This window comes from Lissotriton vulgaris, chromosome 10 (genome assembly GCF_964263255.1).
Source record: "Lissotriton vulgaris chromosome 10, aLisVul1.2, whole genome shotgun sequence".
Taxonomy (NCBI): domain Eukaryota; kingdom Metazoa; phylum Chordata; class Amphibia; order Caudata; family Salamandridae; genus Lissotriton; species Lissotriton vulgaris.
The window spans coordinates 124,027,504-124,296,930 of NC_141698.1; the positions used below are offsets into that span (position 1 = coordinate 124,027,504).

Consider the following 269,427-nt stretch of genomic DNA (forward strand, 5'->3'; position numbering starts at 1 on the left):
ATGGTCTTAAATATGCCTGGGATACCTACGGCATCTGACATGTTTAGAATGCACGGGCAATTTGTTGATAAAAGGTCATGTATCTCCGAAGCTGTCCTTGCAACTTGGAGATCATACGTCTCTTTTGATGACGTGATGGGCACTGTTGTCTGCAAAAGCACAGACTTCATTCTGCTTAAAGTATCAATTCGTATAGAAGAGACATTCAAACTAGGCCATATGGGAGTCTCTGAGTCTCCAGGGCCGTTTGGAAACAATGCTTGCATACAGCATTTAACCATGGATGTTACGCTTACGAGATAGTCTTTCCCTGGCAAAAGGCCACAACAGCTGTGATCCGTTATTAGAATGTAACTCCCATTTGCGAGTTCTCTAAAGAAAGGCTCTATCTGCGTTGCAGGTGTGACATGTTGGTGGCATGAAAGGTTGTTTGTAGTTCCTTCACAGGCTCCGTGTAAATTAATACCCTGGCACAAAAGTATACCGCTTAGTGAATGTTTGCAATTTTCACCACTAAGAACTACATTTTTGTTGCTGTCACTGTTGCATGTGTGTGTATATGGTAATTTCCATGCTGACTTAATGTATCCTTTACCCAAACGTTCATACTGGCCAGTGAATATATTCTGGAGGACAGAGTCATTAACCCATTGTCCACTACAGAAAGTGATTTTTCCAAATTAATACGATCAATTTCTCGTATTTTTTCTGCTGTTTCAATTTGCATAATTTTCCATGCCTCGTTGTAAGCCGCATATATACTGGTCGCTATGAAACGTTTTTGACGCTGTTTGCGTGGTCGCAGAATGAAATCGCGCAAATCAGCACCTTCTTTAAGTAAAGATAAGTATTGTTTAATTTCTGCCAGTGTGGATGATTCTAGCCATTCGAGGCAGAGTTTCCCTACACTGTATGTTGTTACTATCCCTGGATATTGTCTCTGGGAGTATCTAGGGTCCGGTCTGGTCATTTTTAACCCCTGTGTTTTGTTCAGGAATCTATCTTGACAGTTATTTGTGTCAGTAGGCCAGATTAACCACTTTTTCCAATCAGGATGTGTTCTGTTTAGATGTAAAATTTTTGATACGTCTATTTCAATATTTGTAGTCGCATTATCAGGTATTGGTTTTGGAATAGACAGTTTCTTAAGTTCTTTAATCTTAGCTAGGCCAAGACAGGTTGTTTGGTGAATTGTGTCATTTAAAAACATCATTTGCTCTGGGATCATGCAGGCTCTGAATAAAGCTTCTAGGCCTTGTACCTGCCACTCTTTTGTACCCCAGATGGTTTTTGTTTCAATGTTATTTTTCCAAAAATCAAAATGAAATGTCATCATTTTTTCATAAAATGCTTCTGAATATATCAATTTATTATTTGTCAGCATTGTTTTCAACCCTGTTTTATCTAACAGTTTATAATAAAACGTTTCTGCGTCACTGGTGTTAAACCCTGAGAAGTACTGGAATTTCCCATGGAAAGTTTTAGAACTACTTTTTGGTGGAGTAGCACAATGTTCCCATTGGTTATACTTTAAAACATTTCTAGGTTGTGTAGATTTATGCAAGTAGTGATCACCGAAGTGTGTGTAGCAGAACATCTGTTCATAACTAGACGTACCTTGTAAATAATCATGATCTGTAAATCTTGCTGACATTACTAAATCAGTCATCATATTATTAATACTTTCAAAGTCCCAATCATCAGAGAATGTACTAGGTTTTACAAAGTCACTTAAGGAAACCTTGAATTGATGAGGATACTTCAGGATTTCGACCGGGCCATATACTTCATAGTCAGTTTTGTCCCATACTACCCCGCCGGGTATTGGAATGGCTGTAACATTTACTGTTGACAGTTCTCTTTTCTTCACGTGGGATGATTTGTGTGGTTTCAGGACTAAGTTGATGTTCTGACTTGCTGTGTCCATTGAACTGTATTTTCCCTCAATGAATTTTCCCAAACAAAGTACCATGATGAGCCAAAGCAGGAGGAAGAATATACCTAGTCCAAACCAGAACTCTAACCATGGAGAAACAAGATAAATTTCCTTGAGTTGATGAAAAAGTTCTGTTGCTTTTTCTTTAAAAGTCTTTGTTTCTGGCATCACATCAGGGTTGCTTTGATCTTCCGAAAAGTTATCGAAGTTGATGAAGTAGCCAGAGGCAGTTCTGTCAATTGTTGGAATTGTTTTCTCAATTTGTCTTTCGGTAGCACATTCTGATGCCACATCATTGTAGACTGGTGTTTCTTGACGAACTGTTTCAATCTGTGTTTCAAGGGGCACGAGTTCCATGGCATTATTGCATAGTCCCTCTTTGTGCACTGCAGGTTTATCGAATGTGATTAGTCTTTCAGTTTGAACCTCTTGAATTGTTGCAAATTTGGGTATTCTGTTGTTTCTTGGGAGTCCACTTGGCCTGCTGTTGATTATAGGCCACATGATTGTGGTTTTACCAGGTCGATTGATACAACTCTGTTCTCCTTTTTACCAGCAAGGGGCGGTAGTACTACTGATCCTGTTCCGTTGATTGCTAAGACAGGTACTGCTTTTCTGTAAGAAGGCCCAAATTCCTTCTTCACCGCTATTTTCTCTCTGACTAGATCCCCAATCTTTGGAATCCAGACAGGCCTTGCTGGGGCTGGTGGTGCCTCTTCAGTGGTAGTTGGCTGTTGCTTTAACTTTATGTTGCGTAAGGATTTTCTTGTTTCATTCAAGTCCTGTAAAACAGCCAAACGGTCTTTGATGTCAAAGTCTGTTTTCTTATCGTCTACCACTGATACCTGACTATCTAAGTCCTGAATTCGCATTCTAGTTCTGAACAATAGTTCGTATGGGCTGAAACCTTTTAGAGAATTTCTTGGCAAATTGTTAAGACTTAACTGGACACTTATTAAATGTTTGACCCACCCATCACCCGAACCTAATACCTTCGCCGTTATAGATTGCTTTATGTCCCGGTTTTTTCTTTCTACCACACTATTCCCTTCGGGGTGTGACGGACAAGAATACTGCAACCCAACGCCCATGCTGGCCATGGCCTCCTTATAAGCTCGAGAGCTGAAAGCTGGACCCTGGTCAGAATGGAACATGGCAATTGCGTATGTGCCGATAAAGACTCGCAGATCTTTTATAACCGTTCTGGCGTCAGCCGAGCGCTGGGGCCACATTTTTTTAAGTGAGTATAGTCTTAAATGATTAATAGGACGCTGGATTGCATATAGACAGCATTACGCTACCTACATACCAGGCCATGGCATTACTCTGCCTGATTCGCTGCTGCGATCCCTGTCGCCATCTGGGCAGTTCTTCACATATTTATAGTGGTGCAGGCTCATCCCCGGCCACCAATATACTGCTTGTAATTCAGTCAGAGATTCCTTCATCTGTTTGTGCCTCGGACCTTCACCCATGTGTGCGTCTGCTATTAATAACTTCCTCCGGTTTGTGTTTGGATTTACCCTATCCCCCACTCCAGGGATTCGAGCAAAAGGAACGGAGTTTGCATCGATTACGTATGCATAATTGAGTGGATAGTTCACGGGTAGTGCTGCACAGTCGCCTTTTACGGATGTTTTTACTGCCAGCATGGTTTCCCCGTCAATGTATTTTACTAAACGCTTTTTTGTGGCTACGGAAGCCGGTTTAGTTGCTTCCGCTGTGGCTGTAATAGCCAATGAATTCCCTGCAACGTAAACGTCATCACGTTGATGACTCAGAGTGTGTATCACGTGAGTCTTTTGTAGTTCTTTCTGTAAAAGAACTACTTGCTTCCAAAGCATTTTATGCTTGATTGTGGCACCTGTGTCATCTTTGTAATCATTTCGGACCCAGCTCTGCAAATTATTATTGTAAGAGTTGACGCAGAAATGCGAATCGCACACGATTAGTGTTGGGAATTCACGTTCCGCATTTTCAAGCGCCATCTTTAAGGATCTGATTTCAGCTCTCTGAGCCGAACAGTTTCTTACTGATTCAGTTTTTGTTATGTTCGGTCTGAATTTACCGCACAGCCAGCGACCTTTAACAATCGCGCAGGCTGCATCATAAGATTTGTTTTCTACATTGTAGTGCTGGACAAATCTGTCTGTATAAATTATACAGGAGTACTGTTGGAGAGGCAGAAGTTCGATTGACAGAGGATATTCTTCTTCATATTTTAAATCATTCAGTTTTTTGAATTGCGGAGCAAAATAGTATTTCACATCTTCCGCAGCAAGAGAATTTACCCACTGTACCCATTTCGGATCCAGTGACACTGTAGGCAGGTTTACTGGGCTGAATAGCGCCTCGAAGGCGGATTCTGCTGTGAGGACAGTGATCCTTTTGCCATGTGCTAGTTCTCGTTCATTAGCTATTGCAGTCTGTACTGCTTTCACGGTATTTTCTGTGGGACTGAATGTTTTTTCTGCTTGTGTGTACAAATGTGATTTGTAAGCTATTGGTACCGTTTCTCCCTCATTAGAGGTCAGGTACGTGAATCCGGATCTCCCTGGGATGACTCGGATTACAAGGTTGCGTGTGTTGTCACGTGTATTTAATTTTGTTTTTGCTAACATGTCTGTTTTCAGTGATCTCAAAATTTCTGTGTGTTTTTGAGTCCAGTTGATTGGTTTAAAATCAGGTTTAATTAATTTGTAGAGAGGTTTAACCCTTTCCGCATAATTTAGAATGTATGTTCTTCCGAAATTCAGGAAACCTAGAATCGATTGTAAGTTCTTCAGCGTTTTCGGTGCTTGGAGTACAGCGCACTTCTCTAAGAAGTTGTCCGCTAGGCTTTTGCCTTCACTTGATAATTCGTATCCTAAAAATAATACTGTCAGATGGGCAATTCGAGACTTTTTAAAGTTGAATTTGTAACCCTCTGCTGCGAACCCAAGTATTATGGTGTTCACTCTTTTCAAGTGAGTATCCAAGTCGTCGTCTGTGAGATAGATGTCATCGACATAAGATAATGCCTCATCATCATATATTTGTAGTAACTCTGTTACTCTGGCTGAGAATAGTCCTGGGCTGTTCTTGAATACCTGTGGAAGCCTACAGAAATTTTTCTGAGACCCCATTACTGAGAAAGCGGTCAAGTATCTGCTTTCTGGTGCAATGTTTTGACAAAAGAAACCATTAGATATGTCTAATGTCGTTTTATATTTTTTCCTAACTATATTATTCATTAGTGCAGCACTATGCGAATTTTGTACTGCAAATGTTTTGCAACATGAATTAAGGTGTCTGTAGTCCAAAACTAGACGATATGAATTGTCTGGCTGGAGCCAGGAAACAAAGGATTGTTCATTGGAGAGGTGCATGTTTCAATCACCCCCTGGTATTCAAGTTGATCTAAAATCTCCCTGACCTGTTTTTTAGCTTCTTGCTTAATTGGATACTGCCTTTGTGCAGTCGGTTGATTTTTTAACTGGATTTTGTGAGGAGGAGAGTCCTCATCCCATCCTACATGATTTTTATTTAATGCCGGTGACTGGGCTACTGCCCATTTCCTTGCATATATATATTTAGCATGAATCGGAATGTGATTCGAGAAGGCAGGCATAATCATTTCTTCGCCACGAGGGCACTCCCTGACAAACTCTGGGGGCCAATCTTTTTCAGCTAACAGGATGTCATAGCCTTTTGAGAGGTTATCCCAAAAGAGACCCCTTATTTTCCTAGTCTTATCTCCCTCTTTACGCTGTGTTATTTCGTATATCTTATGAGGTTTGCTAACTCTGGTGTCGGCAGTTTCCACCTGAATGTATTCATTCATGTCCACTGTCTCCAGATGACTAGCATTGTCTGTGCCCACTCCCCGTTTTTCAACTGTGTCCTCAGTATTTTCGGCATGTTCGATTACTCTAATACTGGCTACCTTCTTTCTTGGAAATTGTAATTTTTCACTTTGAGCAGGTTCCTTGTCTTTGGACTTGGTGTGCTCTCCTGGGTCTGACCGTCCTCTTCTTTCCGATTTCTGCGAAAATGATCGAGAGGGACGTGTATCAATACTTTGATATCTATCAGGCTTCTTCAAGTCATCCCTATTTCTAAGGTTATATCTTTTCTCAGAGGGCTCCCTCTGGGGAGACTGGTGTTCCCGAGTCGGAGTTCTTCCCCTCCGTCGAGGAGACCTTCCTCTGGACTGGAAAACTTTTTCCTTGGGAGTGGATTGTTTATTTCCATCCCAGCTCTTTTTAGGAGTGTTTGAATTATTTTTAATAAATAATTTTTCAGGATTTACGAGTAGTTGGGGTTTTACTGGTTTCCCACCCAAGCTGTCTCTACCTAATTCTTCATAGCATTTCTCTATGATTCTGGCAAGCTCAATCGGTTGATCTGTTATATCTGTTTCCTTCAACTTCTGGCGGATCGTTTTATCCTCCATTGTCAATTGAACTAACTCTCTATATGCCTTTGTTAATTCTCTTATTTTAACTAAGAGTTCTTCACTTGACATTTTATCAATGTCTGGATGTGGTGTGTAGCTGGCTAGAACCCGCCACGTTGCTCCTGGTCTACCTAGTGGACCGAGCCTGGTAATGTGATCATTGTGTTTTAGGGCGCCTTTAAACCAGAGCAGGTGCTCTTGGTATTTTAATGGGATTTCAATCTCCTCGAAAGGAGCGTACTCATCCGGTGGATCCCCTACTATGTAGTAGTGGAACTCGTGTGTTGCGGTGTTTGCCGCTGGAAATTTTATCCATGAATAGAATACCTCTGTCTGCCGATATTCGTGTGCCTCTATCATGAAGACGACTGTGCCACCTTGTGTGGTCAGTCCATTTTCCATAAGTTTTAACGTTATAGTTTTTCTTATATTGACCGGGATGATTATCGCACCCGGTTCAGTAATTACTTCGGGACCCTGCTGAGTCGCATTTACTGCGGGATCAACGGTTCCGTTTTCTCCTGGCATCTTAAAAATAAATGCAAGTTTTTGCAGAACAGGTTTCAAGGAAACAAAGATTAGGTTCACAATATTTTGGAACGCTGTATCCTTCAACGTTGAATAAACCAGAGCTCTACATAGGAATCTCTTCCTACTAAGTTCGGGCGGATTTTAGCCTTTTACCCACTCCAGACGTCTATTGGAGTATTTACAGGAGAAAGGGGTCTGTGTGAAAAATGCACGACTGAGTTACTCTAACGTCTTGCGTTAATTTATCGCCTTACCAAACGCTACGCGCCATGTAGTGTAGTTCCTATTTTCCCAATAGGCCCTGCGCATTGGAATAACATAAACAGCAGTGTAGATGTAGAAGTGCGGTCTTCCAGGTCTCTACTGACTATGCTAAACTTAATTGGGGTTGTTACCAACTAGCTCAGAGGTCACTGGAAACTTTCTTGACTGAATAGGAAGTGATCAGCTTCCCTGGCACAGCCAAGAAGGGATTCAGTTTTCCAACAACCGCATAAACATGACAACTTTGCTCCTCAGATAAGAGTCAATCTCTAGGGTCGTGTGAAACAATAGACAGTTATTTTACTCAGTCAGTTTTGTGCAGATTACTTTCACCAATATGCAGAGAATAGAGAGACGGGCGTTTTCAATAAACGGTATTATTTATTGAACAGTCTTTCTTCTCATGCAAGAGAAGTGGATTGCCACAATTACAATACTAGTTATTAGATAAAGTGCGTACAGTAGAATGAGTATTGCGAAATAATACTGTAAAAGCATTGATATGGTTTCTCAGCCATATAATGGTTAAAATGAATAAAATATATACAGTCATATATACATTAGGCTAACGTACTCAACTGGTGCTTCTAACTACGCCTACCCCAGTGTGCCTGACCTAAGTCTAACACATGGAAGGGAGTAAGGAAGTAGTTTAAGTTAAGTTGGTTTTGCCAATGTTTGCTTCAAGAATTCTCTCTAAGGGTTTAGTCAACACCATACCTCTGGAATAGAATGTTGGAGGTCTTGTATCTCCTCTCAGGACTCGATATCCCAGTCACTCGCAAGAGTAGGCTGGAAACGCCGGAGCTGGATTTTTTCGGCAGGAGAAAAGACAGCGTCTTTCTCAGAGCGCCAAAGAGGAGGAGGAGGGGCAGCGTCCCTGGGCTGGTTGCATCTGCTGGGCTCTGCAAGGATAGCTGTTCAGCTCCTGTGTTCACCACACCATCGCTCGCTCGCTAGAAGCGGTAGCATCAGCGTTGTCAGCAGCAGCGTTTGCTTAAGGCAATGATGGTATTATTTATACCTGAAAGGTGCCTTGTTTGACGTAAGTTTTTGGACATAAGACGTCAATAAAGATGTCACTAGGAAGTGATCGTCCTTTCAGTGCTCATTAGAGTTCTATTACTAATCAAAACATAGCAAGCGGGGCTTTCCCAGGTTGCTGAGTTTTATCTTGTTGAAGAACTCGGAGTGTAATCTAGGAATCTTAGATAGTGGCTTCTGCTGTGTCATTTGCTCTAATGAGCTGCAGAGGAAGCGATTCTGAAATGTGGCTCTGATCGTGTGAGGCCAGAGACAAGTTTCTGAAATATCACACTTGAACGTTTATGCCAATATAGGGAATAAATGGATTATAGCCGTATAGGGGCATAAGGTCACAGTATTGATCGGGGTCCTAGATTAGAACGCGACAAGGCATGTCCTCACATACAGTTTTCATTTTTGATTCCATCAAGTGAACTCTGCAAAATTTCACATAATTTAGCAGAACATTTTGTGGTAAACAATCTCAGATTTTTCACACACCTACAGTCAATGGACTTCTCTACTTCACTTTCCTACACATCGCGTTTCAATTATGCGAGAAGATGTTACACAGAAAAAAATTACTTTCTCTGAAACCATCACTGACGGAAATATGGGGGTACTAGCGGGATCTTTACCTAGGGCTAAAAGGACATATTTCACAGAGTTAAGCTCCACCCAACATCATGATAGACCAACTACCCTATGTTGGGCCATGAACAATACCATTTTTCACGAAGTTTCTGCTGCACCTTGTTAAACCAGAAAATGCAGCGACAGCGGTCAAAGTCAGTGAGATAGCTGTCACTAGCCAGGATCGAAATTAACAGATATTCCACGGACAGTGGTCGAGCGGCCATCTTTTTGGGAAAATATAGCAATATTATTTCAAGGCATAAATCTCCTACATTTGGGTTTAGAAAGTAGAGTACAGAAATAAATTAATTACCTCCACAGAAAGGTGTGTATGTAAAATGTACCCACCCGCACACCCTGATTTAGCCACGCCATTTTAAATTTCAGTGTGATACCCTGTCAGGAGGATCCGAAGAAGATGTATCCAGAGAAGATGTTGAATTCCTTTGTAAAGTCATTGGTGCCTCATGGACCACTAAGAATATGTTTTAATTCGAAAAGGGTTTGAGTGAGATTAAAGTTTGCTCACGCAACTGTTGATTGGGTGGGACAACAGACCAGTTTGAGAGCTCCCAGCTTGACATGTGTGCCTCCATGCAGGTAGAGAATTGCCTGGTCCCTACAAGACACACTTCAGAGGTGTAGCTGAATCCTGACAGAGACTCAGGGCTGAGGTGAGAAACTTCAGCAGCCAGTCTTCCCTTTCAAGAGGCCCTGTCAGAAAGCTCAAGAGGCCCATCAAAAGACGCCTATATCTCCCCCACTTATCTGGGTGACTTTCAGGCCCAAAAGCCCAATCCTGAGAGAGTGTGGAGGCTCTGTCTACAGTGATATAGGGCCATATGTATGAAGGTACCGATTTGTGATTCTGAAATAGCGATTTTTAAGAAATCGCTATTTCAGAATCACAAATTGGTATGTATGTACAAATTCGCCTTTTTTTAGCGAATTCTTAGTATTCCTTAATTGCGATTCGCAAATTGCGAATCACAATTAAGGAATACTTTCCCATTCATTTCTATGGGCCAGGTGGCCCATAGGAATGAATGGGAAGGTATTCTCAATTTTGCAATTCGCAATTTGAAAATCGCAAATTGAGAATAATTTCAAGGGTGCAGGGGTGTCCATAGGACACCCTGTGGCACCCCTGAAATATGCATGGGTGCACATGTGGCGCACATACATGCCCTGCATCACATGGCACTTTGAAAAATGCTGAAATGTGCATTTTTAAAGGAAATCGCAACTTACCACCAACTAGAAGTTGGTGGTAATTTGCGATTCCTTAAGGGAATTTGGGATTTTTTTTTACTTCATACATTGCATTTAAGGAATTGCAAAATTTGCGATTCCTTAAATGCAATTGCAAAATAAGGAATTGCAAATTTTGCGATTCCTTATTTTGCACCAGATTTTACTTCACACATATCATTTTCCTAATTCGCATTCGCAAAGGCCAAAATTCTGCGAATTTCGGCCTTTGCGAATGCGAATTTGCTTCATACATATGGCCCATAGTGAGCGACAAGTGTTCGGCTGGAATGTGGCCCGAGCGATTACCAGTCACAGGGATGTACAAGAAAGTTACTCATTCCCTGTCAGACTTCTTCCATAAATCCCAACAGGGTATTTTGTACCACCCCGTGTGGGCAGGGAATACTTGCGATTCACTGCCCTGTTCTTAGGGTCGAAATATAACAGACCAATGAGAGTAATTAATAATTGTTTCTTTATTGTTTTTCACGAATTGACCCATCACTGCAATGGGTGTTGCCTATATTTTCTATATTTAGGCATTATTGGGAGATCAGCTGTTTCCCTGTATAGGTTATTGTTTTGTTTGAGAAGTGGAATTTTCACATCCTTAGATACGCATTTTTAATTTGAAAGAAACATTAATGAGCTAGCTCAGCTTCTAAAAACAGGTGAACTGCCTCAGAGCTCCAAGACATTCGACTGACCTATACTTATTAATTTATGTGTTGAGAGGCCCAAGAATTATGACATTTTATTGACACATGCTGGAGGACTGGATTAAATATCTGTTTCTGTGTGTATGAGAAGTTTTGCACTCAATCTTCAATCTTCAATGTCACGCTTGAGCGGAGAGACGTAAGCTGCTATATTGTTGTGTGTCAAATATTATGACTTTGATTTGAGCTTGGGAATGTGAATCCGTGGGTTAATATTCCGAAGTCGCCATTTTGGTGGCCACTCTGCGATCCAATTGTTATGTAATACGACATTCGAAACTGAGCACCATTCACAGGCCCATTGTATTTTCTTAGCTTGCTAAAGTTGCGCAACTTCCAAAAATGAGCATATCATGATCTAGTTGGCAAACAAAAGCCAATCTAATAATTAGGTCCAAATGGGGCTTTTGGAATTATCCGGCAAGGGGGGGCAGATTATGTGATAGGTATGACTGAATTACGTGGAAAGAAAAAGGCCAATTATGCCCTGTAATAGGGCACATTTTGTGACAGTATAAAAGAGATGAAGAAGAAACAAAGGGGCAGATTTACAAGCCCCTTAGCTCACATTTGTACCGCTGTTGCGTCACTTTTTGTGACACAGCAGCGCTGTAAACAATGCGCCATGTTTCGGCCCATTTACAACATGACGCATCTAGTGTATACTTTTGACTGAGAAAATGAAATTCTTAATAAAAATCCAGGAATCCACCTGGAAACATTCTGTAAACTTTTGTGAAGCCCAGTAAGTTGTAAATCTACACCATGCCACTTTTAGAGCTTTAGATGCTGTTTTACAACTTTCTTTTAGAAGTTGGGCTGCTAGTGTAATACTGTAGTATCCTATGTGCCCTGATTCCCTGTATGTCTAAGCTGGTGTCTGGAATGTGGAAAGTGAATGATGTAACAGGCCAGAGAGGAGAGTTGGAGGGAGAGTGGAGCCTTGAAGGGACCTACACGCTCTTGCTATAGCCCAAGGGACTAGCTTTGAATAGAGAACCTACCATCTCCCTGAGGGGCACCAGCCTCCTGAATGAAGACCCTGCACTCTAACTACAACAAATATGCTTGAGCAAATCTCACTTCTGAAAAGTTGAGTGGGTAGTCCCAGTTGGGGGTTCCCTCAAAAACTTTGCAAGAGTTTGTGGGTATTTTAAAATATCTCTGTCATCTTTCCACCCTAGTAATGGATTCCTTTCCAGTGTGGAATGCTAATGCCCCCAAAGTTGATGGGAGTAGAGAAGTGAATAGAAAATGCCCTTGAACAAAGTTGATAGCATTCATCAGGTGGAATGTACAACATGTCCAGTTAGGCCAAGAAATGCCAATGTACAGACATTATATGCAATTCACATGTATTTTCCTTAAGGCTCCTGGACAATTGCCACCAGCACAGCTTTCTAGGCACACCTCAGAAACGTTTTGTGAATTTCTAAAAGGCACATATCTACCTCTAGCCACTGCAGATTCCATTTTTTCATTAGAATTGTGCCACATAAATGTTACCTTTCTGAAATGTTTTGGATTCCTAGGTATATATTTTTCATCTCTTTAAAATATAATGATGATGATGAGATAGTAAGACATTTATTTCTTAGATGAACTATAGCCATGGGGCATTTTCCCAAATTAAATGAGTAAATCTACACACAGTGGTTTATAACCTCACATAGGTACATAGGTGTAGAATTCATAATTGTCGATATTCACCAAGGTTTCTCCGCGTGTATATGGAATTCATGTGTCCCGGGAGGCATTTGAAAATTAGCAATTGACACAGTGTGGAGTCACTTCCATCTACACAACTGTATATTTTGCACATCCTCATATAGAAAATGTTCCCAAGTGTGTGTAGCGTCAGGGCTACAAATGGTCAAGTAATTGGGAGTTCACAACCTTACAGGTCAAGCCAGCCCTGTAATGCCCCATCCCAGGACCTAGGGCTACTCAAGTGGAAATCTTTGGGTGAGTAAATCCATATATCAATATGAAAACACGTTTTTATTAATTAGAAACGCAATTTTGCATTCATAAATAATGCTGTTTACACATGTAAGTCTGACATACACTGCAAATAGCCCTGTGAATCGGCCCATAATGTCTTCTTTTTATTTAGCAGTTTTATATAGTGCAAGCACACGGAGATTGAATAATTTGACTAAATATATAGGATGTTTAGCGGAGGCTGCAATTACAGTCTGGCATGGGTGTTTTTAAGGGGGGGTGCTTACTCTCCCCTTGATCCTGGATTTTTCACTAGCCCTTTAAAGAAATTTCAAGAATGCGCTGCCGGTATAATGCTGGCAGCGCAATCTTGAATTAAAAAAAATTATGCCTCTAGGCATCTCCTACCCAGCTCAGCTGGAAGAGGGGGAAATCCGTCTACCTTCAACATGCTAAAAGCAAAACACAATTTACCTGAAGTAGAACTATATAACTTCCTTAAAATCAGAACAGCTCTGGCGAAAGCGAAGCTTACTAAACACAAACCCTCAATCATCGAATACATGATGAACCTCAACAAAATAGGCCACCAGGTTTCACACCTATACCAACTACTACGACCCAGCTCCACAAAAGTAAACGACAAAATAACCACAGATTGGGAAAACAAACTCGGGTCCACGCTCAGCGAGAAAGAACTCCAACTCCTATGGACCGCCCCCACACAAAATAAAATCTCCCCAGTACTAGCACAGACAAAATTCTAGCTTCTTCACAAAACTTACTGGACCCCGGCTCGCCTGGCGTCTCTGGGTCTGAGGGACAATGACCACTGCTGGAATTGCGACAAGGAGAAGGGAGACCTGGTACATCTTATTTACCACTGCTCCAAGGTCAAAAGGTTCTGGGAGAAGATATTCAGCTTCATAAACAGAACACTAGGATGTATGCTTAAACCAGAATTTGCCACACTTACCACAGCATTTCTGTCTACAGAGATGGAATCCCAACAGGACAGAGACCTATTGTACCTACTACTAACAGCTGCAGTTAAAATAGTTCTCACCAAATGGAAAGACACCTCCATAGCAACCTTCAAAGGCTGGCTCAACTGGGTGACGTACCTCAGGGGGGCTGACACAATCGCCCTTCAAAACTCACCATGGAAACAACCCCACAGGGGCATGTGGGCAACCCTCGACAAATTCCTAGACACTTATGACCCGCCTTAAACATCAAGAACAAAACTAAAACAAGCAGCCCATAACAGACCCTCCCCGGGCCATGTCAAGACCAGCCGACATTTATCTTCTTGTACTCTAGATCCTTCTCTCTATATGTCCTTACTCCTTCCCTTCTCCCTCTTCCCCTATTCTCTCTGTGACAAGTGGATAGAGGGACAGTAAAAACGATATAATCTGTAACTGTGCATTCACTAAACAAGCCAGTTGGGGCTGTAACCCTATAAGGACAAAGCGATGACAATTATATGTTACATGTCTGTATACAGCGAGGAGAAAAAAAAAAGTATTTTGAAAGGAAAAAAAAATGATGCCCCCCCACCGAAAACATTTCTGCAGATGCCCATGGAGCCTGGTTCCACTTGTGGTTTTTTATAAGTAGATGGGGCCAGCCACAGACTTCAACATTTTTGTTTAAATATAGGGACTTATTTACGAGCCCCTTGGGCTGCCAGTACATCACTTTTTCCCATGTCAAAAGTGACATACGAGCAGCACAAGGGGCTTGTAAATAAGCCCCATAGTTTCAATATATCTATGACTTACGTGAAATAATGGGGTAGACATTTTGAGCCAACTCACCTTTTGCTGAAATCAGAATACTGTCTATATTTTAGTTATGTCTTAGGTTCTGGTTTATCTGGCTTTGTCTACGTTTTCACCAAATGTGGGCAAAGGTGTAAACCCAAAACTAAGTGAGAAACTGCACATATGCAACTAAAGTTGCCATACATGTACCACTCAGCAATATCAGAAGATACTGCTTTTAAAAATGCAAATATATTTGGAGCCATTGATAAAATGTACACATTTTCAAATATGCTCCTAAAGATACAACTTTGCTGTATATTTGGAATACTTGAAAGACAGAGCAACAGAAATGACAACTTCCTTTGTTGAAGGAAGTACTGAATTTCAGGATCAGATGGCTATTACTGTGTTTAAAAAGTTATTTTCCACATTCCTCGCCACTCAGTTCACATAGTGTAGAAACCTTCCCTGGCAAACTCCCTTGACCCTCTTAGCTGCGGAGGAAAGATGAACTGAGTCTACACTGGGGAAACTCCATTGACCTGCACTTATAACTCAGTAGTTACAACCCTCAGCTTAGCTGCCAAGGGAAGTTAAACTGAGTCCTCGCTGGGAAACTCCATTGACCTGCACTTATCACTCAGTAGTTGAAACCCTCAGCTTAGCTGCCAAGGGGAGATGAACTGAGTCCTCACTGGGAAACTCCATTGACCTGCACTTATCACTCAGTAGTTGAAACCCTCAGCTTAGCTGCTAAGGCGAGATGAACTGAGTCCTCGCTGGGAAACTCCATTGACCTGCACTTATCACTCAGTAGTTAAAACCCTCAGCTTAGCTGCCAAGGGGAGATGAACTGAGACCTCGCTGGGAAACTCCATTGACCTTCACTTATCACTCAGTAGTTGAAACCCTCAGCTTAGCTGCCAAGGGGAGATGAACTGAGTCCTCACTGGGAAACTCCATTGACCTTCACTTATCACTCAGTAGTTGAAACCCTCAGCTTAGCTGCCAAGGGAAGTTGAACTGAGTCTACACTGGTAAACTCCATTGACCTGCACTTATCACTCAGTAGGTTAAACCTCAGCGGATCAGAGTGTTTTTTGTACAAGCTTGATAAACAGATCAGAATATCATTATCTGTGGAAAAGAGTAACTCCACACTTTGAACTATTGCCTGCCTTCACTGTGTTCACTGTCACAGGCAGGTGCAGTGATGCTATGCTTCTATAATGTTGTCTGGCGCCGCAAAGTTTGTTAACCTTGATTTGAGGCGGTGCATGTATGCCGCTGATTTACCAGACAGATCCTCGAATCTTACCTGAACTCCCCTTCCAAAGGCATTTAATCACCAAGAGACTGATCCCTTCGATTGCTGTCCATTTCTTACTGATCAAATTGTCCCTTAACTGTAGTCAGGGCGCTGTCCATTCTTCATGGATCATTGATACAAGTGTCTTTGGTATTTTTAAAGGAAGAAGTAAGCAGCCTGTGTTCTTTGTTGGGTGGATGGGTCTCGCCGACTGGAACTATAGTGTCAGTTCATGTGAGCAGGATTAAACATAGACATAGTTGCAAGAGGTTTCTCTACAATGGTCTGCTAGCGGCCATGCTTTAGGTTGTATGGACCGACCCTACGAATACGACTGTATTCGCAAGTGACCACGGTCTGTGTAGAAAGAGCCAGTCAACAACCAGAGGCCACTGCCACTTCTTCAAGTGCTCACGGTCTGATTTGTATGCTTTAGTCCTGAATTAAGTGGATTTGCCCTACAAGCGTGACCAATGATGACACCCAATTGTTGTGCATGGTGAGTGGTGATCAGTTGAAGTCAGTATTGGATTGGGGGTCATGTAAGCAATTGATCAAACATTATGTTTAGGGGTCCTAATATATCTTATTAGTTTGTATTCCCATTTTTTATGTCCTCAAATTACCCAGCAGCCAATTATTGTCTCACTTTTCTTTATATGCTTTTCACCCTCACGGCCTTTTTAGTGTTGGTTGACCGTGGAAAATCCGCAAGTTCTCAATCAAAAGTACCCACAGTTCAAATTAGTTGATCTCTGGGGTGTTATGAGGTTAGTGCCTGGTTTCGAGTTGGATGGCACTACAGAATCCTTTGATTTATAGGGAAGGTGTTTAGGGTGGAGAAATGGGTAACCAGAACCAAAGTCAGCATCGTTGAGAAACAAAAGGGTAAACAAATGATTGCATACATTCATTTAGCAAAATGTTATCTATACTGTGGGCCAGATTACGAGTCACTTGGGGCACTGGTGCGAAATTGTTGTGTCTAAAATGTTATGTTAAAATATTTATATAGCGCACGTTCACTAACAGGCTGAGTATATAAGCAGCAACTGAATCGTATGCTTGAGTAAAAGCCATATTTTCAAAAGTTGTCTGAATCTGAGATAATCAACAGTCATTCTTATGTGGGCAGCGCATAACACAGGCACCGCGGCCCCTCAGTGCGAGTGGCCCCCAGCTGCAGGGGGCCCCCTCAGCAAAGTACTCTGGCCCATGAGCTCCTGATTAAATCTGGAGCGGGGGCCCTCCATGTACCTTGAAGTGGGGGCTACCTCAAGTTTGTTATGCCACTGGATATGGGTGGGAGAGAATTCCAGAACCGAGGTGCCAACACAGAAAATCAAGAACCTCCCAGCCTCTTCTTCTTAAAAGTGGGAATGGCCAGAAGGTTAAAATGAGATTACCTCAATTTACGGGAGGGAGTGTACTTCTGAATTCGAGCAGAAATAAACTCATGACTATTGCCATGGAAGGATTTAAAATTATCCATCCAGTCTTGTAGGCCACGCGCTATTTAACCGGCAGCCTGTGTATTTTCCTCATCAGGGGGTATTGTGGCACCTCCTAGTTTGACAGTAGATCAGCTTGGCTGCCTGGTTTTGTGCCAATTGCAATCTCTTAGTCAGGTAGTCTGGGAGACCAAGGTAAAGTGAATTTGCATAGTCTATTCATGAGATAAGTAAGGCGAGGGCAATCTGAATGAGGGCTTCAAGGGTGAGAAATCTAACAATTTTCCTAATCATCCTGAGCTGGAGAAAACAGGATGACACAACTGCCCCTACTTGAGTGTTCATAGAAAGTTTTTTTGTCAACAAGGACTCCAAGACTTTTAATTGAGTTTTTGTGGCTGAGGAGGGGTACTCATTTCAATTGGCCAAACATTGGAGTTCCATAGGTTTTGTGTGCCTCCAGCTAGGACACACTCCGTCACGAAATTACAAATTAATGACCTAGTAATGGAAAAGCGCCATGCAGACCTGCAGTTGCCGGGTCGTTTTCTGCATGCAGATCCTGATTTCAAGAATCATTGCGCTGAGGAGGTCGTAAAAGGGAGCAGGGCAGAGGGAGTGGGGAGGGTGTCAGAGTGGAAGTGGCGGCTCCGGATTTGCATTTGCATAGGGAGTGATGCACATTCCACTTTGCCTCAGAAGTGGAGCAGGCCCAGACAGTACTTGTACCTGCAGCACCTGCACAATCTGCATGCAATGTTTCAGCTGGTAAAATCAGGCCTGGTGTTCACACACCCAGTAGTCACAGGTGCGGGAAATCTGGGGTATTTGTGCTTGAGGAGAATAATATACCACCAAAGGAATATGGCTATGTCCAACCTCTGATCAGGCAATGGGAAAGGAACATGGCAAACAGATTACAATTTTAGGACCAAGTATAAAAATCCTTAGCACTTACAGTGTTTCATGCTGTTAGGTATGGTATGTGCCCCAATATAACAGTCTCTGTGTTGAAAGCTGAACTGAATTTGTGCAGTAGATGGTTATCATTGTGTTTAACCCCTTCACTGCGGCAGCTATTCCGCCGCAGTGCTAAGGGGGAGGGGGGGGGGGGCGGCGGGGCGCTCCCGTGCTCGTGACGGAACCGCTCCGTCACGAACCTCGGGTGGGCTGTGCTTGTGACGGAACGGTTCCGTCACGGCCCCACCCATCTAATAGAACGTGCCCCGCAGGCGGGCCATGACGGAACTGTTCCGTCACCAGCACAGCCCACCCGAGGCTCGTGACGGAACGGTTCCGTCACGAGCATACAAGGGGTTAAAACATGTATTCCTTACTCCTAGGCAAACTCTTGTAACCTTGAAACATTGATTTGCAAACTCAACTGACCCTCAGATCAGCTTTTAAGAGCAGGTGAAATAAATAAATAGACATGCCTAAAAACTCCATTGACCTGTACTTATCATGAAAGAATTCGTGCCTCCATGGACTTTGGTCCTTTTATTTGTGCCTGCACGAGAATTAGATAAACATCCCTATCAGGGTTAGAGAGTGGATTTTCACCCTTGGAACCATTATCCGTTGTTAGCTTTTGATATCCCGTTGGAAGGGAGAGATATAATGTGGCTAAATATTTGCAGTGGTAATGACCAATGATGTGATAAAAACAATGTCCAGTTGCATGTGTTGTAGGTCAATCAATCAATCAGGATTTGTATAGCGTGGCGGCTTCACCCGTGAGGGTCTTGAGGCTCTGTGGGGTTCATGCTGCTGGATCTGTGTCTATTGGTTGAACATCCAGTTCTTGAGGTCCTTCCTGAACTGCTGGAGTGATGGTGCGGCTCTGAGGTGGAGGGGGAGGGTGTTCCAGGAGTTTGCCGCCAGGTTATAGAAGGAGGAGGAAGGATATCATTTGAAGGTTGAACTGGACTTAAATCTCATAAGACTAATTCAGGCTTAATAGAGACAATTCAACAGGGCCCATGCACAAATGTAAACTCAGCCATAAACCTAGGTGTACAACCAAAGCTGGTCTTTGTGCAGACCAGAATCACATTTGGCGCCCCTTAATCGTCCACTTTGTAGCCTGCAACTTGAAATATAGAAAGAGCAAACCAGTATCTCCTTTACCTCAGCAAATATGCTGTTTCTTTGCATCGTCCTATATTTATAGTGAGGAGAAACAAAACTGTAAGTACTTGGAAGCAAAAGAAACGGTAGAATTATCAAAAACAAAATGTTTATAGCACAAACCCAGCCCTCTGACATGAGCACAGTTACATTACACAGCGTCAGATTAATTTAAACATGCGTGATTTGCCCAGAAGCGCGAGGTGTTGAGCCAATGCTGGGACTCGAACCTGGTTCCCTAGTTATGATGCCATAACAACATATTCACTCTCTTAATAAACTTAATAAAATACCAGCTATTTTGTATTTGCAACAATGTGACCAGAAATATGTAAGATGCTTCACGTTTAGAAAACAATAATTAGAATTTAGTATTATAGAGGTCCAGCGGCTCCAACTGAAAGGTTCCTGCCCGGCTGCCTGCTGTCCTGTCCAACCTTTTCTTCTTTGCTGCTGCTACTAAGTTAGATTTGCCAGGGAGGGAAGGCTGGGCGTTATTGTCTTCAGGCAGGCCTTGGCTGATGACACAAACTTTGCTACTCCTCCTCCATTTTCACCTCAACCACCATCAGCTCAGCTCCTTCCTGCCAGTGCTAAATTGTGGAGGAAGGTGTGCAGAGTGTGTTAACCCCTTCGATGCTGGTGACAAAGCCAGCTCATCATGGGCGTTACCTGCGCTGCGCGGATGACGAGCTGGCTTTGTCACGTAACCCGCGAATTTCGAATTCTCAGCGCGAAGCGGGAAAACCCGCTAGCGCTCATGCGGTTAAGGAGATGGGAGGGCGAGAGGATTTTAATGGGGCGTCTGCAGCCTGTACAAGAAAAAAGCATGACTAAACAGAGTGTGGGAGGAAATGCAGGAGCCATTTGAGAGGGTGACTGCTGCATGATCTGCCTTCGGAAAGCTCCTTGAGCCTCTACGAATGTCAACGTGTGGACCTAGCTCTCCCGTGCTGAAGGCCAGCCCTGTTTACAACTAGATTTACCTCAGTTATGCCTCCAAGGAATTCACAAAGGTATTTCTGGCAGTTGTTGCAAGCCTTTTTACCGGTTTATGAGTATGAAAATACTTTCAGCAAGTGCAGAGATCCGATATAGTGTGCTTTTGGACATTCAAAGGCATGGTTAGCCTTGGGAGTTTGTGAATATCAACAAACAAGTATACTTGTACTCATATACAAATTGCTATCGTTCCCCTATCAAGCCTGGAAAGGGTCGCACAGTGTTTAATTTGAGCCAGTGGCTTCCGGTGCTCAGCACTGGCAGGTACCTGCACTTATGACAGCTGACACATGGTGGCCCTGTTTGTGTAATTTAAAGATGAGCGGAAAAAACGTAGCTTAATTCAATATACATTAAAAACAACTATTATCTGCCGCCAGGCGCACAACGCCCATTAGGGCTCAAAGGGCATCAGCGCACCCGGATTTCCCCCTTCCTCTCCTGTTGTGTGTGTCAGGCCGGGCAGAGACAGCTTCCCAGGCTGGCGAACTTCTGATGGCAGTCGTACCCGAGTACTTCACAGGTCTTTAAAGGGCCATTTACTTGTTAACAAGACTTTTCTTGTATTTCCCCCCCTTCTTAGAGCCCCTGCATCTCCACTATTGCTGAAAGAATTAGCCCCACCCCCGAAATTTTTTGTAGACCTCCCTCCCCCGAAATTTGGCTCTAGTTTCGCCTCAGTCTGCCACCCAGCCCATTCTTAAAGCTTTGGCGGACTCAAACAGTCTGAAATGTCACACTTGTAGGTGTGTGATGGTAAGTAGTTGCGCAAGAATGGTCATTGGCAGTGCTGGCAGTGGCAGTGTGGTGCAAACTGCGGTAGCCCTCTGACGAGGGCCCTGGCACTTATTTATTTTTTTACAAATTAAGCACTGGTCGTATCTTTACTTCCTCCAAGTGCTGGCGTAAACGTTTTTAGAATGGTGGCAAGGGAAATGGATCACACCCAAATTTGGAGTGGAGGAGCGGTTTCTCAGCTGGTAATATTATTTTCCCTGCAGAAAAAAACACTGAAAAAAGTGGATTTGCATGGGGGAATTTAGGGGCATATTACCAAGCAATAGCGATAATTATCGCAATTGCTTGGTTAGTGACAAAAATTTACTGCTGAGCTGCGGCGATTTTTTTTATCGCAAATAAACCTTGGTATTACCAAGGTTTATCGCAAATGCGATAAAAATTAGCCGCAATGCATGAATATCGCTGAAAAGTCAGCGATATTCATGCATTACCGAGCTAATGCTCTTAGCCATGTTATCCACCTCCCATTGGATAACATGGCTAAGAACTGCTCAGGGCAGGTGTTAGCTTTTGGAGATATTCGCGCATAGTGCGAATATCTCCATAAGTTGGTAATAGTAGATAGTGATGTTAGCGACTGTAGTCGCTAACATCTTGGCACGCCCACTTTGCATGTCATTAGTGATAAATATCATTGACATGCAAAGTGGGGCCCAAGATGGTCGCTATCTCCTACTAGCTGTCACTAACTGGTGTTAGCGACAGCTAGGTAATAGGGAGATAATTATATCTCCGCTTTCTTGGCTTTTGAGGCCAAAAAAGGGGAGATAAACCCCTTGATAATATGCCCCTTATTTCCCCTGTGCGGAGTTTTTCAACTTGGAGAACTTTTAAGATAAATAAATAAAAATAGGAAGTCGGAGTTGATGCTGAAGTTTGGGTGAGAAGGAATACCATGTCGGACCATGTCGGAGTGAAAATGTGTTGACATTTTTAAATGTTTACATGCATTGACAAACTCTACAGATATGAGGCTAGCAAGAGTAGTTTAGCTGCTGAGAAACTCTATGGACCTGTTATGTGGCATTCTCTATTTCAGCAGTCCAGCGATCATAGAGTTTCTATTTGGTGCATGCATGGTAAATATATTACATTTCCTTATCAGAGTGTATAATTATTTTCCACCCTCGGAACTAATGTTTGCCCTCATCCTTCGTTGTTCATTGAGAGCAGATTAATGTAATTCTGTAGTAATGTTGAACGCATAACAAACATTGTTGACCTGCTTTTGAGCATACATGTCACTGATTTGCCAAATATTTAGCATATACCTGAAATGTCCTTCATTTTCCCCAAGTGCTGCCCTATATGTGATTGAGGCAGGATCAGACATAAACGAGGAAACTCTGCCACATCTTGGACTGAGATACCCGGATACCCTTCCAATGGACTGACCACCATATTGGGAAAGGCACTTCTAAGTCTGAGTTTTACCACTTCTTCAAAACCCACATTGTCCATTCTCGTACAAAGATAAAGCCCGCATTTGGCATCTTTCATATTATGCTGCACTCAGACCCCCTGCCACCGCTTGAACACTGCGCCTCTTGCAACCCATGGTAAACCCTTCGGGAGTCACCGCAGAAATACTGGAGCAACCTGAGTGGGGATGAAGCTCTACACCCACCTGAGCTCAGTGTTAAGCACAATTAATGAGAAGCACAGAGGAAACCTTTTTTTGTGCAACAAAAAGTCCTTAGGTGATTTCCTGGTGTAACTCTTGGCATGGATGAGATAGTGACATGCTTCAACAAGCCATTGAGTAAAGCATGTGAACAAGTATGTAGCGCCTATGATTGCTGTTTTGGTGCATGGATAACTGTCATAGTAGCAGTAATGCTGGTACACCTGTTGGTGCCTCTTTTTTTATTTATTTAGTCTAACACTCTTTACTGCAGCATTGATTTGTTTTTTGAGTGGAAGATACATGAGTCAGCAACTAGTTGATGTTTAATGTGTCTGGTTTGTAGACTGCTGAGTCAGTGTTCTTGTGCAGGTATTACAAACAACCTAAACTGAAGCACATGCAAGGACTTTATTAGAAGGTTGCAACTTAGGTGAAGAGAATTAGGAGGTTGGAGTAGAGAGATGGCGAGAGGGGAGTTAGGAGTGATGCAGAGAAGTGGTATAGGGCAGGAGCCTTAGTTTTATGGCGGTAATCGAGAAAGGTATAAAAACTAATTGCACATTAAGTAACCTGGAATGTAGGAGTTAGCCGGGGCCTTTAATCCTTTATGGTTTACTTGACTGTACGGAATGTAAAGTCTTCTGATTTCTGGAGGAAATTCGAAATTGGGAGTAGTATCCTCATGAGGAAAGTAGAAGGATAACATGCGCTTGGAGGTAGGTTTAGAGTTGAATTAAAATGTGTAATCTTCTGAGTTATGGAGGAATTGCTGAGTTTGAGTATAATCTACTAGTGGAGTTTCCTTCATCGAACCCCTTTTATAGAGACATCTCATTGGTGAATTCGGCTCCAGGTTTAGTGCTTCCTTAAGCAATCTGAGGATTTTCTTTTGGAACTCAAGCCTAAAATAGCTGTATGAATTTATTTCAGAGCACATGTTAGATAGCAGTGGCATTTTTGCATGCATTCTTTTTTCTGTGATCCCCTATATAAACTAAGGGCTTTCAGTTTGTCCCCTACGTGTGCATGACAGAGAAATTTTTTATGTAGATCCCGGAAAGGGCTGTCCACTTTGTGGGACCATCTCAGCATCTTAGTAGGTGAGGACAAATCTACCATGCCACCATGGCATTGAGGACCTGCCTCCAGGGTAATTTTTTCCCTTGAAGGAGCTCCTGCCATGCATGTGGGAGCCATTTCAGGGTAAACATGTCTACTGAGATGCAGTGCATCTTTATAATTGGATCCCAGGATGCATTTGTTATGGCTCATGTGCTTCCACCACCACCGTGGTGGGTTAGCGATCGAACCTTCTAAGTAAAAAGTATCCCATAAGTCTCTGTAATTAGACAACACAGTACTTGCAGACAAGAACACTGCTTGGCTGACCATGAGGCCCCCTTGTGGTGATGGTGTGCTTTACAAAGTTCATAGACTCAGACCTGTAATTTGCAATAAACCCATCAACAAGGCAAACAAGAATAATCCAGGTTAACACTAATCTATTTGATCTAGTTAAATGTTCTTGCTTTCCTTTCTGTCATTTTAATAATTCATATTTAAAAAGATGCTCCTTTTCCCCAGTATTAATTACTTTTTCAGTGTCTCCCAGTTTACATTAATAGGTAGATAATCACTAAATTGCAAGCATTGAAGGATTCTGGAATGGGATGAAAAAGAGTGGATCAATCACTGTGAAAGTGTGACGGCACTTTCCCTAATAATCTGTAGTTATACTGTTGAGGAAAGTTTGCGAAATCATTGGTGTCGAAAGACCCATCTAAGACTATATATACTTAAACCCGATTACAACTGGACTGCGAAACCCACTTGGGGTGCAGCATATTTGGATAGAGCCCAACTATGAGTAGCACAGTGAATGGAATCAATGATTCCGGAGAGTGATTGAACCCTGCATCGTGCAATTATGAGTTTGACTCTACTGGATGGGAGACGCTCGAGACGGAGTAGGTCGCAGGTGCAGTATCACTGGGACCATAATGCTAAATTCTAGCGTGTCTCCAGTGCTCCTCGAGGAGGCTCATAGATTACCCTAATTGGGTCAGCCTCTTAGTTTTTAAGGTATATCAGATTTTGATTCTGAGTGTTTGGATTCCATATACTCAATGAATTGGGGCCAAACACTGTGTATATCAGATTGATTTGGTCCTGACGAATTGCCCATTGATCTTACTGACTTCACGAAGGCAAGAAACATGTCGACCTTTTAAACAAAAGACTGCTTTGCTGCCAGGGATAATTGTCTCCACTGGTGGCTATAACATTTTTAATCAGACAAGCATACTTTCAAAAAGAAAACCCCTTCTTAGAAAATTGCTTAGTCTATTTTTTTGTCACTTTTCACTACCCACCACTACATCTCCTTCAATCTACACCCAGGGCCCTAGACCTGCACTTCACTGACGGCACTGAGACAAAAGATCTCTGAAAAAGAGTTCCCTTCAGGGCACCTGTACAGCATTACAGCGCCGGCCGGACTAGGACCATGCCCGATGATGAAGCATGACACCCCTCAGGGTGTGTGAGGGCCCTAGTTCCAAAAAGGAACCATCCCCCTACCTGAGGTTCATACAATATCGACCTGAGACTTTACCCCCTTAGAAACTGCATGTCGGTAATTGTTATAGAATAAAATATAAACCCAGGAGTAACAAACCCTTTTCTGTATGGTTATCCCAGATTCCTGGGGCTTTTCTGCTCCCACTTACTACCTTCTCTGAGAGCAAGGGAGCCTGAGTGGGTTGAGGGGCAAGGGGGCAGAATTGGGTCTAGTGTTCCTGGGCCAGTAATCCTGGATGCAAGAATAATGTGCTGGAGTGATATCAGCCCCAAGGATACCACTCTGGCTGACTCATATATTGCTGCTTATTGTCTCCTTCTAAGAGTTATCTGGTCTCTGGCTCCCATCAGTCACCACTCGGAACCGCCCTTCATCATTTGGGGCCCCGAGGACCAACACCTCCCCAGACGGCACAGTTGCCGCGAGGAAGTACCGACGGATAGAGCGGTGCTTCACCAGTCCTGAGCCGCAGCCAGGCGAGGTGAGGTGTATACTTCTTACTAATCAGCCCGCCGCTGATTGTATGAAGAGGTCTGGGACAGACACAACCTGGAGGTTCAGGTGACTTTTCTGTGTCGTTCCTACACTACATTTTACCTTTCTTACTTATTTGTCACGTTGGGTTTTCTGTTTGCAGTAGCTGTAATTAATAGGTCCTGAAGAAAGCAAGGCTAACAGCCAGGTTTGCTGAAACATGTCGACCACGTCACACCACTAGGCAGGTTATAAATTCACCCTGTCTGAGCTATTTTTTAACATTGGTGCTAGGAGATATACCCTATTAAATTATTTTCTGCTCCTTAAACCAATTTTATTCACCTTTACTCTTTTTCTGGTTTTTTCTTGCACTGCACTGTAGATTTCTCTCCAACCCCATCAGTTACTTTACCTACACATATGGTTTCAACCATAATACCAACACTTACAGACTTACAGGAAGATCTATACCGAGATCTGGTACAGTGTTGGTCCTCGGGGCCCCAAATGATGAAGGGCGGTTCCGAGTGGTGACTGATGGGAGCCAGAGACCAGATACTTATTTTGATCTGGCATAGAGAGATATGTATATATATGTATATATATATATATATTCTTGAGCATTTGCCCCTGAATCATGTGGATATTGTGAGCGTTACACCTGTTCTGTCTTTATTCACTAGCCTGTCTTTTTACTGACCCTCTGATACTCTGTTGTGAATACTGTTAGTTGGGCTTGTATTCGGAGCTGGTCATTAAACTGCCCACGGGTCCCCCTTACTGTATGTGTTTTAGATCCTTCTAAGAGTTGCCTTCATATATGAAAATGAATGAGAAAGATTAATGGGTGCAAAACTAATACTTTAAATATTTTTTCTGCTCAATTTCTTTATATTCTATGGCTTATGCAAAATATTGGCAACATTGCTTTGAGTACAATAGCCAAATGACCACTTTCCGAATGTATAATGTCTGGGTTTTAGGGACTCAGAGGCATACTTACAAGGTGATTGCACCACCGGAGCATCAGTTTTACTGGCGCTCCTTTGGCGCAATGCCCTGTTCCATATTTACAAAGTGGTGTTAAGCCACTATTTATGGCTTATCGCTGCTTCGTAACTATGGTACCCTTTCATGCAGTTTTCTGCGTGAAGAGGTCCAGCAATGGGTACTGCTGTGGGTGCTCCACCGCAACACTCATTGCGATGCAAAAGCAGGCATTATATTGGCACAATGCTGATAAATACTTTTATTTCCCCTCATGTTTGCTTTTTCCATGTGTGCTGCACTCTAGAGCACACATAGGCGAAAGGGTGCCTGTGTTGGCGGTAGGCAAATTTATTTAGCGCCAGAGCTAGTGGAACACAGGTGTGCACCGTATGCTATAAATATGGTACTTCCCTGCAGTTTTGGATATGGCATAGTGCGGCACTGCCAAATGTGGCACAGCACCGTGCTGCACCATTCCCTTGTAAATACTTGCTCCAGCTTTCTCACAGTTTCTTTCCCTCCCGTTTCACCATTTAATCACAAGCAAAATGAATCCGCAGGTTGAAAAACTCCATCGACCTGTACTTATCATTCAATAGTCAATAGGTCCATGGAGATATCTGCATGAGAAATAGATTAAGGTATTATTTGTATGAATGGTTTCCTCCCTTTGAAGTATTGTCGTCCTCAGCCGCCGGGGTCAATCTAGAGAAGAGTGAAGTAATGGTGCTATAAAGTTGTATCCGTGAAAAAGGTTGCTGATCTTGACTTGAATCAGTGAATGTTTATCAGTGATTTAGCAGACAGGCGTATATATACGCACGTAAGGTCAACTTGTATGCGCAAATCACTTGATTTGTGCGTGGAGGTGCAATAATCTGACAGAATACATTGTCTCTGGGGAGTAGGCAATCCAGGGAGGGGATTTCCTGGAGGATTTGGCACAGCCACAAACATGGGAGCTTATGAGTTTGCTGTGCCTAATTTGAGCTAGTGGTTGTCAGGGCGACCACCGGTACTTAGTTTTGGGGACCAACACTTGTTTACCTGCATTAGATATTTACTGAGTGCAAGAGAGTGAAAAACACACAAATCGGAAAGACCAATGAGGAGAAAGACTGCATAACTGTCACAAAGAGAGAAGCAGGAACATGTGTGAGTGAGAAAAAGGGGCAGGGAGTGTCTGTTAGTGGATCAAAGACTACCACCCTTGATATTCGGCGTGCTGAATTTTAATTGTATCGGACACCGGCTTCTGAGCAGAGCTCCAGGCACCTACAGTCTTTGCTCTGTGATTTGCTGTGTTGGCCTGCAGTGGCTGCTTCTGTCTTGGGAAGTGACAGGACTGGACTGAACTTTCTGCAATCTATTTTTGGGAGTTTCTCCAAGGGCTTGAGGTAGAGCTTGCCCCCTGTTCAAGAAGTCTCAGGAACAGCAAAGACTTCAAGCTCTTCTACCCTCAGCACTGGGGACTGTGTGTTTTGTGCTGCAACAGAGGAAAAAGCAACCTGACACCATCTACGACACCGCTGCTGATGTCGCTGCTGACGTCGCTGCTGACTGCGTTTCCTGAAGGCACCGCAGAGGGCACCGCGAGCCTGGTCTCACCGACGTTGCCTCCTGATGCGTCCACCAAGCCGCTGCTCCATCGTAACCTTTGGGCACCGCACTCTGCACCGCCTCACTTCACGACGATGCCTTGGTATCCTTGACTCCGCTGATCCATGCCGAAATCTACGCAGCTGCTTGCATGGGGGTTTGAGGCCACCGCTTGTAAATTTACATGACGCACCGCCCTAATCCCGGACCGCAGCCTTGACCTACCGACGCCAGCGCCATCAACTCCAGTTCCTCAGCCGACAACAGAGCTTCAGCAAAGACAACGCCGCTGCTTGCACCGCAACCTGCCCGCACCGCAATGAGCAAGAGATGAACACCACATTCACTGAGCCACTGCTCACACCATGACCTGAGGGCACAGCACGCCGCACCGCTGCACTACGCACCGCAGCACTCAACGCCTGCCAACGCCTGTGCTCCTAACTTCATCAGAGAGGAGTTCGATCAGCAAAGCATGTGACTTCAACGGCCCGACGACTCCTGCACTGGCCTCCGGAACCGACGCCTGCGGACGCCGTGCTTTCAGAAGCTCAACAAGAGGTCGCTGACGCCCCACATTTCTAAAAGGTTCTGTCTACGGGTGTTCCCGACATCGCAGCTGGCCCGCAACGCTGCAGTCAGCCAGAACTGTTTGGATTTGTTTGTTCATGATGCCGCGGTAGCCCCGGACGGAGCTATCGACATCTAGGAACTCTATTTAAAGCATATTTTGTTAACTGAAGATTTTTAAGTACTGTATTGTGGATTTTTATCGTTTTTGGTCTTGTCTTATGTATATAAAAATATTGGATATTTTTCTAAACAGGTGTGGTGTCCTTTTGTAGTGCTTACACTGTATTACTGTTGGTTATGTGCAAATGTTTTACACACTGCCTCTAAGATAAGCCTGACTGCTTGTGCCAAGTTACCAAGGGGGTGAGCAGGGGTTATTTTAGGAGTGTAACTCCCTTATTCTGACTAGAGTGGTGGGCTTTTTCATATATGTCAGAACATACATACATGTAATGTATTTGCGTGAAACTCACATGCAAGCCCAATATACTCACAATACATACATATTAAGCTTAAGAAATCATTCATAATGCACATGTGGGCACAGTACACTTCCCAGACTTCGTTTTGTGAATCCCGCCTAATAACTTTAACTTCTAGGTGTGCCTACGATGCAAACTCCAATATTTCACTAATAAATATGTTATACCTTGTAAGAGTATTACCAGTAAAAGAGGAGTCTGTAATCATACTGTTATGAATCCTCAGGTGGCGAGCACACTACTTTATGCGGGCTGGGGCCAGAATTTTGCTGAGCACCAACATAACAAATATGGAGCTTAAGACACTTCCCTTTCAGGGCCATTGTGGCAGACTCACCTCCATGTAAAAATCGAGATGCCGTCAAAAACCCATAATATGAATGACAGTTTTTGCAGTCAGGCTGAAAAATTAACAACAGAGAGGATGAAGGGGAGGACCAGTGAAAGATGAGAGTTACCAGGATGCAGAGGAAGGGGGATGATGCAAAGGAAGAGGAGAACCAAAGTGGAGGAGGACTAGGACAATGTCCACAAAGCCAAGACAGAGGATGACCCGAAAAAGGAGGATCACCGGGATCATTGGAATCATAAGTACGAAGTAGGACAGGCGCAGGATTTGAATTATGAGGTAAGAGGGTGCAGGGAGAGGGCAAGAGCAAAGGGAGGACCCGGATGAGGATCAGGAGGAACAGGAGGAGGCCAAAGAACAGCACAAAGGAGGGGAAGACCAGGAGCAGAAGGAGGGACAGAACCACCAGGGAACAGAGGAGTAACGGGAGAACTAGGGCCACCATGAGAAGTACAACTGCACCCACCAAAGAGGATAAGGACCTTAAGACCAGGCAAAACAGGACCTAGACTAGACTACAAGGAGGAAAAGAAAAGCAAAGAGAATGCATAAGTTGAGCAGAGGACCTGAAGGAAGGAGAGAACAAGCAGGTGAGTGGGGACCAGGTCAACCAGGAGGACCTGCACAGGATCAGGAGGATCAGGGACAGGAGGATTAGGGTGTGGGAAAGGTGGTGGATCACCATAAGGAGGAGGAATACCAGGAAAAGAGGAAGAAACAAGCAGATCAAAATCACAAAAGCTAAGAGGGCCGTTGGGGACAAGGGCTAGGGGGTCAAGGACTCTAGGAAGAAGGCATACAACATGGAGGAGAAGGTGGATTAATAGGACTAGACCTTCCAGGAATATCAGATCAGGAGGTTTAATAGCAGTAGGACATAGAGCAGAAGGACTACAAGGAACAGAGCAATCAGGAGGATCTTTAGGAGGAGGAAAGCCAGGAAGTCCAAGAGGAATAGGAGAACCCAGTGGACCGGAAACATGAGCAACACAGGCCATCAGGAGGACCAAGACCATAAGGTGGCCACGAATCAGTAAGGCCACGACTGGGTGGACAAGGACGAGGATACAAAAAAAGACCTATTACACCAGAAGGATTTAAACCAGGAGAACAAGGATGATCTGGAGGAAAAGGAGTAAAGGTGAACCAGGATGACCAGGAGGTGGATGAGGACCAGAACTGACAGGAACACCTAGAGGATCTAACAACCAAATGACTCGAAGCAATAGAATTGGAAATCCTAGGGATCACTAGTTTACTATATCTTTTATGGCAAAATGACATTCTGTTATGTAATATATTAAGGAGAAAGGCTACGCTTTTGTTATGTAAAGCCATTAGGAGTTTTCAAGTCAAGTTATACTTAATTCGGGCACAATTAATCATAAAAGTGCATGGCAAGGACATTGCAATAAAAATGCTCATTAAGAGGAAAAATTAAATCAATTAAATAATTTATATAACGAAAATGCAATACAATGTACAAAAAGAACCAGCACAACCTTTCCAATTCAGTATCTTTTTCTGATCTGTAAAGCACTTTTAATACAATTATTTGTAGCATGACTTACCCCTATGCTACCTAAGTGCTGTAAAAGGCAAAGGCCATCTTGTGAAATCTCGTATTAAATTTACGTAAAATTGAAAGCAAGAAACGTTTCCTTTGTGCGGTATAAAGTGAGCAGAATAATATAAAATGCATTGTGCTTTGTGCAGAGTTACCTTCACAAGGGCATATGGGAAGTGATGCAAACCGTTGACCTTGAGTGCAGAAAGCCAGGCAAAAGGGGACCAAATTGAGTTGGAACCTAGTATGTAAAAATCTATGCCACTCATAATAAGCTGAAGGTAAAGTGCAGGCTGGGGTTCACAGTCAGATTCCGAGAGATTATGCTGGAATCCTTAGCCTACAAATTTGTCATACCTGCATATAAAACTGTTCTTTGACTACAGAGGAGGTCAAATGCTAGGAATTTTCTGGATCTGAAAAAAGCTCTTGTGTCCCTAATTCATGATTATTTTTTTTTTAACATAAAGCAACTATGGGATTTAGGTTGCGTTATCTAAAGTAAGACAATCCCACATTATGGCTCTAGAGAAATACGCTTCAGGTTTCCTCCACAGTCTTAACCATACTAACAAAGGTTGTAAGTTAATGTCATCTTCTAGGAAACGGAGACCCACCTCGGTATGCCAGAACATTGTGGGTACTGATTTGAGACAGTCAAGAGCCTACGTGTGAATTTATTTTCCTGTTACTTTTTCTTAATATGTGTGTTAATGATATTCCTTTATCTTTCCTAAACAGTATTATCACTAACATTGTCCTATAAATTCAGAATAAAATCAAAACGATGAATTTTGTCCAGGATACTTCACTTGTAGAAGATGATTTTTTCACATATTTAACCAATTTATTCACGGAAATTCCACACATCACTATCTTTCAATAGGGTGCAATAAATGTTATAAAATAAAGAGCTTTTCAGCAGTAATTTTGCATTTCTGATTTACAAGATTACCCCATTTACTCGCTGGTACATGCGTCTCCATCAAGAACTGAGCATATTTTTTCTAGCATTAATTTAACTGCTGGTTTACTACATTCAGAATCCAATTTTGATCTCCTGTTGTGTGCTTGTTATGACTCATTTTAACCTTTGCCCTCAAGGAAGAACAATATTAGAGAGAAATGTAATGATTCTCTACAGCTTGTTTTCATTTTAAGGATTCTTCCGTTACAACTTCTCAGAATACATAGAACACATCTTTGACATCATATAAAGGCTTTACTATTACCCTTGTAACTTAGAAGATTATTCAGAAAAGAATTCCAAGTATATTTTACAAAATACATGCATTGAAAACTCAATTACTTTACAGGTAAGACAGATTTCTTGGGAGAGCTTGCGGATTACGAGATGTAATTTAATATACAATACACAGGAAACACAAGTAGAAAGTTACACATGGGAAAGTTAAAAACAATTAAGGCCAAAACCCAATGACCATACTAGAAGATAATTACTAAAAGAATATAATATATACCTTTTGCTAAACTTAAACCTATAGTTGATGATAATCATAAAACTAAGTTTGCTCATTCTAAAATTGCTGAATACTTTCTCAAATTTTGTAAAAAGTGTCAAGATATTGCTCATTATGTTTCCTCCATTAGAAAATAATATGAAAGTATTGACTTCTTCCTCCTTAGAAAAATCATAGGAAAATGTTCACTTCTAGATTTATAGACCAGTTGGTTTCTCTATTACTGTCTTTAACAAAAGCTGTAGTGAAAATCTATATGAAACTTTTTGGTTACAATCAAACCTAAAGGAACTTATTTAGATGTAATGACTTGTCTTATTCCAAAGGTAGGGTTTGATATTACGTTTTCTCAAAATTGTCAAGCAGTTTCCCTTAATATGTATGAGTACATCTAAATAACTCTTGGTTTAAGCGTTGAATCTTTGTTACATAAGATAATAAAGATTATGTGATCTGTTTTATTAAGAGTGGACTTTTATCTTATAGTGTAAGATTCTTTTTAAATAAAGCCCACTTGAAGAACGTCTTGCATTAGACCCTAAAAATATGATAATTTAGGTTAGAATTCATGATGAATGTTTTGCAGTGACATGGGCTTGGACCTACATTTATTGTACCTGATCATGTTGTTATATAAGTCTCACTAAGCTTCAATTTATGAACAGTACTATATTCCAATATTTTTGTCTTTAAACAGGTACTAGGTAGTGATGCTCTCCACTTCATTGTTTTTTTATCTTATCCTTAGAATGCTTGAGGTCTGGAGTCCATCAAAAGAATGAAATTCAACGTTTTTACATTGATGATAATGAGATTAAATATTCTGCATATGTGGATTATATGTTCTAATGTATTAACAACCATAATCTACTTTATAGGCTATCTTCAAGGAAGGTAAGTTAATATTTAATTTTGTCATGGTTAATGGTTATTAATTGAATCTTGATAATCAAAAGTTCGTTGTTTTGTAGCAAGTAAAGTAGTATTCCTCTAGTAGCATTTTACATACGCTTAGAAGCCTTTGTAAATTTCACCCAAAGCATTGAAAATGGGAATACAATTTGAATTTTCATGGAATATTCAACTAAGATTTTTACTCTTTTACTAATAGGGAATTATACATTTTGGGGGCAAATTAATAAATGCATGTAAAATACTTAAAAGGGCACTCCTGTGGCACTCCCTCCATACATACTAATTCTTTTTTGAATTGGCCCCATATTCTTTTATACCAATGTTTAATTGATATGGCGTGGAACAAGTCTAAATCATTGTTTAGGGATTTAATATTGCAACGCTATTAAGGGTACACTTAAATTTAACTTGGAATTAATAAATGTGAAAGTTGGAGCTCCAATTTAAAATGACTCTCTTTTGTTATTATTGTGGTGTGGAAAGCTAGCCACTATAAAAGAAATGCTGTTTCCTTTAATCTTGCACTCACTTTCTATGTTAGAAATTAGTCTGCACATAGTCTTTTTTACAGGTAGTGAAGCTTTATTGTCAATTTTTCTCTGGCATATGCAATGGAGGATCTCTTTGCAATAATTAAGTATTTTAATTAGATGGTGAAATTAGATTTCGGAAATTTAACTTGGATCACTCTGCATTCTCTTTTAGATAATCTTGATGGTAATTAGATGCCCTATAGGGAAGGCTGGGGTGAACAAGAAGAGACACCAGTTTGCGCAGTCAGTAACGCATCCTCTCTTACGAATGAAGAATGGGAAAATCCGGTCACCACATACTCCTCCGAGGCTAAAGGTGACACTGCCGCCCAAGAATCAGGAAGAGCAACAAGGGAGTCGATAGAGGAAATGCCAATTGTAGAGAATACAATCTGAGCATCTCTGCTCAATACAATGCAATTTACAACAAAGGCCATGGAATACCACTCAGACAAGATGGACATACAGCTAACCCTTCTTAACTATCTAGCCCTGCATGTCACAAGCATTGATAGGAAATTGTCGGATATGATCAACCTTATCAAAAAAGCTCAAACAGAAACAACAACAATTCCTCTAAGCTGCACTTGCCACTTAATCATCGATAAACTTGCAACATTACCTGCAGTGATGGGTGACCTCTTAACGGACCTAAAAAACACTAATACAACCAACACAATGAACACAGGCAAATTATATTCCAGTAATAACAAACAAAAAGGAGACTTCAAAAATGATAATGCACCGCTCGCCCAGGACTTTAAAGAGCAGCCCATAATTGATAAGAACACGAATGCTCCGATTTCTACCTCAGTTGTGGCCAGAATCGAACTATCATCAGGAGAAGAAGCGGCCATTGACCCGGAACAACAAGAAGAACCAGGAATCCACGGTAGGGACAACGAGGGTATACACTCTGATGAAACTCTAAGAGCTAAGAAACAGGCGCTCCGTAAGGTGGAGAGAGCCTGGAGGAGGGATTATAATATCAATACCCGGAACCTATATGTGCAGGAGCTTGCACACTACAAAAAGGCTATATTAGCTCGCAAAGCAGAATTCTTTGAGAATAGAATAACGACAGCTCGGGTCCCGCAGAAAGAAATCTTTAAAGTACTCAAGGAATTGAGAAGCATCAAAGAGCAGAAACCTGAGTTCTCCCAGGAAGACTGCCAGAATTTCCAGGACTTCTGTACAAGAAAAATTGAAGTCCTCCAGGGTGAAATCTCCCGAACGCCAATGTTTGAATGTCCATTACATATTACGCAGGATCCCCCTGATGTACACCATTCTATAAACACACTACCCTTGATTACCAAGGACACGCTGGCCAGCCTGGCAGAGAGAGTAAACTCTGGTTCTCAGGCAGACCCCTGCCCGCCCAGTGTCTTCAAGCTTGCGATGTCAGGAGTTGAAGAGGATGTACTTACCCTCTTCAATAGATCCCTAGAGATGGGACAGGTCCCAGTTTCCTTTAAAGAGGCCAGGTTGGTCCCGCTTCTTAAGAAGCCAGGGGCTGATGTTAAAAATTACAAAAACTATAGGCCCATCTCCCAACTACCTTTCTTGGCCAAAATGATTGAGCAGCATGTTTTGATTTACCTCTCAAAACATCTGGAGACCAACGCCCTGTTAGAGCAAAATCAGGCCGGCTTTCGAAAACATCATAGTACGGAGCTGGTGATGGTATCCATCCTAGACAAACTAAGATGTAGAGCTGACAAAAAGATCCCTGGGGCCCTGGTGCTCTTAGATCTCTCAGCCGCGTTTGACACGGTGAATCACAACCTACTGTTGAAACGCATGAGAGATCTGGGCATCGGGGGGACCGCGCTGGGCTGGTTAACATCATTCCTGCAGGGAACATCGCAGAGGGACCAGCTGTCAGATTTGGTCTCTACACCAGCAGCAAGAACATGTGGAGTGCCGCAGGGATCTGCCCTCTCACCTCTCCTTTTTAATATATACTTACAGCCACCGATTTCTGCTCTAAATCAAATGGATTGTCAAATTTACAACTACGCCGACGACACACAGATTATCATACAAATTGAGGAGTCACCTGGTACCCAAGCTAGGCTACATAACATCCTAAAATTCACGAGTAACTGGATGTTCTCAAACTCCTTGAAGATCAACCCAGAGAAGACCGAAGTATTGCCCATTACCATCTCGGGCAACCCTTGGAACGATCTCCTCTGGCCTCAGGAGTTGGGTAGGACTCCGATACCAGCGAGAGTGGTGAAAAGCCTGGGTATCCACATTGATGGTAATCTATCCATGAAAAATCAAGTGTCGTCGGTGGTTGGCACATGCGTTGGCCTCCTAAGGCAACTTCGGAAAATCTTTCCAATGCTCTCATTTTCCACGCGAAGGACGGTGGTGTCCACAATGATTTTAGGGCGTCTGGACTACGGGATGGCCCTCTATGTTGGGCTCCCCCAGCAACAACTCTTGAGATGGCAAATAGTGATGAATGATACGGCTAGACTGATCTTTGGAAAATCCAGAAACACACATGCCTCTCCTCTTTTACGCCAATTACATTGGCTTCCCATTAGGCAGAGGATTTTATTCAAAGGTCTGTGCATCGCTCATAAAGCGGTTTACGGCAATGCGCCTAACTATATCAAAGCCAGACTGGTGCAGTATACCCCTAGAAGGACCCTGCGCTCGTCTGAGGACGCTCTTTTGGTAAGCCCGCGCTATCGTATGACCACCCTCGGTGGACGGGCCTTCTCAACCACCCTTCCAGCAGCCTGGAATAAGTTACCATCAGGCCTTAGGAAGGAACAAAATTTATTGCCTTTCACGCGAACATTAAAAACGGTGCTCTTTCGAGAAGCGTGGGGTGTGATATAACTCGGTTGTCTGCTCTCTGAAAGGATTCGTTTCTCAAGTACAAGCGCTTAGAGACCAATCGGTGATAATACGCTATACAAATGTAATAATAATAATAATAATAATAATAATACACTCGAGCTTTGTCTCCACAAGCAACATGGATGATCCAGAACAACCACGGGCTGAGCAGAGACCCAGCAACTGCAAAAAGCAGTCAAGCCAATCAGTCAAAGGGGAAGTTTCACCAAATAAATGGCAATCACCCATACAACGTCGGAAACAGAGGAGGAAAGGGAGGAACAAATATCCAACTATAAAAACTTTCTTTCAAGTATCTACAAAAGCTTCGAGTGGACACCAGCCAGAACAAAGAGCATGGAGGGAGCCATCAATCCCTCAGTCTGAGGCGAGCACCCCCATTGCACCATGCTCAACAGGGTTAGAAAATGCAGGAAAAGCACACTTAAGGGAACACAAACTCCCAGAGAGTATTAACAAAACTGAACGGCCGAAAAACAACCCGGCACCAACAACTACAGGGGGAACCACTTCAGCAACAACAGCCACTGCAAAGGTTTCCCTCAAGCAAACAGGAATAGCAGATTTCAAACCAAAAGCAGAAAAAGCCAAAAAGATGGGCCCAGTCCGACCTATCTGTCCTAACACAGGGAGGTGGAAAAAAGAGCTAAGGACTGAAACAGTAGACAGAGCGGGAATTGAAAAACTGCCACCCCCAACCTCAGGGGGAAGGGAAACGGACCCGCACAGTGCAACTCCTCCAAACAACTTCTGACGGGAAACCAGCCAGTCAATTCTGTTCATCCCAGAATACAAATCTAAAGGATGGGGGGACATCCTCAACAGAGGAAACATTCTCCAAATATTAACCCCATCAGCAATCTGGACGGGATCGGTTCACAAGACCTAGAATCTGTTGAATTTGAAACATTCAAACACCTTTCGGACCATGAAGCAACAAAAACGACCTGGTTAAATTGGGAAATAGCAGAGAAAATTATTAAAGAGGAGCACCAATTGCAAGCTTGGGGGATCCGACTACAGGTTCACCACGAAGTTGGGTATCCAGAACCCCTACTCCGACATAATCAAGAGCCTAATGACAACAGGACAAGCAATAAGGTTAACTTTGGACCCACCAACTCCGTGCTTAAAGGAGCATGCAGTACCTCCATTGAGGCCACAGAGAACAGCGGAGTAACTTCACAGAATGGACGGGACGAAAGAGGAAAGGAAATACCAAAAGACTGGTAAAGGATAGCAAAAACTATAAACTGCAGACCTGAGAATCAATGACAGAGAGCAGAAAAGGTAAAAAGCACTTTAAACCTAAAACTTTGCTCCTGGAATATAAATGGTCTTGGTGCTAAAACTTTTGACAAAGGCTTATTGATGTACCTCCAACAATTCGATCTAATCCTCCTGCAAGAAACATCGTTGGAAGATCAATAAACTTCTTAGCTGAGCAGAAAGAATATCACTGTGTCAAGTCCAAACTATATCTCTGTACACAAACAGATAACAGTAGTAGATTTCCAATTGTCAGATGTCCAACTTTGTATCCAAAGTAAAGTACTCTTCTCATTAACACCACCAAGGTCTGTTGTCATAGGGTCATATTCATTTATTTCCGTTTGTTTTCATCAAACCAAAACACAGCCAACACGTGTTTCGTCGGGCAATAACAATAAGCCATACGACTTCTTCAGGGCAAGCACAAGTTAAATAGCTTTCCTATAACTCAACCTCCTCTGGTATAGCCGTGAGTTACACCCTCAAAGTGTGAGGAGTTGTCTTCACAGCAAAGGGATAATTTCAGCTGTCTTTGCTCACATGTCGGTGTACACGCGATATGACTGCAGGAACACTTGCCACGGACTCGTGACGGAAACGAGGATTTACTACTAATTTCATGAAAATAGACAGCCCGAATACGGAATAGATATTGAATGAACTTTTTTGATGAGATAGGAGACCTATTACGAATTTTGTGACAGCTGAAATTATCCCTTTGCTGTGAAGACAACTCCTCACACTTTGAGGGTGTAACTCACGGCTATACCAGAGGAGGTTGAGTTATAGGAAAGCTATTTAACTTGTGCTTGCCCTGAAGAAGTCGTATGGCTTATTGTTATTGCCAGACGAAAGACGTGTTGGCTGTGTTTTGGTTTGATGAAAACAAACGGAAATAAATGAATATGACCCTATGACAACAGACCTTGGTGGTGTTAATGAGAAGAGTACTTTACTTTGGATACAAAGTTGGACATCTGACAATTGGAAATCTACTACTGTTATCTGTCTGTGTACAGAGATATAGTTTGGACTTGACACAGTGATATTCTTTCTGCTCAGCTAAGAGGTTTATTAGTATTCTAACCAGGGTGTTCCTTGGTGTTTGTAAGGAAGACAGATGACCTTCCTTCTCTAAGCTTTGTAGCAGAACTTGTACTAATTACTTTTACTATTGTCATTACTTTGTAGAGCGCCTGTCCATTACCTGGTCATCGTACCATAATCATTGGAAGATCCTTTTCATCTACAAGGTTTCAAATCATACCATCTCCCGGGAACCAGAAGTTCAAAATTTGGGCATTTGAAAGGTGGCCTCATGATCTATGCCTCAATCAAAACTACAACGTCCGTGAAGAATCTAACAAGTAAAAACACCCCAACAAACGGAATGAAAACAATACAGATAGAAATATCATGCCCTAAAAACAAAGAACAGTTAATACTCGTTAATACTTAATAAAAGAGTAGGTGCAAAACTTTTGGTAGCCAAACTAACCAAGGTAGTCACCGAAGAAACCTCTCCAAACTACATTGTTTCAGGTGACTTCAATATGTGCCTCACAGGGGGTGTTGACTCGGACAGTCCGGCAGCAATTCGACATGCAGCATGGGGGTCCCATGCCAAGACGAGTGCAGGTGGGACAAGCAATCTAAAATCTCGAGGGACCTTCTGAACGAACTGTAGAACCTGTCTCTGGTAGTATTAAATGGCCGATTCGCGGAAGATCACCCACAAGCTGCTACTTTTCACACTGCCCTCACAAACACTGCAATAGACTACACTTTTACTTCTCTATCGCTTTTTAGCCTAATAAAAGGGTTTAGGTTTGGAACGCCGGATTACAGTGACCATCAACCTCAAGAGTTCATACTCATTGCCCATGGAACGGTAATTACTCACCCAATTGAGAATCTAAACTTAAAGGTCACATTAAATCACCGGCTAATTAAATGCAACACGCGTGATCCAGAAAAACTTCTGGCCCTATCGAAAAAAAGATGGGAGGAAAGCAAACAGCTGAGTGTGAACAGTTTAACTGCCTGGGAGAACTTCAACGAAAGCTTCGATCCAACTAAGTCTAAAAATGAGCCAACAAAAGGAAAAGCAAAGCCAAAGAAAGATTGGGAGGCACCATGCAAGTTGGCAAGCAGCCAAAGAATGTATCTTTCAAGATACCAGAACGCCGAACTAAGGCAAATAAAGACCAATACTAACAGTGCACTGCGTAGACTCTGCCTACACGGCCCAGTTGATAACATTCAGTCCGAATTAAGGAGGTTAAAGGCATGCAGAAACAAAATCATATGGCTTGCTAAAAAGGAAAGTGCCGATACAGCATGGGCAAAACTGCTGGATGACGCAAAAAAACAACAACAGCGCCAGGTATGGGCACAGTCAGGCGCTTAGAGAATACTACAGCGCCAGGAATAAATTTGCACATAACGGAGGACACCTGGGTAAAGTATCTACAGAGCCACTTCAATACGGAAGTTGGCAAAAGCATACAAGACTCGTCGGTGTATCAATGCGACCGACAGTTCCCCAGACTCCAAGGATTGGAACTCACCTCCTTCTTCTCAAATAAACAGCTTGCGGATAGAATCTCGAAAAGCCGGAAGGACGGAGCCCCTGGGCCCAACGCCCTACCGCCAATCATATACAAGCAGGATCAGAATTACTGGGCTGAAGCGCTACTACCCCTTTACAACAATATTATGGAACTCGCAAGAAATCCTGATTCGTGGAAGGGGTCAATTATTTCACCGATCCATAAAAAAGGCAGCATGACTGAGCCAAAAAACTACAGGCTCATTGCATTAATAGACATCGAAGCCAAACTCTATGCAGGCCTCCTACTGAATGAATTTACCCACTGGACACAGGAAAAAGCCCTAATCCCCATCAACCAATCTGGCTTTCAGAAATGCTTGGGGATCACAATAAATATTCTTGCTCTTTCGCTCTTGATAGACGCTACTAAAAATATCAACAAGCCACTATTTGTCTGCTTTATTGATTATAAAGCCGCTTTCAATAGCGTTGACAGGGGGATACTTTGGGCGAAACTTTCAAGGTGGGGAATAGCTATAAACCTCCTGTACCAGTTAATTTTGCTTCACTCCGAAACATGGGTCCAAATTAAAGTGGGAGCAGGGGACAGCTTGTCAAGGGAAATACCAACTACCAAAGGGCTGAAGCAGGGCTGTGTACTGGCCCCAACCCTGTTAAACCTCTTTGTGTCAGACCTCACCAACGAGCTGGACAATTGCAATCACCATGCCCCGAATCTGGGGGGCATAATCCTTTCAAACCTCCTGTATGCAGATGACCTGATACTTATCAGTCGCACTCCAGTCGGCTTGCAGCATTTGATAAACACCACAAGTAACTTTGCTAACAAGAACGGGTTGAGTTGAAACCTTGAAAAATCTAAAGTTATGGTATTAAACCAATGGAACCACAAACGCCATCCCCGATGGACGATGGGGGGTAGGTTACTGGCCGAGGAATACAAGTGCATGGGAGTAATATTTGATAGGAACAGCTCATTCATCAAACAGAAAGCAGCCATCAAAGGTAGAGGGACCGTATTGGCAGTTGCACTAAAAAATATCAAGCAACAAATAACTGGCCCAGTCTCCTTCCTCTACTAGAAGTGCTCCGAGCGACACCTTTACCTTCGATCACTTATGGTAGTGAACCAATGAGAGGAGAGACGTGGTGACCTTGGACAATGTGGTCGCCAAGGCAATGAGAATAATATTCAATCTTCCGCAGATCACTTCACCATCTCAAATAAGGCTAGAGTTTGGGCTTCAAAAGCAGCAAATTTCATGGAAGGGTGCCTGTGCCAAATGCTGGTTCAAAATGAAGGGAGCCGAGCCAGGTACATTGAACCCATACTTGTGGAAGGAAATCACAAGGAAAAATTGCAGCTCGGCCATGAGTTACCTTCAATCAGTAATTAGGCTGCTTTCTTTACAGGACCTATGGGAAACTAGCACATCTCCAAAACGTTTTACGGCCCTGGTAAATAAATAAGTATAGATTGTATCCCACGCAGAAGACAAAGCTGCCCTTAGCAGGAGAGCCCATGGCTGGTTTGTAATTCAGAGCTACACGAGGGCAAAGCCTCAACCAAATCTAGGAAGAGGTTTCTCGCAAATCTGAAAAAAAAGATTCTTGCTTCTGAGGTTGGAAATTTTACCCGCAAAGTGTCACCTTCCACCATGGAAACGCACACACACTTCAAACCATTGTAGATTATGTGGAGACATCAACGAGGATGTATTACATCTACTATGCATTTGCAATTGCTTGGGAGTGGAACGAAGACAGCTATTAAAGCCGTGCCTGATTGAAAGCCAAGTACGATCGTTCAGGGAGGCTGTAAAGGCTTGCTTCGAGGGCAGCAATGTCTGGTTGGCCTGTAGCCTTGTCCGGTTTATGAGTGCAGCAAAAGCAAAGTTATTCTTGGAAGTACTCTAACAAACTGGTCATCAGTTCAGGACCACTGGCCTCTGAGGAATTTATAACAACACTGTTCATAAGAGATTTTTTTGGTAATTCTGTTTATCATCACGGTTCCTACGCACTCTCATGCTGCCACTTTGGGCTGGTGGCCAGCATAGTGACATCATTATTTATTTATATATTTATTTATTTATTGTGTCTTCCCAGGTCAACAACATGGGCCAGGGAACAACTCAATTACATATATGTGAATTACTTGGCATGGGGCGCAACGAACTGGGCGAGCAAATGACATGATAAAGTACAGACTGCTACTGACAACAACAAACTCTATGTTGCCCGCTACAGACCTAAATGCTATCAAGAACAAAATCCTTAACACTGATTTTAAAGGAACTGGGATTACATAGGATCCCCCAGGAATTAGCATTCCGATAAATGCTGCATTTTACGCCATCTTATCCTCCTTATTGGCTGTATCACACACCAGTTTTTATTCCCTTGAAATGTTATGGAATTACTGTAATTTTTAACAACACTTAACTAATCCTAGCATTACCAATGACGTCGCTTTGGTTTTTTAAACATATGTTTTATCTGTTTGCAAAGGTTTTAATTAATCATGCAATAAAATGATTACTTACTTACTAGATGTTCTGTAGAAATAGCTATTTGGAAAATATAAAAATTGCTATTTTTCCCGGATTTTTATTTAGGGAATGGCGTTTAATGTCTTAGAAATATTCCTCTAATTATAGTTTGAAGCACACATGCATATTATTAGAGCCTATATTTTTAAGTAATCTATTGATTAAAGATACCAATCAATCAATATAAGCTTTATTTCAACAAAGATATAATAAAAGCTGGGGTTACAATAAAAACACATTGCTATTCTTTGGGAGAGCAGAATACAGATTTACAGCATCAATAATTTTTCATGGGTGATATTACAAAAGACAGTCAAATAAGCTCATGAAGCAATGATACGAATGCCATATTCAAAAAGTTAAAATATTAAAACTTTAAAACAGGGAAGCAGTAAATATATACACGATTTCGTACGGATTATTTGGTACATATCAACATTAAAACTAGAATAAATTCATGTGGTAAAGAGACATTCAGTTTTCCTTTTTTAACAAATAAAGTGCTTGTGCAAAGTGGGTCCAGCGGCTTATATAACAGGGCATTGAGGCCCCGCTATTCTGCTTTCGATTACGGCTATGTCTTCGTTGCAAGCACCTTACACCTTGTGAGCCATGCTTGTCCTAGAAACTTTGCTACACAGCATGCGTAAAACGGCCTAGGATCAGATCTAAGAATACGTATTGCTGTATGGTATTCTTGTGTGCCCAGTTGGCGATAGATTAAAGATACCTTACCTCCTCACTCATTGGGTATGTTTGTAAAATTAAAATGAATATCATTAGTAAATGAATATTAGTGTTACGATTTGGAGAAAATGGACATACTTTGTGTTTCTCTGTTGCAAAGGTTGTTTAATCTTACTAATCCACACCGATCTGAGCATGATGAATTTGTGGAGGGTTTGAATTTTTTTGTTCTATAATTTCTGAGGGTAAGAATGGAAGTAGCAACTAAAGTAGAATTGGATTTGGAAAAGAATCACAATCTAGTGTGGCCTATTCAGACATGGGATGATAGTTGATTATAACTTCTTTTTGGGCTTAGAGTACCACATAACCTTTAGATTGTATATATCATGGATGTGTTTTTGCTCTATTTTTGCTATAATGAATAATAGTTCTACCAAAGCATTAATGGATAAAAACTAAAATTTACAAATAATACTAGAAATTTTCCCAAACCGAAGAAAGTGTGAAACAGGCACAATATAGAAAATATGCTATAGCTTGTAAGGAAATGAAAGTCAAAATCGTAGCCTTGTATTGTTAAACATCCATTGAACAAAACCTCTTGCTAAGCACAATTGTAAAGCAAATGGAGATTATTAAAGTAAAGGAATACTGAAGCACACTGTCGCTAAGGTTTCAATTGAAAATGGGAAAAATAGATAACATAATATGAATCCAATTATTGAACTCAAGTTTAGACTTTGTAATAATTAATTACTCAAACAAAAGAGATGTATTTCCATGAAAAGATTTTTAATTAGCTCATTACATAGGAACAGAATGATACCGACACTGGAGTCAATGGAGAAACAATAACAAACATTAAAAAAACGACTGAGCAGTGAAGGAACAGGAAATCACATCGGGAGAGGAAATCGTATGGTATACAATTGACAAAGAAACAGAAGAAATAATTTTGAATCCAAATAAATGCAGAATGACTAGGTCACGTCGCAAGAACTTCATTGTCCTTGTGAAAGATTTACAATAGACTTGCAGCCAGATTCATGAAGGAAAAATCGGCTCGCAAAGGGCCAGATTCTGCGAATCTGGCCCTTTGCGAGCGCTTTTATTGCATTTGGGATTCATCATCCCAAATGCAATATTCGCAAAATCTGAAATTGCTAAATTGCGAAGAATTGCATTTAAGGAATCTCTATTTGAGATTCCTTAAATGCAATTCATGAACCATTTTAGAATTGTGAATTCGCAATTTTTGGCCAATATTTACCGCGAATTCTGACTTTGTGGTAAATAGCGAAAACTTCGAAAAAGGCTCTTTCGTGCATTTTTCTAAGTAGGATGTTACACACACACATGTCCTTTGGACATGTGTGTGCGCAACACCAGTGTAAATCACCATGTCAGGGGTGCTACAGGGTGTCCTTTGGACACCCTGGCACTCTTGAAATCGCTTCCTTACTTGCGATTCGCTAATTGCTAATCGCAAATAAGGATTGACTCCCCATTCATTCCCATGGGCCTTTGGCCCATAGGAATGAATGAGGAGTCATTCCTTATTTGCGATTCGCAATTAGCGAATCGCAAATAAGGAAGATGTAGAAATCGCTATAAATTTTGCAATTTCTACATGCATCCCGTTTTGCGAGTCTTTAATAGCGATTCCTTAATAATCGCTAATAAGGACTCACAAAAGAGGAGCATGATGAATCTGCGAATCTGGCCCTTTGCGAGCGCTTTTATTGCATTTGGGATTCATCATCCCAAATGCAATATTCGCAAAATCTGAAATTGCTAAATTGCGAAGAATTGCATTTAAGGAATCTCTATTTGAGATTCCTTAAATGCAATTCATGAACCATTTTAGAATTGTGAATTCGCAATTTTTGGCCAATATTTACCGCGAATTCTGACTTTGTGGTAAATAGCGAAAACTTCGAAAAAGGCTCTTTAGTGCATTTTTCTAAGTAGGATGTTACACACACACATGTCCTTTGGACATGTGTGTGCGCAACACCAGTGTAAATCACCATGTCAGGGGTGCTACAGGGTGTCCTTTGGACACCCTGGCACTCTTGAAATCGCTTCCTTACTTGCGATTCGCTAATTGCTAATCGCAAATAAGGATTGACTCCCCATTCATTCCCATGGGCCTTTGGCCCATAGGAATGAATGAGGAGTCATTCCTTATTTGCGATTCGCAATTAGCGAATCGCAAATAAGGAAGATGTAGAAATCGCTATAAATTTTGCAATTTCTACATGCATCCCGTTTTGCGAGTCTTTAATAGCGATTCCTTAATAATCGCTAATAAGGACTCACAAAAGAGGAGCATGATGAATCTGGGGGTTGGTCACCAATCTTTCTCTATGTCTGAATCCCTTTCAAACACATCATGATTTGCGAGTTAGTATAATCACGTTAGTACAACACACTTGTGTGTGAAGCAGTCCTGCATGTTAAAACAAGTAAATGATATAGATAAAAAATATATACAAATTGAACATGAAGGAGGACTGTTGTAGGTTTGGTTCACTGTCAAGCTTCTGATGTATTACAGCTGCCAGTATATTTCACTCTGCAAGCAATCATTTTCACAAGCTTGTTTATTGACTGCACAGGTCTGTACCTGCAAGAATGAAAGATGATTGAACAAACTAGCCAAAGTCTGTTCAATGAAAATGGCTAAGTGGGCATATACTATTGCAGATCATTTACCCAGTACAAGATCTTCTTGTCAGATATCTATTCCAAGTTTTTAAAAGGTTGTGTTTCAAACTTGATGCCAAAATATAAATCTGAGTAAAAGGTAACCGCAGAAACTTTTAAAGTATTGTCAACATTTTGAAAAAAGATCAGTAGTATTTGACTTTTCATGTAGCTCAAAAAAGATGGTTCACAAAGGTTCTCCAAGTGAATGAAAAGCCTATGTGTTCAACTGTGAGAAAAAAGGTTGAAGACCAAAACACTATATAGATGAGGCTTAAAATGTGAAAGTTATATGTAAATATAGTGGGCTAAGAGCTGCCTAGAAATGTTCAGCTTCTGTAGCTAATAAAAGTCAAACGTTCTCCAAGTTGGTCAGTGAAGAAAGCAATACCCAAATCCATAGATGTTGCATTAGGGTGCCTGCATTGGCACTAGGCAGACAAAAGTGTGCCCGCGCAGGGCGAGAGCAGGAATGCTCCATATCTTGATAGCACAGCAAAGTGTCTTGTTGCATTGCGTTGCGAGAAAAAACGTATTAATATGGCTCTTAATGAATGTCTCCAAACCATCAAGAGCTCAATGACCAAATATGTTTGGATTAATTTACTGATGCTTGATTAAGAGTTCTGGGCCAGATTCCATGTTTACTTTGGATGGAGGCACTTCTTTCTCCTGGGTACAGATGGGAGAAGCTTCAGTCCTTCAGGGTTCCTCTCCGCTCATAGACAGCAGCTCAAGTTCTCGTCTGATTTTCTGGTGGCCCAGAAAGAGCTATAAAAAGGATACCTTGGGGTACCACATTTATGCTGGAACTAGTTTGTGGGTGGGGTGACACAGGGCACTCCCTAAGCAATGGGGTTAAAGTTCCCAGGGGCAACCGTACTCATGCTTACAACACCTCCTGATTTCCCTATTGCAAACAATACCACAGTGCCATCAATTCTCAAAATCCAAGATGGGAAAACCCTCATCACTTTGTGCAGAGCCTAACTGCCCACAGAGAGTTATGGCCAGGGTAATGAGAAGTCCCTCCTCTTTGGTCACTCAAAAATGGTTCCCAGGGTAAATTTCTTCCCACTGGGGTTCGACCCAGCCTGACAAGGGGAACAAATGCAGGAGGGTTTCCAAGTGTCACCTAACATTTACTTGTGTCATGACTGTCCTCTTTGAAGTTAAGTTCCTGGGCCCATCACAACTGGTCTTGCTGCCAGGGGAAGTTACCTTTCTCCCCACTTCCAAACCATTATCCTTGCTCTGTGAGCAGTTGTCAAAATTCATTCAAGCCAAGTAATGGATAGTGGTTGGAAATAATGTAAATTAGACTTCAGCAGCTTCACAGGTGAAGGTAACTTTCTAAAATTTACATTTCCTATATATTTAATAAAAATCTGACTTCACAATTAGATTGGATTTTTATTAAATATAAAAACAAGTCTTTGAACGGAGTCTGTAGCTGGTGTAGGTCAAAAGTTATAGATCAAAGTGTACAATTTATACTTTTACTTTTTGTATGTGCCAGTGAGAGTCTGACCAGTAATAATGTAATTTTGGGGGTAGTCACTTGGGTGGAACCTGCCATTTTCAATTTCATACAGGTTCCACCCGTAAATATTAAGCCCCCACCATGTGTGGAGTAAAGTGTGCTTAGGTATAACTTATTTAATATTTACAATCATTTGTTCCTACATGTGAACAGGGTAATCTTGACATGTGTACAGGGTTCAAACTGCTGTCAGGCTACACTTGGAGGCCTGAAGCCATGTTTTCACTGCCATTATAGTGGATAACACAATGGGTGCCGAATGTATAATGTCTGGGTTTTAGGGACTCAGAGGCATACTTACAAGGTGATTGCACCACCGGAGCATAGGTTTTACTGGCGCTCCTTTGGCGCACTGCCCTGTTCCATATTTACAAAGTGGTGTTAAGCCACTATTTGTGGCTTATCGCTGCTTCGTAACTATGGTACCCTTTCATGCAGTTTTCTGTGTGAAGAGGTCCAGCAATGGGTACTGCTGTGGGTGTTCCACCGCAACACTCATTGCGATGCAAAAGCAGGCATTATATTGGCACAATGCTGATAAATACTTTTATTTCTCCTCATTTTTGCTTTTTCCATGTGTGCTGCACTCTAGAGCACACATAGGTGAAAGGGTGCCTGTGTTGGCGCTAGGCAACAATTTTTAGCGCCAGCGCTAGTGGAACACAGGTGTGCACCGTATGCTATAAATATGGTACTTCCCTGCAGTTTTGGAAATGGCATAGTGCGGCACTGCCAAATTTGGCACAGCACCGTGCTGCAGCATTCCCTTGTAAATACTTGCCTCAGCTTTCTCACACTTTCTTCTGGACAATCTCACCAACCTCGGACTCAAACAACTTGTCACTACGTCCACCCACATCGCAGGTCACACGCTCGACCCTATCTTCACCTCCAGCAAACATGTCTCCTTCAGTCACACCACAGCTCTCCATTGGACGGACCACAGCTGCGTACACTTTATCTACAATAAGACCACAACTCACAACCATCCTCAACCTCCTTTGCGAAGAAACTGGAACAAAATCACCATCGACCAGATCTCCTCATCGCTTCTTCAAAACCCCCCTTCCCACTCCTCAAACCCCGACCAAGCAGCCACTAACCTCACCCAATGGCTATCCAACAGCGCCGACATCCTAGCACCGTTGAAAAAACGTCAAATCAAACTAGGCAGCAAATACGCCTCCTGGTTCAACGATGATCTTAAGAAATCGAAAAAACTCTGTCGCACCCTCGAGAAGGCCTGGAAAAAAGACCCTAACACCAGCACCAGAGACGCCTTCAAAAACGCCACCCGCATACACCATCAACTAATCCGGTCTGCCAAGAAAGCCGCATTCAAAGACCGACTTGACAACAACGCCCACAACAGCAAGGAATTATTCAACATCGTCAAAGAGTTTACCAACCCCTCAGCCAACTCCAACGACATCACCCCCTCTCAAGCCTTCTGCGACTCCCTAGCTTCGTTCTTCCACAACAAAATCGCAGACATCCACAACAGCTTCGACAACCAACCCGGAGACCAACCCACCCAACCATCTGCTGGACCTTCACCCCCCTCGAACATCCTTAATGACTGGAACCCAATCTCCACTGAGGACACCATCTGCCTGATGAACTCCATCCACTCAGGATCCCCCACAGACCCATGCCCTCACCACATCTTCAACAAAGCAGACTCCATCATAGCACCGCACCTCCGAGACGTCATCAACTGCTCCCTCAACTCCGCCACCTTCCCGGAAAGCTGGAAACACGCTGAACTCAGCGCCCTTCAGAAAAAACCCACAGCGGACCCCACCGAACTCAAAAACTACCGTCCCATCTCGCTCCTTCCATTCCCGGCCAAAGTCATCGAGAAAGCTGTCAACAACCAGCTCGCCGCCTTCCTCGAAGCCAACAAATCCCTCGACTCCTCACAGTCCGGCTTCCGAGCAAAACACAGCACGGAGACCGCCCTCATCGCAGCAACAGACGACATTCGAACTCTACTGGACAATGGAGACACAGTCTCCCTCATCCTCCTCGACCTCTCCGCAGCCTTCGACACAGTCTGCCATAGCACCCTTCTACAGCGCCTCAGAAACATCGGACTCCAAGGAAAAGCACTAGAATGGATCACCTCGTTCCTCACCGGAAGAACCCAGAGAGTCCGCCTTCCACCATTCAAGTCAGAGGCCACTGAAGTCATCTGCGGCGTGCCACAAGGATCTTCACTCAGCCCCACCCTCTTCAACGTATACATGAGCCCCCTCGCGGCCATCGCACGCCAACACAACCTCAACATCATCTCCTACGCTGACGACACTCAATTGATCCTCTCACTCACCAAAGACCCTAACACCGCCAAAACCAACCTACATGAAGGAATGAAAGAAGTGGCCGAGTGGATGAAGCACAGCCGTCTGAAACTAAACTCAGACAAAACAGAAGTCCTTATCCTAGGTACCTCCCCCTCCTCCTGGGATGACTCTTGGTGGCCAGAGGCCCTTGGAAAAGCACCCATCCCGACGGACCACGCACGGAACCTGGGCGTCATCCTCGACTCCTCACTCTCTATGAACAGACAAGTCAACGCCGTTTCATCATCTTGCTTCAACATTCTCCGCATGCTCAACAAAACATTTCGCTGGATCCCCACCGAAACCAGAAAAACGGTCACCCATGCACTGGTTACAAGCCGCCTGGACTACGGAAACACCCTTTACGCCGGTATCACCGCAAAACTCCAGAAAAAACTCCAACGCATCCAGAACGCATCAGCCAGACTCATACTAGACATTCCGCGTAAAGACCACATCTCCAGTCACCTGAAAAACCTCCACTGGCTTCCCGTCAATAAGAGGATCACTTTCCGCCTCCTAACCCACGCACACAAAGCACTTTACGAACTTGGTCCCGAATGCCTCAACACACGACTTTCCTTCTACACCCCCTCCCGCCAGCTTCGTTCCTCCAAACAAGCCCTTGCTACCGTACCTCGCATCAACAAAACCACCATGGGAGGTAGATCCTTCTCCTACCTCGCAGCTAAAACCTGGAACTCACTCCCCACTCACCTTCGTCTCACTCAGAACCACCTAGCATTCAGAAAGCAACTTAAAACTTGGATATTCGACAAGTAATTCCCCACCCTCTTCAAGCGCCTTGAGACCCTACTGGTATGTAGTGCGCTATATAAATCTTTGACTTGACTTGACTTGACTTGAATCACAAGCAAAATGAATCCGCAGGTTGAAAAACTCCATCGACCTGTACTTATCATTCAATAGTCAATAGGTCCATGGAGATATCTGCATGAGAAATAGATTAAGGTATCATGATTTGTATGAATAGTTTCCTCCCTTTGAAGTATTGTCATCCTCAGCCTCCGGGGTCAATCTAGAGCAGAGTGAAGTAATGGTGCTATAAAGTTGTATCCGTGAAAAAGGTTGATGATCTTGACTTGAATCAGTGAATGTTTATCAGTGATTTAGCAGACAGGCGTCTATATACGCACGTAAGGTCAACTTGTATGCGCAAATCACTTGATTTGTGAGTGGAGGTGCAATAATCTGACAGAATACATTGCCTCTGGGGAGTAGGCCTTCCAGGGAGGGGATTTCCTGGAGGATTTGGCACAGCCACAAACATGGGAGGTTATGAGTTTGCTGTGCCTAATTTGAGCTAGTGGTTGTCGGGCGGCCACCGGCACTTAGTTTTGGGGACCAACACTCGTTTACCTGCATTAGATATTTACTGAGTGCAAGAGAGTGAAAAACACACAAATCGGAAAGACCGATGAGGAGAAAGACTGCAAAACTGTCACAAAGTGAGAAGCAGAAACATGTGTGAGTGAGAAAAAGGGGCAGGGAGTGTGTCTGTTAGTAGATCAAAGACTACCACCCTTGATATTCGGCATGCTGAAGTTTAATTGCATCAGACACCGGCTTCTGAGCAGAGCTCCAGGCACCTACAGTCTTTCTTTCACAAATTAAGCACTGTGAGTTTGTGGGTATTTACAGAAGTCCTCACAACCCACTTCCACCCTGGAACCAATCAAGGGATTTTCAGTACTTAATTTGTAAGACCCCCCACCAGATTAGGATGGCTGGGGGGTCATCGGCAGACCGTGGCGGAAAAGCTCTAATATGGTGGCGGTGTCTATCAGACACCGCCAGCCATTTTAGGATGGGGCAGGAAACGTGCTTTTCCACTGCGGCTTTTCCGCCGTGGAAAATCATGTGGCCTTTTCAGTTTTGGGGCCCATTGCGGGCCCCCAGGGTGTCAGGGGGTGGGGGTGCACATGGGGGGTACCTATGGTACCCCCCTGCATTTACATGAACAAAGCGGCAGGCACCGCACGGTGCCTGCCGCTTTGTGCATGTAAATGCAATACATGCATTTTTAACCTTGCGGCGGGTGCTGCTTCAAGCAGCACCCGCCGCAAGGTTAATGATACGGGATGTGACCGCCAGGGTGGCGGTCACATCCTAATTTGCATGGAGGGACCACCGCTGCCCATGCGGACGGTCCCTCTACCTCGGGGGTGGTGGACGGACGCAGGTCCGTCCGCCATCCTAATGAACCCCTACATTGTTTCAGGTGACTTCAATATGTGCCTCACAGGGGGTGTTGACTCGGACAGTCCGGAAGCAATTCGACATGCAGCATGGGGGGTCCCATGCCAGGACGAGTGCAGGTGGGGCACGCAATCTAATATCTCGAGGGACCTTCTGAACGAACCGGCGAACCTGTCTCTGGTAGCATTAAATGGCCGATTTGTGGGAGATCACCCACAAGCTGCTACTTTTCACACTGCCCTCACAAACACTGCAATAGACTACACTTCTACTTCTCTATCGCTTTTTAGCCAAATAAAAGTGTTTATGTTTGTGTTTATGTTTGGAACGCCGGATTACAGCGACAGTGACCATCAACCTCAAGAGTTCATACTCGATACCCATGGAACGGCAATTACTTACCCAATTGAGAATCTAAACTTAAAGGTCACATTAAACCACCCGCTAATTAAATGCAACGAGCGTGATCCAGAAAAACATCTGTCGAAAAAAAGATGGGAGGAACAGCTGAGTGTGAACAGTTTAATTGCCTGGGAGAACTTCAACGAAAGCTTCGATCCAACTAAGTCTAAAAATGAGCCAACAAAAGGAAAAGCAAAGCCAAAGAAAGATTGGGAGGCACCATGCAAGTTGGCAAGCAGCCAAAGAATCTATCTTTCAAGATACCAGAACGCCGAACGAAGGCAAATAAAGACCAATACTAACAGTGCACTGCGTAGTCTCTGCCTACACAGCCCAGTTGATAACATTCAGTCCAAATTAAGGAGGTTAAAGGCACGCAGAAACAAAATCATATGGCTTGCTAAAAAGGAAAGTATCGATACAACATGGGCAAAACTGCTGTATGACGCAAAAAAAAACAACAGCGCCAGGTATGGGCAAACAGTCAGGCGCTTAGAGAACACAACAGCTCCAGGAATAAATTTGCACATAACGGGGGACACCTGGGTAAAGTATCTACAGTGCCACTTCAATACGGAAGTTGGCAAAAGCATACAAGACACGTCATTGTATCAATGCGACCAGCAGTTCCCCAGACCCCAAGGATTGGAACTCACCCCCTTCTTCTCAAATAAACAGCTTGCGGATAGAATCTCGAAAAGCCGGAAGGACGGTGCCCCTGGGCCCAAGGCCCTACCGCCAATCATATACCAGCAGAATCCGGATTACTGGGCTGAAACGCTACTAACCCCTTTACAACAATATTATGGAACTCGCAAGAATTCCTGATTGTGGAAGGGGTCAATTATTTCACCGATCCATAAAAAAGGCAGCATGACTGAGCCCAAAAACTACAGGCTCATTGCATTAATAGACATCGAAGCCAAACTCTACGCAGGCCTCCTACTGAATGAATTTACCCACTGGACACAGGAAAAAGCCCTAATCCCCATCAACCAAACTGGCTTTCAGAAAAGCATGGGGACCACAACAAATATTCTGGCTCTTTCGCTCTTGATAGAAGCTACTAAAAATATCAACAAGCCACTATCTGTCTGCTTTATTGATTAGAAAGCCGCTTTCAATAGCGTTGGCAGGGGGATACTTTGGGCGAAACTTTCAAGGTGGGGAGTAGCTACAAACCTCCTGTACCAGTTAGTTTTGCTTCACTCCGAAACATGGGTCCAAATTAAAGTGGGAGCAGGGGATAGCTTGTCAAGTGGAATACCAACTACCAAAGGGCTGTGTACTGGCCCCAACCCTGTTCAACCTCTTTGTGTCAGACCTCACCAACGAGCTGGACAATTGCAATCACCATGCCCCGAATCTGGGGGGCTTAATCCTTTCAAACTTCCTGTATGCAGATGACCTGATACTTATCAGTCGCACTCCAGTCGGCTTGCAGCATTTGATAAACACCACAGGTAACTTTGCTAACAAAAATGGGTTGAGTTTAAACCTTGAAAAATCTAAAGTTATGGTATTAAACCAACGGAACCACAAACGCCATCCCCGATGGACGATGGGGGGTAGGTTACTGGAGTCGGCTGAGGAATACAAGTACATGGGAGTAATATTTGATAGGAACAGCTCATTCATCAAACAGAAAGCAGCCATCAAAGGTAGAGGGACCGCATTGACAGTTGCACTAAAATATATCAAGCAAAAAATAACTGGCCCCAGTCTCCTTCCTCTACTAGAAGTGCTCCGAGCGAGACTTTTACCTTCGATCACTTATGGTAGTGAACCAATGAGAGGGAGAGACGTGGTGACCTTGGACAATGTGGTCGCCAAGGCAATGAGAATATTATTCAATCTCCCTCAGTTCACTTCGCCAGCTCAAATAAGGCTAGAGTTTCACTTCGCCAGCTCAAATAAGGCTAGAGTTTGGGCTTCAAAAGCAGCAAATTTCACGGAAGGGTGCCTGTGCCAAATGCTGGTTCAAAATGAAGGGAGCCGAGCCAGGTACATTGAACTCATACTTGTGGAAGGAAATCACAAGGAAAAATGACAGCTCGGCCATGAGTTACCTTCAATGAGCAATTAGGCTGCTTTCTTTACAGGACCTATGGGAAACGCGCATATCTTCAAAACGTTTTAAGGCCCTGGTAAATAAATAAGTAAAGATTGTATCCCTCGCAGAAGACACAGCTGCCCTTAGCAGGAGGGCCCATGGCTGGTTTGTAATTCAGAGCTACATGGGGGCAAAGCCTCAACCATATCTAGGAACAGGTTTCTTGCGAATCACAAAAAAAAGATTCTTGCTTCTGAGGTTGGAAATTCTACCCGCAAAGTGTCACCTTCCACCATGGAAACGCACAAACACTTCAAACCATTGTAGATTATGCTGAGACATCAACGAGAATGTATTACATCTACTATGCATTTTCAGTGGCTTGGGAGCGGAACAAAGACAGCTATTAAAGCCGCGCCTGATTGAAAGCCAGGTATGATCATGCAGGGAGGCGGTAAAGGCTTGCTTCGAGGGCAGCAATGTCTGGTTGGCCTGTAGCCTTGTCCGGTTTATGAGTGCAGCAAAAGCAAAGTTATTCTTGGAAGTACTCTAACAAACTGGTCATCAGTTCAGGACCACTGGCCTCTGAGGAATTTATAACAACACTGTTCATAAGAGATTTTTTTGGTAATTCTGTTTATCATCACGGTTCCTACGCACTCTCATGCTGCCACTTTGGGCTGGTGGCCAGCATAGTGACATCATTATTTATTTATATATTTATTTATTTATTGTGGCTTCCCAGGTCAACAACATGGGCCAGGGAACAACTCAATTACATATATGTGAATTACTTGGCATGGGGCGCAACGAACTGGGTGAGCAAATGACACGATAAAGTACAGACTGCTACTGACACCAACAAACTCTATGTTGCCCGCTACAGACCTAAATGCTATCAAGATCAAAATCCTTAACACTAATTTTAAAGGACCTGGGATTACATAGGAGCCCCCAGGAATTAGCATTCCGATAAATGCTGCATTTTACGCCATCTTATCCTCCTTATTGGCTGTATCACACACCTGTTTTTATTCCCTTGAAATGTTATGGAATTACTGTACATTTTAACAACACTTAACTAATCCTAGCATTACCAATGACGTTGGTTTTTTTTTAACATATATTTTATCTGTTTGCAAAGGTTTTAATTAATCATGCACTAAAGTGATTACTTACTTACTAGATGTTCTGTAGAAATAGCTATTTGGAAAATATAAAAATGGCTATTTTTCCCCGATTTTCATTTAGGGAATCGCGTTTAATGTCTTAGAAATATTCCTCTAATTATAGTTTGAAGCACACATGCATATTATTAGAGCCTATATTTTTAAGTCATCTATTGATTAAAGGTACCAATCAATCAATATAAGCTTTATTTCGACAAAGATGCAATAAAAGCTGGGGTTACAATAAAAACACTTTGCTATTCTTTGGGAGAGAAAATACAGATTTACAGCATCATTAATTTTTCATGGGTGATATTACAAAAGACAGTCAAATAAACTCATGAAGCATTGATACGAATACCATATTCAAAAAGTTAAAAGATTAAAACTTTAAAACAGGGAAGCAGTAAATATATACACGATTTATTACAGATTATTTGGTACATATCAACATTAAAACTAGAATAAAATCATGTGGTAAAGAGATATTCAGTTTTCCTTTTTTTACAAATAAAGTGCTTGTGCAAAGTGGGTCCAGCGGCTTATATAACAGGGCATTGAGGCCCCGCTATTCTGCTTTCGATTACGGCTATGTCTTCGTTGCAAGCACCTTACACCTTGTGAGCCATGCTTGTCCTAGAAACTTTGCTACACAGCATGCGTAAAACGGCCTAGGATCAGATCTAAGAATACGTATTGCTGTATGGTATTCTTGTGTGCCCAGTTGGCGATAGATTAAAGATACCTTACCTCCTCACTCATTGGGTATGTTTGCAAAATTAAAATGAATATCATTAGTAAATGAATATTAGCGTTACCATTTGGAGAAAAGGGACACACTTTGTTTTTCTCTGTTGCAAAGGTTGTTTAATCTTACTAATCCACACCGATCTGAGCATGATGAAATTGTGGAGGGTTTACATTTTTTTGTTCTATAATTTCTGAGGGTAAGAATGGAAGAAGCAACTAAAGCAGAATTCGATTTGGAAAGGAATCACAATCTAGTATGGCCTATTCAGACATGGGATGATAGTTGATTATAACTACTTTTTGGGCTTAGAGTAGCACATAACCTTTAGATTTTATATGTCATGGATGTGTTTTTGCTCTATGTTTGCTATAATGAATAATAGTTCTACCAAAACATTAATGGATAAAAAAATAAAATTTACAAATAACACTTGAAATGTTCCCAAACCGAAGAAAGTGTGTAACAGACACATTATAGAAAATATGCTATAGGAAATGAAAGCCAAAATCGTAGCCTTGTATTGTTAAACATCCATTGAACAAAACCTCTTGCTAAGCACATTTGGAAAGCAAATGGAGATTATTAAAGTAAATGAATACTGAAGCACATTGTGGCTAAGGTTTCAATTGAAAATGGGAAAAATAGATAACATAATATGAATCCAATTATTGAACTCAAGTTTAGACTTTGTAATAATTAATTACTCAAACAAAAGAGATGTATTTCCATGAAAAGATTTTTAATTAGCTCATTACATAGGAACAGAATGATACCGACACTGGAGTCAATGGAGAAACAATAACAAACATTAAAAAAACCACTGAGCAGTGAAGGAACAGGAAATCACATCGGGAGAGGAAATCGTATGGTATACAATTGACAAAGAAACAGAAGAAATAATTTTGAATCCAAATAAATGCAGAATGACTAGGTCATGTCGCAAGAACTTCATTGTCCTTGTGAAAGATTTACAATAGACTTGCAGCCAGATTCATGAATGAAAAATCGGCTCGCAAAGGGCCAGATTCTGCGAATCTGGTCCTTTGCGAGCGCTTTTATTGCATTTGGGATTCATCATCCCAAATGCAATATTCGCAAAATCTGAAATTGCTAAATTGCGAAGAATTGCATTTAAGGAATCTCTATTTGAGATTCCTTAAATGCAATTCATGAACCATTTTAGAATTGTGAATTCGCAATTTTTGGCCACTATTTACCGCGAAGTCTGACTTTGTGGTAAATAGCGAAAACTTCGAAAAAGGCTCTTTAGTGCATTTTTCTAAGTAGGATGTTACACACACACTTGTCCTTTGGACATGTGTGTGCGCAACACCAGTGTAAATCACCATTTCAGGGGTGCTACAGGGTGTCCTTAGGACACCCTGGTACTCTTGAAATCGCTTCCTTACTTGCGATTCGCTAATTGCTAATCGCAAATAAGGATTGACTCCCCATTCATTCCCATGGGCCTTTGGCCCATAGGAATGAATGAGGAGTCATTCCTTATTTGCGATTCGCAATTAGCGAATCGCAAATAAGGAAGATGTAGAAATCGCTATAAATTTTGCGATTTCTACATGCATCCCGTTTTGCGAGTCTTTAATAGCGATTCCTTAATAATCGCTAATAAGGACTCACAAAAGAGGAGCATGATGAATCTGGGGGTTGGTCACCAATCTTTCTCTATGTCTGAATCCCTTTCAAACACATCATGATTTGCGAGTTAGTATAATCACGTTAGTACAACACACTTGTGTGTGAAGCAGTCCTGCATGTTAAAACAAGTAAATGATATAGATAAAAAATATATACAAATTGAACATGAAGGAGGACTGTTGTAGGTTTGGTTCACTGTCAAGCTTCTGATGTATTACAGCTGCCAGTATATTTCACTCTGCAAGCAATCATTTTCACAAGCTTGTTTATTGACTGCACAGGTCTGTACCTGCAAGAATGAAAGATGATTGAACAAACTAGCCAAAGTCTGTTCAATGAAAATGGCTAAGTGGGCATATACTATTGCAGATCATTTACCCAGTACAAGATCTTCTTGTCAGATATCAGTGCTAAAGTTTTTAAAAGGTTGTGTTTCAAACTTGATGCCAAAATATAAATCTGAGCAAAAGGTAACCGCAGAAACTTTTAAAGTATTGTCAACATTTTGAAAAAAGATCAGTCGTATTTGACTTTTCATGTAGCTCGAAAAAGATGGTTCACAAAGGTTCTCCAAGTGAATGAAAAGCCTGTGTGATCAACTGTGAGAAAAAAAGGTTGAAGACCAAAACACTATATAGATGAGGCTTAAAATGTGAAAGTTATATGTAAATATAGTGGGCTAAGAGCTGCCTAGAAATGTTCAGCTTCTGTAGCTAATAAAAGTCAAACGTTCTCCAAGTTGGTCAGTGAAGAAAGCAATACCCAAATCCATAGATGTTGCATTAGGGTGCCTGCATTGGCACTAGGCAGACAAAAGTGTGCCCGCGCAGGGCGAGAGCAGGAATGCTCCATATCTTGATAGCACAGCAAAGTGTCTTGTTGCATTGCGTTGCGAGAAAAAACGTATTAATATGGCTCTTAATGAATGTCTCCAAACCATCAAGAGCTCAATGACCAAATATGTTTGGATTAATTTACTGATGCTTGATTAAGAGTTGTGGGCCAGATTCCATGTTTACATTGGATGGAGGCACTTCTTTCTCCTGGGTACAGATGGGAGAAGCTTCAGTCCTTCAGGGTTCCTCTCCGCTCATAGACAGCAGCTCAAGTTCTCGTCTGATTTTCTGGTGGCCCAGAAAGAGCTATAAAAAGGATACCTTGGGGTACCACATTTATGCTGACACTAGTTTGTGGGTGGGGTGACACAGGGCACTCCCTAAGCAATGGGGTTAAAGTTCCCAGGGGCAACCGTACTCATGCTTACAGCACCTCCTGATTTCCCTATTGCAAACAATACCACAGTGCCATCAATTCTCAAAATCCAAGATGGGAAAACCCTTATCACTTTGTGCAGAGCCTAACTGCCCACAGAGAGTTATGGCCAGGGTAATGAGAAGTCCCTCCTCTTTGGTCACTCAAAAATGGTTCCCAGGGTAAATTTCTTCCCACTGGGGTTCGACCCAGCCTGACAAGGGGAACAAATGCAGGAGGGTTCCAAGTGTCACCTAACATTTACTTGTGTCATGACTGTCCTCTTTGAAGTTAAGTTCCTGGGCCCATCACAACTGGTCTTGCTGCCAGGGGAAGTTACATTTCTCCCCACTTCCAAACCATTATCCTTGCTCTGTGAGCAGTTGTCAAAATTCATTCAAGCCAAGTAATGGATAGTGGTTGGAAATAATGTAAATTAGACTTCAGCAGCTTCACAGGTGAAGGTAACTTTCTAAAATGTACATTTCCTATATATTTAATAAAAATCCTACTTCACAATTAGATTGGATTTTTATAAAATATAAAAACAAATCTTTGAACTGAGTCTGTAGCTGGTGTAGGTCAAAAGTTACAGATCAAAGTGTATAATTTATACTTTTACTTTTTGTATGTGCCAGTGAGAGTCTGATCAGTAATAATGTAATGGGGTAGTCACTTGGGTGGAACCTGCCATTTTCAATGTCATACAGGTTCCACCCCTAAATATTATGCCCCCTACCATGTGTGGAGCAAAGTGTGCTTAGGTATGACTTATTTAATATTTACAATCATAGGTTCCTATATGTGAACAGGGTACTCTCGACATGTGTACAGGGTTCAAATTGCTATCAGGCTACACTGGGAGGCCTGAAGCCATGTTTTCACTGCCATTATAGTGGATAACACAATGGGTGCTGGGGTCCATGGGTGGCACTTAACTTCCAGGCCCTGAAAAAAATGCCCAGGAGCAGTTTCTATACCATATACTATGAATTTATTGGTAAGTTAAATAAATTAATTTGGGATAAGACAATTTAATCATGTTTAAAGGGGGTGCACAGCAGGTACTTTAAGGCTGTTCTGATTTTTAGCTGTTTAGTAGGAGCAAAGGGCACAGATTCCGAAGGCCAGCAAAAATAGAGTTTAGAAAAAGATGAAAAGTCTTGGGCGACCACTGAGAAAAGGCAGATTTCTTACAGTTTTGAACACGGTGTATTGTTTACCCCTAAACTGGATGGGTGCCAAACAGTGCTTAATTTGAGCCGCTGGTTTCTGTTCCTCAGCACTGGCACTTAATTGGTTTCAGGTGCTGAGCACGGGCACTTAATTGTTAACAGTCTGCCACAAGGTGGCGCTGCTCATCTAATATAGCGATGAGCAGAACAATTGTTGTTTAGAAATACATTATACGTTGAAAATGACTAATACCTGCCTCCCCAGCCTTTCCTTTAGCTTTTGGGACCTGGAATAATCTGAACTGTTGCACTTACAGGCGAGGGATGGTTAGTAGTTGTTTTGTCAGCGATGGGAGGGGCGATGGGTGGTGCAAGCGGTAGAGGACCTCTGTTCAGGGCCCAGGAACTTATTATTTTACAATTTTAGCACTGGCCCCATGCAATGTATGAGGTATGAGCGTGACTCTTTAATTATGGACTGAGCCATGTTCCGCTACAATGTTTAGTATCGATTTTAGAAAAGAAAAAAAGAAAAGTTCTTAGCAACTGTTTACAAAACGAAGGTGATATTATGCAACAACAAATGTCAATAGATACATTAAATTACCTCTATTAAGTCATAAAGTCATTTGCAAGTGATCATTTGTAGCTTAAATTGTTATTTTGCACTCTATTATTTCTGTACAACTATCAATACACAGAATTGATTTTATGTTTTAAGCTGCAGATTGGCTTAAATGGCCGAAGAATTAATTTTACCATCAGCAGTGCTAACAAGACACATTTTTTTATGGCAGATTTGCTGCCATTCGAGCAAATGGCTCATTGGTTCGTGACAGTTTCATATTTGTGGGCACGTTTCACCTGCTCTACCACCGGTCTCCATAGTGACCGCTATCAAAAGGTGCACGCCCTCTCACCTTCGCACCACACGTCAATCATGAGTTAATTAACAACATGAGTGGCTTCAATATCTCGCGCTGCGGCCAAGATGAACTCAGCTGAACTGAAATACATTCATGCTTCTATTTTAGTACCTCTTAGCAGAAAAACGTCATTTAAACACGCGCGAGCAAACCTTATGAATGTAGATAACAATGCCCTCGTTGACTGACTTGTGGCTGCGCGTGATAGGAAGGTAAATAGTCCACGTGAGCAGCATGGAAAGCAGTAGGATAGGTGTATGCGGAAATGAAAGCAGAGGGACCCGGTGGAGGGCGGGAGGCGCGGGGCTGTTCCCAGTGCTCACAGAAATTAGCCACACTACCCTGAGCTCTCGGTGGTGGCGGGTAAAAGGCCCCTGCAGCTTCTGCGGTGCAGGGGGCCCGGGGACACTCAAACCGTCAGGGGCCCACATAACCTTTCATTGAGGCCCCCATTCGGCCCAAGAACAACATCAGGCAGTGACATTTTAGAGACTTTGGGATTCCTCTTTCCTTTGGTGGCGGAGGGGGGGGGGGGGGGGGGGGGGGAGGGGGCAGGGTTGGATAGGGATTAAAAATCGTCTCGGGCACGCATAAAAAAATCGGCCCACATTTGCATAATGCCTTCCCTCAAATCACTGCTTCAGCGTAATTTTACATAAAAGGAAGGGTGTGGGCTAAAAAAAATATATGCACGTATCAGTTTACACTAGTGAAACACGCCTGAAATCAAGTGAGGCCACTTCTGCTCAGGCCCCCTGCCCCACTCAGTATGCCTACATTAATGGGAGGCCCAGCGAAAGAAAAGGGGCGACACCTGTTGCTGCTATACGGGAGGTAATGAGTGCCCATCTCCGTCCAGAAAGGCCACTTCGACACCCTCTGGGCCGCTGGAGGAATAGTCAAACAACAGAGACACTGCCCAAATTGGACCCCAGGCTGCTCAAAAGCAGCCCTCAGGTGGAACTCGGACCCCGGCCCCTCGGGCATTGCCCGAATGCTCCCGTTACCAATCCGACGCTGGGGAGGGGCTCCTAGTTACGCCACTGATTATAGTTGACCCTGCATTTTTTTGCTGTTGCAATTTTATATAGCACGACTCAACATGGGGCCGTATTACGTATTGGCATTGTTTGAGCCCGGCGCATCTTTCAAAAGGTGCGCCGGGCGCAAACAGTGCCAATGCGCCGTATTATTATCTATGTAGGCGGATGCAGTTAGTGGCTGCACCCACCTGCAAGGGGATGTCTGAGGGGTCCATAGGACCCCATTTACCCCCTGCAGAGGGCTGCTGTCAGGAGGCGCAATGACAGTGCGCCACCTTTTAAATGGCGCTCTCTTAGCACGCCTTCTGAGGGCTTCTTTGACTCTGCGCCCGAGTCTGGTGCGGGGTCAAAGGTATCCCCTTATGTGCATAGGGCACGCCCCTATGCAAATGAGATAACACCTTCTGAAGGTAGCTCTGGCTCATTAAGTGTGCCAGCGCTATCGGTATTACAGAAGGGGGCGCACAAGCATCTGCGCCCCCTTCTATAATACCAAGGTGCCCGGGGGTTGTACAAAGTGTGCGCAAATGCCCGTTGCGCCCCCGGGGCACCTTTTGCAATACAGCCCCTGAGGTTATGAGAGCGCTGTATATGAGCACCAGTGACATTACACAAGGACATATTTTTTTTGTCACAAGGAGATTAAGGGCGCCTACTCCAGACACTTGTAACATGCCCCGTTTGTGACACAGTAACCTGTTTGCTGAACTCTAAATCAGGCCCTTAGTGATTTGCCCAGTATCACAGGATGTTGAGCCGATGCGGAGCATCGAACCTGGTTCCCTAGTTCAAAAGTCGGCAGCTCTGGCCATTACCCCACATCCTCTCAATGGCACCAGAAAACAAATCAGCAGCCCCTAGGGGGTTAACCCCTTGGGAAAAGTTGTTCCTCATACGTAATACAACAAAACAAAGTGCTAAGTATCCAAGGTAAAGGGAGGCACTCATGATGGCATGCTCAGCATTAAGGTGGGCTTATAGGAATAGTTGGCAAACAATAATGAAGATAGATATCCCACTGCGTAGCTGGGAACAGATGTGGGAGGACATTCTCTCCAAGTGTCGGGCCATCCAAAACAGGGAATCGATGTATAAACACATGCTGCTGTGGCACTTTACCACAATGAAATGGAAGATCATGGTTTAAACCCCAGGTGGGAAATGCTAGGTGAGAGTGTGGATATTTGGTGGTCCTACCTACATTCTCACCAGTACTTCCCATCTGAGTTGTAAACATTTTCTTTGTTTAAAAACACAGATGATAAAGTCTTGAGCCATGTCACACACATATTGAGCTTCCCCCTACCCCAAGACACAGCCACTGTAGGTCTAAAGCCAATAACAGTGAATGGTCTGTTTAAGGGATGTTGGAGACTAATAGCGAACATATCAATAGCCCCCAAACATCTAATTGCTTTGGAATGACAAGTAAATGATAGGTTTCATGTGTACAGGAATTGCCAGGCACACTGGACAGTTTGGGTGATGGAGATATTACCTCATATCCATGGGTCTAAGATCTAAGAGTAAAGTTTTAGATCTTGTAAATACCACTACTAGACCACTCAAAGGAGGGCTCAGCAATGCTTGTATGCCCATGGCTACTTAGAGCTCTGGGGACAGCTCATGTTTAATTAAAGCAGGAGGGAGGCTGGGAATAGCTTCATTTAAAACAAGTGTGAGAAGATTGCTTGATTAGATTCTTGATGGGAAGGATTTCATCTAGGTTACTTTTCTGAACAGACTTGATAATTGATATAGATCATGTGGGTGGAGACAACGTAAAAGATTGAAATTAATTTTGTAATGCATAAAGATCATAGTGGAAGCACAAGTTTACATATTATCCTGAAACCTGATAAAGTACTTATTAAGAAAAAATATATATAAATATATAGATGTGTAGGCAGTACGGTGTTGACTGCTGTGGGTGGTTGCCCACAGGCGTCAAACTTCCCTGCTGCATGCGGCCATTGCCAGGCTGTGGTGTGGTGTTCGTGCCAGCAATGATGTTTTTTGAGATGTCATCAATAATGTCATAGAACATGTCATGAGTGATGTAATATGTGAGGTCATTAGCAGTGCATGGGGAGGGTGCACATTATAGTTAGCAGTTGAACTATAGCTGGCAAATGGGCCACTTTGCCAGTCCACCTGAATACCTTTGTTTTTTGTGTCATTCTTATTATGAAAAAAATATCTGTTGGAGTTTAAACACTTTTGTGCTCCTAGGTCATGTGAATTGGTATTGCTGTTTTCACAATAAGCCAAGTTGGAATTTAAGTTCACTTGTGAAATAAGCAATACAAGTGTAGTGTTTGTAGATGTGAATGTAAGAGTAAATGGAATGTAGCATACTCTATAGGGAAATGTTAAGGCATAGGTTTAATCTCAGCTTTATTATGGATTTCCAAAGGGAACTGGGCATTATGGTTAAAAGATTTTAAGAAAAAGGCTATTCCCTATGGGTATTAAAAAGAACTACCAGTAGAGTGACAGGGAAGACAAGAGAAAATCCTTTAGTTGAGAGGGGGGAAAGCTATAACAATAGAGAATGAGACCCATATGATCACCAATTTTATCAAGAAATTCTAAAAAGTATATGCTATTCTTAATAAGAATTAGGAGATTTTGAAAGTCGATAATATCAGTTGCAGTTATACTACTGAGAAACCTAAGATTTCATATCATAAGAGATCTATCCATGATTGGCTGGTGCATAGTGACATAGTAAGGGAAGAAAAGACTGACTATTGGGGCCTCAAGAGATTATTTGTCTGTGGGAAATGTAGGACATGTAAAAATAGCAGCAACACGAAAACATTCCTCACACCTTACCGGCAGGACAGAGAACAATAGAGAAAGTTATCACTTGTTGTACAAGTTATGCAATTTAAATACGAGTATGGCCCGCAACAAACTGTATATTGGCTGCACGAGTCACCCAGTCAAGAGGAGGATACTTGACAATCATTATCCTGTGGAATGGCACATTGTAGAGTTTCACTTCTGTGATTGAGATTTTCAGAGATATCACACAATAGATAGAATTGATCCTGATTCGGGGGCAACACAGTCCAATTTTTTATACAGAAATAATCTAGCTAAAATTTGGACCATGAGTCCAAAGCCCCCAAGTGTCTGAATATTGAAGAGGATCTCTTGGTACACCAGGAGGAATAGTTATTTTGGGTTCCGTATGTTACTCTATCTTAAGAATTTCTTAAGCAGTTCTTTTCTGCTGGACGTGGTAGAGTTATCTTTTAACTGTGTTCTTTATTTGTTTATATTACAGGAGACGAGTAAGGGACTCTGCTAAGAGGTGGTTTGTTCCCCCTAACCCTGCCTTTAAGAAGCAACTTCACTGGGTTTTTTGAGTAAAGCACATATTATTTCACTTTTTATTTCACTTTTTTTGTCATGCAACAAGCGAGTCTGAAAATATGTCTATGACTTTGATTGCCTTTTCTTGTAGGAAAACCAGATAGCTCACATGGGCATGTTTAGGATTCCATTTAAGTTGTTTACAATATGCTAAGAATGACTGTTTTATATATTTTTAAGTTATTAAATATATCTGATGTGATCACTGTCTTTTTATAATAATATGTCCATAATATAATGTTAGAGCGGCACACTTGGGTTTCATTGTGGAATTGTATGGAGACTTTATGAAAGGACCACTTTGTAGGCCCACATGGATAGCTAAAGTTTTTGTTTCAGTCTTATCATAAAAAATGTTTTATTAAAGTATTGCAAACATTATCTTAAACCCCAGTTTCACATATAAAATGTGTATGGTAAGCATGTAGTATCTTGTCATATTTGTGGAAGCGAAGGCTAAGCAATTCACAGCAAGACTGTACAGAAAAGAGAAAGCTGGCAACAGCATTTTACATGCTGAAAGAAACGACATGAGCAATTTAAAATAGAGAATCCCACAAAAATTGCTAATTCTGGAGTGCAGAAGAAAAAAAGGAGACCATCGCAGAGGGTCATGGTCACCTTCGATTCATAACTGATTACAATAATCAGTCACACAGATTGAGGGCAACCTAAACAAACATGGGAGTATCCCAAAACAGGCACCACCATGAGACAAATGGTAGGCACACATGTAGTGTAACCTACAGGAAAGCTAGAGCCTTAGTTTAGATTTTGGTACAGAGTAATTTTGAGACTGCTAAGGGTAAGACCTGGTTAGAGACATTCCGAGGTATCTTCCAGTGTAGGAATTGTAAAGCATGTAGACGCAGTAATAATCTAACCACAATGTTTTACTCACAGGAAAATGTATTGATTCCGAAGTGTATAACTTGCTTATCGAGTACTGTGTATATATTTTGGAATGTACATGTGGACAACAGTATGTTGCAAGCACTACATTTCAGGTGCACAAGCAAATATTTGAACACTTACCATAAAGAACTGAGATGATCCCTATCCAGAGGCAAGACATATTTCTCATAAAAACACAAACATAAATAGGATTTACTTGTGTTTTTTAGCATTAAAAGAGTTGTGAAAATTACCCAAGGTGCTAGGAAAGAAAAGCAACACTGAATTATGGAATCTCATCTAACATTGAACTTAGACATAAAATATCTGATGGGACTAAGTAAAGATGAGGAATTAGCGTTGCATACCGGTTCAGCATTTGGAAATCTGAACTGTATTGATTTGCCAGAACTGTTTCTAAAATACTTTTTAGAAACATAGAAAAGTAACTCTGACACCTTGCACAGGATAGTAGATGAAAAAGGTGTCAAGTGTCTGCTTAAGAGGATCTCAGTTAGGAGAAAACATACAAAGGGTAAGAATCACTGTTGGCAGTCTTGTAGCTCTTGACAGAACATCAAGATTACTACTGAAGTGATTGGGAAAAAACTAATTGCAACTGAAATCAGGGAAAAGAAAAATGGCAAGCAATAATATCCAGATGAGGAATCCAATAGACCTTACAACTGTTAGAAGCACAAAAATGCGGACATAAATAGTGAAATGGGGTAGAAGAATTAGATGAAAAATAAAGAAACAAATACGTTGTGATGCATCAATAATTTGAAAATGGCTCCATATATATGATTCAAACAGGTGCTAGCACCTTCATCTTGGATTTGATCCCCTGTATAACTTCTTGTAGACAGACCTTCATCTAGGTAAGTGCAGTAGGTCCTTGAATACCTACTTTGCTTTCTAAAATGATCTAGGGGGTTATAGAGTGATTTGAGGAGCAGAAACTTGGATGAATGTCATCAATAATGTAATCACTGATTTCATTTAACATGTAATTGGTGATATAATATATGAGGTCATAAGCAGGGCCGGGCCGGGATGGCATACCAGCCCTGGCATTTACATCTGACAGGCCTCCTGGGTAGGGGGGATGGTTGGCAGGAACACTGCTGCACTTTTGTTACTAGGGGCCGATCTACCAGCCCCCACCCTAAGGCCCACCGGGGTAATGCCCGGTGCCCCCTACGGCTAACCCGGCATGGTCATACACAGTGTATATTGGGGGGTGCAAACTATAGTTTGCTGAACTATTACTGGCGAATTTCGGTGTTTTTTAAAATTCTGAACTTTGTTTTTTAACCCATTTCAACACTTAACTATAACATCAATTTAACCTTTGTGTTTTTCAGTGAATTTCTGTTTTTGGTAATGAAAGGGTAGATCATATTTCAATACCTAAAAACGATGTCTATTTTCTTTGTTTTAGGGAATTTCAGTTTTTTATCATATTTAGCCAACACTTGAAGTGCTCACAGCCTTTGGCCATGTGCAGCGGGGTTTGTACCAGGCCCATACCTGCATGTGGCCAACCCACAACAGCTTGGCCTCAGCAGTCAACTTGCTGCCCCTGTCCACCTCCCACCTCCCCTCCGATCTCTGCCAGCGTACCCCTATCACATCCTTCCTCCCCTCTATGGTCAGTTGGCTGCGTCTGCAGACCTACCCTGAATAGAAAGCTTGCTGCTCCTGCTCTCCCCCACCTGTCCTCTGGTCTTCATCGGCATGCCCTCCCCCCTTCCACACCCTTCATGGTGAGTTTGCTGCCACTGCCTATGCCAGCTTGGCCTCTGTGCTCAGCTTGCTGCTCATGCCCCCATCCCACCAGCTACACATTCTCTATGTGTATGCCCCATACCTTGACATCTGCCCTCCATGGTCTGTTGTGCTGCCTCTGCTCATCCCGGGCTGCAACCTGTGGTCAGCTTGCTGCCCCCGCCTATGCCCTCTTCCTTCTGCCCTCTAATGTGTTGCCCGTGCTTATGCTGACCAGCCTTCTGTTGTCAGTAAGTTTCCTTTGCCCCTCTCTTGGATCAACTCTGTTCACTGTCTATGCGTCTCTGCCACCCCCCCACATGTGTTTCATAGTCAAGATTGATCACCCTGCCCATTGTGTGCTAACCTTTTTGGTAAGCTTGCTGTCCTTGACCTCTCAAACATGCTCTCCATTCTGTGTGTGCATGGCCCTGCCCTCCATGGTCACCTTGCTGCCCCTGCCCCTACTGCCATGTGCATGCCCCTTTATCCGCCCTCCTGCCCTCAGTGGTACGTTGTGCTCTCATAGCCCCTGCTTGTTTTCCTTTTAGCTTTATAGAGCACTAACCATTATTTCTGTGACTAAGCACCCCCTCATTGTGTTCATTTATAAAGGAATTGGTTTAGGTTTTACAGATTTGATCCCATACAGGAGGATTCGGGTGTGCCACATTTTTGTACCAAACACAAATGCTAGAACCCTAGTTGTTCGCTAAAGCACTGTTGGGACACTGCAGGAGCACACTGTGAATATAAGTGACAGACTGCTGCTGGTGTTGAAAGTACAAGTTTGAGAGTTCATGTCAGAATGTTTTGGTGACATGGATGAGAAATACATTTGAGAGCTCATAGATATGTGTCCTCCTTTTAGCTTGCAAGAGCACTGACCATAATTTCTATGATAAAACAAAACCCTTCATTTTGTTACATTGTAAAGGAAATGCTTTTCAGTTTTAGAGCTTCGAGTCCACCAAGATGGCTTCAAGTGTGGAGCATTTATCTCAGAAATACAGAATGCTACCACTCTAGGTAATCATTAGAACACTTGGAAGCTGCAGTAGAACACTGGGGAGTTAACCTATTGGACACTATGGAAGAGACCAAGGGCAGAACATCCCTCTGGTGCCGGATTCCTTCTTTGTATTTTGAGGTTAGACTGCGGTGGAAGTAGCCCAGGGCGTTTTCACCCCCACTGACATGGCACACTAATGTAATTACACTAAAAGTAAAATGAGCTGATCGGCTCATTTCACTTTCATTTACATCGGTGCTCCGGGGCATATCTCAGCCCATGAGCACTGATTTATATGGGAGAGGTATCGCTGGAAAGGGGAGAATGTCCCCTTTAGAATGGTGTTCCTCCCTTGAGGCTCCCTGCTTTGGGATCGCAGCAGGAGGGCGACCCCCCCAGGTAAGAATCCACCAAGTACACCAGGGTATATGGGAGTCCCCGCCACGGACTCCCATTGACATTGGTTTGATCCCTTTCTATCACAGTCACTACGCCTAGCCACACAGTGGGGTAGTGGTTTTATAGAAACAAGAGGGGGAACACTGGGTGGTAGTACTTGTGTAGATGCCTGTGGATTTCAGAAGTATTTGTGATAGAACTCTAGGGAAAACTTGTGATTTTCGGCAAAGTTTGAGGTTTGTAGGGCATTGTGGGTAAGAAAACGTCATGGGATCACACGAGGCACTGTAAGGAACCAGAAGGACTACTCTGGATGCTAAGTGTGCATTTGTGCCCTAGGTGCTACGTAGTAAAAGCTTAAGCCATAACAGCAAGAATTATTCCAATGTGTAAAACTTATTATAACCTAACAGTTACTAAGCAATAGTGAGACAATAATGAGAAAGTAAACACTGAGGAACCTTTCAGATTTAGGTATGATGATTGACTTCACAGATTTGTGCATCAGTGTTAGTTCATCGCACTCATCACATTTGAAGACAATCGTTTAGTGTCTAGTTATTTAGCTGATTACAAAAATACCCAATGCATTTCGGTTCTGAGAGCTTTCTTTAGGGGTCACTGAAAGACAGGAAATATGTGGCCATCAGTAAGTTCAGACAATGATATGTTGTAACAAATGCTGTGATTTATCACAAAGGAGATACTACAACCGCTAGGCGAAAACTAGAGTTTTGAGGGTGAAAAACAAATGACCATCTTGTATCAGATTACCGACATGTGGAGAAGTGTGGCTCAATGGTTGGAGAGGCAGACCCTGATGCAGAGGTCTAGCCCAGGACCAGGGTTCAATTCCCACCTCGGCGGATCTTGGGCTCAATTTCCTCGGACCTGATAATTCTCGCCTCGGTGCCAATTCTAATCATGGGCCCCACTCTGCAACTCTGGGCAGTAGCTTGCTTAATCTCCACAACGGCCCCAACAACGCTAGGATGCCTGGCTTCACCTTGGGGGTGACCAGGAGTGGGTACTTCACAGGGAAAAGCCAGGAAGGGTTCCACAGCGGTATTTGTACAAGCGCCGAGATACCCCAGCTGGGGTCGATTTGTGCGCTATACAAGTACACTACATTTACATCAAGTGAAAGTGCAGAGGCAAGTACAGTGGATCCACAGAAAGTGATATCTAGATAAGACAAGTTTACGGACCATCACGCACCACGAAAACCTCTCTTGTGACTTGTGTGAACCAGAAAAAGTAGTGCAAACATAAGAACTAATTATTTGTGTCATACATGCAAAATAAGAGTCATAAAGTAGCGGATGCTACATGTATGTAACCAGAGTATCAGGTTCTTAGCGACATTTTGGAAAACGCCTGGATAAAAATGACGTTTCTGGAATAAAAAGATCCTGCTGATTACCACATCCTCAAAACTATGTAAATCTATACAAAGTGAAGGTGTTCAAAGACCCAGAATTTCTGATCTTACCGAAAAAAGCTCCTTAATGGAGAAAAAAGACGCAGCAATGTGCTGAAAACAAGGAAGTCCGGACCCGTTGTGCCAGAAATGCAAGGTGCGTGTACAATGAGAAAATAATATCCGAGCTTGTAGCTGTTTTTAACTGGACTTCAAATTGGTGACTCTTCACACACACATGAGTAACTGATTACTCAGAATTCTTTGTGGGAAACCATCTGGTTCCTATTTTATATCAGGTGGTTGAGTGTCGCCTTTACTTAGGGCCAGATGTACGACCTATTTTGCGGTAATAGTCATAGACTTGCAAAATAGCATATGCGACTCTTGCTATTAGGAAGGGGCATACCTTCCTAATAGCAAGTCAACATGCTATGTACCAATGTTTTGCGACCGTATTTGTGGCCGCAAAACACTCGCAGGTTACCACTTACTTCAAGTAGGTGGTAAACCACTCACAAATTGGAAGGGGTCCCCAGGGGACCCCTTCCCCTTTGTGAGAATGTGGGGAAATATTATTTAAGAGCAGGCAGTGGTTCCAGAGACCACTGCCTGCCCTTAAAAAAATGAAAATGAAAAGTTTTCTTTTTCTTTTTTAAATGTATCCCGTTTTCCTTTAAAAAATAAAACTGTTTTATTAAAAAGCAGTCACAGACATGGTGGTTTGCTGACCCCAGCAGGCCACCATCCCTGTGCGTGCTAGACATTTCTGATGGGGTCGCAAATTGCGCCTGCCTTATTAATATTAATGAGGCATGCAATTTGCGACCCAATTAGGAACTCGCAAACAGTGTCTGAGACACTGTTGTGCATTCCAATTAGAGAGTCGTAAATTTTGAGTCGCAAATGCGACGCAGTTTGCGATTCGCTAATTGGCGAGTCGTACATCTGGCCCTTAGTTCTTACTCCTAGAAGGGTATCCAAAGCTATTGGAGTAGACGCCTCACTCACTTATTGTGAAATTCTTCATCATCGGTCTGTGCTGCCTCCAAGTTGGAAAGGCCCGACCAGGTACAGGTAAGTGTCGATGACTCCCCCCACGTGGATGCACTCGGGTCAATTGAAACGAGCACCTACACCTCCAGACACTGTTCCAGTTACCTCTTCTGTGCCTTCTGTTGCCACCCAGCTTTCAGCTGCCTGACATGCTCCTTTGAACCCTTCTGTGCCAAAGTCACAGGAAGCGGCTTTAGTCTTCACAGTTTGGCTGTCACCAAATGCAGCCCTTCCTTCTCACAGATACTGAGTCCAAGTGTGGATTTAGCTACCCATTGTTGCAGCAAGCCTTGTCCTGTGCATCTCTGCCTGGTACCTCATCAAAGAGAGGGGCAGCACATGTTCCAAGCAAGTGCAGTCTGCATGCTGCCCACCTGTGAGACCACTACTCGGTCTACCAATAAAACACCCATCTGTATCTTTTGGAAGGGTACCAATAGATGTATCTGCACTCACCTGCCCACTGACGCATGAAAAAGGCTTGCCAATGATTCTCACATAGCTCAGTAAAGGAAGCACTTGATTTATACTTTCATGGGCAATGCATAGAAGAACACAACCCTTTACCCTATAGACATACCAGTGCAGCATGGTGGCTCCGTTTTCCTGATTTAAGAATCATTCCTGCCGCTATCCATCTCGCCAGGAGGACTAGATGAAATATTAACTCTTTTTGTGGTCTAGAAAGGCCCACCAAGCCAGATCCGAGCTGTACCCCAAACACAATAAGGGTGCGTCTTACCTTTATTTCCATACCCACGATGTGGGATATTGTCTTACCCACTTTTCTCCAGTGCTGGGCAGTTTGTGAACACATGGATATCATTTGCTTCACAAGTTTCACATCTTTTACACTTAGCCTCTCCACCGCTTCTTAGTTTGGCCAGATTGTCCGGAGACCCGTATATTCTGTGCAGAGTAAAGAAGTGATTCCTTCTTAATGCAGTAGACTTAATTACAGAATAGAGTGTACTTAAGGGTACTTGGCATAATTCTTCCAGCTCTTCATTGGGGAGTGATCTTCCCATATCAGTTAAGGGGGCTCATATTCTCCTCTGCTGCTGCCACCAGGTAACCATACCAGAGTGCCACCTCATTCTTTCTCGGTGTTGGATCCTGTAAGTCTTTCTCCATAGGATTTTCTCCTCGTGTTGACCACTGCAGCTCCCTAACCCATGCAGATAGTGGATACAACTTAAAGCTGGAGAGCTGTCCATTTGTTAACTCTCACCATGCATCCCATGTTTGAACAGTGCCCCTCTCCACCACCTCTCCCCAGTGTGCTATTGCACAAGTTCTCAAAGGTGTTGTCATACAATCCAATAAGCACTCTGGGGTTCCGGGAGAGTCCCATACTGAAGCCCACTCGCTGTTGTAGGGGATACCTAGCCAGGATCGCCACTCAACCTACATTTTCACTGCAGCCTTCAGCACTTTCAGCCTGATTTTCTAAAGAATGTCAGTGCTCCAAATGTATACATAAAGCCTACCTCCGATATATATTTACCAATATAGCGCAATACATACGGCCCACCATGGTGTTATCTGGCCGGAGCAGGAGCATCCTACTGCTCTTCATCTGGTATGCCCAGCAGTAAAGTTGAAAGTCTGGAAGCATCAACCCACCCCTTCCTAGCCTTCTTCTCAGCTTTTCCATGATAGCCTAACTACTTTTCCTGCCCAAATAAAGGAGGACATAGTACCTTGTATTTTCGAAAGGGTTTTCTTATCAAGTCCTAGTGGTATGTTGTCAAATAAATAGGAGAAATTGGGTAGAATAGACATCTTTACCAAGTTGACCACGCCATATGGAGTAAGAGGGAGATTATGTTACTTCTTTAGGGTCGTATCTATTTCCTTAAAAACTTTCTCTAAGTTCACCTTGGGGATCTCTAAATCCTGTAAAATTGTTATCCCCAGATATCCCAACTCCTTAGAAAGTCTTATGACACCTTCCTCCTGGTTCCATACCATCACCTCTGTTTTACTGTCATTTATCTCATAGCCTGACAGTCTTCCGATAGCATTTAACTTCGCCATCAAATTCGGGAGAGCTTAACTTATATCTGCACTGTACAAAATCAGGTTGTCAGCATATAAGTCTATCTTCCTAGAGAATACTTTGGTACCAAAGGGGCTAATTTCTCTATTCAGTCTTACACTTTGTGCAAGGGGTTCAATATATAGATTGAATAAGATGGGTGATAGAGGACTGCCCTGTCTAGTACCTCTTCCTATATTTACCCCAGCTGTGAGGGACCCTATTAACCAAGATTTGTGCTTGAGGTGCCTGGTATATCTTGCTCAAGAGATTCCTAAATGTCTCACTAATGCCAAATGCCTTCAATGTGCCTCTCAGGTATTTCCAATTAACCTGATCAAAAGCTTTAGAGGCGTCCGGGGTCATTATTGCAAGAGGGGCTCCCTGGGTAGTGGCGAGATCTTTTGTTTCCATCAGTGTGTGTGAGAGATCCTTCATCTGCCTTCCTGGAAGGAAGCCTTTCTGATCTTCATTCATCAGGACCCCGGCTGTCTTAGATGTCAACATTCTAGTAAAGATTTTATAGCTGCAATTTAATAATGAAATTGGATGATAGGACTGCCATTACACGGGGTCCTTACCTGAATTTAAGATAAGTGAGATAACCGCTTCGTTCCAGGACTACCCCCCAAACAGGGATTACTAACTCAGAGAGCCTCATATAGATTGTTGTTCAATAGAGCAAGGCCGGACCTCTACTTCCTGCCCCTCACACTAGTTCCAATAAGTGATTTTATCACGCAACCAAACCCTACGCCAGCCGTTGTTTGACGTAAATGTGCTCTAGATCAAAGAATTGTTTGTTGTGAAATGTGGGTGCGCAGATCATAAAGTCCAATAGTCAAATAGTGATGTGTAAAATCAATTCCTTTTATTCCAAATTCTTTAAAACTCTGCAAAATGAGAAACTCTGCCAACGCACTTCATTCCCAAACTGGGAACTTCATTAGGGCAATGAAAAGTGATGACTAGAAAGTACTCTCAGCAATGGCCAATGTGGGTGTGTCCGTACTATCAGGAAGTGTTGCTTCTCCAAAAGTCAACAAGTGCCCATATGTATGTTTTATAAGTAGATAGTTTCGTTCAATGTATGTACTTGTAGTGATCCCGTGTATTGCACTGGAGCCAAACGGAGAAGTGACCGGTATAGTAAGTCCTGCCAACTGTAATCTGGACGCCGTACGTGAACTTCTCTTTCTCCGTGAGCTTCATATAGACTTCACTTGGGATCGCATCTGGGCTGGCTGCTTTCCCTTTTTTAAGCTTTTTAACTTCTATGAGGATTTCATTCCCCATTATTTCTTGGTTTAAATACTTCTGGTCTTGACTGCTCATCTTTGGTAATTGTTTCTTTATGAGTCATTGTACTAACTCATCCTCATGCACATCAAGATTCTCTGAATATAAATCCTGAAAGAATTTAAAAAACGCTTGCTCTATCGCTTCTGCATCCTCCACCACTGTCCTCTTCATCTACCTTTATTTTACTAATATAATTGCGAGACCTATCAACCCTCGTTTCCATAGCCAGGAGCTTTCTGCTGTTCTCCCCCTGCTCATATTCCCTCAACATACTGGCATCCCATTGTTGTTCGAGTTTCTCCTCTATATGACGTTGTAATCCTCAACTTTTTCCTCCAGGTTTTTTCTCGTATTTCCCCAGGCGCACCCCAAATGTAAGTTAACTTCGGCAGCAGCCAGTTTCTCTTCTAATAGAGAGATTTGCTTTCTTTCCTCTCTTATCCAGGCCACAGAGGTACTCTTTAGGGATCATCTCAACCATGCTTTAAAAGCATCCCACACCACATGAATGGGGGCTGAGGTTACGTTCCACTTAAAATAGCCAGTTGCTCCCTCCTCAATCACATTCATAGATCCTTCTTGCAATAAAAACCTTCTATTTACTGTCCATCTCCTTAATAAAAAACATGAGAGTAGTTTTAATTACAAGCATACACCGACATGGTTGGAGACATGGATATACTGGTGGACTGGTATTCAATATCCATAACTCTTTCTACTTCTGAAGCTTCCATAAAAAAATCTATCCTTGATTAATAGCAATTCTTCTTGCTATAAAAGGAGTAGTTCCTCGTCTTGCCTTTCACCTTATGCCACACATCACAGAGATTCAAATTATCTAACATAGATTGCAAATAAGACCTGAATTTTGGTGAGTTAGTTTGAGCGCGGGCCGATGACCTAAGGTGCTATTTAGTAGTACATTAAAATCACCTCCAAAGTTCAGTGGGACCTCAAAATCCACCAGACAATAAAATAGATCTTTCAATGTTGTAACATCATACACATTCGGGCCATAATAACTGGCTAAGGTATACAAAGTCTGTCTAGCTTTAACCACCGTGACTATCTAGCATCCTCCTTTCTTTGCCTTATACCTAAGCAGCTCTACCCCAGAGTTTACTTTTAATATTATTGGAATTCGTTTTGTACAGTGTTGCTGGTCAGTAACTACCATCTTGTCTATCCACCTTTATTTTGTAAAAAGCCCTATACTTTTCACACCGTAGAAGGTGAGTCTCCTGTAGCATAATAACCCTAGCATGACTTTCTTTTAAATGTTGAAGGACTAAATGTTGTCTTCTTCTTACTCTCAATCCAGTCATGTTCCAGCTCATAATATAACAATAAACCCTGCCTCCCCAGTATCTTTTCCTCCCCATCATCCCTTATCAAACACCACCCCACACATTGTGACTCAGTCTAATCTATATATTCTTTTTTTCCCCGTTCTTCCCACCCCATGTGCTCCCCCGGCCCCATGGGAACCCTCCCACTTTTTCCTAATGGCATACTAGGCCAATTTGAGCTACCACCTGTAATTCCAGAGCTGAAGGTCCAGTAAGAGCTGGCTCGTAACTTCCTGTTAAGTGATATGCCTGAATGAATGGAGTCTTGTAACGCGCGACTAAGCCCAAGGGCATCAAGGCGCCTAAAGATCGTACAGCTTGGAATTCTTCTGGTGCAAGACAACGTATAGGCCTCTACAAAGAGCCACGTTTCAATGCTTTTCGAAAGAGCATAATAGAAGATTGTCCTGCCAATTCAGGGGAAAGAGTGTTCCACAGCCTAGGAACCAGGGAGGAGAAGGCTCTCCCTCCCCACCTTACTTTGCAAAACCGAGGTACTGACAGAAGGTTTTTATTAGAAGAGCGGAGAGCTCTACTGGGCGAGTAAGGGTGTAAGAGGGACCTAATGCCCTCTGAGCCTGAGCCATGCAGGGCCCCATGGGCAAAACAAAGGATCTTAAACGAGATCCTAGACTGGATGGGCAGCCAATGCAGGTTCTTCCTGGCCAAGGAGGCTGAAGAGAGTCTAGGAAGATTAAGAACCAACCTGGCCTCAGTATTTTACACTATCTGTAAGCGCTGAATAAGATTCTTATTGACGCCTGAGTAAAGCGCATTGCAGTAATCCAGTCTCGAGGAGACGAGAGCCACAGTGACCTGCTTCAGGAGAGAGGCAGTGTGCAATCTTTCTCAAGATCCTGATGATACCACAGCAGGTGGAAACAGTCCTACTGACCTGACAGTCGAAGGAGAGCGTGGTATCTATCAGCACACCCAGAGTCCTGGCAGATTGGGAGGGAAGGGGACACACCCCGAGGGACGGAGGCCACCAGTCACTTGACCGGATGTCCTGGTTACCCCCGAAGATCAGAATCTCAGTCTTCTCTCCGTTTAACTTCAGGGAGTTCTGAATCATCCATTGAGAGACTGCATCCATGCAGTTCCTGAAGTTAAGAGCGGAGGTACTCACCGATTGAGAGAGAGAGACCATGATTTGGGTGTCGTCAGCGTATGACAACACCTCTAACCCAAAAGATCTTACTAACCTGGCAAGTGGGGCCACAAAGATGTTAAAAAGTGTGGGGCTTAGGGAAGATCCCTGGGGGACCCCACACTGCACAGGTTTGGAGGGGGAGAGGAATTCGCCCAGCTTCACCCTCTGTTCTCTTTGATTAAGGACGGAGGTCAAGAGGCTTAAGGCTGAGTCTCCAACTCCAATCTCCCTGAGACGTGCGACCAAGACACCGAAACTGTGGGTAAATAAGCTTCCATTCAATTAATGTTTATATGAATTCAGCCCTGCGTTCTTCAGTACTCTCCTGGAATCACGGGTGGAGATCCCGACCAGCTCTGTAAGCTGCCCGCCATGTTCCCATACCGATCATTTATATTTTTGTACTCTTATGCATGTATGCTATTCATCATCTAGAAACAATAAAGGCACTGACCATTCATTTCTTTTGACTAAAGCTGAAGACGAATTAGGCAAATATATTTATGAATGTACTTTTGAAAAATGCAAGGAAAATAAAATTGAAATTCAGTTGAGTAGACAAATGGTTCGAGATCTGCTGTAGGTTTTGCACCTAGAGGTGCAAAATAGAGAAGACTGTAAACTCATTTTTTTATTTTATGATGATTCAGTACAGTGTAAACAAATGCCATGTTTAGTAACACACAGTAATTTTGCATGTCCATGTTATACTAAAGTATTTGAGTTCTCTCGCTTCTGGCATGCACAGGCCCCATTTTCATGCATGGCAAAGCAAAGCAAGAATTCTCATTTAAGTTAACTCAGCATCTGAGCTTTTCACTGTTTATATTTCCTCAATATATTTTTGCACTATTCTCATGAGAAAACCCTGCTTCTGAAAGCTGCCCCACGCAGTGAGAAAGCTGCTGCTCGAGTAGAACATCTACTGTAGTGGCAGAAAAAAGCAGTACTCTCAGGTGCGCTGCGTGCTGCCGTTCGCGCTGATTTTACAGCACAGGAAATGCTCTCGGTGCTGAAAATCAGCATGAGCAGAGCGACATGCCACACCTCCACCGCTCACAGAGTCTTGCTGAGTTTTTGGGTAACTCTGCGGAACAAAACTCTGCGATTTCCGCCCATACCTAATGCTGAATTTCTTCGTGAGGCATAGCTCCTCTGGACTGCGATATCATTATTTTTTGCTCAAGAACATTTTTTAGACTTCATGTAGGCTCCAGAGCTGCCATTTGTCTTTAACACTTTGTCAGAGCCTGATGCTGAAAAAGAAGCATTGGTCCTCAAATAATGAGTGCTGATTCTGACCACCTGCAACCACCAACAAAATTAAGCAGTTTTTATTTCATAAAGCCATGGATAGGAGTCTGCTGGGGGAAAGGAAGATGGTGGTTCGTAACCGCTGTTGAGAGTCTGTAACCGCGGTTGCTCCCGCTCCCGTTTCTGATGATGCTACAAAGGAGCATTTGATTATACTCTGGGAGGGATTATTTGGAGCGAAATAGATGCTAATCACAGCCTACCACCCTTTTCGACTTCTTCAGGCAGCGTGGTGGGTCTTGAGTGCGGCAAGTCGAGACTGATACAGCGGTTGCCCAGTGACACATATACGGAGACTGCAAAGCTTACGTTGTCCGGGGACGAATATGGCTCAACGTACACCCACTACCGTACCCACCCCGGCTTCACTTGAGAATAAAGGAAATAAACTTACCGAGACGATCGCCAAGACGATTGGACGCTGTGTTGTTATGGATGGGAAAGTAGCTTCCCAGCTGGGAAAACCTGTGCTTAAACTCTTCCAGACCGATAAAGTGGCAGGCATTATCCAGACGTGTGCTGCTCCTCCCCTGGAACAGACTATGGCGGCGGCTTTGATGGAAGCTGTGCAGACGGAACGAGACAATGTTACAGTCTCCTTTGCAGACCAGAGTGATGGATTGGAGAATGCTGCGCTGATACAAGGTAACACTTCAATTTTGCAAACAGGCTGTGGATTAAAAGGAGTGAGTTGCTTGGTTGATAGAGATATTGATTTGTGTAGTCCTTCTGCAGAATCGGATATAATTGTTGCCCAAACAGAAACAATAATTACGGCTCCAAGCACTGACAGGGTAATGTGCGGTAGCCCAGGAGTTACCGCAAATGGACAAAGTAATGAACACTCTGTTATAAAGATGATGGATGTCAATCAAACAGCTGATGACAGTGGAGCTGTTAATAGAGCTAATGGAGCATTGGAGTGTGGCAATAATGAAAGCGGTGAGGATTATATGAACCAGTAAATGGGGAAGATTGCTATATAGAAACACCGGTAACAGATTCTCAGGCTCCTGATCAGGACACTGACTCAATAGAATACGATGCTGCTAACAAGGACTCATTAATTGGTACTCCTTCTTTCTTTGCTCCAGCTGCAATAAATACAATAGATATTGTGTGCCCTGCAATCAGTCCTGCAAGCAATCCTGCGAGCAATCTAGACAATATTCGAACAGAATGTGCGCAGAAACACAAACAGATGGATGCGGGTAGCTGGCTCAATAAGGGGGCAAAACCAAAAAAGAAACAGAAGGCTAAAGAGCAGTCTATAATCCACTCTAATACGCTAAAACTATCAGAAACTGCTGGTCATACCACTAAAGTTAGCCCTCTCCGAAAATGGGTCACTGCTAAAGGGGATGTTGAAGCTATTATATCAAGGCTATATGGCTCATCATCTAGCAGTGACTTGCAAACATCTGTCATTATAAGCCCGGAAAGATGTCTGGCAGTCATTACATCCTCTTCAACCTGTTTACACCTATTATAGTGCGCCACACCGGCAATATTCCCGGATTGATATGTTTTTTGCCAATAATGCTATTCTTAATATAGCTAAATGCGGAGAGCGTTCCAAGATAGTTTCAGACCATAATCCCTTATTGTTGGAACTTGCGTTTAGCTCATCTACTAAATTAACACGCAAATTCTCGTTCCCTCGCTATTTGCTGATGGATATAGAGTTTCAAGCTTTTCTGAAAAACAGTATTAGTAATTTTCTTCTAGATAACGAAGGCTCTGCTTCTCTTTTCTCTATCTGGGATTCACTTGAAGCCTACATAAGAATAAATTTTTTGAGTAAATCATCTATTCAGGAGTGTGACTTAAGTTGATTTCTGAATATCAAGGAGAGAGGTAGGGAGAGCATCTGACACTCTTGTTCCCCGGTCAATTGTCAATAAACAAAAGAAGAGTGTCTGGGAGAAAAAAGAACCATTCTTGGAGCACAATAACAACCACACTAGGATGTTTAGGAAGGCCCTCACTCACCACCTAGTGATGACATGCTTCATCATCGGGCCCCACCAAAGAGACCGAATGTCTCTTTGGTGTGCTGCAACGCCAGGATTACTGCGGAGCTGGTTGGTGAGTTTAGGGCGTGTTGAGTGAAAATGAAGAATTAGTGAGTGATGAGGGTATTTTAAAATTGTCAGTAGTGTATCTGAAGCGATTTTATTAAATGATCACTAAAGACAAAAAGTATAAAATATATGTGAGGAACCAGTCCACTTTTAATTGAATGGTGGGATCCTAGAGAGTAGTCAACATGTTTCTTGCCATCGAAACGGTGTCAATTTACCCGGCAATTCTTCAGGACTGGGTGTGATAAACCCTGGCGGTATGGGCACTCTAAGGCCCACCCTTACCTAGGGGCGTGAGATATGAAAATTATAAAAATGAAAAAGTGCAAAAATAATTGGGAATATTAGGTTAATTCCTAATTACTCCTGGTTTAGGAGGCTTCTACTGATCGTTTCTGCACTTTTAAGGTGTTAAGAATAAACACCATGGGTCTCAGGAGGGCGGTGGGAGCGTATTCGGCACACCGCCCTCGTCGGGGTCCGGTACGAGGGCGACGTAGGTACACCACGGGTGCCGAGCATCGAGGGCGGTGTGCCGAATACGCTCCCACCCCCCTCCTGAGACCCATGGTGTTTATTCTTAACACCTTAAAAGTGCAGAAACGATCAGTAGAAGCCTCCTAAACCAGGAGTAATTAGGAATTAACCTAATATTCCTAATTTTTTTTGCACTTTTTTCATTTTTATAATTTTCATATCTCACGCCCCTAGGTAAGGGTGGGCCTTAGAGTGCCCATACCGCCAGGGTTTATCACACCCAGTCCTGAAGAATTGCCGGGTAAATTGACACCGTTTCGATGGCAAGAAACATGTTGACTACTCTCTAGGATCCCACCATTCAATTAAAAGTGGACTGGATCCTCACATATATTTTATACTTTTTGTCTTTAGTGATCATTTAATAAAATCGCTTCAGATACACTACTGACAATTTTAAAATACCCTCATCACTCACTAATTCTTCATTTTCACTCAACACGCCCTAAACTCACCAACCAGCTCTGCAGTAATCCTGGCGTTGCAGCACACCAAAGAGACATTCGGTCTCTTTGGTGGGGCCCGATGATGAAGCATGTCATCACTAGGTGGTGAGTGAGGGCCTTCCTAAACATCCTAGTGTGGTTGTTATTGTGCTCCAAGAATGGTTCTTTTTTCTCCCAGACACTCTTCTTTTGTTTATTGTTAAGTTGATTTCTGTCTGTTTTCCTCCGCTCTTTCCCATCGCGCCAGGATACTCCCAAGTAATAGAGCACGCTATAAAATGGTTCATACATACATACATACATTGCCTTTAGTTTTATAGGGCGTTGCAATATTAGAAAAATTATTGTTTTGCTGAAATGTCTTTACTTATTTAGGGCAATACCTCTGCGAGTCCCGAATTATTTTTTCAAAAAACTTGAGGGGGCTATTAGCAGTTTTGTTTGGAGTTATAAACAATTGAGACGTGCTATAAGATATTGAAAACTTCCTTACAGATATGGAGGATTTCAGTTACCTGATTTTAAACTATACTTCTGAGCCACTTTCATTGGTTGCTTACGAGATCGTCTGTCTCCCAGTAGACAACATTGTTGTTATAGTCTCGCTATTGGTAGTGAAAGTGTTATGTTTTTATATAGGATTAATGATCCCAACTATTTGGAAAGAGTATGGTTTAATACTCTTAAGGATATAGTGTATAATGGTGTGAGATCAGTGCTAAATGCTCTTTGCCTTTGATGCATCTTTGCATGCCGTTATGGTATAACCCTATACTTCCGGCAATTTTTCATGATATGCAAGCTAAATCTTGGAACAGACAGGGTACTAGTCAACTATGCCATTTATACAATACCACTGGGTTTCGTACATTCTCAGATCTACAGATTATATCCGGTATCCCTAGGAATATGTTCTAAAAATATCTTCAGCTTAGAGACTGTTTATGGGGACATATAGATATATAGACAACCTATGTGATCAGACTTATTGACTTATCTACACTCGGAGGCAAAACTGACTATTAGCAGGGCATATCATCTATTCTCTCAATCTTGGGAGAATGATAGTTTAAAGTTAGCATCAAAATGGAGTGTGCTATTGGGACAGGATATTAGTCCTGAAGATATTGAACAGGCTTTAGAGACTCTACATGCTGCGGTATATTCTGTTAACCAAAAGTTAAAACAGTTTAAAACAGTATGCATGCTTTGCTATACTCCAGAACGAATAGCTAGATGGATAGATCCTAACGGTTTAAATCTGAATGAAAAATGCAAGTGTTTAAAATGTGGATTGGTTGCTGCAGATAGCTTGCATATGTTCATCATCTGTCCAGGTCTGTCTGCTTCTTGGAAAGATGTCCTGCATATAATAGCTGATCGTTGAAAGATTAATGTACAATTGACGGAAAAAGAGCTTATGCTTGGCTTTAAAACAGATGCGGTTTTAGGATTAAGATCCTTTCTATCGATTACTGTAACAAGAGCATGACTATGCATTGCCCGCGCTGGGATAGCTAAGACACCACCTAGGACTCTGGAATGGTGGGCAATGCTGAGGGAGAACTTCGAAAGGGAGATGGCTATAGCTAAGAGCAGGGGTGCCCGCTCTGGAAAGAAGTTTCATAGAACTTGGGGGCCTATGTTAAAATTAGAATTGTAAAAGCGTTGGGTATCAATGTATTTCTTAATATTTCTCTTTTCTCTGTACTTTATTTTTTCTTTCTTGGCTCTTTTCTATACGTTTATTTACTCAATGTATATATATTGATTTTTTCTCTTGATGTATGGCTAATATGTTTACTCCTTGAGATAAATACATTTAAAAAAAAGGGTTTGAGTCTGCTAAACCCAAATACAGCCTCAGCCAATATCATTGGCTAAACTTAGGTACCTTTACAGTTTCATTAGTCGTATTGCATGCATTTTAGTTATTCACAGAATCAGTTTATAGCACATAGCAAGACAGCATTTAGATTTTAGTCTGTTGGACTTTCTTTGGCTCCCAATATTTCATGGATAATGTACATTGTGGGTATAGAGTTTCTTGTTGTGCCTTAAAATGTAACATATACCTTCAATACAACCGGATATACTTTGCAGCTCCAAATCGCAGCATGCGTTTCGGATGAATTATCCTAAAACATTTTTGCAATTTCTGTCGAAGGAAATAACTTTCTTTTTCACTTGCATAAAATAGAAGTATTAAAAATTAGAGTGTGATTTGATGGCTTGTCTAAATATATATCCAGCTATTCACAGAGAAAAATAGTTATTCAAAAAGTTGGAAAACAAAAAAACATTTATTAAATGATGTTTCATTTTCACGTATTTGAACCCAGAATATATTTTGGCGTATTTTAAATCCTACTCTACATTACAATATTTTTGTTATAGGAACACATGGTTAGCAATAGTTTTGCAAAAGGTGATGCCTAATATTGGTGTCATAGTTAGTTATTTTATAGGAAACACAGAAATAACAGCTTTTAGTTGTGATCAGATTCCTCATAAAAGCAAAACACAACATAGTAGCTACAACATTGGCCATAATTTTAGGTGAAACAGTTCAAATTGGAAAACATAACTCAGAAAAGGTAGAGTTTTAAGAGAATGTGTACATTTTAAAATGGTCTTAGTTGCAAGCAATGAAAATAAATCTTATATCTACAAGAAGAGCATTTTCATTTTATGTTTCTCTCCTGATGACGGCTGTCCATATCAGAGGTCAATTTTTCAGCCTGATGTATGCCTGGAGATCCCATGTAAAAATGTCGCATTTTCATCATATCTTATTCATGAGGCTGTCCACCATCCCTGGGGACAAACTTGAGGACGATGGGCTTGATGGGTCTCAAAACACCTTTTGGGTCAAATTCCAGAGGAATCTTGGGGGAAACCAAAATGAGAACTTACTATCAGAGCAGAAGCATGGAGGAAGCAGGCAAAAAAGAAAATAAAGCCTTAATGAAATACATTTACCAAACCAAAAATGTGACCCTTTCATTAATTTCTCTCCAGATCAATTATTGTACCCTGATTTATGCAAGTGGACCCTCATCCTGCAACAATAACCTTTGAAATATTTATCTTAAGCCTATTATAAAGCAACGCCTTTTTTCTAATTAGCAGTAGACCTGTGGTGAAATGTGGCCATTCCTCACTTTCTTTTACACTAGACCAAAACATCAAAAATCTGAATTCTTACTAGAGATATATTTGTAATGGTGGCTATGGAAAGCGTTTGTTGGAGTGCAGATATACACAGAGGAGGCAGTATATGGCTCTAAGGTCTCATTGTTAATTGATTGGCAATGTCTATCAAATTCCTTAAATACACATTTTCAGCCATTCTTTTTTACGTGAAAAGTCTGTTTGTAATTCAGTTAGATAGTTATATGTAATCCAACTAGATGCAAATTTAAATCGCCCAATTAAGTGATGTGCAGTAAATATGCTGACAAAGGTATCCTCAGAGAAAAATGTTTTGGCCCATCTTTGCAAAAGTTTCAAAGTAGCTGCAACAAGGAAATTAAATTTTAACTTGTAGATGGGCTACAGTTTTTTTGATATTTTGATTCAGAACTATCAGTAAATTGTACACCAATTCTCTATCAGTAATACCCAAGACCCTGAGCACACACTAGATCCTATCACATTAAAGTAGACAATAAAATATAATTATTAAGAGATGTGGGACATGGTGCAATTGTGCAGATACTTCAAAGTGTATTTCTACTCTCAATCACAGTGGGCTTAAGCAACAACCTTAATCTATGGTTTAAATTGTGCATACAACAAAGCCCTCAAAGTAGAAGTGCACATAACTGTCTCTTAATAATTGTGACATTGATAATACAACAATTAAGTGCATTTTTTAAATAAATATGTTGAGTTGCTGTGGAAATACTGGACATGGATTCATAGGCTGGTCCAGACAGTGAAATTTGGGTTTCCGCTCAGCGTAACTGATTCATGAATTTGGTAACGGTTTGGATACAACAGTCGTTGTTTATTATATTTTATAGCCCTGAAGAAGTCGTGGGGAACTTCCTGTAGGACGTAACGTGTTGGCAGGGCAAAATAAAGAAAATAAAGAACACAGAGAGGAACCTTTGTGCGTTATATTGTGTACTCTAATGTGATAAGATCCAGCCTGTGCTCAGGGTCTTGGTTACTATATGTCAAAGATCCTTCAGATCTGTATCTAAGGAGGTAGGTTGATTCCTCTTTCCCAAGGAGCACAGCAATACACATTGTGGTCTGTTGTACAAACTCGTGAATAGTGAGCACCAGGAATTACCCCGGTAGATTGTCATCCAATTTTGAATAGGCTCTATCAGTAATATTTGGTTCTGACTCCATTTTTCCCTCAAACGTATTTTGTCAACAGAAATATTTTCAAAGATTTTCTCCTCCTACATGAGACACCAAAGTTCTTCCGTACCAAACACACCCACCTAAGGAGGCAAGTGCGAAAAGCCTTTCTTACCTCAATACAAATAATAGGTGGTGGTAGAAGAATCAACTGGTTGGTTGTATCGATTACTGAAATTAGCATATGTATCAATAACTGGATGTATCTACCTAAATAAACCATATTTGAGACATTACTGTTTCCGTAGGAGTCATTTGGCTCCATTGCTGTACTTAAATCTTAGTGAATATTTTTTAAATCACATTTCGTGTAAATATGGTAAGATATGAGAACATAATTCTGGTCTAATACCTTGTCTACAAAAAAGTTTATTTAAGCATCATGCTAGGATGCCAAGATAACCGTATTGGAGCAACTATTCGTTTTGTTCAAAGCCCATGGTTTATTAAATCAGAAAATGCTTCACGAGAACTCAAGAATAGACCAGGAAGGCACATCCCCCCTATTGCATTATAAATAGCGACTTACTAATTATTAAATGCAATCATTGTGCAGTGATCTGCAGTACAGATCAGAGGATGATAATGTGTCGGTAGATTTGTGAATCATTCAGTAGAATGTGTTAAATTGTGTCTCCTTAAATTGCATGGCTGGTGTAAATTGCCAAGGGTCTGGACATTTGCAGTTGCTGCAGATGATCACACTGAGGTCGTGTTTTCTTAATCTTTACACTTTATATATATAGTGGTGGACTGTAACAGATTATAGTTATGCTAAGCAGTGAAAGGGATCAGGATCCTTTCCTGTACGTAAGGACATGTGACCATTAAGCAAGCATTTTATTAACTTTTGAGACTCTCCTCTATGTTTAATTGATTAAATGTCTAATTTCTTTCTTAAATCTTGGATTACAATTTGTGCTTCAGAATTACATAGACTCTGCAACAGTTGTTTTGACAGCTCTACTACCAATTATTCCTGTTGGGCCAAGGATCAATTAACACCAACCAACTGGTATGGCAGGAGTTCAGTAGAACTCTAAAGATCTAGGGGTTTGAGACAGGAAGTTAGATGGGCAGATGTCACTATCAACAACCAAATATTTTTACCTATGTTTAGGAAAATTTGAAGAGACTCTATTGGCACAACGTGAGACATTAAAATAAAAGACACAAAAGTAAAGATAAAAATTCATTGCAACTCAAAAACATATCGTAAAGTCAGGGTATAGTTTTGTTGCTCACCGGTGTCTCTTCGCAAGTCTGAAACGAAAAGGTCTGCAGAAGGACAGTCACGGCCACTTTCATGATGAGAAGGGCAAACCTCATTCCTATACAGTTCCTGGGCCCAGCTCCAAAGGGTAGGAAAGTGTAAGGTTCCTGAGTTTCTTTGTTCTCTTTATTGAACCTGAATATGATTAGAGATCATAGACAAGTAGAGGATCATGAGAAGATTTTAACTCATCACATTTGCTTCCTTCATTTGAAATCACTTTACCCATTATAAAGGTCTTAGTTGTCTCGGTTCTATAAATAGGCCAATAACGGTTACATCTATTTACTTGAACGTTATGCATCTGAAACACATTGCTTCAAAGGCAGGGTAAAAATCTATTGAATTATTTTACACAGAATTTATGCATTAAAGAAAGTATGAGCTGTAGGCAGGGTTATCTACATGGGAGGTGTCACATGTTTACACCAGTGAAACAAATTCTAAGTTACAAATATCAATTTAAAAAAACAAATACATTGACACTTAAAATAAAAAAGGAAATGTTTATGCAGAATTAGGTTGAGTAGGAGTAAAGTTAACTGAAACAAAGATGAACGCAAATGTAGCATCGTAGGGTTGGTTTTCCACATTATAGAGGGACATCAAGACTACCCTGAGTCCCTAATATGTGCCACAATAGCACTCTCTTTCAGATATTAGGCATAACTTGAAGACCTGTAATTTTGTATTATCCACTAATATTGCATTTTATGTCATATGTCATGAACCTTTATTCTTATACACCTAAGGCCTAAAGCAGCTGAAGTATAGAAAAGGGCCAAAATGATATCACAGAAAATGACAGCTCTAGTTTTTCACTGTATTCTGTACCTTGGTATGAGCACCGGCATGCCAGTGGGTCCCTAGCACATGATTTCTGTGACCCCATACATTGTTCCACTTTGTTGTAACTATCATATATTTTCCATTCTAGGTATTCCTTTCTCTGTGGTGTCTTTTGTGAGTGAGTGGGTGTTAAGGAGCATGCAAGTGTAGAGTGTTGTGTGGGTGGTTGCAGGACTGTGCGAGTGTGAGCGAGTGAGGTGTTGGGTATAGGTAAGAGCCTGAAACTTGCAAGAAGTGCAGGAGAATGCGCTCTCTGTTTTGTATGGTGAGGCACCTTCATGTGGAGTAGCAGCCCGCAGTTTAGGGCGTGAAGGGTTGCAACATTGTAGAAGAGGGAGGGTAGAGGACCAAAGTTCCTGGCACTGTGCATACTGGGCGGATGTGCACACAAGGGCTTGCCTTTCAAGCACTTGTGACGCCCCCACACCGTGGCAGCCATTAAGAAGGTCCTCGGAGGGAAGAGGAGTGATGTCACTTCCTGTGCAGGTGAATTATGGGAAATCTAGTGTTGTCACTTCCTATGTAGATGAATGATGTAAAGGGTCTGCCGACTTTGGAACACAGACACAGCTGCTGCTGTTTCTTGCTGAACATTGGTTCTACTGTTCACAAAAGGTATGCTGGTGTAAACCAGCTATGAAACTCGAAGTAGGCCTCTTTTACTGCTATGTTTAGCTTAATTAGCTGAGAGAAAGGAGGGGTCGGGTGCTTTATATATAAAGGAAGCTTTATGATACCATCATAATGTTACAATAATTTGTATTATTCTGCCTCTTGATAAATATATTTGTCATTACCTTGTAAATGTTTATACCTGTAACTATTCCGATTGTGATGAAAGTGGGTTTGAATTCCACTAACTATCCCATTAAAATATCACAGGACTGATCGTTACCCAGAGTGTATCTCATTCAAATATTGGTCAGTGGGTTGTGAAGAGATTGCTGTCCACCAGGTGTTCTTTCTCAGTTGGTATCTTGATTAAGTCCTTTGTGCGGGAGGGTCTGAAAACCCATTTTCAGACAGTGTTCTGGACAGATATCCAGAAAATGAAAAGACTATTAGGATGGTGACCAGGGGAAGACAAAGCAATCATCTAGGGTAAGTAATTCCTCCTCTAAGTCTCACAATAAATGGGACAGTACATGTTTGTCAATAATATCACCTTGCACAGCCATTGGCTGAATTTACATGGTCTCAGATCTCTGGGACAGACTGGTTTCCTTACAAGAGCTCATCCAACTCCTGCAAACTTTTCCCTCTCCAAATTACAGCACTACTACACAGTCACATCAACTGCTCATGCCCAGTGATGATGCCATGATGATGTCACTTTGCTTTAATCCAGTTGGGCACAAACCCAGGAATTAATGATCCTGGTGGGAGCATTTTATCTCTCTGTCTTAAAAAGCAAGTTGCAACAGATTCTAACTTTGATGTGGAAATAACTTCCATGCAGGACCAGGGAACACATCCATTTTTTTAGGCATTGGGAGATTAAGTGATTTTCCCAGAATCAAAGGATGTTGAGTATCCCTGCTGAGACTCGAACGTGGTTTCCTAGCTTTGAGGTCGACCATTCTAGCCTCAGGCCTAAATAGCCAAAGTATAACCTAATGTATTTTTCTATTGTTTTACATTGGAATCTGCTTTTTATGATAATCTGACTTTAGATCCCAGGCCTGGATCCAAACTGCAGACTTGGTATCAATGCATCAAGATCTAGAGGTCGATTACGATGCCGTAGTTAATGGTTCAGACCCTCGGTTAGAGCCGTTCTTACGGCATCATAATCAGCTGTTCGGATTCATTTCCGACCCACCTACTTGGATGGATTCGGTCAGAAAGGAATCCGAACTGGATTTTCGAATGGCTTCCGACGGGCTCGGAGAGAGCCCGTCTGCCTTTCGGAAAACCTCCAGTAACCTCCACGCGGCTATTTCAGCCCGAGGGATTACAATGTCGGATTCCTAAAGCCTTTCTGTGCTGGCCTTTCCGACACAGAAAGGCTGCCGGAAGCAGACTTTGGGTGGCCCCAGCAGGGTCTCATGGGTGCACGGCCTCTGGTTGGAGGCCCCTGTGGATCCCTGCACCTGTGGCAGGCATCATGAGGTTCCTGCAACGGGTGTAGGGATGAACTGCACCTCTTCTCTTTAAACTGAGAGCATGCATTCTGGTCGGAATGCATGCTCAAATTGTAAAGAATAGGAATACGACCGAACAGTGTTAGGTTGCATCCTAATTGCTGGGTTGGGACCGGCGACAGGAGGTCTGTCGGTTCCAGTACCAAATTGATGTTGGATCCGTCCGACAGCAAAATCGAGCCCTTAGTGTTAATTCATTAAAAAAACTCTACCTGTAAATATTTCAGAATGACCAAAAACATTTCAAATTCTCCTTTTATATGCCTGAAGTTAGCATTTTTCAGTTATTGCTAGGTTGCACAGATCACAAACAGCTTTGTACAACACTGTGTTTTACACTGTTTGCGGTTCCCAATGGGTTCCAAGAGACCTGCCTCGTTAATATTCATGAAGGAGGTCGCAATTTGCGACCTATTGTGAATGTCCAGCACTCACTGGGATGGTGGCCTGCTGGCGTCAGCAGACACCCATGTCTGTGACTGCTTTTTAAATAAAAGTAGTTTTTTAATTTCGAAATGCAGCCCGTTTTCCATAAAGGAAAATTAGATGCATTTAAAAAAGAAAAATGAAAAGTTTCCTTTAAATTTTTTAAGGTCAGGCAGTGTTCCATTGGACCACTGCCTGCTCTTAAAAAATGCTGGCTCCCACATTCACAAAGAGGAAGGGCTCCCTTGTAGACCCATTTGTTATTGGTTACCACCTCCTTCAGAGAGTCTGTTATGTATGAATGTTTAGGCACTGCCTTCCGGTTGCAAAACAATCATACATGACTGTGAAACTCGTTATTAGGAAGGGACGCCCTTGGCATGTTCCTTCCTGATAGCGACTCGCAAAACCCAATTTGTGATTCGATAACAGCTTACCGAATTATAAATAGGGCTTTGTAAATTTATAAAGGCTTTTTTAGGTCTGTGAATTGGGACCTTTGTGAGCTGAAAAAAGCGTTGTACATCTGGCTCGTAGAGAGGAGAGTGTTTCTGGGTAAAGACAGGTGTGGATGGTAAGTTGTGGGTTATGTGGGGTTTGTGATATGAGAGGTAAGGGGTATTCTCTCAAATATAAAGGTCGAAGAAAAAAGGGTTGACTGCAGAGGCATTAGGTGAGCAGTAAGTAGGTGTCAAGAGGTGGAATGAGAGCAGTATGATCTTGTCCTTGTTACTTTGAGCATACAATAATGTTTTGGCTACTTTGAGTCTTGTTATAAGAAGGTAGAGGACTGATGTAGTATGATTCCATTTGCAATAACTGGTTGCAATTGGGCACTGCCATTTTGAAATGGAATATTATATTGCAAACAATCCTATATGCAAATAGGTAGGTTCGCAAAACACAGAATCACAGGAAGTGGCTGAACTACCTACCCAATTAATATTCATTGGCCAGGGCACAATTTGCAACCCCCTGTGATTGGCTGCAATCAGAAAGATAATGGCCTGTAATAAGAAGCAGACCTCCATATCTATGACTGCATTTCAAAATGGAAAACCTTTTTTCAAAGCAGCTCATGTGTCTTAGAAGAACGACGGGGTCCTAATAGGGCAACCTTCCCATTTGTGAATCAGTTACCACCCCTACTCTGGGGTCTGTAACTAATCAATGGTTATTGCCTGCAATTGTGGTTGTAAACCATGGATACATTCCTTTCCTAATTGGAAATAGGAGTGGGCACCTGTTTCATGCTCCATCCTATTTACAATTCTGGATGGCACGGAAAAGTACTTTTATGCATCAGAAATAATTTTGTGACTCAGAAAAGGCCTTTTATACATAAAGAAAAGGCCTTTTGCAGTAACAAACAGTGTGATTTTATGAATCACAGGGGTTGCAATTCCAAAAGGTCTTTGTACATGAAGCCCTAGGTTCTTATGCCCATGCTCCCATTTCCATGTTTTCTCTCTAATACTTCAGATACCTTTCAGGGTTGAATATCTCTGGTTCTGGCCAATACTCTGGGTCACGATGCATCACGTAGGCTGGTATCATCGCCACCACACCCTCTGGAATGGTTATTCCATTTATCTCAATGGTTTTCTTGCACATTCTCTCCAACCGTCCTCCAGGGGGGTAGAGCCGCAGGCTTTCATTGATGACCATGTCCAGGTATTCCATCTGCATCACTGCTTCATAAGTAGGAGGAGCCTGATATGGGGAGACAGGAAGAGCTCAGCATTAAAATATATCTTCGCAATATGTGAAGAACAAGGAAACATGCAGTTTACTGTATAAAGATGCGCTTATTCACTGAAAATGCCCCAAGGAGGCAGAGGAGGGTGGGATGAGGGAGGGGGATTGGGGTTGGGGGGGGAGGGCAGGGGGGTAGAAAACCTAATATAAGCAACTACTCCAATTTGACAATAAGACTGGTACAAAGTGTCATTGATATGGTAAAAGCAATAAAGCACATCCAAAAGTTTGAGAAGTTTAAGGCAGGTTCTTTTGTCCTAAGGAAATTCTCGACGAGAGTAAAATGGGGAAATTAGCAATCTGTACTTGGAATGTGGTTGGATTAAATGATACCAATAAGCGAGCCAGGTTAGATGAAATAATTAAACAAAATAAAGCTGATATAATCTGCATTCAAGAGACTCATCTACCCTGGGACAAGAGAGATTTATTTAAATTTAGAGGATATAATTTATTGGTCTGCTCCTTACAAACATCTAATACCCGTGGCGTAGCTATTTTAGCTAAGATAGCCCTGGGTGAAGCTAAACGTAAGACAGTGGATGCCCAAGGGAGGTGGGCAATTGCTGAGCTAGCAGTGGGACTAACTATTTGTACGGTATATGGGTCGAACCAGGACGATCCTTCTGTTTTTGAAATGCTTGAATTAAAACTTGCGTCCTGGCCAGGCTCATCTGTAATATGTGGTGATTTTAACATTTCACTAAGCCCCGCCTTTAGGAAACAACATCGGTATAAAGGTCGTAAGTCAAGAGTCTTTAAGGCGGTCAGCCAACTTAGAGACAGCCTTGATCTTGTGGATGTATGGGATTTTAAAAATCAGACAGATCCAGGGTATACATATTATTCACATCCCCATAATAAGTATGTCAGACTAGACTATGTATTAGTTACAAGAGATCTAATTAATCAGGCTGTAATACATAAATGGCCGAAACTAATCTCGGATCATAATGCACTATTTTGCTCTGTCAATCTAACTGGATTCAATAAACAGCGATCTAGTTGGAATTTTGACCGGAAACTCTTGGTTAATAATGAATATGTAATGTTTATTACTAAATGGGCGCAAAAATATTTCGAAATTAACCGACACAGCACCTCAAGGGGGGTCGTGTGGTATTGTTTCAAGGCCGCATTGAGGGGGGAAACAATTAGCTATGTGGCTAAGACTAAAAAACAACTTGATAATAAAAATCATTTGCTAATGACAGAATTAGCCAAAATTGAGGAGGATCATGTAGTATCAATAGATCGGGGAGAGGATGGGGCAGATACAATGAGATGGATGCTGTTATTAAAAACGGAGCCGAATAGCTGTCTTACACAGAAAGCAGCAGAAACCTACCAAACACATAGAAGAGATGTGTATGAGAATGGAGAGAGGTCTGGGAAACAGCTTGCCCTACGCACTAGACAAAAGATCTCCTATAACAGTATTAAGGCTATAAATTCAGAAGGAAATGTTTATACTGACCCAACAGACATAGCTAAAGTTTTCCAAAAATATTATAAGAAACTGTATCATGAAGACGAACCAATTAACAGTGCTGAAACAGGACTGTTTCTTCGGGAATTTTTAGCCGATACAGGATGGGACAAGACTTTACATAGTACAAGGAGGGAAGATCTTGAAAAAGAGATAACCCTAGCAGAAGTTCAGAGTGCTCTTTCTGATCTTGCCTCTGGAAAGGACGCCGGCCCAGATAAAATCCCCTTAGAACTCTATAAGATCCTGGGTACTGTAATTGCTCCACTCTTACTCAACCTCTTTATTGGCATACAGTGGAGTGGCCTTACGCCGAATTCATGGAAAGATACCAACATAATTTTCTTCTCAAAAAAAGGTAAACCAACGGACCTCCCATCATCTTATCGCCCAATCTCCTTGATAAACTCTGACTCCAAGCTGTACGCAAAGATCTTGGCTAACCGGCTGGGAGGGGTCATCGAACATCTGGTCTCCCCCTGGCAGCATGGCTTCATTCCTGGCAGATCTACCACCGATAACACTCGCAGAGTGATCGCACTCTTTTATGTCATGGCTGGGACTGGGGTCCGGATGTCGATGATCCTTCTCGATGCCGAGAAAGCCTTCGACAGGTTGTCATGGGAGTTTCTTTGGAGTAATTTGGGACAAAATGACTGTGGCCCTATATTTATTAAGGCTATTAAAGCTATGTACCAAAAACCAACAGCTAAGATTCAAGTCATGGGCATTGAATCTGAAATAGTCAGGATAACAAGAGGCACAAGGCAAGGCTGCCCATGCTCGCCGTTATTGTTCGCCCTATATATTAACCCTTTGATTGTTAAACTTTTGCAGACCCCCTTGATTAAATCAATTACCTCTGGTACTTTTGATACTAAAATACTCGCCTAAGCGGATGATGTGGCTGTACTAACATCTGACCCTTCTGAAGCAATCACTGAAATCGAGGCTATTACCATAATTTTGGAAGATATTCTGGGCACTCTCTGAATAAAGATAAAACCATCATTTTATGTATTGAGAATACAGATTTTAACGATCCCAGAAAAGCAGAAACTGCAGTATATCTTGGGGTCTGTATAAGTACAAAGGTTCAAGATATATGTAAAATAAACTACGAACCTTTACTATCTACAATAAAACAAGATTTAAGGCGGGTTAATAGCTTATACTTGTCAATAATTGGTAGAGCTAACTATCTTAAAATGAACATACTTCCCAAAATACTATATCTGTTTCGGGCAATACCTCTACTTATTGATGATAAATTACTAAAAAGTTTCGAATCTCAAATGGCTAAATACATGTGGCAGTACGGTAAAATTAGGAGGTCAATGAAATATTTATCATTACCACAGGAAAGGGGAGGTTTAGCCACTCCAAATATCATGCTCTACCTATGGGCCGCTCTCCTTCAACAAATGGTTCCGCTCTTTAATACTACTAACCAACTGGGGAACCCAGAAGATATAAGAATACCATCAATTTATGAGCTATCAATAGGGGTGAATGCCCGAGGGCTTTTACTTAGGCAACTAGAGCCTAGTTATTTAAAAAAAAACGAAATTTAAAGTGATCAACAATGCAGGCAAAATATGGGCGAGAATAGCGAAACATATGGAAATCCCCAAATTTACCGGGTATACACCCCTATGGCATTCCTCACTTTTACCTAAACAGGTTAATGATGCAGTTGCAAAAAAATGGGAAAATCTAGGAAATATTGCAAGTAGGGATTTTCTCGCTGGGGAATCTAGTACTCGTTTTTTGAGTCTTCAAAGAAATTTTAAAGTATCTAATTGTGATTATTTTAAATATATTCAACTAAATTTAATCTTGAGCCTGAAAAGACCTGAGATCATGGTAGATAAGATCCCTCTCCTAGAAACATTAAAGAATTGTATGTCTAAAATTCGAATTACACAAAAGAGCAGGCAAGGTCTGACAGTGGTGTGTAACCGCAATGGCGGCCGTGAGGCACTAGTGGTGAGCGCATGAGATAGAGGGTTGCAACAGTAGAAGCTCTATGTCACCAGCAGGACCAAATTAATTCCCATCAGACCACCCATATGGTGGAGTTGCGTCACATAGGAATCATATGATCATCCCGAACCGAATCTGACCATGTAGTGTCGATCGGGAGGGGACGTCAAAGGAATGTGGTCCTGTTGTGACCCCAAAAAGTATAAAGTGTGCAGTGCTCAGGGAAAGTGTGAGATAAAATTAACTACCAGGACACCCAAGAACATTACAATAGGGGTCCTAGTGTGAAAGATTAAAAACACGCCAAGTAGTACGACTACTCAGAGGCGCTGTGCAGTATGGTCGACATGTTTCAGCTAATAGAGCAGATGGCTCAGCTTTCTTCAGGACCTTTAAACAGGAAAACAGCTACTGCAACTACATGTGGAATGTATAAGTGAAAAATGTACTCATCCAGAGTCACATATAAACCAGGAACTGATATACTTAAAAGTCCACTGGAGGGAAGGAGAAGTGTCTTCTTCCTAACAAGAGAAAAAGAGAAAACACAAAAGACAGTGTGTCAAAAACCACCCTATCTCTCACGCACACCCATCATACACACACAGCGACCATGCAGACACACCTGCAGGAATAGATTCTATTCTGCATTTTAACAAGCATATTGTCTTGAATCACTCAGAGGCATTTCCTCTTGGTGATACTCACCCAGCTTTGTGTGGGTGATGGCCTCACCTCAACCCGGCAACCGCTCGGGAGTATGAGGCCCCGCTCTGTAGTATAGAAAAGGACACGGTAAGCACACAACTTTACGATGTCCTACCCAATAGTTCTATACAAATAACCAAACTGACGTGTGAAAGTACACAAGATGACGCCCTACACTGAACACCACAAAGATTCACAGGGGGTATATATATAACAGTAATATCACACACACTGTGATCCTTAACAACACGTAAAGTCCTGATATCTGTGTATATCTAAAGACAATTCCTTTAAAAGATGGTAGATGTCCTGATCCCAGCAGTGGGATATTGCAAGTTATACACGTGCTATATGCAAGAAGGGATTTGTGATGGCATTGTCCCTAAGACAGACCTAGTTAAGGCTGTTCAATTCACTCCATATATTCAAAAACAGGGTGCCCAAGACCTCCCATCAGTGAAAGAGGAATATTTTACACATAGAAATGGGGCCATGCCGGGTGTGGCTGAACTATCTCGTAGACCGGGGATATGCTGATCTCAATAGCAGTAAAAGAAAAGCTAAAAGGTCTGCCGGGTCTTACTTGACTTGATATTACACCAGGAAGAGTTTACTCACTACACTGGAAAAAAACGCAAACTGACTTACCTCTCCGTCGGTGCTCTCGCAGCAGACCCGAGCGGAAGTGGAGGTGCAGTATGCTGGAGACCTTTCTCCTTTTAAACGCGTGTGCAATTGGCCATAGAGTCAAGATTGCAAGCAACCGCTGTGGCTCGCGTTTCGGAAGCTGCTACCTTCTCGCGCATGCGCAAACGGAGAGAAACTCCATTCTATTGCGCATGCGTTAACCCATAGACTCGCCGGTCGGATGAAATCACTCTGGGACTAAAGACTATAAACGCGGGTGTTCTGTAAATATAACAGCAGATCCATTGTCAAGTTCATATAACTCGACGGGCGCAGAATTGAAATGGCACCGGATCGGTGGGTAATAAGATCCCGTGCTCCTATCAACCCGTGTCGTCATTGGGTAATAGAGCAAAACAAATAGCATCAATATCCCCATAGCGTGCAATTATTTTTTATATAGTTGCAGTTGGGAAGAGACAAGACCAGGTTTGTTTATAAAAGATAGCAACCCCAGGCCAAAAGTAAAGACAGCACAAGTCTCCAACCGTGTCATAAGTGGTGGGACATATTGATGACGTGGTACTTAATGACAATGTCTAGAAAGAAACCACTTATACAGTCAAAATCAGGGGCACAAAGGTGATAAAGGGTCGCCAAACTATACGCAGACCCTGTAGGGTACTAGAAGTTAATGTCTAGGGGTGTCAGTGGGGGCAGCCAAAGAGACAACAAACACACATCAGTTAGGTGAGCTAAGTGGTGCAAACACGGTTGGCACCATGAACAAAACGACCCGCAACTAACAAGCTGCACTCAATACTGACAAACAAAACAGGTGTGTGGAGGGTCGGGGGGAATATTTATTGACCTTCCTGCTCGCTCCCCTATGCCAAGATACAAATTACACAAAAGAGCAGGCAAGGTCTGACAGTGGTGTGTAACCGCAATGGCGGCCGTGAGGCACTAGTGGTGAGCGCATGAGATAGAGGGTTGCAACAGTAGAAGCTCTATGTCACCAGCAGGACCAAATTAATTCCCATCAGACCACCCATATGGTGGAGTTGCGTCACATAGGAATCATATGATCATCCCGAACCGAATCTGACCATGTAGTGTCGATCGGGAGGGGACGTCAAAGGAATGTGGTCCTGTTGTGACCCCAAAAAGTATAAAGTGTGCAGTGCTCAGGGAAAGTGTGAGATAAAATTAACTACCAGGACACCCAAGAACATTACAATAGGGGTCCTAGTGTGAAAGATTAAAAACACGCCAAGTAGTACGACTACTCAGAGGCGCTGTGCAGTATGGTCGACATGTTTCAGCTAATAGAGCAGATGGCTCAGCTTTCTTCAGGACCTGTTGCAACCCTCTATCTCATGCGCTCACCACTAGTGCCTCACGGCCGCCATTGCGGTTACACACCACTGTCAGACCTTGCCTGCTCTTTTGTGTAATTTGTATCTTGGCATAGGGGAGCGAGCAGGAAGGTCAATAAATATTCCCCCCGACCCTCCACACACCTGTTTTGTTTGTCAGTATTGAGTGCAGCTTGTTAGTTGCGGGTCGTTTTGTTCATGGTGCCAACCGTGTTTGCACCACTTAGCTCACCTAACTGATGTGTGTTTGTTGTCTCTTTGGCTGCCCCCACTGACACCCCTAGACATTAACTTCTAGTACCCTACAGGGTCTGCGTATAGTTTGGCGACCCTTTATCACCTTTGTGCCCCTGATTTTGACTGTATAAGTGGTTTCTTTCTAGACATTGTCATTAAGTACCACGTCATCAATATGTCCCACCACTTATGACACGGTTGGAGACTTGTGCTGTCTTTACTTTTGGCCTGGGGTTGCTATCTTTTATAAACAAACCTGGTCTTGTCTCTTCCCAACTGCAACTATATAAAAAATAATTGCACGCTATGGGGATATTGATGCTATTTGTTTTGCTCTATTACCCAATGACGACACGGGTTGATAGGAGCACGGGATCTTATTACCCACCGATCCGGTGCCATTTCAATTCTGCGCCCGTCGAGTTATATGAACTTGACAATGGATCTGCTGTTATATTTACAGAACACCCGCGTTTATAGTCTTTAGTCCCAGAGTGATTTCATCCGACCGGCGAGTCTATGGGTTAACGCATGCGCAATAGAATGGAGTTTCTCTCCGTTTGCGCATGCGCGAGAAGGTAGCAGCTTCCGAAACGCGAGCCACAGCGGTTGCTTGCAATCTTGACTCTATGGCCAATTGCACACGCGTTTAAAAGGAGAAAGGTCTCCAGCATACTGCACCTCCACTTCCGCTCGGGTCTGCTGCGAGAGCACCGACGGAGAGGTAAGTCAGTTTGCGTTTTTTTCCAGTGTAGTGAGTAAACTCTTCCTGGTGTAATATCAAGTCAAGTAAGACCCGGCAGACCTTTTAGCTTTTCTTTTACTGCTATTGAGACCAGCATATCCCCGGTCTACGAGATAGTTCAGCCACACCCGGCATGGCCCCATTTCTATGTGTAAAATATTCCTCTTTCACTGATGGGAGGTCTTGGGCACCCTGTTTTTGAATATATGGAGTGAATTGAACAGCCTTAACTAGGTCTGTCTTAGGGACAATGCCATCACAAATCCCTTCTTGCATATAGCACGTGTATAACTTGCAATATCCCACTGCTGGGATCAGGACATCTACCATCTTTTAAAGGAATTGTCTTTAGATATACACAGATATCAGGACTTTACGTGTTGTTAAGGATCACAGTGTGTGTGATATTACTGTTATATATATACCCCCTGTGAATCTTTGTGGTGTTCAGTGTAGGGCGTCATCTTGTGTACTTTCACACGTCAGTTTGGTTATTTGTATAGAACTATTGGGTAGGACATCGTAAAGTTGTGTGCTTACCGTGTCCTTTTCTATACTACAGAGCGGGGCCTCATACTCCCGAGCGGTTGCCGGGTTGAGGTGAGGCCATCACCCACACAAAGCTGGGTGAGTATCACCAAGAGGAAATGCCTCTGAGTGATTCAAGACAATATGCTTGTTAAAATGCAGAATAGAATCTATTCCTGCAGGTGTGTCTGCATGGTCGCTGTGTGTGTATGATGGGTGTGCGTGAGAGATAGGGTGGTTTTTGACACACTGTCTTTTGTGTTTTCTCTTTTTCTCTTGTTAGGAAGAAGACACTTCTCCTTCCCTCCAGTGGACTTTTAAGTATATCAGTTCCTGGTTTATATGTGACTCTGGATGAGTACATTTTTCACTTATACATTCCACATGTAGTTGCAGTAGCTGTTTTCCTGTTTAAAGGTCCTGAAGAAAGCTGAGCCATCTGCTCTATTAGCTGAAACATGTCGACCATACTGCACAGCGCCTCTGAGTAGTCGTACTACTTGGCGTGTTTTTAATCTTTCACACTAGGACCCCTATTGTAATGTTCTTGGGTGTCCTGGTAGTTAATTTTATCTCACACTTTCCCTGAGCACTGCACACTTTATACTTTTTGGGGTCACAACAGGACCACATTCCTTTGACGTCCCCTCCCGATCGACACTACATGGTCAGATTCGGTTCGGGATGATCATATGATTCCTATGTGACGCAACTCCACCATATGGGTGGTCTGATGGGAATTAATTTGGTCCTGCTGGTGACATAGAGCTTCTACTGTTGCAACCCTCTATCTCATGCGCTCACCACTAGTGCCTCACGGCCGCCATTGCGGTTACACACCACTGTCAGACCTTGCCTGCTCTTTTGTGTAATTTGTATCTTGGCATAGGGGAGCGAGCAGGAAGGTCAATAAATATTCCCCCCGACCCTCCACACACCTGTTTTGTTTGTCACTGTCTAAAATTCGAACCTTTTATAGCATACTTCTTGGGAAGCTTCAAGATGATCTTGAACATACCGAAGCCGCATGGGTTGATAAATTGGATATAGATATGAGCCTATTATTATCATCACACTGATCCTTAGTTCTAATCTCAGGGCTCAGACTAATAAGACCATATATAATCTCTATTATACCCCCGCTAAACTCTATGCCTGGGGCAAAAGGGTGAATGATGAGTGTCCTAGATGTGGAAGAGGCCCAGCTACATTAATTCATATGCTTTATGAATGTGATAAATTAGCTTCTTTTAAAAGAATGGTGTCTGAGTTCTGGGAAGAAGTGTTTGTGCATAGACTTCCGGAATCTTTCACGCTGTATATCTTAGGGCAGGACAGCTCTCTAAACCTAAGTGTAGAGGAGGAATCTTGCTTATTCATAGGAACAGCAGTATATAGAATTATACTAGCAGCAAGATGGAAAGAGGTTGATCCACCTACCTTCCAAATGTGGCTCGCCCGTTTCCTAGGTGTTTATAATCAAGAAAAAGCTATATACGCTACTAGATCCAGGCGGGCTAGAAGTCGAGGGGCCAGTATTGGGTCCCCTATAGATAGATGTAGTGAGTCTACTAGGAATGTTTAAACTAAACCATTTTTCTTTACTATTAGTTGGTTCTGTAGGCTTATAATGAGTATATATAATGTATGATTTGTTTATATGATGTTATGTAATTCATTGATGAGTTCAAGATTTGTATCTGTCTAGATTTTTCATGTTTTTTTCTTTTTTGGTATGTGGTTTTTTTGGAGTGTTTCTTTCCTTGTTTGCTTTACTTCTTTATATGTACTATTGGAGTTGCTTAATAAAAAAAAGAAAATGCCCCAAGTATAAACTGTGTATTTTCTATCAGGTCTCCTTTAGTTGTCTGCTGGTAACTCTTTTTTTAAAAAAAAAATTTTATTGAGTAATTTGGAGGCAAAATAAACAATAGCATGTTTAAGGTCAGTCAGAAAAAAAGAAACAGAGTAATAACAAAAATACTATCAGAAATACAACATAGCAAATACAAGGAGAAAATCATAATATACTTTTTCAATACCAAACATAAAAGTACAACTAGTCAAAAACTGAATTCCAGATTTTATCGAACTTTCTAATCCCTCCGATTCGTTGTGCATATAGCAGTTCAGTCTTTCGTACTCTTTTCATTTTATCTAACCATTCCTGGAACAGGGGAACATGTATTGACTGCCAGTTCTGAAGTACCAGAGATCTTGCCACAGTTGAGACTATATACAACAGTTTAACCAATTGATCTGTCAAACCAAGACCTGGGTCGTAGCCATATAGTGTTATTTGAAGAGTGTGAGTTATCCTGATATTGTAATTTGAGCCAAGGAAATCAAAAATTGTGTTCCAAAATGTCAGGATTTTCGGACATAGTGCAATGATGTGGGACCAATTGGCAGGAGCAAAATGTCTACATCTAAAGCAAGTAGTCGACGTATTAGCATACATTTTCGCGATTAGAGCAGTAGTACCATTTATTAAAGAAGAGCATTCTGCGCCAATTGGACCCTCTCAAAACACTAAAGTTTAATTTATTTAGGACTTTCCAAGTATTAAGAGACATATTATGATTCTCATGTTCCTGCCATTTTTTGATTGCTTTTATACTAAGATCTTTCTCAATACATTGAGCAAGGCAGCGTTTCCATTCCCCCGGCTTTCTAACCGATGATGTTACAAAGAGGCCATTCCATATCTGATTAGGGGTGCTAATATGTTCAAAGTCTAGTAGATTCAGCGTTTTGTAAAATCTAATATAAAAGCCATTTAGCAGAAAGTTTCCTTGAATCAATTGTGCCATCTGTACCGGAGTTAGCCACCTGCCATCTCTACAGAAATCTGCTAATTTATGGAACCCTGCACAGTGCCAATTACCAACGATTTCCAAATTGATTTTTATCTTGGTATGTACAAAAACGTGTCTTAAGGGAGTCATAAGGTTAAACTGTGGAAGGGAGTATCTTTTAAACATACCATCTCTTCTTTTGAGAAACCACTTCATAGTCTTATATCTGACGAGTTTCGGAGATATAGGCACTAATAGCGGAGAGGGAATTTGAGCTTCAAGACACATTAAATCCATAAAGAAATTAATAAATAAATTTGGACCTTGTGTTTCGGACTTAAATCTATTTAGTCTTTTATATATTTTATGTATTTATCTTATGGCTTAGAAACCATATCATGCTTTTACAGTATTATTTTGTAATACTCTTTTTACTGTACGCACTTTACTTCATGCTAAGTATTGCGATTGTAGCAGTTCATTTCTTTTGCATGAGAAAGAAGACTGTTCAATAAATAACCTTTTTATTGAAAACACCCGTCTCTCTATTTCTCTGCACCTCTGGTGAAACGAAGCATGCACGATTGACTGAGTGAAATAGCCATCTATTGTTTCCGCGACTCTAGAGATATATTTCTTATTCTTGGGAAACAAAGTTGTCATGTTTATGCGGTTGTCAGAAACTAATCCCTTCTTGTGAATTCGAGAAAGTTTCTAGTGACCTCTGAGTTAGCTGGCACAAACACAATTAGGTTTAGTATATGCGATAGAGACCTAGTCGACTTAAGTCCTATGTCAATTCTATAGTATATGCTATTCCAATGCGCAGAGTCTATTGGGAATATAGGAACTACACTACAGTACTCCTCAGGTGGCAAGTTCAGAATTACGTCTAGGTCAGGTGTCTGTCTGGCCAAACTATATTCATCTGTTATCTGTGCAGATTAATCCAATGTGCCAGTGTAGTGTACAGTGAAGCAAAAATACATCATACACATATCCTGGAGTAGACAAATTTATTATCTGAAGTCTGCAGGCTGGCACGTCTTCACCCAAGGTCCTCCTTGCAGTTGTCACCTACCGATGTTTTGTGTTCCATATAGAAAATGTTACTACCTTCAACCAAACACATAGAAACAATACAACATAACACATACCCCATTTAATACAACATAAAAAAATAATTAAAAAGTAGGAATGTAATACAATACATTCCAAACAAAGCTAAATTGATATGAAAATACAAATATACCAACATCTATGAATACTTCGCTTCATTGCATCTGTATACTATTCTTTATCAAATAATCCCTTTTCAACACACACAAAATCCTTTAACCTTCTGGGCAGGATTCCTTACTCTAGACCCTTCATTCACCTCCCATGCCTCTCTCACTCACTTCTGTGTCCTTCTCATCCATGCCAAAATCGGCTCTTGACTGAACACGTACTCCATCACTACCATTACCTCCTTCAACATTATCACCGCTTTCTACAATGTTGTTGCTCACCCCACAGTCATCATCATCATTCACACCACACCTTCCTCCCTTGCAACAATTGAATTAGAATCATTTACACAATCACTTATCTAGTTAACCAAGACTTACATGAACAGTATTTGGTAAATCATAAACAATCAAAACAAGTAGGAAGATAAAAACAATACCATCCGGAGTATGATTTTATAGTAGATCTCAAAACTCAAGCTGACCTCATTAAAAAGAGCAGCATTCTAGAATGCCAATTGTCATTGTTTGAGAGTGATAATGTAGTGAGTGAAGAGAACGATGTTTTCTCGCTAAGCTGGACCTTTTACACAGAAGGTTTCCTGAATCTAGCTATATAGTACTTGGGTATTTTTTCTTTTGACTGGTTCACCCATTAATGTCCTAAAGCAGATCCAGTCTCTAGTAGATGCCAGTAGAACCAATAGGTATGCTAATGGACCAGTCTTTTACATATACTTGACAAAAAAGGCTTAGCAATTCTTTTGTTATGTTGTGAAAGCATGCATTGACTCCTGATGTCCAATAAACATGCTCCTTAAATTCCAGTCTGACCATTATTGCCTAAGGCACCCACTCTCACTGCAGATTACCTTATCAGCGAGTGACCTCTGCTCCCTCTTGCTGTGTTTATTACATATGTTATCATTCGCCTACAAATCAATTTGCTGGGTCCCTAAATATTGGCTAGCCATAACAGACAGGATCTTCTGCACTACTAATACTATCTTTCAAGATTGACATTACAGGCATGTTCCAGGACTCCTGGAAATAAACATTGAGATCCTTTTCCTGGATGCTAAGGATGACCTTTTTCAGGATGCATCTTTTATTCCAACTGGACAAGGGCGGACTCACAAAACAAGGAGATGACTTCATAGTTTATGAGCTTTTTTGGTCAATCCCAATATCTTTGTGTTTTAACAGATTGATTCAATCAATTAGGATTGCTCTAGCTGGGAAATTTGACATTACAAGATAGTGGGATCTGTAGGAATCCAAGAGCGACTAATTTTACCTCTGGATGGGATGCAGACATTTTATTTAGGACACAGATCTGGCACAAGACTGGCAGTAGGATGCCTTTAGCACTATTCATATACTGTGCTTTTCACGTCTGGTTTGCGAGGCTGTCTTGTTTTGTGGTCTTCTCTTTGAAGACCTAACCTAATCTAAGTAGAACCTGGGGGCAGGTATTCTGTCCCTTTCTATCAAGTGGTTGAACATTAAGCCTAGGGGTGACTAGGAGCGATGCTCCAAATTACTGTTCATAGTTTGAAGTACAGCAAACTTGTTCATGAAACCAATGTCTAGACCCAATGTGAGAACCAATGCAGTCACCTCCAAACAAAATAGCCCCTGCTTGGAGTTCAATTATTTGTGAAGACAAATCTTTAAATAAAAGCTTATGCCCTTGACTAGGGCTTGGAGTCATGATAATGAATTATTGAATCCTTAGAGTGTTTCCATCTCACTAGGCATCTGGGTCATCTCAGAGAATGTGTGCGGCACATACTTTTCTCTACTGCCACTTGTATCCATTCCAATTTATGTTTCTACAGCTAGAAATAAAGAAGCAGTACACTATCAAACCTTCAACCTGACCTTTCTGATCTTCATATACCCCAACAACTGCACTATCTTCAACAAAAGATGTCATTTTTTATGGTTGCCTAGTCATCATAAACTATCCAACGATCTCATCTTCTCTCCTGTCTAGGTGAATCCTGAAACTGTCTTCAGGGATCCCTCGCCTTCAGGTGAATATATCTAGGAACCACAACTTTTAAGACAATAATTGAGTGATAATAAATGGAGACTTATCAAAGGGAAACCCTGGTTGTTGACTAATAAAGGTTGTAATTAAACTGTGTGAAAGAGAACCATGAGACCAATCACATCTTCTTTGCTGTGGCTATGTGTTTTGGTGTAAATATTTCAAGCCATCTCCTCCGGATGCCCCTTTCACCTTCAGGTCTGTTTTTAGTGTGTTGCACTCTTAAGAAACTCCCAGGAGCCAAGACATATGTTTTCTTCACTTGATGTTGAGAAATGTCTGCCTCTCAGAAGACCACGCACTTCTTGCATAAATGAGTTTTATTTACACTAAGAGTCTGATTAAAAGTTGGGTGGTAAAACTCATTCCATTTCCTTGAATTTCTACCTTCCTAGGAATAATATGGAGGAGGAATTTTGGTCATTGTTTTTTCCTCTGGATTTAGTGTTTCCTAAAGATTGCAACTTTACTACACCAGTTATTTTTCAAGGTAATTAGGGAAGACTATCAATTTCATTGTTCCAATTCTGTACATACGACTTCAGCCTCAGATTTTGGTAGAGCTGTATGCCTTTTAGAAGACCTTCTGGATTACACTTTAACAAATTTTGCTAAGTGTGGGTGCTTAGAGATGCCTTGATCAGGTATGTCTCTAGTTCAGCCTTTTCCTGTCTTTTTACTGATTTAATTCAATTGTGTTTTTACAACTAAGTTCTGATAGTTTTCCTTACTTACAGATCCTTGTCCTAGCCAGACATGAAAAGAATGTAAATTGATGCCCCGAGCAGCTCTGCCTGGAAAATCTCTTTTGTTAAAGCAGAAGCTGATAATCCTGTTATATTCTACTTTTCTTTCCATCTTTGCTCTTATCTTTCTATTGGTGTACTACTAGTTAGAGAATTCAATCCCTTCCAGCACCATAGTTGAGCGGGTTGCCAAAAGACGCAAAAGCCACTGTTGTGTTACTGCAAATTATTGTGGGTCACACCTGGTAGATTCGCTAAACCCCAAAAGGCAACTATGCCCTTTTTAGAGAACAAGGAACCAGGTAGTCTCTAACTCTCTCCTACTGAGCTATACTCAAGTAAGTGGGAGTGTTTGGAGTCAGACAAACCCATCAGAAAATGTCTCATCTGCAATTGGTGTACACAGAGCCTCAAAACGTAAGCCAGAAATCAGTATGCATATACAATGGTTGGTATTTTACACTGTATTATTATATGTTGTACAGGATAGGTCTACAAATTACAGAAATTAGCAATTATTAAACTTATTAGGGCCAAGGTCTGTACTGTATGTAACATTAAAGGCCAAAGGGCCAAAGTCGGCAGCAGCCCCACCGGCCTCCACAGTGTCTCAGCATATCTCTGTGCTGGTAGTAACATTTGCTCCTGCTATGCTGCATTATATGGCTGTGTTAACAACACCTAATCCAATGCCTGCAGCACTCTCAGCAAGCTTACAAAGCTCATCAAATTGTCCAGGGTGGCCAGATTCCACAATGGCAACCACACAAGTGAAGTACAAGTAAAGCATTGCCACAAAACTCCATTTTGGCAGTACACAAATCAATGACAAATCCAATTGTCTCTCTCGTTCTTCTCAGGCTGCTTTTGTCAGTTAACAATTTTAAATCAGGCAGTAGGAATAAATACTAACATGGCATGAGTAATGTCACATCAAAACACAACAGGACAAGGCATGTTTGGGCTTTCCATGGTTTAGAGCAAGGCACAAAGCTCAATCCACTGTGCCGCTCCACTGCAGTCACCTTTCTTGAACCATGAGTTAATATATAAATATCTATGCCCTCATTATGAACAGCAGTTGAGGGTGCAGTGGTATCTATGGTAATCAGATATCACTTGCATGCAAATATCCTACACTCCTTAGTACGGTGGTCTTCCCCCAAACGCTTTGCCGACACCCCTCCTATTTTTGCTACATTTTTGTGCTGGCCTTAGCACTTTGTGCTCTTTATCATTGCTAAACAATGCTAAGTTCTCCCTCCTTTAAACAGAGTCAAATTGTCTTACACCTGATTGTCATATTTATTTTAGTTATAAGTCCCTTACTGTCATATTTATTTCAGTTATACTTTCGTTTTAGAGAGGTATACCATATACCCAGAGCCTGTAAATGTAAATGCTACTAGTAGCCTGCAGCACTTATTGTGCCACCCACTTAAGTAGCCCCTTAAAACATGTCCCAGACCTGCCATTGCAGCCTGAATGCAGTTATAAGCCAATTTGACTTGGCATTATAACCCCCTTACCAATCTCTAGACTCTCCTTTTTTTGCTATACATCCCCCCTAAGGTATGACCTAGGAAGCCCAAAAGGCAGGGTGTCTTGTAATTAAAAGTTTGGATGTGTACTTTCAGGTTTTAAATGTCTTGGTAGTGAAAAACTGAAATACGTTTTCACTACTGTGAGACCTACCTCTCCCATTGGAAAACATTGGGTGGCCTTACAACATTCAAAAAGTGCCTGGTGGAAGCGTGCACTGACGGCTGGTGGTGTTTGGGTCCGGTAAAAGCTTGCACTGACGGCTGGTGGTGTTTGTGCCCGGTAAAAGCTTGCACTGACGGCTGGTGGTGTTTGTGCCCGGTGAAAGCGTGCACTGACGACTGATGGTGTATGTGCCTGGTAAAAGTGTGCACTGACAGTGTGGTTGTTTGTGTGGTTATGTGTCTAGTTGTGGTTGTGTGTGTGGTTGTGTGCAGTTGTGTGTGTGGTTGTGTGTGTGTCTTTGTGTGTATGTGCATGCACATGTGTGTCTGTGTAGGTGTGTGTATGAGTATGTGCATGCACGTGTGCGCACGTGTGTGAGTGTGTGTGTGTGTTCATGCTTGGGTGTATGTGTGTGGGTGTGTATGTGCATGTGTGCATTTGTATATGTGTGTGAGTATGTGTGTATTGTGTGCGATGCCGCAAGCTATCTCCTAACCACACTTCATCCCTTTGTAGGCCGGGCCAAGAATGAGCCATCACACACTGTTTTATCTGTTGCTCAGAAATGTGTAATCATAAAAAAAATCACAGAGGCTACGAATCCTTAAATCATTAAAAAGTACTCCGCTTGAGTTACAAGTCAATAAAGCACACTCAATATTAAAAATGCTTGTGTTAGCCCCCAGTTGTAAATGAGGCACCACAAATAGCCATCCTTTTTCCTGCACTGTTGTATCTGCAGTTCTACCAACCTCAGTAATGCAGATCCCCTGCTCTGGGGTCCCAAGAGTCGCTCCACGAGGAGAGATTTCATGCCACATAAACAAGTCTCCTCTGCATTCCGCATCCCAATTTGTGTGTGTGTGTGTGTGTGTGTGTGCATGCATGTGCATACACTTGCGCGTGTCTGTGCATTTGTGTGTGTGTGCATGAGTGTGTGTGCATGTGTGTGTGTGCATGTGTGTGTGTGTGTGCATGTGTGTGCGTGCGAGTGTGTCTGTGTAGGTGTGTGTATGAGTATGTGCATGCACGTGTGTGTGTGCGTGAGTGTGTGTGTTCATGCTTGGGTGTATGTTTGTGGGTGTGTGTGCACATGTGTGCATTTGTATGTGTGTGTGTGCGAGTATGTGTGTAGGGGGGCGGTGCTGTTATAAGTGTGGAGGGCAACTCGGCTGTTCCTTGGTACTCCAGGGGGGGCGGTGCTGTTATAAGTGTGGGGGCACCTCGGCTGTTCCTTGGTTTTCGGGGGGTGCTGTTATAAGTGTGGGGGGCACCTTAGCTGTTCCTTTCTTGGTTCTGCCAGGGGAGGGGGCCTCTGTGGTTTCTTGGCTCTGGGGGGTGGGAAACTGCAGAGGAGGAGGTGTTGGTGATACGTGTGTGTTGGGGGGGCGTGTGGGCCCTGCTGCTACAGGTCATCGGTTCTGCATGGGGGGCAGCAGGCTCGAGGCTGGGGTGTGGACTGGACGAAGGAACCTTTCGGGGGTACAACATGACAGGTGCCCGTTCCTGAGCAGAGGGGGGAGGGGCTGGGTGAGGACGGAGAGCAGTGTGGTGAGGCTCTAATTGCCGGGGGCTGCAAGAAGGGGGCGCTTCCAGGGGCGGGGGGCCTCTTGAACTGCAACAGGTGTTGCTTCTGTGAGAGATATGATTGTAAAGAAAGGGGGCTTGAACTCACGGCCGAGGGGGATTGGCGGCTTAATGCTCGATGCAGAAAATGTGCTTCATGCGGGACTCGCCAAGAGGAGGCGCTTGCTTTTGGGAAAGGGTGCAATGGGGGGGGTAGGACGGAGGATATGTCAGCTGCTGCAGAGGCGCCTTCGGGGGAGGCGGGGCTGGGGGCTCGCCAAGGGACAGTAAATGGATTCCACCTGCGGGGGTCGCGTCTCCTGCTGTTCAGGTGGAGAGACGTATGGGGGTGCACGGGGAAGGTTTTTAAAGGGCCGCTGCGTGCACGGGCTGCTTCCAGAATAGTGCAGTGTGAGTTTAAAAGTGAAAAAATGCCTTGTCTGTGATGGGGCGGCTTTGGGTGGACTTGGAGCGGATGGCAGGTTTCTGCGGAGAGGGCTTGACGCAAGTGCTTCAGTCACGAGACCATCTCACTGGGCTATCTTCTATGTGGAAGGGTCAGAGTCTAGTTGTGAAGCATACACTTCTGAACTTGTTAACCACGGTATCGCACCATGACACACATTCTCTGAACGTGAGGCTGGAGGAAAGAGACGAGGGGGAAGAGGAGGGTGCTCAGACAGAAAAGAAGCTCTCTCTGAGGAATCTCTATGGACAAAGGGTGTGTCGAACAATAAGTTAAAGTGTGAAAGGAAATAATAAAGTGAAATGGTGTGAAAGGTGGTGGTGGAAGATAGAGCATTTCTGAGCAGCAAGTACCTAAGTCACTGAGCCACCTAAAAGGCCACTTCTGTTCCTGTTCAGGCTCGCGTTTTGCACCCGTCACTCACACACAGCGTCTCTCGGCTAGGGGGCTCGCGGGCGGCTGGCAGGCTCACAAGACTGATGGGCGAGTGTGAGCCGGAGGTGGGACTTCATAATATTTCACGGTGCACTGATTGTACCTCTGCCTCACACTATAGCTCTGTCGCTCAATCTGTACCACCTCGGACCCGTCATGGCCCGCTCTTCCTCGTACCTGCCCGAATGTGTCCTCTGTGCCTCGGATCAGTCTTTCGTCACTTCCTGAACATGCCTGATGGGTTCGGTCTCATCGAACGCGGGCCAGTCTCCGCTCCACGGAGGTACAGCCTCGGAGTTCCCAGGCACAGACGCCCGGCTTCCAAAGATAAAGTACCGCCTGAATGAGGCAGCCTGTCTTTGCCTTGTCCTTGCAAGTAGGGCCACATTTTCCCTGCCCTCAAAGCCTTCTGCTGACACTCTACTGATTCAATGACCAAATTCATGTTCTTGTTCGCTGACCACAATGGATACTGGGGCAAAGGGCTATTAACCCTTCTGAAATGGACATTCGACCCTGCCTCACAAGTAACAAGTAATGAACAAAATATTGTGCTAAAATACAGGGACTTGTCTAGCAGAAGACGAGAGAGCTTGTACTCGAAACCGCATGACAGATCCATGTGCTGGTGCTGCACTGAAAGCGATCGCTATTACAAAAGAGTGGTGCACTCGCGACCAGCATCTGTCTTCAATTACCGCGGCCCCTGACAGCCGCGATAATTGAAGAAATATGTCCTTCTGCTGCGCGTGTCGGCATGGAATATGCAATAGGCGGAGCTACTCTACTGCCTATGGCCTATTGCGTGCTCTCTTCCGAAAACACACGCACAAGAAGGCCAATCGAAATGCAGCTGGCAAAAATAAGTACGAAAAATCACGAGCAGCCAGGAATTTTTTAGGTAGCTTTTCGGAGACGCTAACTACAGGACTCTTGGGCTCCTCCCACACTGCTACGCAGTGTGACGTAGGCCCGAGCTCTAAAAAGGGGACCATCAGACTCACTCTTCAGTTCAGTTTCTTGACCTGCTGAAGGACTCTCAGAGGACCGGCTGCTGCTACAGCCTGCGGTGTACTTCACAAGACTGATTTGCTGCACCTGGAAGGGCTACTTTGTTGCCTAGAGCCTGCCTTGAACCCTCAGAGGCCTGCCTTGCTGCTTGAGCCCTGCTTCACCACATGATCCCAAGTCTAAAAGAGTGACTTCAAGGGCTAGTTTGCGGTCCTCCTGATCATAACCTCAGGGACATAAAAGACTCCAACCATCTTTAACCCGCACCTGAACCTAGCCTGAGTGAGTCCTACATTCTCAATTGGTGCCCTCCTGGACTGTTGGTTGTGGTATTAAAAGGTACTCAGCGGGCCAAAATCCTAAACTTGGGACTTAGAAATTGTTTGGTTAAAAACTGCTTTGAGAACTGAGAGAAGACCGGGCCAACCTGCATGTCTATCTGCCTAAGGAGCATCACCGGTTGGCCTGATTTCGAGCAGCTCCGGCTATGTTCTTCTCCACAGCAGTAAATCCTGTTCAGCAATCCTTCGGCAAATGAGAGAGCCTCCTAGAACTCTCATTGACTACAGTTTATTTCAGCTGGAGATTTTCAACTTTCAAAATAAAGATTAAGGGCCCAAAGTAGATCTTGGCGGTATTACTGTTGTCCCAACCTGGCGGCGGTCCCAAGTACTCCGTCAAGCTGATGGCGTTCCGCCCTCTATATTTAGATGTGGCATCAACAGACTGGGTAACCGCTATATCGACGGTCTTTTCTGCTGGCTACCAGTACTCTGTCGCCATCATGCTGGTGGGTTTGCGGCAAGCATATTTAGATATTCCCGTTGTGCTGGAGAGCACTGCAATAATGGCAACCACTTTAAACTGAGAAATTCGACCTGTGCACCCTTGATAACGGCACATGTGTTGCTCTTCCATGAATGGGAGGGTCATACGTTATAGCATTCCCCCCCCCCCTCCTTGGGTTCTCCTACCTTCTTTTTCCTAGGCTCGGGTTCCCACTGGCAGCTCACTTGCGGTCTGCAGCCTTCAGTGTAACACTCAATTCAGGTATACAGAGAACAACTGTGGCTTCCACAGCCCGAGCACGGACTGCCAATCATCGATGGAGGTGGGCTCGAGAAGTCTTTTAGGAATTAATGCATTAACTAGGGGGGGCAAGTGTCTCGGCTGTCCCCGTGGTTTTCAGTTTGTCTCTTGCAAGACCAGTTCGCTAGTCACTCCAATATATGCATTTGCGTACTGCAATAAACTTCTGTATCCTGTGGGGATTAGTTGCTGAAGCGTAATCTGGCAGTTGATTGGTTGTGACAGCGCTTGTTTATTCGGGAGAGATTCCCTGCAGGGGGGCCCTTCCAATCACCTGGTCTCTTGCCTGGGATAGTCTTCCCTATTGGGGTAGAGGGATTGTTCCCGGGTGGTTATGCCTATTGGTGTCGGAGTGGCTGGCATTTATCCATGCATGCCCCTGCGCGGTTCAGCCGAGGGGGCTCTCTGTTGCAGGCGCTGCGGTCCCCGGGAGGTGGTCATAGTCGGCCTTCAGTCTAGCTAATTTAACGGTACTATGTCTGAAGCCGCTTCCAGCCAAAAACCTAAGAGGGCAGGGGATGCCGGCTGTTTGGCCTGTGGACCCGGATTATCGCTTAACTGGGACTCGTCCAAGTTCTATAGTATGTGCGGTGCCCTCCTATTCCCTCGTGTCAGTAAGCACTCTTACTCTCCCTGCTGGATTATGAAGACAGTGATTAGACGTATCAGTGGCTCCTTGGCGCAGTTTTCTGACGCTCAGGGGGAAGGAATATGTTGGTGTCCCAGCGGCTTGCGCTGGACAGCCTATTTCATGTTACCTAGGGCCTCTGTAGTAGGGGCCCCTTCCTACCCCTTTTGTTTCCCTGAGGGGTTGTAGGACAGGTTTATTGGTGCCTGATGGTGGCACCCCACGCCTATGGGCGTTGCCTTGTGCCTCCTCTGTCCGGAGGTAGCAATTCTAGGTGTAGGTTGCAGGTAAAGAGCAGTAATATTGGTGGGGGGCCCGTGCGGCAGCGGGAACCACCTCACGGGCTGTGGCGGAGTTACTGGGCGATCCGGAAGAAGAGAGGTGCAAACGCTGGACGTCAGCGGGCACATAGGGGTGCCAGAGCATAACCTCAGAGCCTAACCTGTAACCTCATGGGAGGTGCAGGAATCCGTGTCGGCGCCCCAGTAGTCCTTCGGGCGGTTGTGGGCCTGCGCAACCGGGGGTTTGCCTAGTCACGCCCCGCAATGGGCGTGTCATTATAATTATGGTAATTGTACAACAGTTGGGTGGTTCGCCACTGTGTTGTTTGGCTCAACAGGCGGGCAGGTGGCGAGAATGCGGCCTGCCCTAGGATCGCCCGTAAGCTAACCCACCGTCATTACATATGTTGTATGTAATAAACCTGCAGCAATTTTTACCCAAACCTAATACTTGTGTCTTTGTGTTATTTGCGGGTTTGGGCATGTGGGGCGGGGGTTCATGTGGCCCTGATGTGACTATGCGCCTGCCCGAGGCCACGCAGTGGCCATCAGGAGGGCGGGCTCCTAGTCACGGAGGGCTGTCCCGCCCCCGCATGACGCAGTAGTTCCTCTCCTGAGGCAGTCTCCCCTGGTTGGTGGAGACTGGTAGTGATGCACGTCCGGGGCAGTGGGGAGGAGCCGTCTGGAGTACTTCAGTCCCCTGCCCTGCTGGGGAGGCCTCTTTGCCGCCCCGGACGTCGCAGTTCCATGTTGGGACACTCTTTTCCCGCTCTTCCTCGAACCCAGAGTGTCGGCTTGAGGGGGCTCCGGTGGGAGCTTTTAATATGTTTCTTTTTCGTTGCAGGCGGAGTTACTGGGCGATCCGGAAGAAGAGAGGTGCAAACGCTGGACGTCAGCGGGCACATAGGGGTGCCAGAGCATAACCTCAGAGCCTAACCTGTAACCTCATGGGAGGTGCAGGAATCCGTGTCGGCGCCCCAGTAGTCCTTCGGGCGGTTGTGGGCCTGCGCAACCGGGGGTTTGCCTAGTCACGCCCCGCAATGGGCGTGTCATTATAATTATGGTAATTGTACAACAGTTGGGTGGTTCGCCACTGTGTTGTTTGGCTCAACAGGCGGGCAGGTGGCGAGAATGCGGCCTGCCCTAGGATCGCCCGTAAGCTAACCCACCGTCATTACATATGTTGTATGTAATAAACCTGCAGCAATTTTTACCCAAACCTAATACTTGTGTCTTTGTGTTATTTGCGGGTTTGGGCATGTGGGGCGGGGGTTCATGTGACCCTGATGTGACTATGGACAAAGGGTGTGTCGAACAATAAGTTAAAGTGTGAAAGGAAATAATAAAGTGAAATGGTGTGAAAGGTGGTGGTGGAAGATAGAGCATTTCTGAGCAGCAAGTACCTAAGTCACTGAGCCACCTAAAAGGCCACTTCTGTTCCTGTTCAGGCTCGCGTTTTGCACCCCGTCACTCACACACAGCGTCTCTCGGCTAGGGGGCTCGCGGGCGGCTGGCAGGCTCACGAGACTGATGGGCGAGTGTGAGCCGGAGGTGGGACTTCATAATATTTCACGGTGCACTGATTGTACCTCTGCCTCACACTATAGCTCTGTCGCTCAATCTGTACCACCTCGGACCCGTCATGGCCCGCTCTTCCTCGTACCTGCCCGAATGTGTCCTCTGTGCCTCGGATCAGTCTTTCGTCACTTCCTGAACATGCCTGATGGGTTCGGTCTCATCGAACGCGGGCCAGTCTCCGCTCCACGGAGGTACAGCCTCGGAGTTCCCAGGCACAGACGCCCGGCTTCCAAAGATAAAGTACCGCCTGAATGAGGCAGCCTGTCTTTGCCTTGTCCTTGCAAGTAGGGCCACATTTTCCCTGCCCTCAAAGCCTTCTGCTGACACTCTACTGATTCAATGACCAAATTCATGTTCTTGTTCGCTGACCACAATGGATACTGGGGCAAAGGGCTATTAACCCTTCTGAAATGGACATTCGACCCTGCCTCACAAGTAACAAGTAATGAACAAAATATTGTGCTAAAATACAGGGACTTGTCTAGCAGAAGACGAGAGAGCTTGTACTCGAAACCGCATGACAGATCCATGTGCTGGTGCTGCACTGAAAGCGATCGCTATTACAAAAGAGTGGTGCACTCGCGACCAGCATCTGTCTTCAATTACCGCGGCCCCTGACAGCCGCGATAATTGAAGAAATATGCCCTTCTGCTGCGCGTGTCGGCACGGAATATGCAATAGGCGGAGCTACTCTACTGCCTATGGCCTATTGCGTGCTCTCTTCCGAAAACACACGCACAAGAAGGCCAATCGAAATGCAGCTGGCAAAAATAAGTACGAAAAATCACGAGCAGCCAGGAATTGTTTAGGTAGCTTTTCGGAGACGCTAACTACAGGACTCTTGGGCTCCTCCCACACTGCTACGCAGTGTGACGTAGGCCCGAGCTCTAAAAAGGGGACCATCAGACTCACTCTTCAGTTCAGTTTCTTGACCTGCTGAAGGACTCTCAGAGGACCGGCTGCTGCTACAGCCTGCGGTGTACTTCACAAGACTGATTTGCTGCACCCGGAAGGGCTACTTTGTTGCCTAGAGCCTGCCTTGAACCCTCAGAGGCCTGCCTTGCTGCTTGAGCCCTGCTTCACCACATGATCCCAAGTCTAAAAGAGTGACTTCAAGGGCTAGTTTGCGGTCCTCCTGATCATAACCTCAGGGACATAAAAGACTCCAACCATCTTTAACCCGCACCTGAACCTAGCCTGAGTGAGTCCTACATTCTCAATTGGTGCCCTCCTGGACTGTTGGTTGTGGTATTAAAAGGTACTCAGCGGGCCAAAATCCTAAACTTGGGACTTAGAAATTGTGTGGTTAAAAACTGCTTTGAAACTGAGAGAAGACCGGGCCAACCTGCATGTCTATCTGCCTAAGGAGCATCACCGGTTGGCCTGATTTCGAGCAGCTCCGGCTATGTTCTTCTCCACAGCAGTAAATCCTGTTCAGCAATCCTTCGGCAAATGAGAGAGCCTCCTAGAACTCTCATTGACTACAGTTTATTTCAGCTGGAGATTTTCAACTTTCAAAATAAAGATTAAGGGCCCAAAGTAGATCTTGGCGGTATTACTGTTGTCCCAACCTGGCGGCGGTCCCAAGTACTCCGTCAAGCTGATGGCGTTCCGCCCTCTATATATAGATGTGGCATCAACAGACTGGGTAACCGCTATATCGACGGTCTTTTCTGCTGGCTACCAGTACTCTGTCGCCATCATGCTGGTGGGTTTGCGGCAAGCATATTTAGATATTCCCGTTGTGCTGGTGGTGCCCTGGAGGCGGAGTTCTGATTAAGTGAGGCCATGATGGTGTGGAGACAGGGTCCTACACTCATCATGATCTCACTATGCATATGTGTTGTGAAACTATAAATATGTGTATGTAGGTAATGTGTAATGCCCTTTTTTGACATATGGCATTGCAAACCAACAACATACACACACTGTTGAATGTAAACTCCAAGGCACCACAAGCACAACACCCACCACCACCAAATAAATATTTATTTAAGTGTCAATTCAGGTTACCATGATAAGTGGTAATATGTACACCTATGCATGACACATACAAAAATTACATGTAAGAGCAATGTAAAAATACAAGAGGCTAATGCAAATGTAAACACACGATTCATGGTGATACAAGTGTAATAATACTTAACTTGGATCCCGGCGACAACGTTGTGGATTGGCGTCGTGGCCAAGTTGCAGCAACGAAGGAAGGACCTGGACAATTGGGTCCACGACAGAAACGGAAGTCAGAAACAGCAGAAATGGTATGTTTTTACCCCAATTCCTTCGATTCCGACAACTCCAGATTTTCCCCAACAGAAAGGCACATCATAATTGATGCCGATTCTGCCTCAGACGCCGTTGAAGCTGGACGGAATTGGTGGTGGAGTCGGTGTGACTCAGTCAGCCTTTCACTTATGGACCTGCCAACATCTATATCAAGGGGGTGGACCGCCAGGTAGGCAGGAGGTGTTACTGCCAAAAAAGCGATGGTGGGACCAGGTCCGCCAACATCTAAATTAGGCCTTAAGTCCAAACAGAGAAATCTTCACCGCAACTTCGTCCAGTGGCTCCCCGATGACGACGCTCCCTCTCTGGAGACCACCTGCAGCCTTACCTACCTAAACTTGACCTTCTAAGACCATGTTTCTTAGAAATTTCTTCCAAGTCTGAAGATAAGAACCGAGTGGGTCCAATCCAATTTTTTGAATCCGACACTTACTCCATCACGGTTGGGTGGGCCATATAATTCGTCTTTGACCGGGTCTCGCTAGATGTCTCCAGTTGGAGCTTTGTTTTTTAGGCACTAGGGGCCCGATTCACAGAACTAACTTAAGACAAAATCCTAAACTTACTACTTTTGGTATTCACATAAGTTATGATTTTGTCTTAAGTTTGTCTTAAGACAGACTTAAGACAAAATCCTAACTTAAGTCTGTCTTAAGACAAATTTAAGACAAAATCCTTACTTCTGTGAATACCAAAAGTAGTAATTTTAGGATTTTGTCTTAAGTCAGTTCTGTGAATCGGGCCCTAGAATTTTCCTTAAATGTAACAAAAATCAATGACTCTGGTTTTAAGGATTAGAATTTTGTCATTTTGGTGATGAATCATTTTTTTACTTAATTCTATTTTTCAAAATTAGTGAGGGATTTTTCTTGTGTTATGTTTTCACTGTATTACTGTTTATGTGCTGCATAAATACTTTATACATTACCTCTAAGTTAAGCCTGGAAGCTTTTGTGCCAAGCTACCAGATGGTTAAGCACAGGTTAATTTAGTGACTTTTGTGGTTCACCCTGAGAGGGATTGTGGCTGTTGCTTGAAGAGAGGTCGCTCCCATTAAACAAAAAACCAAATTTCTCACAGTGTAGTTATACAAACAGAAGAGAAGCAGATCACAATAAGTAGTTTTTAAGGTCCTACCTGAGAAGATGCAACATTTCTTCTGAGTTTGCAACTATTCTCATCTATAGTGCCATACTGTGCAGTTGGGGCCTTCAATGCTGTAATGAATGAAAAACTAGATGCACTGTATCACTGCCTCAAAAAATACAAATGCTCTACATACATTTCAAATCTGCTAATGTATAGATGAACTGATGAACAACGTTTAATTGCCATGATATCTGTAAAGAACCTGATCTGTCAGCAAAAGTAAGCAATTTATAGTCAAAATTCACTTTGATTATTTTAGCATTGACATGATGTGTTAGGCCAAGGAATTGAGTTCTGTAGTGCCTGGTTCACCAAACTAATATATTATATAATATTTATTCGGAGTAGGAGCCGGGATAGATGAAAACCAAGCGATACGTCATATGGACAGTGGACAGAGCCTTGTTTTCGGACTTTAATTACAGTACAAGTACTTAAAGGTCATCACAGAATATTGCAAAGTCACTTTTCAACAGTAATCTACTGGATGCTTTGAAGATATATATATATATATATATATATATATATATATATATATATATATATATATATTCTCTCACCAAAGGTTGCCCTTGTGGAGCCGCCACACAGGAAGGGTTACCGCTCTCAATGCCACAGGCAGTAGGCTGTTCACCATGGCACAGTTCCTCACAGCAGCCATACGCGTTTCGAGCTTGAGAGCTCTTGTTCACTGGCAAAACATGATGACAATGAGCCGGTACATTCGGAACTATTTTATTTCAATCACGAGTCCCGCCCATGTGGGCGTTACAACAAGCATGCTGGTCCTGGTAGTCCTGATATGCTTGCAGACTCAGAGTTCGTCAAAGCAAGTGCGTCGCTCATTCCATCATGTTAAATAATATCCCGTTTGGGCAAAGGTCCTTGTATCATGGCAACCAGCTTCCCAATATTGACCTGTGGCCCATGCCCCCTCCTTTCCAACGAGTGTTCAGTGTACCAAAGACCCAGGATCCGCTGGTAGCGGAGGGGCAGCTCCGCGACCAGACGAGCTGCAAAAAATTCTCTCACAAAAGGTTGCCCTTGTGGAGCCGACACACAGGAAGGGTTACCGCTCTCAATGCCACAGGCAGTAGGCTGTTCACCATGGCACAGTTCCTCACAGCAGCCATACGCGTTTCGAGCTTGAGAGCTCTTGTTCACTGGCAAAACATGATGACAATGAGCCGGTACATTCGGAACTATTTTATTTCAATCACGAGTCCCGCCCATGTGGGCGTTACAACAAGCATGCTGGTCCTGGTAGTCCTGATATGCTTGCAGACTCAGAGTTCGTCAAAGCAAGTGCGTCGCTCAGAATTAATTAATAGAATTAATATTTACAGCAAGGGGTGGTGAGGGACAGAGTCTCTGAATTAAGCAGAATACTCTCACCCAGTCAAGAGATCAGGGCTAGATCCAACACCGTTTTTTAGCTCACTGCACCATCCCAGTTTCAGAACCTGGCTGTATGCAAATTAGTCTGTTCCTGTCCCAGTGCATGATGGGAACAGGGCAAACCAAACTACAAAAGCCAATTCTTACACTGGGAAGGAAACAAGCTACCGGGGACCCGTTTCTGGCATTTCAGCCGTCTTCGGCCCGGCTTGCTTGAATCCTGATGGTGCAATGAGCAAGGGACTCACATCTGAGTATACCCTTCCACGCTTAGGGTGGACAAAAATATTTACAACAAGGGGTGGTGAGGGACAGAGTCTCTGAATTAAGCAGAATACTCTCACCCAGTCAAGAGATCAGGGCTAGATCCAACACCGTTTTTTAGCTCACTGCACCATCCCAGTTTCAGAACCTGGCTGTATGCAAATTAGTCTGTTCCTGTCCCAGTGCATGATGGGAACAGGGCAAACCAAACTACAAAAGCCAATTCTTACACTGGGAAGGAAACAAGCTACCGGGGACCGGTTTCTGGCATTTCAGCCGTCTTCGGCCCGGCTTGCTTGAATCCTGATGGTGCAATGAGCAAGGGACTCACATCTGAGTATACCCTTCCACGCTTAGGGTGGACAAAAATATTTACAACAAGGGGTGGTGAGGGACAGAGTCTCTGAATTAAGCAGAATACTCGCACCCAGTCAAGAGATCAGGGCTAGATCCAACACCGTTTTTTAGCTCACTGCACCATCCCAGTTTCAGAACCTGGCTGTATGCAAATTAGTCTGTTCCTGTCCCAGTGCATGATGGGAACAGGGCAAACCAAACTACAAAAGCCAATTCTTACACTGGGAAGGAAACAAGCTACCGGGGACCGGTTTCTGGCATTTCAGCCGTCTTCGGCCCGGCTTGCTTGAATCCTGATGGTGCAATGAGCAAGGGACTCACATCTGAGTATACCCTTCCACGCTTAGGGTGGACAAAAATATTTACAACAAGGGGTGGTGAGGGACAGAGTCTCTGAATTAAGCAGAATACTCTCACCCAGTCAAGAGATCAGGGCTAGATCCAACACCGTTTTTTAGCTCACTGCACCATCCCAGTTTCAGAACCTGGCTGTATGCAAATTAGTCTGTTCCTGTCCCAGTGCATGATGGGAACAGGGCAAACCAAACTACAAAAGCCAATTCTTACACTGGGAAGGAAACAAGCTACCGGGGACCGGTTTCTGGCATTTCAGCCGTCTTCGGCCCGGCTTGCTTGAATCCTGATGGTGCAATGAGCAAGGGACTCACATCTGAGTATACCCTTCCACGCTTAGGGTGGACAAAAATATTTACAACAAGGGCTGGGCCAGGGACAGACTGATTTGCATATAGCCAGGTTCTGAGCTGGGATGGGGCAGTGAGATAAATAACGGTGATGGATCAAGCCCTGATCTTTGGACTGGGTAAGAGTGGTCTGCTTAATTCAGACACTCTGTTCATCACCACCCCCGTTTCTGAATCGTTTTTGGCCACTATAGGTGTGGCAGGGTATACTCAGACATGAGTCCCTTTCTCACTGCTCCATCAGGATTCAAGCAAGCCGGGCCGAAGACGGCTGAAATGCCAGAAACCGGTCCCCGGTAGCTTGTCTCCTTTCTGGTGAAGAATTGGCTTGGTAGTTTAGTCTGCCCTGTTCCCATGATGCACTGGGCCAGGGACAGACTGATTTGCATATAGCCAGGTTCTGAGCTGGGATGGGGCAGTGAGATAAATAACGGTGATGGATCAAGCCCTGATCTTTGGACTGGGTAAGAGTGGTCTGCTTAATTCAGACACTCTGTTCATCACCACCCCCGTTTCTGAATCGTTTTTGGCCACTATAGGTGTGGCAGGGTATACTCAGACATGAGTCCCTTTCTCACTGCTCCATCAGGATTCAAGCAAGCCGGGCCGAAGACGGCTGAAATGCCAGAAACCGGTCCCCGGTAGCTTGTCTCCTTTCTGGTGAAGAATTGGCTTGGTAGTTTAGTCTGCCCTGTTCCCATGATGCACTGGGCCAGGGACAGGCTGATTTGCATATAGCCAGGTTCTGAGCTGGGATGGGGCAGTGAGATAAATAACGGTGATGGATCAAGCCCTGATCTTTGGACTGGGTAAGAGTGGTCTGCTTAATTCAGACACTCTGTTCATCACCACCCCCGTTTCTGAATCGTATAATAGAATTAAAGCTTTCAATTACAAAAGCTAGGATATTTTATATTCTATATCAGGACCGGGGTGAGGATTATGCTAGTTCAAGGCTTATTATGACCAGAGTTGCCGCTCTAGGAAGTGGCTTAAAGTAGAAACGCTTAAACATTGAGTAAGAATACCAATCTGCAGTGTTCATAATATCTTCCAATCATCCCCCCCCTCAAGGAGAAAGCTTTAGAATGTGCACCACACCTGTTTATGTTGATGCCAGCTTCCTGCATTACCCACTGTACCCTTTTAGCGAAGTTGGAAGATGACACACCTTTATGTGGCTTTCTGAAAGCTGTAAGGAGTTGACACTCTGGGGGACAAAAATCTTCTGAAATAGCCTTGTAAGCCTTAATGCATTTTATTATACAGAACTTCGGAGAATCCGGAAAAGCCAGATATGAGAATACGAGAGTTGGTTTTCCTCTTTCACTAATGTGGAATGTAACTACTGCTGGAGTACACACTCTTCAAGTGATGTCCAGTGCCCGGACATCAGATACCCTTCTGCAAGAGATCAGGTGCAAGAGAGATGCCAATTTGGCTGCCAGTTGTTTTCAAGAAAGATATTTGTTTCTGGGCCATGAGATAGACAAATTGAGCACCACGTTTACATCCCATAAGACCAAATAGCTCGGCTCAGGAGGGAGCAATAAGCGGATGCCTCAGAGTAATTTCCGGATCAGTGGATGCTCTCCCACACAATGGCTCTCAACCAGGGTTATGTCCTGCCGAGATTGCTGAATGGAAGATATTCACTGACCTATAAGCCAAACCTTCAGCTGCTAAGGAAGCTAAGAAATCGAGGAAATTGACAAGTCCTCTACCTGCAGGATCCAAGTGACACTGATGACACCAACCCAATGGGACCAAGCTGGTCTATATCTCTTGACCCTGCTATCTGCCCAAGCCTTGGTGAGTAAATCTGCAGCCTGGTGTGAAAGTCCTGGGATTTGCCACAGTTCCCTGTAATCCATCACGCCGCAGAGAACCTTCTAGAACAAGATGGTGTGGATTAACTGATGCATTTTTTCGGAGAGTTGGAAACAGGTGTAGACGGATTGGAAAATCCCAGGAAAGATCCATCAGAACTGGAAACCAGACTTGAGACCTCCAAAAGGGGGTTATTACCTCAACATTCACCTGTTGTCTCCTGACTTGGGTTGAGAGCAGCATTATCATGGAGAACGGGATAGATGAATATCTGGATCTGGTCTCCAACTGAAATACCCGGTCACTTGGTGGCCTAAACTAGGATACAAACAGGTCCACTGAGAATTCCCAAAAGCTCTGCACTAGTTTGAATAGTTTGAAAGGGGTTCGAGCTAGGTTCAAAAGGGGTTCGGACCGTGTCCTTACCAGATGGCTGATGTAATGGACTGCTGCCACATTGTCCATCTTGAGGAGGATGCATCATTAAACTTTCTCTCTGGCCCTTCACTTAACTGCGAATGAGCCGGCCATCAGCTCTAGACAGGTGATACACACTTTTGTTCAGACCTTTTTCCTCCTGTGGAGAATTCTCCGCAACGTGCCCCCAACCAACGCCACTAGATTCAGATTCTTTCACAGGATGGGATTTGAAGATGGTGCAGATGTTCCATGCCTCCATGTGGACTAACCACCATTGGAGTTCCGCTTTCGCATCCTCTGACAGCGGTATGCTCTGAGAGTATGTGAGGCCCTTTCAGAGGTGGGATATCTTTAGCCATGGGAGGGCTTGATAATGAAGGGGGTTGGGAAAATTAGCCTTAATGGACAATGGGAGCAGGCCTACCACCCTTGCGATCTGCCTCAGGGATGTGTAAGGGCTGTACAAAGTGCGTCTTAGCTGGTTTCTGATCTTGGCAAACTATTGTGATGGAGAACTCAGAGTGGCTCATACCAAAGCCACTAAAATGCCCAGAAAAACAAGGGGTTGCTTTGGGGATAAGACAGATTTTTTCTTGTTGATGAGAAACTCCAAGGGTTGGAGTAGAGAGGCCATCAACTGGAGGCGAGCCGTCAGTGTCTGCGGGCATTGGTCCATAAGAAGGATATCGTCCAGGTAGACAAAGAAGCGGCTGCCTCAAGCTCTGAGATGTTCCATGACAGGTTTGAGAACCAAGGAGCCAAGGATAGTTTGAATGGAAGCGTTGTGAATTTGAATGTTTGCTGATGCCAGCAATACTGTAGGAAGCATTGGTGTAGTGAGAAGATCGGAACTGTGAGATACGCACCACTGAGGGTCAGGCACGCCAGCCAATTGTTGAGGAATTGTTGAAGAGGAAGACGCTCCATTTTGAAGTAGCGGAAGAACAACCATTCATTGATTTCCTTGAGGTTTACGACAGGTCTTTGACCCACAAAGTACAAAGTACAAAGTACAAAGTAATTTATTGTGATGATTATTTAAAATCTTACACATTACACATCTAAAAGGAACAACATTTAAACATATATTCCAGGATAAAATCACATAAAATGTCATTCGTGACCTTACAAACAATTAAGAATTTGCAATAATTACGTCTCCGAGTTTCCTTTTAACTAACAATAGGAACTTTACAAATGAAGCGTTTAAAACAATGTTGTTTGAGGCCATACACTTAATCAGGGCCTGCCTGCATGTCCGTATGCCGTGTTACTTGAGAGGAACCTTAAGCAATGTTTTTCTCTCTTTGAGGAGTTCGGGGCAGGTACACAGAAGATGTTGGATGTTTTCCTCGCCCATATTACATAGTCTACATTTCGTTTGGGTTTCTTGGAATTCCCATGGGGGGAGATGACATAGCCCTGGCATGGATCCAAATCTCGCTTTAAGGAGCACCTGCTTGTTTTTTTCCGTCCACTGTGTTTTCAGATACTGTTGTATCTCCTTCTTTTTATAGCCATTTAGCACCGTCCAGGCATGTTTTCTCTTGATAAGGGTAGCCTTGTCCTTTAGAATGGATAGATGGTCTGCGGTTTTGTTAATGATTTTCTTAAAAGATGACTTAGTTATATTCGTTTCCCATATAGATATGACCCCAAACTCATTAATTGCATCTCTAAGATAAAGAGCAGCACTAGAGTTAGTGTCCTTCTTTAATTCTCTCCATAGGAGGAACGATATCTCATTTTGGTGGTCACTTTTTATCTGGTTCCAAACTTTAATAAAAAGGCCTTGCCTTGCGAACTGTTGATTTGTTAGGCCAAACTCCAACCTTAGTTGCGCCGGGGAAGCGTTCACTGGGAGATGGAAAAGCACTCGGTATACTCTGGTTATGATTTTGTTCAAAGTATCACTGTCTTTACCCATTAGTGCTTCACTACCATATGTAATAGTTGGTAAGAGTTTTGCACCAACAATGCTCAAGAGAGGACCATAGGTCAGACTGGGAAGAGACTTTTGCACAGTTCTAAATGCAGCAGCTAGTGCGTTCCCTTTTCTTTGAGTATGAGTTTTTTGTAGATGGTAATTGCCCTTTGCATCGAATAATACGCCTAGGTATTTATAGACCTCAACTTGTTCAAGTTCAATTTTATCCATGAACCATTTGCTTTTGTGTTTCATCTTAGCGTTTTTGGCAACTACCATAATCTTAGTTTTGGTCTCATTTATAACCATTCCATTCTCTTTCGAGTAGGTATAGGTCCTTCTCATTAAGCGCTGGAGGCCCACTTTTGTGTGGCTCATAAGTATGACCCCTTTGTGCTTGTCCACCATCAACAAGTTTCTGATAAACCCGTAAGGGAAAGGGTGGGCAGGGGCTATAGCACCTTTGGAGAGAAGGTTCTGTACCTCTGAACTGACCAGAGCGGCCTGCTCATTAGAGAACCGTAATGTGGAAGTGGAATGGTGTTACACAGGGGAGCTGTAACATTCTATCCTGGACCCTGGACAGTCTGCACAACCCAAGCGTCGGATGTCAAAGATCTCCAGTGATGGGCAAATCTGCCAAACTGCACCCCAAACTTAAGTGTAAAAAGCGATTACACTCACCTTGAGAGGAGCCTTGAGAGTAGCCGCCTCTGGGTCCTCCTCTGGAGCCCCTGTGCCGGAGATATCTTCGGGTGGGGTAGACGCTCTGAACCGGGTCTGATCCTGCCATTGTCTGCTTGTCCCTGGAGTAAAGCCTGATGTTGAAAGAGCGGCCAAGCACTCCCTTCCAAGACCGGCCCCTGTGAAAACCTGAGGACTTAATATTTTCTTGATGGATAACTGGATATTATTGAGGGAATTAAAGATGGCCAGTGTTCTTTGCTACAAAGGTTCCTTAATAGAAGGATAGCCAAAGGGCCCATCTTGGGCCACTGGGCTGGCTTCAGAGGTGGCTAGATCCCCCAGTTTTGGGTCTATTTCTATGAACAGAGATCTCCACCGCACTGTGGAAAGGCCACCATTCGCATTGCCTACGAATATGATCACCCTTTGCACCCAGCTCAAAAAAATATCTGGGGAAATGAGGGGCCTGGAGGGTTTGGCGTCCAGCACCATGTCCAATATCTTTGTGAGGGTCCTTATTTTATAGGGGCCGTCTGAGTCATGGAGCTAGCTTAACAGGACTGCCAAGAGCACTCAATGGCCTTCTTGTGGTCCTGTATGTACCTTGCGAGGAATGTTGCCATTCGGGGATCTATTTTGGGAGTTAGGGTTACTTTGCCCTCCAGTGATGGAATAGGGCTCTCCGCCTTAAGGTTGTTATGGATCTCCTTGTCAAGGGATTTGTGTGGATACTTTGTCTGCGGGCACCCTGTCTGATGACCGTGGGTGAATTAGGTCCTCTGGGTTGAGCATGTTGGAGTCTAAGTCCAGTGTGCTCTTGCCGCAGTCGGACGGCTCAGAATCTGAAGAGGGAAACCAGGGTCTCTCTAGCTCCACATTCTCATCCGAACAGGTGGGGGAGTCATTGACGTTTGACACATGGGATGCTGCCAGACTTGTGATAGGCTTGTCAGCGAGTAATGGCTAAAGGGAGGGGGGGTTGCCACAAGGTCAGATGGAATGTTAATACCCAAGAAAGTGCATTTCAGCCTGTCAAAGACATCTAGATCGACAAATGGGTCTTGGTTGTGGTTTTTCTTCGACTACTGGGGCGCCTTCAGCTGGCGAGTAGGCACAAGGGTGGATGACTCTTAGGGTTCTTCCCTCAGGGCGAGGAGTTGTAGGCACTGCGCTGCAATATTAAGGAACTTTTGCTCCAAGGGTGCTATAGCCTCAGAGACCGTCCTCTGTATAGAGGCATCCATGATCTTGCAGAAGTCATCATCAATTAGGAGGTAAGTCACAGGTTTCGCCTCCATATAGGAATCCTGCGATTCCTGCATAATAGGGGCAAGTTGGAGTGGGTGAACCAGGCTAGTATGTATAACTGCCTGTGAAGGTGCTGGACAAAAGGTCCTATGGACACCACTGCCCGTACTGTGCACTGGGTAAATTATTTTCCTAAATTTAAATTATTTATTTTATATCTGCCCCTGTGTTGGTGCCCTTCTTTCCACTTACTGGCTTTTAGCTTCACATGCTCTCCCAAGCGTATGTACAAGTTGAGTCATGATTGCCTTTAATACATACTACTGCACGTGGTGTTTCCAGCACTCTTTACTGGCAGCATGTGTATTTTACAGACCCCCCTGGGGGGGCGTCACACTCCAGGCGAGATGTGGGCAAGATAGGCGCCTGGATGGCCACGTTGAGTCCAATCAACACACTAATTCGAGCAGAACAATGCAACTGGCATGCTCGCACCTAAGATGAGCCTCTAATGAGGTGTGGTGGTGCCCCTAGTGGTCGGAAGACCGCACTACACATGTATTTATAGTTTTTCTATAAATATTATCATATGGCTGTAGTTAATAAAAGCAAAGAAAGTAAAGCATAATCCTTGCCTCTGGTCCTGACATACAATTTTCCAGTCACATTAGCATTTTTCATAATCCATTCCTGGAGGCAATGCAAGTTTCAGATTGAATGGCCAATTGAACTAGGCTGGCAAAAGGCTATGTCACTATAGCAGGATAATTATAATCAGATGCTGAGAGTACCTATTGAGTACTTATTAGGTTAATGCATTAAACAGACTTTACAAAATTACCAAATGTGACACACAGCGCCACAGACCAGGCTTCAGACTAGCATTTTACCAGGCACGCAATTTCAATTTCTTTTACTACTCAATAAGCTTTATGTTCACATGATTTGCTTGCACTACATATTAGCATTGAACATTTTAATATTTTTAGTGCTTCTTCAACCCACAGCCCTTAGTAACTGCTGTATTTTAAACTTTTACCTGGAAAATCTTTCTGTATTTGCACACTCTCCCCTGGACTCCCTAGTCCATCACGGCTCTGCCGATTGACCAGAGGGACTTCAGGGCGTGTCGGCAGTGACGCCGCTATTCCGCAACAGGCGCCAATCACTGGGCGGCAGCGGTCTAGCTCTCCGGTATAAAATACAAACCTGGTAGCCATGCGCAGAGGGACCGCGGCTGACATGCCAAAGGCAAGCCCGTCTGCGCCCATCCGTGCCAGTCAGCTACCAGGCGGCAGGCACCAAGAAACCTGCATCTTCACCCCCGATATTCCTCCTTTATCCACACTACACTATGACAATAAAGAACTAATAAACCTGAGAACTAACTATCCAAACCTGAGTCCCCCAAAAAATTACAAAATGTGCCCTCTTCGCTCAAATGTATTTATTTTGCTAGGTCAGTTCCCACACATTTAGGATCTTCTAACCTCAACACAACCAGACCTATGTTTCATCACAGAAACATCGCTCTACCAGTCAGCACTACCCAATACCCCCATAGCATTCCCAGACAATTACAGATTAATTAGGCATAACAGGGAACACAAACCAGGTGGAGGTATAGCTGTAGATTTCAAAGACTCCTTGAGAGTCTAAATACTTGATACACTGCTTTAAATTATATCCCCCTAACAGCCTCTCCTGGAATGGTGCTCTTATCTAACCACCCTCCTGGACAAAACAAGGACTTCAGCCCCAACCTAACAGAGTGACTAGCACCCCTAACACTAGCCACACAAGATTTCCTCTTGATTGGAGACTTTCACTACCACACAGATGTTACCACCAAAATGACGTCTCTATTCTGCGAACTAATCTTGAAATGTTAAACCTACATCTCACAATAACTGGCCCCACTCACTCTGCTAGACATATGCTAGATTTAATCTACTGCCAAGCTTTCTCAAATTAACATCCAACTGCCACTAACTTGGACAGATCACTTCCTGATCAAAGTCCGTATTCCGACCACGGCAGTCCCTGACAGACTCAAGGCCCAGATCCAAGCTACCACAAGACCTTGGGAACAGATCACTTTAGATGCATTTCAAGCGACTTTCCCCACTTTTGTTCCAGACAACTCCCATGAGATAAATTCAGCAATGGCACAGTTCAACAACTCTCTCTCCCATGCATTTGACATCATGACTCCCTACAAACCTTTACAAAGGAAATATCTAAGACCCAATGCCTCCAGGTACACGGCTGAACTGAAAACAGATAAGTGCCAGTGCTGGAGGCTCAAGGTACCTAGATGATGTCCAAAAGCAGTACAGATTAACAACTATTTAAATATCCCTCTTGTGCTTATTACACCAAAATCAAGACAGCACGCAGATAACATATTGTTCATAAAATAGAACAGGCAGGCAACTCCTCAAAGGAACTATTAAAAATTGTAAAAACCTTAGTAAAACCACAGGCATGTTCCTCTGAAACCCTAGCTTGCCAAACATTCTGCGACACCTTGGCTACTCACTTTCAAGCCAAAATTGATATTATCTAAAATAGCTTTCAACTCACAACCAACTCATCTATAGTTATACCACATCACTCCAAATCAGCAGTAACCACTACCCACCAGAACCGCAAAAAACCTAGGCATAATTTTAGATGCTCAGCTATCTATGCAAGACCAGACTGCCGCCACATGTGGCACCTGTTTTGGCATCAGGTGTCTACTTAAAAAAATCTACAGATGGCTTCCACTGACCTCCAATGAATCCCTTCTGTCAAAACTACAAGCGGTCCAAAACACTGCCCCACGAATGGTAAATAACCTGCCTCCAAGATCCTCGTCAGCACCCATACTTAGAGCACTACACTGACTCCCCATTCGTAAGAGAGCACTGTTTAAGCAGCTCTGCCTAACATATCAATCGCCATTAGGGCTTGGCCCAAAATACCTCCAGCACAGGCTTATCCCTTATGCGCCAAGCAGGAATCTGCGATCTAGCAACCAGTATCTTCTCTTCTCTCCGACAGATCCGACCGCCAAATATAGTGGCCAAACCTTTTTCTATCTGGCTTCCCTCAATTGGAACAAACTCCCTATGATTATGCATGTATGCTTATGCCTTGTAGAATTAAAAAAATGCCTTAAAACTTGGCTGTTTTAAATGCTGCCTCTTTCACACCCACCTGCCGAATCAACACCAAGATGCCCCTTTCGGGATGAGTTGTGCACTTTTTCACGATTTAGCACACATAACATAACAATGATGTTTTAGAAGTCAAATTAAAAGGCCTTCCCCAAGATATTACAATGGTGGACTCGAATATTCTTTTATAAACACCTCAAATTATCTGCTAGGAGACTACAACATCATAAGAGTTAATCATATCATGTGATAGCATGTGAAATGAAGCTTGGATTTTGAATACTATGCAACCAAAGGGACTCACTTCATAATAATTTGAAAGTTGACGGATCTAGGGTTAACACCACCCTCCAGGTCATTATAGGTAATGTCTCCAGCCCTGAATGTTTGTCGAATAAGCTAATGCATTCTTGGTCTTGAGGTTGTATTCTCATTCCATTAAACTAACAAACCTGATAAAATTATGTAGGTGGAAAGTTCAGGACAAGAGATATATTCCATGATGATCTAGAGTGAGATGGTCAACCTAGACATAGCCCATCTCTACCAAGTTTCATTGGTTGGCTGAAATGCATCAATTATTTGAAGTAGGCAAATCTATGAAAGATATTATTAATATGATATAATGATTTGGAAGAAAATGGCCAGACGTTTCTGGATTTATTAAAGACATCTTTACCAGAAAGAATTTGCAGAATTATGAAAAACTGAATGCTGCGAGTCGTCTTTGCTTTTGGAAGACAATTTGCATGACAAGAACAGTTAAAGTGAATAAACAAAACCTGACAAACCTTAAGGCTCGACTTCACTATACCTCAGACACACATGAGCTCTTCTGTATTTCTGATGCCAAGTGGTTATTCAAAATTGCAATTACGAGGTGGTTTGACTATGTCATAGGCAATATTTACTCAGAGAAAAGGCCATAAAGAACGAAGACAAGACCAATGGCATGATGAGCAACAAGTGTATGGCATGAATGTGCTGCATTAGCCCAAATCACTTAAGAGTAGTCAGGACCTCATCTATTATTGAAACAAATTAGGTGCCCAGTCATTAATAATTTGATGGACCGAAAGATATGAAAGACTTTGTACACTGAGATGCATATAATGCAACATACCCAGGTAGACAATTAATAACATGAAAAAGAATTGAGCATGACATGGATGCAACACTTGATGGACAATACTTTGGCAGGTAAGGACTGCTGCAAACGGAAATAAAAGCCGAAAATGTTTTCCATTGTTATAAAGGAACCGCCTCCACTGGACTTTCTCCTCCGGTTAGCCTGAGGGTTGCTCACAATAAGAGAGGTTAAACCCAAGCAATTGCTGGGGCAGAGAAATTCCTTTGGCCTGTTCTCAAAAACTCCTAAGGTGCCCAGAAAATGGTACAATATGATGTTATTACTATTAACAAGCAAACCACAGATATTCACATTTAAAAGCAATGCTTTCGTAAATCTAAGAGGTACCGTAGCATCATCTAGATTAAGCAGCAAGACTACAATCGCCTAAAACCCAGCAATATGGTCCGAGACTGACAGGCCAAGAACCCTGTGGTTTGGTAACCCAAAATATTTGGGGCATGCAGACCTACTTATAGAAGCTGAAAAGATGGCTGAGGAAATGTATTTTGCCAACATTCATAAAAGTCCTTGTTTTCATCTACCCCATTTACTTCTGCTTTACCTCCCCCATCACTCCTCTTGAAGTGCAGCTTGTTGAATTGACAAATCAGCAAAATGTTTATAACCCCTCTAATGATGGGATAAACTTGAAAAGCTACATTATGGGGCAATATAATCTCATGCCCTCTCTTTAAAACAAGTTCTTGACTTACCTTGTCAGGTAGAGCTTTATCTATTTCTTCTTGTAGCCTCTTCTGTATCTCCGGGTGAGTTGCCAGCTCATAAGACAAAAGATTGAGAGATGTGCTGGTGGTCTCATATCCAGCAAGAATAAAGACTAGAGCCTGGGCCATTATCTCCGAATCAGTAAGTGCTGCAAGTGAAGTAGGCCCGGACAAAAAAGAAACAGAGATTAAACCCTTAATATGGTATACACAAATTTCAAGGAATAGTTTTCGATTACTTCAGTAGCTGTTCAAACTCTTAACTAAACACTGCAGCCTTACCACTTAATTCAGTGTATGCCACTCTACTGCTTGCAGGTGTCTCTGTTCCATGATCTATGCTTTCCTTGTGGCTGGGCAAGCTTCCTCTTGCTCTCTCAACTATCCAAAAACTTTGGGGTCTACTTTGTCCACATGCATTCCATGAAAAACGAAATAGTTTAAATGGCTATGAATACAGCTACAATGAAACTAAACCATCCAGCCTATTCTATAAACAATTAACCAATACACCTGAGTAAGAGCAGAAATGCTGACTATACTTGACTGCAAATTCAAAATACATAGACTCCAGGACTGCACTAGACAATGCTTGCAGAAAGTACAGAATCTAGCAGCAAGGGCTACCGGCTATGCCGGTGCTGGCAAAGCTGCACTTAGACTGGGGTTAATACATGTGCTTATTGGGCACCCCGAACAAGAGCCTGCAATATTTGAAGGCAACATGACCCATAGCCAGATCATCAAGGAAACTGACATCTTTGACACACAGTAAAATAGTTGACCACAGCAAAAAATGTTTGCTGAAGTGAGGAGACACAGAAGAATATACAAAAGTGATGGATGGAATGCTTGATTTAATCTCAGCCACTGGTAATTACTCGAGACCACATCCCAGTCCATCATGTTTTTGCCCATCATGCCACCTCAGATTAGACCCAGCCTTATACACATCAATCTTGATCCTTCACGGAACTGCCAAAGCCATGTACTCACTGAACCGAAACACAAGCAACCCAAGTCCGTATTTTGCCTATTTTGACCCCTTCAGTCGAGTGCTGCTTGGGTCCAGTGGCACACTAAGCTAGAGACCTACATCTGGGCGCACCTAGGGCCATATGTATCAACACATTTCCCCAATAACACAGAATGGGCAAAACCCTTTGATACATATGGCCCTTAGTGTGTCACAGTAAAGAATACAAGGAGGTGCATCTAGGGAGTGACTTGCAACACAAAATCATGCAGGCAAAAGGGAGTCTGCAGATGTGTGTTAATCAATACAGCAGTGCCTGGTGCATGTATAGTTCTTCAGGCTAATAGCAAAAGACACACAATTGATAGACGGAATGCAGAACAAATCAAAACATTCACCCCCAGTCAAGAGATCTGGGTTAAATTCATCATTCCTTTGCTCACCATGCCACCCCAGTTTAGACCTGGCCATATGCAAATCAGTCTTGACCCTGTGCCTCATGGGAACAGTCCAGCCTGAACTGCCAAACCAGGTCCTCCCTGGACCGGAAACAAGCATCCTAAGACCGGTTTCGGGGTTTCACCCCTCCTCAGCCAGGATAGCTTGATTCCAGTGGCACAGTGAGCCCAGGACCCACGTCTGGACATACCTGGCGCCCTTAGGGCGAGAAACCAAAAGACACAATTGATGGACGGAATGCAGAACAAATCAAAACATTCACCCCCAGTCAAGAGACTTTTGCATCACCCTGCAGAGGTTATTGGAACCAATTTAGATTAACAATGAGCATGTAGACAGGCCTCGAGGAAAGGGTCATTTTTGATTATATGTCATGACTGTGATATAAGTGGGATGAGAGTAGACACTCGTATTGTCCATGACGCTGCTGAAAATAGGAAGATGACGTGTAATAGAAAGCACTAATACCAAACCGAGCGACAACACTTGTACTCCCAAAGGTTAAAGATTCTCTGATCCTTCCTGTGTTTGCCCTTGGTTATGCCATTTGCTAAACTCATTCATGTGAACTGAAATGTCTTAGTCATATGTTTACAAAATAGAAACTTTCAAAGTGTGCTGATATTACCGGAAACGTTAGAAGGAAGAACATAGTGCAGTTTGCTCATTCACTCAGCTGATTACAGCCCCAGGTTCTCTCTTCAATTACCAACCACTATTTAACATGCCTTTCCTAGTAACAAATTGTGATTCCATTTACGTTCTTTATGTTACTTTTGTGTGCAGCCTCTCATGTATATGATCAATTATTACCTTTGTAGCCATGGTTGGTGTGATCTGCTTCAGGGTTGTCATCTGCAGTCTGGGAATCAACCATTAGCTGCATAAAGTCCACTCGATCCTTAAAAACCAAATAAGTTTAATCTCAGAGTTGGTAACTCACCCCACTGACTTTAATAGATAACTGTGATTTTGTATTATGCACTCACTGGGGGCACTGTTGCGATGCATGAAAGGGGAAATTATTCCTGACAGCATTAATTACAATACAAAGGGAATTTAAAAGAATACAGGCAGAGTTCATTGCAATACATAGAAGACCCCAACTAATGCTTTCAGAATTAATTGCAAAACAAAAAGAGCATAAACATTGTATCATTATTGCTTACCTTCCATGCATAATGCAAACAGGTGACAAGCTACTAACTGCATAATATAATGCTGTAAACACTTTACTGGATAGGCAACATAGATCACGGAGCGTTTTACATTGAATGTAACATGGAATGAATCACTGAGTAAAACACAATTAAAGCCAAGACCATAGATAAAAAGTGCCTTAATTGTACAAAGAGAATATCAATAAGACTAATCTTAGGAGTTAATGTGCATAGTCAGAAAGAAATATGTGATGCACCCAATCGAAAAGAACATGAACAGTAGACCCTTTCCAAGTTTTTCTACTATGTGTCACAAGATATAAAATAATTCCACTGACAATCAATTGTCTACATGTCGACTTAATAGATTACGATAGAGCCAAAGTCCTAAAGAAGACCCCTTTAATGGCAAACTAAAGGGACGAAATGAGTAGACATCCCTAGGGGGAGGGACCCAAACTAGAAATTTACATTTTCAGGGCTCTGGAGCTTTATTCATCACTGTATGACGGATTGCAGTGGCGTCTGGTTACATTTGAAAGTGGTGAGGCGTAAAATTTGTGTGGAAATGCACTGTGGCGAGTGAGCGTGGCGATTGAGCCTGAACAACATAAAGGGGGGGGGGGGGGCTTCCCCGAGAACTTTTTTTTTTAATGAGTGGGCAAACTGGGACATCTTAAGGTTTTTGAGGGCCCTGGGCCAAACATATTAAGGGGGCCCCCGGCCCCTGTTAGGCAAAGCTTTGAATATATTGTCCAGTTTCAGCTATGTCATGCCCTCTTAGACCAGGTCACAGCCATTCGTCCAAAATTCTAATTTCTTTTACATCAATAATATTCATGGATAGTGATGACATGTTTTCAATATTGCAACACAACAGCAGTGCACCAATATTAATGTTAAATAATCTCTGTGACGCCCTCCCATTTCTCATATGTGTGTGAGGTACTGTTTTGATCCAAAAGTAACTTTTTTAAGGATGTTGCATAAAAACGTAAACTAACCTTTCTCTGCAAAATGTCACTCTGAAATATACTAGTCTCCCACATCACCCACATTAAAAATAAATGTCAGGAAAACGGCAATATCCTTACCTCGGCTGTACCACATGGCGGCATCTAGTTTACTACAGGGATGCAGTTAAATAGTACAGCAAGTAAGCCACTAACCAGCATATTAGGGATCAGTGAAGGCCAGGCCATGTGTGCCTCTGCTCAGCTGTTCTCTCCAATATTAGAAGGACGTGAGAGAGAGGGCTATTAAATAAGCATGTATGCCTTGGCAGAGTTACATCCCTGCTATACTGCCTGGACAGTTTCTAGCATACGGCCAACCGCGCAATAATCTGCCAAGTCCTCGGATCCACACGAGATGAAGAGCCCCGAATACATGCCATTACCTAGATGCTTAGGGACATGGGGACAGGGAGTCATCTAATAACGTAGATTCATAAGGCCATACGAGAACACACACAGTTCCCTCTGGCAGCCCTGAGATGCAAGGGGGAGGAAGATATGGGATGTGTCTTACATGATAAAGAGTGGGAACCGGCACTGGAATTCCCTAAACAAGTATCCAGGAATGCCCGGTTAAAAAGTATACAATTGTTTATTGTGCACAAGGTCTACCTGATGCCAAAACAGCTCAACTGCTTCTTACCACAAGTTCATATAGGCTGTCCCTATGCCGGCTGATGTCTGCGGACCTGTGCCATATGCCGTGGTCCTGTCCTGCTCTGTCCTCATACTGGCCCTCCATCCACACTACACTACAGGAGATTACCGAACTTACAGACCTCAAACATAGGAGGCTTGCATATGCAAACGCAGAAAGCTTAACAATGTGAGGGCTAGATTTGCCGTTATGGCTCTCCTGCTCATCAAGAGAGTCCTCACCCTACAGTGGAGGGCCGAATAGGCATAATTAAAGATACTGTGGCATACAGTGCTACAGAAGTGGGGGAAGGCTGAGGAGGAGGCACTATGATATGAAGAAGCCAGGCACCTGTGCAAGCGACCCAATTCAGCAATCTGGGAAACTCTCCTTGACTGCTTTTGGCAACTTACTTCCAACAATGAACTCAACCTGTGAACTAGGTATGACATACACTGTTACTCACACAGCCCACTGCCCCACACGGCATCGCTCACACACTACTGCGTCCCTGAACCTTCTTACCTCCCTATGGTCTTCTGCTGCTCTGGGTCAGAGTCACTGGGTGATAACACGGTCCTCAGCCTGGCTTGTAACCCTCAGCTCAAATCGGCTGAAACTTAGTCATGACCCATCAGCACATCCACTACAAAAATCCTACACAAATTATTAGAGGGGATTTATTGGCAAACCATAGGTAAGCCTACACGCTCTAGCTACTCTGTACTACGGCATAGGAAGGGCTGAACTGCCTGCTTCACAAACACACAGGGGTGCCATAATCGGGCATACACTCAAGCAGCATGCAGTCGTGGCCGGTATGACGGGCGGGTGGTGGACAATGTGTGTGTTGCCGTTGGGGGGGGGGGGGGGGGGGGGGTAAATAAAATAAAATAAAATAAAACGTATCCTCCCCCCAGGTCCTCCCACGTTTTCCTGCTGCCACAGCTCTCCTCTGAAAGCACCCACCCAACAGGCAGCCTCCCTCCCCTCCGCCAATCACAACGCTGCAATGTCAGTGTTGTGATTGGTGTGGACAGTGCCCAGCCGGGTGCCTAATGGGAGGCCATTTTCTCCATGTAGGCTGCATGCAGCCTACACAGAGAATAGGTAGAGTGTGCATGACTGCTTTGGTGGGCCGCAGAGCAAACAGTCAGGGCCCACAACAGTGGGCTAGCCATACCCCCCTGCTTTCCAACAGACCTGCTTATGTTTCTGCTTCTCGCATTGCGAGATAAGTAGTGATGCAACGCCCCTCCGCCCTAACGGAGGAGCCGCCCCTGAGGGATTGTAAATAATGTTGCTAGTATTAAAAACTGGAACTATTTGATATGCAATGCATTTCCCAAGTGTTGGTAATAAAACAACATCATGCATATATCTAAGTAAGATATGAGTATTTAATACAAGACACAAGCCATAGGTTCCTGAATGTATCTCCATAAAAGACTCAACGGTAGTCTAGAAGAAATTACACAGTAGGATTGAAAACTCTAATGTATCCTACTGTGAAATATGAGAGAAAATGTGAGCCTCTATAATCAAGTCAGGATTTTTTTTCTTGATTACATTAATTATCTACTAAAGTGCTCATGGCCTGTTCCTTCCATATCTATCTCAACTCTTGTTCCTCTTCGAGTACGGCCATCCCTAACACACTTTGACCTTCCACCACAATTCTCCTAAACTCTGGATACTTTCCCATATACATTTTGCGATGCTCCAAGACTTGCAACCATCTCCCAAATCTAAACTGGAATTAGAATGATGATAGGTCTGATACAATTCAAATAAGAACTAAGGGCCAGATTTAGGTAAATCTGAAATACCGATTTCTTAATAGCCAATTTTACCGATTCGCTATTAAGAAATTGGGATTTCCTATGTAGGTAAAGATTCAGTAAAAAATACAGAATCCTTAATATTCCTTATTACCGAATCGGTAATTGAGATTCGGTACTAAGGAATACCTACCCATTCATTTCTATGGGCTTGGAGGCTCATAGGAATGAATGTGAAGCCATTCACTATTAGCGATTCGGTATTACCGAATCGTTGATAGCGGGAGCACTTTCAAGGGTGCCAGGTTGTCAAAAGGACACCCTGTTGCACCCCTGAAATGTGCATGTGGGCACATGTGGCGCACACAAATGCCCTAAAGGCATGAATGTGTGACACATGGCACTTAACAAAAAAGTGATTTTTTAAAGGAAATCGGTAATTACCACCAACTTGAAGTTGGTGGTAATTACCTATTTTTTAAGGCTCACAAGCACTCTTTAATGTGCTTCCTACATTGCATTTAAGGAATCGGTATTACCGATTCCTTAAATGCAAGAGCAATAAGGAATCGGTATTACTGATTCCTTAAATACGAGAGCAATAAGGAATCGGTATTTACCGATTCCTTACCTACATTAGGAATGGCTAAATACCGGTCGGTAACGCTGAAATGTACTGGATTTCGGCGTTACCGACCGGTATTTACCCACCTACATCTGGCCCTCAGACTGCAAAATCAATCGTTTTGGCTTAATGTGCTAACAAATGCAAACAACATGCTTTAACACCTTTAGCAACGCGTGAATTTTCGCGCTGTGCTGAAGGTGCTAATGAGCCAACGGGCTCATGACGGAACGGTTCCGTCATGAGCACAGGCCACCCGACGCTCATGATGGAACCGTTCTGTCATGAGCATCGAAGGGGTTAAAAGTCTATTAAAGTCACAAATATTGAGTTTGACAATGCTTGCTGTTATTTGAGTTGTACACTTCATGGTTTTGCCACTTACCGTGTGATTGTTCTTTTTACGCTTTTCCTTGATGCTGGATGTTACATTCAGGAAAAACTCCATAATGTCTTTAGGGAAAAAAGATATGTCCAAAAACCGTAGAATTGGATTTAAAAATGGGAAGGTCACTAAAAAGAAAGGAAAGAACAAACAAGCTCAAGTGTCTTGTAACTCACCGAGTGCAACAATGAGAAGGCCAACAAATATTCAGTTAGAGCGATTGATAAATTCATGTACTCATAGGGGATTTGTTGCTCTAATGTACCCTTGCTCTTCTCAACCTGCCATTGCGAATGCATGTGTCCCCTCATCTTCGCTCCCTTCACTGTCTCCCAGTGAGGAAGAGGATCCTGTATAAAGCGCTGGTCCAGGTTTATAAAGCACTTCTTCACACGGGGTGAGGCTTCTTGGGTTACAGAATCAACTTTTACATCCCCACTAGGAACCTGTGATCTGCAAACAGACTACTGGCAAACTTGGAGGGGGAACACAGGGCCCCCTTCAAGGGCTTAAAAATGCACCTGTGACCACCACCTCCCTAGGACTACAAATTAAAAATGATATGGCAGGGCTCCTGCTGTGTCCGGGTTGCCTACCCCTGGTACATAGCTGTTTGAGTTTGCTTGGCAGGAGCTTTGACAGCTCCCATCAAGCAAAAGCAAATACTCTGGTTCCAGCCGGAAGGAACTGTCAAAGTGCTCCTACACGCTGGAGTTTTCATCTCTGTCCCTGCCTGCAGACATGTGGGTAGGGAAAGAGATTAAACGATTGCTCCTGCATGGAGGGAGCTGCCTTTCCACCAACTCCCTCCGTGCAGCAGCAATGTCAGCTCCCTCAGGAGGAAGGGAGCCCACAGGGCATTCAGGCCCCCCTCGTCATCCCCATTGCTGGTGACTGGGTGGGCTCCAGGGCACACATCATTACATGGCCGGGCCCCGGGGGATAGGATCCCCGGGGCTAGAATCGGGACAGGGAGGGGGGCCGCCAGTCCCCTCCCCTTTTTCAATATATATTAATTGAGGCTGGGCCCCAGGCAATGGGGTCCCTGGGGCTGATATCGGCCTAGGGAGAGGGGCTGGGCAGACCCATACAAGTATTCACACGACCACACACTCCTCCATAGAACCACTCACACACTCACTCACCCATAGAGCCACTCACACAGCCAGACACTCACACATACAGCTACTCAAAAACAGACTTATTCACCTATACACCCACTCACTCACCCATACAGCCTCTCAACACAGCCCCTCACAATCACTCACACACCCACTTACATACCCATTCAGGCATCCATACAAACACTCCCACATCTGCTCACTCACCCATAAAGCCATTCACACTCACTCTCCAATACAGCCACTCACACATAATATAACATACCATGTGCATTTGTAGAGAGAACGTGCACCCAAGGGTATCCTGGCACAGAATAACAGATGTTTATTGTTACCCAACCCAATGGTACTCATACACACCAACTCCCTTAACCAAATACTCACTCCACAGTTCCTCACTTACCCATACAGCCACTTACAAACCCAGTCACTCACTCATACAGCCATTCAGACACCCACTCACTCATCCATTCAGTCAGTCACACACTCACTCACCTACCCATACAGTCCATCACACACCCATACAGCCACTCACTCACTCACTCACACAGCTACTCACACATTCACTTATACACCAATACAGTCACTCACACACCCACAAAACCACTCACACGCTCAGTCACACACCCGCACAACCACTCAGACACCCATACAACAACTCACACCAACAGAGATAGACCAAAACGCACCCACTCACCCATAGTCACTCATGAACATGCTCACACACCCATACAGCCACGCAGACACACATTGATACAGACAGGCACACAGCTACTCAGATCACATATGTTAGAAATAATATCACTCATTAGAAGTACAACTAGAATACTAATCTAACATTTTGTAGTACTTTAGTATTTATATGTTTAACACTCAAACTCTTAGAAACACTTATACTCATTTGATGATGTCATGAGTGATGCCATTTGAGATGTCATGAGTGATGTCATCAGCGATGTCACTGACCATGTTGTGAATGATGTAATATGTGAGGTCATAAGCAGTGCACTGCGGGGCGTACGTTAGTTAGCTCAGGAAACTATAACTATTGAATTTCTCTGGTTTTGTACAAGTGGAATTAGAGCCTAACTATAACGTCCCTGTAACCTTTGTTTTTTTCAGTGAATTCCTATAGTTAACATTTAAAAAGAAAAATTAAATATGTTCATAATTTTAACATTTAATAATAAATTATATTTAAAATAAATTAAACTTTTGTTAAAAATTGTAGTATACTTTAAACAAATTTACATAGTTTTAACAAACAAAATAAAAATGTTACTGTGGGTGGGATTTGTTTTATTATTCTTTTGGAAAAATTATTTATAAATTGAATAAATATATTTGAATTATTTAATATACATTTAATGAGTTCATATGTTGTAACATTTTATTATTTCCAGGTTACTAATAATTATCTTTAATTATCTTATAAATATATATATATATATATATATATATATATATATATATATATATATATATATATATGTTAAATTAAAATAATTAGCAATGCGAATTTGCCTAGCCTTGGTGCTGGTAAGTTCCAATTCTATTAAGGACTCGGAGGCGAGGATTATGCCATTCTTTCATCGCTTTATTCTCTACAGCAGCAAGAAAATATAACACAAACTACTTTTCCCATGAACATTTTTGGGAAAAAATAAAGTCAACATGAGTCCTATCACAGTGTCCATGCACCGGCGACTCCCATCATGCTCCACTGCACTTGTCTCCTCCTCTTTCTTCGCGCGAAGCCATAACATCAGTCCACTCACGCATCTTGTTTTGAATTGTCTGCTCCTGCAAAAGAACACACTATCAGATCCATCCTATTCCCAATAGAACGACAGCCAGAAACAGGAAGAGCAGTACATCGCAGAGCCACAAGCGCACATCCTACAAAAGGAACATAAACGCTTTACTTACATTGCATACGGGGAGGGTCCACTTCCCTGAAGTCACTGGGAGGGATAAATCTCGCCTCCGAGTCCTTAATAGAATTGGAACTTACAAGCACCAAGGCTAGGCAAATTTGCATTCTATGTCTGGACCGGAGGCTTCGGATTATGCCAGTTCAAAGCTTATCGACCACCAATCTGGCCACATCAATAACTGGCTTGAAATAGAACCTCTTAAACGTGGAGTCCGAGGACCAATCGGCCGCTCTCATCAAGTCCTCCAACCGAGCCCCAAGGGCAAAAGCCTTAGACGCCATGGCTCCTCGCGTAGAATGAGCCCCAAATTGCTTAATATCAATCCCCGCCTCCTGCATTACCCAACGGGCGATCGTCGGTGAAGTAACTGCCTTATACGGTTTACGCAGGGCAATAAGCAGCTGCCGCTCACCCGGAGGGCGAGTATCCTCAGTCATATCCTCATAAGCACGGAGGCACTGTACTACGCACAGTTTAGGGGAGTCCTGAAAAGCTGGGTACGATATGACCCTAGTATGAGTTTTGGTCCGCCTGCTGACGGTAAAAGAAACCCCCTCAGGAGAAAAAACCCTGGCCGTTATATCCAGCGCTCGCACGTCCGAGACTCGCCTGCAGGACACCAGGCACAGCAACATGGCCAACTTAGCTGACAACTCCTTACGAGATAGAAACCTGTTCGGTTGCCAGGAAAGGAACAAATTCAGCACCCTGTTCACATCCCACGAGGTTCCGGAGGTAAGGAAAGCCGTATACCTCTCAAGAGCCTACAGACCAAAGGATGCTCGCCGACCGGGGACCCCTGAACCAGGTCGTGCCCCGCCGACACCGCTGACCGGAAAGTATTGATCGACCGATAGGCCAGACCCTGATCCGACAGTTCCGCCAAGAAATTCAAGACACGCACCACAGGTGCCCCCATGGGATCCAAACCCCGTCGCACACACCAACGGCTCCATCGGAGCCAAGCCGATCGGTAGCGTTTGGTCGTGCTGTCGGCCCAGGCCTTGGAGAGCAAGTCCTCTGCTGTTCTCGAAAGGCCAGGCAACGCCCAGCGTCGCCGGAGAGCCTCCACGCCATCAGGCGCAATGAGCCTTCCAGGACTAGCCTGTGGGGAGCTCCCTCCGGGTTCAGCAGAATGTGAGGAGACTGGGGGAGTAGGATCTGAGAATCCCAAGAAAGTTCCAGAAGAACCGGAAACCAAACTTGTGACCTCCACCACGGAGTGATCATCACCACCTGCGCCAATTGGCGGCGCAGCAACGCTGACACTCGCGTTATCATAGAGAACGGCGGGAACGCATATCCCTGAACCCCCGACCAGTCCTGGAGGAATGCATCTGTCGCTTCCGCCAGAGGGTCGGGGCGCCAGCTGAAATACCGCGGGAGCTGGTGGTCCAGGCGGGACGCGAAGAGATCCATTGAGAACGGACCCCAACGGTCCGAGAGCCTGGCAAACACGGAATGGTCCAGCTTCCAAACGCTGGCGTCCAATAAATTCCTCGAGTGCCAATCGGCCACCTCGTTCTGGCGACCCGGCAAATATTCCGCCGTAACCGAAACCTGGTGGTCCAGACAAAAGTGCCAGAAGTCTCTGGCCAGGTCCGCCAGCATTTTGGACCTGGTACCACCCAGGTGGTTGATGTACGGACCGCCGACACGTTGTCCATCCTGAGAAGGACGCAAGATTGTACCCTGTCCTTGGTCCAACATTGCACTGCGAAGGAGCCCGCCAGCAACTCCAAGCAGTTGATATGCAGGGACTGCTCGAGAGCAGACCAGGCGCCGCCCGTGGAGAAGTCTCCGCACCTGGGCCCCCAGCCGGAACGGCTGGCGTCCGATTCTATCACGACATCTGGGGCGGAACCGAAAATCGCACGGCCATTCCAGGCCTCCATGTGCGTGAGCCACCATTGCATTTCGCCCCTCACGTCTTCCGATAAGGGAATCAATTGAGAGTACGTCAATCCCCTCCTGAGGTGGTACGCCTTCAAGCGCTGCATAGCGCGGTAACGAAGGGGTCCCGGGAAGATAGCTTGAATCGAAGACGATAACAGGCCCACTAGCTTCGCCAGGTGGCGCAAAGAAATCATCTGCTTGGCCAGAGTTTGACGCAATTCGTGTCTGATCCTCGCCATCTTTCTGGCCGGAAGACTCAAAGTGGACGCCACCGAGTCTATGGTAAAGCCGAGAAACGTAGCACACTGTGCTGGAACCAAAAGGGACTTTTTCTCGTTGATCACGAACCCTAGGCCTTGTAAAAGGTTGACCGCAGACTGCAACTGTGACCGCAGCCGCTCGGGGCACTGGTCCATGAGCAGCATGTCGTCCAGGTACACTATCAGTCTGACCCCTTGAGCCCTCAAGGCCTCCACCACCGGTCGCAACACTTTTGTGAAGCACCATGGCGCCGAGGAGAGCCCGAAAGGCAGAGTGGTGAACTCGTAAACCTGACCGTCCCACCTGAACTGGAGGAAACGCCGGTGAGGGGGAAAGATTGGAACCGTCAAGTAGGCGTCTTTCAAGTCTAGCCTGACCATCCAATCGGACGGGCGTAAGACATCGCGCAAGAGATGTATCCCCTCCATTTTGAAATGCCGATACACCAACCACTCGTTGAACTCTTTCAAATTTATCACGGGGCGACTGCCCCCATCGACCTTGTCTACCAAGAAGAGATTGCTTATGAAGCCTGAGGGGTGCTCGCAAGCGCAACAAATCGCCCCTTTTTGGAGGAGGGCCGCGACCTCTTCGCTCACCAAAGCTGCATCGCGCTGGGAAAAGGTAATGGGGCGAGGACATTGTCGCTGACAAGGACGGCCATGGAACTCCATTTGGAAGCCCTGAACCGTCTGCAGCACCCAAGCATCGCTGGTAAGGGAGGCCCATGCAGGAAAAAACTGCGCCAGTCGCCCCCCCACTCTCAAGGTTGCGGAAGGCAGCACACTCACCTCGACCACCGCCTTGCTGTTGGCCACGCTGACCTCCACGACCTCCGAACTTCTGCCCTCTGGTGGGGTAGAAATTGTTGAACCTGGCCTTATCCTGATACTGGCCACGTCCGGAGCCTTGACCTCTATCCGAGCTGGCGCCCCGGCCGAACGAGCGGCCCCTGCCTCGTCCGGCCTTGTCAAAAACACGAGGTGCGAAGACCTTCTTTATATTGGACTGGGCGCGATCCAGGGACGTGAAGGTGGCCACAAATTTCCCTAGTTCCTTGATGAATGGGTCACCGAACAATCCCCCCTGGGCCACTGCGCCCGCCTCCGACGAGGCGAGATCGCCCAGCTTGGGGTCCACCTTAATAAGTAGGGAACGCCTCCGCTCCGTAGAGAGGGCGCAGTTGGCGTTGCCAAGGAAAATGATGGCCCTCTGAGCCCAGTTGGACAAAACTTCCGGGGAGATTGCGTCGCCCGACACCTTTGGCCTCCTCCGCCATATCCAAGATCTTGGTAAGGGGCCCGACAGCATCCAAAAGCTTGTCCTGGCATGTGCGCCAGGACCTGTCGATTCCCTTCCGAGGGTCCTTGACGAACTTCTGGAGAAGGGTCGCCATCTTCGGATCGATGTCCGGGGTCATGGCCACCTTGCCCTCCAACGAGGGCCGGGGACACTCCGCACGCAGGCGGCTCCTAGGTTCCTTGTCCACCGGCTTCCTCAGCCTATTAGCGACGTACTGGGCCACCTTGTCACACGGGACCCACTCCGAGGAACGGGGGTGCACGATGTCGTCCGGGTCCAGCATGTCAGACGGACCCGCGGAGGATGAGGGCTGAGAAGGCAGCCACGACTGGGAAGAACAGGCCTCCTCCTCCGAGTCCGGAGAATCGTTGTCGTCGCGCTGCGGGTCCGGAGACATAGCTGAGGGAGAAAGCGGAGGAACCTCCGAAGGAAGAGGAGCGGGTGGTTGCGCGTCCTCCAGGGCTTTGAAGGCACTCTTCACCCTAGCGAAAGCCGCTGAATCAACTCCCTCAGTGCAAGGCTTCTTGGGAGGAGGTGGGGTAGGGGACGAATCCGCTCCGGAGGCTGGAGCCGGCGCCGGAAGCAAGGCAGCAAACTTGGCATAGGCCTCGTCCAGGCGCGCCGAAAGGCGTTGCTCCAGGGGGACCATGGCCTGATCCATCGCGCGATAGATGGAATCGTCGACTGCCTGGTAGAAGTCATCGTCCAACGGGACATAGTTCAGAGGGTCCTCCTCTGGATACTGGTCCGCGTTCCCCTGCATAGCGAGGTAAATTAGGCTCTAGCAGCAGGAACGGAGAGCAAGACCAAATGACCCTCCTCAGGGCGCTCTACAGTCTGGGGAGTCCCAGTGATATGGGTGGCCCAAGGCTCACAATTAACGGGTCAGGCCCTGGAAACGCTGCAGCCCACAGAGTCTCGGGGCACCTCCCGGCAAAGCGTTCCCACAGCACAATTACGACCCCGAAGGGTGTTCGTCCAACAATACACCCAAAGGGCGTCCAGAGAGAAGGGGAAAACCTAATTACGACCCCGCAGGGTGTCAGAGCCGGGAGGCTAGGCACGGGTCCGCTGGTGATAGGAGCGCGCCAGAACACTCTAGAAGACTCTGGGAGCGGCCCTTCAGCAAACGAGACACCGGCCCCTGGATCGCGTAAGGAGCGCACTAGGCGGCCCGCGACCAATCAAGGGAATCTGTGGAGAATGGACAGAAACCCGACACCCGGCCCAAGGCCAAAGGCAACACACAGAAACCCAAACCCAGGAGAGAAGGAAAAAAACAACTTAACTTGCTGCGAGCAGCGAAGAAAGAGGAGGAGACAAGTGCAGTGGAGCATGATGGGAGTCGCCGGTGCATGGACACTGTGATAGGACTCATGTTGACTTTATTTTTTCCCCAAAATGTTCATGGGAAAAGTAGTTTGTGTTATATTTTCTTGCTGCTGTAGAGAATAAAACGATGAAAGAATGGCATAATCCGAAGCCTCCGGTCCTGACATAGAATTTGTTTACGGATTAATGCATTTAATATTTTCCCTATACTTTTCCATGGAGAGCGGCAGAGATCTTCACCTACATGTGAAAAGCTACTAATAGTAGCATTCCTCTCCTAAATCCTGTTGCAGGACGCTCTGCCAGGGGGTGTAGAGCGATACAAGTCTAAAAGTAGGAGTACATTTATACCCAGAAATGGTGAATAGCAAAGAAGTTACATCTTGGAGTAGTAGTAAATATATAAAAGAATAAATATACACTTGTATTTACCTTTGTGAATTGGGCCGAAGGTATTTTGTGGATGTGACAGATGGTGTTCAGTTACACGTAGGCATGTTACCTAAAGTAACCAGTTATAATAAATAATTCGTATTTGTAAAGTCTAAACATATCACCCCTCAAGGATTTCAAGGCGATGGGGGCCGTCGGTGAGATTAGATGAGCTACTGCCCAGAATCACATGATAATGAGCTGACCTTCCGCCGGCGCCAGGGATCAAAATGCGGGCCCTGTGCTCCGGAGTGAGCCGCTCTGTCCGCTGCACCACACCTCTCCCTTAACTGGTTAATCCATGAATGACTTCTGGGTACTTTCAACATCTTTCAGTCCCCTGTTTTTAGCTCTTTTCATATTCTTAGCAACATAACACTATGCAACATACAGTGAACTCTTGCGAAACTGACACATCCCAGGCATGAACACCATGAAAGTGCAAAATAGGTCTTTCCTAAGCATCTTAAGCCCACAAAATGGTTATCAGCATCCTTTCTGCTTATCTGTGGACTCCAGAGCTCTCCAAAATGGCTGAGGAGAGAACAGACAAGTTCCCAACTTTAACAATGATGAAGCTGACATTTATGCAGCCGCACTTCAGAAACTTTCTTAGCTTCATGGGGCACCAGACAAGAAGCCTGCCTTGTGATATGGCATTACATTGCCAGGAAGCGCACAGGAGCAGATGTTGCCACTCAGAAGGGCCAGGATGTTTGCGCATGCTAGGAAGATGGGTCAATGCCCTGGACATTCTCTGGAAGACAACTTGCCTACGCAGAAAGACCAAAGGAGGATCATTTCATAGATCAGACCAGACGTCCATGAACTGCTATATTAGTATGAGAAGCAGAAGCAGCATGGTGTGAGTATCTATCCTTTAATGTGCCATGTGCATGACAAAATGCCAAGCATGGGTAGCCCACTCGTATGTCTAATCCAGTAAGAATTATGGATGAAAAAGTGAATGTACGTTGCAACTGGATTATGTTTTGCAAGATGTTAGTGCACATTGTTCAAAATGTGCTGTTACCACAGAAGTCTCTGGGCACAATCCAGTATGTGGGTGTACTCATGTGCAGCACAATTAGACATGTGAAAGAGAGGATAGTAGAACACTTTTGGGCAGTCAAACGGAGATTCAAAATATCCATTTGCACTACACACCTTGACATGCGAGCAACAGGACCATCACAGGGGTTTCCAGCTTCATGGTATGGAAACGGTACATCAAGAGGGGTGTAACCGGTAATGGAAACTGAGGCGATAGGAAGCCCTGTGGATAATGAAACTAAAAGTGGTGGATGAAAGTCTAAACATAGATCACAAATTACATTACTTTTTTAGGAGATTAGGAACAGTATTTATTCTATATGTAGTGTATTGTTGCGGAGAATGATAAGAACATCATCATGAGACGATATAGCTTATGAGGGTTTCATAACTCAAAGGGACGTTTGGTGTACATTTCTACCTTCTACTACTCCTAAACTAAGAAAAATCCTAACTTTAAGACTTTCGGTATTGACAGAAGGCATTTAGTCGTCCTAAAGTTAGGAGTCCTAACTTTTCTACTCCTAAACTGAGAAAAATCCTATCTTTAAGACTTTCGGTATTCACAGAAGGCATAAAGTTTGGACTCCTAACTTCTGTAAATACCAAAATGAGTAAGTGCCTTCTGTGAATACCAAAATGAGTAAGTGCCTACTATGAATACCAAAATGGTAGCAAGGTAGGGATTTTGTCTTAAGTTAGTTCTGTGAATCGGGCCCTGAATTCTGATCAATGATGATACACTACCAACCAAAACAAATCACTCTAATTTCTTGCATAAAGGGTTAAATGGGTCATCTTGACCGGGGTGATGTTTCTCTAGCAGCAACTGACTTGGGCACTCCTCCCTTAAATCATGTACATTTATAATCGTAGCCCCGAAGAAGTCTGCTGAGACATCTGCAGAGTGACATGAAACACGTGTTGGTATGGAAGAACTGGAGAAGCTTTTGTGAAAATAAAGACTGTTATTACAATGTATTCAAGGTTGACTCATCTGAAGTGATGGGAGATTTTGTTTTCTTACTTTTAACTTGGATGTCCTGCTAGTGAAAAAATCTTAAAATGTTTTTCCACTACTGCAAGGCTTGCCTCGCCCATTGGATAACATTGGGTTAACTTAAGGCATTTAATAAGTGATAACAATCAATTGGGAGCAGGTACGAATGGTTAGTTTGGTGTATAAAGAATTGTAATTTAATGGTTAAGTCGGATTTTAAGTCACAATTCTGAAATTACTACTTTTAGAAAGTTCGTATTTTCTAGTCCCAACCATTTGGTGTCTGCTGCCTGTATCCTGGGTCACGTGACTAGGTGTAGCTGGCAGTTGGTCTTTGTGTATTGCGTCCAGACCGAGACAAAGGAAAGATAGATTTTGGGTGGATGGGCCATCTCTGACTTGATGAGGGGAGGAGCTGTTCTTGCAGCAGGCCTGCACTCCATTGGCCTGAACTTGTGACTTTGTCCCGGCCTAGCGCAACCAGATAACCACAGTTGGTGTTAAGTGCTTCCAAGCACAATTTTTACTCACATTTTTAAAACTGCAAATCTCTGGTGCTACTGACTGGATTTTTGTCATTTTGGTCTCAAATTAAATGTTACTCCATTTTTTTAATTGGTGTGGGCTTTTTCTTGTGTTGTGTTTTCACTGTATAACTGTTTGAAGTGCTGCATAAATACTTTACACATTGCTTCTAAGTTGAGTCTGACAGATTTGTGCTAAACTACCAGAGGGCTGATCACAGGTAAATTTGGGGTTTGCTTGTGTTTCACCTCAACATATCTGTGGTTGCTGCTTCAGTAGTGTTTCACACCGTCAACCTGTAACCCAATTTCCACCAACCATACACATTTTAATGGTGTCATACCAGTACAGAAACATGAATGAAGGCAGCGTGCATTATGAACATATTTTAATGTGATATACAGGGCTTGGTAACAATTCTACATTTATACAACACTTGTGCAAATAGCAAAACTGTGGAGGTGTGGGAAGGATATGAATAAAGATGATATGTGATGTGATCAATGGTTTGATGCCACGGGGCAACATTGTCGCCCCTGGCTACTTAGTACTGGTCCTGAGTTTGGACTGAGTTCATCACTGGAAAGCAGGTTGTTCGGATATCCTGCAGGTCATCATTGTTTGCCAACAGATGAACTAACGCATAACTGGGTCCTGCAGGTATGAACGTAAACCTCTCAGCCAGGGCCAAAAATAGTTAAAAGACCTTACTATCATATCAATTGCAGATTTTCTTTAACAATGGCAGATGGTTTGATGCTCTGCCAACTCAGCCTCCAAAAGTGTGTCCTGGTCCTTCATGAGTTTATTCTGCTCCTGCAGGCTTGTTGTTCACATTTCTCAATTCTGTGTCCATGGACTGCAGGGCTGTTCCCTGTTTGTAAGCCACACTGCAGTGGATTTTGCTGAGTAAAACATTTCTACAGTGCCAGTCTGCACCAAGCCAACTCACCATGCATGTCTCGGCATCTCACACTCTGGTGGCTGGACAGGATCGGAAGTGGTGAGGGGAGTGTGAAATGTAAATGAAGTCTTGGTGTGAGCCTAGGTTTTCCTGGACTGGAGAGTCTTGTTTGCGTATTTCAGGCCTGAACGCTAGAGCTACACCTGGTTTATAGCGTGGAATAGAGACATTTTGAAGGATACCTGCAGGATGAGTAAGGTCATTCAGTAAGTTTTGCATTGTGGGGACAATCACCTCTTGCCTTGGTCTATGCACCTGTTGACTACCAACCCAGAAGATTGCCAGATAAAGAAGACTGATAATCAGCACAGTATTGTGGATAATTTAACTAATGAGTGCAGACTTAGTGGTAGGTGGAGCATCCAAAGAGCTATGCATCAAGGTACACCCTGGTGTGAGTGGAAGAGATGGCAGTCTGCATGGGTGGGTTATCTTACACGTGCTGTGTATTAGTGGGATGTTATTCAATGGACCTGTAGATTTGTGATGGTTTTCAACATTTGCATTCCAACATACTTAACATTATGTTATTTGAAATACATATAGTATTGGTATCATGATTAAATTTGAGTGGCCTAGCGCAGAGCTGTAATCTAGCCAATTTAAATATATGTACAAAACAGACATAATTGTGAGTGCAGTTGTCGGTCAATGGCATTAACAGGAAACAGAGCAGTGGCTGTTGTTTGAGAGCTACAGCTCATACTCTAATTGCAGTTTTTCTGAAGTAATGCATGAACTGTGGGCAACATAGTTTCAGCAAAACCAGTGTATGGACCCTGGCTCGGCTAATGCATGATCACTGAAGATGTGCAAGATATAGTCCTTTTTGAGCATGACGGGATGCACCTCATAGAGGCATGATTTTCAGACCACCACCATGTAAAACTAAGACCAGGAGTGTGGGGTGCAGTCTTCCCTCTAACCCGCGCGGATGCGCGCCCGCGCACCTTTAAGGCACCAGAGCGCGCAGTGCCCCTTGTGAAGCGCGCACTTGTTATCGCTGCCGCCCGGTTTTAAAACGCGAGCGGCGAAAAACTGCAATTTACCGGTTGCCTGAGGCCTTTGTCAAAGGATTCCTGTTAATCACAGCGCCCGTCATGCGCTGCAATTAACAGGAATACTTTCACAAATGCCCACAATAATCCCGCTGTCTCACTCTATTGAGAAAAGACATGCAGCAAGTCCAAAAGCACAACGTGTGATTTACACGTTGTGCTTTCAGACGTGCTTCATTTCTTTTCTAAATAGAGCGCAGCTGGGTGCGGATTGTGGGTCTTTGTGATAACATTCCTTTTAATTGCAGCGCATGATGGGCGCTGTGATTAACAGGAATCCTTTCAGGTAGTTATTGGGCTTTGTGGGGTTCCCTCTACTTCTGTACTGAATACATTAAGGAGCCCGCTCTGCTTCTGTAAGAATGTCCGTCTGTAGTATGGCACTGTACAGTAATGACCATATTAGGGTACTTTTGAAACAGAGCCTGTGGTAACTCATTCGGACCTCATACGGTCAGACTGTAAGTCATTGGTTATTAGCTTAATATCAGCAAGGGATTCAGTCAGCCAGGAAGGATGTTGATTGAGTGTTACCAAACAGATAATTCCTTATGATGTTAGAGACAGGCTGTTTCTAATACTGGAAGGTCTGCTACAAGATGTACTGTTTGCGTTACCACCCTGGGCGGCAGGGTGTAACATGGCAGGCCTTACCCCCAGACTCTGACCAGAAACAGCTGTGTAAGGTATGCTATTTGGACAGCAGACTGGAGTGTGAGCAATGCTTGTGAGGTCAGAAAAAACAGGCTGTGAGACAATTCACCCACGCCTGCTCGTTGATGTTTACATTATTTGCTCTGCGTGGCCCAAACTCCTTTCCATTACCCGTCCGCCTGAAATTCGTTGCATCCTTACTTTTGCTGGTGTGTTTTTCCATATGCCCAGAGCTCCTTTTTCAATGTACTCCTCTGGGATCACTTCTGCTTTTAGAACCTTACACAAGGGATTTGCTCGGAACGGTTGCATGAGCCTGTTTACATTTTTCTTGGAGCACCTCACTTCATATGGGTGCTACTGTGTTGTCCAAGCTTTGAAATCGAAGCCTTGGGTGGAGTACATTCTAAGAACTTTCATTGTAATATATATACTTCATTAAATCTTGCCAACTTTATGGTATCTTTATAACTATATTTTCAAAATAAAGCTTGCGCAGTTATCAACAATATATTCAGCAATTTCTTCATTTGATCCAACCTTATGAAATTCACTGGATATCTATTCGACAGTATAGTTTTGATGCAGTTAGAACTTTTGCATGTGCTACCAAAGAAATGCAAATGACCTTGGGTGGTAGATGGCCGCTCTCTGGACGCTGATCTATACTGAACTGCTGAATCGGATTAAATAAGGTGACATTTGCTAGGGTATAGTCCTGGTATGAGATGCGGTTGTTCATAATTTTTGTCCATGCTGGCGCATTGTCACCAGAGAACCACAAGGCCTACTGTAGTGAGAAATCTAAAAAAAAAAATTCCTAAGCTATCAGGGCGCTTCTTTGGCAGGGAGACTTGCTTTGGAATGGCCACCTGAAGGCCCGTCTCATATACGTCAATCTCTTCTTCTTGAATGCAAAATAGGTGTTAGAGCCACTCGCTGCCCTGCCGCCTCGCCACCCCAAGACTCATCCCCTCGCCAGCAGCCACGATATATTCAGGCGCTGTTACCCTCGCCCTGGACCTCACCCACACCCGGATTAAATCCACTGAGTTGCAGATCCATGCTTTGGACCACACCTACGGACCATCTTGGAACCAACATCTAATCTAGCCCTGCAGACGCCGGATCACTGATCAGCTCTATAGGCACCCGAGACCCAAGGTGGTGCCTCTCCAGCACTCTCCTTAAATTGACAACCCTGTCCTGAAGACGATCCCCATTAAAGAGGATCGAAACGCCGTCGACACCACAGCGCAACCCTTTGGCGTATTTCTGCTGTTCGGCTCATGACAAAAAATGGATACTAATGAATGCGATTGATGTAATTTGTTATTCTTTCGAGACACCACTGTATATATATTCACCTTGCGCCGCTGACGCTGTTCACCTTGATCACTTGCGTCGTCACCTGTGCCCACTTGTATATATCACTACACACCGGGTTGTCTTATGATTCTCTCTATACAGTGCTGCTATAACTGTATATTCCTATGTAACTGTATGTGATACTATCTGGTGATTAACAACCTTAAGACAAAACAATTGAGTCTCCTTGTCTCTTGTCTCTGTAATGTTTTCTACATACATGATTAACTGTCTTTGAATTGATACCTGTTGGGATATTGTTTCTACATATATGTTACCTGCATGTCAGCAGCATCGTGATTGGGCTGAGGGCCGTGGTTCGGTTCTCAGACAAGGATTGGGAGCCTGTGCATGTTCTCCACCCAGGCTGTGCAATACCGCTGGTTGGAGCACATGCTAAGTGTGCATGACTATTTGGCCGGCCCAAGATGGTCAGGCAAAAAGTCATGCACACTTAGAAAATGCACACCACTCCTCCTCCTGTTGTGTGGGCAGCACAGCTCCACCAAGTACCTAAAGCCAGGACGGAAAAATAAACTTATAGTAACATGGGGTTATCATTTTACTTTTTCCTGTGCAGAAATGCTCCTCTGCTTTAACGGACGAGCCACCACTCACTCTCACCCAAATGTGGTCCACAAGACATGGGTTTTAATCTCAGCCTACCTGTCTGGCCAAACTGTGTGGTCTTTGGCATCCACTTTTTGATGGTATTCTTCTGCTCCCATTTGGTTCCAAGAATGGGTGCCTTTACAACAACCTAAATATTTCTGTGTGGTTGCATGGAAAAAAATCCCCAAATTGGCTGAATATTAACTTGGGGGTTAGAGGTTTCAGATGTAAATGTAAATGTCCAGTATTTGTAAAGTGCAAACATTTACCCGAGGGTGTCAAGGCGCTGGGGGCCCTCAGGAAGATAAAGCGAGCTAGAGAGTCACATGGTGCTTTGCTGATCTGCCGCCGGGGATCGACCCATGAGCCCCGGGTTCCCGAGTCTGTTGCCCTGCCCGCTGCGCCACACCTCCAGTGCCCAGTCTCATCGTCTATCCTCCAAAGTAAAGTGTTAGCCTTTGGAGCATGCAGTACTGAGCTGCAGTCTCAGGTATCCTGCTTTGTGGAAGTATCATCATCTCTGTGTTCCTTGATCCCCTAATCTGTCAATACATATGCACTCTGAATCAAGCTTAACCACATCGCTGCGGCGGCTATTCTGCCGCAGCGCTAAGTGGGCGGGGCGGCCGCATGCTGTTGCCGGAACCGCTCCGTCATCAGCCGCGGTTGGGCTGTGCTCATGACGGAGCGGTTCCGTCATGGCCCCACCCGCTCAATAGAACGCGCCACGCAGGCGCGGCGGCAGGGCCATGACGGAACCGCTCCGTCATCAGCACAGCCTCACCGCAGCTGATGATGGAGCGGTTCCGTCATCAGCATAGAAAGGGTTAATGAAATAAATGAATAGAAAGACATACTTACAGGTTATGCCTCAGCAAGGTGTTCATTCACACATTCAGAGCCTGGAATTGCAGTTGATCACATTAAGTATTAGCATCTCTAAAGACAACCACATCGCTGAAGTTGTATTGTGCAGGACCCCTCCTGTTCTACAGCCTTTCAGTAAAGAAAATCATGGTACCAAGCACCTCTGTTACTACCCGTTGAGGGTCAGAAACTGAGATAGGTGCACCCTGCTAGGTCTCTCAAATGCACTTAATGCGCCTTTTGTACGTTTGCCCTGAGAGCAGGGAAGTCTGAAACATTTGGTGCCTTGTCCACCAAAAAGTTGGACAAAATAGAAGTACGTGTAGTGGGTGACCCCTCTAAAGTCTGGTCCACGGCGGCACCATGGTCCCTCCCCTGTACCTCGCAGTGCTGGACCATGGCTGCATTGCCCTTCGGAGGAGACCCCTTTCTACTGGGCATTGCAGCACTGGAATAGGGGTTCCAACTAGACCCAAACTCTGGAAGGGGCTAACATTTCAAACGCAACAGGCGTTGTTTTTCTGGAAAATATATGGCAAATTGCACATTTCAAAGGATGCTGGCCTGTAACGTGGGTCTCTGTGTAATAGCACTTAACAACTGTTATAAAGGTTTATGGTTCTCATTCAAGGAATTTTAGCAGAAAAAATCGCAAATAATGTATTTTAATATACTTTGCAACAGTATAACTAGTTGTGTGAAATGCAAGGTTGGACGGAAAGTGACAAATGATGTACTGTTATGAACACTGGGGCCGATGCATTGGCTTCAACCTAACAGACCATCAAAATACATTTACAAGATATTTGGGCATCCTCACCTCCCTGCCTTCCCCAGGGCTTTTTGAAAGTAGCAGCAGGTGGTGAAACATATATACCGCATTCCAACTAACATTGATTTTTTTGAGGGTTTCCTATTCTCCCTGAACCAAAGGTCGAGTAGTGTTACAAGGGTCCATTTTTTCTTGATTAATTGCATCTACTACCCTGGGGAAAGAACCGGACACACTAATTCCTCATCCCTCCCTGTTGATAAAATGTTATGAAAGCAGCGCGCAGCTGCGGGATACGTGAGAACAATAAGTTCTAAAACTGACAATAATAAAGAAATCTAAATAAAAAATGGAAGGAAATGTTGGATTAAGCTACGATGCCAGTGATATTGATGAGATTTTGGCAGCGCAACCACTTTTACAAAATACAGATCTTACAGAAGCCCTATCCCAAACAGATGATTGGGACACTCTAACAGAGAAAAAAAGAGACCAAATAAGAACTGCGATTCACGGAATTATAATGACCGAATATCTGAGGTCAAAGATAGCACCCAGAGGTCTTTGGGTAGGAAATGCACCACAAATTTTCTTACATGATTTAGCATTCCGTAAGGACTGGTCCTCCATCTCTTGGAAGTGTACCTTGGACTACTTGGTATTAATAATTAAGACTGTAAGACGACTTTCAGAAGCCTTACTTTTGGAAATACAAGCCTGTGAAAATGAACTGAAAAAAGGCATCAATCCACAAGTATATAAAAAAAGACTGGATGAAATAACAAAAGAAATGGAAGAAACACAAGAGTTCATTATGCAGAGTAAACTACAAAAACTTGGAAAAGATCTAAAAAAATTTAGCCAAGAAAAGATGCACCCATACATAAAAGATGACTATATTCTTCCAGATGCAGACTCAGACAATGAATCAACAGGGAAAAATTCCTCAAATAACTCTTTCAATAGTTCTGACGACTACACCCCTAACAGAGGTCGCAATAACTACAGATATCAACGACCAAGAAGGGGAAATAGATGGCAGCGTCCATACCACTCTGGCTACAACATGCCATACTATCAACCGTTTGTTCCACACTACGGAGGGTGGATGGACCCTTATCGTCAAGGGATGCAACAGATGCCCCAAATGGGTGACCAACAAATGGCAGGACAACATAACACACACCAACAAGAGCAGCCTTTTTTATCCCGAGGCCGGTCCCAATCCCGAGGAAAAAGAAAGTCTTTAACCTGGCAAGACCAACAGAGGAATGTCCAAACCCGAAGCATGGCAGCAGCACAACCCTCCACCAGCAAGAACAATCGCTGATTGTCAATCTTTCAGATGTTGAACTTAACGAGGACCAAATAGCTGTGCTAATCAAAGGATTGGGATATGTCCCTACCCCAAAAACAGACACTTTTAAGATTAAAAGTGAATTAGCCGAATTTTGCAGAACATTGCAACTTAAAGCATATTTTGCCAACAGTACCACGCAACAGCAAGATGGAGATACCACCTTACGCAGGAAATCCACCTTCAACCCCCCATCATGCAGCGTCCCTCCTGAACTACACACCTTTGAACAAGCTCTCCTTAAAGGAGTAGATAGCATGGACAAGAACAGGACTAAAACTTTTCAGAACTTGACCAAAAGGGAACGCCTGGCAATCGAGGATCTACGAAAAAATGAAGAAATAGTGATCAAACCGCGGACAAGGGGGGAGGCACAGTAGTCCTGAGTAAGACAGGTTATAACCAACAATGCCTGGCCCTCCTGTCCGATACTAGGTTTTACCAGAGAATCACAGTAGATCCAACTGAGAGACTACAAAATACCATCTCAATCATGGTGTATGAGGCGGAAACAAAAAGGTGGATATCTAAAAAAGAAGCAGAATTCCTTATGACAAGGGAGCCAATCACTCCATATTTCTATTCACTCCCAAAAACCCATAAAAATAGGACACCGCCACCAGGACGCCCAATAGTGCCCGGCATTGGGTCAATCCTCGAGCCTCTCTCCAAATTTGCAGATGAATACCTGAAACCTATGGTTCAAAAAACTCAAACGTATCTGAAAGATACAAGAGACCTCCTGTTGCAGATTTCTTATATGCCCTTTGATCCAGAGACAATGCTCTTGGTAGGCCTTGATGTAGAATCTCTTTTCACAAGCCTGCCCCAAGATGAGACTTTACAGATGTTAGAAGATGTTTTATACATGGAGGACTGGCAGTACAACACACCCAGACACTTCATTCTTGAATGCTGCAGGCTGGCGCTCAAAGAAAACTTCTTCGAATATGATGATAAATTGTATCTTCAAACCCACAGCACTTCCATGGGCAGCGCTTTCGCGCCTTCGGTGGCAGGGCTTTATGTGAGCCAATTCGAAACACAATTTGTCTTTGGTGGAACAAACACTTTCTCTTCCAGTATCATATACTGGAAGAGATACATCGACGACATTCTCTTAATCTGGAACATAGAGCAAGATCTGGCCGAATTTATGACCTGGCTCAATACCTTGGACCCTTGGCTGAAGTTCACATACACATCAAACAACAATCAACTTGATTTCTTGGATCTGACAATTTTCAATGATAACAAAACTTTACAAACCAAAACATATACAAAACCTACGGCTAAAAACAGTTTGTTATCATACAGAAGCTATCACCCGAAGCCTCTCAGAGACAACCTACCATATAGCCAGTTTTTGCGCCTCAAAAGAAATTGCAGCAAGAACAGTGACTATAAAATTCAAGCAAAGGGTTTAAGCGAAAGATTGAGGAATAGAGATTACACAGAACAAATCATCAAAAAGTGCAAAAAAAGAGCTGATAATCAACCAAGAGAATGTCTTCTCCAAACCTACCCCAAAGAACCCATAAAAGATTTGACCACCTGTGTGACAACTTTTAACCCAGCCACTTATGCCATTCAAAAACTGATCAACAAAAATTGGCAAATAGTGAATACAGGACAATTTGACTGGCCAAAACCCAGATTCGCCAACAGAAGGACAAAGAATCTAAAAGATACCCTTGTACATACTCGTCCTCAGAAAAGCCAACCTATGCCTATGACTAACAGTATCACAATGACCCCACTATCAGGACATTTTCCCTGTGGTACATGCGTTGCCTGTAAAACAACGACAGCCACAAAGACTTTGCAACTAACAGATAATTTTGTTTGGACACAAAAGCAGTTTACGAATTGCAACTCTTCTCATGTTATCTACATGATCAACTGCCCCTGTCAAAAGCAATATATTGGGATGACTTGTCGCAAAATCAAACTTAGGATAGGCGAGCACAAAAGTAATATCAGATTGAAAAAGAACACTACAAAACTGTGCACCCATTTTTCGGAAATGAATCATTCATGTGAAGATATACAATGGACAGTCATTGAGATGCTGACTGACAAATCCCGAAATGCAGAGAAGATACTATATGAGAAAGAGCAAAGATGGGTGGACCGACTACGTACTTTTGAACATGGCCTTAACGACAATATAGCCTGGCACCACTTTGCAAAATAAAATCCTTAAAATTATTTTCGGAATGAAATTAGGCACCTTCACCTGTGTGAAAAGAACGGATTACACTTTTTTCTTGTTCAAAACAAATGTTCTACTGTCCCTTTAAATCTGTGAACCCAGCCTCCTTTAAAAAAAGGAAGCAGTAGCCTAACATCCGGGTACCGGGGGCAGAGTCAGCACAAGGCCAATGTGTAGCCACCACGCGGGTAATGGCGCCTCTAATACTATTTCTGAAGATATGGGTAAGATGCAGAACTGCCGCTTTATATTTACAGGCACCTATCTTTTTAATCCAGCTCTGCGCTTTGAATAAGCGGTCCCCGTTGAAATACCGAACGCTTACACAGCAGGTAAGACCTTGATGTAAATGGTTGCGAGTGCTTTTTCCCAACATTTAAAATGTACTTGCTTACGCGCTTTCGCTTGCTAGTTAAAGTTTATGTACAGAAAACACCACTCCCTAGATAAGCACTATTGAACACCGCGTTCTAAAAAGCGCATACCTCTTACCACCTTGACTATTTAGTCAACCCTATACATCCATATGTTTTTATATGAAAACCTATGAGAATCAATCCCCAGTGCCTTACCACTAGCACTCGCTTTCGTGTACTATCATATCATGGTCACTTCGTAGCTTATCCCGCAACATCCTAATTAATAACCTTCCGTTATAAATATCCAGTGTAACAAAAAGCTTACCTGTGAACTTCGAACAAACCCTCCCCCACTCTAAAATTTAAGTTTGCATAAACCAGTTGATGTTTATTTTCCCATTTCTTCCAGATTGTGGAGAGCGTATTTTCCATAACAACTAGTATGTGAAAAGGATTACCGCACAAGTTGTGTGAGTAGATTATGTGTTTGTAAGTCCTGACGAAAGCTCCACAGACCTCCTGGCCCAAGGAGCTGAAACATGTCGACAATTTTTTTCATGCAATACTACAGGACCTAGTAACTCGGTCCATAGTATACAACCCATTTTTAACAAGTGGAAACTTACCCAGTAATAAAAGCATTCGGGCATTTTTTCCATTTTTTAACAATATTTCTTATGTGTATCACTTGTTTGATTAATTTCTTTTTTGTGGGGAAATCCTTTTTGTCTCTGGACACTGCACTCGAGACTAGAGGTGCCTCTGGATGAGGCTGGCAGTCGACACAAACAGGAGCACCCTATGATAACTGCCATAATCTCAATGTGGGGCGGATGAAACATATATGCCGCATTCCAACTAACATTGATTTTTTTGAGGGTTTCCTATTCTCCCTGAACCAAAGGTCGAGTAGTGTTACAAGTGTCCATTTTTTCTTGATTAATTGCATCTACTACCCTGGGGAAAGAAACGGACACACTAATTCCTCATCCCTCCCTGTTGATAAAATGGTGGTGAAGATTAAGCACATTTTTATTGCCCTGTGGAATGGGATGAATGAAGATATTACATTAACTGGGCATCCTAACACTAACTGTTTTCTAAAGAAGAGATGTAGAGTTTACTTATGTGGGAAAAGGACCGTTTTAAGTATTTTTTCAGAAGATTGGAGTGTCACATGGCCCAAGAGAGAGATATTTACAGGCTTGCACAACTAGATAGGATAAGGATCTACCTCCAATACATACTCTCTTAATTTTAGAACAGCACAGGAGCTTGGTTGTCATAGAGTATAGGATTCTGCAATGAAGGTAAGGAGTAATAGGGTGCGGAAGAAAGAGAGGACCTTATTATAGGTGTGCATCGTGAATATGGAACCCAAAGAAATTCTAAACAAATATATATTCACTTGTGGCTCTTGACTTTTTATACCGAATTTTTTGTACCGAATTCCACATACTCGTAACGATATGGTATATATATTTTCATGGTATGTAGATCTGGAGTTAGGAATAGCAGATCTACACCACCCTATATGCACTTACCTTTTGATATTTTGTCCCTTGATATTCTCCTATGTCGATATTGTTGGTGTTGAGATTCAGAAGTACAATGGCAGAAAGGTGAGAACAAATGTCATCACGATGGGGCAGACTCTGATGAGGAGCATAGCATTGTGCTTAATGATTTGAAGTGTACTAAACGCAAAAAGGTGGGAAGTCCAAGAGAGCATTTTCAAAATTTAGTTGTGAGAAAATAATTGACTGTACAACAGGCTTGCTTTGGGAGAGGGAATAAAAGGGATGATTTTGTGTAGGGGTGGGCAACTCGTGTAATTTGCTGTAGCGTAATTATGCAAAAGTATGCAAGATTAAGAGGAATTTTGCGAGGGCTGTAACCTTGCATTTAGTGCTATTTCGCAAAATGCAGCCTTGAGTCCAAAGTGAACCCAGGATGCAGTTTGAGCTATGAAAATAGCGCTAAATGTAACAGAACAGGAACAGCAGCAGCCAGTATCTGCTAGCAGTCTGTTCCTGTGCTCTTGGATAGGCATTCTTGACCCAAATTACTTGAACAGGCATAATCACGTGTTTGCGTACTTCATGTCATAGGAGTAATGTGACTTACTGAACTTACTCTGAGAACTCAGGCATAATTAATATTTTACCGGACCCTAATGTTGTGTTGCTTATGGATAAATTGGATGAAACACAGTTAATCTGATCAGAAAAGTAGAGAAGATGCTGGAAAATCAATCCAAGACTTTTTCGCTGATTCAACCAGGGTGAGCAATTGGCCCAGCTCCACCGGCCACCAGAACACCATATCATATCAAATCACTTAAAGAAAAGAACCCCAGCTTTGTCACCAAAAGGTTTTAATGAATTTGTATTCATCCAGTAGGCAACTGCTAGCATGCAAGTCCAAAACTTTTCTTGTGGAAAATGATAAATTGAGTAATAATATGCGTAGGATATCACCAAGAAATCCCACTCCACTCGGAATGGTCTTATTAGACGCTGAAAAAGCTTTTGACCGAGTGGGGTGGGATTATCTTTGGGCGGTCATGACATAATTTGGCTTTAAGGGTCAATATATGAGTATGGTACAGGCTCTATATGATCACCCCGAGGCACAAAATTAGCTATGCCGGCATGCTGTCTTCTAACTTCTCAATTTTAAGAGGTACACGCCAAGGGTGTCCCCTATCACCGCTATTATTTGCTCTTTCAATGGAGCCATTCATAAATGCTCTTCAGTCTCAACCTCGTATTCATCCTTTTAAATTTGGCACAAACACCCTTAAAATCAGAGCGTACGCTGCTGATTTAGCGGTGTACACAACGGATGTGGTAGAAGCTATATCGGGAATTACGGAGGAAGCAAATAATTTCGGAGCCATCTCTGGTTATAAATTAAACCTAAATAAAACGCAAGTTATATTGAATTACAAGCCACTGGTGTATGTTTCTGGTACCTGTCAAGCCGCCACCTACTTAGGTGTGAAAATTTCCTCCAAAATAGGAGACATAAATGCGCTTAACTATGATGCCTTACTGAAAGAAGTGTCAGCCCTTCTAAAAAAATGGCACAAGATCCCTTTGAATCTGGTAGGGCGGATCAACCTAATTAAAATGAAGATTTTACCAAAATTTCTTTATTTATTTAGGTCAATCCCTTTATGTGTTAGCAATTTATTTTTCAAAAAATTAGATGGGATATTTAGTAGTTTTATTTGGGGGTATAAAAAAGCTCGAAGATCACTTTCTCTACTGAAGCTCCCGCTTAATAAAGGGGGGCTTAATTCCCCAGACTTCAGATTATATTTTTTTGCTACTTTTTTGGGTCGTCTCCGCAGTCTTTTTAACTCTAACAATCAATTTTTTTTCCATCAATTTATGCTGGGTAGGAACTCTAATCAATTTTTGGCGGGAGCAAACGATCCGAATTATTTTAAAAGAGTCAGGTTCAAGACTGCCAGGGCGGCAGTGCGCATATGGAATTTAATTCTGACTATTGGTAGGACTTCCTTTTTTCATTCCAAGCTGTCGCTGTGGGGCAATCCCGGATTACCTGGAATTTTCAGTGACAGAGCAGGATGTGTATGGGCTAATTATGGTATAAATACGCTAGGGGATCTGTATGGTACGGCGGGCCTTCTAGATTTTGAGACACTTAAACTTCTTTATAAGCTGCACGAACGAATGCGGTTTAAATATATACAAATACGAGATTTTTTGTACCGGAAAATTAATTTGAGAGAAGTATCAGACTCAGATATATGGACATGTCTATATACAGAAAAGACCAAATCTCTGATTAGCATAGGCTATAAGTGTCGTAGTCAATATAAAGTTGATGACTGCCCGAAACTTGCTGTGAAATGGTCAACAAGACTGGGGGTAAATATAACCGCACATAATATTTCTACTTCATTCTGCAGTATCAACAAATTGGTACAATCCTCTAGTTTAAGGCTTCAATTATATAAAACAGTATTTCATTTTTATTACACCCCGCAACAAATCTCAAAATGGTCCCGAAATAATATATTAAGCGACCGTACTATGTGCCCTAAATGTGGTTTGATGGCAGCAGACCTTGAACACATGCTCTTTTCATGCCCATTATTATCTGAGCTTTGGATTGGAATAGAAAATATTTTAAATCAGAAACAAGTGATCTCTACTTCAATATAAAAAAAATGGTACTACTGGGCATGCAACCATCTAATGGCATATACAAAGATCTATTAATTATCTTGGTTTCATGCGCAAGATTGGTTATAGCTAGGGCATGGATAGCCTCAAAGCCACCACATATAATGGAATGGTGGTCACTTGTAAACTAAATATATGATATGGAGTCCTCTCTAGCCAGAATAAAAGGTGCTCGATCAATGAGGAAACTCGATAAAATTTGGGGAACCTTCTTTTTAAACCAAACCCAGTATTAATTTATTTTTATGCCATTGCTCATGGAATGTTGAGTTATCAAGATAGCTATGGCCAAAAATAAATTTCGGTATACTGATATATTATTTTGTACTGTGTCTACATGTCTATTTTTAATTTAGTTAGCAGTAAGATTTAATGATATGTTATTATTAATATTGTGATTAATTTCTTCTCTTACTTTCTTTTTGTATTGTTCATGTGAAAATTGGCTCTCCTTATGTTTTGTTGGCTAGTGTTGTCAGTAAAAATAATTTCATAAAAAAAAAAAAGTAGGATATCACCAAGAAACCAACGGACTCTGCGAGTAAGGCTAACTAGAATAAAGATTAAACAATGGAAGCCCAAGAAATTCCACACACCAGAGATTTAGTAAAAAACTGAAATATGTGGTAGGTGGACTGTTTCAGATCTCTAAGATAGGCTAGAGTTAAGACACGGCAGGGCAAAACCTTAAACTCCAGATTGTTCCAGTTGAATCACAGCTACCAGCTGGGAAACATTGTCAAATGTGGTGCTACTACTAAGTAATAAGAAGGCTGCTCTACCTCCTAGATCTAAAATCAGGTATAAAACATTTGACACAGCAGAGAGGTCAAAGGCTAGCTGCCACTCAGTCAATAAGTAAATTAGCTTCAACAAAGGAGATTTCGCTGTTGCCTTCTTTTGAAGACTTTTTGAGAAAAGAGCAACAAAGAGATACGTCAGAAGATGGTGGGTGGTTTTGTCCCTGTCAAATGTTTGTTTGAGCAGAGGAACAACCACAGCTTTTTCAGTCTTGTCACTGGTATGACTGACCGTGAGACAAGGGAAATATTCCAAAAGGAGGCCACGACAGAACTATGATGTGTAGATCTCCGGTCAGGAATGAGAGCTAGACTTAATAGAAAAGTCAAAAGGAGTACAAGAATACACAACGATCAGGCCCAAATTTTACAGACTCATTGAGGATGGTTCAAGATCATAACCTTTTTTGAAGGATGACATGTATTTCTAAACGATGCCAATTTTTTAACATAGACAATAAGGAGATAGGAAATTGCAAACTTTGTCGGAAGGCTCAATGAATTAAGCAGCATATGCTGTTGCAACAGCATGTTTTTACCTATCCTCCAGCCTCTTTCTTTTTTGCCGATTTTGTCCACTTACATTCCCCTCTCTGTCCATGCTCTCCTCTTCACATCTCATTTCTCTCCTCAGACTCTTAACTTCTCTCCCTGGTAATGCCAATCTTACATCCCTTTTTTCCTCCAAACTCTCCTCTTTTCTTCTTATCTTTACACTCAGCCTCTCACCTTTTCTTGCATGTCCTGCCCTCTTACACCCACAGTTGCCTTTATTGCCCCACTCTTCACATCTCAAATCTCCGCCCAGCCATTTATCGTCTCTGTTGGTTCTGCCTTCCTAAATCCACCTTTCGCGTTTTCCCTTTACTTTTATCTTCTCTGGCTGGTCCTGCCCAAGTTGTAGATACCGCTCCCATTCCTCCTTACTTATCTAAGCTTACCTTCTCTTGCTGGTTTCTGCCCTGCTTACATCGACCTTTACTTCTCTGATTTACCATCATCTCATCCAAGCTTTTTACTTTCTCTCACTGGTTCTGACCATCTAACACCAACAAATCTTCCCCCTTCTCCATCTCCCCCAAACCCTGTGTTCCCATAGAGGCTTTTATTTTTAATTAGAAAAGTCAGCCTTCATGGGGGAATGTTCTATCAGCCCAATAGTTCCACTACCTCGATTTAGATCCTCACCTTTGTGTGCGGCCTATAAAGCTACAGAGGACTAAAGGCTGTAATAAACCATAACAATTATATGCATTAAAATAAGTTTGATGTAGATTAGACAAACAGAAAACAAAGCAACAATTGATTTTGGGACGTGTGGTTTTAAAATTAATTACCATAAATCTTTTTGGGTTCTGAAGTTGAGAAATTAAATTAGTGGAATATGAAAAACTGTTGGTTTCTCTTTTCAGGGAAGCATTTCTTTCACCCACACCCCATGTGAAAACAAGGACGATAAATGCGATTTCCTCCCATACCATCAGCTTTGTTTGGTTTAATTTAAAGGAAAAATAGAAAATACTGACCATAGGTAGGACTTTGTTTTGAAATGGTTTGTTAAATTTGCTTTAACATTTCAATTTAGAAAATTGAACTATGAAGTAGCAAATATGTAGGGGAATTCTAAATGTATTAAAATCAGTGATGATCCCATAATGGAGACCCGTAACTTTATATCAATGAGGAATTGGATTTTACTATTTGTGTCACTCACAAAGAAAGAAACACACATAAAAAAAATGAACAAAGGTACCAAAAAAGTAGGTGCTTATAAAAAAACAGAAAACTGGATTTTGGGACAGTGTGCAAGTTAAACAATCATGAGCAGCTGCACTGAGGATAACAAACCTATGAGGAGGATGAACGGGCCGAAGAATCCAACTTTAAGAACCTTCTTGATTTGTGTAACTATAGGGTCGTTAGGATTGTTTTGGGAGTCAATGTTCACACTGAAGGAGGTGCTTGCGATCACATCTACGCTGAAGGCTCCAAAGACGCTGTAAAAGCAATAGCGTAAAACACATGAATAAACCAACACATACGAATAGGAACATAAGCACAGAGAGTAAATATCATCTACACAAATGCAATGCAAAATCACACACCGTAGAGGTTCTCTACTCACTCCTTCATATTCGCAGGCTCATTTGATTCCATTTTCTTGCGTGCGTTGTTCATCAGAATATCTCCGTAATGGCTGATGATGGGAAACATCTGCAATTACAAAAGAAGTTACGAGAATGAAAAAGACACAGGGGCATATTCACTAACTTTTCATGCAATGCAGGACAGCAAGCAACACTGGTGCGCTGATTTGCATTAAAGGGGATAACAGAAATTCTCCATGTCCAAAGATAGGGCGCATTACTGCTCTCTCCTTGCGCTGACGCAGTGTGTGCTGAATATAGGACTTTTTCCCGCAGTCTTTTTTCCCGCAAGGAATCACAACGCAGTTGTTACAATGACCGCGTTGTGATTCCGCATCCCATTACTCCGCAAGTCGTAACATCGCCTTGCGGAGTGGGGGTGCTGGATGTTGGCATAGTATAATTTACTATTCCAACTCCAGTCGGTGCGGACACTAAGGAAGGTGTTGGATTTTAAACCCAACACCTCCTCCCCCCTCCGCAAGTCATTGTTCCGACTTGCAGAGTAATGGTATGCGGAATCACAACGCGGTCGTTGTAACGACCGCGTTGTGATTCCATGCGAGAAAAAAGTTTCATCATAAACCTTGTTTACCGTGTGCGCTGCTTAGTACCAATGTAGGCATCCTTGCACCACTGTAAAAGAGTCTCTGTGTTACAGACAGAATTGTTTTCATGCAAGAAGGGGCAGCTTTCTGTACAAAAACAATCCATAGAGGCATTTTCCTCTTTCTATTTGTACTGCGGAATGCACACAGCATGAGGAAATAACGAGGAGAAAGAGGTATTTCTCCTCATCATGCCTCCTTGAGAAGGCACAGCATTTTGACGCATTCCCAGGTTTACTAGCTTTAGAATATCTGGGAAAAAGCCCAAATCTATGGGCAGCTGCATGGGAACCCCAATTGTGTCACGAAGGAAGTGGGAAATAGCACTATACCAAATAAAAGATAGCCAAGAAATCTGGAATGAAAGTCACCACGAAGGCTTTCAGGCCATAGATCAAAGGATCATGGGCTCACTGCCAGGCGAGTACATATGCATATATCTTGAGGTGAAGTGTTCTGCGAGGAGCGGAGAAGGACGGTGCCCCCTTCACAGATCCTCCTTTTAAGTGTTAAAAAACACAAAAATCCGATGTAAGAAGTAAGTAGAATGGTTTATTGAACAATCTCCTATCACTTCACTCTTTTGTAGAACTCGCCTTACGTTAATTCTTAAGAGATAGAATACACCACTTAAGAAGGGAAGCAGGAGAAGGGGGGGGGGCAATGGAAGGGATATACCAATGAGTATACTAATACAATATTCAGTAACAATGTTCAAAACAGAATAATAAAAGCTTTCTGTCCACCTTTTGTGGATCATGCCCCAGATGCTCAGTCCTTTGTTCAAGTACTTAGTATGCATTTGCATTCTTGAAAGTTTGCCCCAGTGTGCTTATGGGACAATGATTGTGCAGTTTTGTGTGGTTCGGTCACCAACCATTAGCAGATAGTTAAAAGATGCAGTCAACATGCTACACGGCGACAATGCTGGCATCCATGCATGCAAAGAATCTGCAGCTTCCTCCTCTCTCTGGTGAGGATTCATGGCAGGATATGATGGAGCCTTTTCTAGGTTTCAATAGAATGCAAGTGAAATGTAATTATTTAAATTAACATGTTACCTAAGAATACATCAACCACCGTGTTTGTAAACAAAGTGTTTGTAGTTTTCACTATATTTAGTTTTTTGTTTTTTTTTATTATCTAAAACCATGGTCAATTTCAGATGAAAGCGAATCAATTGTTGTGCTTCGATGGCGGGATAAACAGTTAATTTTCAAAGTTGTTAAACCCCACTTTATTCATACCGTAGTGTCATGTGGACCTCCAAAAGGACTGTCTATGCATAGGACTGCATCAACTCTTGTAGAAGGTGACACCAATTGTATCTGGAGTGAATAAGAGTGCGTAGGATAACCAGCATGGATTGCTGTACAATTAACAGATTGCTCAGATTTCTGCACATGTAGGGGCTTACTTACAAGCCCCTTGCACTCGCGGTGTGTCACTTTTAGCATGGGAAAAGGTGACAAACCAGCAACAAAAGGGGCTTGTAAATAAGCCCCCTAGTGTTTTTCACTCCACCCTACAATATGAGGCAGCCCATTAACCCCTTGAGTGCTTATGACGGAACCACGCCGTCATGAGTCACGGGTGGCGTGTGCTCATGACGGCGTGGTTCCATAATGCAGCTGCCGCTTCGCCCACGCAGCACTAATTCCCAGCCTGTGAGGGCGAATTAATGAGCGGGCGGGTTCATGACGGAACCACGCCGTCATGAGCACCGAAGCGCCGCGATCACCCCGTAGCCCCCCCGCGCTGCGGCGGAATTCCCGCCGCGGTGAAGGGGTTAATATCCCTCCTTTATCATTATCATCATCATGGCGTCTGAACCCAGAATGGAGTTTTACTGCATCACACCAACACCCACAAATGTACAGTGGATACTAATACAATCACTCAACAAATTCAAATTATTGTGCATCACATGCGAGGCCCTATGGACACAAACACCTGACTATGTAGAAAAAAAGCTTCCTCTAACTATCCGTACCAATTACAAAACCAACCAAGTACTCAGAGCTACTAAGGTAAAAAAAAAATCCTCTTTTTCTCCTTCTGTCAGAGTGCGTGAATGACAAATATTGATTCCAGACGATCGTGTCACATGAATATTGTGTAAAAAATATCTTCATTACAAAAATATTGTTGAACAGAATATTGAAGGCAGGAAATTAAATTAATTTTAATATGTAATTTATTTTGTTTATTTTTTATCAAACTTATTATTTTTGTATTATTTGAACATATTAATTTTCCATTTGTTTTAATAATTGTATTTTGTTTTGATTTATTTATAAACATTTTTTTTAAATGATTATGAGTTGAAATGGTATAGGTTACCCCTACAAAGTCCAACAAGTTCCCTACTGTTGCTCAGATTGGAGTGGGAATAGCCATTGTAACCCCTCCAAAGTCCTACACTTTCCTTAGCTTTGTGGATGTAGGATTGATATTAGTAAATATTATGCATTAAAGGTGTAACACATTTTTCCTATTTTCTTATAAATTGAAGTTATATCATTTTTTCCTATTGTTTGATTTTAGTTACTTTTATTTTTGTAATATTTAGTTTTTTGAAAATGTTTATATTATTTTTCAAATGCTTGTTTTATTTGATATTAATGTATGCAGGTATGTGGGTATATATATTTACTGAAAAAAAACAAAGGTTACAGTGATGCTATAGTTAGGTTCAGATTTCACTCATACAAAACCAGTGAAATTCTGCAGTTATAGTTACCTGAGATCACTACAACGCACGCCCCCGCATTGCACGGCTTACGACCTCACATATTAAATCACTGATGACATGGTCAGTGACTTCACTAATTACATCTCAAATTACATCACTGCTAACATCATTCTGTTATTGTTTTCTAAACTTTTATGACTGCTAAATATGTAAACTAAGCAACTACAAAAGTTAAATTAGTATCCTTTGTGTACTACTAATTAGTGGTTCTATTTCTAACATATATCATGTGGGTGACTGTGCGTATCCGTTTGAGTGGGTATCAGAATGGCTGTACGGGTGTGTGAGTGAGTGTATGGGTATATAATGGAAGTGAGTACCTGGGCGAGTCAGTGGCTGTATGAGTTGCTGTACTGGCAAGTGTGTGGGTGTGTGAGTTGTTGTATGGATGAGTGAGGGGCTGTGTGAGTCGGTGTATGAGTGGATGATTGATTGCATGAGTCACTATATGGGTGACTGAGTGGCTGTATGATTGAGTGACTGGGTGTGTAAGTGGCTATATGCATGAGGGATGGCTGTTTGAGTGGGTGTTTGGTTAAGTGAGTTGGTGTGTAAGTGGCTGTATTGGAGAGTGAGTGAGTGTCTGTGTGAGTGACTGTATTGGTCAGTAAGCAGGTGTGTGAATGGTTGTATGGTTGTGTGAATAGGTATGTAAGTGGTTGTGTTTGTGAGTAGATGTCTGAGTTGTTGTATGGGTGAGTGAGTGTCTGTGTTGAGAGGCTGTATGTGTGAGTGGGTTTATGGGTGAATAAGGGGGTGAGTAACTGGCTGAGTGGCTGTTTGGGTGGCTGTTTGGGTGTGTGAGTGGCTGTATGGGTGAGTAAGTGGGTTTTTAAGTAGCTATGAGAGTGAGTGGGTGTTTGAGTGGCTGTATGGAAGAGTGAGTCGCTGTGTGAGTAGGTGCATGGGTAAGTGAGTGACTGTGCGGGTGGCTGTATTGGTGAGCGAGTGGCTGCATGGGTGTATGAGTGAGGCTATGAGTGGTTGTGTTGGTTTGTGAGTTGTTCTATGGATGATGTCATCCGTGATGTCACTGACCAGGTCAGGAGTGATGTAATATGTGAGATCATAAGCAGAGCATTCCAGGGCATAAGTTATGGTTAGCTCAGGTAACTACAACTGCCAATTTCACTGGTTTTGTACGAGTGAAATCTGAGCCTAACTATAACGTCCCTGTAAATAACTCAAAAACTACTGAACAGATTTTCACCAAATCACAGAAAGGACTATGAGCCATGGACCAAATTTGGTGTAATTCTGTTCAGTGGTTCGGGCTGTAGTCATGCCTAAAATCCGAATGGGAATTAACATGAGAAACACACTTATTTTGACCTCCCCTTTACAGATCACCTCAAAACTGTCCATGCCCAATAAGACCCATCGGCACACTTTTTTGGGAAAATTTTGTGAAGATTCGTCAACTGGCACCAAGTTTCCAATGGAAACTAGGTCTATAGGTATATAAAAATAATTATCTATCTATCTATCTATCTATCTATCTATCTATCTATCTATCTATCTATCTATCTATCTATCTGTGTTTTTCTTAATTTCATAATATTGTCTTCCGCAATATTTTTTAAATTTACATAGTAAGTATATAAACACAATATTTATGCAAACTATATTTTGACACAATATGTCAATCAATATATATTTTCTTGATAATTTGTCATACAACCGTCTCGAAAGGAGTCCATCCGCCTAAGAGTAGGTCCTTCACTTCTAACCTTCAGAAAATACCTTCAGAACCCCACTATATTCACTGAATTTACCCTAATCTGGCTCTCCCTACAGAACCCACAATGTAAATGATGACAATTAAGTACATGTTATAATGTATATTTTATAATCATGTCTAACTTTAACTGCGATAAAACCTGATTGTACTCAACTTTTGAAAGTCTTTGCATGCCTCTATACCCTGCACGTGATGAGATGTAAGGCTCAGATCTCGCTAAAGCAAGCTACTACCCCTGAGGTTAGGTTCACACTATATTAATACCACCAAATAAAAAATTGCTCCTGCTTAAATAACTGATAAGATTATTGTGGGAGAAAATTTTTAAATTGACATGCCCTCTACCTTGGTACTCTCCTTATTAAATGGGTCCAGAGATAAACGGCTGAAATTGCTTAACTGATGAACACTTCCATTGCAGTTTGCTCTTTTGAGGCATATAAGGTTAGGAAGAATGAGCAACCTACCTTCAAAAGCAAACCAACCAGAACTTCAAAACTATAGATAAGCTCCACACATTTTTAACATTGTACCGACATGCGTGTCACTTCCTTGAATAGCTTCTAGTTTTGCGCTAAGCCCTGTCTACGTTCAAATCTATCCTAGTGCCAATATTCCCCTACTTTATTGTAATACTTTTTTAGTTGCCATCAATAATATCAAAAGTAAAATCTGAAAAAATAAATCGATTTACTTAGTCTACTCTTTTTTGTAGAAATAAATTTACCATAATAGTGGAGAAAATGCTACATATTGTTTCAGCAATCTACATTTATCAGAAGGAGGAAACTGGATTAAAATGTCCAAAACCCCAAAAGGAACAAAGGAAAAGAGAATAAGCATTGCAAATGGGTATTTATGACCTCTAGACATAAAACTGATTAGTGGGACAACATTGCACTGGATATATGAAAGTCTTCCCACACTAATGAAAACAAAGGGAATGGGGAGGAGAGTAGTGAAGCAATCCCCACCCCTCCCTCAGAAACTCGGAAAGAAGCATCTAAATGAAAAGCATAATTGTAAAGGGCTTCAACGATTTTAATAGAGAATTAAGTAAACGTGCTAACTCTTTGCCACCTTACCTCTTAACTACTGTTTCAACTCCTTGCAACTCACCAGTTCTTGTTCTTGTTCTTATTACAGAAACAAAAAGTGGTGTGATAAACTTGCGCATTAGATCAAATGTTTAAATTAAGAATATGAAGACATCACCAGAAGTCCCTAATCCTCTACCCTTCCAATGCATATCTCTTGCAATAACTGTGTTTGCCAATTGACTTAAATTTGGAACTCCTACTTCAGCCCACTGAAACCACTTCAGGGAGCTATATATTGCTATCATCCACCCACACAAACTCCTCACTTTACTGGTTGTTCTTCCATGAGAAGCAGACTACCTCTTTTAGTTTGCCACTGGTGAAGGTTGGCGAGATCACTGTCCGTATCCTTTTCCACTGCTCATCTTGTGCAATTGTGAGGGCTGAGTCCAGAGATCCATTAACACCAAAGTTCTACATGGAGAAACAAAAATCGAAAGTCTAAATATGTGATCTTTATAGAGCTTAACATAGTTTAGATCCACCCTGCTTCAAACAGTCCTCTTCCCCTGCTACATAAAACGTTGCACTTGTGAGAAAATAGCATGCAATCCATTTGGGACTGTGTTTCGTTGTTTCTCCTGCTTGTGTGAAGATGCTGTGTTAATACAATAGGCAAAGTAGTAAATCCATTTTCCCACACTTTTCATATGTGAAAGATGGGACTAATGGCCTTATTTGTATTTTGGAAGATGGCCACCAAACCGTAAAGGCAGACATGGTCCTTCCATCATGCCTGAGAAACTCACATTTCATTTTCACTGTAATGTGAGCACCACTGGTATTCAAGTGACACTGGGCAGCCGGCTCTGTAATTATTTTTGCTTTTTTTTTTAAACACCAAAATGGCCATTTTATTAGGGGGGGTTAAATGACCCTCATGCACAACGTGCTTTCTCGACACCACACCCATAAACACTGAGCCTGTCAAAGTTGTTGCGAAGAAATATCAGCATTGGAAGGCCAGTCCATTTGGGGCAGGCCTTCTGAAATTCAAAAATCGACAACCCCAATGGGGGAGCCAGGTAAGAATGTCAAAGTGATTCCCCGACTCGAAATGGGTCCAGGAAACGTCTAGTTTGGAGGATAGACAACATCTGATATATATTTTTTTGGTTTACCCGCACCACAAACCTCTAAAAACCTGATAGGTTTGAGGAAAATTAGTTTGTAACATTTCTTATTCCCCCAGACGGAAAAAAGTTAAACATATGTATTGTAATGATGAAAGATGCGCAGTCAGGGTCTTGTAGATACACAAGTATATTTATTCTTAGTTACAGGAAGATGGTAAGTTCAATAAGTGCTTCAGTAAGTCCCTTAAGTTGCCCTAATAAATGCCCCACCAGGAGCAGCCTCCTGGCTGCTCAGCCATCCAGATCAACTGACACTCCACTCATACAAACACACTCCAACATTCTACATGACCTCATCACTAGCTGAGCAGGTAGGCAGAGAACTATTGAAAGGAGAGTGCAGCAGGTAAAAGGAAGACTACAACAATGTTTTGTTCCATTCGTTTTAACAAAGGCTATTCATGGATCAAGATCTTTACTTTCTAAATCATTCGCAATTATACGTTTGCTCCACTCCCTAATGAGAAAGCAGCAAAAATGGTGCATATGGATGGGCTGTTAATGGCCGAGCGAAGCTTACATATTACGAAACCTAGATTTGGACTCAGAAGGTGACCTACCCGCCGATTGGTAAAGTAGGTAAAGCACTCTTTCACCAGAATGGTTTTCACAATTGCAGGGTCCATGACGCAAAGCACAGGTTGTCTGCCGTCATAAATCCTGTAGTGGAAAGAGGATAAAAAATTCAGTAAATTGCACCACAGTCAACAAGCACTGGCAAAGCCAATGGGTCTTGACTGTCAAAGAGCTATTGGGTTTGCAAATGAGTTTTAGCCATGTTGCGCACCAGCATGGCTGCTGTTCAGCATGGATCAAAGTTAGTGGCGTAGAGGGTAGTGGTGTGGAGTGAAGGGATGTGGAGTGGAGCGCAGTGTTGTAGATTGGAGTAGAGTGGACTGTTATGGAGTAGCGTGGAAAGGAGTGGAGTGTTGAGGAGTAGAGTAGTATAGAGCGGAGGCGCTTGGAGTGGAGGGTCATAGAGTGGAGTAAAGAGTAGTGACATAAAGTATCGTAGTATGGGTCAGCATAGAGTGGCGTAGAGTGGAGTGCTGTAGAGGGGAGTACTGTGTTGTAGAATAGAGTGGAATGGAGTACAGTGGTGTTGCATAGAGTGGAGTAAAGTGGCATAGAGATAGTTTGGTAGAGTGGAGGGGCGTAGAGATGAGGAGAGTGTCGTAGAGTAGAGTGGCATAGATTGGAGCATAGTGTTGTGGAGTGGCATAGAGTGGAATGAAGTGCTGTAGAGTGGAATGGGGGGATCACAGAGTGTTGTGGAGTAGAGTGGAGTGTCAGAGTGGAGTAAGGTGGGTAGAGTGGCGTGCCATAAAGTGGAATGTCATTGAGGGGCATAGAGAGGCCTATAGTTAAGTGGTATAGAGTGGAGCAGAGTGGTGCAGAGTGGAGTGGAGTGGAGTAAAGCATCAAAGAGTGGAGTGGCATAGAGTGTCGCAGTGTGGACTGTTGTAGAGTAGAGTAACAAAGCAGAAAGAGCGTGGAGGAAAGATTTCTCTCCTGATAAAAAAAGGGAGTATAGGTCAGTCATTCGTAGGTATAAAGCAGAAATAAAAATGGCCCAAGCCTCTTATTATGAGGGAAAGATTCTATCAGCACGCAACTCCCCTAGAGAAATCATTAATATCGCCTTGATGCTAATGAAATCACCTAGCTCCACCGGATTCATCTAGCCAGCGATGTACTGAATTGGCCAATTTCTTTTCCACTAAAGTCCAGATTATCCTCAAGATCCTTCCTCAAGAGGGTAGGAATGTTCCTAGCATAGACGCGTGCGATAGTGGGCAGATAAGACTTCAGGAATTAACGATCGCCCATATGATCGGCCTGGACATGAAGGGTTGCGGGCAGCTAGAAAGTCAGGAATTAACACTCTTCCCTACGCTAACCCAGGAACGTTTCCTAGCAATCTTAGCATCCGTAAAAAGTGGATCCCCTTTAGACCCGGCCCCTTCCAATATTCTGTCACTGGTTGGACCCACCATTGCCTCCACTGTTACCGGACTGATTAATTCCTCATTGGATAAGGGTGAGGTTCCATCAGACAGGAAAAGAGCAATGGTGCGTGCTCTGCTAGAAAAAAAAAACTGGACCCTGCTGAGCTGGGAAACTATCGCCCTATTTCGCTCTTGCCAGGAATTAGTAAGATAGCGGAGAAACATGTAAATCATTCTCCCTCCGCCTTTCTGGAGTCCAATGGCGTTCTCCACCCCTTTCAGACAGGCTTCCACCCCGGCCATGGAACGGAGACCGCAATACTCTCAGTGGTGGAAGAAACCCGGAAAATATTGGACGCAGGAGAAGTGGCAGCAATAATACTCCTCGAACTGAGTGCGGCCTTTGACACGGTTAATCACCTCGTCCTGATCCACCGCCTCAGGAAAGTTGAAGTGACGGGAACAGCGCTATTATGGCTGCAGTCCTTTTTTGAAGGGAGATCCTTTCAGGTTTTTGAGGGCAGTACCAACTCACAGCCTTTGCCCCTACAGTGTGGAGTCCCACAGGGCTCCTCACTGAGTCCAACTCTCTTTAATGCCTATATGGCACCGCTGGCTGAGGTGGTGGCTCCCTTCGGGATCCATATACTGACACCTCTAATCGATGTTCAGCTAGACCATCTTTACTCGCTCTCCACTGGCTCCCAGTTCAGGAGAGAATACAGTTTAAAGCTCTCTGTATAGCCCATAAGGCACTGAATGAAGGAAAGCCCATAATTACAAACACCATTATCCGCCCGTATACAGCTAACAGGAAACTCCTCTCTAATAAGCTCCACCTTGTAGAGGTTCCGAGGATCAAGAAGGAGAGAAGTGGTGGAAGGCTTTTCTCGCTAAATGCCGCTAAACTCTGGAATGACCTCCCGTTACACCTACGGAGGGAACCGTGCCATCTAAAATTCCGGAAATAACTTAAGACCTGGCTTTTCCCTTAAAAGTTTGCCGCCTCACAGCAACTTATCACAGCGCTGGCATGCCTCCGGGTAGTCATGCGCTATACAAATGCCAATACAATGCAATACAATAGAGTGGAGTATCATACAGAGGAGTAGAATGACGTGAAGTAGAGTGTTGTAGAGTGGAGTTTCGTAGAGTGTCAGAGTGCAGTAGAGTGGAGTGGGATAGAGTGGAGTGTTATACAGTGGAGTATCGTATAGTGTTACAGAGTAGACTAGAGTAGAGTGTGGTAAAGTGTAATGTCCTGGAGTGATGTAGAGTGAAGAACGGCAGCATAGAGTAGAATACAATGGAGTGTCGTACAGTGGAGAATGCAATTTGTGGTAGTGAGCTGCCATTACAGACAAAACATTTTTAATTGAAATAACTATGACGCTTGCACAGACATACAGTTTTACTGATAAAACTATACAGCATACAAATGATAATAATGTTTGGAAATGGCATCACCTAGTGTATTGATTTTTTTTGATTGTGTGTTAAAATATTTGTTTCCAGCTCACTTCAGAATTACAAAACAATTTGCTTCATTTGTGCTTTCTGAAATATTTGCACAGTTCATTTACATCTAGTTGTGTGCCTTTCCCTTCACATCTCAGATTGTCAGATAAATCCTGTCACTTTGAAGTCAGAAAAAGAAAAGTAAACATCAAGCTCCATTGGAAGACAGAACCTGGCATTTGATCTTTGTGTTTGAATGCACAGAAAATGTAACAAGATTATAACAACATTTAAAGGCCTATTTACAGGAATCCAGCACTCATGGAAGAATACAGTAAACAGGCTATCCTCCACAAGCTGGACAAAGATATACTGGACAGCCTAAAACTAATAAAGCCAGCAAAGAGAACACAAGCAAATGTGAGCTACAAACCACAAAGGCAATGGTAAGTAGTGAACGAAATGCATTCTTAGGTAAGCTTTCAGAATGTCCCCAAGAAGTCTTTAGCCACCAGACAGCTGAGCTGTCTGGTAAGTTTTGACCTAATAAAACCATGCAGGAGGCATATATTTCAGCGGAGTCAAGATCAGACTGGTTGGCAATAGTTGGAGGGTGGCGGGGGGAAGCACACATTTAAACTTACAACACATTTGGTTACTGAAAGGGTAGTGAAGGCATGGAACAAACACTGCTGTTTCCAAAGCAAAACATAACATTCATTTAAAGAACATGAGACAAAACGGTGGCCCGAAATAATTTAGTAAGCACGAGCATAGCTACACACACTGAAACGTGAGAGTGGACTTGGATGTAAGTTCACTCCAGGGTAGTAGAAGTAACATCACACACCCTTTAACACTTTATGGCATCACATAAGTAACCTATTTTCCTCAAAATAGCTTCTTGTTTGTGGCAGAAGTTTTAGAGGATGGGCAAGGAGTGAAACTGTAGATACTGAAGAGCGTTCCTGGAGTTCATTATATCCTCTCTTGCCTATGCTTTAAAGATCTCGGAGATCAGGGGAAAGATGGGTAGTGCTAGGGTATAACGAGTACACCTTTTCGACAAGGATGAGCCTGGATTGATAGTCATAGTTGCTATTTCATTTTTTTTAACTCTATCTACCAGGACTTGTATTCCTAAACTGTGACATCCAGATGGAATCGCTAGATTGATACAGATATAGTATCCTGGGACAGGTTTCAGGGCAAAGTGAGCCACTGGATTCAAGCTAGCCTGGCTGATGAGGGGTGTTTCTCTTTGAACCAGTCCCAGAAGGCTTGTTTACGGGCCCGGGAAGACCTGACTTGGCAGTTAGGGCCGGACTGTTCCCATGAGGAACAGGGTCAAGATTGATTTGCATATGGCTGGGTCTGAACTAGGGTTGCGAAGTGAGCTAAAGAACGATGATGGATTCAACCCAGATCTGTGACTGGGGGTGTCTGAAAAGTTTCAGTGCTCCGTCCATCATCTCCTTGTGTTTGCTTTGTTCGCCCTACCTTGGCTGGGTATGCACAGACGTGGGTCCCTTGCTTACTTTGCCACTGGATTCAAGCTAGCCTGGCTGATGAGGGGTGTTACCCTGAAACCGGTCCAAGGATGCTTGTTTCTGGTCCAAGGAAGACCTGGCTTGCAAGTTCGGGCTGGACTGTTCCCATGAGGCACAGGGACAAGACTGATTTGCATATGGCTGGGTCTGAACTGGAGTGGTGAAGTAAGCTAAAGAACGATGATTGATTCAACCCAGATCTGTGACTGGGGGTTAGTGTCTGAAACGTTTCTGTGCTCCATCCATCATCTCCTTGTGTTTGCAGTGGTTTTGGTTAAACATGAGGACAGGCTGAAGAAATCACAAATGACTTCAGGCAACTTGCCAGCGTACTAATGGGTTGCAATTGTCTAAGCGTACCCATATATTACAGCTTATCACATAGAAGCCGAGAATTGTATTCCGTCACTTCTGAGAATGAAAGGTGCCAATATAGCTCAGCTGGTTATGCGATTGCTGTTGGGGTGTGTGGTTAACTTTCCAGGTGCTGGTTCACTTCTTGAAGGGCCGGCTGACCCTCTCATCCTTTTGAGGTTGTTAAAATGTCACCGTTTAGTTCATAGTTTTTTCTAGTAGTAGAGCTTCAAGAGACAATTTAATTTTTGGTTGGACCATATAAATGGTGATTTTATACTCACTGTGGATACTGAGAGCATGTACATTTTGGGAATTTGTATAGCTTGAACATAAAGACAGCTGAGCGCGCTATATACCAGCGGCAAGGACAGAGTCACAATTTGAGTGGTGTTGAGAGTAGAGATGGACGAGAGTGCATGTAAATGTAATTGGTATGTATATAGGGCTTACTACTTCACGCACAATATTAAGGGGCAGGAGGATAAACCCACTCCGACCTCCTGTAACAAGACTCTACACACACAGAGGAGTGGGAAAAATAAAGAATATGTCGCTAATTAGAAGAGGTGAATAGACAAGACAAATGTGTTATTAAAACTGACCTCACCCACATAAGTTTGTGGCATGCTTCATCATAGGGCTGCTACAACACCTCTGCGCAAGCTAATGCCAGAGGTGGAGCAATAGGGTTCGGGGAGACACGACAAATAAAGAGAAAAAATAAAGAGAAAAAATGTGGGATCAAAAGGAAAAATTCAGAGCTAACAATGTTAAAACTAACACATGGATCTCCAAACCTCCCTTTATTAGTGAAATGCCAGATTAGATTAAAAAGGTTTTAATCAACCAGTGGATAGTGGTACGCTGGGCTGTATTGAACCCACTACCCCTCCACTCTGCTAACTATCGACATGTTTCAGCCGATGCTGAGTCTTCCCCGGCTTTCATTAGGCTAAAGAGTGAGAAGTCACCATGTGAGTGCTAATGTCTGTGCTTACCAAAGGTAAAAGGCAACCATGCTGTTTTTATGTCAGTTTTGTTGCATCTGTGCAGTGCGTTTCACTGTGTTCTGGGCTAGGGTCCTAGATATAGGTAAGTAGTAGGTTTTATTGTTAGTCACTACTTACTACTCCCGAGGCAGTACCGGGGTACTCTATGCATTGTTTTTAAAATATATAGAAACTTATAAATATTTTCCCTACTTATTGTCACTCTAATAAAGTTGTAATAGGTAGGGAAAAATACCAAACCTTAATCTTGCCTAGTTCTGAAGGCAGCCAAACTGTACCTAAGAATAATATGGCTGCCTGTAACTTTTGTAAAGGCAGTCATTAGCCAATCACCTATTGATTTGCCATCGCTATTTGCTGCTGTACTTCTGCAAAATACCAAACATTTTCATGAAAAAACTGCGACAACAGCTACCACAAAGTTATAATGACTTATAACTTAAAGAATATTTACCCCACTTACTAGTAGTACCTAAAAGTATTGTCTGTGCGCCATGATGTCCAATCCTGCTAAATTTCATTTGAATCCTTTCAGCCTTTTTCGTGCTACTTCAAATACAAAATTCTATGGAAAATGTATTGGTGGAAAAACGCGTTTTGGAACACACCTGACTAATCATTGCAAAACTTGCCAATGTAGAAGGAAGAACAGGTCTGCAAAGGTGTGTGTGTGTGATATGCAGTGGTGGAAAACCCCATATTTCTGATGAATCCATGAAATATTTAATGGTTCCAACAATGCATAATGACAGCCTCCACCAATTCTTCAGAGCTTTACAACTGTCAGGACTTTGAGGAGTATGTGGCATGGAGGACCAAATTATATGGCAAAGTTATACAAATTATGTAGCAAAAAATGTAAATTATGCATTAGACTATGGTAGGATTTTCTTTTTGTAAAATCCGGAAAAGTATATACCTAATTATGTAGCAAAAACTAGGTGTGAGCGGAAAATCCGTTCCGCTCGCAGATTTCGCGGATTTTCGGTAAATTCGCGATCCGCGAACTCCCGCGAATTCACTGAAAATCCGCGAGATCCGCGAGCGGCGGATTTGGGGGGCAAAAGTTCAAGCCTGTTGAACTTTTAACTATTTTAGGATGGCGCCGGCAAGCTGCCAGTGCCATCCTAAAATAGTTACTAAGTTAGCTTCAACAGGAAGCACTAATAGATAAAATAAAGGAGGTGCTCGAGCACCTGCTTTATTGTATCTATTAGTGCCCTGATGAAGCTAATTTAGTAACTATTTTAGGATGGCGCTAGCAGCTTGCCGGCGCCATCCTAAAATAGTTACAGGATGATGTGTGTTTTGTCGAGGCTGGGTAGGAGTGCGCTCTCCCCATAGCTATCGTTGAAAATTAGCTATGATGCTTGATGGAGGCCTTTGCATAATTGACTTTCACGAGCTCAATCCCTGTGCAGTTCCTGTGACCACGAGCTTCTCTGATCCGTGCCTGTCCTTTTATGCACACAAGAGGCATGTGAACTCGCATATAAGCCCCGTCGTTTGGCCCCTCCCCACACACTAGTGGTGTGTGCACCGTCTTCGCGCCCTTTACCCACTTGATGGACAGCTCACTCGAGGGACCCCGGCGCTCTTTGGTGTGATGGCAAAGTTAATCAGCCCCCCCAAAAATGTGTGTTTTGTCGAGGCTGGGTAGGTGTGCGCTCTCCCCATATCTATCGTCGAAAAATAGCTATGATGCTTGATGGAGGCCTTTGAATAATTGACTTTCACGAGCTCAATCCCTGTGCAGTTCCTGTGACCACGAGCATCTCTGATCCGTGCCTGTCCTTTTATACACACAAGAGGCATGTGAACTCGAGGGACCCCGGTGCTCTTCGGTGTGATGGCAAAGTTAATCAGCCCCCCCAAAAATGTGAGTTTTGTCGAGGCTGGGCAGGTGTGCGTTCTCCCCATATCTATCGTCGAAAAATAGCTATGATGCTTGATGGAGGCCTTTGCATATTGACTTTCACAAGCTCAATCCCTGTGCAGTTCCTGTGACCACGAGCTTCTCTGATCCGTGCCTGTCCTTTTATGCACACAAGAGGCATGTGAACTCGCATATAAGCCTCGCCCGTTTGGCCCTGCCCCTCACACTAGCGATGTGCACCGTTTTCCCGCCCGGCCATTACCCACACAATCCGCAAAATCCGCGAATCCGCAAATTCACGGATTTTGCGAATTGCGAATTCGCAAAATTCGCCCATGCTTAGCAAAAACAGTAAGTCCATAAGTAAAGCATAAATGATGCAATGAGAGAATCCCTGGCCCACAACAGACCCTCAGTAATGTCCATTGTTTTATCAAAAATGTATTCATGAAAGATAAACAAAACCAAAGCACTCTAATTCCTATCAGTGTTTATTGTTAGCTGCGTTTTGAAAAAAAACAACATATTTTTAAAGCTAACTAACCCCAAGATAAACATGCAGTATAAAAAACATACATATGTGTAATATGGTTCTATATTGCCATCTTTGGGTTCTTGAGACAATTACATCAATTCATGGCTATTTATTATGTATATACTACACACACACACACACACACACACACACACACACATACACACACATCTAAATAGATAAAGAGATAGATACACATACACACATAAATATACATACACAGAAATACACATTTTCTAAAGATTTCTCAAGTGGTCTTATTACTTGTTTGTTTTATTGCACAAATTCAGCTGCTATTGATTTAACATGTGTGTAACTTACCCCCATGTTTTTCCATACTTTTGGAAACATTCGGTGTCAAATTCGAAAACACCCTGCAAGAAATGGGTACATGTTTACAAGGAAAATCATTAAAATGAATAATAAACACCGTAGCCTTTATTAAGGGTTCCCAGTAAACCCTGTCAGGGCTGTTAGTGGGAGTAACCTGCTGTTGCTACAAAGGAACACAGCTGGTCCACTGTTTTACTCCTGGATACTTTGTTGTGAAAAATACTGAGCTTAAACAAACAGAAATCGCTACAGAAACATCAATTGCTGCTGGTTATTACCCCCAAAATATTGTGATGGGAAAGTAATTCTTCTCCTCCCACCAAAGTAGTTACTGATGACCTTAGTATCGCTAATATCAGTGAAGATGGGCAATTACCCCCTCATCTCCGTCCTCCTCATTCTAGTCCTTACTTGTGAGGTGACTCCAGGGATCTATGATCCCTGGAGACTGAGGCGGTCTTCTATTTTCACTGGTAGGATAAATGATCCTTCCCTATTGCCCGTCTTCCTGTGCTTTCTCTGTCCTCAAGGCCCAAAGATGTCCTGCACCGCTCAGCAGATCCCATCCATGTGCTGGGCTGGACCTTTGTTCACGCCGCTGTTCAGGGCATGGAGCAGTCCCCTTCGCGGTGTCCGACGCCAAGCTCGGCGACTATGTTTGCGCGGCAGGCTTTAGAAGGCAGCATTGTGTTTGTTGCCAGTTTATTAGGCTGGGGCGGGGGCTGTATTGATGGATCAAGAAATATTGGGACACTGGTCCATTTGGGAGGCAAGTCAATCCTCAAATTGGAAAGAACTGACTGTAGGGTGGCAGGCACTTCAGGCATTTGCTCCTAAGTTACTAGGTCAAAAGGTTATGTTAAGGATGGACAATCAAGTTGCTATTTTACTCATCAGAGTGGTACGAAGAGGGAGAAAACAAATCTGATAGCGTCTCGCATCTTTGCATGGACAGAACTTAATCTCCTGGCACCATCGACCCTTTATATCAAGGGGAATCCGAATTTCAAGGCCCACGTTCTCAGTCGGAACATGTCTTTCTCGATGACAAACCATCTTACTCTCAGGGAGTTCACTCGGCTATGAGCCTTGTTAGGGACTCCTTGGTTAGATCTTTTTGCATCATCACAAAATGCGATGCTTCCATTCTTTTGCTTGGAGACGTGGTCTCCTAAAGTGTGGGCAATCAACGCTTTCTCAGTCCCTTGGCCTAAGGGAATTGTTTATGCTTTCTCTCCAATTCCCCTCCTCCGGCAAGTGCTTCAGAAGATTTGAGAGAAGAGTGATTCTCATTGCTGTGTTTTGCCCGTGCCGGCCCTGGTTCCCTTTTCTGATGGAGCTGTCCAAGAGCCAGTATATTCATCTCTCCATTCATCCATTTCCTCTCTAGTTCCCTGTTCTCCTGTTAGTGCTTCTCCAAGACCTCCAGTTGACGGACTGGAATGTGAGAGGGTAGGTGTCAAGTTAATGAGGTGCTCTACGCTGGTAGCCCTTCATATTCAAGCATCCCACAACCCTTCAACCCTAAAGTCCTATAAGAAACACTGGGCTGTATCCTGTATCCACTGATAGCTTCCAATTCTGGATGTTTTGAGGGATGGATTCACATAGGGACTCTCACCTGCTACACTTCCTTCTCAGTGGGCAGCCATAAAACCTCTAACCATTCATGGTAATTTCTCAAAAGTCTCTCCATTAGTTTAATGCCTCCTGAAGAGTTTCAAATAAAAGAAGCCGCTGGTTTCTGCTTCTGTTCCTTCATGGGATCTCTCGATAGTCCTGAAGAGTTTACAGCTTGCCCCTTTTGAACCTTTAGATGTGTCTCCATTGTCTTGGTTGTCTGATCAAATGTTTTTTTGCTTGCAATAACCTCATCAAAATGGTTAGGTGAGTTGGGAAGCTCTAATATCTTCATTCCCCTATTTACGTTTCTTCTCAGATACGGGGGTCCTTAAACTCGATCCTACTTCCATGCCACAGGTTCATTCCCCTTTTGATTTTGGTCAGGAAGTGGGGTTACCGGTGTTTCCTTCTTAGACGGATGATGTTCTTCTACATTTGATTTGGCCATACATTATCTGTCTATTTAGCCAGAACCCAGGATTTTTGGGAGTCAAAGTTGCTGTTTGTCTCATATGGTACAGCAAACAAAGGTAGAAAGGTTTCCACCAAACTATTAGATTATATGGATTTGTCAGACTATATCTCAGGCATAAAAATCACCTGGAGAGGTTACCCCTTCTGATATCCAGGGGAGGTCTATAGGAGCAGTGGCTACACACATGAGCAGAGGGAGGCGGAGCATACCTTCATGAAATTTATAGGGCGACATGGTCATCCGTCTTACCTTTGTCAGGCATTACGAATTGAATTTATCAGATTCTGTAGGTTAATTTGGAGCTACTGTGTTGAAAACAGCAACGATGTAATTGTTATCTTATTATTACATTGTATACCCCCCCCCACAGTTAGATGCGCAAACTGGGAGTAGCATGTCTTTAAAGAATAAAAATAATTATGGGAATAGACTGTTCAATGGGCGCCTGAGATTAGTGTAGCCTGTCCGGCTAGACCACCGCAAATTCAAAGACACAAAAAGAACAAAAAATGACCAAGAAGTGGTTATAAACTGAACCATGTTCAGACTGGAGCCATAAAGATGCAGATGCATGGAGTAATATGACTGCACATACAGCGATGCCTATAGACTCAGACGCTACAGTATCTGGAAAAGTCTCAGAAGTATTCTCCACTTGCAAGTGAACAAGACCAATCAAAGTCAACAATTTGTGAGTCCTCAAAACCCTTGTCCAGCCCACCCTGTAGGTGCTCCTTGGGACAAATGCTGTATTCCAGCGGAAAAAATGTGGCTAGGTTTAGGGAGAGCTGTTTGAGGGTGGGGAAGTTGTAAAAGAGACAAGTTAATTAAACTGTAGATTTTTCCCAAGTATTTCTCACTCACAAGTTGGGGGGGGGGGGGGGGCACTTCTTACACATGTCTAAATTCATTGTGGCTTTTTAGGTAAGGAAATGTTTTCCTTTCCATGGGAAGGGCCTCTGAAAGGGTAGATACGAGAGGGCTGGGGGCAACATTGAGCAAAGTGTGCATTTACCGACACACTGTATTAATAGAGTGACCCATTCCCTTTAAGTAGGGCACACTTGACTGTCTTGATATGGGGTACAAAAAAGGCAAAAAAGATATTCCTACTTGCTCCATCACAAGATGAATGCAGCTCTCCTACAGGAGACATACTTGACAAGAGGGAGAGAAACAAACTGTGAAAATGCTGGAAAGGTACTCTAGTGTAAATCTACTCTTTGCACACTAGGGTAGCATTACTATGGTTTAGACAAGGCACTGCCTATATAATTATAAATTATTCCGGGGCACTGCTATGACATGATTGTGTGCCACTCCTACAGGGCCCCCTTGATCATACTATGTATTTCCACCCTATCAACAATGCACAGTGACTTTCTACACTGAATGAGCAATAGATGCACAGACTTATTACACACTACAACTCGGAAGTGGAATGTAATGGAGTACCAAATGTAAACAGGACAGGTCAGTTCACCCTTCCACCCCCAACAGACACCACTCAGTTCCCTAACTGAATGATTCCAGACATGGCTTCAGAGCTTGAACCCTCTTAAGGATGTATATTCGACAGACTGCACTTGTTTCTGTGCAACACACACTTATAGAGTCATATTATCTATGCAAAAAATTTAGGGAAAATCCTTGTGGATTGCAGCCTGTTAATATTACGAATGACATGGGGCAAGCGTGGGAAACATCCTTTACCCCGCATGCGTTACTCAGCATGCCATTACCCTGCATTTTTTACAGTGCAAAATCTTTTACAACGCAGGGCTTTACACCGCAAACTATTCCAACGCATTTCCCAAATTTACGCCCCCCCCCGGAGTTAGAATAGTAAATTGTGTTGTAATGGGGAATGCATTAAAATGGATTGCGTTGTAAAGCCCTGCGTTGTACAAAACAAATTGGGGTGTAAAAACTGCGCGGTAATGGTAAGCGGAGTAAAAGTGTGCAGGGTAAAGTGTCCTATTGGGCAAGCGCAAGGCAAGCATCCTGTCCTTTGAATGAGAGCAAAATGCCTTGGAGAGGGGCATTTAGAGGCAAACTGGGGGAAGTGATGAGTTACTTCCAGGAAAAGACAACGTCTACACAGAGTGCGCTTAATGAGTGGGGAGTGCTATGAGTGGTCGTAAGAGGTGTGTATTGGATCCACATGCCCGGTTAATTGAGTCCTACACTGGGAGATAGTGTGCATACTGGAAAAGATGAAAAGGCAAGAGCCTGATGGGCAGACAAGCCAACAGGATGGATCTGACCTGAGTAAACTGCAAACAAATACACTGAAACGCTAGAAAACTGAGACTAGGTGACTAACAACCTATGGGTAGATATCATGACAAAGCGGGCTACCAGACCACTTGCATGGTTAACAAAGCGGACACCAGACAGTCCTCTTTCGCTCTCCTCACCCCTACAAGTACAGTGGTACATTCAAAGACCAAGATTACCAACTCATTTGCAAACATATTACAGAACCCTATATGAGGCAAGGCAAGTACTGATGACGTACGCAACATAACACATTATTGCAGTGACAAGCAGAGTAACTGTACACACCAATGAACTAGAGCTCAGAAACATTATTTGAGGCCTGGCGAAAGGCAAGGCACCATGCAGGGACTGACTGCTATCAGAATTTTAAGAAACATACCAGAACCTTTAAATTCCACATGTATTAGACATGTACCATGGTGCAAAGGAATGCGGCCACCACCCACCACCACGCAGGAAACATGACAGGAGAATACTGTTTATCAATAGTAAACTTAGACAACACAAAAACTAATGAAAGCTACCACTGGCTTAATTTAAATTAACCACTGGCAAAGGCAGTTAGTGATGGGTGTGTTCCATTATTGTCAACACAATAGACTTCCACAGAACTACAAAAGATCAAAAGGCTGAGTGGAACCAAGGGGATTTAAACCAGATACTTGAAAGTTACAAAAACATCTCAACATCATATATCTGTCCATCCGCTAGTTAAATGTAAGCCAACTTAAAAAAAAAAACAATATTTTTTTTAAAAAAAAACAAAATCCACATAATTGTCATAACTAGTGCTGCATCTGCTGCTATATGTCTGACAAAAAAAGCACACGGATATTCCATCACTTTATTGCTGTAGTTATATTTTTGTTGGGCAACTATCCTTTGCCACGACAAAGTACAAAGCAATACAAACTAGTGCTACATGCCCTCAGGTCACTGCTGGCATCACAATCATACTTTCCACACTCACCTTTCGGTATCCGAGAAAGGTGCCAATGAATGGTAGTGGCCTTGGCCCTGGAATACCCAGTTTTTTGAAGCATCTATATGGCCAGATGCTGTACCTAATGGAGGAAAGAGAAACCCATCAGAAGGAAACATTGAGAGGTGGATTATCTACAGTGCTGCCAGAATATAGGGCCACATGTATCAAAGTGCCATTATGCATTCTCTAAACAGCGAATTTCAGTTAATCGCTATTAAAGGACAGCAAAATGGTTTGTAAGAAAATAGCGATTCCCTATTAGCGATTCCTATAAAGTTGCAATCGCAATTAGGAAATCGCTATTAGAGAATGCTACTCCATTAGTTCCTATAGGCCTAATGGCTCATAGGTGTGAATGGTTTTGCATTACCTAATTAGCAATTACTTAAATGGTAATCACAAATTAGGAAATGCTAAACCAAGGGTGCCCAGGGACCTAAGGCCCCCCTGAAGCACCCCCAGAAAACCCAATTTGCACATGTAAAGCACATACATGCCCTGGGGAGCATGTGTGCCCTACATGGCACTTTGAAAAATGCATTTTTTGTGCATTTTCAAAAATTGCACATGGTACCATCAACTTGAAGTTGATGGTAATGGCATTTCCTAAATCCCCAGTTTGCATTTAGGAAATTCTTGGTACATGTGCTTAGCCAATTGCAAGTTGCGATTCCCTATTTGGAGTCACAATTTTGGTAATTGCAAAAAAATTTGATTACCTAAAATGCAATGCCAAAGCCTTTCATACATCTTGAAAGGCTATTTTGCATTTGCAAACAGTCAAATTTAGTGATTCACACCAATTGCAAATGCAAAATAGGTTAATACATGTGGCCAATAATGTCTTTCTACAGATCGCTAAATAGGCTTTCACACAAACATAGAATTTTCAACTTGTGTTTTACTGGAGCTCTAAGACACATATTTTTAGAAAAACATTGAGATTCATAGTTGGTTTTCCAGGTGTGTGTCTTACAAATTGAAAGTCACAATTGTGCAAGGCTCATCTTTGTGCAGTATACAAAGCTACATTGCACATGCAGGACCTGATTACAGGTATAGATGCTATTTATTGCACCCAATAAATAACGATACAACAGGGAAGGTTATTTATGGGGTGCAATAAATAGCACCTGTTATGAGTTTGTGGGAAATAACATGCAGATTTTTAACGAACAAAAATCTGCATTGTACGGTAAATAATGTATGTTTTTTCCCTGTTAAATTTCGGCAGGTTGGACCTGCTGAAATTTAACAAAGGTGGAGTTATTTATTTATTTTTTCAACTCTTTTTATTGAATATATGACTTGGAAGCATTATCCGACATACATTTGTACATGTAATTCATTATCTGATTTTCAGTATCACACCCAACTTTCCCAACCCATGTGTTCGTTTTGAAGAAAACTTCCCACCACTCTTTATTACAGTACATCATTCAGCTGTTTTCCAGTGCAGATTCCCTTGGCGGCAATGTACAAAAATTAAGCATTTGTTCTACCCACCCCATATCCGTTCCCAATTTTTGGGGCTGCCTCTGTTCAACTACACTGCCATTTCGGCCACCATGACCCAGTCCATATTGTTACACCAGTCTGAATGTGTTGGTGCGGTTTGCACTCCCCAGTATTTGACAATATGAATTTCGCTATCATCATGGCCAGTGTCGCCCAGTCTTGGCCTGCACGATTGAGATCGGTGGCTTCCCATACATTTAGGAGGCATCGTTTAGATTCTGGTGGTACTGGAGACCAGCCAACTTGTGTTATTGTGTTCATGATTGCCTCCCAGTATGCTTGGATGTCCGAGCAATCCCATATCGTATGGAAGAATGTACCTATGGCCCCACATCATCGCAAGCAGAGCTGGTTATCATCTCTCCCCATTTTGATTAGAGTCAGCCTAGAGAAATATATCCTGTGGAGCGCCTTGAGCTGCACCAGTCGAAATCTACAGGATATCGCCACTAACCGTGGAAACTCTAGCGCTTCCTGCCAATCCGTATTGTCTTACTCCCCAATGTTTGCCTGCCATTTCTCACGGAGACTCACTGTAGGGTCTGTTTGATTATTAATTAATTTCTGGTAGGTTAAGGAGATAGCCCTCCAGTCAATACGTTTCATGAGTAAACTATCCTGAAATGGTGAAGCCTCTGGGAGGGTAGTATCTGGTGCAATGGTGGCCATGAGCGCGTGACCAATTTGGAGATAGCAGAACTTCTCTGTTGATGCCATGTCATACTTTTCTTGAAGTTGTGCAAATGGAATAACCTTCTCCTTGACCCCGAGGTCGCCAACTCTTGAGATTCCTATTAAGTCCCATTGTTTGAGCCCTTTGCAGCTGCCCAGTCCCCCCAAGTTCTTGATCTCCCAGAGTGGAGTAAACTGTGTTGTCGTGTATACCAGCTGAATTTCTAGAGGACCGTGTGCCATATGTGGACTGTGTGTGCTGTGGGTCCTGAGAGGCATTTTCTATGAGTTTTGTTATAGAGTGCCCTCATGACCCCTCCCTCCCCTAAAACAAATAGATCCATGCTGAATGCAGGTTCAGTCCGGGGCGAACTAATCCACTGGTTAGGAACGGCAAGCTGAGCGGCCCAATAGTACACCTGTATATTGGGGAGTTCTGTGCCACCATCATACTATATATCCTCTGACCAATTTGTTCCTGGCTATTCGGGCCAGCTTTCCTTCCCATAAGAGGCTGCGCACTTCCGTCTCTAACGTCCTGAAGAACGATGGGGGGGGACCAGAAATTGGGTATTCTGCAGGGCATAAAGAAACCTGGGTAGTGCCATTATTTTAAAACAAAGGTTGAGTTATTTAACGGGTCTGATAATTATCAGAGGGGTAAATAAAACCAACTCATAATTCCAACCTGTGAGTAAACAAGGGTTTAGGCATGGGTTTGAACTAACCAAAACACTCGTAATCAGGCAAGCAGAAGAGTTAATTACCCATCACATGACATCACAATGACATCAAATACCATTGTCACAAGAATGACAGGTGAACGTCAGGCCACTTTCAGTTTTATTCATTCACCCTGATAGTTTCCCACCTTCTTTAACACACTTGGTCCACCATTTCCTAAACATACCATACAACTCTTTTTGATCATTTTGGGATGTTCACATCTCACCTTTGATCCCATCAATTTGGAGGAGTTGGAAACCCTCACTGATGCTGTCGTCTTGTCGAGTTCCAGTTTTTTAACTCTTGATATACCTCTGATCTGCATTTGTGTAATGTTCAGCAATGCTGTTTACATGAACATACATCCAAACCAGATAATTTGACCATTCAAGTCTTGTTGGTGGACCTTAAGAAGGTCATTTGGACCAAGGATGTTGGGGCACATTCTGGAAATATGCTTAATCTTTTCACATATCCTTGTTTCACCTCAATAATGTTTGCAGACTCAGGGACTAGTGCTCGGCTTTAAAGAAATCACCACCAAAAACACACTTTATGGGATTTGAGTCAAATTGTCTTGTATCGCTACCCAAACCTCCAGTCATTCAGGGTCTTTTCTTCTTTCACTATTCTTACTCCTGCCCCTGTAACGTCACTGACAGTAGGGTCTAAACAGTACCTTAACTTAAACTGTTGCCATATATATTGTTTCAGACCTTGTGCATGCATGTCCTTAGCCCCTATTCTCCATATTACATCATTTTGAGAAGACTTATTCATCTAGAACAGGGGTCTTCAAACAGGGGGCGGGCCACCCTAGGGTTCCTCAAGTGACCTAGGGGGCGCCTGGCTATGGCCAAAACAAGCATTCTGATAGCAATGCTTTGTTTTAAGCAGGAAAAAAATTAGAAGCAGTAAGCCAGTCTGTAATGGGCCATCACTAACATCTTTTGTCATTTATATCCTGTCAGGGAGAAGGTGTCGAAAGAGAAGGGACTCCAAATTTCTTCAAAATCCCTACCCCTATTTCTAATGATCAAAACGGTGGATACTTTTTGTTGTGGATATAACGTAGGAGGACAGGAGAAGAATGGCTTCAAGGTAGATTTATTGATTAGAGAAAGATCCCAAACAATCTTCTTGCCAGACCCAGCTGGACCATCTGTCAAGGATGCCACAGGGATGACATCATGCTAGAATCTACACAGCATCACCGAGATGTGCCATTCCAGGCAGCATCTCAATGGAATATAACACATCTTCCTCCCTTTGCAGTAAAACAAATCTAAAACAGGATAAAACAAAAACATGCTAAAATATGTAAAAACATTAAACATAAACAAAAACACAGTAAACATAGAAACAAGCATAGTGAAATCAAGAAACATAATCACTCAAATACGCTTGAAGTCTTCTTTCACCAGCTCCCCTCAATACACGAGATACATCACCAGACCCATTTCCCTCCCTTGCACCCATACCATGTTAATCAGACCCGATGACCTCATCAAAGGAGGAAGAATCAACAGGGTGTTCTCTCGAAAATTCAGCATCGTCCATCAACATCCTTGGGGAACAGTCCTCAGATTCAGACTTATCCTCTAAATTTTCCACGTTTGCAATCCCGCCTTTGATATAACGCCACCCGCCTCAAATTCCATGTTTGCCCATTAGTTAATCTGACCCAATTACCTCCCACAGCCTTAACTTCGAAGGGTTCTTTGAATTTGTGCAAGAAATTGCTATGGCCACCAGGTTTTACTTTGACCCAATCCACCACATAAACGAAATGTCTGTTCTCACCACTCAACTTTCCACAATGCGAGCCTCCCACAACGGGGTTTGCACGCATCCATGAGCGAAGTAATTTAGTGCCAGCCTCCCTCCCCGCATCATTGCAAATGGACTCTTTCCTAAAACAGTGTTCACAGTAGTGCGATACGTCCAAAGCATCTCACTTACAGAATCAAGCACAGGTAAATGTGCTCCATGTGCTAATTGCATGGTACCCTTAACCATACAGTTAATGTGCTCAACTAATCCATTTTCCTGCAGAGTCCAAAAAAACTTCATCTCTGTTGAAGTCAGTTGCGTGCCATTGTCAGTAAGCAGAATAGAAGGAAATCCTTCCCTCTTAAAGATGTCAGACAACACAGCAATAGTAGCAGAGGTGGTAATACTGCTCGTGAATGCAACCTCAACCCACTTTGACTTCGCATCCACCAAAACAACAGCATATCTCTCACTGTCTTTTAGAAAAGAAAAAGCACCAATAAAATCTAAGCATACCTTTTCCCAAACATCATCAGCCAAAGAAACATGCTGGGGCTCATCAGAAGATCCAATACCAACCCTCAACCTTTTCTCAGATTCCTCACACGGTACACACTGTTCCATCCAATCTTTCACCTGCTGATCCATAGAAGGCCACCAATAAACCTCCCTCAATCTCTTCATGGTCATAGTCTGCCCCAAATGCCCCTCATGCGCTAAACTAATCAGTCTGGCACGCAAACCAAAGGGTGGTACAAACTTTACTTGACGCATAATCACTCCATCAGCAGTTACAGATAATTGATCCACAATCTTTAAAAAAGGTCTCACACTTTGTGGAAGATTACTCTCTCTTCTGCTATTACCCTTAATCAACCTGACAACACCCATCAACATTGCATCCTCTTCCATCTCCTTAATCCAAGTCTTCCTTGGAATAGCATTGGCAAATCCCTCCAATGCATCATCTACATTTGCTACAACTTTTTCAGTGAAAAAATTAGACACCACTGTCTCTTTATCCGGAAGTCTTGACAAACAGTCAGCAACTCTGTTTCGCCATCCTGGAACATACTCTACCCTGCAGTCAAATTTTTGCAGTTTTACAGCAAGACTCGCCAATCTACCAGAACAATTGCTTATACCACCAGGACCCAAGACTTTTAACAATGGTTTATGATCCGTACGCAACCTAAAAGGACTACCCCACAAGAATACTCTGAAATGATTAGTAGCCCAAGCTGCCGCTAAAGCCTCCCTTTCAATAACCGAGTAATTTTCCTCAGACTCGGATAAGGAACGTGAGGCAAACGCCACGGTTTCTTTATGTCCCCCACGCACTTGTGCCAGGACAGCGCCAATACCTACAGCACTGTCATCTACTGTAACAATGTTGTCAAGCCAATTTTGAAAAGGAGTTAACACCCTTGCGTAAGCTATTTCTTCTTTAATTAGATCAAAGGCAGACTGTTGCGTTTTCTCCCAAACAAATCTTTTTCCACTTCTCAAAAGTTCTCTCAAAGGCTCAGTCTTGTGTGAAAAATCTAACAAAAATTTTGAATAAAATTCTACAAGACTCATAAAGGATCTCAAAGAGTCTCTGTCATGTGGCACCCTTGCATTCACAATTGCACTAACAAGATTTCCCTTAGGTCTTATTCCTTCCTTGGTAACCAAATGCCCTAAATACTCTACTTGTTGTGTCATGAACTTACACTTTTCTCTCTTCAAAGTTAATCCAGCCTTTGCAATTCTGTCTAACACCTTAGCAAGGGTTTGATTGTGTTCACTATCATCCTTACCAAATACAAGGATGTCATCTTGAAACACAACAGCTTTGTCCACCCCTGAAAGAATGGAGTTCATTAGTCGCTGAAAAACACTCGCAGCAGAACATAAACCAAACGGCAGCCTGCAAAACTGAAAAGTGCCTTCGCCCGTGATGAACGAAGTGAGAGATTTAGATTCAGCACTAAGTTCAACTTGATGATATGCACTCCTTATGTCAAGTTTCGTGAAAACTTTCGCACCATCAAGCATCAAAATTAGCTCATTAATGTTAGGCAAAGGAAATTTGTCAGTTATAACATTTTCATTTAAACTCCTCAAATCCACACAGAATCTGAGGGAGCCATCAGCTTTACTCGTGATAACGACTGGAGATAACCATTCAGCCGCCTCTACAGGTTCAATCACTTTATTATCTAGAAGTTGCTGAATGATCTCCTTCACCGTTGCCCTGGCTGCTATAGGAACCCTTCTTGCTACATGCTTGATGGGAATGGAGTTTTTCATTAGCTTGATGACATGCTGATAATTTTTTAATCTTCCCAACCTAGGTTCAAATACAACATTACATTTTTCCAACAATTCATTCAGACTGGTAACATTGCATGCATTTACACTAATAACACGGACTTCCGCTCTGGGATCCACTTTAATGTTCAAGTCATACTGGTGTGGCCAACCCAGAATTGGTGGTCCCTCTTCAGCCACATAAACCTTGCCGTGGGTTTCTTTCCCTTCAAACACAATCTTTGCCTCCATGTATCCCACCACACTAATGTCACTCCCTTGATATGCTTTTAAAACAACATCTGATCTTGACAGTGGACCATTGGGCCAGGCTTGTTCATAAATGTCAAGTGGGATAATGGTATACAACGATCCAGTATCTACCATCAAAGAAACTGTTTTTCCATTTATCTCAAAATCAGCTTTAGGTTGTGTTCTCCTCTTATCCAGACCTTCCACATCTGCAACAGTAATGTTATCATCAGCAACAACGACCCCGTAAGTGGATGGTACATCTTCCACACATGCAACCTTTTCAATCTGTTGTTTGCACATACGTGCCAAATGTCCTTTCTTTCCACACTTTAATGCATCTCAATGGAATATAACACTTTTAAACGTTAGTAAGGCCTGCCTAACCAAAATAGTATGTTTGGAAATCATGTTTTGGGTTGCATTTTTAAAACAGTAACAGAATTTAATGGCAATTTTTAAATATGTCTTGTGTTTATGTTGAGACATATTTAAACACTGCCAATTTTATGGAATAATTGTGAAAATGTATGTGGGGGGTCCAATTATTTGTATTTTTTCATTGGGGGGGCGGCATTAAAATGTTTGAAGACCAATGATCTAGAAAATCTGATATGTGGTTTGTGGGAAGGGAAAATGTATCACAATTAATTATAGGATGTTTTAAGGTGGAGCACACAATGAGCCATTAGTGCCAGCTTATTGATCGATGTTAGCACCTTATTACACAAATGATAGAAGTGCTAAAAAATCTGTCTGGTCAGAGACTGACATGTCAGATACCTGTGGGCAGCTGACAGGTCACAATGCTCTTTACAAGTGTTCCACAAACTCTTTGAATCAGCAGCCATTGGCACCTCTTTAAACATATCTCAGATTGATGCCTATCAGATGTGCTTATTTGAAGCTGCTGACACGTCATAATTGTTATATACAAAACATCTCTCAAACTCCTGTAAGCAGCAATTTCTTTGAACAAGTGTAAGCATGTCTCAGGTTGAGGTCAGTCATGTGTTGAAGGAAATCCATATTTTTGCATGGTTTTCATCTTATTTAATTTGGATAGGTGGTGGTTCTGATCCCTGTGTAGTTTAGGCCTGCTCAACAGCCCTTGAGTGCATATGTCTCTAAAACATGAAAAATGCTGTTTAATTGGTATATATTTCACATTTTTCTAAGTCAGCTGTAAAGTGTTCACAAATAATAAAGCTGCTTCATATTCAAAACTCATAAGTGAGCTTTCGCCACTCATATCTGAAGCAAACCTTGTGCCATGAACTATGAAACATCAATACCACACTCCAAGGTCCGCTTGTGGTTAAATGAAAATTAACCTGTTCTCACATTTAGGATGCTAAATTTAACACAGAAGTGGAGCCAGCACGTGCTGGCCAATAAGTAGGGAGCAATTAAGCATGACAGTGAAACAATCAAATGTTAAGCAATGGGCGGACAGCAATCCACTTGTATACAATATCTCTTGCAAGAGAGTGAGCATGCAGAGCAAGCCCTGTCTTAGACGAGACTGAAAAAGGGTGACATAGAATAAGTGCTAAGGTACATGTGAGGTGCAGAAGTCTGAAAGCATTTAAAAATGCATGGGTCTCAAAAATCTCTTTCTCTCAAATTTGGTTTAGAAAATAGATAAGACAATCATTATTGGAGCATATAACGAACTAATGCAAATAAAATGATTAGGAAACAGACATTTTTATTCTTTATAAGCTGCAAAATTGACTTTTATGAGGTTGTCATTTCCATGTGCTTCCAGAAACCATTTTGCCCTGGTAGCTTTTATTCATTTCCCTTTGTTGAAACTCCGGTGACTCATCAGGTAATTGTATTTTTTTCACACCTACTTTCCTCTCCTGAAGATGCGCCAATCTGACTGATCAAAGTGTTATGTTATCAGGGTCATCCAGGTAGACCAGATTACCCGTTTGAGCGGGGATAACAGAACAATTTTGACCCATGTATATCTCTCCAAGTTACTTGGAAATAATGGGCCAGATGCATTAAGAAACAGTTTTATGAATTCCTAATTGCTAATCTGTGTGATTCACAATTAGGAAATCGCAAAACGGAATGCATGAAAGTGTGTGGAACACTTTTAGCAATTCCTAGGGGATCGCAAATGACCTACCTAATCAATATTAACGAGGTAGTTTGCAATTCCCTAGGAATCGCAAAAATCACAGGGATGATGCCCTGCTGGGCTCAGTAGACCACCATGTCTGTGACGGACTTTAAATAAAGCAATTTGTTTTAAAAAAAATGCAGCCTGTTTGCCTTAAAGGAAAACGGCATGCGTTTCAAAAACAGGGGAGCACTGCCTGCTCTTAAAAAAATTATTTTACAAACATTCACAAAGGGGAAGTGGATACTTGGGGACCCCTTCCCATTTGCGAATGGGTTACCACCTACCTGAAGTAGGTGGCAAATGGCGAATGTTTGGCAACGCATTCACGGTCAAAAAACATTCACGCATAACGTTAGGATTCGCTATTTGGAAGGGATGCCCTAAACATGCCCTTTCAAATAACAAATCGCAAACCAAGTTTGCGATTCGGTAACAGGATACCGCACTGCAAATTTATGTTTGCTGCATCGAAAAAGCATTTTTTAGGATCGCAAACGGGCTGTGTGGAGAAAAAAGCTTGATGCATCTGGCCCAATGTTGTTAGGAACACATGAATTTATGTACACATTGTTGTATATGAACTGATAAGCAATTGCAACTGAATGGCGATTGTTAGAGAGGAAACTTTAGAGCAAAATAATCTCAAATTAAAGCTGACGTTTGCTTAGACATTAACATGAAAATGCATAATAAAGTAAAACGTAGGGAAAATGTCCTTTCTTTAAAAGTGCACGTTAATGTGCAGCTTTATTATTTTACAGACATCTCTCATTTCTATCCTACTTTCACTTCTAGGCCGACTAGGCCTCATTTTTCCTATTAATAAAATAAATGCCTTTTTAGAAAATGCTGACCTATGCTAGATAAACGGCTAAAACTAGTCATCACTGTGAAATGTGCTGTTTAGAAACGTGTTTCTTTCCTTCCTCACACCATATGATTTCATCATATTTTAGATTATTTCATCTGCCACTTCCTTATAAAAATGAATAAAAGTACAGTATGTTAGAATCAAGGATGTTTGCTTAAAGCATGATTCTCATGATCTAACCAGGACATTGTGGATAGAAAATGTTTCATTCCTCAGAGTAGTCCATAGTTACACAATGAACCACTGAATAGCTAACTGAGTAGGCTTGCAGAGATTCTTCATAGAACTTTACATGGATGTTACAAATGCATGAATGTTTAGCAACATTTACATTGCACAATGTCGACTTGTGCATTTACTGTGGGAACCGAAGGGAGAAGCTGCAGATCATCGGAAGATTCTTTCCCATTGGTTTGAGATAACTTCACACACCGCTGCACGGATACATATGTTTTTAGGTTTTATATAGTACATGTTCCTGGCTAGGAGGGAAGGACTGGAGATGGGAGACTCACTCTTTTTTTGGCAATGCTGTGCAATGCCATGCACTTTCCACTGCCACATCCCTAAGCACATGACCAGGCTTTTCTGTCCTTGCCCGATTGCTTTAAGCTACTGCTGACTGTGATTGCTGTTAACAGGCACTTTCTAAGGTGACTTTTTCTCTTATGCTGATGGTCACAGCTACTGCTTTGACTTCTTTCCTTTGTTTGATTTAGACAGTTGTTACTGCAACTGTTTAAGAGAGACTCTGCTGAGTTTCTAGAACTACTCTATATGGGGTGGGCAACAACTTATACCTTCCAAATATAATCTTCAAAACTCTTACTCTTTTCCAAAGAAACCTTCATGGAACATGAAACCTTTATGGGCTCTGATTAGATAGGATCCTTTTAGATTATTATAGGGGCTATTTTCTTTATGGAACACGCTGTTATTTGTTTGCTGTCTCTAGCCATGACTTTTCTTGATATTTCTGTAAACCAATTTATCTTCATTAATTGAATTAAAAGACGAAAAACAAATTCTGAACTTTTAGCAAATAATAAAAGATTTTGAATTTTTACCAAACCTTTTATCATTGACTGAACATAACTAAAACGTTGATATTTGAAATGCCTTCTATTTGTGCTCCATTCTTAAATGGTGGCAAAGATCTATTGACCTAAGGAGAAGCGGGCGTGGAGTTGGAGATCCTCATAATAAGTCATGGGTTGAACTGTAAATTAAATACTCATTTTCCGCGCAATCACAATATTTGGCTTATTGAGTCTGATCAACAAGTAAATAACATGAAGAAAACGTATACTAATTAAGACACAAAAACGAAACGTTCTCCTAGACAAAGGCATCCTTCTTGTGTGTGACATCCATCAAGGAAAGATAAGGACATCTGACTATTTTCACTGGGTGGAGAACCCACAGACTGGAAGGTACCAATCTCCCTAGGTGGAGAAATAATATGTACCTAAAAGTGATGGTTTTTTGCTTCAGTCCCATAGCATTGGGAGCAATAAGGAGAGAGATAGAGGGAACACCTAGATCCAGTCCGTTTGTTTCGATTTAGAAAAGAAAACTATGCACTGCAGGTTTGTTTTTGTTGCAAGTCAGTCTTAGGAGAAGGGGACTGGATAACAGTGCTAAACAAGCATTGTTAAAGCACATGGTCTGGTTCATCCACCATCTCCAAAATTATTGTTTTGTTTTTCCATGGTTTTAGCAAAACTTTATTGTTCACGAAGCTGCCAGGCCCTCATCAATCTAAAAACATGCATTGGAAAAGCCAATTGGTCGTGCCTATGTGAGAGCTATTAGCTTTGTCAATGTGTTTTAGCCATGTTGTACAGCATTGTGGTTGCTGTGCCGCATGGCTGAAAGTAAAGGCAAAGAATGTGCTAAGACACGGTCAGATCTAACATCTTCGTCACGTTTTTTCTTAACTTTCAGCCATATTGAACATTGGCCTGGCAGCTGCATAACATTGTTAAACAAATCACTTACAAAGAAAATTGCTCTTTCGTAGGTGAGAACTACTGGCTTTGCCATACTTATTAAATGTAATGTAATGTGTCTTGTAAAGCGCACTGCTGCCCTGAGGCGTCCTGGCGCTGTAGACCGCTGGGGAACCCGTCCTGGCTATCCCTGTGAGATGGTCTCTACTGGGTATCTCCAAGGTGAAACCAGGCATCCCCGGCGAATGTGGGGGGCCGTTGTAGAGATGAGGCAAGCTAATGCCCAGAGTTGCTGAGTGTGATCCCTGGTTAGAGTAGGCACCGAGGCGAGAATTACCAAGTCCGCTGACCCTGGTCCACAACACTGCCGCGTCGGGAATTGAACCCTGGTCCGGGGCCGTTCTCTGCTTCCGGGTCTGCCGCCTCTAACCAGTGAGCCACACCACTCCAGCAGGGAACGCATTGACTCTATGCATCAAAGCCTTTCAAATTGGTGACCTTGTGTTGTATGATCACCTCTAAATGTACTGTAATAGTCACTGCATTAGTGCTCTCTCTTGTTCCATAGTGATTCATAGTGATTCATGCTGCATTTACAGACGTGGATGGAGAACATGATTGGTTGGTACTGTGTGGGTGTTTCCAGCCCTGCAGCCAGAAGCCAGATGGGAGTGTGAAAAATAATACATCTGCTGGCCCTTATCTATCTGTGCAGCTGGATGCTCTGCAGATCTTTGGACGGGAACATAAACAACTACTTGTTGCCCCTGCTGCCAGAGCTCACCAGAAGGACACTGATGGGGCTGCTATTCTTCCCCATGCCTGCAGGCTGGGGGAACTGAGTCCTTTGGGAGAAAGACTGCTCTGTCGTGAATGTGAGAGCTTTGCACTTATGGGGACAGAATGGAACCACAAGCAGAACACTGCGAACAGGGCTGACTCGGCTCATTATGTAGAAAATAGACTCCAAAAAAGTCTAGTCTTAGCAAAATGATGAGAAGCATTTCAGTAAGCTGTTGTACTTCGTAAACATACTCTTCCGATAGACAGAAAGCAACAATCACAGTAACCTTTCTAATGTGGTTGCTTTCCCTGCTTCCTTTATATATCTCGGGATATGATAGAATGTTTGTGCCTTGCACAGAAGCACTTTACTTAAGCACATTAAAAACTACCACAAAGTTGTGTAAAGAATGCCTGAAATGAACAGAGCAAAGCAAGCCGGCTTGGAAAGGCTGTCAAATTCAACTAAAGAATCCAATAAGTACCCTTCTGATAAGACAACCAGCTAATATCAAAACCGAGAGACTGGGGTAAGAATTGGTGTAAAACATTTCGGGGGGGGGGGGGGGGGGGGTTAACAGGACAGCCTTGGGGACTTTTCATGGACCCAATAGTAAGTGTCCGTTGTCTGAGAGCTGCAGACTTTGATAAATGTATAGTATCACATAGTTCTGAAGTGAAATAGCAAGAAAGGAAGGGCATGTTGTCACAGTCTGCAATTATGCTTTATTGCTAATTACATTCTGGAAAGTAATTAGAAAATATGTGAAAAAAACATGAACTTTGCATCCTCATGTACCAAGCAAATGAGGGGGAGGAGAGAAAACTGAAAGAATAGAGAAAATCTTCTTAGCAATATTCATAAACCTAGAAATTCAATTGGACTAATCAGAATCCATTCTTTTGCTGCATGCAGTTATTACAAAATCCTGAATTTTTGTTTGAAAAAACAAATATTTCCGTGTGCCATTCAGTGTGGAGGACAAATTATTTTGCTATTGTCTGCATGCCAAATGATTCTATCATCTCTCTATATGTGTTGCATATGGCATGATTCACTCTTATATACAATTACAAATACAAATACAAATACAAATACCCATGCACCGTGAGTCAGGCACTATGTGGTGCTGGCATGCGGGGTATCGATATTTGGGAGGCTCCACAGGTGCCCTCCATGCTTCTTAGTGGAGGTCGCGGAGGGATGGGGGAATTGGTAGGGGCCCCAAAAGTCAGTTTCTGACAGCCTTTCAATGGCTGTTGGACCGCCATTGAAAGGCTGCCTCAAACGTGCATCATAATCCCTACAGCGGTGCCTGCGCAGGCACTGCCCTATAGCAAGGGGGTATCTTTCCGCCCGCTGCCCCGATGGGCTCCTTGAGCCAGTCGGATAGGAAGCGGTCGGTCCCTTTACCCCCTGCCTATCCGACTGGAGCGTAATGCAGCGGTCGGACTGCATGAAAGATGTCGGTCGCTTGCGATCCGATCAACATCATAATCGGCCCCTATGTCTGAAAGTTCTGGCCCTGAAGAGTACCTAAAACATACTTGATAATACAGTTCAGTTCAGAAAAACTTTATTTCGGTCAGTACGACCTAAAAAAGTACAATCCTAAAATCATATACAACATACATTCATATTTGCTCACAATTTTCGTACATAGGACATTAAGAGCAGCAATCCAACAGTCTTTAAGCTTCATGAATTAAAAGGCTAGTCATTAGGGATACTACAAGCTGGTGGGCTATACAATTACATAGCGGTAAGTGCATGATCCAATAAATAAATAAATAGTTAAAAATCAGGAATAATCTATAGGGGGAGTTAGAACCATAGCACAAAAAAACAGATCATAATTTATAAAATATACAATTGTTAAGAAGGTAATTACATTAAAATCGTTGCAACGTGCCCTAGGCCTCATTAGATAGTTTCAGTAGAACCCTTCTAGTGCACCACATGGAAAACAAGAATCTGGAGACTGAAAATACGATTGGGATGCTACGATCAGATCTCAGTATCCAAAATGCCTCCAGATAGTGCCTACTGCCAATATTTCTGCAGATCTGTACCAACCAACGTTTCCCGGCCTTATAATAGCCGGGGCAACCAAAACCACATGCTGCACTGATTCGTCAGTGAAACCGCAGGCAGGACACTGTGCCTTTTGGTCCTTGCTCCACTTTGCCGTAAAACAGCGGAGCGGGAGAACCCCAAACCGAAATTGTAAGAAAAGCTTTCTTGCCTCCACCGGTGTAATCAGGTCTAATATTGGCTCACAGCGGGCAACATCCTTGACTTCCAAGAAAGCCAAGGATAGTATCCCGGTCTTGGGGCGAGAATGTAGTTGGGCCCTTCTTTAATCTTCATGCTGGGCCTAAATTTGCTTCCTTGTGGTTTGCAAACAGGCACGATCTGAATCCGTCCAACAATCACCCCGGTCTATATTGGTCAGTAGGGATTTTATATGTGCAAACCAAGGAAGTGTAACTGCACCCCGGATTGACATAACCTCCAGTAGCTCCTCCCTGTATGTAACTAGTTCGGGAGTGGCCCAAAGGTGACGCCAAAACAAATAGGTCTAAGGCTTGAAATGTCTGCTATCGCCATTAAACCTGAGTCTAGTCTTAACGGTATCAGCGGGGTGCTCATTGGTAGTCTGTACAACTGTCTTAGGGATTGATTTTCTATTTTAAGAAGGGAATCTAGTTTGGCATTACCCCATAACTCAGCACCATATAATGCGCCCCCTCGCGCTTGGGTCTTATAGATTTCTAGAGCTGGGCTGACTGTTCTTTTGCCTGATCTGCTGAAGACCTTCATTATGCCACCTGTCGATTGAGCTAATTTTAGTGTGCTCTTGGTAATATGAGCCCCCCAATCCAGATTTTCAGTAATGGTGAGACCCAAATAAGTAAAGGATGAGACTCTTTCCAGGTGTTTCCCATTTAATTGAGGGTTCGGACGAGAGCTTTTTGGGCTATTAAACGCCATATATTGCGTTTTCTGAAAATTTATATCTAAACCTCTTTCCATACAGAAAAGCTCGAATTTATCTAGAACCCTCTGAATCCCCATGGGTGATTTTGAAACCAAAAGAGTGTCATCCGCAAACATCATTGCTGAAATTCGGCGGGACGCTAGCTTAGGGTCATCAAGGTCTTTTGCAGTTGCCAGTTCATCGATCATCCGTTGATATGAAGACTAAATAGCGTCTGTGCTAAGACGCATCCCTGGCGTACACCACGTTTGACTGGAATTGGAGCTGTGAGTTTTCCATCATTTCCAAATCTTATTTTGGCATAGTTATCTTCATGCAATCTTTTAAGAAGATAAATCAGATATGCCGGGACCCCCATCTCAGTAAGAACGGACCATAGCTTTTCCCGTGGCACCAGGTCGAATGCCGACCTCAGGTCTACAAAAATTAGGTATAAACTGCCCCCCTGAAGGCAGACGGTCTTCCAGTACAGGAGCTGTAGTCTTAGTACTTGGTCCAGGGTTGATATCTTTTCCCTGAACCCCGCCTGGAGAGGGGACAGTACCCCCTTTTCTCCCATCCAGGATTGAAGCCTGGCTAACAAGACCCCTCGCAAATATTTTTTGGGAAATGTCTATTAGGCTTATAGGTCTATAATTTGTTGGCAGGAGTGGGGACTCTTTTTTGAAAATTGGAATAATCTCCGCTCCTAGCCAGCTGGGTGGTATCTTCAAGCCCTGTATTATAGCATTGAAAAGTCCACAAATATACGGGGACCTGATGGCTGGTTCGCTCCTATATAGGTCCCCAGGAATCTTATCCAGGCCTGGGGCTTTACCTGGTGCTATTTTTTGCAGTGCGCCCTCAGTCTTCTTTAGGGTTATAAATATATTTAGGCTACTTGATAATACAATTAACTCAGGTGAGGGTAGCGAAGGGTCAATGTCTCAGTATTGAGCAAGGGTGTCTTGTGCGTGTTTCTGTACCCATTTTGATGTTTTCAGTCCATACCGCCATTCTCTACAATAAGCCCTCAGTCTTTTTGAAATATAAAGCTGTAAACACTCGTTGGATTTAAAAGGCATCATGCTGTAAGGAAATCACCATCCCTCTACAACCTCAACTGAACCTTGACTGCCCACTGTTGCCACTCTTGGAGAGTTGATTGTATAAAGGCTTATTAAATTGGAATTTAGGAGTATCTTAGGCAATGGGTCACCACGAATAAAAACAGTATCTGTTGGACTAGGTCCTCTATGCAGGGTCACCGCCAAACATTTTGCTGTCTCCTTTTCTGGTTTACGAACCCATTCCTGCTGGCTTTTAGGGCTCTGTGCACTTTACCACTGCTGACTAGTGCTAAAGTGCTAGTGCTCTCTCTCTCTCTCTCTCTCTCCTTTAAACATGGTAACATTGGTTTACATCCAATTGGCAAATTTAATATTGTTATAAGCCCCCTCATAAAAAGGTACTACATGTCCCCAGGGCCTGTATATTAAATACTACTAATGGGCATGCAGCACCTATTGTGCCACTCACTTAAGCAGCTCTTTAAACATGTGTTAGGCCTGCCACTTCAGCCTGTAGTGCAGTTTTCAACTGACATTTCAACCTGGCAAAAAGAAACCTTTTGCCAGGCCTAAACCTTCCTTTTTAATTCATATAAGTCACCCATAGGGTTGGCGCTTAACAACCCATAGGGCAGGGTGCAGTGTATTAAAATAGTTGTCTATGCGTTTTTATGTTTTACATGTCCTGGTAGTGAAAACTCTTTAATTAATTTTTCACTACTGCAATGCCTGCCTCTCCCATAGGATAACTTTGGATTGCCGCATTACATTAAATATGTGATAACTTTCAATTGGGAACAGGCAGGAAGTTTGAGTTTGGTGTCTAAAGTATTTTAATCCAAACCCTCTTTAATAGTAAAGTTGAATTTTAACTCCCAATTATGAAAATGCCACTTTTAGAATGTTAAATTACTTGCCCTGAACAAATGTAGCTGTTACATTACACACTTTTAGAAAGATGGCATTTTCTTGTCTTAACCATTTGGTGCCTGCAGCCTGTGTCACATGACTGGGTGTAGTTAGCCTTTGTCTATTCCTCCCAGAAAGCGAGGCAAGTGGGATTGGGTGTTGGCAGGATGGGAGGAGCAGAGCTGTTCCCTGGCCCAATTACATTTCAATGGGGCTACCTCTGCCCATTTACAAAGAATTTGACACAAGTCTATTGTCACCCCAGACCCCTTGGTGCCTGGGAGGGGGAAGGAAGGACATTCCAGAACGAGGTGTGCAGGAGGTCTAGAGGTTTTGCCCCTCTTCAAAGGCAGACACCAGGTATAAAAATTGGACACTTCTGACCAACTCTTAAGTACACTCCTGTTACTGTGGAAGACTACAGAAGGACTACCTTGTACTCTCAGGGACTGAGGTCTACCTTGTTTCTCAGAGAACTGTCCTGCTGCTACCAGGGGACTGTTCTGCCCCTTCCAGAGGACTGAATTGTTCTCCAGAGGACTACCCTGTTGTTTGAGGCCTGCCTTGTTTCTTGAAAGAGAGAGGACTATCTCCTTGAACCCAGGACTACCAGAGTGACTTGAAGGGTCAGGTGGCTGACCTCCTGTTCTTAGATTCAGGGAAACAACCAACTCCAGGGGCCGCCTTGCAACAGCCCAGTTGACCTGCTTGCAACTGGCCCTGCCTGGACCTGCAAATTGACCTGCCTAAGTCTTGCTGGCCTCTGCTAAAGTGAGTGTTTGATCTCCAAGAGGTGCTACACCAGGTCCTGGACCTATGGCTGGCATTAGTTGAGCTCCTCTTGTGAAATCCTGAAGTTTTTAATGCTGCTTGCATTACTTTGAGAAAGTAACCTTATTCAGTGGGACTAACCTGGTCCCTGTATTTGGCCTGCAGTCCATTGTGGTTGGCCTGAACATATGACCAGATACCCACTATTAGAGCGTTCTGCTTCTATGTGCTATTTTGACTTAAACATTTAAAATTGCATATCTGCAATTCTACCGATTGGATTTTTGTCATTTTGCTCTCAGTTTATTTATTAAACTTTACTCTACTTTCTAAATTAGTGTGTTTTTTGTTTTCTGTTTTCATTTTATTACTGTTTTGAACACAGTGTATGTTAAACCTGATTGCTTTTGTACCAAGCTACCAGATGGTTAAGCGGCTCGCCCATCTCTAATTCCACTACAACCATCTATGGTTTTTGATGCAAAGCCTTATTTACTAAATAAAAGGTAGATAGGACATTGTGCTAAAAATTACATCTCCTCGAGGCAAGTATAAAGAATGAGTAAAGTTTTCTTTTTTCTGATCTTTTGAAACTTTACAGAAGTACAACACTATACAACATACATACAGTGGTTAAAATATTTAACAATAGGTTAAAGCATATTTTTAGTACAGAAGAGTGCCCTTCCACTAAAAAACATATGCTTGACATCACACTCACACTTGGACACCCATGTACTAAAGGTATGGCTGTCTGCATTGGTGCAAGGCAGCCAATTGTGCACCAGTGCAGGGAGAGAAAAAAACAGCATCATAACTTAGAAGATATGTTGCTGTTCTACTCTGTCCTACTGATGCAAGAAAGCAGCTTTGGTTAAAGTGCTACACTGAATCAAAAGTTACAAATGTGCCTCTCAAAATTTGAATGCTTACTGTGCTTTCAAAAATATTGGTTTTAGTACGACACATTCAGATTGTTCCTAGTGGAAACCATTCCACGACTGGCAACAACCTTGGAGTGCCTTTCAAAAAAGAATAACTCTCTGACACAAAGAAGGTTCAAATGATTGTATGAATTATAGCCTGTACTGGCTCCAAATAAGACCTTAGATTTGTTTATTAACCAATCACCACCCACACTCATCTCGTTTTTCATATTTCCCTATACTGCATTTCTGTGAGCATCTCACAAGCCGGTGACACGTTTCTCATTGTTTCAAACATCTCACGACATAGGGTAACCTGTGTCTCACACAGCAAATGTATGTGTTTATATTACCTGTCACTTGCACTGTATTTATTTTTTGTGAACATGTTACCCATGCATGTACACCCACACATCTGCATCTTTTTAGGTCTCGGCTAAAAGACGCGCGTAAGCGCGTCTCCGCCGAGATCTTATGTTAGCGAGTAGCAGTCCCAGGAGACACTCCGGGTCGCGCGCAGGCATTTCTAAACTGGCACGCGCATTAGCACGAGCGCTGCGCGAGGCTCTCTCACAATACAGGCATACATAGAAACAGAAGCGCTCACGCACGCACATACATACAGAACCCCCCCACTCATATACACACACACACACACACACACACACACACACACACGCGCGCGCGCGCGCGCCGGCCCCCCCTCTCCCCTTTAACTTACTGCTCCGCACCGGCAGGGAGAGTTGACGCTGCGGCTCCTATCCCGGGACTCCCTCTTGGTCAAGGGAGCCCCGCAACACGCGTACAACGTCCTGTTGTCGGCCCCGGGGGCTCTCCACGCTCGCAGGAGCCCCGGGCCGCTCCACGCATTTCCTCCGCCTGCCTCCTCTTCCGGTCCGGACGCGGCTCCGCCCCCGTCACAGGCGACCTTGCCTGACTTCCGGTGCGGCCGCGGCGGAATTCCGGGGGCAGTAAGTTATTGTATATTTGGCTGCTAAATGAAAGCGTGTCCATCTGCCACTGACATTTAAATTTACTAAAAATATGTGAATATGCCCTAAATCCAAATGTAAATTTAATTTAGCTAAAAACTATTATTATTTTAAGTGAAATTAATGTTTTCATGTAAATCAAAACCCATGCTGAACAGTTTGTTTCGGCATTACTGTTTGCATGTCATATTTTTATCTTTTTGAAGGAAATGTACTACTTTTGAGTAGAGAAGTAGTCTAAAGCGTGATTTAACACATGCTGCTCGAAATGTGAACTTGGCGTGGTACAGACAGCTTCAGTGTGTTTCCTTGTTTTCTCTGTTTTGACATTATGCACTAGTTCTAGCTGTGGAAGGAAGCTGTAGTGAGTGCAGAGTAGTGAGTGTGAATAGTGAGTGTGAGTAGTGAGTGCAGAGTAGTGAGTGCAGAGTAGTGAGTGCAGAGTGCAGAGTAGTGAGTGCAGAGTAGTGAGTGCAGAGTGCAGAGTAGTGAGTGCAGAGTAGTGAGTGCAGAGTAGTGAGTGCAGAGTAGTGAGTGCAGAGTAGTGAGTGCAGAGTAGTGAGTGCAGAGTAGTGAGTAGTGAGTGCAGAGTAGTGAGTAGTGAGTGCAGAGTAGTGAGTAGTGAGTGCAGAGTAGTGAGTGCAGAGTAGTGAGTGCAGAGTAGTGAGTAGTGAGTGCAGAGTAGTGAGTAGTGAGTGCAGAGTAGTGAGTAGTGAGTGCAGAGTAGTGAGTGCAGAGTAGTGAGTGCAGAGTAGTGAGTGCAGAGTAGTGAGTGCAGAGTAGTGAGTAGTGAGTGCAGAGTAGTGAGTGCAGAGTAGTGAGTGCAGAGTAGTGAGTGCAGAGTGCAGAGTAGTGAGTGCAGAGTAGTGAGTGCAGAGTAGTGAGTGCAGAGTAGTGAGTGCAGAGTGCAGAGTGCAGAGTAGTGAGTGCAGAGTGCAGAGTAGTGAGTGCAGAGTGCAGAGTAGTGAGTGCAGAGTAGTGAGTGCAGAGTAGTGAGTGCAGAGTAGTGAGTGCAGAGTAGTGAGTGCAGAGTGCAGAGTAGTGAGTGCAGAGTGCAGAGTAGTGAGTGCAGAGTAGTGAGTGCAGAGTAGTGAGTGCAGAGTAGTGAGTGCAGAGTAGTGAGTGCAGAGTGCAGAGTAGTGAGTGCAGAGTAGTGAGTGCAGAGTAGTGAGTGCAGAGTGCAGAGTAGTGAGTGCAGAGTAGTGAGTGCAGAGTAGTGAGTGCAGAGTGCAGAGTAGTGAGTGTGAGTAGTGAGTGCAGAGTGCAGAGTAGTGAGTGTGAGTAGTGAGTGTGAGTAGTGAGTGCAGAGTAGTGAGTGTGAGTAGTGAGTGCAGAGTGCAGAGTAGTGAGTGCAGAGTAGTGAGTGCAGAGTAGTGAGTGCAGAGTAGTGAGTGCAGAGTAGTGAGTGCAGAGTAGTGAGTAGTGAGTGCAGAGTAGTGAGTAGTGAGTGCAGAGTAGTGAGTGCAGAGTAGTGAGTAGTGAGTGCAGAGTAGTGAGTGCAGAGTAGTGAGTGCAGAGTAGTGAGTGCAGAGTAGTGAGTGCAGAGTAGTGAGTGCAGAGTGCAGAGTAGTGAGTGCAGAGTGCAGAGTAGTGAGTGCAGAGTGCAGAGTAGTGAGTGCAGAGTGCAGAGTAGTGAGTGCATAGTGCAGAGTAGTGAGTGCAGAGTAGTGAGTGCATAGTGCAGAGTAGTGAGTGCATAGTGCAGAGTAGTGAGTGCATAGTGCAGAGTAGTGAGTGCATAGTGCAGAGTAGTGAGTGCATAGTGCAGAGTAGTGAGTGCAGAGTAGTGAGTGCAGAGTAGTGAGTGCAGAGTAGTGAGTGCAGAGTAGTGAGTGCATAGTGCAGAGTAGTGAGTGCAGAGTGCAGAGTAGTGAGTGCAGAGTGCAGAGTAGTGAGTGTGCAGAGTAGTGAGTGTGCAGAGTAGTGAGTGTGCAGAGTAGTGAGTGTGCAGAGCAGTGAGTGCAGGTGCAGAGTGGTGTGTATTGGCAATGTAAATGACAATGCCATTTATTTATGATTTAAAGAAAAAAAAAATATGACATGAGCAATGCCAATTGCTCTACCTTTAATGATGCCGAGACCATTGCATTGCAAATGCTTGTTTCTGAAGGCATCTGATATACCAGGCTTTATGTATCTGTTTCTTTCACATCAGGTTTATCTCCAGTACACACACACTGTGCATCTCATTTTGCGAGCATCTCATACCGAAGGCATATTTCATGTCCTGTTTATCTGCATCATTAGCTATTCCGTTTGTGAACACTCTACACTCCTGACATCCATCTGCACGAATTCTTCTCGCAGAGTAGACAGCAAAAGTTTAACGTTTTTTTTATTCTGTTTCATAGTTTGTGCAGTGTTGAATACATACAGTGCCTTGATCTCCACCTTCCAGTCACAAGAGAGCAAGCAATTCACTTCAACTGTCTGTGGTAGTATCCTCACACCCTCTCCCCCTCCTGAGCAATGCTAAACAAATGGCAGCAGAGTTATTAATTGAAAATATGATTGACCAGAAGCACACAATAATTTCTTCCGGTTCCACATTGCCCACAACACTGGAATTATGGTGGAGTCTGTAAATATTTTAATGCAGTGCTTATTATATCATAGTTTTATTAGAAAAGGAGAAGCTGAGTTTAGAAATCTTACAGTTCTTTGACTGAAACGTACACACAGGGCCACATTTAGTGGAGTGGTGCTGTCTGCTAGTGAATTGTCAACTTGAGGTCTGGTCAAGTTTTTTTAATAGCATTATTTCTAAGCGCTTTCATTCTTTGATATGCAGATTGTTAAGCCTCTTCTAGAGTTCTGGTGTAGTAGGTGGCTACTAAATTATGGATACTGTAAGATGTAGATGTGGTGTGTGAGTTAAAACAGGTAAGGCTCACCTACCCGCTCCGCCGCTCAGAGCGGGAGCAGCGACACTACGTTGAGTGTCCATATACTCCGCTGCGGTCTGATGAAGCAGCATTTAAATCCTTAAGAGGTTGGCTGCTTTTCTCCGGGGCAATTTCCTACAGAGAGAAGAAGTGGTATGTAGAACCACACCACACACTGTAGATAGATTTCATTTAGTCACTAGATCCTGAGGAATCGGCAACTGATCTATTAGAGACGTTTTATAGGCGAGAAACATGTTGACCACTAAGGGGTAGAGCGTCATTTTTGTCAGATTAAAACAAAATAGTCGCCCTCCTTCTTCTTTTTACTTTTGAATCAGGTTGTGACCTCTCCAGAATAAGAATAATTATAGAGGATTCCCTTACCTGTTTTAACCCACACACCACATCTACATCTTACCAGGCCCCTCACACCCACAGCACCTATCCGGCAAGGAACAAAAGATCTCAGATAAAGAGCCCCTTTATGGGTGCCCGTCGAGCATTGCAGCGCCGGCTCGACGAGGAGCAGACCCATATGATGAAGCAAGACACCTAGCTTGCTGGGTGTTTGAGGATCCTAGTTCCGAAAGGAGGTATTCCCAACCTCCCCACCACTCTGAGTACTCACCAGGTGGCCAACTTGCCACCCAGGAACACGTAGCTCTTTTGTCTTCTAATCATTTTCAGGGCTCATCTCATGCACAAGCTCTAAGGGGCACATTCATCAAGCATTATTGCCTTCACAAACGGGCCAATTCGCAGAATCGGCCCGTTTGTAAATCCCAAAAATGCTTTTGAGATGCAGCAAACCCTAATTTGCAATTCGGTAACCTGTTACCGAATCCCAAAATGGGTTTGCATTTGGTATTTGGAAGGGGCGTGTCTAGGGCGTCTCTTCCAAATAGCGAATCCTAATGGTATGCATGAATGTTTTGTGACCGTGAATGCAGTTGCATAACATTTGCCTATTACCACGTACTTCAAGTAGGTGGGGACCCATTCACAAAACACAAGGGACCCCTTCCCCTTTTGTGAATAATTGTAAAAGCATTTTTACGAGCAGGCAGTGGTGCCACGAACCACTGCCTGGTCTTAAAAAATGAAAAGTTAACTTTTCATTTTACTTTTTGTAAAGCATCCCGTTTTCCTTGAAGGCTGCTTTACAATGAAATAGATTGCTTATTTAAAAGCAATCTCAGACATGGTAGTCTGCTGACCTCAGCAGGCCACCATCCCTGTGATGGCATAGATTCCTAATGGCTTGCAAATTGCGACCTACCGCATTAATATGCATGAACTAGGTCTATCTGCGACCCATTAAGATTCGCTAATGACACTGAAAACAGTTTCATAAATTAGGATTAGCGATTACCTAATTGCGATTTGGAGAAAATCGCAATTAGGTGATCTCTACTTGTAATGATGATACATGTGGCCCTTCAAGCTGAGCCAGACCTTTGGCTTGGCCGACTTGGCTCGCCCTGTTAATTTGTTGGTCTGCCCACCTCTATATTAACCAACTGAGCTTTACTCTTGGATTAATAGATGTCCCACAGATCAGGGACAACCAAATTATGTGACTAAATATTGACTAAATTATGTAGCAGTAAAAAGCAAATTATGCTGCATAACGCGACACTTTTTGTGATTGCATTACTTCATTATATTGACAATTTTACAGATCCTAACACTGTATGAGCAAAGGTTTCAGCTCATTAATACTGTTTTTAACACCCAAGGTTTGCATATATGTTGTTTTACTGCTCTTATGCATGAATTTGAGGTGAAAAGAAGAGATAGGTCGCTCTCGACTAATTCTAATGTACGGATGGATAGAAGTGTGTGAGTGCCTTGTGGCCTATGTTTGTTAGAGAGGAGATGAACATCATCACCCTTCAGAGGAGCAAATACAGTGTTTCATGCTGTTAAAAGGCCATAAATTTATCCAATCACCCTGAAAACAGCTTCTACAGAAGAGAAATGCGACACAACAGTGCCTACAGCACCCACAATACACTCTGATAAATGCAACAATTACCTGGAATACGAGCGGATGGATATGGAGGGCTAGACCATTAAACAAATTCATTTATAGAACTCGATGACAGAATATAACTTTATTCATTAAAGATTCTGTTTAAATAGTGTCTTCTGTTATGAATGGTTTCAAGGCCCAATGAAATTTTAATAAGTCATTAACATCTATATTCTGTCATAAATGTTTATGTTACAGCTCCTTGGGGCTCACAAGGGTTAGGGAAGCACTACAGAAATGCCATTATAATAATACAATGTAACTATCTTGCTAATTTATATTTTAAAGGAAACTTGCATAACCTCACTTTTGTAGTGAGGAGTGTGACATGGTACTACTGCAGTGTATTTGTCAATGGGGAGAGATAGGCTAATGGGGCCATTCATCCTTGTTTATCTGTCTTCACCAAGCCTTTGACACCTTGCAGGTGGGCTGAAGAGAACACGAGACTGGAGGGGGCACAAGAAGCAACTGACAAAAAACACAGCCTCCTTTACTTTTGGCCTGTGAAGTACTAAAGTCCTGCACACACGTGCAATAAGAAACCCCGGTCTCCTGGAAGCTGCAGCAGTCCCGGCTACAGCACAGGAGGTCAGTGGGGTGGGGGATCTGAGGCACTTTTAGTGCAATGTGCGTTGCGTGCTTGCATTCAGGAAAAGAGACGTGCAGACTTTAAGTCAGAAGCCTGTTTAAACTTAATTCGTTTTTCGGTCCCCATGCTCTTAATACATTGAAAAACGAATGAACTTTAAACATGGGCTGCTGTATTACTGTCTCTCTTTAAACTGCAGGGTTTTTTGTCTACCCCGTACGCTCCACCCTTGTCTCCTGTGCCCTCCACCTCCGAAATATGGGGCTATAAATCCCCCGCATACCCCACAGTCCCTGCACCCCTGGGGTAAGGTGGGCGAGGGTGACCGACACGCACAAAAAAATAGTATCTGAATCAAAGTGTGATAAGGGGAAGGACGGTAATCAAATCAAGCAATTGGTACAAGCTCCAGCCGAAAGAACAGGAAGTCAAGCTGGCACGTGCTGCCAAATTACGAGTCAGCTAATTTGAGTGGCAACTAAGTCAACAAATGGTAAGCCATGGTCAGGTTCCAAGCCCCTTTTGTATACAAATCCTCTCGCAAGAGAACATGCGAGACCTAAAAAGTGCTATCCCAATGGAACAGTCTCAATCATATGTAGCATATCTAGTTCCCATTATACATAATAATTTCTATTGCAGTAATCATAAGAAATTAAATATCCATAGTTACAAGGCTTCAAAACAAGAGGTACCAAAGGGGATGATGGACGGAGCATTTGAGCAAATCAAACACTCACCCCCAGTCAACTGATCTGGGTTTAATCCATCATCATTCTTTAGCTCACTGCACCACCCCAGTCACACATGGCCATATGGAAATCAGTCTGACCCTGTGCCTCATGAGAACAGTCCAGCCCGAACTGCCAAGCCATGTCATCCCTGGTCGGAAACAAGCATCCTGGGACCGGTTTCTGGCTAATCAGCCGTCATCAGCCAGGCTAGCTTGAATCCAGTGGCAAAGTGAGCAAGGGACCCACGTCTGGGCATACCCTGCCAACTTAGGGCGAACAAAGCGATACCAAAGGGGTAGATGGACGGAGCATTTGAGCAAATCAAACACTCACCCCCAGCCAACTGATCTGGGTTTAATCCATCATCATTCTTTAGCTCACTCCACCAACCCAGTTCAGACATGGCCATATGCAAATCAGTCTGACCCAGTGCCTCATGGGAACAGTCCAGCCCGAACTGCCAAGCCATGTCTTTCCTGGACCAGAAACAAGTATCCTGGGACCGGTTTCTGGCTAATCAGCCATTATCAGCCAGGCTAGCTTGAATCCAGTGGCAAAGTGAGCAAGGGACCCATGTCTGGGCATACCCTGCCAACTTAGGGGGAACAAAGCAAAACCAAAAGGGGTGATGGATGGAGTGTTGAACATTGCAAGCACTCACCCCCAGTCAACTGATCTGGGTTTAATCCATCATCATTCTTTGGCTCACTCAGCCGCCCCAGTTCAGACATGGCCATATGCAAATCAGTCTGACCCTGTGACTCATGAGAACAGTCCAGCCCGAACTGCCAAGCCATGTCATCCCTGGGCCGGAAACAAGCATCCTGAGACCGGTTTCTGGCTAATCAGCCGTCATCAGCCAGGCTAGCTTGAAAACAGTGGCAAAGTGAGCAAGGGACCCACGTCTGGGCATACCCTGCCAACTTAGGGCGAACAAAGCGATAACAAATGGGATGATGGACTGTGCGTTTGAGCAAATAAAACACTCACCCCCAGTCAACTGATCTGGGTTTAATCTATCATCATTCTTTAGCTCACTCCACCACCCCAGTTCAGACATGGCCATAAGCAAATCAGTCTGACCCTGTGCCTGATGGAAAAAGTCCAGCCCAAACTGCCAAGCCATGTCTTCCCTGGACCGCAAACAAGCATCCTGGGACCGGGTTCCCGGCTAATCAGCCGTCATCAGCCAGGCTAGCTTGAATCCAGTGGCAAAGTAAGCAAGGGACCTGCGTCTGGGCCTACCCTGCCAACTTAGGGCAAACAAAGCGATACCAAAGGGGGTGATGGACGGAGCGTTTGAGCAAATCAAACACTCACCCCCAGCCAACTGATCTGGGTTTAATCCATCATCATTCTTTAGCTCACTCCACCACCCCAGTTCAGACATGGCCATATGCAAATCAGTCTGACCCAGTGCCTCATGGGAACAGTCCAGTCCGAACTGCCAAGCCATGTCTTTCCTGGACCAGAAACAAGCATCCTAGGACCGGTTTCTGGTTAATCAGCCGTTATCAGCCAGGCTAGCTTGAATCCAGTGGCAAAGTGAGCAAGGGACCCACGTCTGGGCATACCCTGCCAACTTAGGGGGAACAAAGCAAAACCAAAAGGGGTGATGGATGGAGTGTTGAACATTGCAAACACTCACCCCCAGTCAACTGATCTGGGTTTAATCCATCATCATTCTTTAGCTCACTCAGCCACCCCAGTTCAGACATAGCCATATGCAAATGAGCCTGACTCTGTGCCTCGTGGGAACAGTCCAGCCCGAACTGCCAAGCCATGTGTGTCATCAGCATATGACACTATCTTAGCCCCATAGTTCTCTGCGAGACGCACTTAAGGCGCCATATAAACATTAAAGAAAGTGGGGCTAGGAATTGAGCCCTGAGGGACTCCCACATTCATAGGGGACATGGGTGCAGAGAAAGGCGGGCACTAAATGGTTTGCTGGCGGTTATTCAGGAAGGAATGACATCATCTCAACACCATGCCTCCGATCCCGCCCTCTTGGAGCCTTCGTAAAAGTCCACTGTGGAGCACGGTATCGAAGGCAGCGGAACGATCCAGCAACACCAGAGCTGCCCTGCCCCCTTATCCAGAATGATTTTATTAGTTTCCACGACTTCCAGGAGGGCAGTCTCTGTGCTAAAATTGGCTCTAAAGCCTGATTGGCTTGGGTGGAGGAGATGGTTGGCCTCGACATAGTCCGTGGTCACCGAATTAACATAGCTCTCCAGAACTTTAGAGAAATATGGTAATAAAGATATCGGCCTATAATTACTGGCCACCGAGGGATGAGCCATAGGTTTTTTTAAAAGAGGAATGATTTTGGCATTTTTTCATATCTTAGGCATTTCTCCCGCCTAGAGGTAAGTATTCAAAACTGCATTAACTGCCGGATTAATTACCTCCACAATGGCGGCCAGAATTTTGTCCGGACACGGGTCGGAGGGTGACCCTACTGTGAACACTACAGAAGTTTGAAGAGTCCTGGGCATACTATTGTGGACATTTCGTGCCAAACCCAGCAGAATTCACAGAGCCGCTAAGAGCCCTGACAAAGTCAAACATCCGATGGTCTGGGGCCCTAAAGAAGAAGTGAGATTTGCAAAGTACAAGAAGGTGCTACTAACCAACACCTTGATGGAGTCAAAACCACTGAGCTGATAGTGGATGCCGTTCCCGGCAGTGTCGGTGCAGTTGTCACATAAGAAAGGGAGCAAGGGCAGTGGGTCCCCCCTTTTTTCCCCAGAGTTTTATATAGCGCAAACTCGACCCGAAGATATCATGTATCAGAGCGCTTTACATGACCACCAGGTTAGTTCCAGATGGACACATTCATTTTTGTTAGGTGCGGGGAGATTAAGTGATTTGCCCAGAACCACAGGATGTTGAGCGTCCCTGCCGAGACTCGAACCAGGTTCCCCAGCTTCGAGGTCGACCACTCAAGCCGTAAGGCTACATCCTCTCCCCTTGCTTATGCTAGTAGAGGTCTCACTGCAGCAGAAGCTAGATACACCCAGATTGAAAGGGGGGCGTTGGATATAAAGTTGGGGTGCAACTACTTTCATCTCTACCTCTGTGGGAGAGACTTCAAAGCAATCAACGTTCATAAGCCTTAGTCACCTTATTTTAAGGCACTACTTCCCACCTGCCCCTGCAAATTGAGCAATGGACAGTATAGCTGCAATAATATGGATTTACCATAAAAGAAGAGCCCAGAAGACTCCCTGTTTCGCCACCCACTACACTGGGAGGTGATTTGAACGACCATGATCCAGCCATGGAAGATTACATATTGATGGTGAGTGATAGCTCATGCCCAAATGATGATGAGGTCCACAAAAATACCATCACCCTCTCTCCAGGGAGAAGCACGGGGGACATTCTTGTGTCATATGAACCAGTGGATGGCAACTGTTGCAGCTGTGGATAGTGGAGGATGACTGCTACTGAGGGGCCATCGGATTGTAACACCAGACTGCAACAGACAGTAGTGGACTTGGTGCTCGAAAGCCACCAAGAAGCTGCTAAGACCAAATCACACCTGAAAACGAAAATATGGTTCTCGGGCTCGTCACTATGGTCGACCACATAGTGAAGTGCTGGCTAGCATGCCAGCTGATCGATGGACACAGTGTGCCAGCACTGCTAGCCACCAAGGAGCCCTGTGAAGCATCGTGGACAAAAGTCGGTTTGAACTTTGGGAATTTCTTGTACAGACACATAACCTAGTCACAATGGATGGGTACTTCAAATACCCAGTGGTGGAAATAATTGAGTCTACGGCATTCAGCAAAGTGTGACTTGTGCTTGAAAGGATCTTTGCCACACTTGGCCTCCCAGAGAAGGTACAGACAGACAATGGGCCCTCATTCCAAGGGGGTGAATTCCGATAGTTCCTTGAATACCTGGGAATACAGCACCAAAGAGTCGCCCCTCATTGTCCACAAGTAAACAGGGATGTAACATAATTATTTGCACAGCGCACATATCACCGAAGGGTATCAAGGCATTGAATTTGGGTACACTTTGTTTATTGTTACCCAACTCAATGGTACTCATTTTATCGACCTCAAAAGGGTGAAAGGCTGAGTGGACCCCCCAGGATTTGAACCTGTGACCATGAGGTCGAACATAGGCCACTACAGTGGGCGCATTAGTCTACTAAGCCACCTCACCCGGCAACCCGGAACACTTTATGCGGGCGCTCAACAAGACGAAGCACATAGCCATAGATGAAGGATCAAGTCCAGAGGTAAGCCTACAAAGGTTCCTGCAGGAATATAGGAGTACACCACACTGCACCACTAAAGGCACTGAGGCCGGGTAGCAGAAGGAGAAGAATTAATGACAAAGGCAGCCAGGGATGGAGAGCCAAGACATCAAACACAAAGCCAAGGGACGGCGTCCTTGTACCAGATTGGCATTATGGGTGGAAGTTCTGCACACCTTGCAAGTGTAAGCCGTGGACTGTCACCACTGCAGACAACACACTAGTAGTGTCCAGCCAAGGCACGGAAATGCCGACTAGGAATGTGTCATAGTTTTAGAGAGTGAAAACCAGGTCGAGGGACAGGAGGAACAGAGATGGTGAAATAGACAACTTGGAAGGCCATGAAGGTGGAGACCGAGAAGAGCAAAGGTCCACGACATCAAGCTAAGCACCCCACCAAGTGATGCCCAACACCACGTTGTCTGCAAATTCCAGCTCACCGCCACTAAGTCCACCGGTCGTTGAAGAAGCTAGACAGCCTGAACAGGCCCCTGCCATCTCCCTGAGTAAGAGCTATGACATGCGGCCCAACCCTGGTCCAGTCAATACTCTTTCAGGTGAATGTTGGATGGAAAGTAGTGAGCCACACTGCTCAACATAGAACCTGATGAGGAGCAAGCAGTCCGGCGGCCGGGTAAGGCCGGAAGGTAATTTGCATATTAAATTTTATAAGTCTCCAAATAAACTATATGTGTAAGTGGATGACTCAAAATTACAACCCTAAACTTCAGAAAGCAGCTTCTACTTCTATGAGTAGTGCCCAGAGATCAAAGTGGGCAGGATCAGAGAGGCACGACTTGCCCATACTTTTTTGAAGTATGAAAAAAATGTACTGTGCTTTTTTGTAAAAAGACAACCGTCCTGATACGGTTAATTCCAATAGTTTGAATGCTTCAGCTGAAGTGTAATTCAGATACACATGTATTGTGTTGTAATATTATTATATAGCACTCACTACCCCCCGATGAAGCCTTGTTGTGTTGTGTACCCCTATGATCATCACTCAGCCCCACGCTCTTCAACATCTACATGGCCCCCCTTGCTGCCATCGTCAGACAGCATGGGCTCAGCATCGTATCCTACGCAGACGACACTCAGCTCATCCTCTCGCTCACAAAGAATCCCGAGGACACCAGACTCTGCTTCCAGAAAGGAATGTAGAATGTGGCAGCCTGGATGAAGGACAGGTGCCTGAAGCTAAATTCAGAGAAAACCGAGGTCCTCATCCTCGGACCCCGCACCTCCACCAGGGACAAACCTGGTGGCGCTCCGCCCTCGGGAGCCCATCCACCCCTACAGACCACGCTCGAAACCTCGGCATCAAGCTTGACTCCTCCCTCTCCATGAACCGCCAGATCAACGCCGTCGCCTCCTCCAGCTTCCACTGCCTTTGCATCCTCTGTAAGACCTTCAAATGGATCCCCACCAACTGTAGAAGGACCGTCACCCATGCACTCATAACCAGCAGACTGAACTACAGAACCGCCCTCTACGCCGGAATCAACAAAACCCTTCTACACAAGCTCCAAACTATACAGAACGCCGCAGCCAGACTCGTCCTCATGAGACCGTGCCACGAGCACACGACCCAACACCTACGAGGCCTCCACTGGCTCCCCGTCAAAAAGATGATCCCCTTCAAACTCCTCACACACGCCTACAAATCCCTCAACAACATCAGACCCAAATACCTCAACGAAAGATTATCCTTCCACGTACCCAAGAGGAACATCCGCTCCACTTACCTCGCCCTGGCAGATGTCCTGCGCATCCGCAGAAACAAGAGCTTTCTCCTACATCGCAGCAAAAACCTGGAACAAGCTCCCTGTGAACATGAGACAATCACCAACCCTGCACACTTTCAGGAGAGACCTCAAGACCTGGCTGTTTGACTGACCTGGAGCAGCTGCCCCCCCACACCCACACAGCGCCTTGAGACCCTTACGGGTGAGTAGCACGCTATATAAACCCCCTGACTGATTGATTGATTCGCCTGTGCTGTGAAACTGAAGCAGGCAGACTTCTAAACAAGCCTTCCTGCAGGGTGCCTGCTTGCCTGAAAGAAATGCAAAAGTCACCAACGAGGTAATTCTGCAAATGTAAAGGGTAATCTGCAAAGTAAAGGATGCTTGGGAGCCGGTCCTGGCTTGAATTGATTCAATCACTCAAAGCTTTGTGATGACAAAGATGCATTATTTTTGAATGGTAGTGCAAAGATTTAACAACTGAGCTGTGAAGTGCATGCTTTTGATTGTAATTGTATTTATATAGTGTTTACTACCCCCTGGAGGTGTTGAAGGGACAGTGATGTAGAAATGGCATTACGGATAGTCTGGGTATTACTAAAATCTATATTTTGGAAGCACCATTTTATCTTAAACTTTTTTGCGCATTTTGTAGCAGTTTATCTTATATTGTGTGCAATGCAAGTTTAAAATAATAACTTACATATTCACAATGCTTTCTGTCGCACACTGTGACCACCCAGCACTAGAAATACACAAGTCCCTATTCTCCCCTGCACCAACCAAGATTGAATTCTGTGGCTCTCTGGTTACACACAGACCCCTTCAGTGCCTTAACTAATAAAGATTTCATAATGTACTATAGTGCATTTCCCACTGAGTAACAACCTATGGCTTAAGGACTTGCAACAACGTTACAACCTGGATTTTCACTACTATGGTCCCTTTGGAACTGGCTCGAATCGGCAAATACTTCAAGGCGGTGAAGGACCACCTCCAAATAACTTAAGTGCAGCGCCGTCCGCCGACCAACACAATGCACGGTGCACCCGGTTTAACTCCAACAGATTCCAATCACATAATCGTTTATGCAATGACTGCTGATTTTAAAACTTGCATTCTATTCTTCTGACATCACGAGTGTGTGATGGACATATGGTACACAAAGACCAATTAATCTCAAAGCACTGTGCACTTTGATCTAACAGCAATTGATTTTAAATAGCCACTGATAATAAGATAACTATAATCGTTTTTAAATCACTTGTTTCCTTGAACAAATTACTTTTTAATGTCTGGTCAATGCTCTATATTGTTAAGATTTTAATTAATCAAACAATAAACTTATTACTCAGTAATAACTTTTTTAAAATGTATTTTTCATTTAAAATGCTCGTTATTTTATATGCGCCTACCTGACAGTGAAAGACCAAAAAAGTGCAGAATATTTTTTTTAGCCACGCCTTTGACCCTGCCCCCATACTCGCTGACCCCGCCTCCGCTGCATGCAGCATCACAGTTCCCATACTTTCTTAATGCACTTCGACCGTTCGTAGTGCCCATAGTTTTACGGCAATGCCAGTATGATGATTTCACCCATCACCAACGCCTGAGACATCAAGTTGCGAAGCTCTATGCAAACACTGAGCTGCTCCTTTGTTACACAACTCTTGGTAGCACCTGGCTCGAGTTACACAGCTCTAACATCTGAGACAACAAAAACACTCCTTGTATTGCGTTGCCACGAGCAGCCTCAGCACACAAAACGTTTTGTTTTCAAACCACAAAGGGGGAATGGCGTTGTAAGTGCTTGTTGCAAGGCACAGTCACAGTGCGGAAATGACTTGGCAAGGATTCTATTTCCTGAAAATCAGGGGGCTAGCGGTATGACGTCACAGACTACGAAATCTCTCGCAGGAGCATTCGTAGAGGCTCTGAAATACAAACTTTCAAAGTATCTAGTGTGTAATGGACGGCAATGCATTTCTTATTTACTGTATACTCACTCGTCGATGTTTAGCTGCAGACGACTTGCTCTTAAGGCTGATACACAGCAGAGGGGATATAATTCAGACAGACTAATAGGTAGGCGCCACTCTAGTGCAGCGAATCCAGAGGTGTGCGGTGCAACACTTACAGATACAGTAGAGTCAACAAGACGGCAAGCAGAGTCCATGTTTCTTTGGAGAAATTCGGAAGAAAATCCATGTCTTCCCGTCTGCGTCTTGCTCGGCAGGTGCTAGAGGTCTTGTAATCAATCGTACAGTAAGTACTTCTTTGGGTGATGCTTTCCCACTCTCTCAACTCTGTTTACAAACGGTGCGGGGCTCCGGGAACTGAGCTCTACTGGTTAGTTCTGATCACGTGACCAGACATTGGGCTCCACCGCCCCTCTCCATTCTTTCTAATCTATACACGGAGTACGCCCTCATTACACAGCGCGTTTTAAACTAGTTTTTAATGGTAACGAGACCGACTGTAACGTTAAATCCTCGTTATTTATTTCTACGCAGTTTACGCTTCACACCACCCCCGCGTGGTTTTCTGTTTGCATTTATATGGTGCGAACGCGGCCAGGAGGTATGGGAGCGCTTTACACGAGCAAGTTACATTACATCATGTTACATTCATGTTTTTAGGTACGGGGTGATTAGGTGATCTTCCCAGAATCTTATGTGTTTTGCTGTTAGCCCTATGTGGGAAGGGTATGCCGAGACATGGGCCCCTTGCTCACTCGCCACTGGAGTCAAGCTATCCTGGCTGATGATGGCTGATAGCCAGAAACGGTCCTAGGATGCTTGATTCCGGTCCAGGGAAGACATGGCTTGGCAGTTCGGGCAGGACTGTTCCCATGAGGCACAGGGTCAATACTGATTTGCATATGGCCAGTCCAGGGAAGACATGGCTTGGCAGTTCGGGCAGGACTGTTCCCATGAGGCACAGGGTCAATACTGATTTGCATATGGCCATGTCTGAACTGGGGTGGCGTGGTGAGCAAACTAACGATGGATTAAACCCAGATCTGTGACTGGGGGTGAATGTTTTGCCAATGTGCAACATTCTGTCCATCATCTTGTGTGTTTTGCTCATTGCCCTTTGTGTGAAGGGTATGCCCAGACATGGGTCCACCAGTCCTAAAATGTGCTTGTTTCTGATCCAGGGAAGACATGACTTGCCAATTTAGTATCCAAATACAGCAATAAGTAACAGAAAGGTGACCAGTCAACTTTGGCCAAGCGCCTTCCACTGGGTAACACTGCACTGATTTTGTTACAGGGGGCCCCAGTAACAAAAGCGCCCCCCCTGTGGTCCAAATCCAGCCCCCACCCAGACAGCCCACCGGGGAAATGCCCCATGCCTGCTACAGCAAATCCATAATAAAACGAAAAATATCATGGCTGCACAATCACATAATTCAAGTGACCCTGATAATAGGCAATGATGATCTGCTACCCTCCACTGCCTTTTGTTGCGTGCCCGCCCTCCTCCTGCCACTAGATTAGTTATTTCGAACCACACAGGCTTCTGTCCCCTCTTTCCCCGACTATGTCCGCCCTGGGATTGCGTTAGTTGCGGTCCTCTCTAGGATACGACTTCTCCTTCCTGGGCCCACACTTCAACACACAAGAATGTCAATTTTTGGGGGGAAATGTAAGAAATACAAAGCAAAGCCAATAGGTCTCTCCTAAACAAGTGCTGTTGATTTTGGCAATGGGTTTTGGGGATGTTGTACACCAGTGTGACTGCTGTTCAGCATGGCTAAAGGTTAGTGGTGTGGAGTGTCCTAGAGTGGAGTGGGGGAAGTAGAGTGTCATAGAATGGATTTGTCGGAGTAGTGTGTCGTAGAGTGGAGTACGGGGAATATAGTGTATCGAGTTGAGTACAGTTCAGTGGCTGAGAGCGTCATAAAGTGTAGTGTCATAGAGTGCAGTGTGGTAGAGTAGAGTGGAGTGGGGTAGAAAAAGGTGAAGTGGGATGGAGTGGAATGAGGTAGTGGGATGGATTGGATTGGAGTAGATTAGGGTGGATTTGATTGGGGTAGAGTGGATTGATTAAGTGGGGTGAGGTAGATTGGCGTGGCTGGGCTGGATGGAGTGGATTGGATTGGACTGGAGTGGGGTGGATTGAAATGGGGTGATGTGGATTGGATTGGGGTGGATTAGATTGGTTTGGGGTGGTTGGAATGTTTTGGGGGTGGAGTGGATTTGATTGGGGTGCGGTGGATTGGATTAGAGTAGATTAGGGTGGATTTGATTGGGGTACAGCGGATTGATTAAGTGGGTGAGGTAGATTGGCGTGGCTGGGCTGGATGGAGTGGATTGGATTGGACTGGAGTGGGGTGGATTGAAATGGAGTGATGTGGATTGGATTGGGGTGGATTAGATTGGTTTGGGGTGGTTGGAATGGTTTGGGGGTGGAGTGGATTTGATTGGGATGCGGTGGATTGGATTAGAGTAGGGTGGTTTGAAGTGGGGTGAATTGGAGTGGAAGGGAGGGGGTGATTTGGGCTTGACTAGAGGGGGTGGATTGGAGTGAATTGTTTGGACTGGAGTGGGGTGGATTGGACTGGAGTGGGGTGCGGTGGACTGAAGTATGGGGGGCTGGATAGATTAGATTGAGTGGGGTGGACTGAACTTGGGTGTGGTGGATTGGGTATAGGGAGGTAGATTGGAGTAAAGTGGGGTGGATTGGACTGCAGTGCAGTAGATTGGAGTGGGTGGATTGGATGTAGATTGGAGTGGGGTGCGTGGTTTGAAATTGGGTGGGGTAGATTGGATTGGAGTGGGATGAACTGGAGTGAGATGGATTGGACTGGAGTGGAATGGAGTGTGGTGTAATGGAGTGTGGTGTAATGGAGTGGGGTGTAATGGAGTGTGGTGTAATGGAGTGGGGTGAATAGAACTGGCATGGGGAGGGATGGATGGGAGTGGAGTAGATTGGATTTGAATGGGGTGGATTGGATTGAGTGGGGTGGATTGGATTGAGGTGTAGTGGATGCGTTGGATTGATTGGGGTGGTCTGAACTTGTTTGGGATGGGGTGGGTTGGATTGGAGTGGGGTGGGGTGGGGTGGATTGAATTGGGGTGAGGTGGATTGGATTGGGGTGAGAAGGATTGGAGTGGAGTGAAGTGGATTGGAGTTGGGCAGATTGTTTTGGATTGGAATTGGGCAGAATGGAGTGGGGCAGATTGTTTTGGATTGGAGTGCGGCAGAGTGTTTTGGATTGCAGTGGGGCTGATTGGAGTGGGGCAGATTGTTTTGGTTTGGAGTGGGGCATATTGTGTCAGATTGGAGTGGAGCTGGTCGGAGTGGGACAGATTGTTCTGTACTGGAGTGGGGCAGATTAGAGTGAAGCAGATTGGAGTAGGGCAGATTGTTTTGGATTGGAGTGGGGTAGATTCCTTTGGGTTCAGTGAGGCTGATTGTTTTGGATTGGAGTGGGGCAGATTGGAGTCAGGCAGATTGTTTTGGGTTATAGTTGGGCAGACTGGAGTGGGGTGGATTGTTTTGGACTGAAGTGGGTAAGATTCTTATTTGGCACACTCTATGCCACCCATTGAAAACGCTTCCTTATGTCAATACTATGTAGATCCAATATTAGATTTCATAAGGAAGAATCTTTCTTATTACAGCAATTAGGGAGCCCTGAGGTGTGCTATGCCGAGTTCATTTTATTAAATTGTCTCTACTACAAAGAGATATTGATATGGATTAATCAATTATTGATGCTTGTATAACTATTTAATAGTTTATTTTTATTAAGTCATAGCTGCTGTTTTAGTACATGCCATGTTAACTGTTCTTTTTATATTACAGATTTTTTTATCATAACACATTGCGTCTCACGTGTACTTTTATGGCTGTCGTAGCTGCATAAAGTTTGATTTGATTTGTTTCTGTCCTACAGTTCATGAATATAATCAGCTTGGCTTGCTATTCAAGCACAGGCACAGTTCTGAACACAGACAGCGCTTGCCCCAAATCCCTCCTTTTACTGACACAGACAATCATGCTGCTTTTCGCTCATAAAACATTGTTGGAAAATGGCCCTTTCTGAAGGGTCACCCCAAACATTTTGCCTTCCACCTTCTCTTTTTATGACCTTCTTTGTGTTGGCCTTAGGACTCTGAGCACTTTACCACTGCCAACCAGTGCTTAAGTGCATGAGCTTCTCTCCTAAACATGGTAACATTGGTGTATACACAATTGGCATGCTCAGTTCAGTTGTAAGTCCCTTATAAAGTGGTATACCTTATACCCAAAGCCTGTAACCTAAATGCTACTAGTGTGACTGCAGCATTGATTATGCCACCCACAGAAGTAGCCTTTCAAACCTGTCTCGGGCCTGCCATTACAAGGCTTGTGTGTGCAGTTTACTGTCAGTTCGACTTGCCATTTAAAACTACTTGCCAAGCGTTAAGCTCCCCTTTTATTACACATAAGTCTCCCCTAAGGTAAACCCTAGGTAACTCATAGGGAAGGGTGTTGTGTAAGTAAAAGATAGGACATGTACTTTTAAGTTTTGTATGTTCTGGCTGTAAAAAACTGCTACATTTGTTTTTCAATACTGTGAGACCTACTCGCTCATAGGTTAACCTTGGGAATTCCTTAAAACACTTTAAAGCTGTAATTCATGGTCATAAAGGAGTTGCTGTGTCATTTTTTATATCTATGGAATGGTAATGATAAATCCTCTTTATTAGCAAGGTTGGATTTAACCTTATTATTTTAGTAATGCCACTTTTTAGAAAGTGGGCATTTCTCTGCTGTTACTGCTCTGCGTGCCTTGCGGCCTGTGTCCAATACAAGCCTGGGGTGGTTGGCAGCTACACTTTGTGCTTTCCCTGTAGACTGCCACAAACACAGGAAAGGTGGGTGTGATAGAGAACTCATCGGTATTCTATTATGATAGCTCTTCCCGGGCAGGGAGAGAAGGGGGTAGCTGACACTTATACTTGAATAGTCAGAGTCCTGTTTTCCATACAAAGGGCTGATTAACCCCTACTGATAGTTTGGAGCCTGGGATGGGAACAAAGGGGGACTGGTGCACTTCATGGGCCTGCTTTGAAGTTATCCTCCTTTCAAAGGTACAGCTTGGGTAGAAGTACTGGGACTCTGACCCTACCAAGACAGTATACTACTGGACTTGTGAAGAACTATGCCAGGAGTAAAGGCAGCTGTGCTACAAGGATAACCACTCTGCCTGACTTCTGCTCTGGAAGTACTGCTTTTCTGCTATGCTGTGCTGCCCTGCTGATCTCTGCCCTGCTGAGGACAAGGACTGGACACATCTCACTTGGACCCAGAATGACTCCAAGGGCTTGCTGGCTTGTCCCTTGTTCTGAACTCTCAGGCCATCAAAGACTTCATTTAACCTTGCCTCGGTATCTACACTCTGCTATCTGTGAGTCCTGCCCTGCCAAGTGGTGCGAAACCAGTCCTGGACCCATGAAAGGTGACTTCTGCTGTACAGAACCATCAAAACTGATGCAGTGACGACTTTGCAGTGATCAGAACTGATTCATTGCCCTTTGACAATGATTCAGGAGCTGATTGACGACAATGCTTCGATGGACTGCGGGGCTCAACAACGACAGATTGCGCAGCTTGATGACAATGCATTGCCTGCATCGTAAAGGGGTTCGTCAAAGTTCCTTCATCGTCTGCACGTATCGCAACCAATGCATTGAGTCTTCAAAGTCAACACTTTATCTATCCAAGGAACTTTTTCAGCGGGACCTGCGTGAGTCCTGTAGCCTGCCTGCCCTCCATCGCGGTCGGCCTGAACTTTGGATATACCCCGGTCCAGTGCGACCTCAAGTAACCCCCTAATCACTAATAGCTTCTAAACTGTAATTTTCATCTTGTTTTACTAATAAAATTATAATCTATTTTTCTAACCCTGTGTGGAATATTTAATTGTGTTACTATGTGTGTTTTGCACAAACGCCTTTTCTCCAGCATGTCAAAATTACCAATTCATCAAATTACACGAAGTCCGTAACCCAATGCATTTCAGGCATTACACTCTTCCTCAGGGGTAACTATAGAATAGATGAAACAACACATCAGGAACAAACTTGAACATCGAAATTACTATTCTTGCATATTAAGCAAGATAAAGAGGATTCATTAATTAGAATGGTTTAAAATGGACGTACTTGGGCCCATGATGATTTGTTTCACCTGATTTGGTGGTTTTTGCATCCTGGTGCTGATACATGTTCATGCATCAGTTTTACAATGGAATATTTCTTGGGTTCAACGGAGCACTTACCAGGATAGCACTCCGATATGATTAACTATGTGGAAAACTTGGAGCAGAATTGGTGAGCAGGTTACCGACTTACGCACAAATACTTTACACCTTGCCTCTTTAAATAAGCTTGACTGCTCTGTGCCAAGCTACCAAAGGGTTATCTTTCAGCCTGTATCTAGCGTACCCTGACTAGAGTGGTGGTACCAGCTTCTACAGGGTGCATTCTCTGACAACCAGAAACCCTAGTTCTAACAAACATCCAATGTGATTTATAAAAATATATGAAGCCCAACAAAACGCCAAACCCTCAGACTAGTTTATGTTATGTTATGTTATGTTATATTGTGTTTATATAGCGCACGGCTACTCTAAAAGAGTGTCCCGGCGCTTTCCACATGCAGCTCAGTGTAAATAACACAACAGACAAATAACAGACCACAAAGCAAAAAGGGGAGAAAGTAGAAGGCCTAGAGGTTAAAAAGCCAAGTCTTTAGGCTCTTCCTGAACTGAAGCAAATTAGAGGTGCTACGTAACACCATCGGAAGCGAATTCCAAAGCTGAGGGGCCTTGAAACTAAAGGAGCGACCCCCAGTGCGGGCCTTTCTCACACGCGGAACCACGGCCATGAAAAGAGATTCTGACCGCAGTGGGCGGGCTGGACGGTAAAAGGACAGCCTCCGTTGCAAATACCTAGCGCCTGAGCCAAAAAGTGCTTTATGCATCAGCGTCAAAGATTTAAACATGATCCGTGTTAGACGGACCGGGAGGGTCGGCCGAGGACAAGAGGAGAGGTCTCCGGGGAGAGCCGTCTCCAGCGATCGTACAGACGAGTAACTTCCCCCCCACAGAAGGACACCACACAATGATAAGGTTTACGTTCTTTATAAGCAATCTTTAGGTACGATAGGATGGTACAAGGAGGTCAGGACTCAGGGGTCCCCTCGATTCTAGTCTCTTGGAGGGGGAAGGGGGTAGCGGGACAGTCTTGTTACCAATCTGGTAGATGCGATGATATGATGGATAGCTCACAATCCTCGAGCTCGGCGTTCTAGATGGACGGGCCGTGGCAGCGCCGGAAGGTCCCGAGATGATTGTAGGTAGCGACGGTCCGTGGCGGCGCCAGCAGGTCCCGGTGAAGGTGGTAGTTACAACGGTCCGCGGCAGCGCCAGCAGGTCCCGACGAGGATGAAGGATGCAGAAGGTTGTGGCAGCGCCAGCAGGCAGGACAATAGTTCACAAGGCAGGGCTACGGCAGCGCCAGTAGTCCGTCAAGGATGAGTTTGTCACGGTGTCTCTCGACTCCAGGATACAACTGCCTTCCTGCTCTGAAGCTGCCCCAGTTATAGGTCTGGCGCCCTTTGATGTCCGGACCCTCGCACTTGGAGATCGGGAGGTCCGGGATGAGGGAGTCCAGACACCCAGCAGGGGGGTGGAGCCAGCGCCCGGGGGCGCTGGGGGCGATCGGCACCTGGCGGGGGAGAGCCATCGACACTTCTTTCTCCCATTGACCTGCCAAGTGGTCCGTTCACCTCCTGGGTGGATGTTGGTGCCGGGATGGCGGGGCCTGGCCAGGCCCAGGGTTAGGGTCGAGCTGAGGCCACGCGGCCTCGTGGTGCAGTGTCCAAGATGGCGGCCGGGCCGGGCGATGAAGCTGGTGGTGGCTCGGCCCCATGATACGGAGATGTCCGTGGTCAGGAGTCCCGTAGGGGACGGGGTGCGGGTCGCGTCCGTGGGTAACACCTGGAGGGCCGGGGCTCGGGCCCTGTCATGCGGGGAGGGAGCAAGCCCTTCACGTGGCCTGTCCAACATGCGTCCCCCCCAGCTGAAGGCGGGGAGAGTTACCCATCCTCTTGGGGACTCTCCTCGTCGAGGCGGAAAAAGCGTGACAGGCCATCCGCGTTGGCGTGGTCCTGGCCAGGTCGGTGTTCCACAGTGAAGTCCATCCCCCGCAGGGAGATGGACCATCGCAATAGTTTGGGATTTTCCCCCCGCATCTGCATTAGCCACTGCAGGGGCCGATGATCTGTTTGCACCCGGAAGTGGGTACCGAAGAGATAGGGCCGGAGCTTCTTGAGGGCCCACACTACGGCGAAGGCCTCCCTCGAGATGGTGCTCCAACTCTGTTCTCGGGCCAACAGACGTCTGCTGATGAAGGCCACTGGTTGGTCGACCCCCTCGGGGTTCAGTTGGGAGAGGACGGCCCCAATGGCATGGTCTGAGGCATCCGTCTGTACGATGAATTCCCGGCTGTAGTCGGGGGCTTGGAGCACCGGAGCAGTGCACATGGCGGCCTTCAGTTTCTCGAAGGCTGCTTGGCAGTCGGGGATCCAGTTGACCTTCTTCGGGTGATTTTTGGATGTGAGTTCTGTGAGGGGCCCCACAATGCTGCCATAGTCCCTCACAAATCGCCGGTAGTAGCCGGTGAGCCCCAAGAAGGCTCGGACCTCTGTTTGCGTGACTGGAGGCTGCCAGGACTGGATGGCAGCGATCTTGAGTTGAAGGGGGGCCACCAGACCGCTTCCCACTTGGTGTCCGAGATAGGTCACGGACCCCTGGCCAATTTGGCACTTGCTGGCCTTGATGGTGAGGCCGGCCCGTTGGAGGGCCTGCAGGACCTCTCGGAGGTGGTGGAGGTGGTCGGCCCAGTGGCGGCTGTACACAGCGATATCGTCCAGGTAGGCGGCGCTGAACTCCTCGAGTCCCGCCAACACCTGGTTCACCAGTCGCTGAAAAGTAGCTGGGGCGTTCTTCATGCCGAATGGCATGACCTTGAAGTGGTAGTCGCCATCGGGGGTGGAAAAGGCGGATCGTTCCTGAGCCCCGGGTGTGAGACCGATCTGCCAGTAGCCCGCTGTCAGGTCGAAGATGCTGAGGTAGCGGGCAGCCCCCATGCGGTCGATTAGTTCATCTGCTCGGGGGATGGGGTGAGCGTCGGTTCTGGTGACAGCGTTCAGGCCCCGATAGTCGACGCAAAATCGAAGCTCAGGAGTGGTGCCGGGGGCAGCAGCTTTGGGGACCAGCACGACCGGGCTGGCCCAGGGGCTGTCTGAGGGCTCGATGACCCCGAGCGTGAGCATCTTTGACACTTCTTCTTGGATGCAGGCACGTACCCGATCTGGTACGCGGTACGCCCGATGTCTGATAGGGGGACTGTCCCCAGTGTCCACGTCGTGCAAGCACCAGGGGGTGACCCCTGGGGTGAGGGAAAACAGGGTCGCAAATTGCAGCAGGAGGTCCCGGCAGTCTTGGTGTTGTTCCGGGGTGAGGGCCTCTGAGAGTCGGACCCCGTCTACGGAACCATCTTTCTCACGGGTCTTTAGGAGATCAGGGAGAGGTTCGGAGTCTTCTTCCGCTCCACTGTCTGTAGCCATCAGGAGGCTGAGCTCCGAGCCCACAAAGTGGGGTTTCAGTCTGTTGGCGTGGAGGACCCGGAGGGGGTTTCGGGGAGACTCCATATCGATGAGATAGGTGACGGGGCTCTTGCGCTCGACCACTTTGAAGGGCCCCGTCCATTTGTCCTGCAAAGCACATGGTTCGGTGGGGGACATCACCCATACTTGTTGGCCAGGTTCGAATTCGATGGAGGAGGCATTTTGATCGTACCATTTCTTTATGTCCTCCTGACTGGCCTCAAGATTCGCTTTTGCCATTTCTCTGAATCGTCGGGTCTGATTGCGTAGGGTCAGGAGGTACTTGAAGACGTCTGGAGGGGACTTCAGGGGGGCCATCTCCCAACCTTCTTTGACTAGGCTGAGGGGCCCTCGGACAGGGTGTCCGTACAAGAGTTCGAAAGGGCTGAAGCCGAGGGACTTCTGGGGGACTTCTCGATATGCGAAGAGGAGGCACGGGAGTAGCACATCCCACTGGCGACGGAGGGGCTCTTCCAACCCCCGATCATTCCCTTGAGCGTGCGGTTGAACCGCTCGACTAGTCCGTTTCCTTGAGGGTGATAGGGGGTCGTGAATCGGTAGGTGACCCCGCACTGCTGCCAGAGGGATTTCATATATTTCGAAATAAAGTTTGTGCCTCTGTCGCTGACGACTTCTCGGGGGAAGCCCACCCGGAAGAAGATCCCCATTAAGGCCCGGCCGACCACCGGGGCTGTTACAGTTCGCAGGGGGACAGCCTCGGGGTAGCGGGTGGCGTGGTCCACCAGTACCAGGATGAACCGATGTCCTCGTGCTGTTCGGGGGTCCAGGGGTCCCACAATGTCTATTCCCACCCTCTCGAACGGGGTGGTGACCACTGGGAAGGGTTGCAGAGGTGCTTTGAGTTTGCGGCCGCTCTTCCCACTGGCCTGGCACGTGGGGCAGGACCGGCAGTGGTTGAGGACGTCGTTTCTCATCTTTGGCCAGAAAAAGTGGGTCACCAGGCGACTGTAGGTTTTGTCTTGTCCCAGGTGTCCAGCCAGGGGGACATCGTGGGCCAAATTTAACAAGAAGTCTCTAAAACGGAGGGGCACCACCAACACTCGACTGGCCCCTAACTCCGCGATTCTTTGTTCACTGTACACCAGGTCGTTGTCCCAATAGATCCAATGGGCTCCGGTGGTGTCCCCTGCGCTCTGGGCGAGGGCTTGCTGGCGGAGTCCCTCGAGGGAGGGACAGGTCTTCTGCTCTTGTCGGAACTGCTCCTGGGTGGGCCCCCCTTCCTGACGCCACTGAGCCAGATCGGGAAGGTCCTGGAGCTGAGCGGGCCCTTCGGGGGTTTGCTCTGGGGGGTCGGTATGGTTGGTGTCCTCCACTGGAGCGATCGGAGGAGGAGGTGCTGGCCATTCGGGTTCTTCAGGTTGGGGGATGGCACGGGCGGCCATGGACCGGGTCGTTACGCACGCCCAGTCCGGGAGGCCCAGCATCCCCAGGTGCTCTCTTCTTTCCACGGCGGCCCACGGGGAACTCTCAAGATCATTCCCCAGGAGACAGTCCACGGGGGCATCGTCTCGGACCGTCACCTTCAACATGCCGGAGACTCCTCCCCATTCGAAGGGGACGCAGGCCATCCGACACAGACTCTCGGAATTGTCGGCTGAACGGACGGGGCAGAGAATGTTCGGCAGGATCTGTTCTGGGGTCACCAGGTGACAGCGGACGGCCGTCACACTGGCCCCCGTGTCACGTAGTGCTTCAGCCCTGCGCCCATTAATGTTCACCCACTGACTATATTTTCTGGTGTTGGCGGGTAGGGGAGCCCGCAGGATCATGTCTCTTCCCCCTAGGCATGCTAGAACCATGGCGGCCGGTTCCCACTCTTGTTGTTCTTGTTCGCACTCTTCCTGTTCTTCAGAGATTTGCTCTCCCCCCAGGGCGGCGGCAGCTACCTGGCGGGGCCTCGGAGTTTGGTTCTGTGGACAGTTCGGGTCATTGGCGTAGTGGCCGACTCGCTGGCATCGGTGACACGTGACATTGGCTCGGAACCCCGGGCGCATCGGGGTGTTGCCCCGGCTGGCCGGGGGCTGGGTGCTGGCCGCGGGAGCGGCCGGGACGGTGTCTCTTCCTCGTCCCTGGCCTCCTCCTCCTCCTCGGGGACGGTGCTGACCTTGGTTGTTTCTGTTCTGTTCGTGCGGCCCACTCCGGCCCACTCGGGTGCTCTCCCATCGGTCAGCCTCGGCGGCGAGCTGTCGTGGGTCAGTCAATTTACTGTCGAGGAGGTGCTGCCTGAGCTCGACGAAGCAGTTGTTGGAGAGGTGCTCCCACACCATGAGATTAAAAAGTTGTTTGTAGGTTGTTACGTGGCTCCCCTTGATCCAACCCTCGAAGGCTCGGCTGAAATAGTTCACATATTCCACCCAAGTTGTACCCGGGATCCGGGTGCAGTCTCGGAACCTCTGGCGGTACATTTCGGGTGTGAGCCCATATCGGGTGAGGAGGGCAGCCTTCATGTGGTCATAGGATGTCATCAGATGGTCGGGGAGTTGTAACAGGGCATCGCGGCCTTGATTGACGAACCTCCCTCATAGACCGGCTCCCCAGTCACTTTGGTCGATACTGTGGGAGGTCATGGCGATCTCGTAGGCCTTGAACCACTGTTGTATGTCGTCATCTCGGAAATACTCTCGGACGACATCCTTGGGGATGTGGACCTTTTTCTCTGTTGCTCCTGGGGTGCGCGGTTGCTCGGGCACCCCTAGTTCTTTGTTTTGCTTCCGTATGTCTAATTCTGCCAGTTTGCGCTCGTGTTCGTACGCTAGTCTCTTTTCTTCGAGCTCTCTTTGCCTCTGTTTTTCTTCCCGCTCTTCTCGGAGTCGCAGATGTTCGAGGTTCAGTTTTTGTTCGGCTAATTTCAGTTCACCGTCCATTTTGAGCCGTGCCATTTCTAACTCATGTAGTCTGCTTCTTTCTCTCTCTTGGATCTCCTCCTGCGAGATACCTGTTCTTTGCTCCTCGGGAGCCGTGGTGTTCCTCTCTGATGCTGCAACGTTTTGGTCCGGGGGTCTGGCGGCCCCGGTTTCGGCCCAAGACTCAATGGCGTGCTTGAAATCGTCTTTAGTGCTCAGACCGGTGGTAGCAATGCCTAGTTCAATGCAGAATTGTTTCAACTCACGATGGTTGTACTCTTCCAATTTCTCCATCTGGAATTTCTCGGTGGATCCGCTTTCTTTGGTTGTCATTGTGGTTTAGTCGTGGGGTGAGTTACTCTCTGTACGATTACGTGTTGATTCGGATCGTGCCGCTGGCCACCAATGTTAGACGGACCAGGAGGGTCGGGCGAGGACAAGAGGAGAGGTCTCCGGGGAGAGCCGTCTCCAGCGAACGTACAGACGAGTAACTTCCCCCCCACAGAAGGACACCACACAAAGATAAGGTTTACGTTCTTTATAAGCAATCTTTAGGTACGATAGGATGGTACAAGGAGGTCAGGACTCAGGGGTCCCCTCGATTCTAGTCTCTTGGATGGGGAAGAGGGTAGCGGGACAGTCTTGTTACCAATCTGGTAGATGCGATGATATGATGGATAGCTCACAATCCTCGAGCTCGGCGTTCTAGATGGACGGGCCGCGGCAGCGCCGGCAGGTCCCGAGATGATCGTAGGTAGCGACGGTCCGCGGCGGCGCCAGCAGGTCCCGGTGAAGGTGGTAGTTACAACGGTCCGTGGCAGCGCCAGCAGGTCCCGACGAGGATGAAGGATGCAGAAGGTTGCGGCAGCGCCAGCAGGCAGGACAATAGTTCACAAGGCAGGGCTACGGCAGCGCCAGTAGTCCGTCAAGGATGAGTTCGTCACGGTGTCTCTCGACTCCAGGATACAACTGCCTTCCTGCTCTGAAGCTGCCCCAGTTATAGGTCTGGCGCCCTTTGATGTCCGGACCCTCGCACTTGGAGGTCGGGAGGTCCGGGATGAGGGAGTCCAGACACCCAGCAGGGGGGTGGAGCCAGCGCCCGGGGGAGCTGGGGGCAATCGGCACCTGGCGGGGAGATCCATCGACACTTCTTTCTCCCATTGACCTGCCAAGTGGTCCGTTCACCTCCTGGGTGGATGTTGGTGCCGGGATGGCGGGGCCTGGCCAGGCCCAGGGTTAGGGTCGAGCTGAGGCCATGCGGCCTCGTGGTGCAGTGTCTAAGATGGCGGCCGGGCCGGGCGATGAAGCTGGTGGTGGCTCGGCCCCATGATACGGAGATGTCCATGGTCAGGAGTCCCGTAGGGGACGGGGTGCGGGTCGCGTCCGTGGGTAACACCTGGAGGGCCGGGGCTCGGGCCCTGTCATGCGGGGAGGGAGCAAGCCCTTCACGTGGTCTGTCCAACAATCCGCTTCCGGATGGGCAGCCAGTGAAGCTTCTGCAGCAGCCCAGAAACTCGTGCTCGCCTGTGAAAGCCAAAAATGGCACGAGCAGCAGAGTTCTGCGCCACCTGCAGACGCTGGACCAAATAGTCCGGGAGACCTAGAAAGAGGGCATTCGCATAGTCCAACCTGGATCCAATAAGAGCTTGCACAGTGATCCGCCTGTGTTCCACAGAAAGCAGTGGTAAAAACTTGCGGAGCATCTTCAAGATGCCAAAACAGGTGCCAGCCAGACCAAGAACATGCGCTCTCAACATAAGCTTATTGTCCAGCTTGACTCCCAGGTTTTTGGCAACCAGCGATGACTGTGCAGGAGGACACATATCCAACGGCCACCATTCCTGCCACTCAGGGTCGGTGGCGCAGCCGAAGAATAAAACCTCCGACTTGCTGGAATTGGCCTTCAGACTATTCCGCTGGAACCAGTCGAAGACCATTCCCAAGCACCCCCGGATGCTCTCTCCATCAAATGCCTGATCTTTTCCGCATGTGAAGAGAAGTTGCGTGTCGTCTGCGTATGAGACGATCTGGGCCCCATAAGCCTCCACCAAGGCCGCCAGAGGGGACATGAAAATGTTAAACAACGTCGGGCTCAACACAGAACCCTGTGGAACTCCGACTCCCAGTGGCGGCATCTCAGCGGAGCTCTGGGAGACCCAGATCGTCTGGCGGCGGCCCTCAAGAAAAGATGTAAACCATTTAAGCACCGTCCCCCTAAGGCCGATGTCATGAAGCCTGGCGAGGAGCGCCTCATGGGGGACGGTGTCAAAGGCCGCCGACCGATCTAACATGACAAGCATGACCTTGCCTCCAACATCCAAAGTCTCCCGAATGACCTCCGAGACCTCCAACAAAGCCGTTTCCGTACTTAAATTAGGACGGAATCTGGATTGGGATGGATGAAGTAGATTGTTTGTTTCTAAAAAACCGGACAAGATGCCATGCACATGTTTCTCTGTGATCTTAGCCAGAGCCGGGAGAAGAGAGATTGGCCTGTAGTTGGCCAGAACCTCGGCATCTAAACCAGGCTTTTTCAGTAGGGGGATCACCATCGCCCTTTTCCAGGTGCGTGGGATCTGCCTGTATGGCCAAACTCAACAGATGGCTAAAGCCAACTGCTTCAAGCTCAACACAGAATGAAGTAGTATTCTTTACCAAACACACCTCGCTCGAGGACTCCACTTGGTGGCTGACCAAAATTGGACTCACATTCCTGTCACTCCACACAAAGGACTTCGGAATAGTAATCGACAACCAACTCGCCATGATAGGCCAAGTGAATGCAGTCTCCATCTCTTCTACACATTCAAGATGCTCAAGTAGAACGTCAAATGTCTCCCCACCAACAGTTGCAGAGCCATCATCCAAGCCCTCATCATCAGCAACCTGGACTGCTGTAACACTTTATGCTGGAATCAATGCTCAACCAACCAGAAGACTCCAGAGCATACAAAAAGCTGCGGTAAAGGCTTATCCTCAACCTCTAATCCTGTACTCACATCACCCCCCATCTCAAAGAGCTCCATTGGCTCCCAATCCACAAACAAGCACTCTTCAAAGTCATTATGCATACATACAAAGTCTTAGACAACGTCGCCCTCATACCTCAACAACAGCATAAACTTCCACAAACCTTTCATATTCCTCTGTTCAACTGGACTTCTACTTGCACACCCACAGCATACGCAGCACCAGATGTGGAAGCGTGCCTTTTTCTACCTCACTCCTAAAACCTAAAATGACACTTCTAGTTTCACTTTCCAGGAATGCTTCTGCCTTTAATTTCTGGCTGCTTGCCTTAGGCATTGATTTTATGTATTTCATCTGGGAGGGGAAGTTAATTACAGAGAACTGCCCAGTCCTCCTGAAAAGCTTCAGGATCTGTGGCCGAAATTGATTTGCGGTAGTAATGCCAAAAAAGTGGTAGCACACTACTGTCAGTATGGTTGGCAAGTAAGTATACATAAAGTGGACTTTGGTTCCTTCCAAAAGAGTCTTTCTCTCTCACTTGATGTTATTGGGTGTTTGGTGTATCATTACTCCTTATATAAAGTGGTTTAATTGCAATTAATGAGCGGCTGTTTCACATTTGAATAGTGTATTCAATCACCACACTGTATGACCCATTCAGTACTTTGTCTCCTAATTCACCCTAGACAGAACAAAGTCATTTTGCTGTTTTTCTCCAGCATTAGCAAAACCAATAGTCCTGGCTTTGATCTGCTTAACACCATGTGTGCCTGCCTGTGTTTCCATGTGTTCCAAAAGATTAGTCAAACCTATTGACTTTGCCAGTGCCAAGTGCATCTGTGTGTGTGCAAATTTAAGTGAAACGTTAAGTGCCTATTGTAGTGTCTTGTGAGTTACAGATGACAGTACCCTATTGATTCCTGACAAACTCCATAGAACTGTGACGCAAGTGTTTGGGTGCAGTTGATAGAATTCATGATTTAGAATATCGAGTTTGCGGTTAAGCACTGAGAAATAAAGATGAGTAATACCATACTCTGTGTGTGGCGTAATCATTTACATGTACCTTGGTTGGCAATGACGCTACAACTGGTGACAAGATAGGGGATTCATAATCCGAAGAATTGACAGTGGTCTCCCAGAGAGTTTGCTGTGGTCCAGCAAACTGCTCTTGCGTGTCACACGTGCCTCAGTTGAAGTGAAGAACGACAGTTGGCGTGTGTGGAATCAAAGCGCCACTCCAGCCATTGTGAAGATTTCAAATAAAATGCAAACCTCCCAGAGACGTTTATTCATTGATGGATACCCATTTGTTGGCAAGAAACCTGCTGGTAAGGCCGTAAATTAGGTCCTGCACCACAGTGCAACACTGAACTACAAGTCATAGGGAACGATAACGCTAAAGTCAGAAACAACCAAGTATAGAGACTTGCTAAAGGTGGAAACAACCAGGCACAAAAAGTGCTAAAGGCAGCGACAGCCATGTACAAAGACGCACTAACACAAAGAATATTCAAACATAAAACATATTATTGTACTTACCATGGACTCAATAGAGAGAGCCCTACAACCTCAGCAGTGGGTGAAACAACCCAGGTAGAAGCACAGGGGCTGTTCTTACAGAGCTGTTGAAACTTGAAGTGGCTCACCACCAAAGTTGCTGGATGGGAGTCAGAATAACTCAAAAGGACTTTTAAGATTGAAGAGTTGCAAAGAAAGAGGCCACTCAACTTCAATGTGTCTGCGATAACCCTGATGCAAGCATGTTGCAGGGCCTCAGAGATGTCATTGATGAAGCAAGTCCCAGCGGACAGCAAACATGCTGAAGAGAACCCAACTTTTAGCGTCAATAGGTTCCACAAATGGTTATAATACAGCCGCCTTCCAGAAACCACCACGTCCATTCAGTACTGCCAAAAAGCAGAATATTGGTGACAGATGGACCACCTGGATAGAAATTTGAGGATTTCATCGATGCATTGGAAGAAACAGATAGCAAAAAGATGATCAAATATCTCAAAAATCTTGCCAGTGAAGGAGTAAAGCAGCTAATAAAAAAAGTACCATGAAGTATCATACCGCCAGATCAAAGAGGCATTAAAAACTAAGTTCAATCCAATGTTGAATTTCAATAATGAATGATATATTTTCAGTCAGGAACGACAGAAAACTGGTGGAATGATCAACAAATTTGTTGAAAGACTTGATACGTTCATCAAACAGTGTAATTTCAATTAATTCAATGATGAAGATCTCAGAGTTATGGTCGGATGCCTGTTAGATTCATTCAGATGATGAATGCTGAGAATAACACTTAGGGCTTGATTTAGATATTGGCAGATGGGTTATTCCATCACAACGTTGACGATATCCCGTCTGTTGAAATATTAATCCCATTATATCCTATGGGATTCATAATTCGGCAAATGGGATATCCGTCATTGTTATGACGAAGTAATCCATCCACCAAGAGATATATCAGGCCCTTAGTCTAGAGCAAGTGCTCATGGCTGCCAGAGCTGAGGAACGTGCAGATCAAAAAGCTGCTAACATAGAGACCTGAGGTGCCCAAAGTGAGTTAGTCATGAACATGAAAAGTAAGCAGAATCATAAGGCCGAAGGATAGAAAGTGATATTTCCAAAGAAAAAGAGACTGCTTCAGATGTGGATCTTCGTTTCCATATAAAGGTAGAGGTCCTGCCATTGGACAAGTATGCAAGGGCTGCAGGAAAGAGAACCATTTTGTAATGATTTGCAAGGTAAAGGAAAAGCAATATGCTCCACGTTGAGAAAACAATATGGACGCCTGACTGTTCCAGAAGCAACATTCTATGCACTCACAAAAACCCAAGCAACAACATCAGTTGAGGCAAATAGACACTAAACAAAGTTGATCGTCGTCTAAATCTTGACATAAGAGTTCTTTGGTGTCATTGTTCAGTGACAGTGAAGAAGTGGATGTGCGATGTCGATGTTTACCTCAGAGAAAAGTGCGCATGTTGGGCTGGCTGCATGCAAGGAAGAAGACGAGTCAAAGAAGAATTAACAAGTCAAATCACAAAAGTCATTCAAACATTGTTCTGAAATTACACTAAAAGTACATGATTGCTCCATACCTTTCATTATAGACAGTGGTGCGTGGCTAAAAATTATGCCTGAGGAGAAGTACAACAAATTTTCTCCATTGCCCCATCTCACACCAGTGAAGGTCTAAATCCTATACACGGACTGCATCTACACCATTAAAAAGTCAAGGTTTAATCATAGCAACCATGAAACACAAAAAGATGAGAGTACAAACACCCATTTACATACTAGAAGGTACTGTGTCAAGTACCTGTTTACTCAGTTTTAGTACTGCTGCTGATATGGGACTAATATCTGTAAACTACAACATGAATGCTCATCACAAAATGGTAAGTTGGTTCCTGTTGTTCCATGGATTAGGAAAACTTATAACCATGGAAGTGCAACTGCATCTCAATGAGGACGTTTGTCCTGTTGCTCAAAGATATCTTCATACTGCATTTAATTTACAAGAAGATGTTGAAAAGAAACTTGAGGCATTACTAAAGCGTGATATCTTTGAGCGATCTACTGGTCCAACACCAAGGGCTTTACCAGGGTTCTTGGCGCTGGGTGCAGCTCGGACACCGACCGGCGCTATGGCCTCCATTAGGTAGCCCAGGGAGGTGGGAGGGGCAAAAGTCACTACGTAAGTCCCCCAAAAAAGTACAGACTTCTTCCTTATTACAGAAGACGCCAGCCCTTAAAGTAGCATCTAAACGAAATATGAGTCACCAAAGGGGGGATAAAACGGAACCAGGGAAAAAAATGGAACTCTCCCAAAGTAAGATTGATAAGGATAATGGGACTAATGTCCCGCAAAATATATATAGACCATCCAACATAAGAGTAGATTTACCGCCAGAATCCACCCCCTATGTTGTTATCATGGCAGGAGTTTCAGAGCTCCCTGTGGGAATAAAGGAAGACCAACGAGCCTTAAGACATAAGGTAATATATTGGTTGTGTAATAATAGATCTCTGTCCGCCCACATAAATGGAGACATTTTGAATGTAAGGCGTGTAAATTGGGTCGGTTCACGTCCAAAAGACAGAAAGGGGGATGCTATTATTATTAACTTTAAAGATCATAGAGCAGTGAGGCATATTGGTGACTGGTATGATGCGAGAGGCAGTGATTCATGGGTTGATAGGGTGTAGACCACACTCTTATGTCTGCTCCCTGCTCCCCTAAATAAGAGACACAATGAACAGACTGAGTCTTCCCCCCCACCCCTTTACATGCAAGGCATACTTATTTACTGTTATGATAACCAACTCACTTTGTAAACTGCCACAAGCATCCTGAGAATAAAGGCACAAAAAGGTAAAAATAAAGTAAAGAAAAGAAAAGGAGTTTGGTTTCGATAGTTCAGGATATCTTTGCCTTAGCCAGATAAATAATGCCAATATATGAAAGTATAAGTAGATATCTACTTATCTGCAGGCGTCTTCCTGATTCGTTCTTTATATAGTGCTCCAAAAATGTCAAGAAAATCTTAGCAACAGTGTTAATCCTCAACACTCTTATGCCAACAATCACTTGCTTGTGAAATCCGAGCCACTCAACGACTCCTTGAAGTAATCAAATAACTCTTGCTTCTTCCTAAATCCTCGGAAATGGCAAGCAAAAACAAGATGGAAACTATCCCCTTCATACGCTAGTTACTTCACTAGCGCACCACGGAGGGTCTTGGCGGGAGCCAGTCAGTCAATGTTTATTGTGTCAATTAATAAAAATTGTTACACAATTTGAAAAAAAATCGGACGTACTTCATTTCAATTAGTTCGTACCGAGGAAGTTGTGATATGTTATATCTTACTAAAACTATCAAATATAATTTTTTCCGAACGGAGCAATGAAAAAACTGATAAAATCAGTGAAGTACAGGTGTAAACAATAAATCGGTTCAATTCTGTGGATTCCTTCCCCTTATATGCAGGCTTTGCCAGTCTTGCAGGGGAGGGTTTAGGGTCAAAGAGGCATGTATACGTTCAAACGTTTCTTTGGGATACTCAAACCACATTTTAAATTAAGAGTTTTGATGTCATTATAAAATACGTAGCTCCGATGGTGGCATAAATAGGCTAAATGCTAAATATACATAGGAGTTTTCATTTCAATGAGGTGAGAGTTGTACAATCCTCTATAAAGCATACGTTCTTCAGGCCTAATAGTTTCAATTACAAAGGTGCATTATGCTTTTTTTACCTAAAAGTTCTTTGGCTTTATATGCAAACTTAGCAAACCTTGCCAATTCCATTGGAATCTCCAGATTAAATAGCAGTTTCATGGCCTCAGTTCAGGTTCGCACCCCATGTTTTAAAAACAAGGGCTTTAATAAAGTACGTTGTGCATGCAACAAACAAGGGCATGTGCAAACCAGATGAGCCAAGGATTCTTCATATTGGTGGCAAAGTCTGCAGGTTGTTATTGCTTCCAAGGTTTTCCAGCGCCTATTAATGCCTTTGATCGGCAAGGCCATCAGTCTCACCATAAAGATTTGTTTCAAAATCGCCTTATTTAATGCCGTATTAAGTATGGTTGTTGTAAAAGGGCTTCATAGGAACTTGAAAGTAACCCAATATTGCTGCTGGAAGAGTTTAGTTCCTTCAAGTCCCCTGCCTTTGATAGTAACTTGACTTGCTTTTTCAGTATGGACTTTAGGGTGCCGGCTGGTGAGTAAAATCCTGCAATTTGGACATGTCAAGGTTCAGTTCATTACAGGCGGTATGCAGGCTGTCATGCCACGGATTGATCTCTTTAATGAAAATTGTCTTTAAAATTGCCTTCATTGTATGCGGGGAGGCTACGCAGACCCCTCAATGAAACCGCACCATTGAGGCCCAGTGCTCATAACTCTGTTTGTTCAGCCCAAATTCCAGTTGCACCAAAGCGTTGCGAGCGTGGGCAGGAATCTGAAAGATTTGCTTATATGCGCGGCAATTAGCGTGTTCCAAAGTGTTTATACCAATTTCTGGGAATGCTATCTGGCCATACGTAATTGCCGGTAGTAATTTGGCATTTAAGACCTTTCTCATTACCTTGGTTGTCGGGCCCTGTAGCTTAGAGTTCAGTTTAAACAGCGCAAATGTTACTTCTTTAATTTTTGTTTCGACTGAGGCGATGTGTGCTGTGGGTTTCCCATTGCTCATCAGCCACACCCCCAGGTAGTTATATTTGGTCGCTGTTGCTATTTTTAGATTACCCAGTCTCCACTGTTGTCTGAGTTTTTTAGTGTTTTTCCCAAATATGACTACTTTTGTTTTTTCTGCATTCGCTCGTAATTCATTGTAGTTGTTATAAATGTTTAGAGTGTCTAGTAGTCTTTGCATGCCTGTTTTTGTATGGTCTAATAAAACCATATCGTCTGCGTACTGCATTAAACATAATCTATTTGGGCCGATTTTGGGCGGTAAAAGGTTGGGATTAGATAATATTTTTCCAAGATCTGCCATATAGAGAAAAAATAGCAGAGGAGCCAGTACGCAGCCTTGTTTTAACCCTCTCTCTGTTGGGATCCTTTTGGTGGCTGAATGTGCCGCAGTTTTTACGCGTACCCAAGTTCCTGTATAGAGACTGATTATGGCTTGCAACAGGTTTACTGGTATCCCCCAGTCTTGTAGTTTCTGCCATAGCATATTCCGATTGACCCCGTCAAAAGCAGCAGAGTAATCCACAAAACATGTAAAGAGAGGCGGCGAGTTTTTCTGCCCGGATTGATGTATTAAGTAAGCCAGAGCTAGAATATTATCAGTTGTAGCTGCTCCTGGCCTAAAACCAGTTTGGTACACAGGGAGAATTTCATTTTCATCTGCCCAGTCCTGTAGATCTTTCAGGAAGAGGCTGGTGTATCCTTTCGCCTCAATATCCAGTAAGGCAATAAGCCTATAATTGGCAGGGTCCCCAATGTCTCCTTTTTTGTGGATGGGTTGCAACAGGGATCCTTTCCAAGTCTCAGGGACTATTGCATTTGTCATACAGTACTGGTTGAGTGGCGTGATTACGGTTCCCCAGAAGTCGCAATCTTCTTTGAAAAGATGGCCTGGTAGGCCATTCAGACCGGGAGCTCCATCTTTTTTAATGTTTTTTAGGATTGTCATCACACGGTCCTCACTGATTAATGATTCAGACATTTCTTCGATGGTTGTCAGTTTCCCTTCCACAAATGGCCCGGGTGTGTCTACGGGGTGTGTGTCGCTCCAACCCGTGTTGTTGCAGGGCCTTTGCATGCCTGTTGATGATGGGTTAGAGGTTCCACAGTATAGTGAGGTTACGTAGCCTATCCATTTGTCACTGTCAACCGCATTACGTCGATCATGGCCGTGCCCTGAGAGCCTATTAATATACGTCCAAAATTCTGCCTGTTTGCTTGGAGTCAGCAGAGGAAAGACGTGCTGCCATTCGGAATCTTGTTGTTTTCTTTTGTGCTCCCAGATGTTTTTTTCTGTGTGTTATGCTTGCTGAAAGTAAGATTTGTTGTGTGTCATTATTTCCTCCCTGCTTATGGTTGCGTGAGGCGGTTCTAATTAGCCTCTTGCTTTGCTCCACTTTTTTACACCACGGTTAGAATTGGCAACAAGGCCTTTCTCTGATTATTGGAGGATGCCTTATTCGTTTGCCTATTAAAAGATCGTATACCTTCGTCGACAGATTGATCCAATTCTCAGGGATTTTACCACTTGTGAATTGGTCCGCTATTTTTGGCCAATCGCTTTTCCAGCTGTTTAGGACTGATGTATCTACTTTATTCCACTTTAGTCTCCTTGGCAAAACATGAATTTCTTCCCCTTTTGTGTTGCCCACAAGGACTATGGGCTGGAGTAGATTTGCTTGTAAAGTAATGGATATGGCTAGAGGGAGGTGGTCACTGCTACAGATGAAAGGCTTTTGAAATTCCGCCACCTGTCCCAACAAGAAATTACACACAAAGATATAGTCGATTGTTGATTTGGTCATCCTCTGCGGGTCGTTATTCATAGCTATTACCGGCTGGTGATTCCTTTGTATTGATCGTAGTCTATACGTATTTAAAAATGCGTTCATTACCGATCCTGTTTTATCAGTTGAAGATGCTTCATCTGGATCCGCTCCAAGATTTTGGGTGTTAAAATCCCCAGCCATTATGATCCCACAGTTTGGCTGGGTGCCTAGTAGGTCTTCAAGAGTGTCCACTAATGACCTCATATCAATATATCTTGGAGTTTTTTTTGCGGGTAAAGTAGATGTTCAAAAGGACAATGTTTAGAGGACCGCCGTTTATTTTCATGCCTTGCAATAGAACCGCTTGAACCATGTCTGTTTTAAGTAGGGGTTTTGTTTTTATGTTGCAACTGATGCGCGTGTATATCGATAGGCCCCCTGAAGGTCTTCCAAATATATTGTATTTTTTTGCTGGCTGCTGGATTTCCATGAAGCCATGTATCACCTGTGGGGCAAGTAGCCAAGTTTCTTGAAGGCACAATAGGTCCCCAGACTGTAGAAATTCGAATGCTTCCTTGTTATTTAATGTAGTTTTTAGCCCAAAAACGTTCCAGGATATTATTTTCAAGGGTTTGCTTGATCTATTGTTAAAATGGCCCTTTCCATGTGTGCTAGGAACACGTTCGCCTTGTTTGGCTGTAGTTGGGTGAGACGTGAACTCTTAAGTTAGGAAATGTAGTGGTTCGCGCAACATGATTTGTTCCTTTTAAGATGGACTTCCGCTGACTCTGTACTGGTTTCGGGTGAGATCCACTTTATAACATAAATGGGTATTTCTCTTCTTTAGGCATGTGGACATTAATACCCCAGTTTGCAAATCGATCTCTCTCCTTCATAATTATTTGTGGGATGGTACCATTGATCCATTTTAATTTGGTTGATTCTCTTGATGTGTTATTGTCTAGCCTTTTAAATTGGACTTGGATTAGATCTTCTGTTACGATAGAGGAGAGCTCTGGGATATGTTTTAAAATTTGTAAAATGTTAGACCTATTTAGGATGTCTGAGATTTCGCGTGAGATATATTCTGGTGTAAGGATTATGGAGGTATTCTCCGCATTCCTAAACTCTGGGGGCATTTGGTTAATGGCAGCAGGATGTAATGCCCTGCAGTATGCAGGTACTGCTTTTGCTCCTGGGTCATTGTTAGCATCCTGTGGGCCACGAGGCTCGGTTTTGTCCCTTAATATGGTTGTTGTTATTCGCCCCTCTGGGGGCCTCTGCCAAATTTTACGGTGGATCTCCTGGTACTGCTCTTCAGGGTAGATGATGGGGGTAATGTTTTGCAAGATCATTTTTAATTCTTGCTGTGGTCGTTCCTCTGTGGTATTGACCGTTTGTTTCTCTGAAGTTGGAGTTATCAGTAATGCTGGGCTTTCCTCGATGGTTGTGGAAACCATTATTTTTTCGGAAGTTGAAGTTATGTATAGTGCTGGAGTTTCTTTGCTAATCCCAGTTGTAATTAGTTTGGGTTCAAATTTATTTTTTATCTGGCTTTCCTTTAGAAAAATCGGGAATCATTTCTGAAGACCCGAGTTCTTTTGAGTTAAAGCCTTTTTGACGTTTGTTTTCTGGGGCCGAGTATCGTGGGTATCTCTGAAGTCTGATATTAGTTCCTTTTGCCCTGTTGCCCTGTTTTGTTGTTATATGTTTTTTGTGTGTTTTTTCAAACGTTTCTTAGCCCTTCTGGAGAGGGTTTTAGCAGGAGCTGAGGTGTTCTCCAAACTGGTGGCCCCATCTACATTACTGCGTAGAGTCTTGCCTGCTATGGATTCCTCGTTAGTGGCTATGTTTTGACTGAGCAATGGTGCCGGTTTCGAAGGTAATTGAGGAGTGTCCTTGCACGGAACCTGTTTGCTCGCTTGAGTGTCCCTAGACGTCGAGAGTTGTTTACTGATTTGTGTGTTTATTGGTGTCTGGATCATTTCCATTGGATCAAGCTTCCCCACATAGTGGTTTACCCCCCTCAATTCTGCTACAATTTGCGACATCGTTTTGGGGGAGCTGCCTATGCCCGCATAACTAGGCATTCCTTTTTGTTTGCCTTCTTTTGACACGCTTTCAGTTGTTCTTTGATTCGGCTGAACTATGTTGTCCTGTTGTCTTTGCTTTAATTCTGTGACAATAGATGTTAGAACCTCCGGTAATGAGCTAAGCTTCTCCACAATTGGAAGACACAGACATCTGGCAATAGGTTGTTTCCTCATTGAGTCCAGTTTTTCAGTTAGGGCATCGATTTTGCCTTCAGTGCGAATCATAGCTGTCGCAAGCACCTGTATTGTATCCATTTGTATCTCTAATTTCTGTGTTTGCCAAGTAAGAGCATTAACAGCCGTTGTTAATGTGGAGTTTATTGAGGATAACAGGGAGTTTTGGCTATGGCATTCTTTATAAGATGTTGTATGTGGTTGGTTCTGTTCCCCCAGGGAGGTGAACTCTCTCCGGTCATCGTCCGTTATGGGCGAATTTTGGTTAAAGGTAAAGCTTTTAATTACTAATAAGCCCGAAGGTGAAAAATTCAAACAAAAAAGCAAGGATTCTGAGACCCAATGTAGTAGCATCTCGCCGCGTCCCATCGCGACTCGAGCCGTGCCTCCCAAATGCCGCTGGCAGGGTCAGAGTTCATGGATGCGCTCCAGCGCGATGGTGAACTGATACAATAAAGTTGGTTACAAGTACCCACGGCACCATCAATATGCCGGCAGGCGTTTCAGGCAGTCCATGGAACCCACCGTAGGCGGAATCAGAAGCCGCTTGCAATCTTCTCCTTCAGACTCGATCAGCATTAAGAGCACTGGTGAAAGGCACCAAACTCACTATGAGGAGGAGCATATATAGGAAGTAGCGGAAAGGAGAGGAGGATAGAAACAGAAGACAGACCACTATCCAGGTATTCTGGGACATGTAGTCAAAAGGTCGAATCTCACATTCATTTCCTTCTACCTGGCTGAGAACATGACAGAACCCCCTCTCAACGACCGACGTCTCGGCGGTCCACCTGGCTTAAAAGGGAATAACGCGTGGAACCGCTTCAGAAGCCCTGGGCAATGTAGATTCGTGCTCGGCTCCCAGGAGCGTTCCTCAGGCCCATACCCTTTCTAGTCCATCAGGTAATGTATACGACCCTGTACCCGTTTGGAATCTAGGATTGTCTGGACCTCATACTCCACATCCCCCTCCACTTCCACCGGTTGAGGTCTTACAGATACTCTGGTTCCAGGTAGACATGGTTTCAACAGAGATACATGGAACACAGGGTGTATGTGCCAAGAGGTAGGGAGTTTTAACCTCATGGCCACTGGGTTGATTACAGCAACAATGGGATAGGGACTCACAAACTTAGGCTGCAGCCGTTGTATTGCCCCTGAATCTTAGATGTTTGGTATTCAACCACACCGTATCACCGATTTTGTAGGCCGGTTCAGGGTTTCTTCTTCTGTCTGCTTGTAATTTGTCACGGTTTCTGGCTGCCTCTAAGTGTACCTTAGCGTTCTGTAAGACTGTTTTGAGGTGTGCATGATGTTCCTGAATGGTGGGATGGTTAGAAAGCCCTGGTTGCTTAAATTGTAGTAAGTTGGGGTGATACCCATTGAGACAAAAGAAAGGCAAACATCCTAAAGATGAATGGGTAGCTTTGTTGTATGCGAACTCAGCCGTCCACAAAAGCGTTCTCCATTCGTCACCCTGTTGTAGAGTAAAACACCTTAAGCATTGCTCTAAGGTCTGATTGAGCCTCTCTGTTTTACCGTCTGTCTGGGGATGGTAACTTGTCGACAGACGAGCGTCTATCTTCATGATATCGCACAGAGCCTTCCAAAATCTTGAAGTAAATTGTGTTCCCCTATCTGTTATGAGGACGGAGGGAATACCGTGTAATCGTACCACTTGTTGTAAGAATACCGTGGCCAATTCCCCGGATGTGGGCAACTTGGTTAAAGCTACAAAATGACCCATTTTGGTCAAATGGTCGATAACTACAAGTATAGCATTGTTACCGAAACTGAGAGGCATTTCAACTATAAAGTCCATAGACACGGTGTGCCAAGGTGAAGGAGGTATCGGTATGGGTCGTAGCAGTCCACTACTTCGTTGATGCTGAGCTTTAGCCTGCCTGCAGATGGGACATTTGGAAACATAGTCTTCCATATCTTTACGTACTGTTTCCCACCAAAAGTATTTTCTTCTGGTCCATGCGTAAACCATTAGGCCCAATAGCATACCCCAGGAACTCTACTTCTGAAGCGTGAAACAGACATTTCTCCAATTTGGCATACAGATCGTGCTTCTTCAGGCGCTCTAACACTGCTGCCACATGCCGGACGTGTTCTTCTTGTGTGGCAGAATATATCAGAATGTCATCGATGTAAACGATGCATGAAACGTCCAACAGGCCTCTAAGTACTTCATCCATAAAAAATTGAAACGCGACGGGGGTGTTACAGAGGCCAAAGGGCATAACCTGATATTCATAAAGCCCAAATTTTGTACGAAAGGCAGTCTTCCACTCGTCCCCCCTCCGCACTCGCAGCAGGTGATATGCTCCTCTTAAATCCAGCTTAGTGAAGATCTTGGCATCCTTCAACTGGTCCAGCAGGACTGGTCTCAGAGGAAGAGGGTACCTGTTCTTTTTTGTTACCCTGTTGATTGCTCTGTAGTCTATGTGGCAGCCAGAACCCATGGGCATGGGTTGATAGGGTGTAGACCACACTCTTATGTCTGCTTCCTGCTCCCCTAAATTAGAGACACAATTTTCTTTTAAGGAAAACCGGATTCATTAAAAAAACTGCTTAATTTAAAAGCAGTCCCAGACAAGGTGGTCTGGTGAGCCCAGCAGGCCACCATACGTGGGAGGGCCTGCCACTCCCAATGGGGTCGCAAATTGTGAGAGCCTCTCTATTTGCGACTTCATTGGGAATCGCTAACAGTGTAAAATAAACTGTTGTACATTGGGAATAGCGCCTTGCAAATTGCGAGTCGCAAAAGACTCGCAATTTGCGAGGCGCAATTTCCAGGGTTGAACATCTGGACCTTACTTTAAATGAATTTTTAGCAACCGTTTTGACCCCTGCCCCCACAGCACTCCGATCACAGTTCTCACTTTAGGGCTCAGAGTAAATGAAGACAGCCTGGAAATGCAGCAAATATACATTGCGGCACTTCTAGTCCATCCTCATTTACATGTACTTGCAGAGTCATTTGTGCCCCCTGGGGAACCCTCCATACCCCCAGGGTGACGCGCTCCCCACAGTTTGAAGACCTCGGCCCTAGTGCCACCAGAGCATCACTTTTTTGGCACGCTGGTGGCGCTTTGTGCCTGTCCAAATTTACAAGGCCACTCAAAGCCACCCTGCGTGGCTTTTCATAGCCTTGTAAATACGGCCCCTTTTCACACATCACTTTGCATGAAAAGGGTGTGCAATGGGTGTTGCTGTGGGCATTCCACTGCAACACCCATTGCTTTTTGAAGCTGCCGCGGATTTATAAGGATCTCTAAATCTGAGGCAGTCCAAAAACTAACGCCACTGAAAAGCAGGAGTTAGCTTTTTTGCTCTTTTTATGTGTGCTGAAAATATCCTTTAAAGCTTGTTTATGTGCAGGAAGTAGCCTCTTCCTGCACTTAAACAGTCATCCCTGCAACGCACACCCCCTTGCACCACTGCCCAAGGGTGTCTGCAGTGGCACTGGGTAGCTTTTTTAGCGCCGGAGCAAGGAAAACTACAGGGGTGTGCTGTATTTTTTTAATATGGCGCATTCCTGCATTTTTTAAATGACGCAGCATGGCGCAGCTAAATTGCTTGTAGTGTCATTTCTTTATAAATATGCCCCCGATTTGATAGAATTTTATCTGCACTTACTAAATAATGGATTTTCGGAATCCCCGCCTTTGCGAAGGTTTATACGTCCTTAGTTTTAGCTAGAGAAAAGGCACATACGAATACAGTTAGAATAGGATACATCTCACACACTCAGTGTATCAAAACATGACTTTACCACGCCTCTGTATTTTATAATTGTTGGTGCGGAGATGTTTTAATTGATAACATCATTCCAGAATAGGTGTGAAGAATTTTCAGCTATCTTAGATGCTGTATAGTATGGTGATTTTGCATTGGACCCCTTGGGAAGGTTGGCCTAGAGGGTTCTGTTGACATATTTAATGATTCTGTAGTAGCCTTGCTCTCAAGGCTCTGGGAATTCTGTGGCTTATGCTAACACTCATGCTTGATGTGCTCATGGACAGAAAATAATTATACAATAAATCTCCTTAATGCACACATTTAATATTTATGAGAGCCTACATTAATAGGCTTTCTCTAAAGGGTCTACAGAGGACCGCTGGTGCTTACTAAGATATGCATTTCAAAGTCTTTGGAATTAATATTGTTTCACTTGGTTATTTTTTTGTTTTTTCGTTTATGAGTTTTGATAGTAGACATCATTCTTTTTTATGCAAAATGCTGTAATATTTGGAACTCAATTAAAAGAGAAATGGCAATTAAATGAAAACATACATCTTGTGGCTGGATTTACCCAAACACAAAATCGACTACAGCTTGTTGTGCAGGCTGTGGGCCTCCTGCGGCACGTTTTACTCACAACAACAAAGGAGCGCCACGTTTCCTGATTTCTAAGGCACCATTCGTAATTTGAGGTCAAATTAGTACATGTTTTTGAATCCATTACTTCATAAAATATAGTTCACAACCTCTCCGGTCTCTCCACACATTTTATAAAACATCCTTTCAGATAGCTATGAAAAAACATGAATGTATTTTCATCAGTAAATGGTGAAATATAGAGACAGTTGAGGAGTATGTGTCAGACTTAACAATCGCGAACATTGTGATAACCCCAAAAGAGTGGACAAGCTGCTGATGGCCTCAGGCAGAGATGTGACTGAAGCAGCTTTGCCTTTAGATAGTGCAGTGGCGGCTGGTGCCATTTCAAAGTGGTGGGGCGTAAAATGGTACTCATACTGCACTGTAGCGAGCGAGCGTAGCGAGCGAGCCCGAACCCCCCAAGGAGGGTTCGGGGAGAATTCCCCCCGAGAAAATTTTGACAAAATAGTGGAAAAATTGTGCATTTTCAAGCAAATTTGAGGAAGCAGGAAGGTTAATAAAGGTAATCTATGGGTCCAGCAGGCAGGTCGGCGTTGGACTTGCTTTTGTGACTGGTGGCCTGCTTCTATACTCCTCCTTACTCACTGCAGGGGCCTGATGGGAGCATGTAGGCTTTACTGCTTGTTGCAGATTGGTGATCATATGGACTAACAGTTAAGGAGCAGTGGGAAACGGTGGGGGGAATATGAATTTTGTGGCACAGAAGACAATTGTGGTCAATGAAAAATGAAGTGGAACAGAAGTAGGAAACCTAGTGAAGCGGAGGGCAGGATATATGAGAAAAGAGACAAGAGCAAGACAGAGAGAGTGTTGGAGACGGAGCACACCACACACCAGAGACAGACACATACTCTATGGCAAGTACACACACCAGAGGTGCAGCACACACCTGGGACACACACTGCCAAGCACAAACACAGGTACAGCACACAGCAGGGACAGACACGCTCTCTGCCAAGTACACACCGGGGACAGACAGACACTGACACACATACACACTGCAAAGCACACACATCAGAGGAGTAGCACACACCAGGGACAGTTACAAACTCTCTGCCAAGTACACACATCAGACATGCAGCACACACACACTGCCAAGCATACACACAGGTGCAGTACACACCAGGGACAGACACACACACACTCTCTGCCAAGCACACATCAGGCCCAGACACACACACCTAGTACTCTGCCAAGCACACACATCAGAGACGTAGCAGTAGCACACACCAGGGACAGACACACACTCTTCTCTCTGCCAAGTACAGACATCAGAGGCGCAGCACACACCGGGGACAGACGCACACTGCCAAGTACACACACACACATTAGAGGCACGCAGGACACCCCAGGGACAGGCACACACACTGGGTGCCCCAGCGGTATACAGCGCCGGGACGTCCCTTTGCTGGGGCAGCTGTGCGCTTTACAAGTATACAACATACATTCTCTGCCAAGTGCACCCAGGGACAGACACACACACACACTCTGCACTTATACCCCTACACTGCCCCAGGACAGAGACCCGGGGCGCTGCGGCCTGGGGCAGACAAGAGGGCTCTGTCCCTGGCATAGGGAGCGATTCACCAATCACCAGCTCCGGGGTCCCAAGACTCTTAAGGGCCCTTGTCGGGGCCGAATACCACATTTACAGGTCACAAAGGCCGCTGCGCCCTATAAACACCCCACTTCCAGCAAAGGCTGGATGAGGCAAAGGGCAAAGGCTGCAATTAAGGGTGATGCGTCAGACGGCCGGATGCCTTGGGTTGTAGAGGGCATTCATTTGTACTGGCTGTTCTGCATGGACCAACTCTCCTGTAAGGCATCAGGAAAGCAGGAAGAAAAGCCACGGGGTTAGCAGAGTAATCAAGAGGCTGCACTTGTGTGATATTAATAATACACGGGCCTGTTGTTCATGAATGGATGGATGCACAGGGCCCCTTAACAGAACAAGCTCCTCCCCATGGGGATCTCGGTTTACCAAAGGCACAAAACATCGGATGGTTTCTAAAGACTACTCCACACACAGCCTCATAAGAAAGATTTAAAGTACATAAGAGAAAAGGAGCGAGAAAGTAAACACACATCAAGTAAGACTGAAGGAAAGAAACTTTATTAAGGCTCCGCATGGGTGCTCGCGTACCGCAGAGTGTCGCAAGCAGCACAAAGCATTGCACCAATAAACTAACTTACCCTTCTAAAAACCTGCAGATGCAGCGCAAAACTGGACAGTGACACACAAGCGCCCGCACCGCTCTAGTAAATAACTGGTCTAGCAACAATAATAGGTAAAACCATTTTAAGGGACCGATTTGACAAAGCCTCCTTCAGCTGAGCCCATATTCCATGATTTAAACATACCTTCTGGAATGTGGAGCCCTCCGCTCCGGAGAGAGAATTAGAGCAATACAACAGAATTTATTGTGCACACTACACATTCCCATATGATAGTGAATAGAAGCACGGACAACTAGGTTTGGAAAAAAATCAGCACACAATTGCCAGATAATTGTCCTATAATGCAAACTGTAGCTACAGTAAACAATAACATTACAAAGAAAAATATATATTGGAATACAGAGTGGACGCACCGCTACTGCTCAGTAGGTTCTTCTTTGGATGTGTGTCTGGAGCTTTTCCCTCACCCACAAATAAGACAAAAACATGTCAGTGAAGCCTGGGCTGCGTACATTGCATGCGTTAATGCATATACTATGTATTTATGAATGGGTGGCAAAATATTTTATTCTCTCTGACAACTCATACCATTTCGTATTATTCCAAGGTGCCGTTCACTGCTCTGATTGTACACTGTGAAGCCACCCCGTATTTACATCATTAGCTCTCTGAACTGGTACTATCAGACGCAACTCTAAAATGCCTTTAGGCAAAACAAATAACCCTAAAACTTTAACGTTCCTAAATGGCACGTCTGTCTTGCTTTCAATCTGCTGTTTTCTTATGCGCCCATGCATAAGCCTAATCTGAACAAATAAATAAATAGAGCATAAACTTATAGAGGAGGTAAACTAATGTTAATTTAAAAATGCACGTCCTTGAAGTGTTGGGTGCACTATAGATTCACGGCCGTTTCTGATGAACAAACGATCTCCTTTGAAGGGGTTTCACACCTGACCTGACCCTGGAACACTGCATCAAATCCTTGTCAGTATTCAGTGAATGTCCCTGGCGGCTTTGTCGCCAACGCTTTACTGCTGAGGCAGGTTTTAAACCAGTTAGCCGGTGCATGTGAGGGCTGAGAAACTGGCAGGTTTTACAGAAGTAAGAGGTTGCTGATTGAATATAAAAGCTTTTGTGCAGTCAATACAAATTGTGCCAGTGAACGGACCTCGGCGCGTGAAACTCGTGACATCATTAACATTTAGTGACCTTCGATTCAGCAGTAATTGAAGATTTGTGATCTAACATTTGACCAGTGTGATGACCTTCGATTCTGGCCCTGCCTGGTAATGAGCCACCTGTTTAATAACCAGCAGCTGGTGTCATCTCTGACTTTGCTAAGTGCACTGGCAGACGTACTGCCTGCAACTCTGACTGCTATGAATGAATTCATATCCAAAGGCCTCATCGCCCCTTTAAACACATACCTTTGGCTTGAAAACATATAAAGCAGAACAATAAATGCAGCATAAATAAAACCCATCAGAGATGTGTTTGAGCATTAGGCTATGAAAACATATTGAGAAGGTTCATTATTGTTTTCCGGACTTTCTTTGATATAGCGCCAACTGGCCACTGGAGGATTTGAGGCCATTGCAAAAGTCACGTTTCTCCAATACACAGAAATTATGAAGGAGCATGTTTTTTTTAAGTTCAATACGCACAGATAAACGTGTCAACCCTGTGCTGCTTCAGGCATTTTTTCATTTGATGGCTTTATCAGGCCGCTTGCGAAGTTACACTATGTCTATTTGTTTCTAATTAATATGTAGATTTTCTTACTTTCCAAAACCAGGAAGCACTGCAAACTAACTGAAGTGGAACAATCGATACACCTCTGCAAAATCTTGCCAAAACCTTTCCATTGGATACCCCTGGAAGGCCAGGTGTTTCATTTAGAGCCGGAGTCCAGAGAGATACTCCACTCATTGAGCCTTAAAGAGCGACCCTCATCGAGAACAAACATATACGGGTGCTGCTGAGAAGCAATGCTGAAAGATGCTGGCCATAGCAAGTATTGACCCAAAGGTGTCAGCACTGTCTGACTGACGAGGAACGATGAGGAAGCTAAGCTAGCCTAGATTAGCACTAACTGTGACTGGTTAACTTAGGGATGGCACTGGCAGTGGCAGTCCAGGCAAGTATCACGCATCAGACGTGACTCTAACGCATTTCAGTGTGGTGATCCGCATCACTGCACTGAAATGCATTGTCACGCATTTGCATAGTGTCTGTGCACCAGCTAAGCACTGCCTGAAACGGTAAAATTACGAGTGAGCTACAGCACCCCGAGCCTGCCGGCTTCGGGGTGCTGTAGCTGAGCTAAGGCTGCTGTTAGGCAGCTCACTGGCTGCTACAATGTATCATAAATGTCCGCTGCGCGGCTCTCAGCTCTCGCAAGGTAGTTAAGTGCGGCTGCGCAAAAGTTACGAATATCACATGGCGCCGCCGGGTGACATCACCTCCTGTTGTTTAAGGCGGTCAGTTTGTTTTGGGAAGCGCGATGGAACTAAGGAGTACTTGCTGAAAATCATCATGGTCGCGGGGCCGGCAGCGCTGCCTGCTCTCACCCGCCGCCAGCCGCCGCTCCGACAACACGCAGGGCAGGAAATGTGCAAACATGGGGCCCTCGTGTTGTGCTGAATAAAGGCCTAGAAGCTGCAGCCAGAGCGATCGGTAAGTGAGTTTTGCCTTGAATTTATTCGTAATCGCAGGGAGAACTCCAAATGCTTCCCCAGCACAGGCAGCAAATGCTCCATCGCTCCCACCCCCCTGATGCCAGTGTGATACTTGGCAGGACTGCCTTTGTCACCGTGTGCCTCAGCTATCTGTGTGAGGAGCTGAACAACTGCTGTAAATGTGACTCCCAGCCGCCGCCGCGAATTTAATTGCTGAGAGGAACTGGCTGGCTGGGAAACTCGGGTACACTCTCACTGAAATGTAAAAAGTGAATGGCATGTGCCAGTGAGGGGCCCTTCGAGAGGACGCGGAGTTTCTACCAACCGACCTTGGTGGTAAACTACTCCAGCCTTTAAAAATGATGCATCCAGATATACAGCCTAAAAGCAGCACAAAGAGAATTTAGTCTAGGCTGTGTCTCTAATAGGCTTAGCGAGTTAAGGGACAGTCTGTTACTCGTTAGAAAAGACTGACGTGTGAGTGAGTCATCCCCAGCCCTACCTGTTTTTCAGGGATACATGCATCCAGTGAAATCTGCAAATTTCCTTATGAACCACTCCACCTCCGGATGCCTGTGAAATGTGGGTGGAATTTATTTTTTAGCTGTGCACGTGTGATTTTAATACCTCATGGCAACTTCGAGCGTTCAGTACTACAGTGTCCTTGGTCACTATTGTGGGCGCTCATGTCATTCAGTAATTTGTTCTTCAGCAAAACGAAAGCTGCTGCAGTAACAGCATTAAAGGGAAAAGATTTTTTTTTATGGATGGCACATGCATCACGTGGGCTGTCATGTGAGATCATAAACTGTGCTGCCTGAATTATGCAGAAATGCTCAATAAATTATGTGACAAGACAAATTATGCAACATAATGCAGCTCTTTCTCTGCCAATAGTATTATTTGGAAATGTTAACACTCTAATACTGATTAAGGAAGAATGTTAACGGATTAGTACCAATTTAACATTTAAGTTCAGCAACTGACCAGTGATCAATTATTTTTTTTGCAAAGGCTTCGCTACTTAAAGATATGCAAAACCGTTTTAAAAAAAAAATTATTCAAAATGTTGGGACGAGTTATGGTAAAATACGTACATTTTGTGAAGTACAATTTGTGTGGAGCTTTCTAAGCTAAACAGTGCAGTGCTTAGAGCTCCAGTCTTCTTGTTCATGTTTGCGGACTTGTAGTTATATGTTTGTAATTTAAAATATAGACCGTGAACAATAAATCATTAAAAGATGTACTCACACATCAGTCATTGCGGCCATGCCCTGCCAGTTGCTGCCGGTTCGTCTGGCAAAGAGTAAGAGCCAGAGTGACAGGTATCTCCAAAGCTAGATGAGTTGCTAATGCTAATATAGAGTTTCTTGTTGCGGAAATGGCACAGTAAAAAACTTACGTGGGTCGCGGTGGTGGTGGTGACCGTGACGTCGAGACTTCTCTCTCGTCACTGGTGATCTGCTCCGAGTCCTCGATGTCTGTCTTCCGTTCCGACCGACGCAGCAGCAGTAGACAGGAGACAGGAGGACTCACACAAAGCACCAGGCGGTCCGGACCGTCCATAGTAGATGTAGGCAGCAGGCAGGCAGGCACACAATAACAACAACGACGACTGATCACTACTTTCTTCTGCTTTCAATTTCGCTCTTGTTGTGCAGCACGTCACCATCCTGCTGCAGCAGCCAATCCTGGCGCAGCGTTAACAGCGCCACTGCGCCAGGATTGGCTAACGAGCAGCCTACTATCTGCCCATATTGTGCCCGGGACCCCGGGTCCCTGCCTGTGTCTCTGGGTGACATGGAGGGGGGTGGGGGGAAGGTGTACCAGTGTACGCATGCACGGGCAAGTATGAATATTGCCTTCTCCTGGATTTCACTTGCGCAGTGTGTGTGAGTGTCATACGATATTCTGGCTGCCTGTGCGTTGCAGCCCCGCCCCCCCCCCCTTCCCCCGGCCCACTTCCGACCTTAAAGATGCCCGATTCTATCGGGCCGGTACTAGTGCGCTTGAGTCAGTGCGCGCCGCTATTTAAAAAAAAAAACATTTTTTAATGCATGTTGGCGCTGCAGTGCGGTCGTCCATGGCTAGTGGGGCAACGCCCCAACGCCCCCAATGGACGCACCGCCACTGAGATAGTGTCATTATCATACCTGCCAACTTGAACAAAAATCTCACCGTGTGAGGAGGAGGAAGGGCCTTGGAGGGTCTGGGCCTCAGCCTCATGCCAAACAGTACCTAAGAGGCACTTTTGATCCCCACCCTGATCCAAGCCCCCTCCTCCCAAAAAGAAAAAAGCTTGTTGAGGCTTGTGCCGATGTCCGGGGGTGTTTTCACACCCCTCAATGGACATCAGCAGTTCAAATTCTCAGAAAACAACCTAGAAAATTACTATTTACAGTGGTTTTTAGCTCGTTTTCCCTGCCACCATGTGATAACGGCTCCTCGCCAGATGATCGTTTGATGGGAGCCGTTATCGTGTGTCACACGGTGGCACCTTATGAGTTGGCAGGTATGTATTAGAATTTTTGGATTACAGTATACCAGTTGTCTTAGAATGGTGGTTTGTTGGTGATCTGTGTATTTTTAGCATTTATTAGGCAGATTTGAAAGATTTGAAACCAAGTGACCTCACATGAGATTTGACCTTGTGGACATCAAAGGAAATGTTACACATACGCCCTCTCCCACTTCATCATTCAAATTGTTGAAAGCATAGTAGTGCCCATGTACCCTCCTGGCACTCTCACTTACTCATGACTCAGTTGCTGATCTAGTCAACCCCAATTCGTCTCATCCAATCATGACACACTCACACACATTGGTCTGTGCCCTCTTCCGGTGAGTTCTGTCTACAGTGGAATGAGATACAAAGCTGCGACAAGTAAGCATCCTGCAGACAACTTTCACCTAGCCCACTGTCAATGCCATCCTTATCCACTACATTCTGGTGAGTATAAATTCTCCTGTATCTCATATGCATCGTGAAGATACAAATCCACATTCTCATTCCTTGTGCCACTTATATCCAAAAATTCATTCATCTCTCTGGATGTCACTTTCGCTGCACTCCATCGAAGCTAGATGGCCCTCTGTACTGAACGTTTCTGCGACCACTTAATCACAGCAATAATTGTACTATCTTTAAGAAATGTCAAATAAAAGTCTACTACCATCTAAACACTCTTTGTGGTATTTTCACCAACATAAATAAGAACCAAGGTATCAAAGGCTACTTGCCATTACTCAATACCATACCCCTGTATTGCAATTACATGTGAATTCATGACCTTTAACACCTTGGCTGCTGTGACTTTTCCCCTCCCAGTTCCAATCAACTTCTAAGTGTCCTGTTTAGAAACCTATCCAAACCCTGTTACCAATGTTTTCTCCTTGCCATGAGTTGAATCCTAGCAACCCGGAGATGCTCCTTATGGGATGGGTGCATCAGCATTGATCCGCACCCTTTTTGGGGTGATCCACTCTCTGTAACAATCCGTTAATAACACTCATCCCATCCCGTACCCCCCAATACATTTGAGCCTCTTCTCTCAAGCAGTTTTGTATGTGAAGCCCAGCTGCAGGAGAACCTGTATTTACTTTACAGCCACATCCTGATCCATCTCTTATTTGTGCTCACCATTTCTATCTACACCATATTTTAAACAAAAACATGTTCTTCCACGTTCATTTCCTCATCTTCACCTACAACTGGCAATGCGGAGAGACACTTTGCTGTGTTGTTTCTGACTTCTGCAAACGATTCCATGATATTTCTGAGGTCTCAAAGTTACTTTGTGCTGTATGCATGCATCTTTGTGCTTGGGACTCATTCATAAATACTTGTGAACACCGCAACCACCCTTAAATATGGGAACCACTATCCACAGCTGGTTGTCCATTCATATTGTGAACATTGCATCCTATAAGAATAAATTAAATGTTCTCACCACCCACATGGCATCCAAAGACTCCTTTCTGATGATGGAATGTTGCATACCTGCTCCCTGAGCAGCCAGGAGGTGAAATCAATAAACTCCTTATTCATTTCAATCTTCTGTACAAATACTGCCCCAAATCCAAACTTGAAGGCACTGCAGTCACCCTCTACCTTGACCGCTAAAGAGAACCACCTTGGAAATAGAGCATTAGTTAGACCAAGCTGTAGGTTCTTTGCTCCAAACTTCTCTGGGCAAACATCATACCCTCGAAGAAAGACATTAGGTTCTATCTGTGTTGGTTTGAAAACATGGAGTCTGGTTTGAGGCCTCTGGCTCTTTTACTTCTCTGAATATTTAAAAAAAAATCCCTATATGTCTTTGTTGATTGGTTAATTCGAGTTGCATAATACGCTTTCGGTACTTCTCTGTGATATTATGGAGAACATAAGCAGGGATTATTGTAATGGTTACTTGAGAATGGTTTCACCTTTGACCTCAATAATGGTTTTGCAGAACCTTTCAATAAGTCCCAGTTTTCATGAATTACCATATTGATAAACTCCAAAGGGTCACTGCAGCATGTGTTGGAGTGGGTCTGGTGTGAAATATAGAGAAAATTAAAAGCAAGAACTATTGGTGTGGCCACACACAAACAGCAGTCATACAATAAAATAGCAAGGGGCAATATTCTTCTTCAAGGCGGGAAACTCCTTCAGTGCAGGCCAGCAGAAACCAGAAGCCCAAAATGAAAGCCAACATCAGTGGACAACTGAACTTCATACTAACGACAATCTTGTGGCCACAAACAGACTCTTCTGTTTTAAAGTGTTTGTACATAAGTGAGATTAGCGAAGAGTGTCCAGTTCACTACATGCTTGCAGTGGCAGCTGATTAACTTTAAAATGGTGGGGCGATGCTGATTCAGGTGTAGATTCTTAAATTTCAAATACAAAGCAGAAGCACAAACATGGACATACTTTCACACGCTCACATTCTGAGACTGAACAATCATCCACAAAGGTAATACTACAAGCCATCTCCACCAAATGTACTGCTTTGGAAACAAAAATTGAAGAAGATGGTAATGTAGCACTGTTGTGCCATGAATAGAATGTGTAACACCATGAATAAAGTCAACTTGGCTAAAGAGTGTCTGTCTGTTCTAGAGGATATGGTCAAGGACCTTCAGGCCACTGTCTTGAGCCTCTCAGATATGTCTAAAATACTTGCAGAGTGAGTGGAGGATGCTGAGAGGAGGGTATGATGCAACAATCTCAGATTGGTTGGCATCACTCGAGGGGGTAAAGGTGCTGAGCCAGAGCAGTTTCTTCAAAAGTGGCTACACACTAGCATGCACTCAGAAGTCTTATATGCATGCTTTGCGGTGGAGGAAGCACTCTGGGCATTGATACAGTGCCCTCCCTTGGAATTTCACGGAGGACAATGGAAGTATGACATTTTAATAATGAGGTCAAATAAATAATTGTGAGGCATGTCGTCATGTACTACTGCACTGTTACAACAGGACACCTTTAGAAGATACAACAACAGAAGTCTTTTGAATGCATAAAGCATAAACGTACAACAATGAGCCTCAAATGCCTGCTGCTATTTCAACCATGGGTGAAGGTGATTTTCATTTCCACGTTTTCCTTCTTTGATGCCCCTGAGACTGCCTGGAATTGAGTGACCTAATGGAGAAAACTGAAGACTGATTCGTAGCAAAATGTGATCACAACTCCCCACAGCCAATGGAAAAGAATCAAGGAGGGAATAAGAAATGTCACTCTGGGATAAGGAACTCCCAGCTTTGTGGGCAGGAGCCAGACTAAACCTTTGCCTAGCCATTCTGGTGATGCCTTGAACTTGGACTTTTCCCACCTTGTATAATATCTGGTCCTTGTCCTTCAGGTGGCACTGTTCATCATGTGTAATCACGTTGATGACTAGTTCTCCCTTTTCTTTCCAGCTAGAGCGAGACGGGTCTGTACACACATAGATAATCCCACATCCTTGACCTTCTAACTTCGCTGTAGCAATGTTTATTGTTTCGGAGGATTACTAGGGCACATTTCTGTTGTCTACTTTACCATGCCATTATCCTCCACCTCCATGTTTTTAAGTGTTTTCTGTTTTCCGACTCCATCATGGATGTGACCAGTTATTTGGGTACTTACAACAGATGATTCATTAAATCGAGAATGCAGTGGTGGGGTGGAGTTTGAGTGTTCTTTACTAATTTTGGCACTGTGCGATTACTAATGTCTCCTGCAATCACAGAAGGCCAACTTGTGCCTTCCTTCCAGATGGCAACTGAGAATGATGTAATTTTGTCACCTATGAATCCTATCATGGAATGCAAACAGGTTGCCAGATAAAGTGAAAGGGAGGGAAATCTTGAAACAGTGAAGCATGTTTCCCGATCTCTACTCTTCGAATAATCTCATCTCTTAGGCTCCCACTTTGACTTCCTGGACAGATAAGGGTTTGTGACTGTCTTCCATGCCACCTACCTTCACCAGGGGTTGAGGGATATAGTTATTCAATTAAGAAAAACTTTCCTTTCATTCTCCACTGACCTTGGCAAGGTAACCAGGGCAGATACTTTATTGTCACTGGAATACTGGATGCCTTACACTGACTTGTGGAGAAGTGTGGCTCAATGGTTAGAGCGGCAGACCCTGATGCAGAGGTCTAGCCTGGGACCAGGGTTCAATTCCCCGCCTCGGCGGGTCTTGGGCTCAAAAAATTCCACGGACCTGATAATTCTCGCCTCGGTGCCTATTCCAATCATGGAGTCCCACTCTGCAATTCTGGGCAATAGCTTGCTTAATCTCCACAACGGCCCCCACAACGCTAAGGATGCCTGGCCTCCACTTTGGGGGTGCCCAGGAGTGGACGCCTCACAGGGAAAGCCAGGATGGGTTCCACAGCGGTATTCGTACAAGCGCCTTGAGACCCTTGCGGGTGAGTAGTGCGCTATACAAGTATCAATTTACCTGATCCAGCGTCTATATCTGACCACTTATTTCATCCTCTTTTCTAGGCACCTTGAGTTCTGCCCCCTCCGGTTAGCTAATTATACGGTGTAGGTGTAATCAGATGAATGTGTGAACTCTTGAAAGACAAAGCTTTCAATGCCCACCACGCACTGATTTCACTATACTCTATAATTTTGCCACTTGCCTGGTCAAGTTACACATGACACCTCCACTACTCTACCTCACAAGACTGTACTTACTTTGACCAGAAAAATCATTCTCACGACTTGAGCATTTTTCCATACTGCTTTTGTATGGACATCTTTGAAGCCA

At 43.9% G+C, this 269,427-nt stretch overlaps 1 protein-coding gene across 1 annotated transcript; it reads right to left on the minus strand.

Annotated features, from left to right (window-relative positions):
- Positions 1-86,018: 86,018 nt before the first annotated feature.
- On the minus strand, positions 86,019-227,559 carry LOC147684817 (cytochrome P450 3A29-like). Its single transcript, XM_086940692.1, has 13 exons — positions 227,277-227,559; positions 192,221-192,314; positions 186,858-186,910; positions 178,362-178,461; positions 176,966-177,079; positions 170,440-170,528; positions 170,163-170,311; positions 142,210-142,337; positions 137,419-137,506; positions 135,159-135,319; positions 94,319-94,545; positions 89,386-89,548; positions 86,019-86,651 (listed from the first exon to the last, which is right to left on the minus strand). The coding sequence occupies exons 1-13, from the start codon at positions 227,345-227,347 to the stop codon at positions 86,556-86,558; spliced, it is 1,533 nt and encodes a 510-aa protein (XP_086796818.1). The 5' UTR covers positions 227,348-227,559; the 3' UTR covers positions 86,019-86,555.
- Positions 227,560-269,427: the final 41,868 nt, after the last annotated feature.

Bases quoted from the DNA above. Each gene is read 5' to 3' on its own strand.
- LOC147684817 (XM_086940692.1), bottom strand. From the start codon at position 227,347: ATGGATTTTCTTCCGAATTTCTCCAAAGAAACATGGACTCTGCTTGCC. The intron at 170,529-176,965 runs GTAGTCTGCTTC...TTGTAATTGCAG, and splicing joins CCAGTGGCAAACTAAAAGAG to ATGTTTCCCATCATCAGCCA. The intron at 142,338-170,162 runs GTTTGTTATCCT...CTTTCTTTTTAG, and splicing joins CCCGTTCATCCTCCTCATAG to TGACCTTCCCATTTTTAAAT.